We start from the raw sequence: 257,856 nt of genomic DNA on the forward strand, positions 1-257,856 counted from the left end.
TCCAAAACCAACTATCACTGCAGTTTAGCCATGACTTGACAAAATCAGACTAGGAATAAACGCCAGACCACAATCTGACTCAGCGAAGGGGCCTCTCGCATCTCTGCAGAACGAGTGCCGTTTCGACATGAACTCTGGTTGCAATTTTTGTTTACGTTAATGAGTAAGACGAAAGTAAAACAATGATGTTGCTCAGGACGCCTTCACCAGTGATGTGGGCAACCTGTCTGTTGCTTTGGGTAATAGTGTTTGGGAGTGGAAAAATATTCCCTCAATGTTTAGGGCCTCAATGTCTCAGCTATGGATGCGACAGTCACACTCACCAGGTTAATTTGCATTATTCACATTTTATCCATTGCATTCTTAAGGTGGGAACATCAAGGAAACAATAAGTCAAGCCCTGTCTTGTAGTGCCCCCCCATCCCTGTGGTCCCAGTTCACTCCCCGTGGGCAGTTCTGAGTGACCAGCATGACGTCTTGTACACAGAATCGGGACATGTGCAGGATCTCCCCCATGTCTCTCATTAGACACCCTAGATGCCAAGTAGTCTCAAGAGCACAGATGATGGTGAATTGTAGCAAAATAAGGAAGTGATGAGTTTTTAGTATTTATTACTTTTATTTTTAATATAATTTATTGAAATATTCAATAATTTAATATCTATAAACGGCTATGTTTAACAACCAGCTGGCAAAAGTCTCGAAAACTTAACAACGGGCTCTCACAAGTGAGTATGAGGGGCCTCCAGCATACCACGGGGTACAAGGGAAGCATCTAGAACAAGAGGAGAGAGGTCGAGGGGCCAGAGTCCACTAGGTGTGGAGCAGGCACAGATGACAAAGCATTGTCCCACACCAGCTCTTCATGTTCCTTGGCATCCGGGAACTCACTCTTGCCTGTCTCTTCCTCTACTGACCTCAGATCTAAGATTCTTGCTCAGTCTCATCTGACTTACCCCTCAGGGGGTGACCCTTAACAATGTCCCAAAGGTGGGGACCTGGGTAGCTGAGGGTGAGCAGAAACCTCCCTGACACCGTGGCCCTGATCAGCTGAATGGGACCAACTGAAGACCTTCCTGCAGGAAGGCAGGGGTTAAGGACACGCCCAGGGGCCTAATCATCCCCATTCTGTAGATGTGGGAACTGAGGCTAGTGAGAGCCGAGCCGTTAAGTCACCCAAGGTCAACAGCTGCCAGGGGACCGAGGCAACGTCAACAAGCCCGGCTTGGTGGCCCCCCAAACCCACCTCCTTTTTACAAAGTTCTCCTGCAGCATCCTAGAAACAGCTCCTGGAGCTTGCTTCCTGCACCTTGGGTTTTAGTGCACACCATTCTGGAATTCTATTTATTGCTCCCCTAAGTAAAACTCACATCCCCTAAAGAGATGGCCAGTCACTTGAGGGCAGGGCCCATGCTGAATACACGTTCTATGAGCAGCATTTAGAATTCCAGTTCATTGGCATCAGAAGCAATCTTAAGAACTCCTTGGTCAGGGTCCCCCATTGTACATATGGGGAAACCGAGGCCTATGGTCCTACGGCAAGGACCCCAGAAAAGCAGGACTGGAATTCAACATCTTATCCACCAATCTGAGTTGGTGAATGATAGAAGCAGGCTTCCGCCTCACCAGAAAGTCCCAGCCAGATGGGAAAAGAGAGCAGAGACTGAAGTATCCTTGTCTGGATTTGGGGTGACACCAGAGAAGACTTCCTTCCAGGCGCTGGTACCCTAGAGGTTCTTTGAGGAAGCCCATGGAGCAACAGACTCCATGAGATGTTTTCATTATACGTACTGCGGGGATGTGCAGGGACAGTAGGGAAACTGAGGCAAGAAGGTGTATCCTCAGGGCCTCTCAGAGCCTGAGGTTCAAAATGAAGACTTTCGGGTTCTCAAACTTTCTCCTCTTTCACCTGGGCCCCAAAGACCTCTTCTGGAGCAGAGATGACTCTTATGGAGCCACCTAAAACAGTGTTCCAGGGGCCAGACAAGCGGGGAGCTGAGGAGTGAGTCTGCTACAGCCACGGTTCCAGCATGTTCCAGGCAGATGGACTCCTCAGGTGGCTGCAGAGACCTCAATGCGGGTGTATGGGATGCCGGCGGAGCTCTGCCTGTGGCCAAAGCTCAGAGCAAACCTGTCAAGCAGAGAGTGGGGTGGGGTGGGGTGTCTGTCTCTGTCTGTCTCTGTGGCCTCTGATGTCAGGAACTGAAGTGGTGACTGCCAGACCCTGTCAGAGCCCCTAACTTTCAGTCTCCTCCTCAGGTCACAGCAGACTCAGCTTTCTTGCCCCACAGGCTGGCCCAGGCTCCGCCACGTGACCCCTGAATTCCCAGGTCCAACCTGCCACTCCCCTTGGCTGCGATCACAACCTGCTTTACCCCAAAGCTGGCTTCTACCTGCCTTTCAGACTCCTTAGCCCCTCCAGAGGAGGGGTTCTGGAATCTTCTCCCAAGAAAGCCAGTATGGCAGAGATTCCAGGTGGCTCCTAGTACCTGGACTCCCCCCTTTTAAGCCTAGTAACAGTACCTTGATTTTTAGCTGGGCACACAGCTCCCCAGATTATAGCCTCTGTTTCTCAGCCTCCCCCACATGTAGGTGTAGTCAGATTCTGTCCAAAGGATGCAGGTGGAAGTGACGTGAGCATCTTTCAGGTTGTGTGTCCCCTCCCACCTTCCCTCTTGCAGGACCGTGGTGGCTCACTGTCACAGGCCATGTGGGAAAGGTAATTATCAAAGGGAGGGTGGAGCCACCAGAGAAGGAACTTCCAACCCTGGATGACCTCTCAGAGCACAGCCGCCACCCCAGCCCTGGACCCCCTACATCCAGACCATTCTGAGCAGCCAGATCTATTTCCTAACCAATAGGGTTGGGCTGCTGAGTGACCTGCAGGGGGGCCATCTGACAAATTGGGGGTGTTCCACCAGCAGAGAACCCTCAGGGTTGGGGTGGAGCAGGTTAGAGGCTTTTGCTCTAGACTAGTGCTGCATCCCTTCAGGGGCCAGGTTGGGGTGGCACTTGGCAGGAGATGCAGGAGGCAAGGTCCAACTGCATATTAGAAGTTGATCTTTTTAGTCATTTAGGGCCTCCCAGGAGTAGAAAGGGCAGTCAGGTGCTGGTGACTCCCTTTACTACAAGAAGTAACCAGGGGCATTTGCCAAGGATATTTAGGATTGTAGAGTTTTTAGGTCCCTTCTGATGCTCCTATTCCTCTCATTTCTTATTTAAATGGCCCCCAAGGCTCCATGATGCTAAGATTCTGAACTTCTCTCTGTGACCTAAAGACCTTACATGATCAAGCTCCTACCAGCTTGGCTGAGCTGATCTTCTAGCCCTCCTGCCCTCCTTCCCTCTGTTTCAGCCGCACTGGCTTCCTTGTGGTTCCTTGCATATGCCAGATACACTCCCAACCACAGGACCTTTGCACATACTGTTCCCTCTACCTGGAATACTCCTCCCCTCATCTCTACGCAGCTGTCTCCTTCTCACATATTTATTTATTTATTTATTTATTTATTTATTTATTTATTTATTTAAGATTTTATTTATTCACGAGAGGCACATAGAGGCAGAGACACAGGCAAGAGGGAGAAGCAGGCTCCTCAAGGGGAGCCCAATGCAGGACTCAATCTGGGACCCCAGAATCACGACCTAAGCCAAAGGCAGATGCCCAACTGCTGAGCCACCCAGGTGTCCCTCCTTCTCACGCATTTAAATTGCACCTCCTCCGAGGTCCCCCCTCTCTGACTGCCCACTCCAATTTAGCCACAACCCTGTTCTGCCAATCAGGCCTTCTCAACATACTTCACTCTGTTTCATTTTCTCCCAGATACATATCACTAACCAAAATGCTCTTGTTGCTGCATTTGTTGACTTATTTATTTTCTGTTCCCACTTCTCCAATAGAATGGAAGCTCCAGGAGGACAAGGACCTTGCCCATCATACTCTTGGCCATGTCTCCTAAGGCCCAGACATGGCCTGGAACATAATAGGGATTTAATAAACTCCTAATGAATCAGTAGATTAAGCCCACAGGTCTTTGTGTGTGACTTTAAAAGGCCACAGTTAGACTATTTTCTCTAAGCTTCTATGACTCTAAGATTCTACTACTCTGACCTTACGTGATTCCATAACCGCATGGCCTTAAAATTCTCATGAGCTGGGGCCTCACAGTCAAATTAAACTCTGCTGGAGGAAGACACAAACAACTCCAGGAAAATAGCTCCTGCACGAAGACAAGACAAAACTGACAGCGTCCGGGCACTAAGACAGTCAGGAGGAGGAGAAAATCAGTCTCTTGCAAAGGGAAAGTACGAGAAGTAAATCCTGAACTGATCTGCTCAGGGTGTGATGTGAGTCTTTTACCCTGTCTCCTCTTACCGTCTCCTCTGGAACTGCTGGTCTATCTCTGCCAATGACAGACCTTTCGTTTCAGGGACAAATGAGTAGATGAAGCCCAGGCTGAGGACAGCGGTCAGCCCGTAGAGCAGGAAGGTCCAGGACAAGCCAATGGTACCTGGGAACAGGAGGGCGGGAGTGTGAGCAGAGGTGCAGCCTGTCTAGCCGGCTGGTTCCAGAGAGGGCACTGCGAGTCAGTTCCCCCAAAGCAAATTCTCCAGATGTCTGATTTGCAGAATGAAGACAACAAGCTGTCAGATAAGTAGGACTGGTTATCCCAGAGGGAAGCAAAGGACCAGGGCCCAGATGTGCAAACACAGATGAGGACATCTGGTCTGCATGGGAAACACACTCACCCACACCTAAAACACTACCCAGAGGACTGAGTTCATAATCTGAAAACAGGAATGGAGGGGAAATGGCCTTTACTTTAGCAGCAAAATAGTTGCAGGCTTGGCCCAGCCCAGCCCCTAATGAAAAAAGATCCTCAGAAATTCTATAAACTGGTTATTGGGTGAATGAATTGAGTATCCAGGGAATAAGGTTTCAGCCCATTTGGCCTGTGTCTGACTCCCAGATCGTTCCCCAGCCCCTGTCTCTTCCTGGAGCCTCAGGTGAGGGCCAGGGTTTCAGGGCCAGCAACCTGGACCACCGGGGTGACTCTGGCTCCTTAGAAGGCCATCAGTCCAGATCAGAGAAAGGAGACTTTCTGAGGGGAAGGCTTTGTTGAGGCAGAAGCATCGATGACCTTCCAGAGCCATGGCCATTCTCACCTTTAGAGGCCAGGACCTCTGAGTGACCTTCCCTGACCAGCTGGGCCTCCACTTAATCCTCACAGCTACAGTGAAGAAGATGGGGGGTGGGTGAGTACCCGAGCCCCACCCTCAGACCTCCAGACTCCCCCCACCCCATCACCCCAGGGAGTTGTTCTCTCCCCTACCACAGCAATCACAGATGGCTTCCAGATGGAGGCTTTTCCCCTTCTTCAGCCTCAATTTCCAGGCTGTCAATCAAGCTGGCCCACTCCTTGATGGGGCCTGGAACCATCTAAGGTAGAAGCCTAGAAGGTCATGTCTTCTCTTTGTCAGCCTCTCCTCCCACCTTTGAAGATACTAGCCTCTGATTCTATTTTGAGGAGACAACCCCCTCTACCTCTGTCCGTGTGGTTGGGTGAAGCCATTCCCCACCGGCCCTGACTCCAGGGGGTGCTAAATGCCCCAGGCCTGGGCATCAGAGTCTTGCAGCCTTCTAGCCGTAGATGGGCATGCAGTCTTGCTGAGCCAACAGGAGCCCATCCCAGGACATGGGCAAGAGCACGGGGAAAGAAATACTCTTTCTTGAATGCCATACTTCAAGATCTGCAGGTGCCACCCCTGCCACCATGAGGTGGGTCTGGCTGAGACAGAAGCTGACAGCATGGGAGGCAGAGCAGAAAGAGAGCGGGGCCGGGCGGCAGCTTTATGGCAGCCCAGGGATCAGCAGTGCTTGAAGCTGGCCACTGGCCACTTTTCTGTGATTTATGACAAAAATCCTCCCTTTTGTTCATCAGCTAGTTTGCCCTGGCTTTTCTGTCACTTAGACCCAGTCAGATATGGAAGTCCTGGCTGTCTGGAGACAAGTGTTCTTGGATCTAGAAGGGATCAGACCATGGAATTAGGCCAGAGGACTCACCAATGAGGTCGAGGAAGGAGAGGCTGACAAGGAGGTTGCAGGCCCAGTTGAAGCTGTTACAGAAGGCGAAGGCTCGGCCCCGGATCTCCATGGGATAGATCTCGCTAAGGACAAGCCAGGTCACTAGGACAGGAAAGCAGGGAGGACTTGTGGGCTGTGGTGGGAACTGGGGCCTGGCCCCCGTGGCTCAGCGGACAGCCCCATGACAATGTGACTCAGCAGAATGTCAGGCCCCTGACACCCAGTCCTCCCACTGCCTCCCTGATACCCCTGCAAGAACCCCTTTCTGTAAACCTTTTGAAAGATTTATCCAGGGGCAAATCAGGTTTCATGAGGCCCAAAGCTTAAATAATTTGGGGACCTTTATAAGAAAGGCCCCCACACTAGGAACAGAAAATTAGGCCCTTGGAAGAAGAGCCTGCAAGTAAGCAAGGAGTCCTTAAAGTGTAAGCTTCATTGGCTTCATGGTCAAGCCACCTCTAGTGTCCCTCTGAGACCCTGACTGACACGGTCCCCAACCTTTCTGCTGGGTGGGGTAAAAGGCTGCAGAGTTACCTGCAAGAGAACTCCCACCTACCTGGTCCAAATCCAAAGGAGAAGGCACTCACAAAGACCATCATGCAGACCAGTGCGGTCCAGTGCAGCAAGGCACGCTCTGGGGCAGGATGGGATGCAGGGGAGGCAGTGCTTAAGGCCATTTGCAGGGGAGGGGCTGTGGGGTTCCCAGCTCTGGGATGAAGCTTGATTTTCTTAGAGGTTGACAAGACTGGCTTCCCTTGGTTCTCACTGGTTGTTGGCAATGGAAGTGGAGTGCTGCCCCTCGGCAGGCTAGGGTCTCCAGGGAGGCCTGACAGCCTAGTGGCGTTGGGCATGGCCAGGCAACTCGGACCAGAGTCCATGGGTGCGGCAAAGCTGACAAGGCCTATGCCACTGACTGACAGGGCCATAAGGGCACAGCCAGCCAGTAATAGGGCTCTGCGGCCCGCTCGGTCCACCAGTCCCATGGCAGCCAGGGTAGCCACCACCTTCACCGTGCCAAGTCCCACAGAGGCCAGCACAGCCGAGGAGCCCCCACGGAAGCCAACCGAGTGGAAGATGGTGGAGGCATAGCAAAGCACATTGGGCTGCCCCGTTAGCTGCTGGAAAATCACTAGCCCCAGCCCCACCACAGTCCGGCCTCGCATGTTATCCCGTGCCCTGAAGAGGTCCAGAAGGGAGTATCTCGGCCTCCCTAGGCCCAGCTTGGTGGCCTCCCCTCCCTGGAGAGGAATGAGGTCCTTGTTGGCTGCAGCTTTGGTGGTACCAGCAGGGAGACAGAAGAGGCTGAGGGACTGCAGAAGAGCAGGTGCAGCGGCCCAGCCAAACATATGCCTCCATCCCCCGGGGGCACCAGCCAGTGCATAGTTGAGTGCATAGGAGAGCAGGATGCCCAGGGTGATGCCGGCCTCATAGAGGGACACCAGCACTCCCCGCTGCCGTGGCCCCACCAGCTCTGACACATAAATACAGCAGGCCATGGAGGAGAGGGAGATGGCAAAGCCAGCCACCAAGCGGCCCAAGACCAGCCAGGCCAGGGAGCCAGCCAGGCCTAGGCTCAGGCTGCCTGCCAAAAGCACCAAGTTGCTGCCGAGGATGGCTTGTTTCCTGCCATACTGGTCGATGAAGGTGCCCCCCACCAGGGAGGCGAGGAGAGCCCCCAGGAGCAGGCTGCCCACCAGGAGCTCCTGCTCCAAGCAGGATAGCCCAAAGTCAAGCTGCAGTGGCAGCAGGGCACCTGATACGACTGCCAGTTCATAACCAAAGGTCAGGCCACCCAGCAAAGACACAGAGGCACACAGGGGCAGGAGCAGTTGGGGATGGCCTGGAAAACAAAAGTGACAGGAGCAGAGTTCAGGATGGTTCCTTACCAGAGCATCATCCATCTGTCAACCCCTCATCTATCCACCCAGCTACTCCGTCTATTCACCTGTCCGTCCATCTACCCATCCATTCATTGATCCATCCATCTTTCATCCATCCACTCCTTCCTTCACCTACCCACCCCTCCATCCATCTACTGTCATTCACCTATCTATCCATCTACTGATCCATTCATCCATCCATCAATCCATTCATCCATTCATCAATACATTCATCTATCCACCCACTTCTTCTCTCATCCCTCCCTACATGCATCCAGTTCATCCATTTACCCACCCACTCCATCCATTTATTCACTCATCCATCTACTCATGCAGGCTTTCATGCATCTATCCATCCATTCATCAATCCACTTCATTCTTCATCCGTCTCTCCTTCATCCCCATCCATCCATCCATTCCATCCATTTATCCAGCCATCCAACTACACATGCATGAATGCATGCATTCATCATTCATCATCCATCCATCCATCCATCTACTACATCTATTCATCTATTCAGCTATTTATTAATCAATCTATGCATCCATCCCTTCATCATCTCCTCCTCTATCCATCCATTTGCTCCATCTACCACATATTCATCCATCCATTTGGTCATTCATATACTCCTTAATTCACCATCCGTCTATTGACACATCTATCCACACATACATCCATTCATCCACCAATCTTTGTATTCCATCCCTTATGTACCCATTCACACACTTACCCATCCGTCTATGCATCCATTCACCCAATCATTCAAAAACTTATTTATCTGGCATCTACAACATGCCAGACTGTTCATGGGGCTTTCAATACAGTAGTGTGCTCAAGCACCTGATATTCTAGTAGCAAAAGGCAGACGATAAATAAATATATATATAACTTCAGGTGATAGGTGTCATTAAAAAAAGCAACTGGATTGAAAATGATGGAGGAGTTCTATCTTAAATAGGGTAGTCAGTTAAGGCCTCTCAAAGAGAGAAGATTTGAGCAGAGATCTGAATTAAGTGAGGGTGAAAGCCATATAAAATCTGGGAGAAGAATATTCTAGACAGAGGGAATAGCAAAACAAAAGCCCTGAAGCAAGATAGTTTTGAGAATTAATAGCTAGTGCTTATGTGACACTAAGTGCTAGGCCCTGTTTTAAAAATTTTATATGCATTTACTTATTTAATTCTTAAAACAACCCTATCACATATTATTATTAGTACCATCCTCCAAGCTCAGAGAAGTTAAGAAACTTTCTCATGGTCACAGAGCAAGTGAGTGACGGATGCAGCTAGAAAGTGCAAGCTTTTAATCACAGTGCTTTCAGTAAGGAGGCCAAGGTGGCTGGAGCCATAGGAGATAATGAGGCAGGAGAAGCAGGCAGGGGCCAGATCACATGGAACTTTTTAGGTCATGAAGATAATAATGAATTTCATTCTCAGTGGATGGAGGCAGTCTTTGAAGGCTTGAGCTGGGAAGAGAGAGCAGTTACCAGCACATGTGGTTCCTGAGCACTTAAAATATGGCTAAAGTGACTAATGAACTGAATTTTTCAATTTTATTTAATTTTCACTAATTTAAATGTAAAAATAGCCACATGTGGCTAGCAGCCAGCCACCATACTGGCAGTGCACTTACAGGTTACTCTTTTTTTTTTTTAAGTTTTATTTATTTATGATAGTTACACACACAGAGAGAGAGAGAGAGAGAGAGGCAGAGACACAGGCAGAGGGAGAAGCAGGCTCCATGCACCGGGAGCCCGACGCAGGATTCGATCCAGCGTCTCCAGGATCGCGCCCTGGGCCAAAGGCAGGCGCCAAACCGCTGCACCACCCAGGGATCCCTACAGGTTACTCTTAATTCACATACTTACACTTAGATATTTCTAGAAGCATCTGGAATAACCTAGCAGTATCACACCCACACCCACCCTGGACCTGACAAGAATATTCATAATACTACAGTCAGATTCACTGAGTGTTTTCTCTGAAGTAGGCACTGCTTTGGGCACTTAAATGCAGTAACACATTTGACTTAATATAACTTCATGTGGTGGACTTTTGAATTATTTATGAATGAACAAACTGACCATCAGAGGGGAAGTGACTTGTCTAAGGTCAAAAGTAGTCAGTAGCTAAGCCCGGACTCAAAGCCGGGCGGTCTGACTCCACAATCCACACCCTTAACCACTCCATTACAAACCCTTGGCATGTTATGATTTTGCGCTGTTCTCTCCTACCTCTACCTTTCCGCATCTCTATTAGGCAATTCTTGTGTGGGAGGTGTGGGGGGGTAGGGGGTGGGGTGGAGTTTCACGGGTGGAAGGCTCAGCTCCCAATTCTGCTCACCCTTCTCCCTCCCACCCTGCCTCTGGGAAATCACCGCCTCCCTTTCCCTGGCTGGTCCTGCACCTCCTGTTCATGACCATCAACGAGCACCCTAGGAAGATGACAGTACCAAGGTCCTGCCCTGTCTTCACCTCCCTTTGCCCCATCTCCCTCGGTTCCTGGAGCCTACTGCCAGAAGGGAAGGTACTTCCAGGCCATGTGAGGCAATCAAGTGAAAACAGAATTTGTTTGCCATCTCCTCAGTTCTCTGGAGCTGAAAGGGAACCCAGCCAAGGAGCTCAGAGGCCAAGCTGACTGTCCACAGGTCTCGTTGGAAAATGCATTGGGGGGACGCCTGGGTGGCTCAGCGGTTGAGCATCTGCCTTTGGCTCAGGGCATGATCCTGAATTCCTGAGATCGAGTCCCACATCGGGCTCCTTGCATGGAGCCTGTTTCTCCCTCTGCCTGTGTCTCTGCCTCTCTGTGTCTCTCATGAATAAATAAAATAAAATATTAAACAAAAAAAAAAGGAAAATGCATCGGGGCAGCTTTGGGTCACAGTGGTTTAAGAGCAGAACAGCAAAAATAATAGTGAAATAATATAGTACTGATAACAGGTGTCATTTATTGAGTAGCTCCCCTATGTAAAGACTTCAGTGCCTTCTCTCAACCCATCTTCGTAACAACCCCTAGATGGTATAGCTACAGTTATCCCCATTTTAGAGATGGGGAAAGTAAGGCTCAGAGTGTTCCCACAGCTGGGAGGCAACAGGATCAGAACTCCAACGCTGATCCATCTGACTCCCAAACCCATATACTTAAGAGCTTTGCCGAATGGACTTCAAGTAAGAAGGACAATCAAAGGTAGGTGGGGTGTGAGAGAGAGCAGCAGTGCAGCGTGGGGGGGGGGGGGGCGGGACAGATGCCTTAGCTCTCAGGAAAACCCAGTCACAGAGCATCGCAAACCAACAGTGCCCCAAGGAACTACGAAGGACAGCCCCCAGGGAGTCAGGGCCATTGGAAAGACTAGGGAAGCACATCCCCTTCCTTAAGCCATGGCTCCCGTCCTCTGCTCTAGTAAGTCCTAACTCCTTAGCTGGTGGCCCCCAGCCAAACTCCTCAGTCATACCCTTCCCCAGCTCTGTCCCCACTTCCCCTCCTGCCTCCCACAAGCCCAGTGCACACTTGTTGCCAGCACAACCATCCACTTTCACGCCCCTCTGCTCTCCCTGCATTGCCTGGGTCCCCACTCATCCTTGTCGGGCCCCGCTCGCGGTCACCTCTCCAAAGGGCTTTGAGTTGTATGTGTCTGCTCTTTGGCATCCCCCCTCTCTGTTGGGGTGCTGCCCTTCCCTGTGCTTTGTTTCTCAGTCTCCTGGTTTGGGTAGAAATGACTCCCCTCCCCTCACCCCACCTCCCCGGCCTGGCTCCAGGGCATCCAAGACCCAGATCTGAACAACCAGCAGGTTCCCAGGCCCTGGGCAGCAATGAACACGTGCTGACGCTGGGCTGGGCCACTGTGTTTACTCACTAAAAATGCAAAGCTGGTAGTCTACATGTCTGGAGCAGCTGGGGGCCATCTTCCCCTTTGGAGGGGGTGTCCCCGACAACACTGCCTGAGCCCCAGCTCCTGAAGCCATGAATGTCTTAGTGACTAAGAAACAGCTTTTTTCTTTTTCTCTTCTTCCTACTTTTTCCCTTTTCTTTTCTCTTCTTCTCTTCTTTCCCTTTCCTTTCTCCCCTCCCCTCCCCTCCTCTCCTCTCCCCTCCCCTCCCCTCCCCTCCCCTTCCCTTCCCTTCTTCTTCTTAAGGTAATTCAGGGAAGGCCCTGGCTAATTCCCATACGTCTTCCTCCATTTTCCAAGCCACATTTTTTTTTCCAAGCCACATTTTTCACTTCTCACCACCTCTGCATTGCCCTGTCCCTTGCTGACACCGTCTCAGGTTTGTGGGTGCGGCTTCCTTGTTAAACTGAGCAGGGCGGCAATGGAGACTTACCGTCTGTGCCTCCTGAGCCCCAGTCCCCGACCTGACACCCCAGAGGGGCTCCTTCTGTCAAATAAGCCAATGACTGAGTTGGAGACTAGGGAGGCGTCACCACATGGCATTGCAAGGACTGCCTCAGGCACATGGGAACGTCACAGGATGCTACATGATAGCCAGGGGCATCCTGGGACAGCCTAAGTCATTCTGCTCAGAGCCCTCAAGAGCTGAAGTCCTTACAGTGGCCTTCAGTGCTCTGCTGGATCTGCCTGTGCGCTCTCTCTCTCTCTCTCTCTCTCTCAGCTCGGCCATGCCAGCTTCCTTGCTGTTCCTCCTCATTCCTGTTTGACTCAACCCAAGGCTTTTTACCAGCTGTCCCCTATGCTAGGAGAGCCCTCTCCCTCCATCCCTCCCCCTCTCACCCAATGGTCTGTACTCAAACACGGCCTTCTCCTGAGGCCTTTTCCACCCAACTCCCCATCACATCACTTCCCTTGCCCTTCCCTGCTTGCTCTCCATAGTCCTTCTCACCATCTGAAAGAGCTATGTATTTTACATACTTATCCTTCTCTCCAACCAGAGTGCCAGTCCCAAAAGGAACAGGAATTGTTTGTCCTTAGCCACTCCCTAACACTGATGACAGTTCCTGGAGCTCAGGAAATAATTGTTGAATAAACAGATGATTGAATGAAGGGACTCTGGAGGCTTAGGGAATCCAGAGAGGAAGGGTCTTGGCTCTTGAGGGAGATGTTTCTTTGGAGAGGTCTAAGGTCTGAAAGGGACCACACTCCACAGGAAGTAAGAGTAAATTCTGGCCCCCAAAGGAGGGCCCAGCCTGGGTTTGGGAACTGGTCTCCCTTTCTATGAATTATCTGTCTAAGCGCACCCAGGGGGGCTCAGTTGGCTAAATGTCCCTCTCTTTATTTCAGCTCAGGTCATGACAGGTCATGAGACTGAGCCCCATAACAGGCTCTCTGCTGAGTGTGGAGCCTGCTTAAGATTCTCTCTCTCCCTCTCTCTGTCCCTCCCTTTACCTGTATACACACACACTCTCTCTCTCCTTCCCTCTCTCTAAAAAAAAAAAAAAAAAGTTGTATGTGAAGCTGAGCTGTCTCACACTGGAGGAAATGCCCTGATCCCCTAAGCCCCTTACTGTGGAGGTCAGAGCTTCCCAGGGAGAGAGAATCAAGGATCAGCGGAAGGGGAAAGAAGTCAGGTTTCGGGTACATGTATCACCAGCTAGTTGCTTAAGTCCCAGGGAGCCTCCTGTTGGTGACACCAGAATAGCATTTCAACCAGAAGTCACAACACACTGGGTCCCTCCCCCGCCAGAGATCTGCCATGGCTCTCCCTGAAATTCCAGGGAGAAACCAGAGCTAAACTGAACTATGCAAATATCCTCACCCAGAGGGCTGACTTCCAAACATCCTAACACAGCTAATATGTACAGAGCACTCCCCACAGCCAGCCGCGCCTCCCCTTCTGGAAGCCGTATCTGCATCAGCTGACTTAACCCTTACAGCAAACCTATGCCACAGGCTCAGCTGTCATTCCCATTTTACAGATGAAATGACTGAGGCACAGAGAGGTAAAGACATTGCCCAAGGTGACAGTGTGTAAGTGACAAAAGCAGAGTCCCAACACTGGGTGGGGTAAAAAAAAAAAAAAAAAAAAAAAAGCAAAGCTCACATTGACGGATCATTTACCACGTGTAGGTGGTGTAGGTGGTGAGCCGAGCCCCTTTCATTCATTTGCTCATGTCATTCTCAAGGCCGCCTTGTGAGAAGCATCATATGGGGGTCATTTCATAGGTGAGAATGCTGAGAGTCAGAAAGGTAGACTAGGTGATGCACCCCAGAAGCAGGAGAACGGGGGCTGGAATCCAGGTCTACACCCCGGGGCCCAATCCCTGAGACAGGGAGCCCGGGAAAGCAGCCTGGGATCTCTGTGGAGGACAGAGCTAGCCCAGGTAGCTTGCACCTCCCCCCCTTCCCAACTTCCACCCAGGCCCAGCTCTGCCCTTGGGAGATGCTCAATCAATAGCTGTGAATTAACGTAGGAGGCAGCAAAGGGCTAGGAGGGGCAGGTGGAAGGGATCAGGGTCAAGCTGAATGTTGTTGGGAGAACCTCTCTGGGTCTCTGTTTTCCCTCAGGTTCTGGGGCAGGGGGCCTTGAGGGTTAAGAGCATGGATTCTGGAGTCAGAGCTGGAGTTGGTGACCATTCCTGCCATGACTCTGTGAAGCCAGAATGCTGGGGTTCTATCCCAGCTCTTCTACTCCATAGCTGTGTGGCCTCAGGCAGCTCGCTTAACTTCTCTGAGCTTCCCCATTTACCAGTGTGGATAATAGCAGTATCCACCTTGTAGCGTGGCTACCTTATAGCCACTGTTGGCTATTATGTTGCTCCACAGAATAATCCAGAGCGAGTTTTTAAAACACAATTCAGGTCATGTCCCACTCCAGCTTAAACTTCTCCAGTTTCCCATGCCATTTGGAATAAAACCCAAACTTCTCACCACGGCCTACAAAGTTCTACACAGTCTAGCCCCTGTCTAACTCTCTGACCTCCCTCTCACCCTTTTCCCCTTTCCCACTGTGCTTCAGCCACACTGGTCTGACCACACCAGCTCACTCATGCCTCAGGGCCTTTGCACATGCTATCCCTGCCCTCTTGTAGTTTTTTTCCAGATCTTAGTACACATACTTCATCTGAGCGATGTCTCAGCACCAGCGCCTCCTACCCTGGGAGGCCTTGGCTACCTACCTACCTAACAAAGCTGCTTCCCTCAACATTTTCCCATTTTATGTGTTCCACAGCATCTTATCGCTCTTGGAAATCATTCTATTCATTTACTCCCTTCCAGCTTCTCAACTGGAATGTCAGCTCCATGGAAGAGAGGACTGCTGTCTGCTTTGCTCACCAGAGTCCCCAACCCCTGCTTCCAAAGAGGGATGAATGACTGAAAGACAGGGTGAGGCTCTGGATCCACAGAGAGAAATGGAAATCCTAGTTCCCTGCAGCAACAAAGCAATTCCCTATTCTCCTCCCGACCCCAACACCACCCCTCCCAGTTCCGGATTCTAATCCATCTCCCCTCATCGAATACCTCCAAAGCGGAGGTTTTGTCTGTGTTGCTCCTGGCAGCATCCTGAGGCCTGGCCACACTTAGAAGTGGTCAGCAAACAGTCCTGCAGTTGCTCCTTTCGGAGCTTCTGTTTCTTTGCCGAATAGGAGCAGTTTCCCTTGCCCGGGGTGGTTGTAAGGCTTGAGGCGGTCAGGACGGGGCCTGCCCCGAGTGCGCACTTGGTACCAAGTAAAGAGCACTTTTTGGGAGGCAGAAAGGAGCAGGGAAGGAAGTGTGCCCGCGTCCCCTCCCAGCGCGCAGCCGGGGCCAGCTGTCCCCACCCGACTGGGTGCCACGGGGGCGGGGTGGGGCCCCGCGGAGAGGCCGCAGGGGCTCCCGGCGCAGCGCCCGCTCACGACTTACCCATGGCGAGCACGACTCCCCTGCGAGCTGGGGGCACCGGGACGGCCCGCACCCCCGCCCCGAGTCCCCGCCTCGCCGCCTCCGCCGCCCGACAAACTTTCCGGCCCGCCTCCCGCCTGCGTCCCTCCTCCCCGCCCGCCACGTCCGCCAGCCCTGCGCCCCCGCGCCTGGAGGCGGGACCGAGGGGCGCAGGGACCGCCCTGGGCCTGGCTGGGGGCCCCCCAACTATCCTGCTCTGGGCCGCCCGCCCCTGTCATCCCCGCTGCGGGGGGAGGGGGAACCCCGCACGCTTCCCTCTCCTGTGCGCCCCGCAGGAAGGAGCATCCTCAATCACTGCAGTCCACACTCCTAGTCTGGCCTCTCCGGCGTGTGTGTACACTCATGCGTCTACACTGACCAACCGGGACACTCACATACCCGACTCAGCCACTCACTCTCCCCTGGATTATTGTCCATTTGGTGGACGATTGGGTTGGGGCAGCTCCCAGGTACCCACCACAGGCACAGGGCTAGGCCTTGGCGATGGGCTGGAAGAACAGGACAGATTCTTTGCTGTTCTTGTGGGGCTTGCTTTCCAGTGGGGGAAGAGGAGAAATACGTGCCTGCAGGAGCGGGAGACCCCCCTGCAGTGGTAAAGGCCAAGCGGAGAAGTAAACCAGGACACTGGGGCATACAGGTGCAGGTGGCCGCAGGGAAGCAGCAGGGAAGGCTGCTCTCTAGAGGGACATCTGAGCTGAGACCTGAGGTTCCAGGGGAAAGAAAGCAGAGGCAAGACCGGAAAGTGGTGGAAGGAGGTCGTGGAATATAAAGAAGAGCCGAAGTGAAGTCGTGGTGTCTGGAGCCCAGGGCTTGGTGGGGACAGTGGAGGGAGATGGAGTCCGAGGGAGGGGTCAGCAAGGGCCAGATCATTTAAGACCTTGGGAGGCAAGCGTAGGGAATGTGGATCTTATTCCCAAGGACACAAGAAATAATCAGAGAGTTTTAGTAGGTTATAGGGAACATGGGCAGAAACGGGGTGACCCAAGTGGAGGAGGCTGTCAGGAGGTGAGAGGGAGGTTGATCTGGACTCAAGGGATAGCAGTTGGGACAGAGGAAAGTAGGCTGATGGCAGATAAACTCAGAAAGGACTTGCCCACTGAGATGGGAGTGGCTTGGGGCAGAGCTCTGTTCTGGCTGCGTGATGGCTAGGGTCTCATTAGGCATCCATGTGGATATAGGTGGGCCATTCCATATGTGAGCTCTAGAAAGGAACCGGGCTGCGGACACCCCCACAAATCTCCCTCTCAGGCAAAAATGCACGTATGAGGTCAGCGCATGGCCACAGGCTTGTCCAGTCTCTCATGGCGTGTTCACACAGATGCACTCATTCAGGGGTATCGGCCGCCACGCCCTCACCCCGCAGGGATCGTGTGTCACAGACACACACGGCCCTCTGGGCAAAGAAGAAGGACCTTCTGAGCCAGGGGACCCTTGTACAGTCCTGACAGCAACAATAACTAGGGCAGCCTGAAAACAGCTCCAAAATTATTTGTTCCCTCCCCTGAAATCTAAATGGGCTTGTGACTGCTTCAACCAGTAGGTGGCACAGAGTGGCCCTGCAGACTCCTGAGGCTGGGTCACTGAGACACTGGCATCTCAAGCCCTAAAGAGTCCAACTACCCCAATGCTGCCATGCTGTGGAGAAGCCCAAGGCACACAGGCCACGTGTGGACACGTCGGCCAGCACTGTTTCCAGAAGACTCCTTCAAATGATTCCAACTCCTAGCTGTCACATCTTTCCAGCTGAGGCTCCTGACACAGTGGAGCAGAGACAAGCTATCCCTTCTGTTTCCAGTCTGGATTCTTGACCCACAAATTCCACGAGGGTAATAAATGGATGTTTTAAGGTAAAAAGTTCCGAAGCACACTGTTAATGCAGCAACAATAATAGGAACAATAAACTACTGAATGATAATTATACACTTTAAGTACTTTGGGTGCATTAGCTCACTACTGACCCTCACAACTGTTCGATGAGATAGTAACTTTATGACAATTTACCCCTGTTTTATAAATGAGGAAACTGAGACAAAGGGAGATAAAATAAGTGGCTTGAATAATAAATAAGTAAGACAGGTAGTGCTCAAGGACACACAATAGTATAGAGCTGAGCAGGAAGTCAAGCCCACTACTGGGGAAATCAGGCTCTTGGCCATCACACTCTACTGCCTTTCTGGGATAGAGAAGAGCCCAAGAATGGCCTCATGACTGTTGTCACATGACAATGACAATTCCTCCTCTAGAATTGTCACTTGGATGTCAGCAAGTCCTCTTGCTCAACTACAGACCCCAACGGTTAAAGCCAGACATAGACAAGACCCCTTAACTCATGCTCTGAAACCCATTGTTCTTATTTTCTATTGCCCTTTCTGCACTGATGAAGATGTTTTGCAATGATTGGAACAGGCCAGAAAAGCCCTGAGAGCAAAGGAATGCCTAAAAGACCACATCCCCTTCTCTGCCCGTGATCATGTGCTGAGCACATACCAACCCCCACTCATGATCACACGCTCTCTGCTAGGTCTCTTGCAGTACCCCCTTGAACCTCTCCTTACCTAGGTCTTACCCTAGGTGTTTATCTTGGGGAGGGAGAGGGTAGTTGTTAACATTTGAGCCTACCACCTCCCTCAGCTGCCCACACCCCAAACAAATTTCTTCCTTTCTCTTTTCCAATCCCTTGTCTCTTGAGTTATTGGCTTCTCTTGCAGTGAGTTAACCTGTTTGTTCGGCAGCAGTGTTGGCAGACCCATCCAGGAGCTATGCTTCTGATCTGTCCAGGTCCCACAGGGATGTAATGGTGGCTGTGGTAGTGCTCACTCCTCAGTCTCCTGAGTTAGTGGTTATGATAGATTGATGACATGAGGGCCTCATAAAGCAAGGTCTGGGCCACTCCATTCCTATGTGATCACCTATAGAAGTTGTATGATAGAAAGAGCATGAAGTCCCTAGATCTTTGTGGCTCATATTAAAGTCATGAGGGTGTGTGTAGGCTTGCTGTCTCTCCTAGATAATACGGAATCCCTCTTCATTTGTTGGCCCCAAAAGAGAAAGGAAATGATTTAATTGGTCCTTTTGGTAAGCATCTTCAAAAATGGTATCCCTTGAAGGTGGGCAGGACCAACTAACTCATTTCTAATATAGCAAAAGCAAAAGTGATGGATGTCATCTCAGAGATTAGATTATAAAAGACGGTGATTTCCATCTTGCTCGTCCTCTCCAGATCTCTCACTCACCCTCTCTGATGGAGTCACCTGCCAGCTTGTCAGCTGAGTGATGGAGAGGCCCAAGTGGCAAGAGCTGAGGGTGGCCTCCAAGCAACAACCAGTGAGAAATTAAATCCTGCCATGACTTAAATTGCCACAAAAACAAAAAAGGGAAGTCTGTGACGATGCCAAAAAGGGATGTCAGAACTGATCAAAGTTGGACTTTCTCTCCTCTGAGAAGTCAGGAAGGACATTTGAGGAAGTGACATTTGAGCTGAGCATGGAAAGGTATCTGGATGGGTCTAGGCAACAAAGGGAGGGAAGAGCACTTCTGGCATGGGAAACAGCAGGTGCAAAGGCCCTCTCACAAGAGACAGGCTGCAAGAATTGAGAGACTGATAGAAGGCAAATGTGTTTGGGTATCAGACAGCAAATGGGAGCTTGGCAGAGACGAGATTTGAAGAGGGACAGAAGGGTCCCACGCAGGACCTCGTGGGTCTTTAATCTTAAGTATAATGCAGAGGCACTGAAAGGTTTTAAACTAGGTTTTCCTACCATAGAAGCCAGAACCAGTCTGACCATAGCAACTGGGACTTGTAAATATGTTTGCACAGTGGATTTTCCAAAGGAGGGGTTCAGACAGATTTGGTTACCATGGAGATGGCTATGTGGCCACTAACAATGATGATAATGAAGCCACAAACTTGGGAAACTGGGCTTCGTAAATAGAATTGGTTCTGGGTGAGCTTTGAGTAGTCTGGGCTGATGAAAGGTGCTGGAAACCACATTGTGCCAACACAAAGGGTCTGATGCCTGAAAAGGTGGCTTGCCCTGTGTATGAATGGAATGCAGGGACTGCAGAGCTGAGGCTTGGTGTCATAGCAACCCTTGGACGAAAGGGTCTTTCTTTGGTATTTCAAACAGGGTCCCAATGATGGGGGAAGGAAAATGAGCAAACGGTGTCTGCCATCCCCCAGGCAACCCTCACGAGCAACATCTTATTTAATCTTAATAAGCAATTGTCACAGTCAAACTAATTATCCTCATTCTGAGGATGATGAATCTGAACCTCAAAGAAATGGTGCTTGTGGCTGCATCACACACAGTGCACCAGGCATTTGTGGCTGCCTCCCCAGTGGCTATGCCTAGCTCCCTTCCTCCTTGCTTCTAGAGCAGGTCTCCATCTGCACAGGCCAAAAATGCCAGATTCTCACTTTTCCATCTTCCTCAGGAGCTAAAGCAAAGATGCGTGGCCCTATTGTGGCCAATGTCCCATGGAGGAAGGCTGGTGGGAGAGGAGGGACTTCTAGCAAAGGGTTTTCTCCCAAAGAGTGGTGCATAGGATGTAGCACCTCTCTTCTTTAGCCAGATGTTTTTATAACTTCATATCATGTGTGGAATTTTGGTGGCCGTCTTGTGACCATAAGATGACAAGTGTGAGGACCAAAGCTAAGGCTGGTAAAGGGTATGAATACAGACATGAAGGTAGAAAAATGGGAAGACCATGGGTTCTTAAAATCATGAAGTAACTGAAGGATACCTGGGACCCATGACTTCTTAAAATTTTATTCTGTTGGATAATAAATGAACGTATTGTTTATCCTAAGTAAGCTATTTAGTTGACAAATCTGCTCCTTGCAGCTTAAAATACCAAAACTGTGGCAGCCTACTAATTTTCTCCTGTTATAATTCCTCCCCTACTTCCTTTTAGTAATACTCTCCCAAAGTTTTAGCTGAGTTCATGACTGCCCTGCCTAGAGAATAGGTTTTTCCAGCTTCCTTTTTAGCTTCAGGGGCCATGTGACTCAGTTCTGGCCAAGAGGATGTGAGTGGAAGCGATGTGTGGAACTTTGGATCAAATTCTTAGCTGCCTATCCTCACTCTAATTCTTCTTCTTGCCAACTGGAGTAGGGGTACAACTGGAATAGACTCAGAGAAGGTAGCAACCAGTTGAGGATGCCAGAGCTATGCTCCTACATAACAAAGAAAGATCTCTCATAATAAGCCACTATTTTTGGGTCACTTTGTTATAGCAGCTTATCCTGTACCCTAACTAATACAATCACTAAGACACACAGCCATCCCCAGGTGGTACAAGTCAGGGCTCTTGCAGCAAGCCACACTAACCCTTTGCTCCTGTGTCTGAGCACTGGCAGCCAAGACATGGGGTAACGGGGGTCATCTACAGTGCAATGTGGCTCTGATATCACTTTATGGGGAGGCCCATCCCCCTGAATAGTGGTTGGATGCTGGGAGTCTTTTTATAATAGCTATTGTATTAAGCCCTCCATAAATAATATTAGCTTTCACCTCCATAGATGATATGCTTATCATGTGCCTGGCATGGTACTATGGGTTTTATTTCTAGTTACTCATTTAATCCTCACAAAGCCTCCATGATGGATATTATTTATAATCTTATACATAGATGAGAAACTAAAGCACAGAGAGGTTAAAAAACTTGCTCTTCCCCAAACATGCAAAGCATACTTCTCCCCCAGGGCCTTTGCACTTGCCATTCCCTATGCCCAGAATGCTCATCTCGCAGGCATCCATTCACAGGGCTCAAACATTACGTGTTCAAAGAAGCCTTCTTAATTACCATATTTGAAATTGTACCACTACCCATCCCCTGCCACCACTCTACGACCCATAGGGTGACCATATAATTTATCATCCAAACTAGCACGCTTTTAAGAGTAAAGAGGGGACGGGCAGCGGTTTAGCACCGCCTTGGGCCCGGGGCGTGGTCCTGGCGATCCGGGATCGAGTCCCGCGATGGGCTCCCTGCGTGGAGCCTGCTTCTCCCTCTCCCTGTGTCTCTCCTTTCTCGCTCTCTCTATGTCTCTCATGAATAAATAAATAAATACATTCTTAAAAAAAAAAGAAAAAGAAAAAGAGGGCAGCCCCGGTGGCACAATGGTTTAGCGCCGCCTGCAGCCCGGGGGATGGCCCTGGAGACCCAGGATCGAGTCCCACGTCGGGCTCCCTGCATGGAGCCTGCTTCTTCTGCCTATGTCTCTGCCTCTCTCTCTGTCTCTATGAATAAATAAATAAAATCTTTAAAAAAAAAAGAGTGAAGAAGGGATACAATTAATAAACGATTTCCGCAAAGGGCCCAAGAACCGGGAGGCGTGAGCACCAAGGCCGACCAAGAGACCCGGCACTTCAGGAGAGAGCCGAGGACGGCCGAGAGTTGCCGAGCGTTGCCGAGGGCGCACGGAGATAGCCGAAGATGTGGGAGGCGGGGCCACTGCCGCAGGCGGAAGCGTCGGGCTCGGAGTGGCCGAAGAGGCCCGAAGACTCACGGGGCGAGCCGAACATCGCCGGCAGTTTCCGGAGGGAGCCGACGGGCTCCGAGAGGCGGCGCCGAGGCGCAGTCATGGCGGCCCCCGACGCCGCTGCCGGCGCGAAGAGCGAGGAGCCGCCGCGGGAGGCCGAGGCGCTGGCCGCGGCCCGGGAGCGGAACAGCCGCTTCTTGAGCGGCCTGGAACTGGTGAAGCAGGGCGCCGAGGCGCGCGTGTTCCGCGGCCGCTTCCAGGGCCGCGCGGCGGTGGTGAAGCACCGCTTCCCCAAGGGCTACCGGCACCCGGCGCTGGAGGCGCGGCTCGGCCGGCGGCGGACGGTGCAGGAGGCCCGGGCGCTGCTCCGCTGCCGCCGCGCAGGTGAGGCGGGCGGGCCGGGGCGCGGGGGCGGCGCGGGGCGGCGGCGGGGCGGGGGTCTCCGAGAGCGCCGCGCCGCGCGCCCTGCCTGCTCCGCCTCCCTGCCTGTGCACGTCCTGCCTGACTTCTGCCCTCCCCTGTCGCTCTCCGTTTCGTCCGTTCTCAGGAGCCGCGTTTCTTAGCAGCTGGTTCTAGCAGCCGCGAGCATGTGTCCCGGAGCCGTTGCTCCACCGCTGGTACTCCGCGCGACGCCCAGCGCCCCGAGCCTCAGGTTCCCCATTTCTGCCGTCTCCGTGCCCGTGCATTCTCTCTTCATTTCCTTCCTTTTAGTTAAGGAGCAGGTGGAATTACAAATGCTTGCCGTGGAGCCAGGCTCTCTGGGTTCAAATACCGACACCCCCGCCCCCCACCGCTTCAAATGCAAAGCTTGCAACAAACGGCTTAGGCGTCCTCCCCTGTGAAGGGAATTCACCGTACGTTGGAATGTATGGCTGGTCCACAGCACTCTGTCCATTTTAGATTTCATTGAATCCTCTCTTGCTTTTTCGTGAAGGGACGCCCGGGTGGCTCAGTGGTTGAGCATTTATTTGCCTTTGGCTCAGGTCACGATCCCAGGGTCCTGGGATCGAGTCCTGGCATCGGGCTCCCGGCTAAACTGAGCCAAGGTGCTTCTCCCTCCGCCTGTGTCTCTGCCTCTGTCTCTGTGTCTCTCACGAATAAGTAAATAAAATCTTTTAAAACAAATCAATAAAACACCATTGTACACCACCAGGGTATGCCTTGTCCTCAGATGAGAAACTGAGGCTCAGGTAACTTGTTCAAGGTTGCACAGTTAGTGACCCAGCCAGGCTCTCAGCCCATTACTCTGACTCAAACACTGGCCTTTGACTTTTACATGTCCTTTCTTTCTTTTATTGATATTCTTTTTTAAAAATAATATTTTGGGGATCCCTGGGTGGCTCAGTGGTTTGGCGCCTGCCTTTGGCCCAGGGCGCGATCCTGGAGACCCGGGATCGAATCCCACGTCGGGCTCCTGGTGCATGGAGCCTGCTTATCCCTCTGCCTGTGTCTCTGCCTCTCTCTCTCTCTCTCTCTCTCTCTCTCTCTGTGACTATCATAAATAAAAAAAAATAAAAATAAAATAAAAATAATATTTTAAAAGATTTTATTTATTTATTCATGAGAGACACACAGAGAGAGAGGTTGAGACACAGGCAGAGGGAGAAGCAGGCTCCATGCAGGAAGCCCGATGTGGGAGTGGATCCAGGAACTCCAGGATCACACCCTGGGCCGAAGGCAGGCACTAAGCCACTGAGCCACCCAGGCTGCCCTATTAATATTCTTTAGGCACTTGCTTTACACCAGGACATTGTTAGGTGATGGGAGAGCTGGAGGAAATTTTGTAGCCAGCAGGCAGACATATCTATATCTATCTATATCTATATCTATATCTATATCTATCTATCTCTGCCCTTGCATGGATTTAATGGGGTTATTTGTGTGCTCCTGTTCTCTATTTTCACTCTCTCTAGGACATAATTTCCATTAAGTAGGGATCATAGCTGCTTTGTTTCCTGCTGTATCCTCAACTGAGATGGCTCCAGTATGTAGAAAAGCGTGCTGGGCCTGATTGTCATTCAGTCTTTGAATGCAATGAATTCTTAAATGATTCATATTCTAGAAACAGAAGCAGAGGCTTGGAGAATTGATTTGACTTTTAGGTCAAACAACTAATAAGGAAGGGAGCCAGAATTTGAATCCACCATTTCTGACTGTAAAGGTGATTATTTCAGGCAACACATTGTTTGGCCCATCTGTATCCTTGTGAGGATAAAAGAACCTACTCTGACTATGCTTACCCTTCTGGCTCTTTGTTGTTGTTGTTTAGAAGAAGTAGGACACATAAAATCCAGTCATAAAGAGTAGAAAGGAGGAGGGCGCTTTGGCACTCCTAAACCTAGCTGTGGGGTGGCTTAAGGCACAGTCCTGCAGGGCATGAACAGGGGAAAGAAACCTCCAGATGAGTTAAGTTGTACTATTCTGCAGCATTCCTAAATCTCTTTTCCTAGAAGAAGCAGATGTGCACTGTAAAAGTCTGGCTCAGTCTTTGAAAATCAAACTTAACATTAGGAAAGAATTGAATCCAATAACCATTTATATCTTGATTGCAGGGATATCTGCTCCAGTTGTCTTTTTTGTAGACTATGCATCCAACTGCTTATACATGGAAGAAATCGAAGGCTCAGTGACTGTTCGAGATTATATTCAGTCTACCATGGAGACTGAAAAAACTCCTCAAAGTCTCCTCAGCCTAGCCAAGACAGTTGGGCAGGTTTTGGCTCGAATGCACGATGAAGACCTCATTCATGGTGATCTCACCACCTCGAACATGCTCCTGAAACCCCCTGTGGAACAGCTGAACATTGTGCTCATAGACTTTGGGCTGAGTTTCATTTCAGCACTTCCAGAAGATAAGGGAGTTGACCTCTACGTGCTAGAGAAAGCCTTCCTCAGTACCCACCCCAAAACTGAGACTGTGTTTGAAGCCTTTCTGAAAAGCTACTCCACCTTCTCCAAAAAGTCCAGGCCAGTGTTAAAAAAATTAGATGAAGTTCGCCTAAGAGGAAGAAAGAGGTCCATGGTTGGGTAGAAGAGTCTGTTTGATGCGTACAGGCATTTAGGCCATTTATGTCAAAAGGAACGTGAAGGAGTGCTCCAAATACGAGATTAGACCTAAATAAAGGTGTTGAGACATTTTAAGTGCTGTCTGTGATCATGCTTGTTAAGTATCATTATTGTCCACAGTTCTCAACACATTCTAAGCAGAATTGTGTATCTAAAAGAAATCTAGGACAGGCTTTCTCCCGCTGTGCCGTATATACGTTGGGTACGTGGACATGGCATTGCAGAACATTGAACCACATAATGAGGATGTTATTTGCCTTTCAGTCCTTTGGGTGAGACAAAGACAAAGTCTCAGTTGGTGACGGATGTCTCTATCAGCCTGCTAATCCAGCATTTTTTTGTTGTGTACATGGCCTAGTCCTTTGGAAACCAATATATGGGATATCACCGGCATTTTAAAACTGAAGTAGTATCATAGACTAGGAAATCAGAGTGCATGACATGTAAGTACTGTTTTAGAAAACTTGTTTCAAAGGTGTGTGTAGACAAGGGTATATACTGGGTTTTGATATAAAGTATACTTCTTTTTGAGGGTCATAGTCAAGAAAGGAAAAATACTGCTTTACTCCAATTGGTCTTGTAAAAAAAAAAAAAAAAAAAAAAAAGCAGGCTCATAGCAGCCAGGCAGCTGAAATGTACATAATTTTATAGAGCATTGTTTTTATTTTTGTTGCTCTGTCAGAAAGTTGACTGATACAAAGTTACTTTTAGTTTACCTAGATGAGTCCATTTTGGTCACAGGTAGTAAGTATATAGAACAAAAGAGGTGAAGTGGCCTGGAAAGGACTAGAATTTGATAAAGCCTGATTTGAGGGAAGGGGCAGGAAAACTGAGCTAAGGTGCAAGATGCCACAAATTAACTTACACTTAAAACCCTGCCCGTCCTCAGTTTCTCCCCTAGAGGTGTGTGGCTGTGGGGAGGTATAATAAAGTACCTTTCCTCCTTGCCAGCTCCAGTTAGCAAATAAATATTTTGAGTGCCTTATATGTAGCTGGTATCATATTGGATCCTGGGGTGTGCATGGGGAGTGAGCATTCCTGGGAGTCTGGGGCTATGTCTCCTTCACCATAGTCAACTCTGCCTGTGGCAGATGCCCAGGGATGAACAAAAACTTCCCTTCCTGGGTAGATGACCAGTAGAGAGAGGAGTGTTAATATCGTTGCCTGTTTACTGCTTGTTGGATACTGTGCCAGGAGTGTTTATACCGTATTTAAAACAACTCTAAGGTATTCTCCCCAGTTTGTGGATGGAGAAATGGGCTTCAAGAGGGGTGACCTTGCCCAAGATGTCACAGGTAGCAAGGGATACTTCTACATGATTCCCAAGCCCACATGCTCTTCATGATTCTTTAAGAAATGAGATGCTGGTTATGATTATATTATTATTTGTAATATTATTTTATATATTTATATTGTCATATTATACTTAGTATTTATATAGTTATAATTTTATCTTTATATTATTATAGTATGTATTGACATTCTATAACATTTTCAAAAAACTTCAGGGGCCCTAGGAGCTGGCAATAATTTTATCAATGACTATTTTCATTTTTTTTTAATTTTATTTATTTATGATAGAGAGAGAGAGAGGCAGAGACCTAGGCAGAGGGAGAAGCAGGCTCCATGCACCGGGAGCCCGATGTGGGAATCGATCCCGGGTCTCCAGGATTGCGCCCTGGGCCAAAGGCAGGCGCCAAACTGCTGCGCCAACCAGGGATCCCCTCAATGACTATTTTCAGCATGACTGAGAGGGCTCATTTCCTCACATGTACTGTAAGGCTAATAAGGCTGGTATCTGCCTTGTGGGGAGAGTGAGTGGTTCACATGCACATGCAGGCAGTAAGTTAGCAAAACCTGGTGCTTGCTGTGTGCCCAGGCACTGGAGTTACAGAGGAGACACGAGGCTGTCCTTACTCTTACAAGGAAACAAACTGACACTGGAAATGCTGTGTGCAGAAGTGGGAAGCGGGGAGCATGGTCCAGGCACAGGGACAAAGTTGGCAAAGGCGGAGCATTCTTGGGCAGTGAGGCCAGGGTGGCGGGTTTGCAGGGAGCAGAGTGGAGGAGGAGCAGGGAATGATATGGGGGAAGAGGGAAGGACCAGATCACACAGGGCCTTGTAACCAGCCTGGGTTTTGTTCTCACTGCATCTCAGTCTTTTAAACAGGGAGACATTTACATTGGTAGAAAGGGGCTCAGAGAGGGCAATCAGAGAAGCGAGAAATCAGGGGGAAGGCTGCTCCACTAGCCAGGTCAGTGATGGTGGTGGCCTTGGAGCGGAGGCCTTGGCGCATGTGCTGTGAACCTCTTGGCCCTGTTGGTGTGTGTGGCACTGTGGCCAGCGGCAGTGGAGAAGTTAAAATGATCTTTGTAAGCATTGAGGGAGAGGGGGATACTGGAGAAACCCCAAATGTTCCCAGGAGGAGAACTGTCCCTTTGTATGCTCAGCCTGTGGCCCATGACAGGAAGTAATGGATTCAAGCATTCCTAGACGAGCCATGAATTCCACCCCTGGTTCAGTATCTCACAAAGGGCTGAGCAACCCACCGCAATTCCAGTTTCCTCAAAGTCCTCGTGGGGACAGCTGGTACTTTGCAGTGGCACTGTGAGCCAGTGGCACTAGCAGCTCCGTGTGAATTCCAATGGGAACCTTCCCAGGCAGGAGTTATAAACCTCATTTTACAGATGAGGAAATATGCTCAGCAATGCAAAATATCATGTCCTTAGGGTCATATAAGTGACAGAGCTGGGATTCAGTCCCACATTTTTAAGCCTAGCAGTTCACCATTGAGCAGTTACTAAGTTCTTTGCATGCATTAACCTATTTGACAGAGGAGGCAATTGAAGCACAGGGGAATGGAGCCTTGCTTGGCTGAAGTCACACAGCTAGTGAGTGGCATAGCCAGGAAAATATGATGTGACATTGTGATATGTCCAACACTGCCAAGCACACAATGCCCACATCTTTCTAGAACATTTAGAAGAGCTCTTGTGGCTGGCCTATGGACCACGGAGTAGAGTTACCCAAACTGGGCAGTGTGAGTGCCCTGTCCAGCAGGCACATTCTTGTTTGGTAAAGTGACCACACTCACGGCATGTGCTTGCCACGAGGATCTGGCAACCCCTGCACCGTTGAGGGGACCTGTGTCTCATCTCTGCTGGGATAGGTCCTGGTTCCGATAACAACTTATTTACAAAGCCAGGCAGCTAACTTGTGGGCCATAGTCAGCCAAGTTGATTTTTTAAAATACCACATTAAGATACTTGTCTTGATTTATTGAGTTTTTAGGTGCTCCCTTAAACGTGTGCCTGCAGGAGAGCTTCCCTTGCCTCATCCTGGTCCTGACCCTGCTGCCACTGGCTGCTAGAACCCCTGGCTGTGAGAACCCAGCTGACAGGGCACTGGGACTTTCCTCTAGTGCCCTGAATTCACAGTGCTGCCACTCCAAACGACCCAACCACCCTTTCTGGGGCCCAGAGGAGTGGCTCTGTTTGCCAGCAGAGGTCGCCAGTTACTGTCCTTGTCAGTGTGAAGAAGCTTCCCTCCCATTCCATCCTCCTCCTTCCCCCCTTCTCTCGTCCCCTCCCTCCTCTGCCCCTCCTTCGCCTTCCTCTCCTTCCCTCCTTTCCATCTCTCTCCCTACTTGGAACTTGGTTCATTTATCCACTCAGCACCTCAGCTGAGCATCCCTCTCTGGCAGGCCCTGTGCTAATCACTCGGGCTGTGTGGGGCTGTCTAGTTCTCTCCTGATTTAATTTTGTCATTCACTCCCTCACCTCTTCACTCAGTCATTCACTGGGTATTTGTTGAGCACCTTGGCTGTGTCTGGCTCTGTGCTGGACCTTGAAGAAGCTACAGGGATGACGGAGCCCAGCTCCACCCTGGAGCCCCTTCCCCCCCTTTCGACACTGCTGCAATCCACCGTGTCCCCATTGCTCCCCCTGCTTCTGACCTACCTTCCATACTCTCCCCTGTTCAACAACCAGAGGCACCCTTGTAAAGCCAATCTATGCTGCTACTCTAATCAGAAACTTGATGGCTTCTCATCTCATGTCTCCTTGCTTACCAGCTGTGTGACATGGGACCCACTCATCGCACCTCTTGGAGCCTCAGTGTCCCCATCTGTAAGATGGATTGATGATGGTGCCTACCTCGTGGAGCTGCCGTGAGCGGTCATGGGTCAGAATCCCAGGAAGCAGACTGTGAGCTGCAATGTAGGTGGGATGTTTACTAAAGTGTCCCTTTGAGGGTCATCCTTCACAGAAGGGAAGGAAAAAGGGAAGAGAAGGGCAGGAGAGGGCAAGAGAGAGAAGGGGGAGAAGTACGATCAGAAAACAGACCCAGCAATGGCCTCAGCTGACCCCATGGGGAGCTTTTGGCTACAGTGGCCCTGCAGTGATGTCCCAAGTTGGGCTGAGATGAACAGGCCCTCATAATCCCCCATCACACAGTCACTGGTGGGCATGAACGTGGGTGAGGCCATTCTCTGCAGGGACACCATCCTTGAAGGGCTGACAGCTGGTGGCTGTCTCCTGACCATACTTCCTACATTTGGGGCAATCAGGCTTGTCTTGGGGACCTGGGCTGCAGGTCGATGCCCAGCACAAGCATCAGTGAAATAATGCATGTAGAGTGCTACCACAGTGTCTGGCACATTGTAACGACTAGCAACTGTTCTATCATATGACCTATTAATATAATTTTTACAAACAACAAATAGGCAATTATAATAAAGCATCATTTGCTCCACTTAGAAGCCAAAGATACACAGGTACACTTCCCCACACTGCTGGCCCCAACTCCAGTGTTTCCGAATCCAAAGTTCTGGGCCTGAGCTGAGAATTTGCATTTTAACAAGTTCCCAAGTGATGCTGTTCTGAGAACCACGGCCCTAAAGAAAATCCAAGTGTTCCTGAGAAGGACGGCGGGTAGATGCTAAGAAGGCAGAAACAGCAGTTATTTACTGTACCCATTTTAAGGATGAGGAAGCCAAGTCTCAGAGATGCTAAGTGACTTGCCCAGTCATCAGCTTATAAATGATAGAGCTTATGCCAGGCACTGTCATTTGCCAACCAAAAGCCACCCTCTTGATTCCTTTTGGACAGAGCCTCTATTTGTTCAGGTACTTAGTAGGTGAAAATGGCTTCATCTCAGGGAATGTCGGCCTGGTCCCTGATATACAGATGGGCATGTGACTTTTTTCTGGCCAATAAGACATAAAGCAAATCTGCAGAAGTTGCTTCTGGGGCAGAGAAGTTAGGAAAGGTGTGAGAATTCTCTTTATGCCCTGATTCCAACACACCCCGCCCCCCCCCCCCCAATCAGCAATTCCTCCCTTTAAGTGCAGTGGTGATAACTGGAGGTTCAGCAGCTGTCTTGGGACCAGAGGCTGCCCTTTGGATAAAGCATCAGTGAGAGGAAGACAAGGGAATAAAGAATGGGCAGAAATGTGAGTCCATCCTTAGTGATGTCACACCTCAGACCTCTTTTCCCTGACTTATGACTTGTATAAGTAAGCATCTTTGAAGCTGAAAGTGCTTTAGCCAGGTTTCCTATCACTTGAAGCCAAAATATTCCTAACCAAAACACAGATACCCGTCCCCTAAAGTCATACTGCTTCATTGGCATCTTGCTGCCTTCCTGGGTCAGCTTGGCATATTGGGCAGCACAGGCCTCTCTACTGAGGTCAAAGTGAAGAAGCATTACAGGCAGACTCCAGCCCCTTCCCTTCGTGGGCTGGAAGGTGAGACCCCTGGACTGAGATTCAGCCTCTGAAGACCTGGCCGATCTCTGCCAGCAGCTTCCTCTGTGTGTTTGGCCCCTTCTGTTCCTCTGCCCCTACTTGGTCACCCCATTCTTCCAACAGACAGTCCTGCTGCTATTTCAGGGACTTTGTACTTGCTGTTCCCTTTGCCTGCAACACTGTTCCTTACGGATCTTGATGTGGCTGCCTCCCTCACTTCCTGTAGGTCTCTGCCAAATGCCACTTTGAGAGGTCTCCAGTGAGCACCCTATGTAAAAGTGACACCCCCTCCCAGCCCTCCCTAGCCTTTCTTTTTTATTTATTTATTTATTTAAAATTTTATTTATTTACTCATGAGAAACGCAGAGAGTGAGGCAGAGACACAGGCAGAGGGAGAAGCAGGCTCCACGCAGGGAGCCAACATGGGACTCCATCCCGGAATCGGGATCACGCTCTGGGCCGAAGGTGGCGCTAAACCGCTGAGCCACCCAGGCTTCCCCGCAGCCTGACTTTCATCCCATTCCTGAGCACCTGCTGCTGTCTTTCACATTCATCTGCTTGATTGCTTCATGTTTACCCTGTGGGCAGGGGACTGGTTTGTCCCCGGCTCCAGCTACGGTTTCTACAATAGTGCCTAGAAGGTAGTAGGTGCTCTGTAAAATTTGCTGAACTGAATTCCCTCATGCCAGTGCAGCCTGCTTGTGGAAAAGAAAATCATGGAGCCACATGAGGCTTCCTCCCACTACCCCAAACACACACACACACACACACACACGCATGCACACGCACACACACACATGCACACACACGCACACACCACCTACCCACAGTCTTCCCTGCTGGAGGCAAAACAGAGGATGGTCCTGGCCTGCAGCTTGGAACAAAAAACATTCAGAACCCTGGGGGTTTGGTGCCGATCAAGATCAAAGGCCTCCTCGTATTTGTAAACCTTCCTCTCCTGCCTGGGACACAGAAGGTTAGGGGATGGCCCAGAACCCAGAGTTAGATGAGCCCACTGGCTGGGGCCTGGGGGGGGGGGGGGACGGGGGGGGGGGATACGGGTTACTCTGGGCCTACCCCCTCCCCCATAGAGAGGAAAGGCCCTGCAAGGCTGAACCTCTTGCTCCTTCCCCTCAAACCCAGCCAGAGAGCTAAAAGGGGTAAACTAATCCCAACCCCAGCCTGAGGCCCACCTGCTGGGACTGTATTCAAAGCCAATATTGCTCTTGGAGCTATAGAGGCCTGACCAAAATGTCCCACTGAAAAATGCTGACAGTGGTGCGTGACTTAGTGAGGGGGGAAAGAGGGGGGCACTGAGTCCTCCCCTTCTGTGGAGGGGGAGTGGAAAGCTGGTACTAATACTCCCCGTGCACTCTCCCCTCTCCCAGCTTTATTTTTCTCCAGAGCAGTGAGCACTATGGGAGATGTGACATATTTCATTCATTCATCTTATTAAAGAGCTAATAAAAGGAAAGCTCCACAAGACCAGAGATTTTAATCTTGTTTGTCCACTGCTATAGCCCCAGCACCAAGAATGATACCCAGTATATAGTAGATGCTCAGTTAACACTTGTGAATGAATGAGAGTCATGCTTTTGGTTGATGTTCATAATAATAAAGTACAATGACTTAAGGCATTTTCAATTTTTCAGGACTTACTGGACCTCTGCTACGTTCCAGGTACTGTCCCAGGTGCTGGGAATGTGGCAGGGAGTAATTTGGACTCTTTGTTCTCATGGAGTTTAATCTAGTGGAGAATACTTCAAATGATGACTCACATAGTGAAGGAAAGAACTCCGGGGATTTTATAGAGTGTATGATGCGAAGTTGAGGAGTTGAGGAAGGTTATGTTCCAGTAGATGGGGGGGGGGTGCTCTGAAGAGGTGACATTTGAGTTGAGACTTGAGAGAAGAAAGCAACCATTGAGATGGGATGGTGGGAGGGGACGCAGGGGGACATCCAGGCAGAGGGAGCAGTCATGCCAAGTACTGGGCATGTTCAAAAAGTAGAAGGAAGGTTGCAAAGAGGGAGGCATTCAGCAATCAAGGAGAAGGCAGGTCATCAGGCATGGCATGGTCATTCATGTAAGTGCTCAGCACAGTGCTTGACCCACAGCAAGCCCTTAAAACCTGGGCTGGTGACATAATCAATATGTATGCGTGCTCCCATTAAATGGGGGGAGGGGCGTCTGAGTGGCTCAGTCAGTTAAGCATCTGACTGTTTCGACCAGGTCATGATCTCAGGGTCATGAGATTGATCCCACATTGGGCTCCACACTCAGCAAGGAGTCTGTGTGAGGGGTCCTCTCCTCCCCTCCCCCTGCTCACATACTCCTCTCTATAATAAATAAATAAAATCTTCTAAAAAATAATAATTCTAAAAATGTGGTAGGGGAGTGGTGGTGTGTATCACAGGAATTTCAGCTCTATCATGCCCTAGCTGTGTGACCTTGGGCAAATGTCTTAATCTCTCTGAGCCTCAGTTTCCTCATCTAACTGACAAGCCTAGCAGGGAATGAAAATAAATGGTAGTCAAACCATCCATCAACTGTGGAAATTCTGTAAGAACTCCCTCCCACATTCTACTTCTTTCTCAGTGTAAAGTGGGGGAAACAAAGAAAGGGAGTGAGTGGATCCAGCCTGGGAGCCACCTTTTCTCCTATAGGGTGCTAAGGTCCAAGTCATCCAATGAGGGGCCTCATGTTGTGTGGATTCTGCTTCCTGTAAGAAGCTCTTCTTAGAGGATTCAGCCTCTGCAAGTTCTGGGTGATCTCTGCCACCAACTTCCTCTGTGAGTTTGATCCCTTCTTCTGTTACTCTGCCCCCACTTGCTCACTCTGGGTGAGAAAAGTAATAGCGATACTAATAGTTACCTATTGCTATGTAACAAATTGCTCCAAAACTCAATGACATGAAACAACTATTTGTTATGCTCATGGATCATGTGGCTCAGAAATTTGGAGAGGGCAGCGTGGGGGTGTCTGGTTTCTGTTCCACCATGTCTGGGACATTAGCTGAAAGACTCGAAGGCTAGGAGCTGAAATTATCTGTAGGCTCGTTTGCTCATATGCCAGTTAGTTGTTGCTGGCTGCTCGTTTAGAGCCTTGCTTTCTCTCTGTGGCTTTTGTGCCTGGTTTAGTCTGACATTCAGATATGGTAGCTGGGTTTCAAGGACAGGAATCCCAGGACTGAGCGAACCAAACAGAAGCTGTACCCTCCTTATGGCTCAGCCTTGGAGATCCCATAGCATCAGTTCTGCCGTGTTCTCTTGGTTGGCGTGGCACAAGCCCCCACCCACTTTCAACAGGTGGGAACGTGGACCTCCAGCTCTCAGTGGGAAGAGTGCCAATCACGTTTTAAGAGGAGCATATGGGAAGCCCATGGAGGATGGAAGATAGATGTTGGTGCCATCCTGGGAAAATAAAATCTGCCACAAGCAGAATGATCATAATTGTTGTCAACTGTTGAATGCTTACTCTGTGTAAGTACCATGTTACAGCCTTGCTTATTAATTCTTCCAACATCCCTGTGAGCCACATACTCTTGTTTCCATTTCAGATAAGGAAACAGGCCCACTGGGGTTAAAGCCTTTGTCTAGGGTTACATAAGAAGTCAAGTGGTACAGCCAGAAGTTAAATGTAGCTTTGTCTAATGCAGGGTGACAGATTCAGAAGGGTAATGCACACAGATTATTGTACAGATTAAATGAGTTAAAACATGTAAAGTTCTGAAAACAGTGCCTGGCACATAGTGAGTGCAGTATATGTGCTTGCTATTTATTATTATTCCATTTGAGCCACTAGACTGAAACCTCTGCTGTAATACTAAATACTGTCCTCTTTATCTCTTAGCTCCTTCCAGAACAAGGAAGCCAGTCCAGGGACCCTGGGTGCAATACATCCTGGTCCCAACTACCTCCACTCAGGCTTTGGGGAATGGGCCACAGTTTCTATGATGTCAGCTGGCCCAAATCTCTGTGAATAGTTTCTCTGGTTTGGAAAACTATCCTCCCACACCCAGGCTTCGAATGTCCAAAGTGCTCCCTGCAGGGCCTCACCCTCCATCCGAGGTCGTCTGCCACTAACCTGGCTGGAACCTTTGATGAAGCCGGTGATTGGGCTGGCTCAAGGTCAGGTGCCCAATTTGAAAGGACACTGGAGAAAGTTTCATCACAACCTACAAAGGGTCCATTGGGAAATAACTTGCCCTAGGGGTTTATGGGAATCATGGCAGTGTGACCCACATGGGAAATAATAAAAAAGAACAGAGGAGCCTCCACTTATGAGAAGACAGAGTAGACATAATTTTCTTTACTTCCTGCTGAATACAACTGAAAAACCCTGTACAATACACATAAAACAAGAAGACTCTGGAAAGTAGAGAGATAAAGGCAGTACCTTGGGACCCAAGGAACAATCCGGTGATAAAGTCTATTGGGTTTTATTTTTGCCTCCTCTATCTTAGACTTGGAAGAAGCAGGCTACCCAGAAATGCCCACAGAAGCTCCCAGAAAGCCCCAACAAGAACCTGCACTCTATAGCCAAAGCACTGGGAAAGATCAGCCTAGCCAGACCTCTATCAGACAATCCGACTTTACTCCAGCGGAACACCACGGAAAAAACTGTGACCTCACCCCCACCAACATAGGCTGCCTGAGGAGCCTTGACTTCCAACCTCACCAGGCTGTCACAGTGTGTCCCAGCTTCCTTCCCAGGGCTGTGTCAGAGGAAGTGGAGGAGGGGGCTGGGACTTTCGTCCTTCCTGGCCTAGTAAGGATCCTCATCTCCTGCCACCCCCTTACCATGTTTGCTCTGTGAAATTCTTTGTTGAAGAGATGCAAAGACAAGCTGGGGGTGGGTGGGGGAATATTTGCAAACCACATATGTAAGAATATATAAATTACCCTCAAAACTCAGTAGCTTAAAACAAACAGTCCAACTGGCAAGCAAACAGCAGGAAAAGATGATTCCCGGAAGAGGATATGCAGATGGCAAAGAAGCCACATGAAAAAATGTTTAATATCCTCAGTCACTAGGAAATTAAATATTAAAGCCACAGTGAGATGTTGCCACACCTCTATCAGAATGGCTAAAATAAAAAATAGGAACAACACCAAATGCTGACAAAGACATGGACAAACTAGGTCATTGACTTGCCGCGGATGGAAATGGAAAGTGGTGCAAACACTCTGGAGAAAGTTTGGCAGTTTCTTTGAAAACTAAGGACGCAATTACCACATCACTCAGCAGCTGTGCTCCTTCCTGGGCTTTTATCCAGGAGGAAGGAAAAGATGCCTCCAGGCTCCTACCTACAGGTGACTCAACCGACCCCAGGGAGGAAGTCAAACGAACAGCCGTGGAGATTCCCAGGGAGCGCTTCCTCCGTGCCAGGCGCCGTGCATCATCCCATTTAACTGCCCAACAGACCTCTAGTCTGGTAGAGGCCATTATCATCAGCCCCACTTTGCGGATGAATAAACTGAGGCTCCAGGGCCATCGCTCAAGGCGACGCAGCTAGACCGTGCAGAGTCAGGACTGGAACCCGATGCTAACAAGTGCTTTGATCCTCGCATCGTCTTTACCGCCCCTTCCACGGGAGGGCAAGGGGGGCCAGGGAAGGTTCCGCAGGTGTCCGCAGGTTAAACACGAGGCCACGCTGCCTTGAGGGCTGGAGTCCATTCCTTGTTCCCGTGATTAAAGTTCCCTAACTATCCCGACAGTCCACGCCCCCCCCCACCCCACCCCGGTCCCCTGCCCCCTGCCCGAGTCCCAGGGGCGCAGGCCCCACCCTCTTCCTCCGGGAGGGGCAGGGAGAGGGCGGGTCCCGAGCGCAGTCCCCTCCCCGGGCCCTCCCCGGACCCTCCCCCAGGCTTTAAGCCGGCGCCGGGGCCCAGGCCCGGGCAGTCCGGGCGATCGCGCGATGGCAGCGCTGGCGACAGTGGCCAAGAAGGTGTGGAGCGCGCGGCGGCTGCTCGTGCTGCTGTTGGCGCCGCTCGCGCTGCTGCCGGTGGTCTTCGCCCTCCCGCCCAAGGTAACGCCTCCTCCTCCCGGGCGCCCCCCGGCCCTCTCCCCTGTACCCTGCCCCTCTAACCCTTTCCCCGCTGCGCCTGGAGCCGCGTCCCACGCAGCCTCCGGGACGTCCTCACTGGCCCGGGAGTGAGTCTCTCCCCTTTGATGAGCTCTGAGGATGCGCTGAGCGCGCGGTGTTCAACGTTTCACCCGACAGTCACCAGGATCCCCTGAAGGAGTGCCACGCTGTAGGGTCCGGGGCAAGTCCCTGAACCTCTCTGAACTTCATTTAACTCCCATGTAAAAAGGGAGGAAATGAGACCGTCAACCCATAGGGTTGTGCAGACGAGGCAATATATGTAAATCGCTTAGAACTGGTGCCCAGCAAGTGCCCACGACAGGCACGCGGGCTGGCTTTACTCCAGGCCCCTTTCCTGATGGGAAGAGCCAGCGTTTGAGGAACCCTCACCGGGAGCCTGGCAGTGAAGCTTTGCCTTGCGGGCATCGTTTTGTTTCAGCCTTTCTGTGCCCCGCAGAGAGGGAGGGTTATTTAGCTCGATTTTCCAGAGAAGAAAAAATGAGGCTCAGAGAGATGAAGTGACTTGCCCAGAATCACACAGCACGTGCCTGAGTGTGGATCCAGCCCTGGCTTGTCGGAACCCAGAACTTGAGCTCTTTCTGCACTCTCAGAGAAAGTAAATCCCTCCACCAAAGGCTGCAGATTGAGGTCAGGAATGTCACGATGTAAGTCAACAGCAGTGGGGCCTGGGAGAAGATGGCATCACAGGCCCCGATCGGGTCCCTCAACGGTGCCTGGCCCATCTGGGACATTATGGGAGGGCACGGACAAGGCTTCTACCACCAGGCGGTTGCTTCACTACCTCTCAATGCGTTATTAAATGTTCATAAAAAAGAAAAGCAGGTAGAGGGTGCAATTTAGTGGTACATTACCCAGCACCACGAGCAGAGACCAGGGGAGCTGGGCGAGGTGTTCAGAGAGGGCTGCATGGAGGATGGAGCCCACCTTGGGCACAGGGAATAAGAAGGTGATACCAGCTGGTGCCAAAGAGATCCAGGTCTAATGTACAAACAAGCTTTCTGATGTGGAATGATCCAGGCTCTTGGACTTCTTTGACATTGAAGAGAGAAACGACAAATGCCGGAATAAGATGAGGTCACTTTTTAAAAACCATCCCATTCCCGGGCAGCTGCTGACCTCAGGACCTTGGACCAACTTCCTTTCTTCTTTGGGTCTCGCTTTCCTTGTCTGCAAAGTGGGGCTGTCATGGCACTGGCTTCTGAGAATTGATGTGAAGGGCTGAGCGAGGAAGTTGCCTCACTTTGTAGAGCATCACCGGTGGAAGGATGGGTGGGCCTGTGAGGTCCCAGGTGGAGCCCCAGGGAAGAAAAGAGAGCACGCAGCATCCTTCTCCCCAGCAGGGGCTTCTGCAAGCTTCTCTCTGCTCTGGCCTCTAGCAAGATCTCTGAACCCAGGGGCAGAGCCAAGTGTTACGGGGCCTGAAGCATATAGTATTGGAAGGGTGCTTTGTAAGAAAAAGTACACGGAGGGCTTGGGAGGGGCTCTGAATCTTAAGCGAAGCGTCATTAGCTTCACAGTGAATCCACTTCACTGGGTTGGGTGAGATGATACAAGTTCGAGTGGGGTTCCACTTGAACCCCAAGAGCCCCAGTAACATGCCAGTAGCCTTCTGCGATGGTGGTGGGGCTGATGAGTCAGGATTTGTGGGATGCTTCACTCTTACTATGTGCCAGGCGCCACGTGAAGAGCTTCTCAGGCATCGTCCTAGGTAACGTGCACAGAGCTGGGGAGACAGCTGCTCTCTGAGCATCCCGACTGACCAGGTGAGGAAATGGACGTTAGCAAGATTAGGTGACTTGCCCAAGATCACATACCCTGGACAGAGCCAGAAGGCAGGGAGTGTGCTTCTAACCATTGCACTTGATACTCTTTCCTCCGTTATCATCGAGTAAGAACCTCTCCTGGTTCCCTACCTATGCTGGGGGGCGGGAGAATCCTGCGTGTGGCCCTCTTTAAGTGGCTGATAAGTGAGGGCTTGCTCCCAGGAGACAGGTCTGGCTTCTTGGGGGATCTTAGCCTCCCTCAAAAATCTCTTCTCAGCATCCTCAAAGCCTCACCCCATATAATATGTATGTAATTATCATTATTTCATTCTTGGCTCATAATCACTGATATGTTTCTCAATCTGATGTACAATGTGAGTCATGGCATCTTTAGAGAACATTGAACAGAGAACATTGCTGTTTTTATTGATCGGGGACATACGTTTAAAGCAAAGAGTGGGTGTGCTATGCAAACACAGGTTCCAGACAATTTCTGTGGTAATCTTATCCAATTTCAACCCTGTGATAACCTCACCAAACAAGGGCTGGGGGGCTAACAAAAACTTTATGTTTGCTGTGCAAATGTAGTTTCAAGGCAAGCATCCATAGTGTCAACTCCCACCCCCAATGTCACTTCTAAGCCTCTCTCATACAGAAATTCTAGAACCACCCATGCATGTGATATTGTACGTATGGGTTCCCAAAAACTTTGCAGGTGTCAGATCAGGAAAAACAGTGGAGAAGCCTGGGCATTTGCCATTTGCCCTATTTTGGGTCCTGGCTGTCCAGCTTGATGATGCCTCCAAACCACCGCTGCTCTGATGTCCTAGGAGTCTGTGTGGTTGACAGCGTCGGCCCTTGTGCACCTGTCCCCTGGAGACTGGTGAGCCAGTCTGCGGGGAGGTCAGAGTTAATCTGATGAGCAGATGGAAGTGGAGGGATGGGGGCGGGGAACAATTCTTACATTATGTCCTCCTGGCTTGGAACAGAACAGGGATGAAAAGGAGTGGGGTGTACTTCTGGAATGCAGTGATTGCAGTTTCCAGTGCCACTGGAGGTTCCAGCTCTTGCTACAAGAGTGCTGGAAACATAGGAAGTCGGATGCTGCTGGAAGGATCACCTCAACATTTTCCAAGAATGGCCACCCTGGGAGATGGAAGTTTGGGAGCTGGCCTTAGGCAGCTAGTGGGGATAGGTGAGACTGTTAAAGCAGCTTGCAAGTGAGCACTAGCTCCATCCATGTGTTTGCAGGGGAATCTTGCCGCCTTTCCCATCTTGCACCCATACCCACAGAATGCAGATGTAGCCAGACTAACCATGTGGCCAAGATGAGTTCTTGCAATGGGTACTCACATGTGACTCTAAGGATGCTTCGAAGAAGAAGTATTGGGGAGATATTCTAGGCAGGACTGCTACAGGGTGTTACACAGGCTGTGCACTGCACAAGGGACCTTGAGTTGGCAAAAAGAGACTGGACCTTCCTGCACTCCACACCTGCCCAACTGTGTATCCTGGTGCAGGTGCATTTTGCCTGGTGCAGTGCTGGATCTACCTGAGGAAAAAAAGGAAAGTCTCCTTTCCTAATGTGCTGCTAGCAGCCAACTTGTTCTGGGGTGGTGGATCTTTTTAGAGGATGGTAGTACACCTGTAAGGTCAGAGGCCCACTTTTTTGCATTTGCCTAATTCTTAGGTGGGTGGGATTTAAGTGGATGATGAGGAAAATGGTCATTTCATTCCCAGTCTTGACTCTTTGGAATCAGAACTGGATTCTCATTCCACATACTTGCTCTGTGACCTTGGGCTCCAGTTTCTTCACTTGATAACATGGCCACAAGATCCCCTCGCTCCCTGGTTATTTTTTGGGTCCCGTGAAATCATATAGTACCTGTGCCATAACTTCCTGCTTTTAAGTTCAGTGCTCAAGGTTTGTTTCACCTCTCCTGAGCCGTACCTGGGCAACGGAGACCCAGAGAAGTCAAAGGATGGATAGAGCACAGGCCATAGCACTGAGAAGGCCTGCATTTGGGTCTTGGCTCTGAAACTCAGATGGGCAGCTCTGCATTTCTGAGCCTCTGTTCCCTAATTTGTGAAGTGAGGACTCACACCTTCCCCCAAGGGCTTTATGAGCCTTAATTAAGAGAACATATGGAAATTGTCCTGTGCTGTGCTGAATGTAGTGTGAGTTTATAATAATAACAGTAAAAAAATTTTCCCCATTTATCCTATACTGTTTTATATACCTTTCAAATTTTGTTTATTTACTCTTCACGTCAGCCTTAAGAAGAGAGAATAAGGATGATCCCCAATTTTACAGATGAGGAGAGCAAAGCACAGAGAAGTTAGGTAATGTTCCTGAAGTCACACAGTTCCTCAACATTACTTTGTTCACTTCTCTTGGTCCTGGGTTTTGAAATGAAGACAGCATGGCCAGGGTTCTTAGAGACCTTGAGTCTTTCCTTAACCGGGACTTCCCAGAAAATCCCCATAGATCCAGCCCTATGTATCCAGTACCTTCCTAGTGCTTTAAACTTGTTTTATCTCACTGAACCCAGAGAGCTTGGACAGGGAACCCCCAAAATGGACTAGGATCCGATTTCGTTTCCATCATCCAAATCATTGCCCACAACATTTTTGCCAGGTCCCCTTCCCTGCTCAGTATTACTTACTTAATTATATTCCTATCATGCCTACCCCCCATTTTTTACATTATTGCTGCCTTACTACCTGCCCCTCCTTTCCTTTTTTCTTTTTTAAAGATTGTTTTAAATTTATTCGTGAGAGACACAGAGAGAGAGAGAGAGAGAGAGAGAGACATGGGCAGAGGGAGAAGCAGGCTACCCTGCGGGGAGAGCCTGATGTGGGACTTGATCTCAGGACCCCAAGCATCACACCCTGAGCCGAAGGTAGACGCTCACCCACTGAGCCACTCAGGCGTCCCTTCACCCCTCCTTTTCAAAAAACTTAAATCCAGTGACTTAAAAGGAAAATTTAATATCAAGACCGCATATGGGAACCAGGATCACGAATGACCAATAGAAGAAATGCAGCAAATATCCAGTGTCGTTGATTGTGGCTACACGCGCTGCCCGCTTGAAGCTGAGGGCCTGAGACCTATCCTTTCTGTGTTGCCCAGGGAGGCAAATGCTCAGGAGAGGCGTTGAAGACAAGTTTAGTACCAAACTGAGACTTGGCTTTGGAAGAAACGAGAAGGAGTAAAGAATCCGAGAAGGAGTAAAGAATCCGCAGAAAACCTGCACGAAGCTCTCTGACTCTCTGACTCTGACGCAGTCCCCGGTCTGATAAGCGGATTTCTTCATAGTCCTTTCCTTGCGGGGGTTTTGTGATCAAAGATAGGTTTATTTGCAAACACTCCATCTCAGAAGCACATACATTTTGTTTCTTTTGAGGTCTATCCTGTACATGCTCCCCCTCCCCCATGGAGAGATCTTTGATGCTGACTGTGGGGGAAGGAGAATCCCTTGTGGTGTTCGGTGGAATGAGCTAGTTGATATGGTCAGTCCTGAGCCTCAGTTTATTCGTATGCAGATTGGGTCTAATCCTACTGAAATGCATTCATGCTTGAGTGCTGGCTTGTAGTAAGCTCTCGGTAAATGTCAGCTGCTGCTATTACAGCCCCTGTCACCGCGGTTCAGAATTTGGGGCTCATACTAGCTCAACTTCCACCAAGAGGTACCTGCGGTCCAGAGAAGCAAGTGGGTTGCCTGAGGCATCACGGTGAAGGAGTGGCAGGGTGGAGGGCGAGCACCTTCCGCCCTGTCTTTGTCCACTGATCCCCATCTTAGGCTTCTGGCTATCATGTGTTAACTAGCAATATTTAATCTCTGAGCCTAACTTCTAGGTGAGGGGTGAGGGGAATCCAGGTCAAGCTCCCTTACTTCTGTTCAGATCACAGTTGGCCCTCAACAGAGAATATAAACAGCAAATATTCATTGATCACTTACCAGGAGCTCTAGCCTCTTTGCTCCCTCTGCTACCACATTAACCTTGCCTCTTTCTTAAATATCTCAAAATTGTCCTCACCCCCAGGGCCTTTGCACTTGCAAGTTGCCCCTGTCTGAACTGCTCTTTCCCCAGATGTCTGCAAGCCTTGCTTTCTCACTTCAGTCAACTCCGCTCAAAGATGACCCTCCTCAGAGGCTTTTCCTGACCACCAAAAAAAAAAAAAAAAAAAAAAAAAATCCTCCATTCTCTTCCCTGCCTTACCTTATCACTATCTGGCAGTTTATTATGCATTTAAGGAATGGGCAAGTCAGGGTAAGCAGCTGAGGATTGGCTGGTGCAAATCACTTCAATGGGCTCTGGGACGCAGGCTGTCCCCTAGGTGTCTGGTACCTGACCCTCAGTGATTAAGGCCAGTGGGTGGATCAGGCCTGGAGACAGCCAAATAAGAGAGGTGGTTGTGGGTGTGGGCTTTGGATTGGGCAGGTTTGCATCTGAAAAACACCTGAGTTATTTACTATCACGAGGAACTAGCTAGCCCTGGGAGGGGCTGACCTTTCAGAGTTATCAAGGTCCCAAGATATCAGAGCGTCAAATTCAGAAACTAGAACACACACTTGATTAGGTCCTGCCATAGTCTTCTCTTCTCTCACTGTGATCTAGCCTCGTAGGCCTTCTTTTGGTTCTTCAAACCCACCAAGCTTGTTCCTGCCTCGGGGCCTTTGCACTTGCTGTTTTCTCTGCCTGGGTTGCTCTTGCTGCTGATCTGCCACAGTTGGATCTTTCTGGTCATTCAAGTCTTAGCCCTAACAGCCCCTCTTCTGAGGAGTCCTCCCGGATTACCCCTCCTCAAGAATGCTTGTCCTCCTTACCCCACCAGTCACTCTCTACACCCTCCTGTTTTATTTCCTTCGTGGAATTCATCACAATCTGAATTATGGTCATTATTTGCTGTCTGCCTTCAAAAGTAGGCAGTGGGCAATGGAAGGGCACAGCTTGTTCCCCACAGCATCCTCCGTGCCTGGGACAGCACCAGACATGTAGTAGGTACTCAGGAGACCAGTGAATGAATTAACTTGGATTTGAACCCAGGCGGCCTTGATTTCAGAAGACATGCATTTTCAGAAACTCCAGACTGTGGCGTTTGTGGAAGACCTGAGCTAGAGGCAGCATTCTGGCTCTCCTTTCTAAAGTTGGAAAGACCGAGGCCCAGAGAGGGCCTGAGGGACCTTCCCAGCTGCTCCCAGCCAGGTGGTCCCAGAACCCTCATCCCTGCCCCTGCACGCTCTCCGGCCGGGCCTGACCCTTTGCCCACACGGCCCCCTTGGCCTCGGAGCTGCTCCTCTGAGGCCCGGCCAACTTTCCACTTTCCTGGAGCTCCTGCCAGGTGTGTAAACAGGCCGATGTGATTCCTGGGGATGCAGCAGGGAGCAAGATCGTTTCCCGACCAGACGCAACAGGACAGTGCCCTCTGGACTGATGAGCAGGACTTTCTGCCCTCCCTCCCTTTCCCCTCCCCCTCCTCCACCCTTGCCCGACCTTGAAGACACAGAATCAACACCTTAGCGGAGCCAGACCTGACTAGGGCCTGGAACAAGTCACACCCATGTTCCTGAGCTGTTCTTTCCCGCTGAGATGCATCAGGGGAGAGACACACCAGGACACAGTTCAAAGCACCTCCTGCCAGGTCACTTCCCTCCTCTGAGCCTCAATTTTCTCATCTGCAAAGTGGGCATATCAAAGCCTACCTGCTGGGAAGACTTCAAAACATCTGACACAGAGTAAGTGCTCAGGAAAGGAGCCTGGCTGTTGCTATTTATCTGCATTATGGGGGTACCAGGCTCTTGGCTCTGCTCCTTGTCCTTGAAACCTACAGGGCGAGAGGCAACCAATGGGGATGAGCCTGTGTTGTTGGGTAGAGGGAAGCACCAACACACAGAACGGAACAGTGATCCCCAGCTGATAAAGAAGTGGGAAGAGAGCTGAGGGGACCACAGGCCCCTGCTGGCCAGCCTGGGGGCTCTCTTGGCCCGCCTGTCCCTTTGCTCTACTCTCCTGCGTGGGTCCTTATCAGCAGTCTGGGCCAAGATGGGGATTTGATTTCAACCGTATAAGCTCTGTTACAGGAATGTGCTGGGGTCCCTGGGAGGCTGCAGGAAGTGAATTCAAGCTTGTTGATGGCCTGGGCCACATGCTTTATCCGTGCCCCAGGAGGCTCCTAAGAGTCGTAGCCAGCACCTCTCCAGTACTTACTAAGTGCCAGGTCCAATTCAAAGCACTCAGCATGTGCTTGCTAGCTCATTATGCTCACCACGGCTCTGTGGGGCAAGTGCTGCTCTTGCCCACATTCACAGATGGGAGAATTGAGGCACAGAATGATTTAGCCACTTGTCCACACTCCCAAGGCTTAGAAGCTGCAGACCCTGGCATTCTAGCTCTGGAATCTGTGCTCTTAGCCACGACGTGTGATGCAGGGGTGATGGACACATTTTATAGATGGAAAAGTCAAGGCTGAGAAGTGAGGCCACTTGCCCAGTACCTCACAGTCACTGAATGAGTAGTGGGGCTGGCATTTGACCTTTGGTCTACCTTGTTGAAAGGCCCACACTCTTGCCTGGTTGGGTGGAGGCAAAGGGGAAAGGAAATGATTGTGTAGCCTGCTGTCAGGGACATCAGGAAGAGCTTTCCAGAAGACAGAGATGTCATCCTGGCCCGAGTAGGAGTATGGAAGTTTCAGGATGCTCTCTGAAGACAGGAACTAACATGGGATGGTCATACATGATGGATGGGAGCTTGGATTTGTCTGCTTGGGTTCAAATCCTGGCTTTTTAATATGCTGTGTAATCTTAGGCCAGTTACTTAACCTCTCTGTGCCTCCATTTTCTCATCTATAACCTGATAGTGTCATAACCAATAATGTTTGTAAAGGTCTCAACAAATTTGACCTGATTTCATGGGCAAACCACCTACTACATTCCAGGTTCTGGGAACTGCTTTAAATCAGTGATTCTCAAGCATTTTGCTCCACAGGAGACAATTGGCAGAGTCTGGAGACATTACTGGTTGTCATGACATGATGGAGGTGCGACTGGCATTGAGTGGGTAGAGGCCAGGCATGGGGCTAAACATCCCACAGCACGGGACGCCCCTGCTGCAGCGACCTCAGGCCCCGAACTTCCGTGGTGTTGTGCTCCAGAAGTTCACCTTCTGTGTGTTCATTGCTTTGATCCCCCAGCCGGCCTGTGAGGCAGGCACAGTCAAATCCCATTTTCTGTCCAGTACTCAGGCCGAGGGTGCCTGGGTGGCTCAGTGGTTGAGCGGCTGCCTTCGGCTCAGGTCATGATCCCGGGGACTTGGGATCCAGTCTTGCATGGGGCTCCCCGCTGCTTCTCCCTCTGCCTCTCTTCCGACTTTCTTTCTCTCTCTCTCTCTCTCTCTCTCTCTCTCTCTCTCTCTCTCATACATAAATAAAATAAAATTTAAAAAACAAAAGAAAAAGGAAGCAGGCCTGGGGGCCCATGCTTGCCTGGGGGCCACAGCCTGGCTGCAGAGGCCTCACGGTTGGGGAGGATTTGGAAATACCCCTGCCGCCCAGCCTGCTCCTGGCTGTGCTGGGTGGAGCTGACCCCTCGTCCCCTCTGCCCCAGGGCTCTCAGCGGGCGACACACTGGTCCTTCGGTGGGAGAAACAAGAGAGGCCCTTGTTCTCTGCCACTTGTCTCTGCTGCTTGTCCCCATACTTTCGCACTTGCACCTTCCTCTCCTGACACACTGCTCTCCCCGCCGGCTCTGCGGCCCCTTCTCTTTGAAAGGCCTGGAACTTAGCAAAACCTCGGTGAGGGGTGTGTGTGTGTGGGGGGGGGGGTGCTGAGCAGGGCGTTTTACAGCTGAACCCCAAACCTAGACGTGTTGGCACTTGGCTGGCAAGTGCATCTGAGGGGCGCTGACATCTGGGGTGAGAACATGGGGTGTCCAGGCCCAGGGAGCCCAGCAGAGGCCTGGGGCTGCACCCTGCTCAAGGGTCATCTCCCTCCTCTTGCTGGGGGACCAGGGGCTTGAGACCTGTTCTGAGGGCACCTTCTCACCTCTGCTAACCTGACGCCCACCTAGGAGACCTGTTTCCATTTCCTGCTCCCCACCTTTTTTTCTTCTGGGGACCTAGATTCCTCCAGACCTTGGCTTTTTTCCTTTAGGAGAGGGGTCTGCCTGGAATCCCTGGGCTGGCGTGTCCTTCCCAGAACCACTTTCTGGGGGAGAGGGGCAGCGTCGTGAAAGTGTGAACACCAACATGACACCAAACTTCCGGGAGTCCTCTTGCTCCCTCTCTTCCTGGCTGTATGACCGTGGGCAAGCGACTTAGCCTCTCTGTGCCTCAGTTCCCCCTCTGTAAAATGAGGACTGATAGGACCTACCTCGTAAGGGTGTTGGCTCATATACCTTGAATATTTGGGGCTGTGCCTGGCCCATAAGAGGTACTAGGTCAATAGTTGCTATTAATGTTATTTTACTACTAGTGGTAGTAATATTTGCATTACAAATGAGCTTGGGGATCCAGGCTCTGGAAGTGCTTTACAGAGTATGAGGCTTACTCCTGGGTCCTCTTGGCCTCCTCCCCGCCCTCACTGTGTGGGTTCTTGGGTCTTCTGAGCCTCTGTTTCCTCCCTTATAAAACAGAATAAGCTTTTCCCTAAGGGCTGCAGAGATTAAATGAGATAGAGCTTATCAGAGAGAAACCTCTTTTTCTTAGTCTGAAGTCTGGAACCCCAGAAGCCTGAGAAGGGAGGGATTGTGGGCAACAGAGGGTCGTTGTCAAAAGGGGCTTGGAAACTCCATAGGTCAGGCCTCTGCAGCAGGGGCCAGCTTCCTCCAACTCCCCATGTGTGCCACAGGGGCTCCCAGGATGCCTGAAGCAGGGCCTGCTTGACCAGAGTATGAGTGGAATGATGGGAAATAGTAGAGAATTGAAAGTGTTAGGAGCAGGACAGACTCCTAGTGCAAAGTAGTGGGCGCACAGGATATGGCCTCAGCTGACCCGGGTTGCCTGCTGGTGTGACCAAGAACTTGTTCCACGAGTGACCAAAGCATGTGCCAGACTCAGTTTCCTCATCTGTCTAATGGGCCTGCCTACCTCATGTGGCCATCGTGAGGATCCAGGGAAACTAAGACTTTGTTAACAGTAGAGTGCCTCAGGGCCCCTGGGTGGCTTAGTTGGGTAGGTGGCTGCCTTTGGCTCAGGTTGTGATCTCAGGGTCCTGGGATAGAGCCCCTCATTGGGTTCCCTGCTCAGTGAGGAATGTGCTTCTCCCTCTCCCTTTCACCCTTACTCATTCTCTCTCTGCACTCTCTCTCTCAGATAAATAAAATACATATTTTAAAGAAAACAGTAAAGTGCTCTGCAAATAGTAAATTACAAGCAGCGATCCCGTCTACCTTGTTCATTCACCAATGTACCTTCCAACACCTGGCGCACAGTAGGTGCTTAATAAATATGTCCAGAATGAATGTGGAATAAAATGACTATTTTCTGTATGCCAGGCACTGTCCCCAAGTGATTAATACATTCGGTCAAAAACTATTAATTGAGCACCTACTCAATGCCAGCTACTATTCCAGAGGAACATGGCAGTGAACCATATAGTTGCAAGTCTTTATACTTATGGAACTGACATTCTAGGGAGGGAGACATTGAAAAAAAGAAACCAGAAAAATAAGATCTATGGTATGGCAGATGGTGATAAGAATAAAATCAGGGAAGCAGAGCGGGGAGTTGACAATGGAGGTAGTGCAATTGTAGAGTCAGGAAGGTTTCATTGAGGAGGGAATATTTGAACAAATACCTGAAGGAGATGATATTTGAACAAAGCTGAGCACATATAAAGGAAGAGCAAGGGACGGAGGTGCAAGGGCACTGAGGTAGGAGCATGACAGGTGTTCATCAAATGATCTTCCTGGGCCTCAAGACAACCCTTCCCAGGAGACAGGCCCTTGGCCCCCTGAACATGGATGGAGATACTAAGTTCCAGGGCATAGCTGGGATTTAGAGTCACATCCTCCTCTTGCCTTCAAGCCAGATTTCACTTTTGGCCAGAGAAAGGGCTCCTGTTAGTACAGGCCTCCAAAGACGTGGGGAGGGGCTCTTGAGAGGCAGAGCGGGTAGAGAAGCCCTGAGGGGGGCTTTAAGTGTACCCCTACCCCACATTGGGAACTGAAGGGCCCTCTGGACAGATGGGGACACTGAGGCCCAGAGAGGGGAAGGAACTGCCCAAGGTCACGCTGTGGGTGGCTTTCTTTTTCAGAACAATGTGCTCTATCCCCCTTGGGCTGAGCCCGGCCGCTGGGGCCTCCCGAGTCCCATGCCCCCCCCCCCCCCCCCCCGCCATCTCACTCATAAATGATTAGTGAAGCTTGGACAGCCGTGATGTGTGAGCTGCCCCAGGAACACTTTTAATGAATGTCTTCAGGAACTTGAACTTGTTAGAACATCTGCTAATGAGTCCAGGGGTCTAACCAATCCAGTCCAGAGGAGTGGTAGGAGGGTGAGGGGGCTGGCCTCGGAGGTCCCCCCCTTGAGTTTTGGGCCCAGATGGACACAGGTGGCTCTTAACTGCTTCCTCGGCTGTTTTCAGGCACAGGAGAGGAGAGCTCTGGTGGGAAACCAGACCAGACTTCTGGGCTGCCGCCACTGTTTCCTTCTGGATCACCCTGGGCTTGTTTCCGGCTTAACCTTCTAAGCCTCAGTCTCCTCCTCTGGAAAATGGGCACACTAACCTCAGCTCTGCGTATCCTCAAGGCTGAACAGACCCAGAGAGGATGAGACAGGGCTTATAAAGTACTTTTCTGTTGAGTGTCCTTTCGTTTTCTTTAATACCAAAATGTATATGGAACAAAAGTCACAATACATGTAAAGGAGCTCAGCCCAGCACCCGCGCAGAGTAAGCGCTGGCTGTTACTGTCACTGCTATTTTCCTTGCTGGGCCTGGTCCAGGGCCCTGGGCTCAGACCACATGGAGGGAGTCCCACTCCATCCCTGCCTAGAAGCGCACCCATGGATCAAAAGGGGGGTACCTCTTGGTGCCTGTTTTCTCATTTCCAAACGGGCTTGTGTGCTGAGCAAGTGAGTTAATGCATGGCAAGGGTGTGCTCGGCGGCTGCCAGGGGAAGCCCTCAGTAGATGGTAGCTTTATGGTCCTCATCTACAGCTCATACTGAGGCAGTGTGACCTTGGGCCAGTCACCCAAGCTCTCTGAGCCACGGCAGGCTGGGGACGGCAGTTGTAGCTGCCTCATGGGGCTGTGTGTAGGGTTGAACAAGGGAATCCCTGGGAACCTCCCTGGCCCAGTAACAGTGCTCAATGCCACAGCTGTGGTATCACTCTGAGCCAATGAGCGAGAGTCGCTGGAGAGACTGGGTGGGGAGTGGAAGGGAGAAGAGAGGAGAGAGGGGACGTGCCCCCAGTCTGTGGGGCTTTCACAGAAGGGCCACTGCCACACTCCCTTTGATCTCTCTCCCAGTTCTCTGAGGATGGCGTAACATGCCTCCTGATGTACTGATGAGGACCCAGAGGCCCAGAAGGGACACCTGTCTGTCCAGAGCTTGCAGCTGGTTGAGTGCTAGACCAGGCTTCACCCCCAGAACTATGCGATTCCTGGCGGCCTTGCACCCCTGGGCCTCGCCTGCTTTGGTTAACTCCCCCTTTGCAAGTGGAGGCCGCAGGCCTAGATGCAACTCTGTTTCTTGGGTTCTCTCTTGTTTTGCTTGACCAGGTCTTTTCCCTTTCCCTGGGGGGCCAGTGGTGTGTGTGTGCTCCAAACTCTCTTCCCTTTGGGATCCATGTCTGTGTGTCACCCAGAATCACTGCCTTCATCCTTACTTGGCAGACCTGAAGTACCTCGCAGATCCTTGGGAGGAAATTTCTAGTTTCCAAGAGTAGGAAAGTAACAGAAAAGCAACAGGGGCAAGAAATGAGCTCAGGGAAACAGACCTAGTCAGCAGTGGGTCATGTTTTGTGAAGCGCTGACTTGGTGCCAGGTGTGGCTCCCAGCACGTTATCTACATTAACTTACTCAATCCCTGTAACAATAACTCCGGGAGTTGAAATTCTTATCATTATCATCATCCCCATTTTACAGATGAGGAGACTGAGGCATAGAGCTAAACCACCTACTCCAGGAGGCAGTCAAGGCAGGATGTGAACCCAAGCACTCTGGCTCGGGATGCCAAGAGCATGACTCCTAGGGTCCTCTGCTTTTTGGGGCCAGGCCCAGATTTCCACCACTGTGTCCTAACTCCCTGTGCGCTGCTACTTCTGCTGATCCCAACCGTTCCTGCCTCTTGGGGGCTGGTCATCCTCCAGGTGCCGGACCACCCTGGTGACTGTGATGCCATCGCTCTCATGTTATCTGTGTGCACACTGAGGCTCTGAGTGGGGAGGTGGCCTGCTTGAGGTCACTCACACCAGTAGCTAGTGTCTGAGCTACGAAGCTTCTAGCCCCCAGTGGCTGCAAGGGTTCTGTTCACTGCACGGGCACTGTGCTGGGGGTCATGAGAGAACACTGAGCGGTTTAAGGCATCGCTTCTGCCTTTCTAGAGTTTGGGGCTTCCCACAGTCTGCCCTGCACCCCCTTAGGGAATGGGCCTTTAGTGGGCCTTTAGCTGGAGGGCACCACCGGGGGCTGCTGGCCTCAGTCCTACTCCCTGATGGGCTGGCCAAGCCGCTCTCTGCCTGGCAGGGAGCCACCGCTGGTGCCCGCTGGGAGCCTGGCCATGGCTCAGTGTCCTGACGAAAACGCCTGCCGCAGTTCAGTAGGGAGATGGGGCACAGGAGGGATGGTGGTGGGGTTGGGGGGGTGGTTTCTGCACCGCTCCTGCCCTGGCCTCAGAGAACATTTGCCGGGGCAAGCGGGAGGGCAAGCTTGGGGGCAATGGAAAAAAATGGCCTTGTGTCTGCCTGGAAAATCATTCCCCAGCTCAAAAATTAACCACCTGACATGGCATTTTTTTCTTTCTCCCCCACCTCATCTCTTCGTATTTTGTCTGCAGACTTTAATCCCTGTAGTAATGGATTGGCTAAACCCAAGAAGCTGAGATTTCCTTGGTGGGGGGATTATAAGGCTTCCTGTAAGAAATGCCGAGGCTAGCTTGGCATGACAAGGTCTGGGTCAGGGACCGTCCTGACCAACCCCGTGGCCCCCGTTCTTGCTCCCACCCAGGGCAGGGACCAGCGTAAGCCTGGTGAGGCACCCAGGGAGCAATGTTTAAGCTGGGCTTGCTGTCAGATGGGGCACTTGCCTCACCCCTTCCAGCCCTGCTCCCAAATCCCCTGCCTGGTAAAGCTCAAGGCAGCAGTCTTTCAATGAAACAAGGTAAGATAAGTCCTTCCCTTGTACTCGCTGTGTGACCTCAGGCAAGACACTCTCCTTCTCTGGATGACCATTGTACTGGGGGAAGTGTAGACCAGGGCGTGTCAACCCTGATGCTAATGACGTTGACAGTACTGAAAACAAAAACAAATAATCCTCTCTTGGGGGGCTGTGCTATGCATTGGCCGGTGTTCAGCAGCATCCAAGCCTCTACCCACTAGACAGCAGAAGCACCCTCCCCATCATGACAACCCTAAATGTCCCCAGACAAATGTCCTTCAGGGGACAAAATTACCCCCTGTTGAGAACCACTGAATTAAATGATCTCAGGCCCATTCTCTCGTATTTTAAGATTTTTTTTTTTAAGAATTAAGAACAGCATTTCCGAAGCCTAATTCCAAGAAATTAAATTTGTGTTATTAAGAATGTAGTAACACCATCACTCCATGATTACTAAGAACAAAGAAAACATAACAACAGCTCATATTTATTGAGTGTTTTCACATAACTTTCACTGGGTCAGTGGTTATCTTATTCTCTCCAGGTGTAAATAGAAATCACTCTCCAAAGTAGGTGCTATTATTACGTGCCTACAGCAGATAAGGAAACTGAGGCTGAGGCCAGTTGGATACCTGGATCACACAGCCAGAGTATGGAAGTACTGCAGTTCTAACTCAGGCTTGGCTGATTCCAGAGCCTGTGCTACTTCTTCTGCGCGTATAAATATAAATAAGCAAAAAGGCAGGACAACCCTTTCTGATGACCAAAGCCCTAGGTGGAAGGCACTTCTGGTTCAAGGTGCTGGGATCCAGACTTTTCTGTACCATTCACCTTTTTGAAGCAGTCTGAAAACAGCAACAGAGCAGCAGAGAGAGAGAGGAACCTGCCATCCTGAGGAAAGACGCCAGTTCGCAGTGCCATCCCCAGGGTGTGAAGACAGGCGGACGCTGGTGGTGGGGTTTGGGCCACATTGCAGGAGGCCGGGAGTGACGCGAGCCTCAGCAGTTCCTGGGCAGCATCCAGACTTCTGAAGTATTTTTCAAACTTTCTGAGCCCTTTATGAATGCTGGCAAAGCCTGAGGCATGCACAGTGGGGAAGGCAGTGTCCCCAAGACACATGTGACAATACAGAGTTCAGATGAACTGGATGAGGAGGCTTGAAGATCCTGGGCACAAAGCGAGATGTTCAGGTGGCAGGCGGAAGAGAAAGGATCGATAGCGCCCCACTGTGTGGCTGCAATGGTTCTCACTTTCTTAGTCAAAGAGTTGTAAAGCTCAGGACGCCTGGTGGCTCAGTGGTTGAGGGTCTGCCTTTGGCTCAAGTCCTGATCCCGGGGTCCTGGGATAGAGCCTGCTTCTCCTCTGCCTATGTCTCTGCCTCTCTCTGTGTGTCTCATGAATAAATAAAATCTTTTTTTTTTTAAGTGATGTAAAGCTCAAAGAGACACCAAAGAACTATGATATTCTTGCTTAGAGTGGAGACATATTTCAGGCAGTGCTGGTGAGACAGGGTTCTGGGAAGATCAGTGCTGCCAATGCCTAGACCCCTGCTGCCTCCGCTTCCCCTCCAGCCCCTCTCCTCACACTCACCTTTCACAAAGAACTCACCTGAGAAGAATGGCCCCCTGCCCTGTTCTGTGATGAGGAGCCAGCATGGGACCTGCAGGAAGGCAGTATGAGAAATAAGATAACAGAGAATATCAAATACAAAGTAAATAAGGAATGAATACTGGAAGAGCTGTGTTATCAAGGAGGAGAAACTGTGGAACAGACATTTCTCTGTGAAATATGAAAAAAAATTAAGAAATCATGGCCTTCCTCATACAAATCTCAAGATGTGAAATAAAAGGGTCAAAGGAGAGGCAGTGAAAAATAGAAGGACGTGAAGAAAGCAGGGTTCTGGAAGGAGAGGGAAGAGAAAAATACAGCTGCTCTATTATAAAAGCCATATTAGAAACAGCAAGATGGAGGCAGGTTAAACACATAGTCAGAAAAAAAATATATAAAATATAAAATAAAAACATACTCAGGGACATGATATGCAGGCTGAAGAAGATAGAGCAAGATGAAGTGGGAAAAAAAGTAAGAAAGGAGGAGAGGAAATGACCAGTGTGGTATACAAGGGAAACCCAACTAATGCATAATTGGCATTGCTCGAAATAAAGAAATAGAACAGAAGACAGTGCAGCTCTTCTTCCACTTCCAGCAGGGTTACATCCCGACAAACTGATTGTAAGTTGGAAATATCGCAGGTCACCAATGCATCTGCTACACCTAAACTACCGAACATCCCAGCCCAGCCTCTCCTGCCCTAAACAGTGCTTGGAACACTGCGTTAGCCTATAGTTGGGCAGAGTCATGTAATGCCGAGTGTTGAAATGGAAAGCAGAATGGTTGCATGGGTGCATGATGGTGCGGGTGCATGGGTGGTTGCCCTTTGGGATTGCGTGCCCGTGGCTGCTGCCCAGCATCTATTAAGAGCATGAGAGGGCATCACTGATTATTGCTGGCCCGAGAAAAGATCAAAATTCAAAGTATGGTTTCTGCCGTATGTGTGTTGCTTTTGCGTGCCATCCTCACGCAGAAAAAGCAGAAGTTGAGCAGCCCCAGTGGCGCAGCGGTTTAGCGCCGCCTGCAGCCCAGGGCCTGATCCTGGAGACCCTGGATCGAGTCCCATGTCAGGCTCCCTGCATGAAGCCTGCTTCTCCCTCTGCCTGTGTCTCTGCCTCTCTCTCTCTCTGCATCTCTATGAATAAATAAATAAAATCTTTAAAAAAAAAAAAGAAAAAGCAGAAGTTGAACCGTCGAAAGTTGGGGACCATCTGTATTAGAATCTTTAATAATGGAAAACTTCCCTAAGACGAAAGTAAAACATATGCGGATTTTGTGTCCCAGAAAAAAAACTTATAGTCTCATCAACACCGATATATATATATAAATGTTATTTATTTATTTATTTCATGGTGCATTAATGGACTGGCGGGTTTAAACAAAAAATCTTATGGATATCGGATCCCTGGGTGGCGCTGCGGTTTGGTGCCTGCCTTTGGCCCAGGGCGCGATCCTGGAGACCCGGGATCGATCCCATGTCGGGCTCCCTGCATGGAGCCTGCTTCTCCCTCTGCCTATGTCTCTGCCTCTCTCTCTCTCTGTGTCACTATCATAAAAAAAAAAATCTTATGGATATCAAGGCAAAAACTTCAGGTGAGCTATACAGAGGAAGAAATCAGGCTGGCCTCAAATTTCCACTAACAATGAAATATCTAGTAATCCTCGGAGAAAGAAAGTGCAACCCCAGAGTTTTACAGATATATTACTGGTGTATTCAGAGAATGTCTTCTCTAAGAAAATACCATATTTGTGGTTGAAATTTGGAAAGTAAGGCATATAATGAAGAAATAGAAGTGTATTCGTAATCTCACTCCTAAGACCAGCAGCCTGCGGGTCAAGTACATATTGCAAGTGCTCTCGCGCACACTCTATCTAATGGGGTCCCCTGGGATGTACCATATTCTTCTCGATCTGCAAGTGAAGGAACTCACACTTAGGGGGTTCAGTGGCCTTCGGATTCTGTAGCAGAGCCACCACACCCAGACTTCCTGGGCCTTAGGCCAAATGAGCAACTCTGTCCACCAGAATTTTCTGATGATGGAAATGTTCTTATCTGCTCTATTCAGAGTGGTGGATGCTAGTCTCAAGTAGCTACTGAGCTACTGAGCTACTGTGGCTCCCGGGACCGAGAAACTGGAATCCCAAATTTCATTCAATTTTAATGAATTCAAACACCTATAGCCAGGTGTGGGCAGAAGCTCTGTGTGTGGACGGCCCAGCTCTGGAGATTTCCTTGGCATTCTTTTCCCTTCCATTTCAGCATCCCCCAACCCCCTCCACGTCAGGTTCGTCCAAAATCTGGCTGCTGTGTCAACCTTGATAATCAGGATCTGCAAGAGCTGCCGGCACCTGTCTCCCCAGGCTGTGGCCTGCATCAGGCTCATCCACTCCTGGAGGATTCAGCCGAGCGGTGCCAGCTTCTAAAGGCACAGGGGAGGGGCCGGGTCGCCAAGAGCTATTTCACCAGAAGCCATGATTCCATCTATCCTGGGCTACCTCAGCAAGATTCCATCTCCTGAAGCGGAGCCTCTGGACAGAGCAAAGCGGCAAAGGGGCAAATTGCTGACTTGGAGATGACCCAGAAAATGAATTTCTGCAGGATCAGACACCTGCCCCAACCTCAACTTCAGAAGTTAAAATTCAAAGGAACAAGGCCCTGGGATCATGTGACTCGATGCTTCTACCGTAATCTGCCTTTGAAGGATCAAGGAGTCTCTGTTTGCAGGCCAAACTTCCATGCGTCCAAGTGGCTGGTCTGAGTTCATGAAAGGGGAGGAGGGGGTGGTGGAGTGAAGAGGCAGAGCGGGCACAGAGGTGCTGTGGGCTGGAGTAAAATCGTGGATCTGCCTGGACCCCACTCCCTGGCCCACCATTTAAGTGGTAACCAGACCTGGGTGCGGTGACCTCTGCTCTGGTGCTCTGCATGGTCCTCAAGAGATCACTGCTCCTCACCAAACCTCAGTTTCTATGCCTATAAGACAGGAATTTTAACGTGGAGCAGAGATTTTTTAATATAGCCTCCCATGATTCCTCTTGTTCTGTGAACAACTTGACATTAGATTCGAAATTGTGTGTGTGTGAGCACTTTACTGGAATGTTATACCAATTAAAACCATTTAGACCGGAGATCGAAATGCGGTGACCATGGGGTTGATACTGCTTGCAGATGGGGTTTTGTGTGTTTTTTTTTTTTTTTTTTGCCTGTACTTTCCTCTTAAGCAAATCTTTTTAAAACTGAGATTTCACATAAAAGCATGGTTTTGAGCTTTTTTTGAAAAATCAGGAGATCTGGCATCGTGGGGTTCCTGTTCTAATGACAACAACCAGAAGCTGGGCAGCAGTGGTTATTCTTTGAGGAACCTATACCCGCCCCCATTCGCCACAGTCCCCACTCCTCCCTATTGCACTCCTGACGCTGAGGCCTAGTGCCAGCTGTGATTTATTGTCAAGTGAGAGCCATCTCCCTGCTACTAAAACAACGGCACTGCCAGAGGTGCAAATCAGACTCAAGAAAATGATGTGATTTTTTTTTTCTTCCGCCAACCCACTTCACTCCTTAAGCTGTCCCCTGCCCTTGAGGCCCCGGAGACAGAGGTGAACAAATAAAGACAAGGGTCATGTTTGTATGGAGCTCATGGTCTGGTGGATGAAAGGGGGGAATAAGGCAACAAAAGAGAAGTACTTCAGCGATTGGGAAGTGCTTGACAAGAACAAGGCCAGACAATGGGAAGCTGACCACAATCGATAGTGTGGCCAGAGAGGGACTCCCTGAAGAGGTGACCTTTGAGATGAGGGTCAGACAACCAGCAGGAGCCAGCTGGACGGAGATGGGGGTGGAGGGGCCCCGGCAGAGAGGACAGCAGGTGCAAAGACCTGGAGGTGGGAACTGGTTCGGCCTGCCCGATCTCTGAGAGCCCACCACTCAGTGTGTATGGGCGCCCGCTCTCCAGGCCTTGCCCCCAAGCCTCCTGGGAGATTTTTGCTCTCGGAGTCAGTGCTGTCCTCCAAGCCTGACAGGGATTCGGGGGCGGGGGGGGTGGGGGATGAAGAGCAGGAGTACGTATTAATTCCCCACCAGATGTCTGGCATCCAACTGGCAATTCTGAATCCATTTGCCCACAGGAAGCCCAGCTAGGGCAGGGAAGTTATTTGGGGTCACCTCGGCCCTGCTCCAAGCCCTAACTAACCAGCGAGGTAATGAAACACACTCTTGACCCACTTACTGGCAAAGCCCCCATGCCGGCCAAGGATCAACTTCCCAATTCCTGCCACTCTCCTTGGGTCACCTCCCCAGCCGACATGTGCTGTTATCTGTTCCTCCGCAAAGGACTGGTGTTGACATCTTGGTGAAAGCACCAAGGGAGGGAGGAGTCGGAGTGAGTAGAGAGAAGAGAGTGAAACAGAGAGAGCGGGAGGGAAGAAGAGGAAGGAGGAGAAAACAGGCCTGGGACTTGGAGCCTTTGAAAGGCAATCCCTTAGAGCCAGAATTTATCAGTAATCCCTCATTCCTGCCCCCATTACATAATGTGTCATATATGTACCCTGAACAAAAGGATGCATAGGGTATCACCCCCAAAACAGATGCATTTGTATGTTCACAGCAGCTTTACTCATATTGCTCCAAACTGGAAACAATCCAAATGTCCATCAGCAGAAGGAGGTACAAACCAACGGTGGTATAGTCACACAGTGGAATACTACCCAACAGTAACAAAGAGTGGACTGCTGATACCCACAACCACGTGGATGAATCTCGTAGACTTTGTACCAAGCAAAAAGTACAAAAGTACATCCTGTGCAATTCCATTTAAGTCCAGGGACAGGCAATACCAGCTTCCAGTGATGGAAATTACAGGGCAGACTGGGTGGCTCAGTGGTTTAGCGCCGCCTTCGGCCCAGGGCCTAATCCTGGAGACTCGGGATTGAGTCCCACGTCGGGCTCCCTGCATGGAGCTTGCTTCTCCCTTTGCCTGTGTCTCTGCCTCTTTGTCTCTCTGTCTCTTGTGAATAAATAAATAAAATCTTTAAAAAAAAAAGAGAGAGAGGAAATCAGCAGTGTTTTCAAAGGGGCATGAGGATTGACCAAGAAAGGGCAAAAGGAAACTTTGTGGGGTAACAAAAACATTCTCTATCTTGATTGGGATGGATTGTGGGTATGTACACTTGTTAAACCTCAAACTGGATACTTAGCAATGGATATACTTGATTGTATGTGAATTATCGCTCTAAAGCAAGTTTATTTATTTTATTTTATTATTTATTATTTATTTTTTTCTCTCCTGCAGTTGCTCTAAAGTGTTTTTAGTAGGGGACGATCTTCCGCTATAATGCGGATGAAGTAGAGGATAGTATTAGTACCCATCATTGAATGAGTTAATACATGAAAATGTTGGTGTTTTTGGTTGTCATCGTCTCCATAATTCTTTTGCATGGTGATGAGAGGCAGGAGAGACAAGGAAACTGGTTTCCCAGATGGCTTTGCAAGTCCCATCATGCTCAAGCATTACTCTTTTCAATGCCCTCGTCAGGGTAAGAGAGTAACAGGGTTACCCTGACCTCATAAAATGAATTGTATCTCGTTTCTCTATTCTTTGGAAGAACTTATGTAAGATGTGTATTTTTTTTAAGATTTTATTTATTCATTAGAGACACAGAGGAGAGAGAGGCAGAGACACAGGCAGAGGAAGAAGCACGCTCTATGCAGGGAGCCTGATGTGGGACTCGATCCAGGGTCTCCAGGATCACACCCCAGGCCGCAGGCGGCGTTAAACCACTGCGCCACTGGGGCTGCCCAGATGTGTATTTTTTTATTCCTTAAATGTTTGGTAGAATTACCACTGAAGCCAGCAGGCCTTTTTTTGAAGTTTTTTTTTTTTTCCCAGGAAAAAAATGATGATGCTTGATTTTGCCCCTTTAATAGATACTGAAACATTCGGCTTTTTCTTTTTCTAATAGTTTGAATAAGTTATGTTTTTCGAAAAGTTTTTCTATTTCTTCTAGGTTATCAAAGTTAATGGTAGAAAGTCGTTCATATAACCCCTATATTGTCCTTTTGAAACTATAAGATTAGATCAGTTTATGAGAGTGGGACCCCGTAATGGGATTATAGCCTTTGGAGAAAGAGAGCTTTCTGCGTGCGCATACCAAGTAAGGACCAGGTGAGGACATAATAAGGAGATGGGATCTATAAGCCTGGAAGAGAGCTGTTACCAGAACCCAAATGTGCTGGCACCTTGATCTTAGATTTTCCAGCTTCCAGGACCGTGAGAAGTAAATGTCTGTTGTTTCAGCCACTAAGCCCATGGGATTTGGTTATAGAAGCCTGAGCTAAGGTAGACATATGTCTTCTAAGCCAGGATACCTGTCGGTCTGTCAGGTGGTATATATAAAATAAGCTGTGGCATGTATTCCTGAGCCAGCAGTAAGACTTGACAGAAAATAGTAGTTTATTTTTAAAAAATAGTTGCATTATGACAGAAAATAGTAGTTTATTTTTAAAAAATAGTTGCATTTTTTTAAGTAGAAAATATATTTTTTATTCAAATATGTTGACTTCCAGTATATTTTGAAATGACACACAAAGTTATACCAAAGCTATATTTTAATTTCATTACATTCCACTCCAAATTCTTTACCATTTACCAAAAATAACTTTTTATAAAGCTTACTGTTTTGTCCATTAATATACAGATGATCAATCTACACTTTTTTGCGTGTTTCTCTCAAAAATTAGAATAGTTTATGAGGATATTATATAAAACTAACTGGTATATTACACACCAAACAGAAGTACAGATTCTGTACAATGTAGCAGTATACATATATATTACAAGAGACTAAATGCCTTCTTAAAAGTAATAGTTTAAGAAATCTTTCATGGAAAAAATCTGCATTACAAAATGTGGTGGCTTAAATATCAGCTGCCTTCCTCTCATGAATTTCTTTCGGTGGGCATTAACTGTCCATTTAGCTTCATTAATAGTTTTACCACAAGGCCAGCCTGTTTCGTGTGTACTATAAAGCTCATTTTATTTTCCATACTATGGATCTGAAAACATGTATCAGCATCCCCCAATTGCCACATAAAACAGCCATACTTAAGACTGATGAGTAAAGCCTTAGTTTCCATGTTGAGGAGATGAAGTCCTTTTATATTCACTCCTACGTACACAGGGATGACTTTATGATTGCTGGGGCTTGCCTTTGTAAATATACCAAGCATGGGTATATTTGATACCCATATACATGGGTATGGGTACATGGGTATTGATATATGGGTATCAATATACATGATACCAAGCATGGGTTGAAGAATGTCCAGTTTGCAACAGAACGTGACTCAGATTTCTTGGTAGGGATTTGCACAGATGTTCTACTTGAAAGCCTGCAACAGTGTCCTGGAGCATGTGTCCTAGCTCTCAGATCTGATTGTCAAGTTTTCATAAATTTTGCTAGCCAGTCGTGAACATAGATATTTAAAATGAAATCATACAAACTTGTAATTCAATATATTAACACAAAGGTAATAGATACTCAAAGCTCACCATTTCCTGATCATTTTACTAGTATCTAAGATCTTGAGATTATCTGTATCTGTGTTATTTATCTCAGTATGGATGGAGGAAGTACTATGTAGTGGTGTGATTCTGCCTATCTCATTCAGTGCTCACTTGATAGCTTGAAATCAACTACGTGGAGGTATTTATACCATAGAAGTTGGCAAACACTGCAAATCAGGGCTTAGTCTATTGTTGCTTGTCTAGACTTTTATTTTATTTTATTTTTGAGGGGGGCAAGGGGGCAGAGGGAGAGAGAGAATTTCACTTGATCTAGCCAAAGGCCGAGAAGCGATGAGAGAGAGAATTTTAAGCAGCCTCCATGCCCACCGCCAGCCCAATGTGGGGCTCGATCTCACAACCCTGAGATCATGACCTGAGCAAAAATCAAGAGTCAGACACTTAACCAACTGAGCCACCCAGGAGCCCCTTGCTTGTCTAGATTTAAGAAAGTGATGAAAATGCTACTAGTGCAGATTAAACTTAAAATATGTTGCGTCTACCATGGTCACATTATGCACACACACCCCAAAATGAAGAAGTATCTGCCAGTATTTGAAAACTATCATTTGATTCAGTACAGAAGTCACTCCCATCATTGGTGAACAAGTGAATTTCTGACATACTTCATTGTTTCCTTCTTGTCTTAATCACTAGCGTAAATAAAAAGATAAACTGACATTCATAGTAGAACTGAATTCATGGGTCAATGACATGAGTGACTTCTAACCACACTGAATAGTAATCAAAAATTTCTACACACACACACATATACACACATACAGAGCTTTTCAGAGAGCCAGCTGTTAAACACTTAGCAGCAAACCTCTGCTCGAGGGAGACTTGGTAGACTGAGTCTGCGAGGATCACTCAAGTTTGAGAACAACTAGCCACCGAGAATCTTCTATAATTGGCATGGTCAGATTTGCTGGCTCAAGGGAGTCTCTTTGTCTCACTCATTTTCCTGGTCTCAACTCCCAGCCAGGTTCTTGAGAAAACAGGATGCATTTTCTCAAGGTATGCAAATGGGTATGGATATATCCCACAGTCTTCCCAGCTTGTAAGTGACTACATCCTTCTTCCCCCTGCTGAGGCCAACAACTAGAATTCCTCCTGGTTGCCCTCTCTCCCTTACACAACCCAGCAGATCCTCAGCAAAGCTGTCAGGCTCTCCCTTGGAAATACACCCTGAATTTGATCACTTCTCACTACCGCTACCACTCTCCCAGACCCTAGGCACTGGTAATCTTTGCTTGGATTGCTGCCAAAGCCGTCAGTCCCTCGGATCCTGCCCTTGCCCATCTGGTAATGGATTAACTAGTCCTAGTGTCTGCATGTAGCCGATGCCATGTTCTGTTAGGATGGAATTCAGTTCAATTTCTTGTGGACACTGAATAAAGTCAACCAAACCTACTGTGAGTAAGAAGTAAGAAGCATAAAATGGTACCAGACAGCATCAAATTCAAGAAATAGTCTGTGTTTCCTGGAACATGCAAGGTCATTGCCTTGAAAGACCGTAAGAAAGCAAGGTCAGGACAGTAAGAAATTGTATTCAAATAGTGACCATGTGAATAGTAATAAGACACTATTGACGATGGATCTTATGAGACGCTGATGTTACGGAAGTGAAGGCATTGTCATTACAACACTCCTGTTTCTAGAACATTTCCATCACCCCAGAATGTTCCCTTGAACTCCTTTGCAGCCCCCCTTCCCCAATACATGCACCTACTGCCCAAGCCCTGGCAACCACTGAGCTATTTTGTTCTGAATCTTCAATGTTGCCCTGTCAAATTGTCATAGGTTCTAGTATTGAGCTAATAACAGTTGGGGGGTACTTGTTTAAAAGCGATCGCTCTGGATGCAGATTGACATGTTCTGCACAATCATTGTCTTGCTAGTGACCTCCTTGCATCTCAGCTTTCTGCTCCGTAAAATGGGGGTACTTACTCCTCTGGGATTTTGTGAGGATCAAACCGTTCCCAGTACTTTAGAGCCCCACAGATATTGCTTATTATTATTACTGTTAACAGAGTGTGTGCTCTGTGTTGGGCATTGTGTAAGTGCTGTGCATGGGTGTGGTAACTGCTACTGGTGCTCTCTCCACATCTCCATTGGCACTCGCCATTCTGCACGTGCCAGTGGCCTCCTACTGAACCTGAGATGCTCTGTACTGGTGTGTTCTCTCACTCTATGCAGGGCAGGCAAGAAGTTTGGGGGAATTAATGCTCTCAGGAGCAGCCTTCAACCAGTGATGGCCAGGAGTTGGCAGGTAAAAAGCCACCTCCCTTGTCTCCCGGAAGGACAACCCTGAAGCATGATCTACACTCTCTCTCAGGGGCCCCCATCAGGATTGAGCCTCAACTGGCCACAGGGGTGTTCTTCCCATTAATACACTGTCTGTATTGGCTTCCTTCTGTTTCACTTCTCTGTTGTCGTCCTTCCAGAACTTTCTGGGATCCACCCTCAAGTAAACTATTTTCACACTCATGCTCATCTTGGGGTCTACTTCTAACCCAATGGAATATTTCATTTAATCCTCGAACAGTCTTATAAAATATACAGATATTGCCTTCCTATTGTATAGTTGAGCAAAATGAGGCTTAGATAGGTGATGTTATCTGCTCAAGGTCAAAACTTTGGGTGCTCATCCTCTCCATAGCTTCCCTGTGGAACACACCTTGATGGGTGCTACCCCAGGATCTCTTCTCCCTCTACCACTCAGGGCTCCACTGACCCTTCTGAGCTGCATCTCACCCCCACATTCCCCGCAGGAAGGCCGCTGCCTGTTTGTCATCCTGCTCATGGCGGTGTACTGGTGCACAGAAGCCCTGCCCCTCTCGGTGACGGCCCTGCTGCCCATCATCCTCTTCCCCTTCTTGGGCATTCTGCCCTCCAACAAAGTCTGCCCCCAGTACTTCCTGGACACCAACTTCCTCTTCCTCAGCGGGCTGATCATGGCCAGTGCCATTGAGGAGTGGAACCTGCACCGGAGAATCGCCCTCAAGATCCTAATGCTCGCTGGGGTCCAGCCAGCCAGGTAAGACCAGGTAATGGGTCCAGTCCAAAGGTGGGGAGGCAGAGGGACCGCATCTCTTGGAGCCCAAACTCACTCTTCCTGGTCTGGTCACCCAGGCCAACAAGCTCATCATATCCCAACTTCCATTTACTCATTCATTCCCTGGATATTTTGTGAGCCCTTTCTGTGTGCCAGACCAGTGCCAGGCTTTTAGGCTGTTCTCAAAAGCGCATAAGAATCACCTGGGGAGCCAACTGAAATACTTATCACAGGCCTTGCCCCCAGGGATTAGTGTCTAGTTGCTTTAGAGAGATCCATCTTAGTAGTGTGACTCCCAGACTGCTGGGTCTGAAACCCACCTTTCCTGCTCTGGGAAACGACTTAACTTCTCTCTCTTTGCCTCTAAAATGAAAGTATAATAACTTAGACCTGTAAAGTGCAATAAATCCTGGCCATTATCATCCCATTTTGCTGTTTAATAGCCCAAGCAGGTGGGGAGTAGGAGGCAAGATGGCCTGGAGAGATAGGGAGGCAGGGGCCATTCCTGCAGGGCCTCCGGCTTCCTGGCTAGGATTTGAACTTTTATTCTAAGAAGATTAAATGGCCTTTAAAATAGGGTTTCACTGTTCCTTTGGTGTTTTTTTTTCCTTTACAATTTGTTGCAACCTAAGGATCCGTTACTAGAATAATGTTTTTAAATGTATAAAGCACATAACACACAGGATTTAAAACAACAGTCACAACAAAATGCAATTATCCAAATAAAATTTTAAAAACAGATAAATTTGTGATATAGTACCATTTGTACTCCTTTACAGTAAATGGTAAGATCCAGTGACTAGATCCAGTGCCTAATAACAGCTACAGTTTTGAGACTGTTTTGAGTGTCAGTGAAATTCTAAGATATTTGCATCTACTATAATAAAATGCATCTATTATAAAATGATCTGGAAATATCTGTGATCTTAATTACAACGGAGTCCCAGGCACTTCTAATACTATTGAACTTTGTTGCCTTTGTTTATCACCAAAGGAAATACTTATTTCCATTAGAGGTTAGTAAAATAAAGATGCATTTTTCTCCTCATTTCCATCCTGAATCATATCCACATCCTTGCTGGTTATGAATCTGTGCATTTTAAAGGTTCTAAGTTGGGGAATGACATGAACTAGATTTGCATTAAAAAAAAAATTCCTCTAGGCTGCTAGGTGGAGAGCAGATTAGGAGTGACACACCCAATGCAGCCTGGTTAGGAGACTGCTCTGGGTGTCCAGACAAGCAATGGTGACAGCCTGGACTTGAACGGTGGGAGTGGAGATGAACAGGATAAATAGCTTTGAGAGTTCTTGGGTTGATAAAATCGATGAGAGTAGTGATTAGGGAGAAGAAGGTTCTAGATAACTCCTAAGTGTCTAGTATCTGCTCTACGTCAAGCCCTTTGCTAGGTTCTGTAGCTGTGTTTCCTCATGGAGGGACTGTGAGTCCTGTTGGAGAGACACTATCCATAGAACTGATTCCAATGCAAAGCGGAAATTCCAACATTAGGGGTGCATGTGGTGTGGGAGCACACAGGAGAGGTAAGGGGTAGACGACTTCATGGAGCAGGTTATGTTTGACCTTGAAGACTGGGTGGGGCTGTTATTCAAACATATGATAAAGTTAGAACAATGAAAACAGCATGACACTAGTCCAGAAATAGATTTTTAAATGCTGGATACATATTCCGGAAGAAATCTAAATTCATGGGAAAGAAAGGATTATTCAGTAAATGGTGAGGGTTGGAATAATTGGCTTATTCTTTGAAAAAAAATAATCTACTTAGATCTTACTTCATCTTATTATCCATTTAGATAAATTCCAGGTAGGTTAACAATTCAATGTAAGGAAAAAAGATCATGGAATTTGGATTCTTGCTACTAGGAGGGGCCAAGCAATGGCAGGCAGGCAGGAGATCGGGGCCCTATTGGGGTGTGTTGGTGAGATCAGGGGAGTCTAAGCAGGTGCCTGGTAGGAGTGGGAGGGGAAGTGGGAGAAGAGGCTGGGAAGATGGTTTGGAGGGATATGGTAGACTGTCTTGGTGCCAAGCCAAGGCAACTTTATTCTGTAATGGAAGCCATCAAGGACTGGGGGTCAAGGGAGAGAAAATTTCAGTGTTGGCGTGTCTTTGGACTCTTTTACCTTGGGTGCTTGTGGCCAGCTCACTTAATGTGTGGAATCAGTTTCCTTAGACCTGAAATAAGGCTGGTAAGTGAATCTGGTCCCTACTTGGTCACTGGCTTGTCTTCTCTGGTCCTTAACTTTCCATCTGTAAAACAAGTGGGCTGGATTCCTCAGGGTCGGCAAAATAGAACCAGAGAATCTCTTGGGCCCCCATTCTGGGTGTGCCTTTAATGCCCTCTGTTCCCAGGCTCATCCTGGGGATGATGGTGACCACCTCCTTCCTGTCCATGTGGCTGAGCAATACTGCCTCCACCGCCATGATGCTGCCCATCGCCAGTGCCATCCTGAAAAGTCTCTTCAGCCAGAAGGAGGCTCAGAAAGACCTCAGCTGGCAGAGTGACGAGAACACAGGTGAGGCTGTGGAAAGGGACTGGGGCGGCCCCACCAACGTGGAGGAGTTGGAGCAGGACATCCAAAGGGTGCAGAGGAGGGTGAAGCGAATGCACTTATTGAGCATCTACTATGTGCCAAGTGTTTAAATAATAATAAAAACTGAGAATTAGCTAAGTCAAAACTTGATACCTTGGTTTTTCAAAGATTTTCATTTATTGAGTGCTTACTGTGTACTGAGTAATGAGGCCAACGCTTTGCCTACAGCATCTTCTACTTCTCAAAACCATCTAACTAGGCGCCGAGTGGCTCAGCAGTTTAGTGCCGCCTTCAGCCTGGGATGTGATCCTGGAGGCCCAGGATTGAGTCCCATGTCAGGCACCCTGCATGGAGCCTGCTTCTCCCTCTGCCTGTGTCTGTGTCTTTCTCTCTGTGTGTCTTTCATGAATAAATAAATAAAATATTTAAAAAAATATCTATGAAGTAGATACAATACTTAAACCTTAAACCTGGCTTTAGAGCATTTGAAGAGTTGCTCAAAACCATTAATACCTAGAGAAATGCAAATTGAAATGCAATGTGATTTACTTCAGTGAGATCAGCAAAGATACAAAAGCTGGATAATGCCCCGTGTTGGCAAGAATGGGGCCATGGGAACCCTTGTGTTCTTCCAGAGAGCGTGTGTACTAGATCAGCCTTTCTTAAGGGAATTCTGCAGATATTCAATTGAATTAAATGTGCACATACCCTTAGAAGAAGTGCAGATACCCTGTCACCTAGCAGTTTGGCTCCTGGATACAAATGCCAAAGGAGTTCTGATAGAGGTCCACGAGGGGACAGGTGTGACAGTGTTCACTGCAGCATTCTCTGTGGTGTGGTGTGTTAGTAGCCACACGAGCACGACCACCAATAGAGGGGAAAGGTCAAATGTGTTCCACTGAGCACCATGCAGCTGTAGGAGCAAAGAATCAGAGGAACGTAGTTATAGAAATGGATCTCATAAAACATAGTCATGATTGGAAAAAGAAACCAGGATGAGATCTAGAAGACAATACCATTATGTAAATTAAAAATTCACACAAGTGACCATTTTGCAAGAACACCAGCAAATGAAAAGCTACAGTTAAACCCATCTGCATGGTTGCTCTGGGAAGGTTGGGAGTGGGAAATGGGAATCCAAGAGACCAAAGAAAGAAACAAAGAACAAAAAAAGGGGCGTCCTACAACAAAGAGTGAGAACGTGCCACCTACTGAAGGATTTTTCACTTGAACCTCAGAAACTATTCTAAACAAAACAAAATATAAGTAGCCACTGCATTCTTAGATGACTGAGCAAGGGCTCAGAGAGGGGAAGTCACTTCCCCAAGTCACACAGCACATCAATAACTGAGCTCAACTTTGCACCCGGGCAGTCTGGCTCCAGAGTGTGCCCTCTTACCCGTGGAACCAGCTGTGTTGGTGGGAATGCAGGCAGAAGGTCTGTCTGCAGGTGGCTTGAAAGATAAGGGTTCGTTTTCCTCAAACATCAAGAAGTCAGAGAAAGGCAATTTCAGGATTGATTCAGAGGCACGAAGATATCAGAACTTTTCACTGGCATCTCTGTGATTCCCTTGGTCTTTCCCTCGTGGTGGCAGTGGCTGCCACATTGTCTGCTTTAAAAAATGTCTTTCTTTTTATTTACATAAATGTGTTTTATTTATGTATGTATGTTTGAGAGAGAGAGCACCAGTGTGCAGGCACGGAGAGGGGCAGAGGGAGAGAGAGAATCCCAAGCAGGCTCTATGTTCAACGTGGAGCCTGAGCAGGGCTCGATCTCACAACCCTGAGATCACAACCTGAGCTGAAACCAAGAGTTGGACGTCTAACCAACTTGAGCCACCCAGACGCCCCTATTTACATAAATGTATTTTAAAAGGAAGCTTTAAATCGGTTCAAACGTGGGCAGAAATTTCTAGTTTATCCCCAGTATTGAGTGGGAATGGTCCATGCAGCTCCCGGGTCCCGCCTTTCCTGCCCTCTACTCCTGTGCCTGGAACATGCATATGATGTGAGGACCAGCGATGCTACCTGGGAAGGCACAGGTTGTAGGATAGATGGCAGATCAGCCCAGAAACTCTGGATCATTTATCCCAAATAACACAACAAGCATGATTCATGAAACCATGGGCTTTGAGTGCTAGTTATGTTTTTTTTTTTTGAATGCGTGTTAGAATTAATACATATGTTAAAAATCTAAATATTGATCCATGTACCATCTAAGTTCATCTCATTCACTGCGGTATGGGTATTTGCCTATCAGGCAGTAAGGGGTCTTGCTTGTTTTATTTTCACATCAGCCCCGCAAGTTAGAAATGATCATTATAAGTACTTGACTGATGAGGTTCAGAGAGGTAAAGTGATACGAACAGAATTAATCACATTGTTGGTAAAGTAGCAGAGCCTCTGAAGGTCAAAGCCTTCCACATGGAAGGGAAGAGATCTTCTATACCGGGGGTCAGAAAACTTTTTCTGTAAGTGACCAGACTGTAAAATATTTTAGGTTTTGCTGGCCACACCATCACCACTGCTCCAACTGTGCCCTTGCAGAGAAAAGGCAGCCCCAGGCAAGATCGAAATAAGTGGGCATGGCTGGGTGCCCATGAAAGTTTATTTATGGGTGCTGAAATTAAAATGTTATATAATTTTGACATCATGAGGGGCACCTGGGTGGCTCAGTGGTTGAGCATCCGCCTTCAGCTCAGGTCATGATCCTGGGGTCCCGGGATCGAGTCCCGCATCGGGTTTCCTGCAGGGAGCCTGCTTCTCCCCCTGCCTGTGTCTCTGCCTCTCTCTGTGTGTCTCTCATGAATAAATAAATAAAATCTTAAATTTTTTTTTTTTTTTTTTTTTTTTACAATATGAAGTATTTGCTTCTACTGGCTTTCTCCAGCCATTTAAAAATGTAGAAACCATTCTGAGTCAGTAGGCTGTGGGCCAGATTCAGCCCATGGGCCAGAATTTGCTTCCTTCATTTTCAGACTGTTTCCCCCCAAGTCTCAAGGCTTCCAGAGAACTGTGTCATCATCACCCTGAGTGGTGACAGGCGGTGAAGACTTTGGTCCTTCTCCCATTTCTACCCCAGCTTCTCCACTTTACCTAGTTTAAACGCTGGGCGTCCAGGGAAACAATTACAGATGTTTACTGAGCCTTGGGGCTCTTCGTAGCGCTTTATGTCTACAGGAGGTGAAACCTGCATTGACCTCATTTAGAAGATTGGAAACTGGGGAAGAAATTTAAAAAAAAAAAAAAAAAAAGAGGATAAAGTAGCCTCCAAGGTCACAGTTTCAAAATAGTGGCTCCGGTATTTTGTTTTTTTGTGTGTGTTTTCTTTTTTCTTTCTTTCTTTTTTTTTTTTTTTAAGATTTTATTTATTTACTTGAGACAGAGAAAGAGAGAGTGCCTCCTGGGGGGCTCAGTGGTTGAGCATCTGCCTTTGGCTCAGGGCATGATCCTGGGGTCCTGGGATCGAGTCCCACATAGGGCTCCTTGCATGGAGCCTGCTTCTCCCTCTGCCTGTGTCTCTGCCTCCCTCTCTCTTTCTGTATCTCTCATGAATAAATAAAGTAAAAAGAGAGAGAGAGACAGAGAGAGTGCACAAGCATGAGCAGGGGAGAGAGGCATTCAAAATACCTGGGTGGCTCCATGGCTATGGGATTTTGAATCCAGGGTGACTGACTTCAGAGCCTGAACTCTTAATCTCTGCCATTCTGCCTCATTTTCAAGAGTTGTTTTTGTTTTGTTTTGTTTTGTTCTGTTCTTTATTTTCAAAATTCTAGGGGCCAAAAAAAAAAAAAAAAGGTTTGAAAGCCATGTCCCTCATTATAAAAATGGAAAATCTGAGACCCAGGAAGAGGAAAGGACTTGCCAAGGGTCACACACAGTGTTGGGTACAAATTGAAATCCAGAGTCTTCTCCCAAATGCTGCAAGATGTCAGGAGGTTAGGAGAGCCTGGGAAGCTGGGGCAGACACCTGCTTTCACAAGCGGTGGGATCAGAGAGCACGGACAGATTAATGATCAGCCCTAAGACCTAAAACAAGGCTAATTCCAGGGCAAAGAGAGATGTGCCCTTTCACACAGTATGTGTGCTCTGTCGTGGCGGCAGGACGTGAAGAACCGTGGAGGGGGTGGAGACTGTCAGTGGGCCAGGCCAGGGCTGGGGAGGCTCCTGGGGGCTCTAGGTCCACGAGGGACACCCACAGCAACAACAGTGATGACAACGTGAGCTCTCAGTCCCTGATGACCCTTCATACGCCAGACGCGTGCTATATTTTTCATACCCATTGGCTCATTTCATCTTCATGATGAAATGTGCTAGGAAGTAGGAAAATGATCCCCATTTTACAGATGAGGACACTGAGACTCGGGGAGGCAAAATTATTTCCCCAAGGCAGTGTACTTAGTTGCTGATCTCTGCCTGGATCTAGAACCTGTGCTTGTAAGCATCACGTCAGAGCAGGACAGAGCCTGCGGCAGGGCAGAACTTGCTGGACAAGACCCAGGGAGGGAGAGGGGTGCATCCTCAATCTTGGAGGGCAGCCCTGATGTTTCCATTCAGTTTCTTCTCCCAGCTTGGCTCCCCGTCCTGCCTGAGGGACTGAGGGGCCATGGGGGTGGTGGCTTCTCCAGCACCCTACATGCATTCTCATTAGACCCCCTACCACAGCCCTGCAGGGGTGACCCTGTCCATCATGCCCATGTTACAGAGGAGGAAACTGGTGCTCAAATGGGTGGAGTACTTGCCCAGTGTCCCTCAGCCAGTAAGGGGTCCATCTGATTTTTGAATCTAAACTCCGTCACCATCTCCGTCCTTTTCTCTGCCCAAAGAAGGCCAACTTGCCACCTTTCAAGACAGCATCATTCCCAAAGCCATCTTTTAGGCTGGATTAAGCATTGCCCTCCTGCTTCACTCTTCACTCACGAGGCCAGAAGCAGTTTGGCGAGGGCGGTCTCTTTCTGAGACGCTTTCCTCATCTGTGAAATGAGAACAACACTCCCCACTCCGTCCATATTGCTGTGAAGCTTCCATGAGACAGGAGAGCCTGACACACAGGAGGTAGTTAATATGTGGCAGTTTTATAAAAGCCATTGTAAGCTTTCTGGGATTAGGGAGGAGCTGGTGATAAGATCCTATACCTTGGAGCACCTTTATGTTTCCTTCAAGGCCTGGTCAAGAGGGATTTATTTGTATGTAACCTGTCTCCTCCGTGGACTCTGAGCTCCATGGGGGCTAGTGTCAAGTCTTCTCATTGCCATGAACAACCTCCACTGGTGGAGTCTTGTTCACCCAGAACACTGCTTGGCACATAGTAGGTGTTCAACAAATGTGTGGAACTAATGAATAAATGAATGAATGGATTAGAAATGCTGTTCTAAAGCTCAGCATCTTCCGATATAAAATGGTGGGGTGGGGGTGTGGAGGGTGGGGGGCACCTGGATGACTCAGTTGATTGAGCCTCTGACTCTTGGTTTCAGTTCAGGTCATGATCTCATGGGTGTGAGATCTAACCCCAAGTTGTTCGGCTCTGCACTCAGCGGGGAGTCTGCTTGAGTTTCTCTCCCTCTGCCCGCCACCCCTCTCCCCCGGCTCCTGTGAACCTGGCCACACATTCTCTCTCTCTCTTTCTCTCTCTCTCAAATAAATAAATCTTAAAAAATAATAATAAAATGAGGTCTCACTACTTCCTGTCCAGGTTGTTCTAAATTCTGAATGAGTTCATGGATGTCAACCTGCCCTAGCTTTGGGGGGGGGGGGGGCACTTTGACCTTCCCTGGGTGCTCTTTACCCTAATTAGACACAAGAACTATTTCCTGAGTGTCCTGAACTTCAAGAACATGTCATTCACCCCGGGGAGGCTGGACTAGAGTTAGCAGGGCCAGATCAGACCCACTGAGAGCCAGGTAGGAGCCCTGGGAGGTGGAGGGAGATTCAAGAGGTGCGGGATCAGTAGTCCTGGGAATAAGCCTGACTCTGTCGCTGACCCACTGGGTCATCTTGATCCAGACTGTAGCCCCCTCTCTGGGCCTCAGTTTCCCCAGATGTAAAGAAGAAGGTAGTAACCCCGGCCTAGCTCTCCCAGGCTGTCGGGAGGCAACTGCCAGATTACAAACGTGAAAGTCCTCAGTGTCCCTCGGACTCGTATTATCTCAGCAAGACCTCCCGTAAGCTCCCAGCTCCTAACCAGCCAGCCGTCTTGGAGACTTTGCCCCACTGGCCTATTTCTTCTGCATGATCACTTGGGTCACTGCGGTCACAGGGAGCTGGGGGGCGGACCCTGGGTAAATGGTTAAGAACATTCAGTGTCTCGGTTTTCCTGTTTTTTCAACTTTATCTTCATTGGGTTTACTATCATCATAATTATTAGAAAAATGAAGCCTGGCATAAAATCTTTCCGTCTTACTCGTATAAAGGCGCAAAACTCCTCCTTCCGGATGGTATATGCTACTGATGACTGCGGTTTGCTGTTGTGCATGCACAGCTCTCCTTGCCCAGGCCATAGTGCGGACAGCCTCATGTTGGGACTCTCCAGCTCGGGTGCTGGTGGCAACCAGACCCCATGGATGAGTGACAGGGGCCAGGTGGGGACTGTCTGTGGCAAACTGGTCCCTCTTGCGGGGGCAGCCTCTGGAGGCTGCAGCTGCCCACCTATCACGTGACACGAGGGTTTTCAACCCTGGCTGAAAAAACCATCAATTGCAGAACTTTTCAAAAATACCAAGGCCCAAGCTCCACTCCCAAGCCACTAAGCCAGGACTCCTAGGGTGGGGCCAGGAGGGACACTTCTAGAATACTCTCCCATTCATCCAAGGATGCCCAGAGCTGCCTTGGGTTTAATGCCTGAGATGCCGGCAAGCTCTACTGAGGTCTGATGCTGTGTGACGGCTGCGGTCCCAACCTGAGTGGGAAGGGTGCAGAGGAGGCTGGAGGTGAGTTGGGCCTGGGGGTGACTGGGTCCAGGTTCTTCCTGTTTAGCCTTCCCTGGAGAGCGACTTTGCCCACCAGCCCCGGTGTCTCATTAATAGCTGCTCTCACTTCCTGCTTCACTGCCCTGGCCTCTGGCCTCATGCATTGGATGTGGACATTTGTTCCCATCATGAGAAGCCTGGGGCCCTTGTCCCCGTGACCCCGGGTGAGCTGATCCGCCGTTAGCCTTCAGACCTCTCTGCAAGTGGTCAGCAGGACCAGCCTCGGTAAGATGGCAATGGGCCACCATGGCTCCTGCTCCCTCTGGGTACCAACCAATGGGGAAGGAGCAGCCCAGAGTGGAGAGAGGGGAGGGGACGGCCTCCTCAAGCCACCTGCTGTGACAGGAAAGAGCTGAGACTGGAGTCCAGACCCTTCGTCCCAAGCACACACCTGCTGTTGAACAGGTGGGCCGTGAGAGAGAGCACATGCCCCCAGCAGTCAGGATCACTCAGTCAGTGATGCTAGAAAGGACCTCTCATGGGCTTTGGACTTTGGCTGAGACATTTGTGGGGGTCTAAGGAACCTCGCTCAAGATTGAACAATGTCAGAAATCACGGGTGATTCTGTGAGTGGAGAAGTAACAGCCATTCAATTGGCAAGAAAAGGGGGATGTTTGGCATTTTGTGGGTGTCCAGTGGCTCTGGGCTAAGGCAAGATTATGAAATGCCTTTGCTCTGTCTCCTTTTGTCAGTGTCAGAGAGCAACTCTGGCCGATGTTGGGGATGTCTAAGATTATTTAGGTCCAACACGAGGACAACACAGCGTATATCTGGGTCAGACCACTTCCAGATGTCAAGGACTGCTTTCTTCTTCTTTCTCAAGAGTAACCCACATCCACTAAATCCTTGCTAGTGTTCAGATTCCTGTTGAATTTGTTCAGTTGTCATCTGGCAAACTTTGGCCCACCGAATCTAGCCTGCTGCCTGTTGTTTGTGCGACCTGTGAGCTAAGCATAGTTTTTATATTTTTAAACGGTTGAATGCGTCAAAAGAAGATTTTGTGACATGTGAAAACTATATGAAATTCAAATTGCAGTGTCCAAAAATAAAGGTTTAGCCACATGTATTCATTTATGTATGGTCTATGGCAGCTTTCACGGCAGAGTTTAATATGACAGAGACCATATGGCCCCCCAAAGACTAGGATATTTACTATCTGGTCTTTTACAGGAGAAATTTGCCAGCCCCTGCTTTATATATATATATATAAATTTATTTTTTATTGGTGTTCAATTTACCAACATATAGAATAACACCCAGTGCTCATCTCATCAAGTGACCCCCTCAGTGCCTGTCACCCAGTCACCCCCACCCCCCACCCACCTCCCTTTCTACCACCCCTAGTTCATTTCCCAGAGTTAGGAGTCTCTCATGTTCTGTCTTCCTTTCTGATATTTCCCACTCATTTTCTCTCCTTTCCCCTTTATTCCCTTTCACTATTATTTATATTCCCCAAATGAATGAGAACATATAATGTTTGTCCTTCTCCGACTGACTTACTTCACTCAGCATAATACCCTCCAGTTCCATCCACGTCGAAGCAAATGGTGGGTATTTGTCGTTTCTAATGGCTGAGTAATATCCCATTGTATACAGAGACCACATCTTCTTTATCCATTCATCTTTTGATGGACACCGAGGCTCCTTCCACAGTTTGGCTATTGTGGACATGGCTGCTAGAAACATCGGGGTGCAGGTATCCCGGCGTTTCATTGCATCTGTATCTTTGGGGTAAATCCCCAGCAGTGCAATTGCTGGGTCATAGGGCAGGTCTATTTTTAACTCTTTGAGGAACCTCCACACAGTTTTCCAGAGTCAGCCCCTGCTTTAAAGGGTGTCTTAGTCCAGTCTGCTATAACAAAAATGCCATAGATTGGACATTTATTTTTCATAGTTCTGGAGGCTGGGAAGCCCAAGATCCAGGTGCCAGCAAATTTGTTGTCTGGTGAGGGACTGTGTCTCATTTCATGAGTGGCCATCTTCTCACTGTGTCTACACATAGTGGAAGGGGTAAGGCTACACTGTGGGGCATCTTTTATAAGGGCATGAATCCCATTCATGAGGTGTCTTCACTTCTGACATAATCACCTCCCAAAGTCCACACCTCACAACACTGTACATTGGGGATTAGGTTTCAACATATGAATTTTGGGTGGGTGGGGATGCAAGTATTCAGTGTATAGCAAATGGATCAACTCTTTAATCCTCTTGACAACCCTAGGAGAATTATCACTTCCATTTTATGGATTAAAAAACTGAGGTACAGTGAGATTAAAGGATTTATCTAAACCCAGTTTGCTCAACTCCAGCACTATGACATTTTGGGTGGGATGATTCTTTGCTGTGGGGGCTGACTTGTGCATAGTAGGATGTTTAGCAACATTCCTGGCCTCTTCCCACTGAATGCCAGTAACAGACTCCCACCTCCACCCCACCTTCCAGTTATGACAACCCAAAATGACTCCAGACATCACCCAGTGTCTCTTGGAGGCAGAATTGGCCCCAGCTGGGAACCACTGATGTAAGGTTACATAGTAAGTGATGGATTCATGATTTTTTTTTTTGGATTCATGATTTGAACCCAGAACCCATGTGTTCAGCTCTGAGTCACACTCTCAATGCTCAGGGATCAGATTTTTTGCTCCGATGGTTTCAGCTGCAAAAAAATTTTAGTCCTCTCAATCTTTCTTGTCTCCAAAATGCTATTGATGGCTTTTGGGGAAACTGACCTATCAGGCAAGGGATATTTTTAAAAGGAAGTCAGATTCTGTCCTGACTCTATTCTCCTCTGTTCAAACACTCCCCTGGCTCTGCTCACATCTGATTTGGAGTAGAAGCCAAAGTCCCTATGAGCCCCAAGACCTCTGCATGACTGAGCCTACCTCTTGGCCTCCTCATCTCTCCCCCTTCTCTCATCTCACCCTACCTCCTGCCATCTGCTCTTTCCTCATGCCCCTCTAGCCCATGACTCTCCCTTCTACTCAACACACCAGATATAATCTCACCCCGGGGTCTTTGCACTTACTGCTCCTGTTGCCTAAAACCCTCTTCCTACAGCTCTTCCTACAGCTCACAGACTGGCTTCTTCTTGAGACCTTGAGGTCTCAGATCAGCTGCTATCAGCTCATGGTGTCTTCTCAGTTGACCTGACTGAGCCCACCTGCTCCCCTCCCCACTCTGCGATCACTCTCCATCACATCACCCACTTTCCTCTCCTCCATCACTACCTGAGATGTCTATCCTTTATTCACTTATTGCCTGTCTCCCCTTCTAGAATATAGCCTTCATGGGAGCAGGGAACTTGTTCTATATTATTCACTGTGTACTGCAAACTCATAGCCAATAGCACATAGTAGGTGCTCAACAAATAATGAATGAATGAATGACAGTGGGGTCACCCAGCCCATTGTTGATCTATTATTTATAGCTAATCTTTCCCAAATATCCCTTTGGCAATTGCAGCTCAGGTGAGTTTAGTCCAGAGGACTTGCCACTTAATCCCTGCCCACTGGCCTAGGCCATCTCCAAATAGAGATTCATGAGACAAGAGGATGGAATTTTGAGTGCCTTTAAAAAAAAAAAACAACTAATAGTATAGGAGGGAAACCTGAGAAGCCCTTCCCATTCGCTACAGGAGAATAGGAGCACTCCTATCCATTCATTACGTTACTAAAGACATCATGCTCTTTCCCTAGCTGCTGTGCGGAGGAATGGCCTACACCCCGTGCCCACGGAGATGCAGTTTCTTGCCAGCACAGAAGAGTGAGTTCCTGGTACAATTGATGGAGGAACCAGTGCTTGGTTCAAGGAGATGATGAACAAGAATTTAATGCTACAAGCAATCCTCCCCCCATCCCCAGATTTTTCTCCAAATGACCTAATGCCCAGGTTTCTACCATCCATCCCTTTGGCTGAGGCATGGACACACCCAACGTCCTTACAAAATGCAGATATGGGTAGAAAGGGCAGGGTAGCACATTAAGTCCTTCTGATGAGGTGGAGCATCTGAAAGGAGGGTCCAGAGGAGTAGGAGCACAAAGACTGCCTGACAGTCAAGGAGGAGAGGGATGCAGACAGGCATCAAGAGGCTCTCAAGACAAAAGTGTCCTAAGAGACAATCACAGTCCTTCACATTTGCGTGACTTAGGAAGCATCTTCACATTGATGGCACGCATAGTGGCTGGTGTCCTTTGCATTTGGCAGCGTGGTTAAGATCTTGAGGTCGGGAGCCCTGCAGACCTGACTTTGAACCTGGCTCTGCTGCTTACCGGCTGTGTGATTTGGACAAGACACTTAACCTCTTTGAGCCTCTGTTAGTTTCACCCACTGGACATGATAGTGGAACTCACCTTAGAGAGTTATTTTGAGATTAAATGAGACAATGTTGATAAAGCATCGATCATGCTGGCTCTTACACGCATGGTTGGCAATGCTTGTTATTCAGGGCATCGTTATCTTGGGTCATCGATGAAACAGCAGGAAGTAAAGTCACTTGCTCAAGGCATCGCTGGACAGCAATCAGGTCTGTTTTATTCACTCAGCAAATATAGATACCTTACCATGAGCCAGGAACTGCCAGGGATGCAGCAACAGACAAAAATCCAGCCCTTGTGGAGTTTACGTCCCAGCAACAAGAAACAAACACATAAGTAAAAGTCACAGTATGTCAGGCGGTTGGTGAGAGCTTTGCAGGAGAGCAAAGCAAGAAAGAAAGCTAGGGAGGGTGCCTGTGGGGTGTGAAAAGGCAGTGTTAAAATGAGTATTCAGGAAAGGCCTCTCTAAGAAGGTTCCTCTTAAGCAAGCACCTGTAGGAGGTGAGGGGTTAGGGGATAATCTGTGGGAAGAGTGTTCTCAGCAGAGGGGCCAGCAGGTGCAAAGGTTTTGAGAGTCCAAAGCAGCCAGGAAACCAGTATGGCTGGAGTTGGGTGAGTGGATGGTAGGAATCAGAGTCAGAGATATTGCTTCTGTGCTGAGGGGTGGTGGTGGAGGGACAGAGCGTGAGGGACCTCATTGTCCAATGATGTAGCCTTGATTTTCAATGAGAGGGGAGCCAGTGGAGGCTTTTAGCAGAGGAGGGACATGATCTTATGTCTGATGGCCTTATTCCATGGTCTCTGCTCCTTCCTGGCACTATACCTGGGGGCTTTTTTTTTTCTTTTTTTTTAAATTTTTATTTATTTATGATAGTCACATAGAATGAGAGAGAGAGGGGCAGAGACACAGGCAGAGGGAGAAGCAGGCTCCATGCACCGGGAGCCCGACGTGGGACTCGATCCCGGGTCTCCAGGATCGTGCCCTGGGCCAAAGGCAGGCGCTAAACTGCTGCGCCACCCAGGGATCCCTACCTGGGGGCTTTGAGTCCAGCTTTGAGATATGGTTTCTGTGATTGGCCCAGCCACTCCCTACCACTCAACCTAGGAATCTCTTTGGACCATCTGCCCACACAGAGCTTGTGCTGAGTCTATTGGAAAAGGTCCACTTCTCATTCTCTAGAACTCCATGTCCACTGAATGAAAACCTCATCCACTGGATGGAGACTCTATATTCATTGGAATAAAAGTCCTCTCTCTGGGCCTCAGTTTCCCCAACTGAACAAAGAGAGACTTGCACTAGAAGAGCCCTAGGGCCCCTTCTGCTCTCTCATTCTCATCGTGAGGCTCAGTCTGGTTGGGTGCCCAGGTCTGGGGGAGCCCACAGTTCCTGCCAGAATCTTCACCCTGAGAAGTCGGGCTGTGATATTAGTCTCCAGTCCTTGTCATCCTTTTAGACCCCAAATCATATCCCAATTGCCTTCCTGATAAGGGGCCTCTCATGTAGTAATTACGGCCAGAAGATATTTAAAGTATCTTTAATTCTTTTAAAAAAATGATTTGTTGTACAGGAACAATTCTTAATTTCATTCACTTACAAAAATTTTATAATTGCACAATTTAGAAGAATACTTTTAAGCAAAAAGAAAAATGTACCCTACATCTCACTCTCAAAGACAGATTAAAAACAGTTAAGTGAATACTATTCTAGACTATTTCTCGATACCTCTCTATATGCCTAAGTGCATTTTTAAAATAAAAACATTCATCATGCTGTATCTGGTCTTCTCAAATCTGCTGTCTCACTTAATGGAATGTAGTGAACATCTTTTCACCTCAATAAATTTACAGCAACATTATTATCTTTTAATTATATAATTAACAATTTTTAATTTCATTCTTTCCCCATACTCTTTTCACTGCACCAGAAAATACAAAGAAAGAAAAAAAGGGGGGATCCACTATTTCCACCCCCTAGAAAGGTATCAAAAAACCCTATTCTGAATTTTTCTTAATACTCATATATTCAAAAAATGTGAATTTTTAAAAGATTTTATTTATTTATTTATTTATTTTTATTTATTTATTTATTGAGAAAAAGCAAGAGGGAGAGAGAACAAGTGGTGGGAAGGGAGAAGCAGACTCCCCACTGAACGGAGAGCCCAATGCAGGGCTCAATCTTGGACCCTGGGATCATGACCTGAGCAGAAGACAGATGTTTAACCGACTGAGCCACCCAGGCGCCCCAATATGTGAAAATTTTAAAAATAAAAAAATTAAGTGGTACAGTCACTGACCCTTTTCCCCTTTACATAATAGACAAACTTCATCTTAATAAACATCCACCTAGATCTTGTTTTTTAATAACTATGCTGACGTCCCATTCAGAAAGACGATCATTTTTATCGAGCCCATCCCTTCCGGATGGAGATGTAGGTTGTTCTAGTATAGTTAGTGCCACTTACAAAAATTTTATAATTGCACAATTTAAAAGAATACTTTTAAGCAAAAATAAAAATATACCCCACATCTCACTCTCAAAGATAGATTAAAACAATTAAGTGAATACTATTCTAGACTATTTCTGGATAGTCTCTTATACCCACACCTGAGGCACCTGCCCAGTTACTTCTTTAGGATAAATTCTTAGACTACCTGAGCTGAAAGGTTGCACATCTTTAGAAGCTTTTGATGCCCTGCTGACCTGCCTTCAAGGAAGACCACTTCTTTTTCCCAACCCGACTGGTTTGTTTCCCCAGGAGGCCAGGAATTCTGATTGTGTTCTGAATGGCTTCTCTTTGGGTTTTTTTTTTTAATAAATTAATTTTTTATTGGTGTTCAATTTACCAACATACAGAATAACACCCAGTGCTCATCCCGTCAAGTGCCCCCCTCAGTGCCCGTCACCCATTCACCCCCACCCCCCGCCCTCCTCCCCTTCCACCACCCCTAGTTCATTTCCCAGAGTTAGGAGTCTTTATGTTCTGTCTCCCTTTCTGATATTTCCCACACATTTCTTCTCCCTTCCCTTCTATTCCCTTTCACTATTATTTATATTCCCCAAATGAATGAGAACATACACTGTTTGTCCTTCTCCGATTGACTTACTTCACTCAGCATAATACCCTCCAGTTCCATCCACGTTGAAGCAAATGGTGGGTATTTGTCATTTCTAATGGCTGAGTAATATTCCATTGTATACATAAACCACATCTTTTTTATCCATTCATCTTTCGATGGACACCGAGGCTCCTTCCACAGTTTGGCTATTGTGGACATGGCTGCTAGAAACATCGGGGTGCAGGTGTCCCGGCGTTTCATTGCATCTGAATCTTTGGGGTAAACCCCCAACAGTGCAATTGCTGGGTCGTAGGGCAGGTCTATTTTTAACTCTTTGAGGAACCTCCACACAGTTTTCCAGAGAGGCTGCACCAGTTCACATTCCCACCAACAGTGCAAGAGGGTTCCCCTTTCTCCACATCCTCTCCAACATTTGTGGTTTCCTGCCTTGTTCATTTTCCCCATTCTCACTGGTGTGAGGTGGCATCTCATTGTGGTTTTGATATTTCCCTGATGGCAAGTGATGCGGAGCATTTTCTCATGTGCATGTTGGCCATGTCTATGTCTTCCTCTGTGAGATTTCTCTTCATGTCTTTTGCCCATTTCATGATTGGATTGTTTGTTTCTTTGGTGTTGAGTTTAATAAGTTCTTTATAGATCTTGGAAACTAGCCCTTTATCTGATATGTCATTTGCAAATATCTTCTCCCATTCGGTAGGTTGTCTTTGAGTTTTGTTGACTGTATCCTTTGCTGTGCAAAAGCTTCTTATCTTGATGAAGTCCCAATAGTTCATTTTTGCTTTTGTTTCTTTTGCCTTCGTGGATGTATCTTGCAAGAAGTTACTGTGGCCAAGTTCAAAAAGGGTGTTGCCTGTGTTCTCCTCTAGGATTTTGATGGAATCTTGTCTCACATTTAGATCTTTCATCCATTTTGAGTTTATCTTTGTGTATGGTGCCAGAGAGTGGTCTAGTTTCATTCTTCTGCATGTGGATGTCCAATTTTCCCAGCACCATTTATTGAAGAGACTGTCTTTCTTCCAGTGGATACTCTTTCCTCCTTTATCGAATATTAGTTGACCATAAAGTTCAGGGTCCACTTCTGGGTTCTCTATTCTGTTCCATTGATCTATGTGTCTGTTTTTGTGCCAGTACCACACTGTCTTGATGACCACAGCTTTGTAGTACAACCTGAAATCTGGCATTGTGATGCCCCCAACTATGGTTTCCTTTTTTAAAATTCCCCTGGCTATTCGGGGTCTTTTCTGATTCCACACAAATCTTAAAATAATTTGTTCTAAGTCTCTGAAGAAAGTCCATGGTATTTTGATAGGGATTGCATTGAACGTGTAAATTGCCCTGGGTAACATTGACATTTTCACAATATTAATTCTACCAATCCATGAGCATGGAATATTTTTCCATCTCTTTGTGTCTTCCTCAATTTCTTTCAGAAGTGTTCTGTAGTTTTTAGGGTATAGATCCTTTACCTCTTTGGTTAGGTTTATTCCTAGGTATCTTATGCTTTTGGGTGCAATTGTAAATGGGATTGACTCCTTAATTTCTCTTTCTTCAGTCTCATTGTTAGTGTATAGAAATGCCACTGATTTCTGGGCATTGATTTTGTATCCTGCCACGCTACCAAATTGCTGTATGAGTTCTAGCAATCTTGGGGTGGAGGCTTTTGGGTTTTCTATGTAGAGTATCATGTCATCGGCAAAGAGGAAGAATTTGACTTCTTCTTTGCCAATTTGAATGCCTTTAATGTCTTTTTGTTGTCTGATTGCTGAGGCTAGGACTTCAAGCAAAGACTGTCCCGAGGCTGAGGCTCCATTGGACCTTCTGGCAGACTGCAAGAAGGAGGAGGAATACCGCAGGAACATCTGGAAGGGCTTCCTCATCTCCATCCCCTACTCGGCCAGCATTGGGGGCACTGCGACCCTCACGGGCACGGCCCCCAACCTCATCCTGCTTGGCCAGCTCAAAAGGTAAAGGCAAGTGTGCCCTGCCTGGCACTCGAGTTCTTGCTCCTCCCGCCTCTCTCCCACTCCATCTCAACATTGGGGAAATCTGTACTGAATGCCTTCTATTGGCCAGACTTCTGGGGACCCAGCAGTGGACAGACTAGCAAAGTCCTGGCCCTGGGGAAGTTCCATTTGGGTGGGAGAGACAAGCAATAAAGGAAATGGGAAATGGATATATAATATGTCGGTGCGATAAGCTATGAAATAAAATAAAGTGGGGATGAGGGTGTGGAAGGGACAGGAGTGGTGCTATTTTATATAGGCTGGTCAGGGATGTGCCACCTCTCTAAAAGGGTGACATCTGAGACCTAGGAGCTATGTGAGCATAGGAGGGAAGAGCATTCCAGACAGGGACTAGCCTGTTCAAAGGTGAGCCGCACAAAACCAATGAGGCTGGGGTTCAGGAGGCAAAGGGAATTGTGGGAGGAGATAAGGTAAGTTGTTAGGACCCCAGCTTTTCCTGACAGTGAGATTGGGGCGTCAGTGGAAAGCTGGCAGCAAAGAAACGACATGATGTGGCTGTAAGGTCCCAGAAGAAGCTTCGCAACCAGGTGCACAGGCCAGGAGCTATGTTTCCCCAGCGCTGAAGCGGTTCAAATAGTAGCTGGATGGCTGTCTGTCAGGGCAGGAGAATAAAAGAGAAGGATTCTCAGATGGCATGAGTAGTCAATTCTATTATCCCAAGCCTCTTCATTTGCACATGTAAACAATTCCAGTATTTCAAGATTCTGTTCCTAACAGAACATGAGAGACTCCTAACTCTGGGAAACGAACTAGGGGTGGTGGAAAGGGAGGAGGGCGGGGGGTGGGGGTGACTAACTGGGTGATGGGCACTGAGGGGGGCACTTGACGGGATGAGCACTGGTTGTTATTCTATATGTTGGCAAATTGAACACCAATAAAAAATAAATTTATTTAAAAAAAAAAGATTCTGTTCCTAAGATTTTCAGATTCCAGGATTTTGAGAAGTGGGGATTCTAAGATTCCCCTGCAGTGGAGATGCATCATGTGTTCACTTAATCCACATGAACATAAACGTAAGCATTTGGCAAACAAACACAACAGAAGTATTTAATATGCAACATGGCCCCAGGCTCTGGCCAACTTCTTTACCCCGGTAATCAACCAAAGAATCAAGGACTTCCTAGGATGATGAGGGAAGGCTGGACTTCCTGAAGCAGGTTCGTTATCACTTTTAATCAAGTGATTTTCATGAGAAATTCTAAGTACACCTGTGTGGTACCTCCTGAGCCTATTTTAAAACCTTAATTTTCCACCATATTCTCACGTGCTAAAATCTTTTTGATTTTCAGACTTGATGATAGAAGCCAGTGATTCTCAGCCAGGGGTGCATGTTAGAGTTAGCCTGGAGGGTGAAAAAAATATGCCTGGGCCTCAGTTGCAGAGATTCTGATTCAGGAGGCGTGGATGGGGGCCAAGCATCACTATTTCCCCGATTGACTTAAGCCCACAGCACACCTTTGGTGTCTTTTCATCTTTGAGCAAGGTCTGGCTGTGCTTTGTGTTTTTTGCTTAAGGATTAAAAAACCAGAAGCCAAGATGGGCTTCCTGCTTGAGACATGGAGACAATCTGGGTTGGCTTTTTAGTGTCCTCAGTGAGAAGAAGTGCCAGCAAAGGGCCATTGGCCTAGAGGACAAAGCTGGAGCACATCCCCAGGGTTGGGCAGGAGAGATGTGGGCTCTGGGGCCTCCTGGGGCAGATACCAAGTTGGGGCATAGGAAGGAATGGACAGAGCAGGGGAGCAGTTGCTGCCAGAGGGTTTTCAGGTTGCCTGCCCACCCTGATGTGAGCAGAACTTTGTTCCAGCTTGAAAAGAAATTAAGGAAAAAATGCTGGAGGTATAAGTAAAAATATCAAATGTGAAGGATTTTGAACAAATCACATGCAAATCACATGGGAATCACATACAACATTTAATTGCATAAGCTTGGACCTTCTGGTCTAGAAGGGGTGGGATTTAAAATGAATGCTAAGTAATAGGGGGTTCTGATTCTCTAGCCAGGAGCATGGGGAGGTGGGAAAAGAGCTACCCTGGGCAACCCCCTTGGCCTTTGCTCCCCAAATACATTTTGTTACTTTACTCTGATTATATAGGTACGTTACAGAACACTCAGGAAATGTCGCGAAAAAAAATTGAAATACCTTCAATCCACTGTTAATATTAAGCATATTCTAGTTTCTATATATAAACCTCGGTGTTCTAGCTCGGAAATAGCCACCTGTATGTATGCACTATACATCGGCCTGGCTGGCCTGGGCTGGCTCTCATCGCTCCCCTTTCCCCAGTTTCTTCCCACAGTGCGATGTGGTGAATTTCGGCTCCTGGTTCATTTTCGCCTTCCCCCTCATGGTGCTGTTCCTGTTGGTGGGCTGGCTGTGGATCTCCTTCCTGTATGGAGGAATGACCCTGAGGTACCCTTCATGCTTACTTCAAGCGTTGAGCCCAGCTGGAGTTCCAGGTTCCTTCTCGTTGGGTAGAGAGTGGTCTTCTCAAGTCGAGTTTCCTCCTACGGAAATGGAGGATCATCACTGCAATTTAATGTTCCTTTATTTTTTTTTAAAGATTTTATTTATTTATTTATTTATTTATTTATTTATTTATTTATTTATTTATTTATTTATTCATGAGAGAGGCAGAGACATAGGCAGAGGGAGAAGCAGGCTCCTTGCAGGGAGTCTGATGTGCCACTTGATCCCAGGACCCAGGGATCACGCCTGAGCCAAAGGCAGGTGCTCAACCACTAAACCACCCAGGCACCCTCATGTTCTTGTCTTATGTGGTGACTATACTAGACCTCACCTCCCAGGGATGTGAGGATTTTGGATGATGTGACCTTCCTGCTACACCCAGACCACCCATCATTGGTAATTACAGACAGCGCAGTCCTTTAAGTATGATAAACACTCTTATGGGAGGAGAGAGAGGAGCACTCTCTCCCATTTTATGGGGCCCTGGTACAGGAGATAATTTGGGGTGGTGTGAGGACAAGGTATTAAATAACATCAGCTCGTATTGTGAGAAAAAGAATCCTTTATCAACTCTCATAGAATGGAACGAGTCTCAGGTGAGCGGTGGGGAAACTGTAATACCTCTCTAACATTTCCAAATCAGCTTTTCAAACAAAGAGCAAGCGTCAGTTCCAGAGACCTAAGCCAGCAATGGTGTCTAGGCAGAGTGTAATAATCGCTTTGCTATCCTGTATTTATTTTTATGATTACTTTTTTTTATGACAAATGATTCTTGTTTTCCATTCATGGGAGCGATAGAAAGTTTTCTGGTTACATACATTTCGTTCATTAAAATGAAGAATCTAAAATGGTGAATCTATTTGGAGGAAAATATTAAGCAAATGTGAGCCAGGTGGTATGTGGTTATGGGAACATTTGTCAAGGCAGGCTACAGATGCCTGGAGTTTGGGGCATCCTAATGTAGGAACTATAGTTCAGGGCTGAGGGTAGCAGGTATGTCATGGAGTCATTCTCTGACTCCATCCCCTCATCTCTCTGGGCCTTCATTTGTCCATCTGTAAAATGGAACTACTAGATGCTACTCTAGTTCAAAGGGATGTGAAGATGTTTGAGAATAGGAAGGCTCTGATCACAGTGTTCTTTGACTCAGATGCCTTCCAGAAATCCTCAGAGCAGAAACTCGGGATTCAAGACCCAAGTTAGCTCAGAGAAGCAAGTTCTGACCTTGGACTCAGATGGATCAGAATTCAAATCACGCTTCCACGTGACCTCGAGCAATTTGGTAACCTCCCTGAGGTTTAATGTCTTCACTTTAGATTGGGGCTAAAAGTTAGCTTCAGCTAAAGTCAAGTCTGAATGAGGGAAGACGTACAAAGTGTCCAGGAGTAAGCCAGAAATAGAGCCTGTTTGTCCAGACTACCTGTTTCAATCTAGCAGGCATCTGCAGAACTCAGCCACGAGAGGATGGACGAAATGCAGGTAGAGGGAAGTTCAGTGGCAGACGTGGTTCTGGGTGACAGAGAAGTTTCAGGCCAATGTCATGACACCATCTTCACTCAGCAAATATCTACTGAGCACCTCCTGTGTGCCTACCACTGTTACGGGTATCGAGCATGTAGCAGTGGGCGAGGCAGAAACATCCCTGCCCTTGGGGAGCTTGCACTCAACGTGGGGAAGACCGACAGGGAACAGCCAAGTGTAGCAGGAATGCCAGTCGGAAGTGCCGTGAAGGAAAAGACAGTGAGAGGTGAAGATATGCCCTGGAGGACTCTCTCCTCACTGGGAGGTCAGGAGAGCTTCTTTGGGGAAGGGACATGAAGAATGAATAGACCTAATTCGGCAAAGGAAGGAAAGGATATGTGGGCATGATGAAGAGCATTCCAAGCAGATAGAACAGTGAGTGCAAAGGCCCTGAGGCTGCAGGTAGTGAGGGATGTTTTGGAACTAAAAGGTTAAAGTGACTGAGTTAAGGGGGTGAGGGAGACCTGTGGGAGATGAGGTCAGGGAACAAGGCAGAAGTTTTCACCTGGAAATGAACCCCAAACCCCCACCCCAAACTCCTTCACCAAGGGACATTCGGCAGTATCTACCGACATTTTGGTTGTCACTGTTAAGGAAGAACTACTGGCATCTAGTGAGTAGACATTCTGCAATTCTACAGGATCTACAAAACACAAGTCAGCCTCCTACAGCAAGGAATCATCCCACCTCACAAGAAAGAAAGATCCCACCCCAATATATTAATTAGTTCCAAGGTGGAGAAACCCTGGGCTGGATCATTGAGAGGTTTGTGGAGGTTTCATCTTCATACAAAAGACCATAGTGAGGATTTTTTAAAAATACATTCATTTGTTGTTGTTGTTTTAATTGGGATAAGCAACACATACACATGGTTCAAAAATCAAAACGATGCATAGAGATAGGCAGTGAGAATTCTTCATCCCAACCATGCCTTCTTCATTTACCCATTCACCCAATACTTCCCCCAAAACAGGCAGGTACTTTTATTGGTTTCTTGGGTAATCTTCCAGAGTTTCTGTAAATAAATATAAGCAGATATAGTATATTTTCCGGTGACTAGTCTCCCAATACAGATACGATTTTGTATATTAGCGCGTATTTTTCTAAAGTAAATTTCCATAGGTGAGACTTTGGAGTCTCATTATAAACACATCTTCCTTTTAATAGATATTATCAAGTCATTCTCCATAGAATTTGGAGAATTTGTTCTCCTATTTATGATGGATGGTTCTCCTACGAATTTGTACAAATACGAATTTGTTCTCCTATTTATGATGGATGAGAGTATCTGCTTCCATGCAGCAGTGGATTTTTACCAATCTGATAAGAGAAAAATAATTTGCATTCATTTTATTAAGAGTCATTTTGAGCAACTTTTCATATTGGAGGGCAACATGAAAAGTTTTCCAATCTTCATTAGGGCCACTGGTATTTTCTTTCTTGTGGCTTATTAAACCATGTGTTTATATCCTCTGTATATTTTTTCAAATGGATTATTGGTCCTGATCTTCTTGATTTCTAGCACTCTTTATATATTGAAATATTAGTGTTTATTCCGCAACATAAGTTGAAAATATTTTTCCTGATTTTTTTTTTACTTTGCTTATGGTGCTTTTTCCATGAAGAATTTTTTAGAAAAAAAAAAATTTAAGGGACGTCTGAGTGGCTCAGCGGTTGAGTATCTCCCTTTGGCTCAGGGCATGATCCTGGGGTTTGGGGATCTAGTCCTACATCTGACTCCCTACAAGGATCTGCTTCTCCCTCTGCCTATGTCTCTGCCTCTCTCTCTGTGTCTCTAATGAATACGTAAATAAAATCTCTCAAAAAAAAGAAAAAAACCTCTTTTTTAAGATTTTGTTTATTTGAGAGAGAGAGAGAGAGTGAGTGTGAGAGAGAGCAAGAGTGCACAAGCCAGGAAAGAGGCAGAAGGAGAAAGAGAAGCAGACTCCCCGCTGACCAGGGAGCCTGATGCAAGGCTCGATTCCAGAACCCTGAGATCATGACCTGAACAGAAGGCAGACACCCAACCAACTGAACCACCCAGGTGCCCCTAGAAAATTTTTATAGCTGAATTTCTCGATCCTTCTCATTGTGACTTCTGAATTTTTAGTACCAGATTTTCCCATTAGAGTTGTAAAAAAATAATCTCATGTTTTAATCTAGTTTTTTCCTTGCTTGTTGATCTTTACACTGAAATCTTTTACCTGTTTAGAGTTTATCCTTTTTTTTTTAAACATTTTATTTATTTATTCATAGAGACACACACAGAGAGAGAGGCAGAGACACAGGCAGAGGGAGAAGCAGGCTTCATGTAGGGAGCCTGATGTGGGACTCGATCCCGAGTCTCCGGGATCACGCCCTGGGCTGGAGGTGGCGCCAAACCCACTGAGCCACCAGGGCTGCCCTGTTTAGAGTTTATCCTTAGGGTGCAATGTGAGGTTTGGATCCAACTTCATTTCTTTGTTTCAGGTGGCCACCCAGTTTTCCAGTGCTATTTATTGTCACACAAAAGTTTTAAAATTTGACAAAGTTCAATTTATCTACTTTGGTTGCTTGAGCTTTTAGCATTATTATATCAAGAAATAGTTGCCTAATCCAGAACCAGAAAAATTTAGCACCATATCATCTTCCAAGAATTTTATACAAAAAAAGAAAAAGAAAAAAAAATTTTTATACATCTAGCCCTTATATTTAGGTCTTATCCATTTTGAGTTTAAATTTTTTTTATATGGTTTGAGGTAGGGGTCCACATTCATCCTTTTGCATGTAGCTATCCAGTTGTCCTAGCATCATATGTGAAAAGACTATTCTTGCCTGGTTGAATGGTCTTGGTACTCTTACCAAAACCCAGTTGAGCATGGAAGTATGGGTTTATATGTGGACTCCCAATTCCATCCCATTGATCTGTATGTCACCACCACTGACCATCTTTTCTACACCAGTCTGAGGTACCAACTTGACCATAGACTAAATCCCCAGCCTATTTCTGGACTTCTGACTTTGTTCCGTTGGTTTTATTCACGTGTCCTTTTGACTCCCTGAAGAACTGTAAGCCTGGGAGTCCTATGAGCAGATCCACATTTTTACAAGGCCAATGAGGCTATCAGTGGGGAGAACAGACTTTAGAAAGGGAAGACACAGGGAGGGAGGCCACTCAGCAGCAGGCTGTTCATCTCCAGAACAGAGATAATGAGGCTTGGCCAGGGAGTGGTGGGGAGTCGAGGGGTTATTCACATTTGCAGTGGCTGCTCCTAACCTCCCTACTCCATTTCAGGGGCTGGAGGAAGAAGAAATCTGAGATCAAAAGTGTTGCAGAAGACAGGGCTCGAGCTGTGATTCGGGAGGAATTCCAGAACCTGGGGCCCATCAAGTGCGTGGTACCGGGGTTCCTGGTAGTGGGGGGGAGCCCAGTGTAGACTTTCAGGAGAGCCACCTCCTGCCCTGACCTCTGGATCCCTGGGGGCTGAGTTCCAGGGGAATCAAGACGATGACCTGGCAGTCTGAAGATGGAGGGTAAGGGGGTGGCTTAGCCAGTCAGCCTCTTGTCCTGGCCCAGGAAGCCCCTCAGGGTGTACCTGGGGTGGGGACCCGCCACCTGTCCAGCTTGGGCGCTGTTTCCCTCCTGGCACGCGGGATCCCCAACACGACCTCCTGGGACCTTTCTCAGAGCACGTTTTCCATTCAGTGAGAATACCTAGGAGTTAGGAGGTCTGCACCCAGGAGCTGGCCCTGCCACGAACTGCTGTGTAGCCTCGGGCAAAGCACTAACCTTCTCTGGGTCCTGCTCCCCAGTCTGTGGAACGGCCACTTTGGGTAGATGTTTACTCCAACTTTTGAAGATTGCCTGTGTCTGCCCTCTGCACATCCATCTTCCTCTGCATGTATGACTGTTCCTCTCTCTTTCGCCTCCCTCTGTTTCTGTTTCCTTTTTTTCTGACTCTGCCTCTACTTTGCTTTTTCTTTCTCTCTAGTGATTCTCCTTAGGACCTTGGGAAATTCCTCGTGGGAATGATATAAATAACCTGGGGGGAAGGTGGTGCCTGATGCTCAGGTAGGAGCTTGGGGGAGTGTGGGAACCCCTTGCAGGAATCCCCTTACACCCTGGGATTCCCTTCCCCTCACTCTGGGGAGTGGATTACTTCTCGCAGCTTCTCAGAGGCAGGGCCAGGGGCCAGGTCACAGCCAGCAGGCACCTGCCCCCCACGCGGTGGTCCGCCCAAAGCCTGCCATCAGCATAGCGCCTGCCTTATCTGTGCCACAGGTTTGCCGAACAGGCTGTGTTCACCCTTTTCTGCATGTTCGCCATCCTCCTCTTCTCCCGGGATCCGAAGTTCATCCCTGGCTGGGCCAGTTTCTTCACCCCTGGGTGAGACTTGGGGAACTTGAGGGTGGAGCCCCAACAGGGAAGATTCTGGGATGGGCCACCAAGAGCTGGAGAGACAGTGTAGCTGGGGGTGAGGGGAAGGGGCTGGGCTAGGCATATATCCTTGGTCCCCTGTGACTATAAACTTTTACCCTCAAAAAAATTTAGGTTCTGATGATAAAACATTTTGCGTTCTCATGTGTCAGGAGCTTTGCCTTTGGAATCAGGCAAAACTAAGTTCAAATGCCAGCTCTGCAGCTTGTAAATGGTGGGACTCTGAGCACATCATTCATTCATTGACTCATGAGTTTGTTCAATCAGTCAGCATTTATGGAGCGCCTGTTGTGTGCTGCATATTGTGCTAGATGCTGGGGATGCAGACAAAAGCAAATAGTTTGACAGCAAAACCCTGCAGATTGCAATGAGCACAAAGAAAGAAAGATCAAGAGGACTATATTATAAAGGAATGAGGCGTGGGCATTGACTGTGGCTAGTTCTGGGAGGAAGCAAAGTTCCCAGTAGAAATAAGCACTGGAGGCATGTTGGGAATGTCTACTGAGAGCCAGAGGGCACGAACTTAATTTGAGGAACTGAAGGAAGCCCCATGTGACCAAGGCTCGGTGGGAAGGGAGGAAAATCAGCAAGACATCACAGAAAGGGCAGGCAAGAGCCAGGTCCTGGAGAGTCTTCTTGGATGAGGAAAACTTTTCTTTTTTTGGGGGGGGGGGGAACTTTTCTGTGAGGGAGGCTCTGTGCCTCTGTTTTCTTATCTGTAAAGTGGAATTATCAAAGTACAATTCTTATTGGATTGTTCCAAGGATCAATGAGGTAGTTCATGTCAAGTGATTAGAATGGCACAAGGAATGAACTCAATAAAGGATTAGCTCTACTTGCTAGGGAATGGATAGGGGAAAAGAGGTAAGAGCTCTAACACCATCTAGATGACCCTCTGTCATCTAGGACAGGGCTGGCAAACTAAGGCTCATGGGCCAACTCTGGCCCACCACTTGTATTCGGATGGCTTTTCCATTTTTAAATGGGTAAAAATCAAAAGACAAGTATTATTCACGATGCATAGAAATTATATGAAAGTCAAAGGTCAGTGTCTATGAATAAAGTTTCATTGGAACTCAGCCACACCGGCTCATTTAGGTATTGCTCGCAGCTGCTTTCATATTGCAACATCAAAGTTGAGTCAGGACAAAGACCACATGGCCTGCAAAGTCAAGAGTGTGCCCCTTTACTGTGCACGCCTTACTGTGCACCCCTTTACAGAAGAAGCTCACTGGGTCTCGCATGATAAAAACGGTAGCACTAGACAGGCAACCATTAAGATCTGTTTGGAAGTTAGAAATGATAACTCCTGCTGCCCAGTAGGATTTGGGGACGTAAGGGAAGGAGCACCTGCATGGATGGTGGTTAGTTGGAGAAGAACCTTCTTTAGGAGACAGTGGGCAGCTTATCAATAATTCAATTTTGGACTTGGGTTAGACTTGTCAAGTCAAATATGTCTTTTAAATACTGCAACCAGCAGCTGGAACCACAAGCCCGGAGCTCAGAGGAGGTATTGAGTTGCAGGTATAAATCCAAGAGTCATCTCATAAATTTGAAATTTAAATCCATAGGAACTAATGGGGTCAGCTAGGGAAAAGAGTAAAGGGAGAGTGTAGAAGACTCTGAGGACCCCCAACATTTAGGGGCTGGGTAGAGGAGAGACCTGGAAGAAGCAGGCAGTGAGGTAAGTAGAAAACCCCGTGCAACAAATGAGCAAAGGCTAAGATTGGGAAGCATTTTAAGATGAGTGAGTGAGCCACCACATCAGATTCTGGTGTGTCAGAACAGAATTAGATAGGACATATGTCCTCTGGTTTCGGTGAGATCTGATGATTTCCATCAGCACCATCTGATAGAAATATAATGTCAGCCACATACATAATTTCCCAGTTTTAGCAGCCACATTTAAAAAGTCAAAAGAAACAATGAGATTAATTTTAGTAATATATTTCATTTAACCCAATATATTATTTCAACATGGAATCTATATAAAGAATTATTGAGTTATTTTATTTTTGTTCATACTAAATCTTCAAAGTCTGGTGTGTGTTTTTATAAGGTAACACATCTAAGTTTGGTCTTGCCAGAATTCAAGTGTCTACTAGCCACATGTGGCCACTGGCTGCCCTATTGGATAGAGCAGTTATACACAGGGGACTCTTGGAGCCTCAAACAACCCCAGGTAAATGGGTGAATAAGGTTCTGATCTCATGTGAGTTATTATGAGGAAGAAGCAATGTCATTTCACAGAGCCAAGAGAAGTGGCTCTTACTACTATTGTCTTATTTTCCAAAATGTAGATACTGTATTTTTTTTTCAAATGCAAAGTAGGTGTTGTAAACATTCCAACAATACAAAGAAAGCAAAAATCACCTAGAAACTCAATCTCCAATTCTGAGTTAAAAATGCCTTTTTAACTTATCTTTTCGGACTTAAAAATGCCTATCCAGGAACTGTTCTATATCTTAATCCCATTGGTGGTTGGTTACAGGACAGTATACATTAGCCAAGATTTAAGCTATGTCCTTCAAATGGGTGCATTTTATTGCATGTTAAATATATTTCAATAAAGCTAATTGTAAAAATACATGCAAACTAGCTAAAAAGAAACCTATCTAAACAAGATTTTTTTAAAGAAATGTGATTACTGTAGACATTTTATTTGTGATCTGCCTTTTTCTTTTTTGTTCAACTATATGTTATGCACACTCCTTATAAAAAAAACAATGCTGAATTGAAAAAGTAAAAGTTAGTAAATGAAGAGATTATCAAATTAAGAGTTTGGTGTCTAACATATAGGATATACACACAGCCATGTGTACACATGTTACAAAAAACTAGCAAGTAAAAATACATCATCACAAGCAACTTGCTATTTCTGACCTACTTCACCCTTTTTAAACCCTCCATAGTAAAAAAATAAAAATAAAAAAATAAAAAAATAAAAAATAAAAATAAATAAACCCTCCATAGTATTCTATAGAATGAGAGTATCTTAATCTATTTAAACAATTCCTTTTGGATCGTGTCTAATACTGCAAATAAAACTTTGCTTTTTATTTACAAAATATCTTGGTTGTACTTTTATGTCAATGCGTAAAGATTGATCTATCTTTAAAAAAAACAGATGCAGGGTATTTCATTATAGATACACTGTTACATATACATTATCATACACAATTTATTTACACATGTCTGTACTAAAAATCTTCCATTATTTTCCCCTTTTATCCATAATGAATATCCCTGCACCTAATCTGTATATCGGAGGCCAGTTTTCCTGAGGATCAATTCCTATAAGTGTAACAACTGGATCAAGGGGTATTCACATGTAAAATATTGAAATATGTCGCCAGCTGCCCTCCAGCAGGTTAAATCAGTTTATTTTCACACCACCAGTGTATGTTTTCCAACCTGTCCATTAGGTATTATCGTTACCCTTTCAACTTGTGCCTGTTGTTAGCAGACGAGTGATGCTCCATTAGCAGTGGGCTTCTATTTCTCTGATACAGTGATGTTGACTATCTTTTCCAGTTTCTTGGTCATTGGAATACTCTTCTTCTCAAATGTGTGGGCTGAAAGGGCTTTTGTTGACATGGGGCTCCATGCTTATTGGGCTTGGAGCCAGACAAATATGGGTTCAATGCCCATCTCCTGCATGGACCATGGTGTGGCCTTGAGCAAGTTGCTTCTGCGAGCTAAGCCTCAGATTTCTCATCTGAGATCGAAGCTGCCTGCCCCAGAGGGCTGTTTCTGGGACTTCTGTGAGCTTAATGTCTCCATAAGATGCGCAGTGGATCCTTCAAAGGCAGTAATTAGATTTTGTGGGCCGTGAGGCTGCTTCCATCTGCATTCTGCTGGTGTGAAGGGGCTGCGTCTGTGGACTAGGCTGCCCATCCCAGGAGGGATGCAATCAGAAGCTGAGCAAATCCGTACAAGCTCTTAGAGAAGCCCTGGTTATGGTGATTGGCAGGAGTTCCACAGATCCCATATTTGGTGATGCCTAGATTCTTCCCTCTTTGGTCAAGTCTCTCTTCCTAGGAGGATGAGCCTTTGTTTGTCACAGGCAGCCTCAAAGCACCTCGGGGAGTCTGGATAGAGAGAGGGCTCCAGCATCCCAGGGGGCTGTTGCATCAGTGCTGAGTGGCCCCCAACAATGCCCCCTTCCCACAAATCCTCATTTGCAAATCTGCCAAACTGGCAGCCTGCTGAGATGCCCGAGGGTCACATGCTTTGGGGCCTTGTCATTGTAGGTTTCTTTCTGATGCTGTCACCGGAGTGGCCATTGTCACCATCTTGTTCTTCTTCCCATCCCAAAGGCCCTCTTTCAAGTGGTGGTTTGACTTAAAAGGTAAGGTGTCAAGGCTGGGGTCTCAGTGGGCTCAGCGAGAACTGTGACTGAACATGGTGATCAGTGACCTCGAGGCAGGGCCCCTGCCTGGGACCTGAACCCCACTGTACTAACTGTGTGGTCCCACTTCTTCCCTCTTCTCTGTCCAAGGCATTAGCTAGTCTGGGCACTTGGGGCTGCCAGAGGTGACAGGCCAGGGTAGGAGTTAGCTACAGTTGGCCAAATCCAGATGGCTGCTTTGTACAGCCTGTGAGGAAAGACTAGCTTTTACATTTTTTAATAGTTGAAAAGAATCAGAAGAAAAATATTTCATGACATGAACATTACATGAAATTCAGATTTCAGTGTCCACAAATAAAGTTTATTTCTTCAGTAAGAAATTTGTGGACATTTATTTTCTTCAGTGACATAAGAATCTACACAAAAGCCTCGATTTTGCCTCTTGGCTCACAAAACCCATACAAAAAAATACTTACTTTCTGACTCTTTTACAGAAAACCCACACCACACCAGGGCTCAAGGCAGGAGTTGGGACTCTGACTCCATCGCCTAAGGGACCAGGCGAACAAATCTCAAGCTAGATATAGGAAGTGGTGGGGACTGAGGCACAACAGCCTAGCTGTGTTCCAGGTCAGTTTAAAAGGACCACTGAGCCCCCCAAACCAAAACCTCTGCAAGCTGGCCTTCAGATGGCCAGCCTGTGCCGCCACTGAGTCCCCAGCAGGTGTGTCTGCCAGACAAGGTGCTGTCACCTACCACCTGTGACAGTGGCTGCTCCATCTGGGGCAGTGGGATGAGCTCTGCACCCAGAGTCAGAAATAGGTTCATCTTCTAGAGTCTAGGGCAGGTTAGCTCCAGTTTCAGAGGAGGAGGAGGAGGAGGAGGAGGAGGAGGAGTTCTGGGCGTGGGGATCAGTAGGTAGATGATTTCTCAGGGCTCCGGAAACAGTTATTGCAGCCAAGGGAACACTGGGTCCAGGGAGCCTCGGGTTGTGGGTAAAGATTGAGCAACCGGGCAGGCTTCGTCCCTGCTCCTCCGTCTTCCTCCCAGCTGGCTTCATCATGCTCCCCGAAGACCACGTCCTGTCCTCTCCCCGATTTCTACTGCTTCTGGGCCTCTTTATAGCTTCTGCTTCTGTATAGTTCCTGCTTTTTTTAGAACCTGAGTTCCCTTCCCATGTCTCCTCTGTCATGATGCCCACGTTCTCATGGCATCCACTTGCTCATCGCCCCCCTCTCCCGTAGCACAAGGCCTCCCTTTCTCTCTGTCCATTCACTTTTTTTAATGTCCTTTCACTTTTAGCTTCACTTCTGTGCACCTGCTGTCGTCCCACTTGCCATGCATACCTCTGAGAGTAAGAATCTGCTTGGTCGGCCTTGTTTTTATTTGGCCAGCTCTCCCACCAGGCCGCCTCGTAGCCCTCATGTGGACTGGCTGCCCTTGGTCAGGTCCCATCCGCAGCTCTGTCACCTGTGGGTGGGCTCAGAAGGCCCAGAGCTCCCCCTCAGCCGAGGCTGCGGCGAGGGCGTGTGACGAGGACGTCTGGTAGCCCAGCCCTGGTACTAAGTTGCTGGGTGGCCCTGAGTAAGTTCCTTGGTTCTGTCTGGGCCTTGTTTTCCCACTTAGAGGACGAACATGTCCCTTGGACACTCTTCACCTCTGGCTTTAGCGGTTTGATAGAACAAAGCTTGCAAACTCAGATGCCCACAGGGAGGTAACGGCTTTGGGTGCAGCCGACTGGGGGCAGGAAGATGTGCTTCATGACACCCACCGCCCCCACCGCCTCGCCCCCACCCAGCTTTCCTTTAGAGTTTTTGAAACAGAGAAGAGCGTCAATATGAGGAAAAGAGCAGCAGAGGCTGCTCGTGAGTGGCAAGACCTTTCACTTCAAGGTCAGGGTGCTGTGGGGTCCGTGGAGAACTGGCAAGCCAATGCCCTTTAAATAAAAGGGCGGCTGTGACTCAGTTTCCACCGAGTGTCACCATGTGGGACAGCAGGACTAATCTTGCCAGGTTTCCTGATTTATCAAGAGAAGCAAAACACTTTATGCAATCTCCCTGATTTTAAATATTGGCAACTAATTCGAATTGAAAACACGGTGTGGGCCCAGAACAGGAGCGTTAAAGCCCATCCAGGAGTTGGGTCTGGCCGGTCTGCGGGGCACAGCATGCCACTTCGGCAGAAGGTTCTTCAGGCTGGAGTTTCAGGTGTTGCCTCCAGTGGATGGAGAGAGGGGGCACTCCACGAACACCGCCTGTGCTTTGGCCACCAGTGGGCTCACACAGCCTTGAAATGATGCGCTCTAGTGCTCAGCCCTCAGGACTCACATGGAGCCTGGGAGCGGCCAGTTTCCATGGAGAGAAAGTGACTCGATCAAGGTCACACAGCTAGCTAAACAGAGACAGGGGGTAGAACCCAGGCGTCCAGGACAACCTTGATTTTCTTACTATACCCACTGTCTTCCATCCTTGCCTGGGTTGGAGTTACACTTGCATTTCTGTCCCTTTGTGGTCACTCAGCAAGTATCGACGCAGTGCCTACTATGTGCTGGGCACTGTGCCCGTGGATGATGATGATGACACTGGTGACTTCCATTTCCTCTCTGTCCTCCAAGTCTTTCTCCAGAAGTCACATGGCTCACTCCCATCACTATGCTTAGACCGTGGCCAAATGACACTTCCCCAAAAAAGCCTTCCATCCCTGACTGCACTGCCCAGAAGAGCATCCCTCCCTTGTCACTCTCCACCCCGCGACCCTATTTTCTTTCCTTCATAACACATTAAATTTCCTGACATGAGATATTTATTGGTTTCTCACCTGCCTCCCTTCCTGGAAATGTAAGTTCTCTAAGGGGAGGGATTTTCTCTGTCTTGGCCACTTCTGAATACCCAGGTGCCTAGAGGAGTGCTTAACACGTGGTAGGTCCTCAATATATATTTGTGAAATGAATGACCAAGGACTTGCTCTGGGCCACACCCAGAGCTGAACCCTTTGCACACATGGACCCGTTTCTTCTCCCCCGTGGGTCTTCAAGGAGGCATGATTGCTCCCTTTTGCAGATGGGGACACTGAGGCTCCGAGAGTCAGCAGCTCAAATCACACAGCCAAAGGGCAGAGCTGGGGTTCAAATCTAGTTCAGCTTCAGAGCCTGTGCTTTCCGCTACTGCTCCAGACAGCTCACGAGAATACAGTGGGGCTGGAAGTGTGAGATTCACAGTTAGAGGCTGTGGTTTTAAGAAACAGCAGCGAGGGCATGGTGGCATGGGAACATAGTGAAGACAATCAGAGCGAAGGTTGAGTGCCTCTCGTGGGACAGGTGGCCTCATGAGTGCTTTCCATGTCACTCATTCAATCTGCGTGATGACAGGGCCTCTCCCACCCTCTCTGACCCTTACCTCCTAGGTGGGGCAAGTCCCTTTGCTTTTTCAGGCCTTGTCTGCCTCTTTAATGACATAATACTTCATTGCCTAAAGGCAGCAGACCAAGCCACCCAACATCTCCAGCTTTGATTTTAGAATTCGAAATTTGGAAAAAGCTGGAGAAACAAAACATCAACAGTTATGTGACCAGGAATTGTCGGGCAGCCCAAGTGGCTCAGCGGTTTAGCACCACCTTTGGCCCAGGACCTGATCCTGGAGACCTGGGATCGAATCCCGCGTCGGGCTCCCTGCAGGGAGCCTGCTTCTCCCTCTGCCTGTGTCTCTGCCTCTCTCTCTGTGTCTCTCATGAATAAATAAATAAAATCTTGGACAATTCCTTAAATTTTTTTTTTTAAGATTTTATTTAAGGAATTGTCCTAAGAAGTAGGGAACTATCACCATGGGCCAGACCTGTCCTCCCCACCTCCCTGGTGGCTGCCTGCAGGGACAGTTTCATTTCAGGAGTGTTCACTCTGCACCGGACACTGGACTATGCATATCACATCACATTAGCAGACAAGCATTTCCGAGTGCACACCAGGTGCCAGGCAGTGACGCAGGGGTTCAGATGTGAACTAGATGGGACCGTCCCTCTCGACCGGCTGCTCCGTCATTGCCTCGTCAGTGTTCACAAGGGCCCTACAGGGACTGTTTCTGTGCCATGTGTCAGCCAAGGAAATGGAGGCTCAGGCAGGCAAGGTCACGTTCAAGGGCGTGCGGTGAGCCAACACCCCAGAGGGTCTGTCTCCAGGCCTAGGCTCCTGACATGGGAGTGGCCAAACACACACACCCCCCTTTTTAAGTAGGGTTTCCTGGAAACACCGCTGCCCAGCTCACCTGTATCTTGTCTGTGGCTGCTCTGGTGGCAGCCTGGATCAGCAGAGGCTTGCAAAGCCTGAAGTATCCGCTCCCTAACCCTTTACAGAAGTTTGCTGGTCCCCATTCTAACCACTGCATGCAGACACTGTTGCTTTTGAGGAAATAAAAATCCTCCCAGAATTCCATAAACCAAAGATACTCTTAGCTTCTCTTTTCCCCCAATTTCCTTCCACTTTTTTCCTCTCTCCGCACATGGTCAGTGACAAAGAGAGCCTTTTCTCTTGTAAATGAGGATGAAGGCAGCACTGCCCCAAAAGGGGTTTTGGGAAATTGAAAGGAGGTCCTGCATGGACATGTGGGGTCCAGGTTCTAGGAGGTTCTCACGCTGTGGGAACCATGACAATTATTTTCATTCTGCAGAGGACAGAGGCCCCTCATGATGCTCGTGGGGCTTTTTCCCTTAAAGCTCCAAAATCAAAAGGTGGAGCCAGATTGTGGCTTCCTGGAGACTCCCTCCTGTCAAGTGTCCCCGCAAAGATGGGGCTGCGGGGGCCGGTGACCCTTCCTTTTTCTCTCTCTCTCTTTTTTTTAAAGATTTTATTTATTTATTCATGAGAGACACAGATTGAGAGGCAGAGACACAGGCAGAGGGAGAAGCAGGCTCCACGCAGGGAGCCTGACGTGGGACTCGATCCCGGGACTCCAGGATCACGCCCTAGGCCGAAGGTGGCACTAAACCTCTGAGCCACCCAGGGATCCCCCAGTGACCCTTCCACAGGCTGAGTGTCCTGAGTGTGTGTCACAGGGGACCCATGTCCTGTCTTCAGGCTAAGCGTCTTTTCTCCACTCAGCTTCCAACGCAGAGACAGAGCCCTTGCTGACGTGGAAAAAGGCCCAGGACACCGTGCCCTGGAACGTCATCCTCCTCCTGGGCGGGGGCTTTGCCATGGCCAAAGGCTGTGAGGTAAGAACAGTGAGCAGGCTGCAGGCCTGGGGGTGGGCGCAGGGCCCTGGCCCAGCTGCTCCGGGTCAGAGCGCACAGGCTACACCGGCACATTCCTCCTTTGCCAGATCGGGATAATCCTGGCTCCTGTATCACAGCCCCATACCCAGGGCCTGGTGCTGCCGAGAAATAAGAGGAGTGAGGCCTGATCCCAACTCTCAAGGAGCTCACGATGAGCTCGGGGCTTCTATCCATCCTACTATCCTGGCTCCTACTAGCCTGGCTCCAGGGGTTCCGTGAGCACAGAGGAATCCCACCACACAGAGGTGCTCCCCCTGGGCCGGGCACCATGCCTCACGCTTTACAAACATGAACCCACTTAAACTTCCCAACCAGCTATGGGAGAGGTGCCATTACAATCCCCATTCTATAGATTGAGAAACTGAGGCACAGAGAAGTAAAGTGAGTTGCCCAAGGTCAGTGCTGTGGATTCAGGATTGGAATCCAGCGAGTTTGGTGCCATGGCCTATGCTCTTAACCACTATGATGTAAGTGTTAGAGATTCCTAATGTTAGTTGGCTAGTGTTATTATGAATGTTGTTCTAGAGGGCTCTGTGGGCTCAGAGGCAGGGCTGTGGCTAGAGCAAGGAGAGGGGAGCACAGACTCTCAGGAAACACTGGCTCTCATTGCTGTGCAGGTGCGGAGTCAGCCGGCCCTGCTCAGAGGAGGTGTGGCCTCGGGGTTATCTCTTCAAACTCTCAGGCTGACCCTAGGGGCTGGGTAATATTTGTATTTCCATTTTATGGGTGGGGAAACCGAGGCATAGAGAAGTTAAGCAACTCTCTTGAGGTCACATAATGGAACTCTGCTCAGGAGCTGGGGTTCCAAACTCCAGCCAGTCTGCTTTCAGAGTCCAGCCTCTTAACAGCTCCTTTTCTTTTCTTTTCTTCTTTTCTTTTCTTTTCTTTCTTTTCTTTTCTTTTCTTTTCTTTTCTTTTCTTTCTTTTCTTTTCTTTTCTTTTTCTTTTCTTTTCTTTCTTTTCTTTTCTTTTCTTTCTTTTCTTTTCTTCTTTTCTTTCTTCTTTTCTTTTCTTTCTTTCTTTTCTTTCTTTCTTTTCTTCCTTTCCTTCTTTTTTAAAAGATTGTATTTATTTATTTGAAAGAGACTGTAGAGCAAGAGAGAAAACATGAGTGGGGGGAGGCACAGAGGGAGAAGCAGACTCCCCGCTGAGCAGGAAGCCCGATGCAGGGCTCAATCCCAGGACCCCGGGATCATGACTTGAGCCGAAGGCAGATGCTTAACAGACTGGGCCACCCAGGTGCCCCTTAATGGTTCATTTTCAAGAACTTCCCAAGTGCACGCCTTGCATGAAGCGCTTTGCAAGTAGGGACTCGGTTAGTCTTCATAAACAGCGCTGAAGTAGATGTGATTGCTGCCCCCACTTCAAAGATGAGGGAACGGAGTTAACCCGAGGCTAAATGGCGTGCATACCTTTGTGCAGCCAGGAGACTGTTGGAGCTGGGATCTGAACCTCCACCCCACCCTAAATCTCTCCTTGCAAGCCAAGGCATTTAAGAACACAACCAATTGAGGGTCAATCTGAAATTAAAGTGAAGGAAAACTGAAATTGCTTCTCAGATAGCTTTCTTTAATTCAATTTTAATTTTCAGTTTCCAACAGCGATATGGTAAAAGACATCCATAAAGTGTATACTAGTAAGAAGCTCAGGCTTGAGAATCGAATATCAGGATTCAAATCCCTGGTCCACCACTCCTTGCTGGGGCACTTTGGGCAAGTTTCTAAACCCCTCTGGGCGCCAGTTATATCATCTATGAATTGGATCAAAGTTCCTATCCTTCGGGGGTTTTGGAAGTAATTAGAGAACACAATAGCTGGTGTGATACACAGCAAATAGGAAGCACAGAGAACTCTGTGTGCATTCTCTCTAAATCCTCATCCCGTGGCTTTTGGAGGTCTCACTTTCTGGGGAGCAGGCTCAGAGATGCAGAGATAAGGGAGCAGGGGTTCAACTGTGCCCGAGGCTCCCCCCTCTGGAGGGAGGAGAAGCAGGAGAGGATGAGGGCAGGGGAAGCATGACCATAAGCAGAGCTCACGACACCTCCACCAACCCCACAGGGAGCACGGAGCAGAGCTGGCCCTTCAAGGATGTCCCGATTGGTCTGAGATGTGAGATGGCCAGGCCCTACCCCGGCATCCCTGCATCAGTGTATGCGTGTGAGCTGTGCCAGGAGCGAGTGTGACCTTGGGCAGATGACTCTCAGGTCTGAGACAGCCCCTCAGGGGCTGACAGTGAAGGCTGGCTGCTGCTCGTGCTCCCTGAGCTGGGGCAAGCCAGCCTCCGGGTCTGCTAAACCGTTATGCCAGGGCAGCCACAAGGCCTTCCCTGAAGGTGATCAAGGTGGCACATTCAAGTTCTCTACACAACGACTCCTTTTTATGACGTATATTTTTGTTTTACTCATTTTCCCCCAACAAATAACACATACAGACACAATAGTATAGACTTCAAAAGAAGCTAAAGGATGGCTGAGCAAAAGTACTCTTCTTCATCTCCATTTTAGGAATCCCGAGGACCAGAAAGGTTGACTGATCCTAGGTAACACAGCTCATAGGTAGCAGAGCCTGGTGGGATTTGGGCTCCTGTCTGACTTTTCCAACTACTGCCTCCTACGGAGGGATGTATCAGGGAAGGCTTCCCAAAGGAAGTGACCTGTTACCCAGGTCCTGAAGAGGCCATGCAATGCAAAGCAGAGGCTGTTGAGCCCAACTGCCTGAGCTGGAGTTGTGGGTCTTGTCCCTCTTAGCTGTGCGGTTCGGTTTCCTCATCTGTAAAATGGGAATAATAATGGTGCCGTGTCATAGACTGGTTACAATGATTAAACGAACCGATGCATCTGGAGAACTTAGAATATAACCGACAGGGTTGGTTATTACAACTGAATGTGAGGGAAGAGGGGGAATCAGATTCAGGGGTGACACGGAGGTGCTTGCCTGAGCGACTCGGGGGCAGTGGTGCCATTTATCGGGATGGTATGAACCTGGCCTGACCCTGAGACAGAGGGTAGAGGAGATGGTCCAGTACCCCCAGAGGCTTCTCAGAGAGTTCAGGATGTGGTGGGAACTCTCAGTGGGGGCTGGGCTGCAGGACCACTAAGCACGCTGGGAGGCCAGGCTGGCTTCTGGCCCAGCCCTGGGCAGCCGCTGGGGTTTTGTTCAACAAGGGCTTTGTGTCTCAGCTGCCCCCTTCCCCCACCCCTGCTGGTACCGTCCCCTGCCCAGGCCAGCACAGCCGGCCCCAGGAGGGACCAGAGCACTCATGGCACATCCTGCTTCTTGGCCCCTGCCCAGTGCCCTCACCAGGCCAGGTCCTTGGATGGGGTCCAGGGTGAGCCTGGCTGTGTGGACTCGGAAGGGCTGGAAGGAGATCCCAGTGCTTGCTCTGAGCTTGGGCAACTCACTTAAACCTGCTTAGTGTCCTCGGTACACTTTCTCCTGCTGTAAAACTGCCCCTAATGCCCCATATATTTAGACTCTAGTCTGAAGTCTTCCTTGGCCTACACACAGGGCCCAGCATGGCCTGGCCCCTGCCTGCTTTCCTGGTGTCAGCTCTTACCTCTCTCTCCTTGTTGGCTCCCTTCCAATCCCACTGGCCCCTTAATGTCAGCCACACTAGACTTATTTGCACCCCTGGGCCTTGGCATCTGCTTTCTTTCTGCCTAATGCTCTTCCCCAAGCTCTTGAGTCCTGGCCCTCTGGTCAGTTCCACGGTCACCAACTCAGGGGCCCTTCCTGGCAGATCTAAAGCAACCTCCCCTGCGGCCACTTTCCCTATAGCCACCCTACTATTTCCTTCCTGTTTCATTCCCCCAAATTATCCTGCTCATTTGTTTGCTTATTGATGTCTCTCTTACTGGAAGGTAAGCTCCACAAGGGCAAGGGTCATATTTATCTTACTCACTGCTATTCTGGCATCTAGAAGAGTCCTGGTACATAACATGCTCTATAAATATTTGTTGGCCATGACCCATGAGATTGGCTGTTTTGAGGGTTGATGACATGAGGTGTGGAAAGTGCCCAGCACAGAGCTGATACATACCAGGTGCTAAAACCAGGACCACCTTCAACCCCCTTACTTTCATTACTATTATAGTTTTATTATCTCATGAATTAAAAAGTTGGTCTTCTTCTGGCACCTTCATGTGTATCTCATTTAATCTCCAACAAAATAAACTTACCTACAAATACATTGGGGTTATAGGAACTTGAGAGTAAGTGAGAAGGGAGCAAATGCTGTAGGCTAGTAGAAACACTTATATCCTTCCTATCCCTCATTTCCTGCTGGAGAGTCACCTCAATGAGTGAAGATGGGGGTGATGATGATGTGTGATGATGGTGATGGTGGTGCTGATGATGGTGGTGATGGTGGTGGCAATGATGGTGATGATGATGATGGTGGTGGTGATCAGTATTATCATCTTTTTGGAGAGGTAGCCTAATGGAGTAAGAGGCGGATTCTAAATTCAAGATCGCAATCCTAGGGCAAGTCATTTCACTTTTCACTTAGGTGAATCATCACCAATTTGTGCCTCAGTTTCTTCAGCCACAAAATGGAGGTAATTATATAACCTCACAGAGTTGTTACGGGGATTAAATAAGATAATAAGGATACAGGTGATTATTTAAATACTCCTCGGTAGAGTAACTCCTAGAGAAGTCGTTAGAGAGAGCAGAGAGATAATTCACCACTGATGTGGGGGTGGAGTCTGGAGCCAGAGAGGGGACCATCTAACCTGTCCTTTCTCTGTCCTGGAGGGCTGTCAGCACCTCTGGGCATCGCCCTACATTAAGGGGGGCAAACTGCTGTGTCCAGAGGATGGTGCCCAAGTGACAGGGAGTTTGCAGGACTGTGTTTGCTTACAGAAGTACATGGCACCGGGGCGCCTGGGTGGCTCAGTCAGTTAAGCGTCTGTCTTCAGTTCAGGTCACGATCCCAGGGTCCTGGGCTGGAGCCCCATGTCAGGCTCTGCACTCAGCAGGGAGTCTGCTTCTCCCTCTACCCCTCCCCCGCCCATGCTTGCTCATCCTCTCTCAAATAAATAAATACAATATTAAAAAAAAGAAGAAGAAGAGGAAGCATGTGGCCCTGAGTGTGAAATACATCTCAGGTTATTACTTTTGGGGACTGCAGGCGAGTCAGAAAACTTTGCCAGGCTCAGTGTCCTCCTCTGTAACATACGGAAGGCTGAGAGGGCTTGAGGAGGTAATTCATGCCAGTGCCAAGCAACCTGTAAAGCCTCAGCAATGATGATCCTTATAATACAATATTGTGTTATCATTGTAATAATCAACCTTAGCATTACTCACAAATATCTTTATTATTGATAATCATGTTGATAGTGTTGTATTTAATGTATATCTGATACATGTTTTGTTTTGTTTTTTAAAGATTTTATTCATTTGTTCATGAGAAACACAGAGAGAGAGAGAGATGCAGAGACATAGGGAGAGGGAGAAGCAGGCTCCCTGCAGGGACCCTGATGTGGGACTCGATCCCAGGACTCTGGGATCATGCCCTGAGCCGAAAGCAGACAGTCCACCACTGAGCCACCCAGGTGCTCCTTGATATTTGTTTTACAGATGATATGTAGTATATCTTGTATATATTATTATGTAATGATAAGATTAACAATGAATACTTTGTATACAAAATTGTGTTAATATTTTACAATTAATCATGATCCACAGAGGGTCCAGTTACCCTCTCCCACTCAAGTTGGAGCTTAGGGGTGCTCTTAGAGCAAATGGATTATCTGGGGATCCAGGGGTTTGGGTCCTGGGCCTACAGAGTTGGAGTAGACTGTAGTTCAACAAGCAGAGAAGCTGATGCCAGTCAGCTCAAATGTGTGGCCTTGGACCTGTCACTTACCGTTTCTGAACCCCAGTCTCCCTGTCTGTGAAGGATCATAGTTGTCACTGCTGTCATCATTGTGGTCCATCCTAACCTCCTTCCTAGCCCCAGCCCTTGTGGAGGGTGGCTGGGGCTGGGTTGGGGGTATGACCAGATGCTCCCCTCACCCCCATAGGAGTCGGGGCTGTCTGCCTGGATCGGTGGCCAACTGCACCCCCTGGAGAACGTGCCGCCCGTGCTGGCTGTGCTGCTCATCACTGTTGTCATCGCCTTCTTCACCGAGTTTGCCAGCAACACAGCCACTATCATCATCTTCCTGCCTGTCCTGGCAGAGCTGGTGAGAGTCCTGGGGCAAGAGGTGGAGGGTACTTCAGAAATCTCTCCCTTACCCAGGAGCACCAGGGGCTACAGGTGCCTTTGCCCTCTTCCGAAAGGCATGAAAGTGTCAGACCCCAATTTTTTTAAAAAAAATACTATTTTTCTCTTTATGAAATAATGCAGAGTAAATATTTTCAAAGTGTACCAAATTTCCTTCCTTTGGAGACTTTTCTAGGAAAATATAAATTTTCAAATGCAGATTAAGACAAAGTAGAAAATCTGAGTAGACAAATGGCCACAGAAGAAATTATAATGGTGGGCAAAGTTCTAAGTTCCCTCTAAAGAAGAGTTTCTCAGCACCGTTGGCATTTTGGGACAATTGTCTGTTGTGTGGAGGGGCTGTCCAGTACCTTGCAGGACAGTCATCAGCATCCCTGGCCAATATCCACTAGATGCCAGTAGCACTACCCTAAATCAAAAATGTCTGCAGACATTGCCAAATATCCCCTGGGCAGGGAGGGGGACAAAATCATCCGCAGTTGAGAACCACCACCCTAAAAATCACCAGCCAGTCCTCAGAGGGTCGGTGAGGTGAGGACTAGCAAACCTTCATAATAACAGCTAGCTCCCACCTCACTCACACGATTTCAGAGAAAGATGGAGAAAGCCATTCAATCCAGGAATAAGGTTAGCAGAACCCAGAAACCAAAAGCAAAGAAGGACAGCAAAGGGGGGGGGGGGGAGAAAAAGTCACAACTCAATCTCACAGGTAAACAAAGATGCAAATAGCAAAATAAATCCAGGATCACGAATATATCACGCTCAAATAGAGGTTGTAGGAGGAATTTCAAAACAGATCAACTCTGGAACCGATCAGCATTGTTCTATATTTAAATAGATTAAAGAAGACCAAGCCACATGATCATCTCAGTAGAATCCAGAATTGGTCACATTAAATCAGTGTTGCAACTACGTGCTTTGTATGCCAGCGGTGATATGGCGGGCACACTTATCTGAGCCACTTTGGTTTGGGTTTTAGTTAGCTTATTTTTGCATGAATTTGTAATGGAGATCACACTGTGTTAGCACACAGAGATGAATTTACCCTTTTTCAGGGACTAGAGGATATTGTTATGAGTGGATGGCAGTGGGTCTATTTAAGATCTCTACAAGGGACACGTAGGCTGCTTCCAGCCTTTGCTGTGATCCAGCAACGCTGCCTGCACCTTTCCGTGGCTGTGCACCTTTGATTCCATCTACATACATGCCCAGCTGAGATCCCAGAACTGAAGAGCACGTGCATTTATAATTTTGCTCCATGTAGGAAAATAGTCCTCCAAAGTGGGCACACCACTTTACATCCCCACCACTAGTCTGGGGTGGGGTTCCCAAACCTTGCCAACTATGATTTGATTTAATCACACCCTTCCCCAGGATCTGAGGGAGCCGATGATTGAGCGAGATGGGGTCCCTGGGGGGTGACGGGGTAGGGGAAGTGTGGACCCAGCCGGGTCTGTTGAGGCAACTCTTACTGGAGAGGACACTAGGGAATGACACAGGGTTCTAAATGTTGCTTATCACCAACACTAAAACGTTTTAGATGTAAGGGGGTGAATTTAGCACTTTCTGAGAAGATGTATATGCTTTAGGTCATAAAAATTCCCTAGAGGAGGCAAAAATATCCCATCTTAAACACACTAGTAGAGTGGAGGCCAACATGAATTGTAGATGAATCCGTCATTTGGGAGAGGTGATGAACCCAAGGCCAACACACAGACACGTTTGATTCACACAGTCTTAAAAATTGGGAAATGCTTATTAAGAGATGCTACCTCAAGCTCTCTGTGTCTCCAAAATCTGGTGAGGCCCCAACGAAAGGTGCCCAGGGACAGGCTGTGGGGACCGTTTGGTGAGGGAAGGACCAGGCAGGTGACTTGGTTTTTGGGGCTGTGGCTCTCTGCACCAGCATCAGCTGGGAGCTTGTTAGGAAGGCAGGCTCTCGGGGCCGCCCCAGACCTGCTGGATCAGAACCCTGGGTGAAGCGGGGCCGGCAGGCTGTGTTTTAGCAAGTCCTCCAGGTATGAAGATGCTCTCGCAGGCTGGAGAAGGTGTGTCCTAGATGAATCTCCCCGGCCCATCCTTGCAGGTGAACATGCAATGTGGCCCCGGGGAATGTCACTAACCTTGGGAATGTCTTCTCTGTGTGTCCCTTGATTTTGGTTCTCTTCTTGTCTGTCTCTGCTTTTGCCTGTGGATCTGCATGTCTCTCTGTGTGCCTCTAAACCTGTCTTCTGGTCGGCTGCGGTTGTTCTCCGCCCCTCTGCCAATCTCGGTCTACACGTCTCTGTCACCGCGTCTCTTTCTGTCTCTGTCTGTTGTTGTGGCCTGCAACCACCTCCATCTGTCACTGTGGCCTCTCTGTTTCCCTGTCGTGGCGTCCGGACCAGGCCATCCGCCTGAGAGTGCACCCACTCTACTTAATGGTTCCTGGCACAGTCGGCTGCTCCTACGCCTTCATGCTCCCGGTCTCAACGCCCCCCAACTCCATTGCCTTCGCCTCTGGACACTTGCTGGTCAAAGACATGGTGAGTGGGGGCACGTCCTAGCAGAGGCCGTGGGTGGGGTAGATGGCAGGTGCTGGGCCAGACATCTGGGCAGGACCCCTGCTCCTACTTCACCACCACCACCCCACCACCCCCCAGTTTCTAACTAAATCAATTGGAGGGGCACCTGGTGGCTTCGTGGTTGACTGTCTGCCTTTGGCTCAGGTCGTGATCCTGGGGTCCTGGGATCAAGTCCCACATCAGGCTCCCCATAGGGAGTCTGCTTATCCATCTGCCTATATCTCTACCTCTCTCTGTGTCCCTCATGAATAAATAAATTTTTAAAAATCTTAAAAGAGAGAGAGAGTTGGAATGGGACCAGGAATATCCATTTTAGCTTTAGCAAATACTCTGGGATGATTCTTATGCTCAGACAATTTCAGGAAACACTGCCTTAGTGATGACTTTCCAGAGTCTGCCTCAGGGAACAGGGACTTCCTCCTCTCTCCCGGCACTGCTCTCTTTTTCTTACTGGGTCAGCCAACTGCTCCGTGCCTGGAATCTTCAGGAGAGGCAGGCAGCAGGCTGCACCCTGGGGGCGAGGCAGAAACCAGGGTGGCAGCAGCAGCGGGGGAGACCCACCAATGTCTTCTCTCTCCCCTCCATCCCCTGCTGAACCCACCTCTCCCTCCCTCCTCCTGCCTCGCTGCCACTTCCCCTCCACTGGCTGCCCTGGGCACTCAGGGAATGCAAATCCTAAGCTGGCATCACAGAGGAGGAGGATGTGCTTAAACCAATTCCTGGTCCAGAATCTCCAGGTGCAGAGACTCCGGCCAGGATAAACTGGGAAGGGAAGGCGGGGTTTACATTGGAAAAGGGAACGTCCGTGTTCCTTTAGCAATCCACGGCAGGGTCCGTTCAAAGGAGTCAGGTGCTCTTGCATAAATCACTGAAGGTGGGGGGACTGATGCCAGCGTCAGCCGGGGTTCATTCGAAGCTGATGTCCTGGAACATGTTAGGATCTGGCTCATCTTAGGGGTGGTCAGGTGTTTGGGGCCCGAGGACAGAACTCCGAGAATGATTAACTTCATTAATCATTGAAGTGGGAACATCTTGGGCTTATTCAGAGGCAAAGTAGGGAACTTGAGTAAATCCTGTCGAGCAGAAAAACAGCAGAGGCGGGGTGGATCGGATTGTTGGGGGCTGGTGGTGGGTGTGGGGCAGCGTGGCCGCTTAGGGAGGAAGCCAGAGGCCAGAGATGCAGACATAACGCCTGTCCTGAGAACAGGAGGAAGCTGGAGGTCACGGGGCGGGGGGGGGGGGGGGGGCAGGTGTTTCAGAGTCGCCCGCTGCCAGCCAGTCCGGAGCCCGTGTGCCCACCTGTGGGCCCGCTCCTGAGAACGATGACATTGGTAACTGAAGTGACCAATGTGGGACTCACCAGGCATTCAGAGCCAGGCCCCCGGGAGCCCAGCCCTCCTCCCAGCCACCCCAAAGCTTTGGCCAGTCCCCTTCCAATCCTCCAAAGTTACCAGGGCTTGGAGAACCCCCATCCCCACCCCAGAGCAGAGGCAGGACGGCATGCTCCCTTCCACGACTGATGCCCTTTCCATGAGCCATCCGTGGCCATTTGGACTTAACAATTTTCCTACATCTACTGACATTTTAAAAGTACTTAAATAAGAGTATTTAAAGAGATGAGTTTCTGACGCATCTGTACAAGGAAAACTGGTATTGTACGCCGTAGGAGGTAAGTCGAAAAAATAATGCAAAGACCAAAAAAAAAAAGCAAAATGATTACCTTCGCCCTGATAACGGTGGCCTGGAGAAGGTTCTGGACCCCTGTTCAAGAGGTTCAGAGGGCAATCGGCAAGGAAGAGAGAGAAGTGTTAAGGGCATGATAGCACCTAAGGGAGACTGTCTCTGTGAGTGATCCAGAAAAGGGATTGAAAAGAGAGTGACTTTTCTCACTGTGCAGTTTGCGATGCTAAGGTAGACCAATGGGGAAACCCAGATGCAAAACTGGGATTTTCAGCCCAAGGTTGGACTGAATGGCACAATTGGTTAGCCCGAGGTGGGGGGAGGGGGGGCCAGGAAGCAAACGGGCAGACCTATTCTAGCTACTTAAAAAGGTTGAAATTTCCATGAGACCAATTCTTCACAACAAATACATATAACCTTAAGTAGACAAGTAGCGTGGATAGGTGTGTGTATGAGCTTGTGTGTGAGTGTGAGTGTGCATGTGTGTTATTGATCAAACCAGATTATGTTCAAGCTGTGTGATGGGGGTAAGCAACCTCTCTGAGCCTCGTTTTCATCTTCCGTAAAGTGGAAGTAATAATGACCCTTCGAGGGTGTCCTAGGGATGGGTTGAATGACACATCCCCATGACAACTCCAGGGCACAGACCCTGGCACCTAGAAACCACCCGGTGGACAGGGGTGGGGAGCGAGGGGAGAGGCATTTGCAGATCTTTGAGAGGCAGCCTAGGGTAGTGTAAAGATGGAAGGGTCTTGAGCCTCCACCAGCCTGGATTCGTGTCCTGGCACGGAGATCTTGAATGAATGCATTCCTGACTCTGGGCATGCGTTTTCCCATCTGTAGGATGGGCCCTGAGCTGACCCCTCCCTTCATCTGGGCTCCCTTTCAGGTGCGGACAGGCCTCCCAATGAACCTGATGGGCGTCCTGCTGCTCAGCTTAGCCATGAACACTTGGGCACAGAGCATCTTCCAGCTGGGCACCTTCCCGGACTGGGCCGACATCCACTCAGCCAACATCACAGCTCTGCCATCTGCCTTGGCCAACAACACCTTTCGGACCCTTTGAGTCCCGCTCCCGGGACTCTCTTTGGGCTGGGCCCTCCCAGAAGGCTTTTGCCATCACCTGCTGCTAGGACTCTACGGGACGATCAAGCAGTTCTTTTCTGTGATCCAGTATGCAGGAAGCAAGGGTGACCTCCCGTGGTCCACTTGGGCCCACAGGCTCATCATCTAGGACATCCTCTCCTTCTCTTTCATGGAGGTCAGGGCCCAGATATCTCCCAGATCTGCTGCCAGGGAAACAAGCTCCTTTGTCTCTGAGCTGTTTTATGGCTAGGATGCAAGAGAACCCAATTTCATCAATAGGAAGCTAATCCAGAATGGCGTTTGTCTTAAACGGTTGGAGTGGGGGGGGGGGCTATCAATTCCTTTGGGCACAGCTAACATCCCCCATGGCCTACTTGAGGTTACACTCTGGAGAGATCATTGTGCCCTTAGATAACACCTTCCTCAGAGAGGCTTTTGGGGCTGCAATGTTCCAGTATGGTTTTTCCAGCTGTTCACAGCCAGTGTAGGTTTTGCTTGGTTGATGCCCATTCTGTGCCCGTTGTTTGAGTATTACCCCTGCTGATACCCAGCAGCCAGCGTTATTTTCAATCCCTGGAAACAGGGAAGGGATCGATGACTTCCTGAGGCCATGGAGGCTGTGCAAATCCTCCTTGCTGCTCTTCTGGGTGCTGAGCACACCAGGGGAGTTCTAGAAACTCCAGCCAACATCTCTACCCGAGCCCTTTAAGATTTTCCTGTTTAATCTGATTTAGTTTGACCATAATTCTGGGGTCAGGCCAAGCGCCGGCCCCACTGTCTTACAAGTGACCCAAGGTCCCAACAGCGAGGACTCTCCTACATGTGGCCCACAGGGGCCTTTGTAGCTGCCAGCTGCTACCTGTTCCAGAAGCCAGTCTTTACCTCCCTACCCATCCCCACGGGGTAAGCATGTTTAATTAGCAAAGGCCACCATTTTTCAGGAATGAGGGGAAAAAAAGTCAGAAGATAAATTGGGGCCTCATAAAAGGCCAGGATAAAATTTCTCAGGCAGGGAAAATATCATAGCCACCTTCTACAGAGGGGGCCAACTGAGACTTCCCCTGAGCTAGTGGCTGGTAGGGGGCTGTACTAGAAGATTTGATCCCTCCCTGTTTTCAGCAGAAGCTTCTGGGCAGCCCCAGTGAACAGCACAGTATGAGGCCCAGCGGGCACTCCCAGAAGTGCAATGAACGGCCCAGCATTAGCCAGGCACCAGAAAAGGTGCCAGCAGGGGGTCCGGAAGCCTCCTGTCCCCCCACCCCCTTCCTACATCTCTGAGGGATGAAGTTCCCCAAGCAGCATGGGCTGGGACGGTGGCACCCAGAGACTGAACTCATCCTTGGTCCCCGGTACGGCACAAGTGAGTCATGGATGCTTCCCTGGGAGCAGCGGGGAAGAGACAGGAGAGGTCCCCGAGATGGAGGCTGGGCTCCACCTCTTCCCATGTGACTACCTTAGTATTCAGTCACAGTTACAGCCCAAGGGGGTTGGGAGCTGTCCTCCTGGAAAACAGGGGACGAAGAAGTCCATTCACAGAGAAACCTGAGGGACTTGTAACCAGATGAATCGTGATTTCAAATCCTTCTGATTGAAAACACTATGAAATAAAGAGTGGTAATCAACACTGGACCTACAGCTTATTTGCTTTCTGAACATAAGAGAACTTTAAAGCCCTGAATGCCTGAGCTAGAGATTCCATGGAATTGACTTCCCCGACTTCACTTCCTTACCGCTCTCTCCTCTCCGCTCTAACCACGTGCCTATACTATCCTGCCTCAGGGCCTTTGCACATGCAGTTCCCATTGCCAAGAATACTTCACTTCCAAATATGTGCTTGTTTCCTCACTTTATTCAGGTCTCTGCTCAGATGTTCCCTCCCCAGAGAAGCTTCCCGGACCATCTGGTGTAAAATCTTGCCCTCCTCACTCTCCATCTCCTCACTCTGCTGTATTTTTCTTCTTAGTATTTAGTCAGGCTGCTGTATTATGTATTTTCTTGTTTATTAACTTTGTCTCCCTCTAGAATACCAACTTACCAGAACACGAACTTTATTTTGTCGAGTGCCCTAACTCTGGTACCTGGAATGGTTTCTGATACATAGCAGGTGCTCAGTAAATATTTGACCAGTGGATCTATACCAGAATTTATGAGAAAGTAATGTTGCCCTCTGATCTGGGGTCTGTCCTATTCATTTCTTTGCTCATGCCTTCTTCCACTTATTCAGTCAACAACATTTACTTAAAACCTGGTTATGTGCCCATTCACTGTCTCCATCCACGTGGAACTTACCCTCTAGCTGAGGAGACAGGCAGTGAGCAGGTAAACTAATCAGTAAAATGACTCTGGGTCATGATATGGGCTAAGAAGAAGATGAAACTGACTCAGCAGAGACTTCAGCCAGGGTGGTCAGGGAGGACTTTTCTGAGGAGGTGGCACTGGACTGAGACCCGGAGGAGTCAGCCATGTGCTTATGGCAGCATGGGAGAGAGGTGGGTGGCAGGTGTGGGACAGGATCATTGGAAACATACGTGAGACTCATCTCTGGAATACAAGAGGAATATTCAGGAGTCAGAAAGAACAAACACAAGCCAAAATACCTATTTCAGTCTGTGGCTACATAACAAACCACCCCAAAAGGCCCTAGAACACAGCAACTTATTGGCTTTAGTTTCTGCTTTTTTTTTTTTTTGAGAGAGAGAGAGACTATGAGCTGGAGGGGGAGGGGTGCAGAGGGAGAGGGAGAGAGAGAACCTGAAGCAGACTCCACATCCAGCACAGAGCCCAACACGGATCTCCATCTCATGACCTTGAGATCATGACCTGAGCTGAAATCAGACATTTTATCCACTGAACCACCCAGGCACCCCATGTTTCTGCATATAGACCGAGCTCTGCAGGGATGGTTTTGTCTCTGCTCTACGCGATGTGGCCGGGGCCACGCAGCTGGGAGCTTAGCTGGAGCTTGAATGAACACGATGACTGTGGAGCCTCTGAGGAGTCTAGGCCAGACCTCTGAACCTGACAGTGGGCTTCTCAGAAGGCAAAAGCAAAAGCTATGTGGCCCCTTAAGGGCTGGCCTTGGGAGTCTGGGAATTCAACTCCGCCACATTCTATTGGTCAACTCAAGTCCAAAGTTGGCCTGGTTGAAGGGGAACTCAGCTAAACGCAAGTTCCACCAACAACACGCTGATCCGACCAGCAGCAGCGAGGCAAGAGGACAATAAGTGATGGTGGAACGGGAGGAAACTGACCCCCTCCTGTACTGCTGGGGAGACTACGACCTTCTACAGCCAGGCTGGCAAGCAGCATGGAAGTAATTAGGGGAATTTATAACCTGCATGCCCAGTGGCCCACTTTTCCAACTTCTGGGTTCACATCCCAGCAAAATTGTCCCATGGTCACTATGGAGACGATGTAGGAGGATATTCAGGCCACTGTTGCCAGGGGTACCCAGGAGCTGGATGCCACCTAGGTGACCTCCAGGGGGATGGCATTTAAGTGAAACACGGGAACACACTGTGGAAAACTCCGCAATACACAGAAGTGATGAGCAACAGGTCAGTGGAAGGTTCGGGCACACACATACATATTCTGGCGCATATATCAAGAAAGTACAGGCAGGTGGACAGAGGAATGGAAGCAGTGATGGTAAATGAGAACCAAGATGAATAAAAGCCACTGACTGGGGGTTCAGTGGCCACTTGGGACCCCTGGTCTTCCCATGCCGTGTGCCGTTAAGCAGGTCCTTTATGTTTTGGACTTTGGTTTCTTGATCTGAGAGGTGAGAGGTAAAATGTCATAGGCACTGTCTCCAAAGGAAATAGTAAGCACAGGGACTAACTAATTTGAGGACAGCTTAGTAACGAAGTTTGGAACCTAGTTCCAAGGTGTGGGCAGAGGTGAGGAAAATCAGGAGGGAAAGTATAAATCCTCAATAGTGGGAGGGTGAACCTCCCAGCCAAAGCTCTGAGGGACAGAGGCCTAAGTGGGGCTGGCACCTCTATTCCTGGGACACATTCAACACTTGATGACTCTGAAAGCGGGGCACTGCCCTGGATCTTTCTCTACACCTTCCCTCTGTAGGCCTGCTGGCACTCCCCACGACCAAACCCAACTGTATGGGTCAGGGTTCTCCAGAGAAACAGAACCAACAGGATGGAGTATATATGTATTCCCAGGAAAGAGTCCAAAGGCAATCTGTTAGCAGAGCTCCCCCTTGCTCAGGGGAAGTCAGTCTTTTGGTCTTTTCAGACCTTCACCTGATTGGATGAGGCCCACCACATTATGAGGTGGCAATCTGATTTATTCAAACTCCATTAAACTAAATGTACATCTCATCCAAAGACACCTTCACAGGAACATCCAGAATAATGTTTGACCAAAGAGCTGGATGCTGCGGCCCAGCCATGTTGACACAGAAAGCTAACTAATTGTCGCACCCACAGAAGCCAAAATGCAGGAGAGTCCCTTGATGCAGCCCATCCAGGTCTAACACCTGGGTTTAGGGTGGGGAGGAGAAGAGTGGAGACTGGTCTGGAGGGGCAAACTGAGAAAACACGGCAGGGAAGGTTTAGACCAAATCAGAACTTATAATTTAGTGGTCCCCAGGTCTGCATCCAGCCCACAGTCAGGTTTTTTTGGCCGCCTTTCATGAGTTTTAAATTATTAACTGACTGCTAATATTTGTAAATTCAGAAAACCTCACCTTAAAACCTAGATTTGTGGGGCACTCGAGTGGCTCAGTGGTTGAACATCTGCCTTCAGGTCAGATTGTAATCCCGGGGTCCTGGGATTGAGGCCCACATCAGGCTCCCCACAGGGAGCCTGCTTCTCCCTCTGCCTATGTCTCTGGCTCTCTCTGGCTCTCATGAATAAATAAATAAAATTTAAAAAAATTAAAATAAAAGTTGAATAAAAATGTTTTTGAAATAAATTTCACTTTTTTATGCGGCTACTAGAAAATGTTTAATTATACACGCGGCTCGCGCTCTGTTTCTATTGGATAACATTGGCTATTAGGTAAGATTTTAGCCACCTGTCCGTATTCTCAGGCTGAGTGGGTGGTGGCACTATTCCATGCCCACGGGCGGTACAATGCAGTGACTCCAATGTTCTACGGACCTCTGATGCTGATTCTAGATCTGAAGGCTTACCACTTCCTCTTCCTATTCTGTCTTATGGTTCTGAATCCTTCACCCAGAAATTCCCCTCAACAACGCTGATTCTATTTTGGATGATTCAGAAGACCCTTCCGGATGCTGTGGGATTTGGAGCCAGGCCAGCTTTATGTAGGCAGAAGCGACTGCCTACATGTGCTGAGAGAAGTCAAAAATATCTTTTGCCCCTTCCTTCCCTCTGCCACCAAACCCCTAAGTCTTACACATTCACCGAGGCCTTCAGGAAATAACCAAAACGGTCTTTAAACAATAGCTACCTGGTGTCAGTCCAGAAACCGGGCAAATGCTGGTGTCTGCCAGGAGCACTCACCTCTCACGGGCACAAAGCCCTGAAGTTCCCCATGCGTTGGGGACCCTGGCCAGGGATTCTGGCCCAGCGGGAATCACAAAAGCCTGTATAATCAGGTCCGAGCGGCATGGGGCTCACTTAGGCAGAGCTGTCAGCCCAGGTTGGAGAAAGTAGGGCAGGAGCATTTATCTATTTCCTGGGAACTCTACATACGTTACTCCATAGAATCAAACAATCCTGAGAAGTAGGTACTAGCATTCTCATGAGAGCAGAGTCCGTACAAGTTCACAGGACAGTGTCTTGTCCAAGGTCACACAGCACAGTAAGTGACAAAGTTGGCATTCAAATACAGATCTACTATCCCCAGCCCAGAGCCCCTGCAGTTCAGAGGGACAGCTAGACAAAGCTCCCTGCAGGGGTTGTTAGTAGGGGGCCCTCATGCTGGCTTTGGCCCACAGACCTGTTAAGATGGGCCTAAACAATAGTCCTTTTTTTTTTTTTTTTTAATGCTGGCTTTAAAAACTTGGAGACTTTTACATAAAAATGGGAATGACTGGCATCTTTGGAAAAATTGGAAAATCTGATAATATTGGACCTCTTTTCAAAGGACTTCACCCCTCAACTGGAGCAGAGTAGAAGCTGTTCTTTCTGAAAGGGCCTATGCCCTCCCGGCAGTTCACACTGTTTCCATCTGATCTGCTTTGCTTCTTACCTTGGCTGGCTGGCCCCTGCTGGTGCTGGGGTTTCCTGCTCCCTATCTACTTGGGGTCCTCAGTTCTCTGCGGACTTGTTACCTGGCCTGGTTTCCTGGAGGGGCTTGTGATCTGGGTAGGGGGTCAGGCCCTCAAAGGGCCACAGGTGTCCCATTCAATTGTGTGACCATGAGAATGTCACTTCCCCTAACTGGGCCATAGAATACCCTCCTTCAGGCCTGAGCAAGTGACCCAAGCAACACGTCCTTACAAGGGAAAAGGATGGGGAGTCTGGAACACCACCTAGGTGTGTCCTTCCTCACTGGCACATCCTACAGGGTGGAGACCTGGGGGCACAGGGGAAGGCTTCCCAACGAGGCAGCCTACTGGCAGTGATAGAGCACAGAGATGCGGGGGGCAAGGTGTCTGCTTCCAGATGGGGGTTGGCTTTCCAACCAGCCCAGAAGTGTACCTGCCAGGCAATGACTGCAACTGAGCACGCACGCAGGGACCTTGCACTTAAGTGACTACTGTTTTCAGTGCTAGATGCATCTGAAGGTAGCAGGAGTCTTGTGAACACTTCCCTCCACACCAGTAGAGCGCAGTGGCTGACAGTAGACTCTGGAGCAGGACCATTGGCTATAAATGATGGCTCTACCTCTTACTAGCTGAGTGGCTTGGTTAAGGGACTTAGTTCTCTGGATCTGGGTTTTCTGAACTGAGGAATGGAAATAACAATACCTACCACAAAGGGTTGTTGGAAATAAGGATTCAGGGGATTCATTTTCTCTTTTATTTCTTAATTTTTTTAAAGATTTATTTACTTATTCATGAGAGACAGAGACAGAGACATAGGCAGAGGGAGAAGCAGACTTCGCAGAAGCCCAATGCAGGACTTAATCCCGGATCCTGGAATCACTACCTGAGCCTAAGACAGCCACCCAGCTGCTGAACCACCCAGGCTTCCTGGGAATTCATTTTTTTTTAAGATTTTATTTATTTATTCATGAGAGACACAGGGTGAGGCAGAGACAGGCAGAGGAAGAAGTAGGCTCCCTGCAGGGAGCCCAATACAGGACCCAATCCCAAGACCCTGGGATCATGGCCTGAGCCCAAGGCAGATGCTCAACCACTGAGCCCCCCGGGTGCCCCCAGGATTTAGGGAATTCAAATAGAACTCTTGAGAAGTGCCTGATACTTAGCCCGTGCTCAATAAATGTTAACTGTTATAATCCTTCCTCTCTTTTAAGAGGAGGAAACTGATGGGCTCATCTGCTCAAGGTCACACAGAGAAGGAGGGACAGAAGCCAGGTCCACATCAGGCTAAAGACCGAAAGCCAGCTGGAGAGGAGACCAGAGCCACTTGCTTGAAAGAGTCTCGGCAGAGGTCCAGTTGTCTCCCAGAGTAGCAGGAAAGCGGTTCCCCCCACTCGGAGCTGGGAATCAGGCTCCTCTCCGGGGCAAGGGGAAGCCCAGCCGACTTCTAGTCCTGGCACTACCACTAATGAGCCTCAGTTCCTCCCTCTGTGAAATGGGAGCAGTTTTACCTTCCTGCTATAAGGATCACAGATAACTGCTGGGAATAGGCTCCTTCCTCCCACACCTTCCACCCACCCCTGCCTCCAGGAAGAGGAAGAGGAAGCTTGCCCAACCCCCTGGGAGGTGGGCCCAAGTGACCAGGAGGGCTTAATTAAAAACCAAAAAGCAGAAGCAACAGGAGTTCCCGAGTTCTGAGTTCTAGAGAATATAATTCCTCCAGCTTCCTCTCCACCTGCTGTCACCGCCTCAGCCTTGCCTGCCCTGATCTGGACCCACGGCTATTCAGGAAGCATGAGGGCCCACTGGGAGACAGCTGAGTACCTCGCCAGGACCGGGTAGGTCTGGGGACCCTGGACACTGGGACTGCAGGTGAGGAAATAGTGCTCAGGCAGGATGGGTATGAGCTTAGGTCTCAAGCTCTGGCATTCCCTGGCTATGGGACCTTGGGTGAACTCCACCTCTTTGAGCCTCAGTTTCCATATCTGTCAAGGAGCATAGTAACAATGTCTACAGGGAGCTGTAAGAATTAAATGACAAAATGCCCGCCCAGGGCCTGCCGTCCTGCTGGGCTGGGGGGAGGGGGGAGCGGACAGATGGCAGGTGCTTTCCTCGTCATTCCCAACATTCCCTCGGGCCTTGGCCTCCAGAATGACTTGGAGCTGGCTTCCCTTCCCATACCATCTGCATTATTCGCTATTTTTTCAACAGTTACCACGTTCTGAATACTCATCACACAATAGGAGGAGGCTTAGTCCTAAATTAAAATGCCCTGGTGGGAGGGGCCAGAAAGGCCATAATTCATCATCTTCCACTGGTGAGCACTGCAAGTGGGTCCTTAGTGCTGCCGGCTTGTGTAGCATTTCTCTGATTCGTTGACTCTTCCACCCTCTCCTTCCTCTTCGAGCTCCTGCTGCCTCCTCCAGCGTGCCCTCCATCAACGCTGACCTGGCTTTCCTGCCACCCTGGGCAGATATAAGCAATCATACGACAAATATTTAGGGAGCACCGGCTCTATGCCAGACAGTATTCTAGGCCCTTGGACCAAGGGCACTTGGGTGGCTCAGTGGTTGAGCCTCTGCCTTTGGCTCAGGGTGTGATCCTCGGGTCCTAGGATCGAGTCCCATATCAGGATCCCCACAGGTTATCCCTCTGCCTATGTTTTCCCCCCCTCTCTGTGTCTCTCACTAATAAATAAAAAGAAGAAGAAGAAGAAGAAGAAGAAGAAGAAGAAGAAGAAGAAAAGAAGAAGAAGAAGAAGAAGAAAAGAAACTCAACCAAAGTCACACAGATGGTGGTGGGTGGTGAAGTGGGGATTTGAACCCAGGCCCTTAACCACTGCTCTGTTGTATGTCAGAGGAACTGAGAGATTGGTGCCTATCCTCTACCTGTCACTCCTCCCAGCCTTTGTGCTGTCAACCTTACCCACTGCTGTCCCCACCACCATCACCACAGAAAAGATCGCTCCAGGGGGCCTCCGCTTCATCCACACCCCCCTCTTGATTGGCTCGGCCATCTGCAAACCTGTTAGAGTCTCTCACATCTTGGTCCCATTCCCACCATCAGCTTTGGCACCTTTCTGCACACCTTTCCTGCAAACAGGACTCGGTGTGCTCGTGTCTCACGTCCTACTTCTTCTGGTCTCTTCCGGGGTCCCTCTAGTTAGTCAGGTTTTGGCCCAAGATGCCACCAAGCTACTACCCTTTTGGGCACTCACCAGGGACCTCCACGTGGCTAAATCCAAAGGCCATTGCTCAGTGCTCAGCCTTACTGACTGGTCCGCAGCACTTGACATATGTGGTCACTCCCCTCTTCTTGGAACACTTGACTCAATTGGTTCCCCATCACCACATCACCTGGTTCCTCAGCCTCTTTCTTGACCCCCCAGCTGCCAACACATGGTCCTGAGGAGTCTCCTCCTGCCATATGGCTTTAAGTATCATGTGTAAATCAATGACTTTACAGGTCACTTATTTCCCATCCTGGACGACACCTGGGTGTTCTCAGTTCCTCAGGCACCAAACCCCATTGTCATCCCTAATCTCCCTCTTCCTCTCACTCCCACAGCCAGTCAGACTGCCAGTTGTGTTGGCTTCTCCTATAGAACATACCCAGAACCCAACCTCTTCTCACTAATTCCTCTGCCATCATTCTTTAATACAGGCTCTAGGAGGGCAGGGGTTCTTTTCTGTTCCATTCATCCCTGTTTCTCCAGAGCTGAGCCTAAAGTGGTTGTTTCATAAATACAAGGATAACAGAATAGAAAAGCTCCTGAATAGTAGAGGAGACCCCGAAGGAATGTCCAAGAGTTGTCCTTGGTTGGTCCAAGCTAACCAAGATGGTGAATTCAGGTGAAACAGTATCTCTCTCTCTCTCTCCCCATTTTTGTCTCTTTCTTCTTCTCTCTCATCTGTGCTTCTCTCTCCATGACTCTTTCATTCCCCAGGGCGAGGTGTCCCGGCAAAACTGGAAGTATGGACGCAGGCAGCCCAGGCATCCATCCTCACATCCCCAGGATCTGGACTCTTCCCCGACAAGTCCAGTGAGGATAATCCTAGGGCAGGCTCTGACTAGGGGTCAACTGGGGTCCTGTGGGTTTGGGGTGAGTTGCTGGAATTGACCCACAGGGGAAGACTGCCCAACACTGTGGCCAAAGGGGGGGAGCCTGTCAGCAATGGAAGGCTTTGAGGATCAGGGACATTGGGTTGACATCCAACCCCTCGTCCTCCTGAGAGCGCCCCCCTCCCCTGTGTCCTTGGTGCAGGTGGAGTTTCTGGCAGCTAGGGCTCTCCAAGGCCCTTGGCCCACTGCAAGCTGCCTGGGTCACCTTCTCTCAGCCTGTCCCAACCAGCTGTGGCCAGCTGCTGACCCAGCTCCTCCTGTGCGGTTCCCTGGCTGTCGCCACTGCAGGTCTGATGCACCACTGGCTGGTGTCCTCGCTGCTTTATCTCCCCGGACCCTCAGCCACGGTGGCCATTGTGTGTGGCCTCCTGGTCTTCCTGGTGCTCGGCTTGGTGCCCCCCGCCCGCTGTCTGTTTGCACTCAGCATCCCCAGCCTGGGCACGGAGCAGGGCCGCCGCCTGCTCCTGTCCTGGAGTGCTGCCACCCTGGGCGCCGCCGTGGTGCCCAACGTCTTGGCCAACGTGGGCGCTGCCGGGCAGGTGCTGAGATGTGTCACAGAGGGCTCCCTGGAAAGTCTGCTCAACACCACTCAGCAGCTGCACGCGGCGTCCACGGCCTTGGGCCCCACGGGCCAAGCGGGCAGCCGGGCCTTGACGCTGCAGGCCCCGGGCAACGGTTCTGCGTTCCGGCTCCACGTGCTCAGGGCCACTCAGCAGGTGCTGGAGGACTTCTCTGACCTGGAGTCCCTGGCCCAGGGGGCAGTGCTCGGGACCCAGCAGGTGGTCACAGGGCTCTTTACGCTGGGCCTCCTGGTGGACTCAGGCCGGTACCTCCATCACTACCTGACTGACCTGCAGTTTGACAATATCTACGCCACACGGCAGCTGCTTTGGCAGCTGGAAGAGGCCCAGGCCATGCACCTGGTGGCCTCCCCGCCAGCCTGGCTGCTCTGGGCAGCCCGGCCGAAGCTGTCCCCGGGGGAGCTGCTGTGTTGTCTCCTGAGGCTAGGGCTGCTCATCCTGCTCCTGATGGCCACAGCTGTGACGGTGGCCACAGACCACGTGGCCTTTCTCCTGGCTCAGGCCGCCGTGGACTGGGCCCAGAAGCTGCCCACAGTGCCCATCACGCTCACGGTCAAGTACGATGTAAGTGCTGGTGACGGGAAGAGGGGACTAGAGTGGCTTCCTGGTAGGAAGAGGCGGGGTGTGTTAACCACTTGATTTGCAATTGAATTTCATTAGCCTTCAGGTCCCAGCCCTTAGAAAAGCTATGGGACCCTGGGGCATTTCCAGAGAGACTCCTTTGATTTCCACCCCAGCCCAAAACAGTGGGTTCAATTCTCACTCCTGGGGCAGATGAGGATATAGATACCCAACGACTTGAAAATAATTGGACCCCCCCCCCCAAGTTACTCTTTTCCTGAGTGGCAAGGTGTCCAAGCTTCATTTTCCTCACTTGTACAAGCTGGATCAATCCTCCTCACCCTGCTTGCTTATTGTGAGCCTTAACATGTGGTCATCTGTAAAAGTACCTGGTGAATTATTCTGATGTTAAAAGAGAATCCCTGGGTGGCTTAGCGGTTTAGCGCCTGCCTTCGACCCAGGGCCTGATCCTGGAGTCCCGGGATCAAGTCCCACGTCGGGCTCCCTGCATGGAGCCTGCTTCTCCCTCTGCCTTTGTCTCTGCCTCTCTCTCTCTCTCTCTCTCTCTCTCTCTGTGTCTCTCGTGAATAAATCAATAAAATCTTAAAAAAAGAGAGAGAGAGAATAAAATACCTCCGTGAGCCCCCTGCACTGAGCCCAGCAGAGAAGTCAGCCCTGGGCAGAACCAGGATCCAATTCAAAAAGTCTGACTCCAGAGTCAAATGGTTAACCTCTGACCTCACTGCCTCCCTACACCTGCTCCAACATACCGCAAGGGAAATGTAGAGCCTAATTCTTAGGATGTTGGGACCCGCCTTGGCTGGGACTGACCCCCTGGGTTGGCCATCTCATTATGTGACCTCAGGCTTCCCATCTCTTCAGAGAGGCTCATACTGGACTCAACCTCATAGGATCATGAGTATTTGTTGGAAAAGACATCTAAAGTATTCACGAAGGGCTTAGCAAAGAATAAACGCCCATAGTACCCATTTGTTTTCTCTAAAGCATTCCGTTCAGAACCTCGTAATAAAGATAGCATTTGTACAGTGCTTTTTGTTGGTCAGAAAGCCTTCTTCAGACTCCTGATCTCATCATCTGATGCCCCTCAGTCCCCAGGAGGCAGGAGGCTGTGTTACTTCTGGGCCCATCCTGCAGAGGAGGGCAAGCAGCCGCCAAGTGGTGGGTGTCCAGGAATGGCTGGGTGTCTGTTGATGCGGCTTTTTATTCCTCTTTGAAGGCCACATACACGGTCCTGGGCTTCGTCCCCTTCCTCTTCAACCAGCCCCCTCCGGAGAGCCCCTTCCTCTCCACTCACAACTCCTTGCAGTGGGAGCTCCGCTTCACCTCCCCGGGCTGCCCGCTGCTGCCCGCCCAGCGCCCCCGCACCGCCGCCCCCCTGGTGGCCGGGGCCCTGCAGCTGGCGGCTTGTGCCACCGTCCTGCTGGAGACCTACGCCCGGCGCCTGCGGCACACCATCGCCGCTTCCTTCTTCTCTGCCCAGGAGGCCAGGAGGGTCCGCCACCTTCACGCCCGGCTCCAGCGCAGATACGACAGGCACAGAGGCCAGCGGCCGCCCGCGGGGACGCCCTCCTGCTCCCGACCCCCGGGCTTGCCAGCACCCACCCAGCACGGATAGCCAGGCCTACCGCGTGCTGGACGCTGCGAAGAACAGAGGGCACGAGGGCCGAGGGGAAGGCGCCTGGGAGCCCACAGACCTTGGTCTTCCTGCTGCTCTGCTGTGTGACCTTGGGTAGATTGCTTCACCTCTCTGAGCCTCAGTTTCCACAACTGCATAATAATAACCCATGTGACCTACTTTCCACCTGGGGATGTGGGAGGGAAGGAATTCGATATTGGGCATAAAAGGCTTCAAGAAGCAGTAAAACCCTTGGCACAGTGAAGACCAGAAAGTGTGGAGACAGCTCGAGGTTCCTCCCAGCCAGTTGGGGGGTCAACCGAGGCTCTCCTCTGTATCCACTGCTTTCCCTGGTAGACGGAAACTTCACATGGCGAATGCCTCTAAACGCTCCCAGAACTTACTTATATGTCCCCTGAATCCTCCTTAGATTAAGCTATCTAAAATTTTCTTGAGTTTATAAACAAGGTATTTATTAAATCCTAAATTAAGTTATGTTAACACTTTTCAAATTCCTTTGGGGATTTCCCATCGGGGTTGCCAGGGTTGAGCAAATAAAAATACACGACACCCGGTTCCATTTGAATTTCGGATAAATAACAAATATGGCTTTAGTATAAGTACCTCCTTGGGGCATTCTTATTCCTAAACATACTGATACCAAACCTGTATTTGTAGCTTATCTGAAATTCAAATGGGACTGAGTAACCCATATTTTATCTGGCAACTGCATCCTCATTGAAATTCTAGGAAAAGGGGGATCCCTGGGTGGCTCAGTGGTTTAGTGCCTCCCTTTGGTCCAGGGCGTGATCCTGGAGTCCTGGGATCGACAGGCATGGAGGCCAGTGGCTGCCCCCGGGGACTCCTTCCTGCTCCCAACACCTGGGCCTGCCAGCCTGGGTAAGAGGTAAGGACCCTGGTAAGAGGGTCCTGGGACCCCCTTGCATCGGGCTCCCTGCATGGAGCCTGCTTCTCTCTCTGCCTGCGTCTCTACCTCTCTCTCTCTGTGTCTCTCATGAATAAATAAATAAAATCTTAAAAAAAAAAAAAAGAAATTCTAGGAAAACCCCAGTTCTCTCCTCTGTGGACTTGGTATTCTCTGTTCCCTCTAGATCATTCTCTGCCCTTCTCTTTTCCAGGAATTTGTACCTCCGTGCATTGAATCACCCTGGCCCCTCTGGCCGATGACTTCTAATTGGGCTTGGCCAGTGGGAGATGCTAGCAGGTGATCCAAAGCAGGAGAGGAGAGAGATGTTGGGTTTGGTGTTCCTGAGGCCCTCTGGGCTACTTGGCAGATGCCAGATTCCATCACCGGCAGCCACAGCTCCTCTCTGGCTGGGCAGCCCCTCACGGTGGCGTAGATGCCCCTGGGTTCTGGAAGGGTACGGCTTCCACAGGTGCTGGTCTCTGAGAGCCTCACCATCCTTCCTTTTACCAAGTTCCCACCTCTGTCCTTTCAGTTAACTCTCTTTCATTTCCCATTTAAGACTATCATCTCTTTCCTGCCAGGACCCTGACTGATGATGCGGCCTGGGTCGCAAAGCCCTGCTCAAGCCAACCTCTCCCTCTCTTACTCTGCCCGGCTGCATCAGCTCAAACTCCTCAGACACACTAGGGTGGTTTGCACCTCGGGGCAATGCGTTTGCTGTTCCCACATCCTGGAACACACTTCCTTCAAGTCTTGGCATGGAGAAGCTTCTTTGCATCCTTCGGGGATTAGCTCAAATGTCACCTTCTCAGAGAAGCCTTCCCTGACCACTCCATCTAATATTGTCCCATCCCAGCCAGTTTCACTCCATCGCAGGAGTGGACAAGCTACATTCTGTGAGCCAAATCTGGCCTGCTGGCTGGTTTTGTGAACAGGATTGTACTGGAACACTGCCACACCCATTAGTTTAAGTATTGTTTCTGGCTGCTTCTGTTCTCACGGCAGATTTGAGTAGTGGAGAGAGGGACTGCGTGGCCCACAAAAATCTGAAATATTTACCTTCTGGATCTTTAACTAAAATGTTTGCTGACCCCTGATCTATCATATCAAATTGTTTTCTCACCTCTATAAATACCCTTATCAATATCCTTTATTTGATATTAGCTTGCATATGTATTCATAGATTTAGCTCTTTGTTACCTGCCGAGTGTTTCATATCATCCTCGCAAGAATGTAAACTCCAGACTATGTGTCTGGTCCTCCCTGCTATTTCCAGTTCCTGAGGCAGTGCCTGGTACAGAATAAATACTCAGTAAAAAATCAGTTCAATGGCCAGGTATCTGGAGGTAGGATTGTGCGCTCTCCTTTCTCTGCTCCTTCCTGAAGATTTGGGGCTTGCAGAAAGGAATGGTTAGGTACTGGAAGCAGCTTGCTTTGGGCCAAATAAGTGGCCAAAGGGAAAGATACAAAGCAGGAAGAGATATATTCCCAGTCAAGTGTTTCAACTTAAACAGCCAGTGCACTGTGAGTCACCAGCTGCTCGGACCTGAGCCACACTCCAGGCACTTCACCCCCTCCTCGAAGGTGTTTGTGCTCATCCCTGAGGGCCATCTTTGACCTCACCCGAAACCCAGTTCCATCCCAGCTTCCTTTCCCACAAAGCTGCCTTGTGGGTTGTATAGGCAGTGACTCACCCACACGTTTTTTTAAATTGCACAAGTAACACGTGAATCCTTGTCCTTATGAAAATTAGAGCAGTACAGATAATAATAGCTGGTGTTTGTTGGGTGCTTATGATGCACTGGGGGTGTGCTGGGAGTGGGACTGAGATGCCCACAATTGGTCTCGGGAGCTGGTGGGGGCTGGCTCTAGCACACCATTAGATATGTCCAAAACTCTGTAAAAAGCTTTATGTATACCATCTTAAAACTAAATAGATGGTGGTATTATTCTTCTCCTTTTAGAGGCGAATAAATTGAGGTTCAGAGAGGTTAAGTGTTTTGCCCAGAGTCATACAGCTAATAAGCTACAGAATCAGAACTTTAATCCAGGTGGTCTGGCTTTCAGAGCCTATGACCTTAACAAATAAGAGTAACGTCTCCTTTGACCACCACACACATTTCTGCCTCCCTACCCCACAGGCACAACGGCCATTATCAGTTGGGTGGGTACCATTCGGATATTTTTCTACACGTGTAGGTATATGCAGATAGAACATAGGAATGTATACCGTTGTGTGTCCTTCTCGATGGCACGATGTGATATGTGTAGTTCTACAGCCTGTCTTTTCACTCAGCAGTACGTCTCCGCCCTACCTCATTCTTTCTAATTATTGGATGGCATTGATATGTCATGAGTTGTTTAGCATTTCCCTTTGGTTGATGTTTAGGTAGTTTCCAACTTTTGTTATTGTAAACAACGCTGCAATGGACATCCTTGGCTGTCCCTCCTTGTGTACATCAGAGGGCTTCCTTGACTAGATGTAGAACTTCCCAAATTACATGGGAACTTACTTATTAACTTATTTATGAGGTTGTGGCTTTTTAGGTGCATGTTAGCTGGTATGACAGACAGACATCCAAGATGGCCCCCCAATGACCTCACATTGTGGAATTCATACCCTTGTGTGATTCTTCCCCTTGAACTTGCTTCCAGCTAAGAGAATATGGTACAAATGGTGGGGTATCATTTCTGTGATCAGGTTCCCCAAGACTGCAACATCCATCTTGCTAGTGGGCTCACTATCTTGCCATCTTCTCGGCTTGCATGCTTTGATAAAGCAAGCTGCCATGCTGGAGAGGCCCACAGAGAAGGATCTGAGGGTCCCCTCTGGCAACAGCCAGCGTGGAACTGAGGTCTTCAGCCCAAGGGCCTCAATTCTGACAACAGCCTTCTAAGTGAGAAGAGCCTTGGGTCTTCAGGTGAGGCTCCAGCCACGGCCCATACCTTGACTGCAGCCCTGAACTTCAGAGACACTGAAGCAGAGGACCCAGAGGCTCCATATCCAGACTCCTGCCCCACAAAAACTGTGAGATAAGAAATGTGTGTTGTTTTAAGCCACTTCATTTGTGGCAATTTGTTACACAGCAATCCTGCTGGGAAGAAGCCAAGCCTGAGATAGGGTTTTAAGTATGATTTATTTGGGAGGTGATCCTAGGGAGCACCATTAGGGATGTGGAGAAGCTAGAGAAGACAGGGAAAGAAGCTGATTCTGGTGCATCAGTAAACAGATTATCGTTGCTGTGGAACTTCTGGAAGTTGGTGAAGAACGTGCCTCAGAGTCCCCTCCACCCTCACCCTGAGGAAGTCTGGGTATTTATCCTCTGCTGTCAGCTCTCACAGGCTGAGGGCTGCTCCTTGCCTCGGCGCCTCCAGCCTGCCTTCTTCTTGGGCTGAGGGGAAACTCCTTCAGGAACTGTCACAGGTGTTCACAGTGAGACACCAGCCACCTGTATGGGAAGTCCTAGTGTGGAGGGGATGCAAGTGGGGGGACAGCATCTTCTCCTCCAGATATACTGGAAAGAACAGACAACTGGAGGTCAGAAAAATCTAGGTTCCATTCTGATTCCACCACTTTGTAGCTGTGTGACACTAAACAAATCACTAAGCCTCCCTCAACTTCATTTTTCTTTGCCTTTCAATGGGGATAACAGAACTTTCCATGTGAGAGAAGCCTGGTAAGAAGCATCTAGCTCCATTTTTACACGTACTTGGTTTTCAACATTTCATTCACGTACTCAACCAGTATTTATTGAGCATGTACTACATGCCAAGCCCTGTGCTAGGCTCTGGTCTGTACAGTGGTGAAAGGGACATTTGAGCTGCTCATGGAGCTGACATTCTAAAAATGAGTTAATGAATAAATAAGATAATTTCATGTAGAGATGGGGTGGTCACGGGAGATCTCTCTGAGGAGATGTGATTTGATTTGAGACCTGAAGGATGAGCAGGAGCCAAGCTTGCAAAGAGAAAGGGAAGGAACATTCCAGGCCAGAGAAATTACAAGTGCAAAGGCACTGAGGAAGGGACAAATTTGATATTTTTGAGGGACAGAAAAGAGGATGGAGAGGTCGTTAGATTGTTTCTCTGAGGCCGTGGCTCTTTTCTGGAATCCATCACCAGATTACCTGTTGGGTGCCAGGTCTAAAAGGACAGAAAAAAGTGAAGGTTAATTCCAGCCCTGTTGACAATCCCACATTTGGCCTTGGGATCCTTTTACTCTTTTGTCTAGAGATTGAAAAACACATGGCTGGAACCTCTCTGTGGTGGTGCTGCTCCCCCCTTCTATCCCAAGAGTTCTCTGAGGCAGGCAAAAGGATCATTATTATGGCCATTTTACAGATGAGAAACCTGAAGTTCAGAGAGGATTATCGGATTTTCCCTGAGTCATAAATATTAATGTTGGCCTTTCTCCTACCCAAGGAAGATTCCACAACTTCAAAGAAGAGAGATGGGGAAAGAGGAGTGCTAACTTCCCTTGACCCCGGGGTCAGAGCTATCAAAGGCCTTGGAAACTTGGCGGTATCGGACGCCCTCTGCTGGCTTCCACAGGCCCAGCCTGGGGGATGAGCGCCGGAAGAGGAAGCTTCCAAGTATGGAAAAGGCCACATTCCCTGCTGCCCACCTGGAAATGCCAATGTGACCCTGGAAAGGAGTTCAAATCCTGAGTTCCAATCCCCACTCTAGCACTTGCTGGCTCGAAAACAAAATATGTCTTTATTGCAAGACGAGAGTCCCTGAGTTCTAATCTCTTCTATTACACTCACCTTGTTGTAGGGTGGGTGTTCTTGATTATCTATTGCTAGGGAGGAAACCGCCCCCAAATTTAGGGACCAGAAACAAAGATTTACTACTATCTCACACAGTTCTGTGAGTTGACTGGGCTCAGCCGGGTGGTTCTTGCATGCAGTCTCTTGTACTGGTACAGGTGGAGAGGGACGGCCTGGGGTGGTTTGAAGACTTGACTGGCCCTTCCACTCAGTGTCTGTGGCCACAGTGCTCCTTATGTGGTCTGGACAGAACAGCCCATCTTACCAGCACCTTGGGATTCTGAGAGGTGGGAAGCAGAAGCTGCCAGGCCAGTTAGGGGCTGTCCCTGGAACTGGGCAGCGTCACTTCCACCAAAAGAATCACAGAACCCACCCAGACTCAAGGGAGCCCACCTCTTGACCGGGAGTGGCAAAGTCTTTCTTTCTTTCTTTCTTTCTTTCTTTCTTTCTTTCTTTCTTTCTTTCTTTCTCTTTCTTTCTCTCTTTTCTTTCTTTCTTTCTTTCTTTCTTTCTTTCTTTCTTTCTTTCTTCTTTCTTTCTCTTTTAAGGTTGTGTTTCAAAAGATCACTTGGGACATATCCCTGGAATACCCTTGGAAAACACAATCTGCTGCTGTGAAGCAGGAGAAGCCAGGTGAAGCCTTTGACTTTCAAAGAGCAAGAGACTTTCTGACTTCAGCTGGGAAGAACCTTGTAGAAGACGCTGTCTATCCACCTGCATTCTCCAGATGCTACTCCAGGAAGAAGGGGAAGGAGAAATGGGAATAATCTCTATAGCATGCCAATGTTACTTTGAGCCATCCAGAGCTGCATTCAAATCTCAGCTCTCTCACTGAGGACTGGGTGGCTTGGTGGCACCCCATCACCTCTCTGAGACTTGGTCTCTTCACTCTCCATCTGAAGGAAGTCAAGGGGGTGGAAGCCGTCTGTGAAACTGAACACCCACGGACCCATGGCCAGGCCTCAGGGGGGCTTCCTCATGCAGTGAGAACCAGGAGAGGGAAAGGGTGTCCTCTTGGGGACGGCATTGCCACCATCTGGCTACAGAGGGCTTCTGTGTACACCTGAATGACACCTCAGGAGGCAGCTATGGAGGTGGGCATTCAGCATCAGGTCCCAGGCACCTGGGGCCCAAGTCACCCAACCTGCTCCCTCTGGAGCTTCACCTGAGGTGGGGGGAGCAGACTTCACCTGGGAGCCCGTCCCCGAAAGTGGCATGGATCTGTGCTCCCCACCTCTTCCACCCTAGGTCGCGGGGCAGATGAGGTAAGAAAGCAGCTAGAGCACAAACTTTCAGGAGGCACTCATTCAGGGTCATGTGTATATAGGATCTCTCTGTCTCTTTCCCTCTCTTCCTCTCCCTCTAGGACTGGTTATATAAGAATATAACCTTCCCAGAAGCCCCCCGGCAACAGCCATTCATGACTCATTAACTAGAATTAGTCACTTGCCTATTCCAGCCATATCACGGGTAAAGGGGTTGGGATTGTGAATGCTGGGCAAGATGTTTTTCAAACGGTGGGTCACCACTGTGGATCAGGAACCAAATTAACAGATTGTAACCAGTATTTCTTTAAAACACACAACAACAAAAACTGATAGAATAGAGAGAAAAAAAAACCAGCATACATTCGCTCTTAGTGAGCATAAGCATAATTTTGTAGACCTTGTTTTGGCTGTGTGTGTGTCCAGGGTGCTATCTGAAATGTATTTTTTGTGGGTACTGGGCAAAAAAGAAAACCGGTAGCTTAAGTCAATTGTTTGGGAATTCATAATGAGCCAACAGGATGACCATTCCAGCAGCTCTGCTGACATATCACTTTCTTGGGGAGGCATTCCCTGAATTCTCTACCCCGCCCTCACCGCAGACTACGTACGTACGGGTCTCCAATACACACTGCTGTAACACCTCCAAAACTCTTACGGCATGTATAATGATCTATTTGTTCGCTGCCCTTACTGGACCGTAAGTGCTGGGAGGCAAGGCACCAGTCTTCTGTGTTCACAGCTGCCTCCTAGCTGAAATGCCTTCCACGGGACAGGGTCTGGCAGAGGGCTTAGTACTGCACAGATATGGTTCCCATGCCTACTTTATCTCTTGCTGTCCATGGGGCACCGAGTAGATCACTTCAGCTCTCTTTGTCACTCCACCTCAGTTTATTCACCTGTCAAATGCGAATCGTCATGCTCCCTCTGCCTAATTCACAGACCTGGCTATTCATTCTGATGACCCAAATCAGTCCCTACAACAAAATCGGTGAACATGGGTTAAATTATTGAATGGGTTTCGCTTCTCACTTTGATAGACTTTGCTTCCTGACAATTGCTGACAGTCTGATTCACATGAGTCCACTATTATCTATTGTTATGTAATGACTACCCTGAACTTGGTGACATAAAGCAACAACCCATGTCTTAATGCTCATGGATTGTGTTAGGACGTTAAATGGGACAGTGGGGATGGCTTGTATTCCTCTGTGATGTCTTGGGATTCCAGCTGGGAGTGATTCAAATGATTGGGGGCTGGAATCTGGGGGCTTCCTCACTGCCCCGTGTGATGTCTGAGCTGGGACATCGCATCTGGACTGTTGATCGAAGTGCCTCTATGTGGCTGCTTATGTGGCTTGGACTTCTTGTAGTGTCTGGGTACCGAGAAGAAGCATCCCCAAAACAAGCATCCAAGAACGAGTGTTTTAGGAATCACATGCCCACAACTGGGGTCACCTGGGCTGGGCACTGAGCTAAGGAAATTGTGTACAAAGTACAAAGGCTCCAAAGCAGGAAGGTGCTTGCCATGTGCAATAGCTTTACACAAGTTTATTCTCTCACAGTTTCTGGAGGCTGGAAGTCTACAGCCTAGGTGTCAGCAAGGCCATGCTCTTCTGAGGCTCAAGGGAAGGCTCAAGGCCTCGCCTCTCCCAACTTCTTCCTTGGCCTATAACTGTAGCATTCCAACCTCTGCCTCTGTCTTTGCATGGCTTTTTCCATGTGAATGTCTCCTCTGTCTGAATCTCCCTCTCCTTTCTCTTATGAAGACACCAGACATTGAATTTTCGGCCACTCTAATCCAGGATGACCTCATCTTAATTAATCATACATGCAAAGACCCTATTTCCAAATAAGGTCACTTTCTGGGGTATGGGGTAGATGTGAACTCTGGGGGGACACTATCCAACCATCGCACCATGTAAGCCAGATAGATGGAGGCTCTGGCTGAGGCATCATGAGTAAGAGGGAGAGGTGGGGAGGGGCCACATCATGCAGGACATTCTAGGGAATGCCCTTGTGGAAAGAGCTTGGATTCCTTTTAAGTGCAAAAGGATGCCATTGAGTGGCTTACTTTTTTAAAAGAGATTACTTGGTACTGCATGAGGAATGAGCTGTCGAGTTAGGAGCAAGAACATAGCTAAAGACCCACTGGGAAACAATCACAGTTGTCCTATCAAGAGGATCTGGATGGAGGAAAGTGTTAGTTCAGGACATGGTGGTGAAAGGTGCATTAATTTGATGTATATTTTGGAGGTAGAATTGAGGGACTTCCTTAAGTATTGGATGTCAGCAGTGAGGGAGAGATAAATAATCCCCAAATGTTTGGTTTTAACAACAGGGTGGAGGTTTTAGCAACCAGTGCCATTACTAAGATGTCTTTGCTAAGATGAGGAAGACGAGATGAGCGAGGGCCTGGGAAAATAGAGAATGCCACTTGAGATGTACTTACCTCATTGCCAAGTACTGCCCTTTGCTGCTGGCAACCGAACAGCTCAATTAGGCAGGAGAGAGAGCTGAGCCGGCAAGCTTAGAGGGAAAGAAGCCCAAGGAGCCACTTGGATTTAATATGGCTAAAAGGATTGCTCTGGACCACACTCAGGGAGGACTGCCACCCTCTGGACTGGGGAGGAGGAACCCTGGGCTTAACTGGCATTTGATAACTTGGAAAGAGCTGAGTAAGGGATGGCTGGGGTTGGGGTGGGGACACAGAGAGTGTTGGGGTTCTGCTTCCTGCCTGGCCCCTGACTGATGACATTGGAAATCATTCCTCTCTGGACCTCTGTTTCCTCACCTATAAGATGGGACTGACAGTACCTGCCTCGCCAGGGCAGGGGGAAATAAAGATAATGAACACAGCATGGTGTTTGGCTCTGAGTAGGATGCTTTGCTATTGTTATTGCTGAAGATCCCAGAGAAGAGTATAGGGCAGAGAAGTAGCATAGTATGTGTGTGTGGGGTATAAGAATGAGGACTCCGTGGACACAATACTGAGCTAAAATGCTAGTAGTCTCCCCACCTTACTAACCCATGTATCTTTGAGCGAGAAATTTAACTGCTCTAGACCTCAGTTTCTTTGTCTGTAAAGTGGGGGATCTGGTAATAACTTCCCTTTTGGATGTTGTGAGCACAGAATGAATAAATACATGTAAAGCACCAGGCAATAGCAGGTGCTTCATATACACTATCATCATTCATTACAAAGGCTGACAACGGGGGATGTCCTGAACCCTGGCTGTGCCCCCAAGATACTACCCTACCAAGTTCCCCATCATGTATTTCTTATTCATTTATCAGAGTTTGGGGTCATACATGAGGGAAGAGAGCTATGCTCGGCCGTGGCAAGGGGTTAATAGCTAAGCACTTTGCATGGATTTTTCCTATGTCCCTCGTGTAAGCCTTCCAAGGACACTCCGAGATGAGTTCCATCATTATTATCCCATCTCACAGATGAAGAAATAATTTTTAGAGAGCATAACTGATTGACTGCAAGCAGCAAACAATTCTACAGCATCCGCTCTATGCAGGTACAGAGCTGGAGTCCCTGGAAAGCAGCCTTTATGCTTTTTATGAAGCTCAGTGGGTCCCACCTTCAGGAAGTTTTCTCTAAGTGGAGAAAAAAGTTTCTTCCTTTCTTCAACTACCATGATGCGCCTTCTCCTTCTCCGAGGCAAACACAAAGCTAAAGATGCCTAAGTGGCTTGTGCCCTGTGAATGGCAGGGTCTCTGAGATGGGAGAGATCCTTCTGGAGGCGGGGCACACCTGCCAAGAATTTCCAGATCTTCTGCAGGAGGAAGAAAGGAAAACTGGGAAAGGTTAGCAGGAGAAAGGGAAAAAGTAACAAGTAAAAAGGAGGTGCGAGTTTAGGAGACAGGACCGACCCAAGTCTAGATGGGCAAATACCCTCCCTTTCTCCGCAGCTCTGGGCCTCGCCAACAGCAGGGCTGAGGTTTCTGCCAGTAAAACAAAATAGGATTTCTGGATTGAGTCCAGGAGCCTGCGAGGGGCCGACTCCTCCCCCACGGCCCCGCGGAGCCGCCCCCATAGACGGGAGAAAGAGGCGTGCGAGCAGGGTGCCCCATACCACGGCCGCCCTTGGCATCCGTTTCCCCCACCCCGCACCCTGCATCCCCCACCCGACCCCAAGGGCCCTGGGCGCGGTGCCAGGAGCCCGTGGCAAAGAACGCGCGCGGCACCGGGTCAACCAGAATCAGCCAAGCGGTATCAGAGGGGAGACCACGCGAACTCCGGCAGAGGAGCCCGCGCGCCGCGGTCGCGGAAAGCGGAGCAAAGAGACTAGCGAGGCGGAGACCCGGCCCCACGCCCCGTGCCTCCTGGAGCGGACACCCCAGATCAGAGTCCCGAGCCCCCCGAGCCTACGGAGCGGAGGTAAGACCTGAAGCGGGCTCCAGCAGCAGGTCTGTCGGGGGCGGCCTCTGGGGGCCCAGTGCGCTCCGGGAGCGCCCCGCTAGCAGCCCGCAACGCGCCCCTGCAGGGAACCGCAGCCCCGGGAAGATTGCGCGCTTCAGAGGCGTCTTGGAAACCGGCTCCTGGTCCCGATTCCTGGGAGTCCCCAGCGCCCTGCGGGGGACAGTGGGACCCTGCACGGAGCTGGAGAAACCTGTTCAGCAGGAGGCAGCGGCCGGCACCCCACCTCCCGCCCCGAGGGCGTCTCCAGATCCCCGAGGGCACCTGTGCGGCCGGCCGGCCGGCCGGGTAATTGCCCCAACTCGCCTTCGCCGTGCAGCGCGGCCCCGAGCGCATGGAGAACCACACCGAGCACCCCCAGCGCGCCAACGCGTCGGGCCTGGGCACCATGCCCCGGTCTCCGCTGGCTGTACAAGCGGTGACCTTGACCCTGGTGCCCTTCGTCTGCGCCATGGGCGTGGCGGGCAACGCCATGGTGGTGCTGGTGGTGCTCCGGAGCCGCCACATGGTCACACCCACCAACTGTTACTTGGTGAGCCTGGCCGCCGCGGACCTGCTGGTGCTCCTGGCGGCCGGAGTCCCCACCGTGGCCGAGGCGGCGTCCGCCCGGGTTTGGGTCTTCGGCCACGCGGGCTGCCTGGGCATCACCTACCTGCAGTACGTGGGCATCAACGCGTCCACGGGCTCCATCACCGCGTTCACGGTGGAGCGCTACCTCGCCATCTGCCACCCGCTGCGCGCCCAGACTCTGTGCACCGTGGCGCGGGCCAAGCGCATCGCGGCATCCGTGTGGCTGGGCACCGGCGCCTACTGCGTGCTCTGGCTCTTCCTGGTGGACACCCGCGAGACCGCGTACGCCGACGGCGTGCAGGTGCAGTGCGGCTACCGCGTGTCGCGCTCCCTCTACCTGCCCATCTACTTCCTGGACTTCGCGCTCTTCTATGCGCTGCCCCTGGGCCTGGCCACCGTGTTCTACGTGCTCATAGCGCGCGTCCTCTTTGTGGGGCCGCTGTCTCCTGATGACCCAGGGCACTCCGGCTCTGCGCCCCAGGGCCACCTTGCTGGCCACCAGCGCTTCTCCTCCAGAGGCAGGAGAGGTGCCCTCAGCTCCCGGAAGCAGGTGGGGGCCTCGGTCTTCCTTGGGACCCCTGTGCAGAGCCAGCAGATGGATGGATGGAAGCTTGGGCCCTTTTGGAGTCAAACTCCTCAGTGTCAAGCCCTGTCGTGCCATTTACTAGGCTTGATTTTGGAGCTATCACTTCTGTCTTTCTGAGCCTCAGTTTCCTCTTCTGTCATATGGGATAATGACAGCGCCTACCACATAGGAGTGTCCTGAGAAATGGGATTACCCATGGGAAGCCTTTAGCCCATGTGAAGCATGTCACAAACTAAATATTCAATTAAGATTGGTTATTTTTTTTTAATTTTTATTTATTTATGATAGTCACAGAGAGAGAGAGAGGCAGAGACACAGGCAGAGGGAGAAGCAGGCTCCATGCACCACCGGGAGCCCGATGTGGGATTCGATCCCGGGTCTCCAGGATCGCGCCCTGGGCCAAAGGCAGGCGCCAAACCACTGCGCCACCCAGGGATCCCAAGATTGGTTATTTTTTAAAGATTATTTATTTATTAATGAGAGACACAGAGAGAGAGAGAGAGAGAGGCAAAAACATAGGCAGAGGGAGAAGCAGGTTCCCTGTAGGGAGCCTGATGCAGAACTCGATTCCAGGATCCCAGGATCACCACCTGTGGAAGGGAGGTGCTCAACCACTGAGCCATCCAGGTGCCCCTAAGATTGGTTATTATTAAACTTTCCCAACCAGTGGCTACACCCATGGTGGTATTCTCCTAATGATGGGGAGACTGAGACCCAGAGAGGAGAAGTGACTTTCTCAAGTCCTTACCACATCTGACACTAAAGCTGCCAGCATGGACTCCAGAGCCAGTCAGCCTAAGGGGGGATGGGTTGTGGTGAGGTCAGGAGAGACCCAGCACTTACAGAGCACTTACTGTGTGCCTGACATTCCTGACATTACTCTTTTGGGAGGTTGAACATCTATTTTCATGGATAAAGACATAGGCTCAGAGTGGACAAAGGGAGTGAGAAGGTGACACATGGAGGGAAGTGGGATGAGAACCCAAGTGTCCAGACTCCTTATATCCTCCACCCACACTCCAGCAGGCAGTGTGGCTTCCCAAGGGTATTCAAGGAATACAGGTGGGAGGAGAGCTCCCCAAACCCAACTGGTCTTTATCTTCAGCCTTCCACCCACACCCTCAGCTGGCGGGGGAGGGGGGAGGACACCTAGCCCCTGCTGAGTCACTCCTGAGCCCTGGGCGTGAGGACCATCTGTGCCATCTCCCTGCCTCCCGGGGTGGGTGCACTGTTGGGGGGCCCTTCCAGTCGCCTCAAACAGCCCCTGCTTGCAGGCATGTTAGCTCAAGAATGGTTCTTAGAGGAAAGGGGGCAGGACGTAGGCTGAGCAGGTGCAGAACATTAACTCTGGCTGTAGGCCCCACACCACCTTAGGCTCCAGACAAATGTCCCTCCTTCCCTCCCACTACTTATTTACTTCTCTGTTTACCACTTTCCTGCTCAGTCTAAAAGGGCTGGCCAAGCTCCCACCTGGCCTATGTTTTGGGTGCAACTTCTGCTGGTGAAAATTATATTCCAGACCTGGATCTATCCAGCCTCCAGCTTTGTTAATGTCTTGCTGTGTGGCCTTGGGTAGGTCACCTCACCTCTCTGAACCTTGATTTTCAACTCTGTAAAGTCATTATAACTATAGTGCCCTCTACCTCAGTGGATGATAGTGAATATTATGAATCTGGCACATAGTAAGTGTTCAGTATAGGGTACCTATTATTGCTGTTTTGTTGGAGCATCAGTGTCTTTTTGACAGTGGGCAGTCTAAGGACTAAGCATTCTTTGATGTCCAAGAGAGCCCTTGCAGAATGCCGTGTACAGCAGCAAAAGGGAAGAGGCATTGAATGAAAGCAGCATGTCTAGGAGAGCAAGGTAGAGAATACTACTGCTACTAATAATAGTTAACAATTATTGGGGATTTTCTATGTGCCAGGCACTGGCCCAAGTCTTTTACAAAAGTTAGCATATTGAGTTTTTCTAATAACTCCGTGATCTATGTACTGCTACCATCTCTGTTTGACAGATGAGGAAACTGAGTCACAGAGGGGCTGCCCCAGGTTACAGGACTGGTAAGCGCAGAGCCAAGATTTGAACCCAGGCAAACTGGCTCTACAGCCCACACACTGGTATCCAGTATTTATCACCCAAATGAACTTAAAATGGAGTAGAATTAAATCTGAATTTGATAAAATCAGGAGTCAAGACTAACTAGGGAATTCCTGAGATTTCTGGTGCCTGGAGAATATTACAGCAGTGAAGTTTATTGATGTAGTCAGGGTCAGGCCTCTTTGGAGAGATCACTTCTAGCACTAAAGTTCTGGACTCTGGGAAGCAATCTTACTCAGGAACATTCCAGGCTAGCTTCCTCCTTGATGGGCAAGTTGTCTCAATGCAAGCTCTAGCAAGTGCACTTTTGCCACCCTAGATCTGGTCTCCGAAGGAGTCACCCAGGACTCCAGCAGCTTGAGTGTGCTGCTGTCCTCCGTATTAGTGATGTCTCTGTCTCCCATTGACGGATGCCCCTTGTGGGATTTTCATTCTGGCATTTTAAAACGAAGCATCTTTTGAAACACCTTCCAGTGTGTACCACCTCTAGGAGGCTTTAGTCTTAGCCGTTAGGGAAGTGCTAGCCTAGGATGAAGTGGGAGGAGGGGAGGGATGGGAGGGGAGGGGACTGGAGCATGACTGGCTGTCCAGAGAAGGCGGGAGGAAGAGTCTGGAGATCGAATTGGGGGTGGGGTGCAGTGACAGCAGCATAGGTGAGCAAGGGGGTGGCCAGGGATGTTGGGGGAGAAGTTGAGCTGGACAGAGAGGTACGTCCAAGCTAAACAGCTGGTTAGTGGTACAAGTAGGATCCTAACCCCGCTGTGCCTGGCTCTGAGCTCCGAGCACCTGCAGTAGTAGTCGCAGAGGTCCTGTTAGCGGCAGCCCATGTGGGGCATTTAGGGCCCGCTTGGCACTGTTCTGCGTTCCTCACCATCACTCACTCCTTCAATCCTCAAGTCTTCCTGTGATGAGGCAGTGGATTCGTGAATTTGCTGTCAGCAAAAATGATGGCCTGTCCAAGGGCTTTGGAGGTGGCTGGGGGGTGGGTGGGGGTAGGAGGTGGGATGGGGGTATCCCTCCCTCTGTACCCCGGGGAAAATGAGTTGAGCAAGGCCTGGGAGGATGCACAGCAGCTTTCTAGCTGGGAATGGGGTTGAAGGGGAGCGGGGACATGCTTGAGGGCACCTTTGGCGAAGGCCTGTGCTCTGTTGGCTTCCTCCTCTTGCAAGCCCGCAGAGAGGCCTGGACCTCAGATTCTCCCTCTGCATTCGGCACCCACATGTCCCCTTTTTCCTGTCTTACTGGCAGGTCACCAAGATGCTGGCTGTGGTGGTGCTGGTTTTTGCTCTGCTCTGGCTGCCCTACCGCACCCTAGTGGTGGTGAATTCCTTTCTGAGCCCGCCTTACCTCAACCTTGGCTTCCTTCTCTTCTGCCGCCTTTGCGTCTACCTGAATAGCGCAGTCAACCCGGTCATCTACGCCCTGATGTCCCAGCGCTTCCGGGAGGCCTTCCACGGACTATTTCAGTGTCGGCCGGCCTCACCCCAGCTCCCACCCCAGGAGGCCGCCTCTGTGTACTACAGTGTCATCAAAGACTCTTCCCAGATCAGATTGAGCTCCTAGAAGCAACCAGGGAGCATGATGCCCAGACAGGAAGGAGATCCTGGCACCTGAGGGCAAGACTCACTACTTCATCTCTACTGAGGGGGGAGTGGTGGAGGAGGGAGTAGTGCCCAGGACTGTTTGGTACAGGTGCACAGATTGTGCACTGCACACAGCCCTAGGGGGGTCACCATTCACATCACAGTCGAGATTTGTATATTTAGTAAAACAATTTCCAGATTTAATAAGTATGCAATCTGAGAGGGAGGCACCTCTTTATAATTTACACAAAAGCACTCTATGGCCTAATGGCAGCCTGGTGGATGAACATTTGCAGATTGAGTAGGGTAGGAGCTAGCACCAGGGTCTCTTGGGAATCTGTTCACACTCTTCCTGAAAATTCAGGGACCCTTTTTTTTTTTAATCCTGCAGAATAAACATCAAATGCTGCCTCCCTCTGCATAGTGACATATGACTTTATTGGGACCCTGCTACATACAGGGCAAGCCTGCTGGGCATTACAGATACTACAGAGGTAATGCCAACTGGGCTCCTGTTCTTAGGAGCTCCCAGTCTAATAGGGGAGGGAAGTGAAAACACGTCCAGCATGGCACTGGAATCCTGGCTGATGTGCCTGGGGAGGCAGCCAGGTGGGTGCTGGAGACAACTGCCTTGTCTAAACAGGGCCTGAGCCCTCTGGACCTGTCGCCTGGATCCAGGTTTCTAGGACCACCAAATCTCATAGTGCAGGGAAGGAGGAATATAAAATGACTGCTGGAACCAGCCTTACCTAGAGGCAGGGTCTCCATGTTTTCATTGAAGGGAATCTGAAACATCCCCCTCCTAAAACCCCCCCCCACCCTCTCTTGGTGTTTATTTGAAGTTTGTTAAGCATTGTCTTTCCTAGATATGCACATTTCCTTGGGAGAAGGAGTTAACTGAGTCTCTGAAACTTCAATGTGGATGGCAAGTTCTTAAAAGCTTTCCCTCTAAAAAGGATTTAAGGTACCAAAGGATCTAGAACAAAGGTAGCATTGACAGGTAGGGAGACAGGGCAGAGATAGAAATGAGGTGGGACAGACAGGGGGTTTTCTGGGTAGCCCCACCTGCTCTAGGATCTTGGCAAAGCATTGTTAGGGCAAGAGACCACTGTTAGGGAGACCCCTGTGGGGTCTCCACTTGTTGGGCTCAGTAGAAATTCAGAGACATTCTCATGGAACAGGTTAAGGTAAGATTTATTGTGTAGGTAGTAAAGTTCTTTGAGGGTCGGAGAGAAAAGAAAATGTGCAGGTCCCCCATCCCACCATTTTCCCACGGAAAGGAAGGAGGGCACAGGTGATTTACTGGACTCATAGTGTAGGCTGTGTTCCAGGGGAGGGTTCCCACACCTTCTACTCTCCCTTCTTATGGGGATCATGTGAAAGCAGCCTCATCAATGAAGGGAAGCAACAAACTGCCTGGATACCAAGCAGAAGGGATTGGGGGTGACCATGGTTCTCAGGAGTCGTCTGGGGACTGAACCTACCTTTAGGGACCCTGGGAACCATGGAAAGGTACAGTCTCTTGTGCTGAGGAAAGGGCCCCTGATCTCATGGAAACTAAGAAGGAGACACTCCCCCTTCATAACCCAGCTGGCTTAATGCCCAGGCAACCTTCGAGAACTTTGGGAGGGCCACTTTTGGACAACTCTGTACATTGCAGGACTTTTCTTTGAGCATCATATATGCAATGGCCTAGGTGCATATGACAGCTGCAGAAATTGTACTAGACATTTTATTATCATTCATTCATTTTGGTTCCTTGACTTCTGAACATCCTTTCTACACATGGGACATCACCCATGTGTAAATCTTCTAGAAGGCAGGTTACCTTCTCCCACCAAGGACACCTGAAAAGCCAGACACTTGCTTTCCTTTCCCCTGGCACCTGGGGCGTAGGCCATGTGACTTGGGTTCAGCTAATCAGATGCCCAGGATTTGAATCTTCAGCAACTGATACAAATGTGTGAGGGGGGGGGAGAGGGGAGGGGGGAGTATTTTATTCACGCTAGTGATAACAACAGTGGTATCCATTATTCACTGGCAGTGGAAGCAACCACAGCAGCATGACCTCCGCTGTCTGGGGGCAGTGGTGGCAGTGGCATCCCCACCAGATATATTTGATTCCTGCTACCCAGTCTGCTCCAATTCCCACCTATATTCTACCTTGGTTGCAGGAGTCTCCCAACCTCATTAAAAAACCCCATTTTCACTTATGCTAGTCTGGGTCAATGTCTGTTGCTTGCAACCAGAAAGCCTGGCTGATCTGAGGCTTTAATCTCAAGCTCGTCTCTGGTCTCTAACAAGCTAAGCCACAAAGATTCCCTAATGCTGCGATTCCCCTCCAGTTGTGTACTAGCATTTCTACCTGGATGATAAACCCACTGTGGCCAATCTGAATCATCATCCTCCTTCCCCACCCCAGATAACTTCCACTCCATTCCTCAGCCAAAACTCTTGAGTCATCCCACTTTTGCCCCCTTCTTCCTTCATATCTAAATAGTTACTGATGAGTGAAAGCCTCCTTTCATCTCCACTCCCATCTCTTGCTGGACCATTGCCTCCACCTCTTGCTGACCTGCCTTCAGCACCTCCTGCTTGCCTCCATTTCTCCGCAGACTGTTCACATTCGAGGACGCCCATGGGGTGGTCACTGTGTACATGAGCTTTGGGATCAAACTAGATCTGGAGTCAATATTCACTCCACCACTCCCCTAAGTGTGACCTAAGCCTAGTTATTTATTAGAATGACAATTTGTCTGTGTTTGCCCAGGACTGCCCCAGTTTTAGTATTTCAAGTCCCGGGTCCTGGCAAAAACCCTATTTATATTTATAAATTATTAATAATACTATCTTTCTTTGTAATGCAAGTTTTGTTTTTCGAATCTGTAAAATGGGATGTACAGTCGGATTTAGGCTGCAGCATTGTTCTGGTCATCGTTAGGAGCCACAAAAAGTGTTTGCACTTAGTAAGCCTAGAAAAAATACTATCTACTTAAAAATATCTTCCACATAGCATTCCGTTCTTTTCCCTCACAGAGCTCTTTACAATTTAGAATTCTATGCTATTTGAAATGCTTTAGCTAGTTGTAGCTAATAAATACTGTGGTCTTCCTCACCAGATTCTGAAAGGCAGATCCCATGAAGGCAGGGACCGTGTCTGGCTTTTTCACTGTTGTTTCCCAGAGCCTAGAACAGTGCCTGGCACATAGCAGGTATCCAGAAATAATTGTTGGGTAGAATAAAGGATGGATAATGAATAAAGACTAACTTTAATTTAAGTACTCAAGACCAGTTGCTGCGATTTGGCTTCCAGTTTGAGAAAGGCTTGAGGTGGGGATTGTGACTTATTGGGGTTCTATGTTGGCAACACAAAGTGTCTCTCAATAGCTACATTAAAAAGGAATTTGAGTAGCCTCGCCACGGCCGCCAAGAGTTTCTCTGGCCAGTGTTGCTCCCACCAGCCTACAGGATGGGAAATATCTTTGCAAACCTCTTCAAGGGCCTTTTTGGCAAAAAAGAAATGCACATTCTCATGGAGGGCTTGGATGCTGCGGGGAAGACCACCATCCTGTACAAACTAAAGCTGGGTGAGATCGTGACCATCATTCCCACCATAGGCTTCAACGTGGAGACCGTGGAGTACAAGAACATCAGCTTCACCGGGTGGGACGTGGGCAGCCAGGGCAAGATCCGGCCTCTGTGGCGCCACTACTTCCAGAATACACAGGGTCTCATCTTTGTGGTTGACAGCAATGACCGAGAGCCTGTGAACGAGGCCTGTGAGGAGCTCATGAGGATGCTGGCGGAGAATGAGCTCAGGGATGCCGTCCTGCTGGTGTTTGCCAACAAGCAGGACCTCCCGAACGCCACAAATGTGGCTGAGATCACAGACAAGCTAGGGCTGCACTCCCTGCACCACAGGAACTGGTACATTCAGGCCACCTGTGCCACCAGCGGGGATGGGCTCTATGAGGGACTGGACTGGCTGTCTAATCAGCTCTGGAACCAGAAGTGAGCCGCACCCCCCTCCCCTCACTCCCTCCTTCCACCCTGCTTTGCTCTCATGTGGTGTGAGTGCCAAAAGCTGTCTCCATGGTCGGTCACAGTGTGCTTCACCATGCTGTAAATGTGCAGGCACAGCCTGCAGCCGGGTTTTTATTTAATGTAAATAGTTTGTGTTCCCAACGAGGCAGTTTCTGGTACTCTTATGCAATATTATTCAGCTTTTTTTTTTAATTGTACAAAGAGAATTAACCCACTGTTCAATACTGAGAAGGGATTTAGGCACATGGGGCCTCCAGGAGTTGCTGTGTCAGACCAGCCTGGCACGCCTCCTCTGGGCATTAAATCTATGTTGAGATCCATTTTGGTGGTTGGTTTTTAACCCAAACTCCGTGCATTTTTAAAATCATTACCAATACAAGAAAAGGAGAACACCTGAACACACAGACGGGAGAAATGTGCCTAGTGTAGGTTCTGCAGTGGTGGCCAGAGTCCAGTCCACCAGTGGGTCATTTCCCATCAGGAACATGAGACGGGCCAGAACCAGCCACAGTCCATTCTGCATGGTCACGATAGGGTCCCTGTGATCGCTCTGTCTCGGGTCATCCTGCATCCCCTAGCATTTGTGCTTGTGCTTACACGGCCGCCCAGGAGATGGGCTGGGGGCTGCATCACGGCTCGCGGGCCCCTTGGAGGGACTCCGGCCTCCCTGGGGGTGGTGGGGGCACTCTGGCTTGCTCCGGGCCGCCTGGGGTCTCACCAGCAGGAGTGCAGGCAGGCAGGCCAGTCATCCCAGCGCCTCAGCCCCCGGAGCCCTGGGAGCCCCTGTCTACATGTGCTTTCACTCCCTCAGCCTGCAAGGGTCAGATTTGCCATCGAAACGATGACCTCTACTGTTTTCTTTTGTATTTTGATAAACACTGACGAAGCTGGAACTGTTCAACTTTATCTTGGGGAAGTCCTCAGAACTGGTTCATTTGGTGTCGTGGACCCTCTTACTGCTTTCAATACACGATTAGTAATCAACTGTTTTGTATACTTGTTTTCAGTTTTCATTTCAACAAAGGAGCACTGTAATTATAGCTACTAGAATAAAATCTCTTAACTATTAATAATAAATAAATAAATAAATAAATAAATAAATAAATAAATGGAATTTGTTGGAGTTGGTAAGAACCAGAAGCAGGGGGCACCTGGGTGGCTCAGTCGGCTGAACATCCACCTTCAGCCCAGGTCATGATCCCAGAATCCCAGGATTGAGCCCCATGCCTGGCTCCCTGCTCAGTGGGGAGTCTACTTCTCCCTCTCTCCCTCTCCCTGCTCCTTCTCTCTCACACTCACACTCTCGCTCTCAAATAAATAAAATCTTTAAAATAAATAAAATAATTAAATTAAATTAATTAAGTTAAAGAACCAGACCAGGATAACTCCAGAGATCCACATGATAGGAATCAACAGGCAGTTGCTTCAAGGCATCTATATCAAAATGACTCAGCTCCACCTAGGCCAGGTGTAGGACAAGCAACTTACTGGACCATCATTCAATGGCTGCCATTGACAGTTGCATAGGTTGGGCACTGCAGGTACTTCTCAGCCATCGAAATGGATGAATCCTCTGGAGTTGTGCAGTGTGCCTATGTATGTGTATGTGGCAGGCACTAATAGAAGTGTGGTAGTTCCCCGAGGAAAATTGAAGTGACGTTATCAGTAAAAGGTAGTATGGATGGGAGGAGGACCGAGAAAACCAACAGATGTCTACCATGGATGAGATGACCAGGTTAACAGCAGCCTCTGTCCGGACAACAAAGTTCATCCTGGTGGTCAAGGACATCTGGTCCGTGCTAATACTGTCACCTGGTGGCCATAGAGGAAACTGCATTATCCAATATCTGCCTTGCTGGCCTCCTTTTTGACTTACTTTCTTCCTCTTCCCTAGCCTCCCTCCCTCCATCACAATTTCTTCCTCCCCCCTTCACTACCCTCCCAATCTCTCAGCTTCCCCCCACCCCTTGGCTCCTTTTCCTTCTCCACTCCTCCTCCCCCTCGACTATCTTGACTAATTCATCATCTCTGGAGACCAGTCCCTGAGCTCTGTGCTGGCCAGACTGAGCTTCAGAGTTGGGGACCTGAGAAGCTGTAGAACTCAGACCCTATTCCCCTCTCATCACTTTCCCTGTTTTCCTCCTCCTTCTTGCAATAGTTACAATCCCTCCTCTTTTAAAAAAGATTTTCTTTATTTATTCATGAGAAACACAGAGAGAGAGGCAGAGACATAGGCAGAGGGAGAAGCAGGCTCCCCACGGGGAGTCCGATGTGGGGCTCGATCCCAGGACCCCGGGATCACAACCTGAGCCAAAGGCAGACAGTTAACCACTGATCCACCCAGGCGTCCCTTAAGGAAATTTTTAAAAAGAGAACATCAAAAATAAAAATTCCCTATATGTTAAAAAAATTCCCTATATGTGATGAACACTTAATATTTTCAAATATCAAAAATAAAACATCAAAAATAAATCAAAATCAAAACATCAAAAATCAAAATAAAATAAAAATTCCCTTTATGTGATGAGCATTTAATATTTTCAAGTCCAGCGCTTATCTCAGTGAGGATCTATTTGTATGCCTGTGTGTATTCTATTGTCTCTCTTTACCCTCACACACACATTTAACAGACAAATTAATAGGCCAAGAATGCCTTCATATTTCCCTTTCATTTTGTATATCTTTCATACACAAAATGGAAAAATCATCCATTTTACGTATTCATAGAAAAATTATATACATGCACAAGGCAAAGTCCCTCTTCCTCCTAAATAATCCCATATCCCATGGATTAACATTCTTAATTTGGGGGCACACTTTCCTAAATCTTATCTAAATTAATATCTATTTAGAGATACCTGGGTGGCTCAGTGGTTGAGTGTCTGCCTTTGGCTCAGGGCATGATCCTGGGGTCCTGGGATCGAGCCCCACATCAAGCCCCACATCGGGCTCCACGGGGAGCCTACTTCTCCTTCTGCCTATGTCTCTGCCTCTCTCTCTGTGTTTCTCATGAATAAATAAATAAGATATTTAAATTAATATCTACTTAAATGAAAAAATATCTACTTAAATGTGCAAAACTTGATCCAAGCATGTGTATGTAAAAGATAAAATTATGCTTTATATATTTGTTTGTGTATTGTTTTATTTAAAAGAGCACATCATGCTTTTTTAAAATTACTACACTTCCCACTGATAGATTTTCTTTCAGCATGAATTCTTGAATAGTTAATGTTTGAATTCCTCACAATGCTTTCACACATTCAACATATTTAGATGGACCCACCAAAACAGGTGGAGGCTTTACTGTATTGGTTACAATCTTCTGAATGCTCCCCCCTATGAGATCTTAGATATAAAGAAGGCTTTCTCACATTTAGAACATTCGCAGGGTTATTTCCCAGTGTGTTTTCTGAAGCTCAATGGGGAAAAACAGTAGAAAGAACAAAATAAACTTCTTCTTCTTCTTCTTCTTCTTCTTCTTCTTCTTCTTCTTCTTCTTCTTCTTCTTCTTCTTCTTCGGAAAAACAGTAGAAAGAACAAGATAAACTTATTCTTTTCTTCTTCTTCTTCTTCTTCTTCTTCTTCTTCTTCTTCTTCTTCTTCTTCGGAAAAACAGTAGAAAAACAAGATAAACTTCTTTTCTTCTTTCTTCTTTTCTTCTTCTTCTTCTTCTTCTTCTTCTTCTTCTTCTTCTTCTTCGGAAAAACAGTAGAAAGAACAAGATAAACTTCTTTTTCTTCTTCTTCTTCTTCTTCTTCTTCTTCTTCTTCTTCTTCTTCTTCTTCTTCTTCTTCTTCTTCTTGATAAACTTATTCTTATGGTGTTCATAAGAGAAGTTTAGGAGCAACATAAAGATTTTGGAATCATTAACATTTGGGTGGAAATCTCATAATCTGTCATCTTCGCTTCTCAGCTCTAGTCTTCGATGAAGTTAGCAGGCAACTTTTCTTCTTGTATTAATGATTCATAGCAATCCATCAAACCGTGCAATCCATGCAGACATTCCTCGAAGAATTCCTCAGCAGGAGGCGGGGGCCGCGGGGCCTTATGGGGAATGTAGTTCGGAAAGGCGCCGACCGCCCCTTGGGAAGGCCGCTTCTGCGCATGCGCCGTTCCCGGTGCTCTATCCTTTCGCTCTTTCGGGTTCCCCAGGTCCTGATGTGGGCGCGCCCCGCCTGCTCGAGTTGCTCCGTGCTCACCTGTATTTGGTGCAAAGTGGAAGCGAAGCCGGTGTTAGAGGAAGGACTGGCGAGTTAGAGAACGACTGGCCGGGGGGGGGGGGGGTGCTCCGGGCCCTCGGGGCGTCGGAGGGAAGGGCGGGACGGACCTGGCCGGGGTCCGGGGAGGATGGACACGCGCCCTCCCCGCATCCCTCGGGAGGGAGGCCCCGAAGCGCGTTTCCGCTGGTCCAGGAGAAGGGTAGCGAGAGCCCGGCCGGCCCCTGACCCGCAGGCCGCAGGGCGGGCACTCTCTGCAGCCCCGTGTGCCTGAAGAAGGTGCTTTGTGAGGGTGAGAGATTTGCGCATCCACATGGCCAGGTATCGTTCGGGAAGTTTCGCTGATGCACTTGGATCCCAGCCTACCGGGCCAGGTTGAGAAGTGCTAGAGGGCAGCAGGGAAGGGAACAAATACTCTTTATGAGGAATCCGTACCACTATGTTATGTTAGCTGTTTTACACTAAGTATTTGGTAGGAGAAAGATGCGAGCTGCAGTTGAAGGGAATGGCCAGGGTGCAGAACTGCCCGGACAAGACAGTTCAGTGAGGGACTGGAGGGTCAGAGCGGAGGTGTTGAGGTGTTGGCAGCGTTGCCTTAGGTTTTAAGAGTGTGATGTTTGGGTTCCGATCAGGTCCTGTCACAAAACAGCACTGCATCCCTGGGCATGTTGCTTAGACTGATCCTGTTTCCTCACCTGTAAAATAAGCATAAAATCATATTTGCCTCACAAAGGTTGTTCCGAAGTAAAATGATCCAAAGATCAAGCAGAAAATATAATATGTCCTGGATAAATATCCCCTGCTATCATTGTTACAAAGATTTTTAGACGTTTCAGCTCAATCCTTCTAACCAGGCTGTGGGGTCTGCATTGCTCGCCCTGTTGGAGCACATTTAAAGACCTCATTTGCAGAATGCTAAGGTGAATGAATTGAGTTTTATTTTATTTTATTTTTTTGAATTGAGTTTTAAAACTAGGTCTATTTTACTCCTGGTCTCATGACCTTTGCAATGTGGTTCCCTTCCAGCTACACCCATAGGGCTTTCTCTGGCACGATGACTTGTCCCGTGTGTGCCTCAGGAAGCAATTATGCTACATATTTTGATAGACTCATTTTCCTTATGTCACAAGGCATGATTGAGGCTTCTAGGCTCTTCCTGCTGCTGCAGTATTGTCTCAGTTTTCAGCAGCCCTCGTTAGATTTTAGAAAAGGTCCAGCTCACCAGGCACTTGACCCTGGGGACTCCCAAGTGCAGGTTCCAGCTAATGGAAATGTGGCTCCAAGGCCCAGGTGGAAACAAAACCATTCCACTGAAGTAAAAAAGCAGCAGTCCTCACACCTGGAAGAAGATACTCCTGAATCAAAACTTCTTCCTAGAATTTTATTGGGGAAGCAGAAGAATCCTTGAAAGGAACATATTCAAGTTATTGGTCAAAATTTTCCTCTCCACTGTGAGCAATGTCTGAGTGATAACACCATGGTCAGAGACCATTGATTATTGTAGCTCAGCAAAACTGTAGGTCAACTTTCAGAAGAACCATGTGAGGTGCAACTGAAGGGAATGGGCAAAGTGCAAATGTGACAGGAAAAGACGCTTCCCTGAAGGATTTGTGGGGGTGTGGGTTGGAGGGAAGGAGGGCCAGCCGTAGCAAAGGAAATAATATCTCATCACTTTCCAAGCACATATGTGTCATTCCCTGTGGTCTCCGCTCTTTCTGTTTCTTCTGAGCTGCTCAAACCATGCCCGCCAGCACACCTGGGATTCATTGAATGTCCCCTTCATAGAATCACACAGTGGAGGTAAAGAGAAAGTTTTTAAAACCATGTAACTTTCGTTATTTTAAAATTAGGTAACTATCTTATCCAGTTACACAGTTTGCTAGCGATAACCAAGAACTGAATTCACATTTCGGTTTCCAGGTCAGGGCTTTGTCCTCTACCACATTTAAGTTAAAACAGGTTTCTTAGCAAAAGATCCTCTTGGGAAACTGCATCTGAGGGAAGCCAGACAAAAAGGCAAACATTTTAAAGCACTTGCACTCCTTTCTGAGCTTCTCCTGGATTCTCTGCTCTCAAGTGGCTAAAAAATATTAGTAGGAATATAGGTAAAGGACATAATTTCAACATTTCCCATGCCAATAAGTATTGCAATCCTAGTATTATTTTTAATACTGGAATGGTGTTCCAAACTTTGTATGTACTGAATTTTATTGATCCAATCTATTATTGCAATCAGGTCTTCTTTAATTTTTTTCCAAGGCCCAAGTTGACAGTAATTCCGTAAGAAAACAACAGTTTATATTCATTCAGTAAGAAAAGCTGAGATCATTTCAGAATTATAAATGGACAAGTGAATATTACCTTACCAGATTGAGCAAAGGATCATTTTCTTGATAGGTAATCCTAATACCCGCTGAGTTAGCCAGACTTCTTATGATTTATTCTTCTTACTCAGCTCTAGTATCGCGATTCCTGGTCCTTTCTCAAGAGCGTCCAAAAATGAACAAATCCCAGGTAAGCTGTTTAGGGATTTACTTTCCACATTTTACAGTGGATTTCAGAAAGGTTTATAGTAATTTGTACATTCAAATGAAATAGTAGAAGCATAAAATAAAGCATCAGGGAGGGATCCCTGGGTGGCTCAGTGGTTTAGCACCTGTGTTTGGCCCAGAGCATGATCCTGGGAGCCTGCTTCTCTCTCTGCCTGTGTCTCTGCCTCTCTCTGTGTGTGTCTCTCATGAATAAATAAATAAAATCGTTTTTTAAAAAAAAAGCATCAGAGAAAAGAGTATCAGAACACTGCTGGAAAAGTTGGCATAAATATACAGAAATCATATGTTCCTATAGGCTTATCCAGAAAGACCCAAACAGTATGAGATAGTCTTACATTGGCTACTTGAATGGTTTTCCCATCATTTATATCTAAACATTTTCTTAGATGATCTTTGAATAAGTGACACCAGGGGCCAGTCTGTGAAAGAAATGCAGTGGGTTTCCTGTGGCTTTCATACCCAGGCAAAGTTCAGGGGACCAATTTATTGTCCTCTGAGTAGATAAAATTAGAGTAAATGGGATAACAACTAGAGTAAATGGATCACATGTTCCTCAAATAATGTGCTGTAACTGTTTCTTTCAACTGTACTTTCAAAACAGGTTGTAGAGTGAACAATTGAGTCTTCTGTGGATAAAACCTCCTCACTTACTGGTCTTATTTCAACACACTTCATGCAGTCTTATATCTGGCCCACCACTCCCATGGATCTGTTCCTGTAAAAGTTAGCAGTAGCCTAGATATTTTCAAACCCAATGAGTATTTTCAGTCCATGCTTTATTAAACTCCATGTTGTGTTTGACAGTATGACTCTCCCCTCCTTTAAATACACCTCTGATAATTTCTGATGTCACCCACATGGTTCTCTTTCTGGCTTTCTTTATACCTTTTGTAGAATTTTCTTCCCTATATCATTAGCCCCATTATTCTTCCTGTTTTTTTTTTCAGCCCCTTTGTGGTTTTGACATGCATCTCTTTATGCTCTGAAGCCTTTGTCCACTTCCAAGAACCTCAGCTGAGACTTGCTGAACATCTTTATAAGGCTATTCATGACAGACCAGTTTTTTCTTCTTTTTAGTTCCTACTGCTATGAACCTTTCATCCAATAGCTATATGTTGACCTATCCAGTATATGCCAAATGCTATGCTAGATGCTCTTGATACATCTCTTGAATAGAAGAGATCCTGTCCCTGTTCTCAGGGAACTCAGAAGCTAAGGAAGGAGGTAGACATTACACAGACAACCAAACCATGGTGAGGTGGTTCTCATCTCCATCAGAACCCAACATACATGTATTTTGTACACACTGTATTAGAACACAGACCTCGTGTTCAACCATCTCCTTTATCTCTCCATCAATATAGTCCCCCCATGCTGGGCTACCCCTCCCCTCCTATTAGACCTGGATAAAACTACATATGAAGTATGGTATCTGGCTTCCTGGGGGACAACATAATGGAACCAGACAATGTAACCCAGAAGCGTGGGCAAGTTAACTCACCCTGGGGATGAACCTTGGCTGAAGGGAGGTGGGAAATGAGAAGAAAGTGGATAGATACCTTCTCTCTCCTTTTATTTCTCCATGTACGATCCATATGGTCCTTGTGGGGAGGTCCCATGTGTTGGCTGAATGCTCCTGCTCAGAGACCTGCTGCCTGTCTGGGGCTTATACTGAAGGGAGGGGTCATTGTGATACCATTTGTCATCCCCTCATTACTTACATCCTTTCCCCCCCCTCACTGCTCTGACTGTAGTCCCCCAAATAAAAGACAGTGCCTTAGACATCTCTGTTTCCTAGAGACCCTGGCTAAAGCCCATCTTCCTTTCATCTTATTTGAGAAATCATAGGTACTAGAAACTACTTGCGTATTTTTTTAAATCAATAAAATTCTCTGATATAAAGGAATAAAGGCAAAGTAATTGAAAATGAGTTAGTATATATTTTAACATGGAACATTCAGGTACAACTCTACTCAGTCAGCAAAGTAGTCTGATGTTTATACCTGTAGGTAAAATCTCGTGAATGTGACAGTTAAGAATTCACACAAATGTGGGTGCAATGTTTTGTGATTCAAGTCCCATGAGCAGGATTGCCATTAGTGATAGTTTTCAAAAGAAGTGGAAATCCCTGAAGTTCCAATCTGAACTAAATACAGTGTTCCTTCCAGGTACGCAGTATTGCATTCCAGGAATGCAGTACTGCATTCCAGGAATTTGAGTACATAAAAAAATGTATAAAAATACTGTGTGTTCAAATGTAAAATGGAGTAAGGTAATATGTTCAGATCATTTTTTAAGATTTTATTTCTTTTCTTAAAGATTTTATTTATTTACATGAGAGAGAGAGAGAGAGAGAGAGATTGAGAGTGCATAAGCAGGAGAGAAGGAAAAGCAGACTCCTTGCCAAGCAGGGAGATTGATGCGGGGCTTGATCACAGGACTTTGGGATCATAACCTGAGCCAAAGGCAGCTGTTTAACCAGCTGAGCCACCCAGGCACCCCTAAAATTTTATTTATTGGTTTAGAGAGCACAAGTCAGGAAAAGAGCAGAGGGGGAGAGCATCTCAAGCGGATTCCCTGCTGAGTTCAAAGCCCAACACAGGGCTCCATCCCACAACCCCGAGATTGTGACCTGAGCCAAAATCAGGAGACAGATGATTAGCTGACTGAGCCACCCAGGCACCCCTATGCTCAGATCATTATAAACAGATTTTCCATCTATATGATGGTTAGGAAAGTAGACACTTGTACAAGAGTTGGAGCATGGGCAGCCTGGGTGGCTCAGCGGTTTAGCACCACTTTCAGCCCAGGCCGTGATCCTGGAGACCCGGGATCGAGTCCCACGTCAGGCTCCCTGCATGAAGCCAGCTTCTCCCTCTGCCTGTGTCTCTGCCTCTCTCTCTCTGTTAAATAAATAAATAAATAAATAAATAAATAAATAAATAAATAAATAAAAAATAAAATCTTAAAAAAAAAGAAAGACAGGAAAAGAAACCTTGCTTGATTTACATGATCTATCAAGTTATTTCCATTTTTCTCTCCTTCCTTTAACTGAGAAATCGCCATTTCACTTTCCATTCTCAGCCCCACAAGGGTGAGGACTAGGGTGAGACAAAGAAAGTGCCTCAGGCACAAATTTAAGAAGACACTCACTCTCAGAGTCCTGCAGGTGCCTCAGAGGTCATCTTGCCTCACCCTAGACCTCGTCCCACTCAGCCCACTTTCAGAGTTCCCACATCACTGCCAAAATTTCAGATTCACCCCTGCATTTTTATTCTTCATCCTACTGTCTGTCTGTCTCTCTGAGGTCTGCATCTTGAGGTCTCACTGTCTTCTCTCTGTGCTTCCTTGACTCCTGTCTGTCTTACTTGAGACTCTGTCAGCCACACTCACAGGACGCTTTGTGCTTGGTGGTCTCTATGATTGTCTTACTAGTTCTGTGTCAAAGGTACTTTTATTCCATGCGGGCTTCCTCCTCCCTTCACCCTCTTAAATAGGGTGGTGTGAGTGGGGTTTTGGTTTTGGATTTTGGTTTTCCCCTATATCAACCCTGTAGGAGATTTTTGCACTTGAAATGTCCTTAATTCTGGGAGGCTGGGCCTAAAGTCGAATCCCCCACAGCAAGGCAGTTGTAACATTCATTTCATAGCAAATGTGTAAAGGCTCACAAATTACTGTTAACGGTGCTCCTTCCTAGAAGTTGGTAATTTCTTAGAGAAAGGCAAGGAAATCCAAGGCTGCATTTGAGGCAAATTTTATGCCTCAACAATAAAACACTAATTACAGAAAGAAATAATGTACTTGGGAAGACATTTAATCTGGGCATGAATACTGTTACCTCAAGAAATACACCCTACAAATATGATCCCCATGGAGCCAATTTGAAAACTAGAAGTAATTGTTGTAAAGAAAAGCTATTTTAGAGAGGTTCCTGATGAATACAGTGGGTATGGGAAGCCACTACTCTATTCTAAGCATGAGAAAAGTCATTCTATAATTAAAAAACCACAAATATAGTCCAGTTAGGAAAGCCAGAAGTCAAAATGAAGACATTACTCTGCACCAGAATATTCAAACTTTGAAATAACCTCTCGACTGTTATAAATGTGGAAAAACTTTCTTCAGAAGGGCAGTCTTCATTACACAGAAGAGAGTGTGTGAAGAAAGGAAACCAAATGAATGTAGTGAAAATAGGAAAACCTCTTCTAAGAAGCCCACCCTAGTTGTGCATCAGAGAACTCATACAGAGGAGAAACCCTATGAATTCGGTCAATGTAGAAAATTTCTATGTACTGAACTGGCCCTCTTTGCACATCAGATAACTCACAGAGGAGATAAATCTTACATAAATAATGAATGTGGGACATTTCTCTCCCACAAGTCCACCCTTACTATACATCAGAACTCACACAGGAGAAAAACATGGTGTGTTAAATAAATATGGTGGAACATTCATTGTGAAGTCAGACCACAATGAACATAAGAGAATACACACAAAGGAGAATATCTTTGATTGTAATGAACAGGGGTGTGACATCAGCAAAAGCTCACACCTTATGGAACATCAGAAAACTATGTGGAAGAGACCGTATGGATAGATCGAATGTGGGAGAACCTGTCCTCACTCACCATTAGACAACATACAAAGGAGAAAGACCAGAGGAATGTAATGAATATGGGAAAACCTGCCAAAAGTTCTCCTTCACTGACTACCAGTGAACTCATACTGGGGAGAAACTATATGGACATAACAAATGTGTGCAATCCTCCTGCCACAGGTCATCCTTCAGAGTACGTCAGAGAATTCACACTGGAAAGAAGCCCTGTAAATGGAGGGAACATGGAAAAACCTACTGTCGGCTGTGGACTCTCACTCAACATCAGGAAATACATGCAAGGGAGAAACTCTACAAATGTAATACATGCAAGAGAACATTTTGCCACAAGTCAGACTTTCTTTTACATCAGAAAACTCCTAAGGGATGAATTTCAAAGACGCAATGACCAACAGAACAACAAATCATGTAATTTACAGAATGCTAAAACCCTATAAAAATGCACAGAGGAGAAAAATCTTATAAATGCAGTTAATATGAGACATTTTTTCTGCCCTATATCAGTCCTTATTACATCAGAGAACTCATACAGGAGAGAAATAGAGTGTGTTTAATCAGTGTGGTGAATCATTCGGTATGAGCTGTAAAAATGTTCAACAATTCAGACTTTATGCCAAGTATGCCTCCCTTTCAAAATAATGGAACAGGGGCACCTGGGTGGCTCAGTAGTTGACTGATGCCAACACCTGCCTTTGGTTCAGATGATCCTACAGTCCTGGAATCGAGTTCCATATGGGGAGCCTGAGTCCCTGTGGGGAGCCCGTTTCTCCCTCTGCCTATGTCTCTGCCTCTCTCTTTGTGTCTCTTGTGAATAAATAAATAAAATCTTTAAAAATAAAAATAAAATAAAATAATGAAACATTATTTAAGTGAAATTAGTCAAGTCTTCTCCACATTGTTCCTTGACAGTACATGTGATGAGGTATGAAGATCTAATCTTATTTGGTTCCAAATCAGTACAATTGTTCCTACAATACTTAATGTACAGTCTCTCAATTTACAGTGTTTTCAATGCTCTGATTAGACAGGTTGGTTTTGTCTTCCCAGACTCCATAGCCTTTTGGTAACAGACTCTGATTCCTCCATCTGCAGAGATGCCAACTAAGAGGACTAACTGTGGTACTCCATGCTCCAGACCCCATAGTGGGAATGCCACAGGTAAGCATTTATTTGATAAAGCCAAGCTCATGAAAGCCCTTCTTGGGATCTTTGTGATGAGAGAAAGACATAGGACAGCTAATAGGTGATCCTGAAGCTTCCTGCAGGCACGTCAAGAAAAGAGCAATTGCAGTAGGGAAAAAAAAAAAAAGCAGGGATAAGCAGATTCGAGTAGTAAAGAGAATGCTGATGGTGTTTGAGTCCAGAAAGAGTTGGTCTCCCTGGTGGTGATGTTCTCTAGTACCCACTCACCCCTATTCTATCAGTGGTTTAATTATGTCAACAGACAGGGTTTTTCTTTCTTTCTTTTTACTAGTAAACATGTTCATAGAAGTGTTCTTTAGAATTTGCTTTCCAAATTCTGAGAAAAAAAGACCTCTGTAATGCCAATTAGAATTATATTAAATGTGTATATGCAGTGAGGGAGGTTTGCTGTTTAGTAGGAGATGTTCTTCTTTCAAATCCTCATTTCCATGAGTGGGATTTTTTTCCCCTATGCCTCTCTGCTACATTGTGCATTCTGCCCCAGGGAAGATGAAGCCAGTTTATTCAAGTGTCATATTGGCATGTGTATACACCTACATATGTATATACATGTATTACACATATGAATATTTATATGTGTGTACATGTACATGTGTGTATGTGTGCGTGTGGCTCTTTTATCTTGAAACTTTTCCTGTGGAACTTACTCATAGTTACTTCAAAGCCTTGGTAGCTACTGAGAATGGACTTTATTATCTTTCGCTTTAAAACTATATTCTTGGAGTGCTTGGGTGGCTCAGTTGGTTAAGCGTCTGACTCTTGATCTCAGCATGGGTCTTAATCTCAGGGTCATGAGTTTGGGCCCCAGGTTGGGCTCTATGCTGGGCATGGAGCCTACTTAACAAAATAAAACAAAAAACTATTCTTTATTGGTGGAATTTTTTTTAATTGCACTTAACTTGTCTATATTTTTCCCTCAGTTTTAGTACTGTTTTGCTTTCTGTGTTTCAGAAATTTTCTAAATTTCCAATGGTCTCCATATTAATTGTCCATTTATACCTTCAGCTTGTCCACTTGCTTTGGGTTCCATGGCAATGCAGGATTCTGTCCATTATTGTATTGTTTTTCTTTATTGTTTATATTTAATATTGTACAGATGGAAAAGCTATGTGTTGGGAAGAAAGTTTTTAAAATCTGATAGAACCAGTAAATCCAGAAACCCAAGAAATTCAGTGAACCCCAAGCAGTATAGAAACAAAACCACAAGGCACATCAAAATCAAATTTCAAGACATGTAAAAATCAAAGTCAAATTCAATAAAGAGAAAATCAAAGCCAAAGGGGAAAAGGGGGGGGAGATATTACAAAGAGGATATATTTGTTTTCTAGGCTGCCATAACAAGTACCACAAACTGGGTGCTTTAGAACAACAGAAAATCCTGAAGGCTAGAAGTCTGGAGACAAGGGATTGGCAGGGCAGTGCTCGCTTCTGAAGGGTCTCGGGAAGAGTGTGTTCCAGGCCTCTCTCTTGCCTTCAGGTAGTTCTGTGGCTCGTGAAAGCATCACCAGGTCTTCATATGGCATTCTCCCTATTTGCCTATCTGTGTCCAAATTTCCCTTTTGTAAAGATCCTAGTCGAATTGGATGGGGGCCCACTCTCACTCTACTCCAGTATGACTTTATCTTAACTAAGCTGCAAAAACCCTTTCTTTCAAATAAGGTCATATCCTGAGGTGCTGGGGGTTAGTGCTTCCTCCCACAACGTAGGGTAATGTATTAGTTATCTATTGCTATGTAACAAATTACCCTGAAACTTAGCAACCCAAAGACAGCAACCAACATTTACTATCTCACAGTTTCTAGAGTTTAGAAATCTGGAAGCAACGGAAGTGGTTCTGGCTCAGGGTCTTTCATGAGTTAGCCATCAAGATGTTGATCAAGGCTGCAGTCATTTCCAGTCTTGACTGGGGCTGAAGGGTCCACTTCCACCATGGCTCCCTCGCATGGCTGTTAGCAGGAGGCCTCCGTTCTTTGTCACTTGACCTCTTCGCAGAGCTTCTTTAGTAGCCTCACCAGATGACAACTAGCAGTCCCCAGAGTGAGTAACCCAAGAGAGAGCAAGATGGAAGCCACCATTCCCCCTTTAGCCTGGCTGTGGAAGTGCTATCACAATCCCCATATTGTATTGATCACACAGACCCACCTTGGTATCATGTGGGAGAGGACCACACAAGGGCAGGATACCAGGAGGTAGAGATTGCTGGGACGATCTTAGAGGCTGGCTTCCATGATAACCACAGTACAAATCAAGTGGTTTCAAGAACAATGGGAGGAGACACACTGGGAGCAATACAAACAACTCTTTCAAGAAGTTGCACTAACTGGGTGTTATGCTATATGTTGGCAAATTGAACTCCAATAAAAAGAAATTTAAAAAAAAGTTGCACTAAAGGTGAGGGAAATGACCTGGTAGCCCGAGGAAGGAGTGTACAGGAGAAGATAGAGCAGGTGCAGGCCAGTCTACTGACCCATACCAGCAAGGAGAGAAGATAAGAAACAACATACATGAGCTACAGAAGCCTTTCTGAGCATAAAAACAAAATGACAGCTGCTATGATATGAATACATTGCCCCCCCCAAATGTATATGCTGAATCCTCACATCCACAGGTGATTAAGAGATATGGCCTTTGGGAAGTGATGTGGGACACAGTGGGACACATAAGGACACAGTGGGAAGGCCCCAGCTATGAATCAGGAAGAGAGCCCTTACCAGAAAAGCCTTCATCTTGGACTTCTTGGCCTCCAGAACTTGGACATAAATTTCTGTGGCTTGTAAACTACCAAGTCTGTGACATTTTGTCACAGCAGCCCAAATGGACTGTGATAACTACTTCACCTCCACCCTCCAAATTCCACACAAGGCCTCACTGGAAATGTACAGGGAAAGGAATTCTGGGAATATAGCTCAGCCAAGCCATCTTGACACATTACAAAGTCATCATACTCCCCTGTCCTCTTCAATGTAGGGACAGTGGAGGCTTCCTCCAATTATTATAGCCCTAAGTACTCCACTATCCTTGTCAGTTTATCCCAGCCCTGCCCACACTTGTGTGTGCCACCTTAGTAGGTGGCAGACTTGTAAGGAATCTCTCCATCCCGTTTTCATTTCTTTTGAATGCACTGCTTCCCTACAGGACTGATTCCATATTTGGTGCCAGAAGTGGCCCCAGGAAACAGATTCTCAGAACAGAAATAATCGGATCCTGGAGTGATAGAGGTCAGGGTCAGCACCCTGACCCTTGGAGACACAGTGGACAGTGATCACAACATGCCTCATACCTTAGGGTAGAGTGGTAATCAGAAGATTTTGGCCTTCTGTTGATGGCTAATTGATCATGGAGACCCTAGAATGGGCAGCTTTCTAAGGTGTAGCTTGATCTGTAAATGAAAAATGTCTGGGTCCCTCGGACAGAAACCTAATGAGTGTAGTAGAAATTCATGGCACTGTCCTCAGTTCCCAGACCTAAGTCAAATCCTAGGCCCAAAGTAGCTTCAAGAAGAACCTTCACATAAGGGCCTTGCAACAAACCCATAGGAGCACAGAGTGAGTCTTCCTCCTCTGGGCCTTCCCAGAGGGAGCTGTGGTCATTTACCAGCATGACTGTGCCCTGAAGAAGGGGTAATACTCAGACCTCCAAGGGTAATTAGATATTGGCTCCAGTATAATGCTAATTTTTTGAGTTCCCAAATACCACCATGTCAGAGTATGGACTTACATAATGGTCAGGAGATAGTTGGAGTTTGGGCCTGAGTCTACCTCACAGAGGATTTAGTTCTACCGGTTAAGCCACAGGCCCATCCTGCTGTCATTTCCTCAGAATGTATATATAGTAGAGACAGGCTTAGTAGGTGGCAGATTTCCTGTCTTTGAGGGAATTATGTTGACGTTTTTGTAGCTCATGATACTATAATCTACTTTAGTAACTCTTATATTGTTTTAGAACCTCCCCAAATCATCTAAAAAGGAGCCACTGATTTCATGCAAATATCCAACATTGTTTGTATGGTGTGCACGGATTACGGTATGCTGTGCACCTCTCCAATTTTGCATTCTATGGAAGTTGAATTGTCTTCGCAGAGATAATTTAATCTTTAATAGAGTTGAACATTCATCCAATAGCAATTATTTTGTGTTTACTCTCATGAGGACATCATCGATTGGGTTTTGACCTCATCTTGGTTATACCTGCAAAGCTTCTATTTCTAAATAAGGTCAGCTTTTCCTATAGGAGCCGCCGGGTTGAGAGGAGCATGGCCCTCTCCTCTCCCCACGATGGCATGTACTCGTCCGTTGATATCTGTGTACTCCGGAAAGGGGGAATCATCTGGCAAAAATGTTACTTTGCCTACTGTGTTTAAAGCTCCCATTTGACCCAATATCGTGAACTTTGTTCACACCAACTTGAGCAAAAACAACAGACAGCCATATGCTGTCAGTGAATTAGCAGGTCATCAAACCAGTGCTGAGTCTTGGGGTAATGTCAGAGCCCTGGCTCGAATTCCCAGAGTTCGCGGCGGTGGGACTCACCGTTCTGGCCAGGGTGCTTTTGGAAATATGTGTCGTGGAGGCCGCATGTTTGCACCAGCCAAAACCTGGCACCGTTGGCACCGCAGAGTGAACACAACACAAAAGCGATATGCCATCTGCTCTGCCCTGGCTGCCTCAGCCTTACCAGCACTGGTCATGTCTAAAGGTCATCGTATTGAGGAAGTTCCTGAACTTCCTTTGGTGGTTGAAGATAAAGTTGAAGGCTACAAAAAGACCAAGGAGGCTGTTTTGCTTCTTAAGAAACCTAAAGCCTGTACCCCCAAGATACAGATGCAATGAAACACCGGGACACCTGCACCCCGATGTTTCTATCAGCAATGTCCACAATAGCCAAACTGTGGAAGGAGCCTCGGTGTCCATCAAAAGATGACTGGATAAAGAAGATGTGGTTTATGTATACAATGGAATATTACTCAGTCATTAGAAATGACAAATACCCACCATTTGCTTCGACATGGATGGAACTGGAGGGTATTATGCTGAGTGAAATAAGTCAATCGGAGAAGGACAAACATTATATGTTCTCATTCATTTGGGGAATATGAATAATAGTGAAAGGGAATATAAGGGAAGAGAGAAGAAATGTGTGGGAAATATCAGAAAGGGACACAGAACATAAAGACTCCTAACTCTGGGAAATGAACTAGGGGTGGTGGAAGGGGAGGAAGGTGGGGGGTAGGGGTGAATGGGTGACGGGCACTGAGGGGGGCACTTGACGGGATGAGCACTGGGTGTTATTCTGTATGTTGGCAAATTGAACACCAATAAAAAATAAATTTATTATTATTTAAAAAAAAAGAAACTTAAAGCCTGGAATGATATCAGAAAGGTCTATGCCTCTCAGCAAAGGAAAGCTGGCAAGGGCAAAATGAGAAACCATCATCCAGCATAGGGGACCCTGCATCATCTAAAATGAAGACATTGTTATCATCAAGGCCTTCAGAAACATCCCTGGAATTACTTTACTTAATGTAAGCAAACTGAACATTCTGAAACTTGCTCCTGGTGGGCATGTGGGACATTTCTGCATTTAGACTGAAAGTGCTTTCCGCAAGTTAGATGATCTGTATGGCACTTGGCATAAGGCTACCTCCCTCAAGAGTAACTACAACCTTCCCACGCATAAGATGCTTAATACAGACCTTAGGAGAATCTTGAAAAGCCCAAACATCCAAAGAGCCCTCCGAGCACCACACAAGAGGATGCATCATAGAGTCCTGAAGAAGAATCCACTGAAGAACCTAAGAATCATGTTGAAGCTAAACCCATATGCAAAGACCATGCACCAGAACACCATTCTTCGACAGGCCAAGAATCACAAACTCCAGATGGATAAGGCGGCAGTGGCCTTAGAAGCCAAATCAGATGGGGGGGGGGGGGGTTCCAGGCAAGAAGCCCATGGTAGGGAAGAAAAGAAAAAAGGCTGTTGGTGTGAAAAAGCCAAAGAAACCTTTGGTAGGAAAAAAGGCTGCAGCTACCAAGAAACCAGCAGCTGACAAGAAACCTGCAGAAAAGAAACCCACCACGAAAGAGAAGAAGCCTGCTGCCTAAAAACTTATATTTGTTTATTCCATAAAAGTCAAATTATTTTGGACAGCTAATTTTAAATAAAGACCTGATCAAAGACAGTGAGATAAATAAATAAATAAATAAATAAATAAATAAGTAAGTAAGTAAGTCACGTTAGCAGGTAGCAGGGTGTGAGATCATAGAAAATATTTATATTGATTTCTGCTCCCAGTTCCTGGCACAGAGCTCCTAAATCCTTTAGAATTTCATGGCTGACAGTGGTGTCTTTTCTTTTAATGAAGGGACTCTTGGTGGGCTTCTGGATGTGGGATAGTTACCAGAAAGACTAAGCCATGATTAGAAGCATGGAATTTTCAGGGATGCCTGGGTGGCTCAGTGTTTGACCATCTGCCTTCAGCTCGCGGCATGATGCTGGTCCAGGGATCGAGTCCTGCATCGGGCTCCCTGCAAGAAGCCTGCTTCTCCCTCTATGTCTCTGCCGCTTTCTGTGTGTCTCTCATGAATAAATTAAAAATCTAAAAAAAAAAAAAAAAAAAGCTTGGAATTTTTAGCCCATCCCCATTCTCCCGGGAGGGGAGAGGAGCTGAAAATGGAGTTAATAATCATGCCTACATGATGAAGCCTCCATAAAATCCCAATAACATGGGCTTCAGAGACCTTTCAAGTTGGTGAACACATAGGGGTACTGGGAAGGTGGCGCTCCCAGGAAGGACATGGAAGCCCTATGCCCCTTCTCACCTACCTGGTCCTATACATCTCTTCCAATAGGATGTTCTTCTGTACCCTTTGTTATATATTTTTTTATAATAAATTGGTAAACAGCAAGTAAACTTTTCCTGGGTTTTGTGAGCTGCTCTAACAAATTAATCAAACTCTAGAAGGGGGCCATGGGACCTCTGATTTATAGCTGATGGATCAGCACAAGTGACATCCTGGACTTGTGATTGGCATGGCAGCGGTGGGAGGGAGGGTAGGGACAGTCCTGTGGAATCTGACACTATCACCAAGTAAATAGCATCAGAATAAAGTTAAATTGTAGGACCCCTGGCTTGCATCACAGAATTGCTTGGTGTGGAAAACCCCCACACAGCTGGTATCAGAAGTGTCATGAGTATGGGAGTCTTGTGAGAGTAAAGGAGAAACACAGAATGGGGTGTCTCCTGCTCACGAGGGTTAAAACCTAAACCCAAGTCAACCCACAAACATAGATTATATCCTCAAATGTGTGACAGTGAAACCTCAATATAAATTTAATGATTAAAAGCAAAAAAAATAGTTGTATACACTAGTGTTCAGACGACATTTTAAGTTTAAATATAAGCATTTATAACATCTCTCCCTTATCCTATCAACTCCAGTTACTTGCTTAACCAATGTAAATGTCTTATGTGGTTTTGATATTAAAATCCAGTTGGAAATAAACAGAAAGCAAATTCGTGCTGAAACTTTATAATGTCTTGAATGGGCTAACTTTTGCATAATGGCTAACCTTTTATTTTTTCATAAAATTGGAGAATTATGGCTTATAATTAGTGGTGGCCCCCAGGAAACATGGCAACAGATCTAAAGAGTATAGGAGCACCTGGGTGGCTCAATCGATTTGGCATCTGCCTTCAGCTCAGGTCATGATCCTGGGGCCCTGGGATTGAACCCCACATTGGGCTCCCTGCTCAGTGGGGAGTCTGCCTCTCTCTCTCCCCCTGCTTTCTCTGTCTCTCAAAATTTTTTAAAAAGTTAAAAAAAGATCTAAAGAGTATATGTTAATTTTTTATTGAGATCTAGGTTTCTATTGAGTCTAGTAATGGCAAATTTGGAGTACTAGACTTTTCAGAACCAGCTGTGCTAGTCTGATCTTTTAAGCTTCTTTCTTTTTTCTTGCAATACAGACTTTAGAATTAGTAATTTGACCCTGATAAGAACCATGTTGGAAATCTTAATAGATTTGAAACACATGAAATAGTTCCTGTTTAATTTTAACTCTAACCTAGAATTTTAAGAACCAAAATCAAGAGTAAGGAGTCCGGTACAGGGATCCCTGGGTGGCGCAGCGGTTTGGCGCCTGCCTTTGGCCCAGGGCGCGATCCTGGAGACCCGGGATCGAGTCCCACGTCGGGCTCCCGGTGCATGGAGCCTGCTTCTCCCTCTGCCTGTGTCTCTGCCTCTCTCTCTCTCACTGTGTGCCTATCATAAATAAATAAAAATAAAAAAAAAATCTTAAAAAAAAGGAGTCCGGTACACAACTTTTTTCTCTTTATCCCAAATAACCATTTCTATTTCCGTAGTTGTATTTATAATGTTTCTACTGTTTTCATTTTAAAACTTAATTCAGGTGCATATAATATATATGTGACTATATATAACATATTTTCAGCTTATATATAACTTAACCTATAAAACTATAAGGGGTCTTATTTGCAATGGTCCTTTTGGTAAGATATATATGTCATTTTCTTAGAGATAAATACATAAGGAATAAGACATGGAGGGGCCACATCTGGGGATCACAACAATTTAGCTCTGTGGCAGCCACTGTAATATCTGGTAAAGCAGAGAGAGGTAAGAATGACCCCCACAGAAGAAATTGAATGTTGTCTTCCCATCACTTTCTGTGGATAGGGGCCAGACTTTAAACAAACTTGTTAGACCCCGCCTGTCCTACTTGGCTGAACAGGGTGAAGTTGCCACCAATGGTGGTGGGAAGATTCAAGGAAGTAGAGATTTCAGACCCAAGGCCTGAATGGATTCAACATTACACACCAGTGTTAGCATATAGTAGGAGACTTCGCATTTATTCATTAAAGCATACAGGAAATCCACATATTTCAAATAATCCTACAATAGATTCTCTGTGTCCTGAATATAACTATAATTGATGCAATTTGTCCATCTCCTTGTGGTTCTCCAGATACATCTAAGGATGGTGCTAACTATTCAGGGAAGCTGGGTGTTCTAGGGTTCTATACATTTAGATTAACGGCAAAAGCCATCACCCCCCACAACCAGGAACCTTTAGACCTCTCGTGTCTACCCTCTTAACCCTATCTTTTAGCTTCTCTGATCGTGATCAGCATTTTGTTTTTCCACTGTCCATGGCAAAATTTCTTCTTTTCTGATAGTTCAATTCCAAAGAGAAGGCTTTTGCTTTCCTTATTTATGCTTAGATTAGGGTTGCATCATCTCCCTACAAAAGTTTACATCTTTAGAGAGCTGCCTCCATTGAAAATATGCTTTTTATTCATCCAGTGAAAACAGATGAACAGACAAAATGAGTGTTCTTTTCCCTCCACCTCTTAGCCTACTTCTCATGCTAGGAGAAGCCTTATCCAATTTCAAGTTTCGGTTGAATACATTTAGCCTTTTTTTGCTCAAAGAATCAAGTCAATACAATATATAAAATACATTTCTAATCACATCTCCTGGTTTCTTCACTACACACATATTTCTAGTTCTCAAATGTTTTACACACAATTGGGCTTTGACTAAAAATCTTAGATCCCTTTTGCTAGAATTAGGAATTGAACCCAAAGGTAAGTGCTTTTTAAATGCCTTTCTGCATTTTTAGGGTTTCTTTTTATCATGAGTTTTCTGATGTCGAGTAAGTTTTGAGTTTAAGCTAAAAGCTTTTCCACACTGATTACATACAAAAGGTTTCTCTCCAGTATGGATTTTCTTGTGTTTATTAAGATTGGAGTTATTGTTAAAAACCTTCTGACATTCATCACATTTATAGAGTTTCTCTTTTGTATGAATGTTTTTATGTCGATTAAAGTCTGAGCAATAGCGAAAGGTCTTTTGGCATTCATTACATGTAAAGGGCCTCTCTTCAGAATGAATTTTCTGATGTTTAGTAACATTTGAGTAATATTTAAAGGTTTTTTCACAAACATTACACTGGTATGGCCTCTCTCCAGTATGAGTTCTTCGATGTTGAGTTAGATCTGAGAAACGAACAAAGGTCTTTTTACAATTGCTGCATATGTAATGTTTCTCTCCAGTATGGATGTGTTGATGACGTTGAAGATCTATGAGCTGGGTAAAGGTCTTTTTACATTCATCACATGAAAAGGGCTTCTCTCCAGTATGAATTTTCTGATGTTTTTTAAGATTTGAACTACTTTTGTAGGATTTATCACAATCATTACATTTGTAGGGTCTCTCTCCAGTGTGAACTCTTTGATGTAAGATAAATTTTGAGTATGGACTGAAGTCCTTTTTACAATAATTACATGTGTAATATTTCTTCCTAACATGAATCTTTTGGTGTTGCATTTTTTCTGAGAAACTGTCAAAGGCCCTTCCACAAGACTTACAGGCAAAGAGTTTCTTTCGAGTGTGAGATTTTTGATGGAGAATCAGGTTTGGTCTCTTGCCAACATGAAATCTCTGATGTGTGTTAAAGGAAGAGAGAAACCTGAAGGTCTTCTGACACACACCACATTTGTATGGCTTCAGTCCACTGTGCACAGTCTGGTGTTGAATAAACTTTGAAGTGCTGTTAAAGGTTTTACCACACTGGTTACACTCCAAATGTTTATCTAGAATATAAATTCTTTGGAAGACTGTAAATGACGAGCAATGCCTGAAGGCCTTTGTGTTTTGACCTTGTATGGGGGCTTTCTCTATCTTGTGAATTCCCTGATGTCTGGTAAGATGGGTGATATGGTTGAAAGCCATGCTGCAGTCCTCACATTCATAATGCTGGACAAAACTACACAATTTTTGATACCTAGCACCGTGAGAGCTTTGTCTGATGATAGTCTCAGATTCATTAAGGGCATGATAATTCACCAATGCTGGCTGACATGCTGTTAGGAAAATAGGAGGAAAATTAAATTAAATCCAGACATTACAATAAACATCAAGATCATTAGTAAGGGGATTACAGGGTAAGAGAACGTCTCAGTGATCGGGGACTTCAGAGAGGTAGAACCAGAAGTGAGGGTGGAGGAATAAAAGACATTTGTTCTCTAAGTATAAGAACTTATGTGGTCACAGGTAGCATATGAAAAATTTCTGTAAACCTGAAATACTTATATGTGACTGTAAAAAAAATTAGTTAAAATTTAATTACCCAAAGAGAAAAACTTAAAGAATCTAAAAAGAGGGATGCCTGGGTGGTTCAGTGGTTGCGCATCTGCCTTGGGCTCAGGGCATGATCCTGGGGTCCCAGGATCAAGTTCCACATCGGGCTCCTTGCATGGAGCCTGCTTCTCCCTCTCTCCCTCCACCTGTGTCTCTGCCATTCTCTCTCTCTCTCTCTCTCTCTCTCTCTCATAAATAAAATCTTTAAAAAAATCTAAAAAGAATCACATGAAATTCTATGCAGGGATCAAATGTTTATTTTCATTAAGATCCCTTAAAATAGGGGATCCCTGGGTGGCGCAGCCGTTTGGCGCCTGCCTTTGGCCCAGGGCGCGATCCTGGAGACCCGGGATCGAGTCCCACGTCGGGCTCCCGGTGCATGGAGCCTGCTTCTCCCTCTGCCTGTGTCTCTGCCTCTCTCTCTCTCTCTCTCTCTCTCTCTCTCTCTCTCTCTGTGACTATCATAAATAATAAATAAAAATTAAAAAAATATTTAAAAAAATAAAAAGATCCCTTAAAATAGCTCTGTATAGATATAGCAACTTGTAAAAGTGATTATACTTTACATATTTAACTTTAAACAACAAAATTGGAGGTCTTTCTATGAGTAAATATTAATCTGGTATATCAATTTTACTGATCTATATATCACATTATATACATATGATATTAATGGCACTAATTGATAATGTCATATGACAATATGACATGTCACATAATATAACAAAATATCAGTAAAATTGATATGGGATATATATTGATATGTGTATATATATATATACACACACACACACACACACACATCTTGTTAATTTTTTGAAATATATTCTAGGCATAGATTCTTCAAATTGAGAGGGAGTCCCAATTTTTGATATATACACATACCACATTCAAGTTTTATACTGCAAGAACACATCATTATTTTCTAGTATTTGGATAACTGCCACTCTGTCAAACTTAACTTTTTTGCCAAACTGTGAGGTTTTAAGTTCTAACTTTTTTTAAATAAATCTAAATGAAAATTGGTTAACTGCTAGGAGAAAAATTAATTTTGAGCATTTCTATAGAACATAAGAAGTATTATATTGGTTAATAAATTCAAAATGTTTTACCATTGATAAGATGAACTAGAATGGTTTTCTTTTATCTTCCTCATTCTAGATCTTGAAATGCTTTTGAAGTGATTGAAAATGTATGGAAACAGAGGAATAGTTTAAAATAGATGAATAATATTTTCCAAGATAAATGTCATTAAAAGACAGAATCAAATGGTAATTAAAAAGAGCAAAGTAGAAATAATTGGCTTGAAGATATGTTTAAATAAACAGTAGTTCACATTTATAGTAAAATTATACAGTCAAAACTAAAGTTACACAACCAAAGACAAAGCAGTAACATGGGATCCTGATTGGAGAACTCAGAGGAAAAAGGGGTGAAGAAATGAAATGTGGATCTCAAAAATTGAAACAGGAGGTTTAAAAGAGAAGTAGCACTACCCATTAATAAAAGTGCTCAAGAGGAGGAAAAAAGAAAAAAGAAATGTTTAAGAGGATTTACCAAACTTCAGATGGCTTAGTACACAGGCGGCTAGAATTTCTGGGAGAAAGAAGGAAATACCGGGGGGGGGGGGGAATGTTATAAAGGAATAATGACCAAAAACTTTCCAAACACAATGAAAACTATAAACCCACAGATCCAAGAAGCCCCACAAATCCAAACACAAGAAACATGGAGAGAATTGCACCAAGGTACATGATAATCAGACTGCTCAAAATCAGCAAAAGACAAAACTATTTGGGGATCCCTGGGTGACGCAGCGGTTTGGCGCCTGCCTTTGGCTCAGGGCGTGATCCTGGAGACCTGGGATCGAATCCCATATCGGGCTCCCGGTGCATAGAGCCTGCTTCTCCCTCTGCCTATGTCTCTGCCTCTCTCTCTCTCTGTGTGTGACTATCATAAATAAATAAATTAAAAAAAAAATAAAAAAAAGACAAAACTATTTTTTGAGAAAGGATAAATAGGACATTCTGCACATTAAACAAAGATAAGAAGGACATCACATTTTCCACTAAGAACACTTCAAGCAAATAAATAAGATAATATATCTATCATATATAGAACAAAAATTTTAATATCCTAAAAGGAAACAACCAAAAGCCAAAAACAAACCCTATCAACCAGAATTCTTATGCCCAACAAAGACCTTTCAAAACATGAGGACCAAGAAAAAAACTTCAGAAATACAAAAGCCAAAAATTCATTTCCAGCAGAACTACAAGTTAATTTAAAAGATTTAAATTTTTAAAATTTTAAAGGAAAAGGCTACCAGGTAGAAATTTAGATCTATACAAAAGGAATGAAGAACATCAGAAATTGTAACTACATGGTAAATATGTAAGGTTTTTAAAATTATTACTCAAAAAAAATTAAAAAAAAATTAAAATTATTACTCAAGTCTCTAAAAGAGTATTGGCTGATTAAACAGAAACAACAGTGTATTGTGGGGCTATAACAGACATAAAAGTAAAATGTGTCACAACAGCATAAAGGCTAGGTGGAGATAAATGGACTTAGAACTGTTATATTAAAGATGGATACTATAAACTCAAACCTTAATGCAACTACTAACTTGAAATCATAGATACTAAGCCAAGCAAGGAGGTTTTTCTTAAAAATTTCTCAATTTAAGAAAGAGGACAAAGAGGAATAAAGAACAGATGTGACAAATAAGATATGTTCAGATGTAACCATATCAATCACATTAAATGTAAATGGCAGTCGGGGTGCATGGGTGGCTCAGTGGGTTAAGCACCCGACTCTTGATTTCAGCTCAGGTCATGATCTCAGGGTCAAGAGATGGACCACCTGTGTTGGGCTCTGGGCTCAGCAGGGAGTCTCCTTGAGATATTCTTTCTCCTTCTCCTTCTCCCCCCATGCTCCCTATCTCTCTCCCTAAAATAAATAAATAAATCTTTAAAACAACAACAACATGTAAATGGCAATAAGCCAAGTTTCTCAATCTGGGCATTACTGACAATTTATACCAGATAATTCTTGTTGTAAGGCTTTCTTGAGCATATAGGATATTTAATAGCATTTCTGGCCTCTATGCCCTAAATGCCAGAAGCATACACCCATCCCAGTTGTGACCACCAAAAATGTCACCAGACATTGCCAAATATCCTGAAGGGACAAAAATCCTCCCCTCCCCCTCATTGAGAACTATGGTATAAACATTCTAATTAAAATGGTAGAGATTATCAAGATTAGATAAGCAAAACCAAATTATATATTCTCTAAAGAAACTCATTTTAAATATTTAAAGATGCAAATAAGTTAAAAGGAAAAGAATGGAAAATATGTGCACCATGCTACTAGTCAAAAGAAGGCTTGAGTGGCTGGCTATACTAATAGAAGATAAAACAGATTGTAGGGCAGCCCTGGTGGCTCAGCGGGTTTAGCGCTGCCTCCAGCCCAGGATGTGATCCTGGAGACCTGGGATTGAGTCCCACATCAGGCTCCCTGTACGGAGCCTGCTTCTCCCTCTGCCTGTGTCTTCGCCTCTCTCTCTCTCTGTGTCTCTATGAATAAATAAATAAAATGTTTTTAAAAAATAAAAAGTAAAACAGATTGCAGAGCAATAAAAATTTCCAGGAATAAAAATATTTCATGATAAAGTAGTGAAGAGTAAAGCAACCTTAAATATTTATGTATGTACCTACAGAGCTTCATAATACATGATGCAAAAAGAATATCAAGAAGTAGACAAACTCACAATTATTGTTGGAGATTTCACACCCTTCTCTCAATAACGGATTAAAGAAGTAGGCAAAATTCCAGCAAATCTAGGATTGAACAACACTATCAACCAACTATACCTAATTGCTGTTTATGGAACTTTCCACTCAGCAACAGAAAACATATTCTCATCTCAAGTACATAAGGAAACATTTCCCAAATTGGACCACATTCTGGCCATTAAAAACAAGTTTCAACAAACTTAAAAGGATTCAAGTTATGCAAAGTATGTTCTTTCTCTACAATAGGATTAAATTAGAACTTAGCAAAATCTGCCAGTACTTTCAAACTAAATAATATATTTCAAACTATTCAAACAAATGAAAAGAGAAATGAACATGTATTTGAACTGAAGGAAAATGAAGACAATATAGAAGAAATTGTGAGATTCCACTAATGCAGTATTTGGGCAAAATTCATAGCAATAAGTGCCTGTATCAGAAGAAAGTCTCAAATCAAGACTTCAGCTTCTACCTTAAGAAAGTTTTAAAAAGAACAAATTAAACCAAAGCAGAAGAAATGAAATAATAAGAATCAAAGAAGAGGGACGCCTGGGTGGCTCAGTGGTTGAGCATCTGCCTTCGGCTCAGGGTGTGATCCGAGAATCCCAGCATCGAGTCCGGCATTGAGTCCCGCATCGGGCTTCCTGTGCCTAGGTCTCTGCCTCTCTGCATCTCTCATGAATAAATAAAATCTTTAAAAAAAATAAAGAAATCAATGAAATAGAAAAATCAGAATCCAATACAGACAAAAAAAAAAACCAGTAAAACAAAAAGAAGGTACACCTGGCTGCCTCAGTCAGAGGAGTATGCCACTCTTGATCTTGGGATCATGAGTTCGAGCTCCACATTGAATGTAGAGATTAGATATTTTTTTAAAAGAAAATTGAAAAACCTAACTAGACTGATCAAGAAAAAAACCACATTACCAATGAGGAATGAAAGAAGTGACCTAAACTGCAGATTCTACAGCCATTAGAAGGGTAGTAAGGGAGTATAGGGAATAAGGGAGTATATAGACAACTGATTTTTTGACAAAAGAGCAAAGGCAATGCAGGTTTCTCACCCTCGGCAAAAATGAATCACTAAGACAACAAGAAAGGCATCCTCCAAACAGAAATGAAAATGCTGCAGGATTTTGAATAGATGGTAAAAGTAGTAGGGGCACCTGGGTGGTCAGTGGTTGAGCGTCTGCTTTTGGCTCAGGTTGTGATCCCGGGGTCCTGAGATTGAGTTCTGCATCAGGATCCCTGAAGGGAGCCTGCTTCTCCCTCTGCCTATGTCTCTGCCTCTCTCTGCACGTCTCTCATGAGTAGATAAATAAAATCTTTTTAAAAAAGATGGTAAAAGTAGAAGAAAGTGAACCCTACTTAAATATACTGTAAGAAAGTAGACTTCATTTCAGTGTTTCCCTAAGTATATGCATAAAAATTTTGGAGCCAAAGACAAGGAAATCCAATTATAGCACAAGACCTGGGTATTCAATGAAAACTTTTATATAACCATAATGATGTAAATGCTGTTTATGGCTTTCATCTTTCAAGAATATGGTTATTATTATAGAATAGAATGCAAATGTTATCAGGGATGATAGTGTTAAAAATAAGCTTGATGAATGGCAGTGTTGGGGGGAGAGAAAAATAGAAAGGAAAGGAAGTGATGTCCTTATTTATAAAGTGGCAAGAGAAGAAATGCTATCTGTTGAGGGGGAAAAGTTGTTTTGTTATTTGAGGGGTGGCCATAAAGCTGCTTAAAAAAATAAAATAAAATGATGTTGAAGAGGGAGAGGAGTTGAAAGAATTGCAGAAATTCAACAGAAAGTATCTCAAAGTAGAGAGTCCAGGAGAGAAGGCTCACAACGAATTGTTAGAGCACCTGATTTATTTAATAACAGAGGATTTTTTTAAGCTTTTCCAGAGATTTGGGAGGTGGTTTGAGGACCTGTACATAAGAACTGAAAAAAAGCTGGAGGAGTTATGAACCCCAGGAAACATTATAAGTCGTTCAAGACAACTTGCCTCAACTGTGAAAGATACTAGTCATATAAAGTCAGTCACAGTTTTATAAATACTGAATACCAACATCACAAGAAACAATTACATAGCATGTTGTGGGGATAGGAGAGGGGCATATGTATAATGGGTGGAGTCAATCAAGATCTAAACTAGATAAAAATCTATTTTTACTGTTTTTTCTTTAAGTTCATGATAGAGAGGGGCAGAGACATAGGCAGAGGGAGAAGCAGGCTTCCTGCAGGGAGCTCAATCCCAGGGACCTGGGATCATGACCTGAGCCAAAGGCAGATGCTCAACCACTGAGCCACCCAGGTGCCCCAGTAGATTATTTTTTAAAAAGGAGATCACTCTTAGCTTTTTAAAATATTTTTAAAAATTAATCTCTATACCCAACATGGAGCTCAAACTCATTACCCCAAGATCAAGAGTCTCCTGCTTCACCAACTGAGCCAGCCAGGTGTCCCTCTCAGCTGTTTCCTCTCCCTCTCCCAAACGAATAAAATCTTAAAAAAAGAAATAAGAAGAATCAGCCTAAGACTATTGATTCTTTGAGTTATGCATGAAAGTTTCTTTGATCATATAATTTAAATAAAATCCATACTTAAAAGGGTAAAAAAAAAAGTCATTTACAATAGCATCAGAAAGGTTAAATACTCAGGGATAAATCTGGTAAAATATGGTCAGAAAGAGTTGTAGAGACTTAGCCATTGTTAGGGAAAAAGATTCCCGAGTTAAATATGACGAATGCATACTATAAAACACTATATTGCACTACAAAAAACAGACATGCGTGTGTGTGTGTGTGTATATATATATATATATATAACTTATAAAGACCTCAGATAGAGATAAATGGAAAGATGAGATTTTTTTCCACAGTATGCCATTTAAATTGAAATGCACTTATACACGAAACTGTGTATCTTATAACTGATAGGTGTATACTTAGCATGGGAAATATAGCAGATTGGCTGTGGGTAAGGAGAAGAACGAGATCATGGGCTACAGAGGAAGGAAATACAAAATAATGGGAGATCTCGAATATAGCAACAGTGATCATTGGCTATAAACTGAACAATGTAATTGACTGAGTTCTCCACCTGACTGTCCTCCCACCACATTGCCAGCCATAAATGGTCTAAATCGTTTTACTCAATAGGGGTATGTGTGTGGTGTGTAGAAGTGATAAAAACAAACCAAGAAAGCAAACATTTGTTTTCTAAAACAACACAGTGGAGACAGTAGGAAATAATACTGTAGTAAGTCTAAATGGGACTACAACTTGATAGAAAAATATGCAGAATTTGGGCAGCCTGGGTGGCTCAGCGGTTTAGCGCCACCTTCGGCCCAGGGTGTGATCCTGGAGATCCAGGATTGAGTGCTACCATCGGGCTCCCTGCATGGAGCCTACTTCTCCCTCTGCCTGTGTCTCTGCCTGTGTGTGTGTGTGTGTGTGTGTGTGTGTGTGTCTAAAGAATGAATAAATAAAATCTTAAAAAAAGAAAAATATGCAGAAGTGCACAAAGAATGAAAAGATAAAGAAGAAAGACAAATACATCAGTGGATCAAGGAGAGGGTTCGGAGAGGACCGCTCTGGATAGATGAACTAGTTTGGGGGTGGGAGAGGAGTTTGGGCTAGGTCATTACGTTTTTTTAAATAAGAAGGCCCACTGTTATTTGGAATTCTTGGGAAAACAAGCTTATAAAAGCTTTGAATTTGTTCCTGGGTTCTATGCTCTCTTCCCAAAATGCCAACAACAGTTTATATACATTTTGGGATTTTAGGCTACTCTTTAGATCTAATAATGTCCCAAGCCAAATCCTCATCATCTTTCAGACGTCTGTTAGTGAGCTTCTGTATCATACCTTGAAACCCGAATATGTTTCATGCTTTAAAGCCTAAGCATGCTTCTCTGAAATCCCTAGATGACTTGCATTCTGGCAGTTTCTGCTTTCTGTACTGAAAGGGGTGTCCTCACTCTCTATCAGATGGTGAATTTGATTGTTTTTCTGGTTATGGTACATCTGATTACCTATTATCTTACTCTAGAGAGAGAGAAAAAAAATCCTTCTCCTGAACTCTTTCTTGGGAAAAAAAAAAAAAGGCTTTTCCTGACACTTTCCTGAGCTAAGCCATTCATTCATTCCAATCACTGATGAGTTACTTGACAAGTTCAGCTATTCATACTTCTATCTCTTCATGTGGTAACTTAAACACACCATTTAGAGTCCTAAGACTGGAGGCATAACAAAAGGAGCACAGGGAGAATGATGAACATGGAAGATGGGAGCCCGTGGGAGAACTCCTCTCCTGTCACCACCTCAGGGGTCCAGGTTACTCTGACAAATTAGGGTTTTAGCTATACTGGCTTCCACCTGCTTGGTGCTGATCAGTTACCTGGGCACGGAGCACTCGTCACCTCTTTCTCCATCATCCAGATGTCCTTCCCTTTCTTCAAAGTGGATATCACTTCTGCCTTATAAGTCCAGTGTCCTAAGATTAATAAATGACCTTGATTATGCTGTGTCTATTACAGAATTTAGACCCACACTTTTGGTGATAATCTTATTACCACCTTAAAAATCTCTTAGCAGCCTCCAAAGTACTATTTTTATTCTTTTTTTTTTAAAAGGACCATCTACATTTTTAGCAATTCCCACTGCTGTCTCTTAGGCACACAATAGTCTAAGAAGAATGGCTTTTAAAGAAAGTGTGATGGTTTGGAAGATGGAGAATATGAAGCTTGAGTTGTCACACGATGAAAATGTCCTTTCCTAGCATCACATGGCTCCAGTCCTTTGCTGAGGAATGTCAAGTTGAAATTCAGTCAAGCATTCTCAGGAGTCAAGCATTCTCAGAGGTTTTGCAGATATTTACACAGAAGGAAAAATTCTACCACAGGCAGTTTTAAACTACCAAGGAAAGATCTCCTTACCCAAAGACACGAGATAATCACAGTTATCCAGCATCACATCCTTATACAATTGTCTTTCTTCAGGGTTCAGACAAGCCCACTGGTCCGGAGAAAAGATCACAGCCACATCTCTTAATTTCACTGACTCCTGAAAAAACAATTTATACTTTATTTGTATGCATGCTTCCATGTGGCTCTGGTAGGTAGCTTTCAAGTTGGGCATTGAGGGAGACAGACAGTATATGAGGATATGTAAGAATGTGTCCAAAAGCTATAATGGAAAGTAGAAACTGGAAGAAGTCTGCTTTATCCTTGTAGAGTTTGGGGAGGCAAAGTTACTTATCCTCATGAAAAAGAACACTTCAAGAAATATATTTGGTGTGTGTGTGCTTGGCATATAAGTCAGCATGGTGAGGCTTCCACCCATGGGGATATGACTGAAACCTCCAAGTCAGAATCCCACCCAGATGAACAGTGAGGATACTCCTCCTCCTGGCTGTTGGGCTAGAACATTGGTCTTTGCCTGCCTTCAGACTTAAAACTGAGTCTTGAGTCTCAAGCCTGTCAGATTTCAGACTGGAACTTACACCATTGTCTTTCTTGGTTCCTGAGCTTTCTTACTTGGGCTAGAACTACACCATTGGTGGTCCCGTGTCTCCAGATTGCTAACTACAGATCTGGGGACTTCTCAGCCTTCATAATCACAGGAGTCCTTATAAGAAGTCCTATAGATCTCCTCTTGGAGGACCCCGATTAATACAATCACTTCTTCAATGCATGCAGGGTGGGTTGAGAAAAATTGTGATTATATGAACTGAGGCATCAAGGAATACCTGCAAAAATGAGGTAAAGTTAAGTTATACTTTAAAGGAGAGGACACTTTTGGTTCTAGCCATGATAGAGTAGTTGCTGTGAGTTGTCCTCTCACCATCAAAGAACTAAAAGGCTAGATAAATATACAAGCCACTGTTTTTACACACTGAAAAGCAACTATCCAAGGCTGTGACCCTTGACAGAAGAAAAGCATGTTATCCTGGCATTCTCCTTGATGGCATTTCTAGAGCCACAGTGCAGAGACATAGAACCCAAAGCAATGGTTTTGCTGGGTGGAGAGAGAGGATATCAGAGTTTGGAGCTTCCTTCCAACACAGCTAGGGTTGGGAGGGCAGGGTGCTAGAGAAAGAGCCCTAAGTACCCGTATGAGAATTTCCCTTGAATCCTTGGCTGACATTGGAAGTGTGCCTGTACAGGGCCAGATTTGGAAGACTAGCTCTTAGGATACTGAGTGGGACAGAAGCTTCAGAGGTCTCTAAGAAATCCTACTTTCTTTGGTAAAAATGTAGGATTCCAGACTATTCCAGTGCCCAGGGAGAACAGGGAGACTGAGCATTTAGTTGAGGTCACACACCTAAAGTTCCATACCCAACAAAGATATCCCTCAAAAATAAAGGCAGGTACAAATTTATCAATTGGATTTGAAAAGTTGAATGGCCAGTAGCCACAAGACAAATAGAAACTTCTCTTCCAGAAGAAATCAGTACGATAATTTTTTATATCTGTTACAGATTCCTAACAGTTCACCCCCAAAAAGTTACATTGAAGTCCCAATCCCCAGTACCTCAGAATGTGACCTTACTTGAAAATAAGGTTTATACAGACATAATCAAGTTAAAAATGAGACTAGGGTGGGCCTTAATCCAATAAAACAGAGGAAATTTGGACTCAAAAGCGGACATGCATGCACAGAGGGGAACTTTGGGGGGACAGATATGGGAGGAGACAGAGGGAGATCTCAATGTAAAGATAAAGACAGAGGCTACAGGGATGTGTCTACAAGCTGAAGAATGCCCAAGATTTTCAGAATAACACCAGAAGCTAGGATTGAGGCTTGGAACAGATTCTCCCTTATAGCCGCAGGCAGCAAAATGTTTTTAGGCCCTGTAAATTCATATTTTAGGAAGGAAATCAGAAGTAAACAATTCACCTGTGATATCACCTTTAGAAACGAAAGGGCCATTTTTCTCCGTCTCCTCCTCCTCCTCCTCTTCTCAGAAGAAAGCAGACTCCCGAGAAGTCACACCTTCAAAGTAAGAGCAGAAGTATGTGAAACCAGGCACCCCAACCTCCATCCTCACCCCAAATCACTACCAATACGCAGAGGAAACCAGGAATACACACCAGCCTCCCAACCTTGACCTTCAGGTTCCTCTCTTCTCCTGGGCCCTACAGGGAGACCACACGTGATGCTGCAGCAGCTGGGATTTGGTGTGTATGTGGCCTCTCCCCATGTTCCAAAGTGTGTGGCTCTGCTTCCCAGATCTACCCTGAACAAAACTCCCTCTGCATCCCAGTGGAATAGAGCATGAACTCACCTTCCCAGAGAGGTTAGCCCCAGGATGGGCAGCAAGCATCTGAGCCTGCTTACGTAGAGCCCAGATCATTGCGCCCAGAATCTTCTCGTTTCCCAATCAAGGCCAGTAACGGCTGGCAGAGCTCTCAGCAATTTTGGTCCTAAGAATAGCTAGAACAAGGAGTAGGGAATGCAGGAGTGTCTGTCAAGATTTAGGCTGAAAACTCCCAAGTGTTCTTTATTCATGCCTCCTGTGTACCCCAATCATGATGTCATACGACAGACAGCACAGAAGGGCTTGTGATGCACTTCCCACTTGAATCTTTGAGTTGGGATCTCACCTGATGCCCCTCACCCACATGAAGCAGCTGCAGGGAGGAGGAGAAGCAGTTAGGTGCCTTCAGTGGGGTGATGGTATAAAAATAGCTTAGAATGTCCAGGTGGACCTCATATAATCAAAAGGGCCCTTGTGAGAAGGAGGCAGGGGCATCAGGTGATGAAGAGGGGTCAAGAGCTAAGGAAGAGTAAGGAAACAGGTCATCCGTAGAGCCTCCAGAAGGAACACAGTCTTCCCAGCACCTTGATGTTAGCCCCGTAAGACCCATCTCGGACTTCTATCCTTCAGAACCACAAGGTAATCGATTTATGTTGTGTTAAATCATGCTCTGTGTTTGTGTGACTTAGTTACAACAGCAATGAAAACTGATGCAGGGGCCAGAGGCAAGAGGGCTGGGGTTGGGATGAGTTAGGCACAGAGTGCGCATGTCTGGACCAGAGGCCAGGAAAGAGCACGCCAGGTGCAGATACTTGCTCTCGCCCAAAGCCCAGGGTGACCACATGCTGCAGCAGGACAGATGCCCAGGCAGGGAGAGATGCCCCAGGCACCAATCAGCTGGGCCCAGCGGATGGCACCAGACACCCCACCTACTCCCCTGCTCCTTTGCTTCTCATTTAGCCTTCATACAGGAGAACATTTGCCTCGAGGCAAAACAGAGGAACAGGGGAAAGAGCATATATGAAATCAGAGAACTTAATTTCTCAATCGACTGATGGTTTCAGAAGACCCTGCTTTAAACATGAAGATGTGAAATTAGAGAGGTATGAATATGGGTGTTTTATCATTTGTGGCTGAGCTAGTTGCATTATTCAGAAAGTAAAGGCGCTGACATTTTCACACACACGATGGCTGTTTTAGCGGGCTGCTGGGGGAACCTGTGAACCTGGCAGGTGCTAAGCACTTCTAAGCTCATGATCTCATTTACTGATACAGTCATCCTCTGCGGACATTATTCTGTTATTTTGGAGATGAAGAAAGGGAGGATTCTGAGAATGAGGCAATTTGCCCCAGGCCTCCTAGCGGTGAGGGGCCCCACTGGGCATCAGCCTCCCAGCTGCCTGATGCTGAAAGACTAGGCATTTTGGCACGACCCTCCAGGGCATAATCCTGAGGATAGGATCTGCATCTGGCCCCATCTTACTTGGCAGGCTCATCAACCACCAATCCCCAAACCCATATCATTTTTCACACTCCATGCTTCTGAGTTTATTTTTTTTATATTATTCTCTCTTTCTAGGCTTTGTTCCTAGAGCAGGGACTGTACCTTTTATGTCTTGCTACATGAAGCCTTCAGCTCTGGAGTCTGGCACTTTACCTGCCAGTAAAGAGGCATTCTTTCTTTTAAGAGTCTCCCACCACCGACCTGCTGTACTGGCATGAATGATTTTATTTCAGTATCTTGAAATCTCTTTAGTGTTAATACAATTGTTCTCATTTTAATTATTATAAAATTTAAACATTATTTTTCTAAGATCAATGGCCAGACAGTTGTGGTCCTGATGGGATATATCCCAAAGCTGTCTGAATCCAGGACTGGAGGGCTTGACAGTTGCCACAGAATGCTCCGTTATAAATACAGAAAGGCAGAAATTGTGATAAGCTGCTTAATATTAACAAATTTTAGGGGCTTGGGTAGGTACTTAGCTTTGGTGTACCTCTGTTTTCCTTAAAATGAAGGCACTGGGCTCTTTTGCATTTTTTTTCTTTATCATAAGCATGGTGGAAACATATGTGTGATTCTGCAGGTATAACCTGAATCTGCAGAGAAAAAAGACTTTCAGGGCACCTGGGTGGCTCACTGGTTGAGTGTCTGCCTTTGGCTCAGGTTGTGATCCCGAGGTCCTGGGATCAAGTCCTGCACCAGGTTCCCTGCTTCTCTCCCTCTGCCTGTGTGTGTGTGTCTCTCTCTATCTCATGAGTAAATAAATAAAACTTTAAAAAAAAAAAAAAGAAAGAAAAATACTTTCTTTTGGATCTGACTTTTTGTTTTTAAAATAATTGACATTTTTATTAAGATCATTGTAGATTCACATGCCATTGTAAGAAACAGAGATGCCGGGATGCCTGGGTGGCTCAGCAGTTGAGCGTCTGCCTTTGGCTCAGGGCATGATCCCAGGGTCATGGGATCAAGTTCCACATTAGGCTCCCTGCATGGAGCCTGCTTCTCCCTCTGCCTGTGTCTCTGCCTCTGTGTGTGTGTGTGTGTCTCATGAATAAATAAATAAAATCTTAAAAAAAAAAAAGGAAAAGATGCCATGTACCCAGTTCTCCCAATGTCAGCATCTTGCAAAATGATAGTATAGTATCAAAACCAGGATGTTAACATTGATAAAATTCTCCAATGTTACAATACATGATACACGTAGTGGCTTATGTAACATATTTAAACTATTATTCCTCATTAGCAATCTGTGGTTCCATGTACTTCACAAAACTGCACTGAACGTGGGCCATTGACCTGGCATTTTCAGTAGTCCCTCTACTTGTATATGGGATACATACTTCAGGTAATTTTTGTCTCTGACTTTCACAAGATAACCGAAACTTTGAGCATCATCCCTCAGAAGAAGTAATCAGAGTCTTGGATCCGGAAAATGTACAGCCAATTCCACATAACCATATTGTTCAATTCAGTTTTGGAAATTAATCCATCCTGTTTCTCCCCACTCTGGCATAAAGGTCCCATTGGGTGACTCACATTGAGTGACTTCCCTCTACCCTGTCAAACATAGGCATTAACTGATTATATGACATAGTCACAAGCTAAATATTCAACCACATTTCCCAACTGTCTGGCTACCCAGTAGATTTGTAATTGGTTTGTCTTCCTCACTAGAATGTATACTTCATGAGGGAGTAGAATTTTTCTGTCTTGTCCACTAATGGATATATCCTTAGCAGCTAGGAACATATACCTGATAGAAATAGGCTCTCAATTTTTAAATGCATGTTTAAAATATGGGAAGTGAGGAAGGAGAGGGATAAAGAGGAAATGACCAGATGCTGGAGTTGGAAGCATTGAAAAATTGAAGTTGATTTTCAGAATTCTACCCAGCAATGTGGAAGGATGCTTCTCTATAGCTCTTCCAAATCTCATACTATGGTCTTGTTCCTGTTGCTTGGAAGGAAGAGCAACATTACCTGATGTTCCCTTTTTTTTTTAATATATAGGTAGGTGACATGGTGTAGGTTCCCAGTTCTTTGTAACAGAACTAGAATCTGAATCCATTCTTCCTAAAGCTCAAGTGAGTTCTTCCCACTAGAGCAATTTTTTTTAAAGATTTTATTTATTTATTTATTTATTTATTTATTTATTTATTTATTTATTTATTTAAGAGAGACAGAGCACGAGTGGGGGGAGGGGCAGAGGGAAAGGGAGAAGCAGAGTCCCCACTGAGCCCAGAGTCAGAATCTGGTGCATCCCAGAATGCTGAGATCATGACCTGAGCCACCCAGGCACTCCCCCAAATTAGAGCAATTTTACTAGACAATAACTAATAGCTCCTCAATGTCTAATATAAAGGATTTTTTATTAGACCATGAGTGTTTGATATAAAGAATTTACAGAAAAATTAAAACTGGAAATGTGTATTATACTAATGTTCAGGTGTTCCAAGATAGATATAAAAATAAACAAATAAAAATAAATAAATAAATAAAAATCACTCAGAACTATGATTTTGATTATATTGAAAACACTGTGCTATTAGATGTAAGTTATTTATAAATAGTTATAAAAATAAATATTTATTTTTAAAATTTACTATTAAATAGTAAGTTATTTATAAATGGATCTATCAAAAATTGGAAAAATATAACCTAAAATGACTTCACCTGGAGTTCCTCCATCAAGATATCTTTGAATGACCAGAATTTCATAATGGATGCTTTTTTTTTTTTTTTGTCTTCTTAAGCAATTAAGTTCAAACAGTTAATTCAGAGGCTGAAACTGGCTTCCAGTTAGTTAAAGCCCCAAGCAAGTGTGGCAACATGTAGGGACAGAAGATTAGTTTGGGCATTTTAAAAATGAGGGGCCTATTACTCTAATGAGTCCAGTGATGGTATGTCTGGAAGGCCAGCTTTTTAGAACAAGTTCCTTTAGTCTTCTGTTCAGTTTCTTTTTCTTTCCTATCATTTGGATTTAAGTACTGGAGTGATGGACTGGTATGAGTTATTTGGGCTAATGTTACATATAGACCATTCAGTTTGCTTTAGCTCTGGATTTTAAGGACAAAAGATGGGGAAAGGGGTTTGATGTGTGGTCATCTAAAGCCTTTCCTTTGTCTCATTAACTAAGGAATTTATGAGCTACCTCAGGCCAGTGATGTCTCTATTGTCATGACTGTATTTATAATCCCATTTCCATTTTCTCAGTTATTTCTCAAATACATTTCAGTTCACTCTTTGGTCAAGTACAGTTGTATTTTTAGCTCCTCTATTTGAATCCAATCAAAGCAGAATGGGTCCTGTCTAGGCATGAGAATTTAATGTTTGTATCCACTTTAATTGGAGAAACACACATGTATTCCTTAGGATATTAGTGAACTGTGCATGCTCATGGGCTCATCTAAGAATCCCAAACTAACTTTTCTTTGGAGAAGCCTTAGTAAGATCAGAGAGAGAAGAGTAGCGGACAAGAAAGAGAAATTGAGTGTCTTATTCACAAAATTATCTGTGCATTGGGATCAGGCCCATGAGACTTGTTCAACTAGAGCCTCTGCTTTAGGCTTAGCAGGGCAACTCTGTCACTAATGGTTGAAGGAATTCACCCAGCAATGTATGATAGGTCCTGACTTTGTAGGTCAGAAATCCACTAGGTAGCAGAAACTGGAAAGATTTAATGTTTATTAAGTCATTAAGAAATGTAGTTACCTTCAAGCAAAACACTACCTTAAGTAGGTTCTCCATTTTTTTAATGGAAGCCAATAGCCCTCTGTTGCAATAAGTCAATCATCACCCATCAACCATCAGCAATCACTCTTTAAGTTCTGGTTTCAAAATTAAGGAGAAAAATCAATTAAAGCTTTTTTTTTTTCTGTCTCTGCAGATAGGAATTTTCTTTTTTCATTTTAAAGATTTATTTATTTAAGAGAGAGAGGGAGAGAGTGTGAGCAGGAGAAGAGGCAAAGGGAGAGGAATAGAGAGAATTTCAAGCAAACTGTCTTCTGAGCACAGAGCCCAACATGGGGCTCAATCTCATGACCCCAAGACCATGACCTGAACCAAAACCAACAGTTGGACACTTAACCCTTTGAGCCACCCAGGCACCCCTAGGAATTTTCTTCAATAGTTTTAATCCCAGAAACTAAGTTCATATCATTTATGTCTATTTGGATTGGATGTACAGTTTTTCAGACAGAATCTTTTTATCATCTACCATATTGCCTCTATTCCTAAAAAATATTCATGGTCTAATTTATTATCTTCAATGAACACCCTCAATGAAGTATTTTTCTGATTACATTATTCTTCGCTTCCTACTCTCAATATTCTCTATATTGAGAAAGGCAATTGATAAAGGCAATACCTTGGCTCATTTCAAATCCTAGGCTGGATCTTCTCATTTTTATGGTGGATATTTCAAAGAACCATGATCAAAGGAAGATGTAAAATACATCTGTAATCATGTTTCCTTGATGAGTACATTCCATGCTAAGTATGCTCTTAAATTTCCTACATGAGTTTTATATTCTAGGATTTTTCATACAGTATGAACTCTAATGAACAGGAGTTGAGTATTCAGTATGGAAAGCTATTTAGCTATAGATAGTTTCTCTGGATGAATTCTCTGGTGTTTAGTAAAGATATGGCACCTAGAGACCTTTGCAATATTATCACGATTTTAGAAATTCTATTTCCTATAAGCTTTCTGATGTTGAACAAGGTATGACCTTCTTTTAAAAGCTTTTTTTTTTACATTGAATACAAAGGGTTTCCCTTCTAAATGAGTTCTCTTATGACCACTGAGATTAGATGCAGTTCTGAAGGTCTTGTCACACTGGCTACATCCATATGGCTTTTCTCCAGGATGAGTTCTTTCATGCTAGGTAAGATCATAGTTAGTCCACAAAATCATGTCCACACACTTGACAATGAAAAAGTTTCTCTCCAGTGTGAATTTTTTAATGTCATTTGAGGACCTCTTCTTGACTAAAGATCTTTCTACACAGATTACACTTAAAGGGTTTCTCTCCAGTATGATTTCTCTGATGTCTATTAGATGGTGAGTCAAACTTAAAGCATTTTTCACATTTATCACATTTATATAGTGTTGGTTCAGTAGAACTTACCCAGTGTTCAATAAGCTTTGAAACTTTGTGCAAGGTATCTATATATTTTTTGCATTCAAAGTGTTGCCCTGGGGTATGAATTCTTTTATGTCATTTCAAGGTTGCCTGTTGGCTAAAGGCCCTTCCACGTTTATCAGGTAGAAAGGGTTTTTTTCCCGTGTGAACTCTCCCATGTTCAATAAGGAGGGAGTAAAATGTAAAGGCCCTGTTACATGCATCACATTTGTGTAGTTTTGGTCTTGTATGCTTTTTCTGTTGTCATATAAATTTTGAAGCTCTGGTAAAAAGTATTTCTATAATCATGACCTTCAAAGAGTTGCTTGAATGCATGGATGTTTTGGTGAGTAGAAAATGATGAACAGGGGATCCCTGGATGGCTCAGAGGTTTAGCGCCTGCCTTCGGCCCAGGGCATGATGCTGGAGTCCCAGGATCAAGTCTCACATCGGGCTCCCTGCATGGAGCCTGCTTCTCCCTCTGCCTGTGTCTCTGCCTCTCTCTCTCTCTCTCTCTCTCTCTCTCTCTCTCTCTCTCTCTCTGTCTCTCATGAATAAATAAAAGCCTTTTTAAAAAAACAATGAACAATACCTACAAGGCCTTCATGTGCATCCTGTTTGTGTGGTTTCTGTACCATATGAATTTTCTTATGTCACGTAAAGGTGAGCTATGACTGAATGTTGTTCCACAGTCTTCACACTCATAGCTCTGCATTCCAGTGGAAAGTCTGCTGTGTTGTCAAGTGTGAGCTCTGTCTGAGGGCCCCCATGGATTCATTACATTTAGGAGAAAAATCCAGAGTTGGTTGGCAGGCTGATGGGGAGACAATAAGAGAAGAAAATAAGATGAGACTCTCACATCACAATATAAATCACAATGAGGTGTGTGTGTGTAGGATACAAGGAAATGGTGATTGCAAGTTGGGAAGTGGCAGTGTGTGGGGATGAGGAGTGAATGGTGCAGCTATGCATTTTGAAGGTCTCATTTATTTTTTTTTAAGGTTTTTTTTTTTTTTTTTTGACACAGAGAGAGCACAAACAGGGAGCAGGGGAGGGGCAGAGGGAAAGGGAGAAGCAGACTCCCTGCTAAGTAGGGAGCCCAATGCAGGTCTCCATTCCCAAGACCCTGGGATCATGAACTGAGCCAAAGGCAGACATTTAACCAACTAAGCCACCCCAGCACCCTGAAGGTCTCATTTAAAAGCAGCACCAGTGTTTCTTAAACAATAAAAAGGCACAGGCATTATTCTTTAAACTGAAAGTTTTTTATTTAAGAATTACCAATTAAAATTTTTACACTCGGGGGTGGGGGTGAATGGGTGATGGGCACTGAGGGGGACACTTGACGGGATGAGCACTGGGTGTTATTCTGTATGTTGGTAAATTGAACACCAATAAAAATTAATTTATTAAAAAATAAATAAATAAAATAAAATTTTTACACTCAAAAAACTTATTTATTATTTGAGAGAGAGAAAAATTTGAGAGAGAAAAAAAACAGGGGAGGCAGGAAGGGCAGAGGGAGAGGAAAGAGGATCCCTAAGCAGGCTCCCCACCGAGTGCAGAGCCTGATGCAGGGCTCCATCCCAGGACCCTGAGATCATGACCTGAGCCAAAATCGAGAGACAAATGCCTAACCAATTGAGCTATCCAGGTGCCCCTATACACAAAAAAATTGTACACCTAATAAAGTGTTAATTGGGATTTTATTCTCAAGTTTTTCATTTAGCCACAGATTTTATAATTAAAATCTGATTAAATATAATTATAGTACATTGATTTTAATGTTATTTCAACACTAACAATGAGAGTGCCATACTAGGGATCCCTGGGTGGCGCAGCGGTTTGGCGCCTAGTCTCTCTGTGCCTATAATAAATAAAAAAAAATTAGAGTGCCATACTAGAATTACCCATTTATTTACTACATGGAATTCACATTGTTCATTTGTTAATATAAAAGTGATCCACTAACTTGTATATAGGTCATTGTGGAATTAATCATCAGTATACTGTATTAAAAGTTCCAGAATTAGAATTTTTCAAAGAGGAAGCTCAATTATATACCTGTCGCATAATAAAACACAAAACTCAAGTTCTAATCCGATTGCACTCTAAACTCACTACATATCATTGCTATCATGATTTCTTACAACCCCAGGTTCTACCAATATTTTAGATTTTTGCCAATCAGATATAAAGTTGTATCAATGATCTTTTTATGTGGATTTATTCAATAGCTAAAAAAAAATTTGGTTTTTGCTTCACAAAATAAAATAAAGTACAAAAATATGAGGCACTAAATATGCCTTTTCTCCACCAACAAGAAGTGTAATTAGCCTAGCGTCCTGTTACTTGCCTGCATCCAAACTGTGGGTAATGTTAGTCTGGTCTCAAAATGATGGATAACGTATTGCTAATGTGAAGCGGGATCAGGAAGTAATTTAAAAAATAAAGTAGAACTCCTGGGAATGAGTACAGTAGATGGTATAAAATAGAATAATACAGACAGGGATCCCTGGGTGGCGCAGCGCTTTGGCGCCTGCCTTTGGCCCAGGGCGCGATCCTGGAGACCCGGGATCGAATCCCACGTCGGGCTCCCGGTGCATGGAGCCTGCTTCTCCCTCTGCCTGTGTCTCTGCCTCTCTCTTTCTCTCTCTCTCTCTCTCTCTCTCTCTCTCTCTGTGACTATCATTAAAAAAAAAGAATAATACAAAGACAAAATGGTAAAATGGGAAGTCTGTGAAGCATTTAGAAAAATCCAGATCAGATTTAAATTAATATTAAAATTAAGGTAAATGTAAAATAAAGAAATATTATTATTTACTAACTAGAAGCCTCAGAATAAGAGAAAAAAATTGCATATACGGAAGGAAAAAAATCTAGCATATCTGAATACTTTCCAGAAATAATAGGAGTCTTGGTGGACAGGTTTTTTGTTTTGTTTTTGTTTTTTTTTTAAGATTTTATTTATTCATGAGAGGCACACACACACACAGAGAGAGAGAGAGAGAGAGAGAGAGAGAGAGAGGCAGAGACACAGGCAGGGGGAGAAGCAGGCTCCATGCAGGGAGCCCGATGTGGGACTTGATTCAGGTCTCCAGGATTACACCCCGGGCTGAAGGCAGGTGCTAAACTGCTGAGCCACCAGGGCTGCCCTTGGTGGACAGGCTTGATCTCTTTCTTTCAGCACTTTGAAAGTATCATCCCACTGCCTCTGCCCTCCACTGTTTTTGAAAAGTCAGCCGCATTTTATACTGTTGTTCTCTTGTACAGATGGGTCATTTTTCTCTTGCTGATTTCAAGATTTTCTGTCTGTCTTTGGCTTTCAACGGTTTGATCCTGATGGATATAGTTGTAGAATGCTCTACTTTCCCTAGGTGGAGTTTGTGGACCTTCTAGGATATCTAGATTGTTGGTTTTCACCAAATGTGTGATCTTTCTGGCCAGTATTCAAATCCTTTTCTTTTTCTCTCTCTCCTCTGCTTCTAAGACTCCTACTAGGCATATATTGGTATGCTTGATGGCTTTCCATTAGTCTTTGATGCTCTACTTCTTTGTATTCATTCTTGTTCTTTCTCTTCTTCAGATTGGGTAATTTCCATTGATACATCATCACCTTTGCTTTCTGCCCAATTCTCTTCTGCCAGCCCAGATCTGCTGTTGAGCCCTGCTGGTGAAATATCCGGTTCAGTTATGATACTTCTAAAATCCAGAAATTCCAGTTTTCATAAATTCTATCCCTTTAGTGATATTCTTTACTTGAATCGTCTGACCTGCCATGGTTTCCTTTAGTTCTTTGAACCCATACCTACAATAACTGTTTTTGAAGTCTTTGTAAGTCCAGCACCTGGGCTCCCTGCAAAATTTCTAAATTTCTGTTGGCTGTTTTTCTCAGTATGGGCCACAATTTCAGGTTTCTTTACATGGCTTGTAATTTTTTTTTTTTCCTTAAAAACAGGATAATATTGCAGTAACTCTGGAATTCTGATTTCTACCACACGAGGGCATTGTTGCTTCAGGTTTTGTTTGGTGACTTGTCTGAACTAATTCTTTGGAGTCTGTCTCCCCCACGGTGTACAACCACTGTTGTCTCTGCACATCATTTTATTTATTTGTTTATTTATTTATAGATTTATTTATCTATTTTGAGAGAGAGTGTGTGAGCAAGAGACAAAGGGAGAGGGAGTCTCAAGTAGACTCCCCCCTGGGTGCAGAGCCTGACAGGGGGCTTGATCTCCCAACCCTGAGATCATAACCTGAGCTGAAATCAAGAGTTGGACGGTTAACTGACTGAGGCACCCAGGAGCCCCTACTCATCATTTTAAACAATTATTCTTGATTTCGTTCATAAGTCTGGTTTCATTCCTGTTTCAGCATACGTTGGTAGTTAGCCAATGATTGGTCAGAGATTGTGCTTAAACATCTCCAGCCAGGTGCACCTGGGTGACTCAGTGACTGAGCATCTGCCTTCCGCTCAGGTTGTGATCCTGGGGTCCTGGGATCAAGTTCTACATCAGGCTCCCTGTAGGGAGCCTGCTTCTCCCTCTGCCTGTGTCTCTGCTTCTCTCTCTGTGTTTCTCGTGAATAAATAAAATCTTAAAAAAAAAAAATCTCCATCCAGTAAGCCTTCTACCCCCTGCCAATGAACCTATGTGAAGGATGGGTATTGAATTAAAAGTTCAGTCTGTTTACAAGTTGCCTCCAGATTTTATTTTCCCTGGTATGTTCTTGTTTCCTCTATACCTGAGCAAGAGCTCCCATTGATCCTGGAAAGGGTAGATAGTAAAGGTCCCCTCTCTTCTCTCCTAAGCATGTGTACACCGTTGCTCAGAATTCCCACCAGGGACATAGGGAACTTACCAAGGCTAACTATATCTATCTCATTTCTTAGATTCCTGATTAAAGGCTTGGCTGATTTTGTTACTGGCCCCAAGAAGGAGCACAGCCTCAGGCTAAGCAGACCATTGATCTTCCTCACTCATTTGCACCGAGATCCGTACAGTTTCCAAAAGTACCTAAACACATGGGATTTTTCCTAGCTTCTAGGTTTCCAAATTAAGTGAATCCTCTCTAGCAGCAATGTGTCTAGTTTCCTAGCTTGCCGTGAGACTACTGGCCTGACAGCTGGGATAAAATGCCAAGAATCTCACTGTTCATACCCATAGTTCAGTAGTTTCCTTGGAGAATATTTCTCAATTTGTTGTGTGCACTTGGTCTACTACCAGAGAAATGGTTGCTTTGTAATTTTGTTCCGTTTAACGGTGCTTTGGGGGAGAGGATTTGCTAAGCTTCTCATTCTGCCATTCTACATGTTACCTATAAGGTAACTTAAATGCCGAAGTACTGGAAACCAGCTAAATGAATCAGGGGCATTGGTGTGTGTCTATAATAAATTAATATGGGTATGCTCTGATAATGGTTAGATCTTAGTAAGTGTTCAGTTGGTAATTTTAAGGTAAGAACTAAAAGGTAATTCAGTTCTCACAGAGTGGTGAGATTGGGGTCATTCCTTATGTTTTCTAAAATGTAATTCCAGGAAATAGTATTTTCTTATATTTATGAGTGATCACAACTCAGGTTATGCTATCTTGAAATCAGGTTTATGCTTTGACTATTGTAAATTGAAGCTTATTAAGGTCACTTTTGTAGAGTAGTTTTTTTTTGTTGTTGTTGTTGTTTTTGGTTTTTGTGTTTTTTTGTTTTTTTGTGTTTTTTTTTTTGTTTTTTTTTGTTTTTTTTGGTGGAGTAGTTTTTAACTCAGGAAACTAAATACCTGGATGTTATTAGTGATTCCTATGAATGATTCCCAGAAATATAGATTTTAAACTTACTTCTGGGCTTCCAGTACACATTACAAACTGCTTACAGCCTATCTACATTTGATCTATTCCCTATTCTTTGAACTTCATTATGACCCAAAGCAGAAATAATATTCCCCTGCCACATTCTCCCCTTAATTTTTAGGCATCAGCTAATGAACAGTGACTTCTTTCAATATTTTATTATAAAATTTAAGAATATTATATCTTACTACATCTGGACTCTGTATTGAACTTATGTTCTATGTGATTTGAAATCTTCGTGATTTCAATATGGATATTTAAGATCACAGCGTCCGTCCCCAGTCAGACATAAACTTCTTGATTATTTGCAGTTTGCTTTATTTCCCAGTTTTCTTGTTGCTTTACCACAAACATTTTTAAAAAGACTCTTCCATAATCATTTGTTAAAATCTCTGTAATACTTGTGCTTTTAAAAAAAAGATTTTATTTATTTATTCATGAGAGACAGACAGAGAGAGAGAGAGAGAGAGAGAGAGAGGCAGGCTTCGTGCATGGAGCCCGATGTGGGACTCATCCCAAATCCTGGGATCACTCCCTGAGCCAAAGGCAGGCGCTCAACTGCTGAGCGACCCAGGTGTCCCAACAAAGACAACTTAAAAACAACAATAATCAGCTTTTAAAAAAAAGAAACCAGGGCAGCCCGGGGTCGCTCAGCGGTTTAGCGCTGCCTTCAGCCCAGGGCGTGATCCTGGAGACCCGGGATCAAATCCCACGTTGGGTTCCCTGCATGGAGCCTGCTTCTCCCTCTGCCTGTGTCTCTGCCTCTCTCTCTCTGTATCTCATGAGTAAATAAATAAAATCTTTTTAAAAAAATCCATATGTGAATCTGAAAGGAAAAGCTAAGCTTTGAAGGAAGGCTATAATGGCTACTGTGGACCATCATCCAGATCCCTCTTTAGGACTAAGACACTTACCCCTCCAACTATTTTAAGTATTAGCTGCTTATGGCTCACAGAGAGTCACTCTTTGAACATTGCTCTTGCCTGAAGACCACGACCTTGCCCAAGGTTACACCCCTCCTGGATGCAGCCAGCACCCACATAAATCCAGGGATGCAAAGTTTCTACTCCTTTCCCTCAATTCAGAACAACCTTGCAGGACCATGTCAATTCCAAAACTCCCTGGAGGACTGGATGAACCCTCGGTTGCAACATCATTGTAGTTCAGTCTCTCCCTTGGCCCAATCCAGTTTCCCCTCACCCAGCACGGGGGTCCTTCCCAAAGCAATGCCAAAACTTGCTGCATGTAAATTTCAGATATCAGATTCTATTTCGCAGGGGTCCTGACCTATGTCGAAGGTGTTTTGGTTTGGTTTGGTTTTGAAAGATTTTATTTATTCCTTTGACAGAGAGAGCAAGCACAAGGGGGGAGGGGTAGCTGCAGGCAGAGGGAGAGGAAGAAGGAGGCTCCCCACTAAGCATTGGCTCAATTCCAGGACTCCAGGATCATAACCTAAGCCAAAGGCAGATGCCTAACCAACTGAGCCACCCAGGTGCCCTTCAAAAGTGTTTTAAAAGATGTGCCTATAGACAGACAAGAGTGTCTACCTCTTTAAGAAGAGGGATGTAGCAAGAGGGAATCTAGCAGAATAATGATGGGTAAAAATATCCGTTTGCGTATGCTGTTCTCCCCCGTACTAAACAAAGCCCATGCAGAGAGCTCATGTCTCATCACATCAGGGACCCAGGTTACTCTGACCAGTGGGGTGTGTGTTGTGATGGCTTTCTGTGCTCACTGTGTCAATTACCTGAGCATGGAGTGCTTGTCCCCTCTCTCACCAGCAATCTGGGGAATCACTGTCTTGCTTCAAAGAAGGCCTCACTTTTGCTTTAAAGAGCCCTGCTTAGAGGAAAATAAAATGCCCTTGTCAATGCTTTGAGTATCAGAGAATTAAGACCTAATATTTGACTATTAGCACAGTGACTCTGGGCCCTGGTTTGCTTTAGTTACTGCAGCATCATTTGTAACATTCACTTGCACTTTTACACTCCACCTAGGATGGAGGATAAGTTATGTATTGACACTAAGCACAGAAAGAGGAAGCCTCAGAGCATGTTCTTTCACAGTTCTGCCCACAAATCACCTTTTAAAAATAGTTCTCCAGCCCATTTTGGGATCCAGGATTGTGTTTGCACTGTTATCTTTGAGAAAGGCATGAAGATTTGAGGCTGGGATACATGAAGTTTGGGCGTCAGTAGCATGAATGTGCCCATCTCTTCCTTCAGAAAGCTCCCACAGATTCTTTAGGGATAGGGAGCTGAAATTTAGGTAAGCATTTTGAGAGTTCTGTAGATACTTGTACAACAGAAGAAAAATTTCAAAGTAGGCAGCTTATCAACAAATAGGAAAGATATTCTTGCCCAATGTCATCAGATGTTTATAGTTTTCCAACATCACCTTCTTTTTTTTTAAAGATTTTATTTATTTATTCATGAGAGAGAGAGAGAGAGAGAGAGAGAGGCAGAGACACAGGCAGAGGAGAAGTAGGCTCCATGCAGGGAGCCCGACGTGGGACTCGATCCCGGGTCTCCAGGATCAGGCCCTGGGCTGAAGGCAGCACTAAACCGCTGAGCCACCAGGGCTGCCCCAACATCACCTTCTTATATAGCATTTATATATTCCCTTTACTCCCGAGATAAGTCAATGAACACAACTCCAAATTTTATTGACTTGTGAAATAACAAAGACTTTATGACCTCCAACTGCCCGTATGGTCACATAGTCCTAGAAAAATTAGTCTTGGTCATCTGGGACATAAAAAATGGGAGGTTGAAAAAAAAATGGGAGGTTGAGTGTAAGCATAAACTTGGATAGCAAGGTTGACTAAAAAGAAAGAGAAGACACAAATTAACAATACCAGGGATGAAATAGCAGCCATTGCTGCAGATCCTCCAATGTCAAAAAAAAAAGGGTATACCATGAACAACTCTACACACATGCTTTGGCAACTTAAAGGCACCAATTCCTCAAAAAGCATAAACCAAAAAACAAAAAAAAAGCATAAACCATAATAACTCAATATGAAATTAATCTCCCTAAAATTAATAAGAAAATTGAATTCATGATTTTTTAAATAAAAATTATAGACATGGAGAGCAGATTAGTGGTTGTCCAAGGTTAGGGATGGAGTGGAAATGGGCTGGGTGTGCCTACAAAGGAGTAGATGAGATTTTTTTCAATGATGAAATAGTTCTGTGTACTGAATGCCATAGTGGTTATACTAATCCACACCTATGACACAGAATGATTTACACACATTCTACCAATGTTGGTTTCCTAGTTTTTACACTGTACTATACTTACTATATAAGTTGTAACTAACAGTAGAAACTGGCTGAAGAGTGTAGAGAACCCTCTCTATTGTTTTTGTAACTCCCATAAATCTATAACTCAAAAGCTTAAAGAACATGCAGTTGGATGTGAAATCAAGATGTAAAAGTCTTGGAGGAACCTTAAGTCATCCACATCAGATTACTGGGGAGCACATATGGCACTAGTTTGTCAAGTTATGATGCCAACTGAACACTATAGGGAGCATTTTTGCCCTTGTAAAGTTTAAGGAAGATGAATTATTTATTTTCATTAAAAAATTATTGTTACACCAGATAGAACTACATGCTTACATTGGCCAAGGGATGTCAAAAAGTGGGACCACAATTTGTATAGAAGTTAGGCGAGGAGGGCAGCCCGGGTGGCTCAGCGGTTTAGTACTGCCTTCAGCCCAGGGCCTGATCCTAGAGACTCGGGATCAAGTCCCACGTCGGGCTCCCTGCATGGAGCCTGCTTGTCCCTCTGCCTATGTCTCTGCCTCTCTCTCTCTCTCTCTCTCTGTCTCTCATGAATAAATAAAATCTTTAAAAATAAATAAATAAAAAATAATAATAATTGAAAAAAAAGTTAGGCAAGGAGATAAATTTGGATTGTGGTATAAATGAAAAAGAAGCAGGATTAAACATAGAAATTCCTGGAAATGCAACCTAAGATAAATCTACAATAGTTAACTCGAAATATGTCCATAGTAGTGTTTTACAATAGTGAAAAAAGTGGAAAATTGCCTGCTTTGAGTAATTGGTCAAATTATACCTATTTGTGGGATATACTACAAAGAAACCACTAAAGTCAATAATTTATATATTATAAGTTGTATTTTGTAATTTAATGACTTGTAGAATTTGTTAAACTGATAATATATATTAAAATTTTACATGGGGTAACTTTGAAAAAAATATATAGGTTCCTGGGAAAAGTTACAAACAGTGGTGGCATTTGCTTCTATGTGGATGGAACTGGAGGGTATTATGCTGAGTGAAATAAGCCAATTGGAGAAGGACAAACATTATATGGTCTCATTCATTTGAGGAATATAAAAAATAGTGAAAGGGAATAAAGGGGAAAGGAGAAAAAATGAGTGGGAAATATCAGAAAGGAAGACAGAACATGAGAGACTCCTAACTCTGGGAAACGAACTAGGGGTGGTGGAAGGGGAGGTGGGTGGGGGATGGGGGTGACTGGGTGATGGGCACTGAGGGGGGGACTTGATGGGATGAGCACTGGGTGTTATTCTATATGTTGGCAAATTGAACACCAATAAAAAATAAATTTATAAAAAAAACAGTGGTGGTCTAAGATGTGGCCATATAGATGCATTTTCTTTGTAATCCATATTTTCAACCTTCTCACTGAAGAGGTATGATTTTTTTAAAGTATTGCTTTAGTAGAAACAGAAAAGTTGTCCAGACTTTTGGGTTGACTAATGAATGAATGAATGAATGAATGAATGAATGAATGAATGAATCCAGTTCTTGAGCCTGGGGCAACTGACACAATTGTGTTATGGGAAGGAAGTTACCCTGGAAATACATCTCTTTGAACATTCCTTTTGGTGCAGATAAAGTATTCAGGACTCCTAACGGAACACCTAAAGTTGCCAGGCCAGAGAGATCACTAAAAGGTTAGAGGGCCCATGCAAAGGAAACAAAATATTGTGAAGAAGTCAGTGTGTATGGTAGAGCTCATGATGATCAAGAATTGTCTTTTCCCTATTAAATTTAATTTAGAGGGATTCCTGGGTGGCTCAGCGGTTGAGTGCCTGCCTTCGGCCCAGGGCATGATCCTGGAGACCCAGGATCGAGTCCCACGTTAGGCTCACTGCATGGAGCCTGCTTCTCCCTCTCCCTCTGCCTATGTCTCTGCCTCTCTCTCTCTCTCTCTCATGAATAAATAAATAAAATCTTTAAAAAAATAAAATAAATTTAATTTAGAAACTATAGATGGGTTTGTGCCAAAATATTCCTTTGGCATCCATTAAGTCCTACCCTGTCAGAGTCCCCTCCACCTTTCAATGCCTATGTAGTGATAGAGCACAGAAAGTTAATGTCCAAATGTTCTATGTCAAAGACCCAAAGAAGAATTTTACATTGATAAATGTTAGTCTGCATTAACCTTTATGCACCAACACTGTATGCTTTCTATAAGTAAAAATTTAATAGAAACAAAAAGAAGGGACGCCTGGGTGACTCAGCAGTTGAGCGTCTGCCTTTGGCTCAGGGCATGATTCTGGAGTCACTGGAGTCCCCAGATCAAGTCCCACATCGGGCTCCCCACAGGGAGCCTGCTTCTCCCTCTGCCTATGTCTCTGCCTCTCTCTCTCTCTGTCTCTCTCATGAATGGATAATTTTTTTTTAATCTTTAAAAAAAAGAAAAAGAAACAAAAAAAACCACAGGAATTTTACATCTCTGTCTCAGAAAATAGTCTACATGGACAAATGGAGTATAGAGGCAGAAGAGTGTCACAATTAAACTTGATCTAAATGTTACAAGTTACAAGTTATGGGGCTAAGTTGGCTAAGTGGCTCAGTTGGCTAAGCGTCTGCCTTCAACTCAGGTCATGATCCTGGGATCATGGATCCATGATCCCCATGGGGCCTGCTTCTCCCTCTCCCTCTGCCATTCCTCCACTTGTGCTCTCTGGCTCTCTGTATCTCTGCCAAGTAAATACAATCTTTTTTTAAATAAATATTTTTACAAAGTTACTCTATATCCAACAATCAGTTAATACCCAGCCGTTTGAGATTGATAATCTATTAGGAGCAAAGAAAATCACAGATTCTAAAGGCAGAAATTCTATATCAGATTCTCTGCCTAAACTGCAGTCATGTTTATTAAAAAGCCAGAAAACGAAATAATGAAATCTTATCTGAAAAAATTTTAATTATCAAACACTACAGTAAAAGAAGTATTAACTCAGATTTTTGAGCTATTTAGAAATTGAAATATGCATATCAACATTTGCAGGATGTGGCCAAAGAAGTATCTGAAGAAATATATAGCTTGGGACACCTTGCTGACTCAGTTGATAGAACATGGAATGCTTGATCTCAGGGTCATGAGATTGAGCCCTACATTAAGCTTGGAGCCTACCTGAAATAATGATAAAAAAAATAAAGATAAATAAAGAAATATATAGCCTTACCTGGAGTAACACTCTTAAATAGGTACAATGCAATGAAAACTATTAGTGGGAACAGGACATTATGCCCAAACCAGATTGTCATCCCAGCCTCTTTCTACCATAAAGAAAAATGATATGACTAGAAAAAAAAAAAACAAATATGATTCTTTAAGACCAATAACCATTAAAAAATAATAAAAATTAAAATTTTTAAAAAACCAATAGGTATTTGTATTAAGAAAGATTACAAAAGAGATGCCAAGCATAAAAAGCAAGAATAACCTACCTATAGTAATTACTATTCAGAAATGGAAAAAGGGGGCACCTGGCTGGCTCTGTGGGTTAAGTGTCTGCTTTCAGCTCAGGTTATGGTCCTGGGGTCCTAGGATTGAACCCTGTATGGGCTCTCGGCTCAGCAAGGAGCCTGCTTCTCCCTCTCCCTCTGCCTGCTGCTCCTGCTGTTTGTGCTCTCTCTCTCTGTCAAATAAATAAATATTTTTTTTAAGAAATGAGAACAGTATGCATCTTTATTCTGATAAATTGGTATTTTTAGGGAAAGCAGAACAAAAGATAGGGCTACAAACAATTTTGGACTCAGAAAATACTTCTGGCCAGTGACCCCAGAGTAAACAAAATCATTCCCTTAAAAGGAATATGGCCTGAACCATTTTATGTAGAAAGCCAATCAAAATTTCCAAGAATGGGGTGTCTTCCTGACTCAGTCATTAGAGAGTATGGCTCTTGATCCTGGGTCTGCAAGTTTGAGCCCCATGCTGGAGGTAGAGTTTATTGAAAAACAATTTAATAAAAATAAATGAAAATTTCAAAGAATACATTTCCTTATTATACAACGCAGAAGAAAGAAAATAGGCATAGGAAAAGTCACCACCTTATTTGAGACAGAGACACCCCCAAAACAAATAGAGCAAACATACCACATATGTCTAGCCACAAAAGGATAAATAAACCACTTTTATTTTAAACAGATACAATTTCTAAATATAAAATAGCAAAATTATTCTGCTATATAGTTAATAAATTTTACTCCTAGGATAAACATAAAGGTTGATTATTGATTACAAAGACCTTGTTATTCAAATTTAGTACATTAATAGAGGAAAGAAATACTCCCAGTGAGTACCAAACTCTGAATTTGATAAGATTCAGACAATTTTAAAAATAATACTGTTTGCAAATAAGTCACAGAGAAGAAAAATACAGCATAGGGAATATAGTCAATAACGTAATGTGACTACACTTATTGTGGTGAGCATTGAGTAATATATAGAATTATTGTCAAATCACTGTGTTGTACACCTGAAACTCATAACATTGTATGTCAACTATACTTCAATGATAGTTTTTTTTAATGCAAAAACTTAAAAAAAAACACTGTTCAAAATTGAGGGAGAAAGGAAAATCACTCAGAGAACAAACATTCCTACTCAAAACCCATAGCAAATAAACAACTGAAATAATGAAACAGTAGGAACATTTTCATTATTGGAACAAAAATGTCTAGGATGCTCCCATTTGTCATTTAGCTTTATTTAAAAAAAACTGACAAAAGCAATAAAAAACACACATGCATGCCAAACTTTATAAAATATATTTTACATATATATATATATATATATATATATATATAGTTAGACAAAGAATTAACAAAAGCCAAGCCAAAAACCAAAAAACAATGAAAATGTAAGTAAGTTTTTAAGTCAGGAGATTTCCCATACAGGAGAAATGAGTAATTAGAGAAGGAAAAAAAGCATTGCATTCTCAGTGGCAAAGCACCCCTAATATTACACCCTATTAAATACTTGATAATTCAAAAACAGCTGTGTAAAACATCTGGAGAAAGAAGAAAAATCTGGTTAAGCATCTGCCTTTGGTTTAGATCATGATTCTGGGGTTCTAGGATTGAGGTCCTGGGACTGAACCCCCTGTTGTGTTGGGCTGCATACTCAGTGGGGAGCCTGCTTCTCCCTCTCCCTCTGCCCTTCCACCCCATTCGTGCTTCCTCTCTCAAGAGCATGCTCTCTCTCTCTCTCTCTTTCTCTCTCAAATAAATAAAATATTTTTAAAAAGAGAGAATAAGGGAGGGGTTCCTATAGCCACAGAATATAAAGCTATAATAATTAATTATAGAATAATAATTGGCATAGGAATGGATGAGTAGATCAATAGTAGATCAATGGAATATAGTAACAACCCAGACATCCACATTATCAGCTATAAAATGATTCCATGAACAACAAGGAAGTAACATCGTCTAGGGGAGGAAGAAGAAGATATCTGTTTTTGGAGTTGTCCACAGAAGTAAATCCCAGATGAGATAGCCCCTTACATGGGAAGGGTAGACCGGCATTACAATAAATTATACTTTAGAGTGACAGAGGAGAGGTCTGAAGCAAGACTTAACATTCAGGAAACTGGAAATGACTAATAAAATCAATGCCAGTATATTAAAGATAGAAAATCTACCAGAATCAAAGTGATATGCAACAGACATTTGCATAGGGCATAGCTGAAATTAATATTCAGAATCTGTGCACAGCTTAGTAACTAGGAAAGAAGAGCTGCTCAGTAAGTGAATGAAATTCTGTGAACAATTCATTTTTTAAATCAGCAAAGGGCCAGTAGAGGTGAAAGATGGTCAGATCCAGTTGGAATCGGAAATGCAATTAAACTACTCATGAGATCTAATTTCTTGGCAAGAAAGCCACAATACCTAAACACATAATATCCACTGTGGTCAGGCTCTGGGAACCAAGAACTCTCCAACACTGGAGATGGGTTTAAAAATTGGCCCATGTTTTTCAAAGTACGACTTAGTACTGCCTCTGAAAACAATATAGCTCATATCTTTTGATGAACTAGGTTTTAGTAGAAAAATATTTGCACATACAAAGGACATTTACAGCAGATTATTGCAAGAGTAAAATATGCAGGCACTGCATGGGTATATAATTAGAGGGATAATTTATGGAATAACCAGTCTGTGGAATTGCAGGCAGAAGTTTTAAGAATTATAGAGCTCTTCATGGATAGCCATAGAAATAGCTCTAGGATATTGTGAAATTAAAAAAGATGTTTACAAGATATGACATAGATATCCTGTTTTTATATAAAAATCTGAGAATGTTCATTATATGTATCATTACTGTATGTATATGCAGACATGTAAACGCCTAAAGATGCACAGTCTATAAAAAGTGGAGAAAATGAGATAGGGCTAGGGATCAATGAAGAATTTCACTTTTTATCCTGCATTTTTTTCATTAATATGAGAATTTGTAAGTTTTTTATAGGTTGAAAGAAGAGAAGTGATGTCCCAGGACAGATACAGAATTCAATTTAGTTTTGTCTAATTCTCAAGGTCCAGCCTAATAACCACTGCACTCTACTCAATGATGTCATGTGTATTATATTCATGAAAATTCCTGAAACATTTTAAGGAATAGTTTGATCAAATTAAGTATAATTAAATGGAGTCCTATTTTCTGTGTGTGGATGTTTGGCCTGTTTCCAGTTCTTTGGCATCATACATTGACTAAGCTTTATCCTCTTATGTTAAATTGTCATAATGCAAAAATGTCACCAGACACCTAATCGTCTGGTCTACACTGATTTGTTTCTGAATGTTCACTGTCATTGTACTTAACCTCTCAACACTAAGGCCAACTTTCCATTCCCTTTGTTGTACCTTGGTGATACTAATTAAAGAATTTGGTACCGTGCACAATCCCTAAACTTATTTTCTTGTCAGATATATTCTGGCATTGGAACAGGTTCATTCTATTCTCTCCTAACTGACCATTTGCTTTGCTCCAGACAAACGGAGTTTCAAAGCAACAGATGCAAACTCTGGCCAGAGAATTTGCAACCCTTTGCAAGTTCTACGAATTCTAGCAAGTTCCCTGGTGATGCTAATGCTGCTGCCCCATAGCTGTGGTACTGGGACCACTCTTTGAGAGATACCAGGCATCACCTAGAAGCTGCTAGGCCCCACCTGGAGAGGGTCTGAGTCAGCAGGTTGAGGAGGGATGCGAGCATTTGCCTTTCTAATGAGTTCCCAGGCGATGCTGATGCTAGTGACCAAAACTTGCTCTCCAGCTTCATCCCCAACTCACTTGGTCTCTCCTGCACCTCCACGGTGGAATTCCTAGAAAATCCCCTGGCCCTGCTCCTAGTAGACTGTCTTCTTGATGCCCTTCGGTCAGTATCTCCTTGAGATGTTTGTTGAGTGAATATGTGGCTATTGGAAGAGAACTTCCAGTTTTTGACTAGTTTCATATAAAGAGATAGACTTGGAAAACACACCACTAGACACGAGAGTATGAAAATCCCAGACACCACAGCAACTAACGTGTTAGGAACTGACTACTGGCATTTCAAAAAAGGAAAGAAGAAGTTAACTCGCCAGGGACATGATTTTTTAAAAATGAAAGAATCATTTTATCCACCCCTTCTCTTCTTTGTTCCCTCGCTAGAGAAGAGCAGACCTCTGAGAAGCCACACCTTAGAACTGAGAACAGAATCATGAGAGACCAGGAATTCCACACCCCTAACCCCCCACCCCCAGAGAGGAACAGACTGTAGGCTCTTTTCAGACTCCCCAGCTTGTGCCCTGATTCCCCACCTCACCCAGTCCTCCTGCTGGCCCCACATGGTCGTTGCTACAGCAACCAGGACCTGAGGTAGAGCATGCTGCCCCAGTGATTTGGAGTCTGAAACTACCCTCCCCAAATCTTCTCTGGAAATTGAAGCTGATTGGTGCCTGGGTGACTCAGTTGATTAAGTGTCTGCCTTCAGCTCAGGTCATGATCCCAGGGTCCTGGGATCGAGCCCCACTTCAGGCTCCCTGATGAGCAGGGAGTCTGCTTCCCCCTCTCCCTCTGCATCTCGCTCTGCTTGAACTCTCTCTCTCTCTCTCTCTCTCAAATAGATAAAACCTTTTAAAATTTTTTAAGAATTGGGGATCCCTGGGTGGCGCAGCGGTTTAGCGCCTGCCTTTGGCCCAGGGCGCGATCCTGGAGACCTGGGATCGAATCCCACATCGGGCTCCTGGTGCATGGAGCCTGCTTCTCCCTCTGCCTGTGTCTCTGCCTCTCTCTCTCTCTCTCTCTCTCTCTGTGTGTGTGTGTGTGTGTGTGTGTGTGTGACTATCATTAAAAAAAATTTAAGAATTAAAAAAATAAAAAGGAACTGAAACTGCCTCTGGCATCCAGCAGACAAGGAGTGAACTCCCCTTCTCTGAGAAGGAAGTCCAGCTGCTATGACAGACCCAGCCTACATCCAAACCCACTTATATGGAGCTCAGATAAACACACCCAGGACCCGCTGGTTTCTCCTTTCGGGCTAGACACCTGCCTCCACATCTCCCAGCCCTTCTGGCCCACAGTATGATGAGGAGAGGATGTTGAGGGCAGTGATCCCCAAACTTGAGCTTGCACCACAATCACTCAGGGAGCTTGTGAAAACATCCATTGCTAGCCACCAACCCCCTCCCAGACTCTGAATCAGTAGGTCTGGGGTGGAGCCCAAGAGTTTGCATTCCTAATAAGTTTCTGGGTGATTCTGATGCTGCTGGTTGAGGACCACAGTTTGAAAACCAGTGACCTAAGGAATAAAAAAAAGATTTAGGCTGAAAAATTGTGAGTGTTCGTTAGTAATGCCTACCCTGTGCCTTAATTGTGATGTCTCCAGTACACAGACCCAGCAGGGCTTGTGGCCCATTCCTCACTCTAATCTTCAAGAGGAAGGGTCTCTCCTGGTCATCCTCATCTTCACAAGGTAGCCGCAGTGGAGGAAGAGAGGTAACTTGGCACCTTTAGGCAGAGAGATGGTATAAAACTGTACCTCCTCTTCCCATGAGCCCTCATCAACAAGGTGGGTGGGGACTGGGAGGGGCAGCATGTGCTGCCTTCAACTCAAGTCATGATCCCTGGAGTCCTGGGATGGAGCCCTGGTTCAGGCTCCCTGCTCAGTGGGAGTCTGTGTCTGTCTCTCCCTCTGCTGCTTCCCCACCTTGTATGCTCTCTCACTCTCTCTGTCTCTGAAATAAATAAAATATTTAATAAAAAAAAGAAAAGAAATGGTTAAATATCAAGAGTTGTCCCCTGAATGGAATTAAATAGATGAGTTTTAATTTAATCTCATCAGGAATGAATTAAAGGATGCCTGCCATCCTGTCTTCTACTCCATATCATAATGAACTTAATAGTGCAAAAGGAAAGAAATAGAAATCGACACAGGGGATTAGGAATGAAACTCTATTTACAGGTGACCTGATCATGTACATAATACATCCAAAAGAATCTACAAATTATTTAAGTGAATTTGGTAGGTGCCTGGGCACAAATTAATATTTTTTAAAAATCCGTGGTTTTTCTATATGCCAACAACAAACACATAATAAATGAAAATTTTAAAATATTCACTTAGCATCAGAATCATTTAATACAGAGGTTTAAAATATTCACTTAGCATCAAAATCATTTAATACAGAGGAATAAATTTAGTGAAGGCAATCTCAGGCCTCAATGCTGAAAACAACAAATAATAGAGAAATTTAAGAGGGTCTGAATAAAAGGAAGAATGTACCATGCTCTTAGACTTGACAACCCCATATTATAAAGATTACAATTTCCTTTAAGTGATCTATGGACTTATGTATTCTCTATCAAAATTCCAGCAGGTTTTACAGTGACACATGTCACGTTGATTCTAAAATGTACATGAAAATGTAAAGGTCCAATAGCAGCCATAACCAAATTGAAGAAAAATGACCAAGTTGCAGGATTTCCTAACAATGAGTGATCCTTCCCTTTTTCTGTAAAGAGCCCCTGTCAAGAAGAACTATCTGATTTTGGCTTGCTGGTCTCCTTCCCTTTTTCCTTTGTGACTAGCTTGGGAGTCAACGTTTCTGAGAAGCTGTTTTAATAGCACTAAGAAAGAGAAATAAGGAGAGCCCAGCTAGCTCGGTCAGTAGAGCACATGACTAAATCTCAGTGCTGTGAGTTCAAATGCCACATTGGCATTTGATTACTTAAGTCTTTTGAAAAAGAGAAAGAGAAACAAACATCAAAATCTCACTACTTCAAGCTGAGTTAGAATAGAAAAACATGCCTCTATCTGCACATTGTAATGATAGAGACAACTACATACGGTACATTTGGGACGTGGGTAGAGCATGTACTGATTTTTGTGTGACTACATGCAACTGTGCCAAGTGTTACTATTGCATTCATAGTAACTGTGAATCTGTATTTTGTAACAAATGGAGTGTCTTTGAGTCTGCCTAGGTAAGTGCCCTGTAGGTTGCAACTGCATTTGCATCACCTATTGAGTGGGTATCTCAGTCCTTTCTTTAAATATGTAGATTATGCAGAAGAATATTGCTGTGTAAGAATATGTGTATAGATTTATGACTTTCACAAGCTCAGTAATGGTACATAAGCTACCAGAACTGGCTTCCACTTAATACTTCACACTCATCAACTACCAAATACTGTGCATTGGATCGCCAATGCTATTTGTCAAGTCCATTCCCCTCTGTCCTTTCCCAGATGTAGTCCTCATCCAGGTCCCTCCCTGATATGGCCCCTGGGGAAGTGAGTGCCATCAGTCCCTCAAGCTGTTCCTGCTCCTCCACTTTTTCCTGCTCTGGCCAGTAGGCAAGCGATCCCCGGTGTCCAAATGCTCCCCCTCTGCCCGTCTTTGAACAAGAAGCCTATCTGGACCCAGTCCTGAGCCATTCTGATTATTGGAAGTATTACTCTGATTTTCTAAGGAAAAAAAAAAAGGTCCTACCTGTTCTCCTAATTATTTTCCTTTCAGGTGAACTTTTATAAATGTCTATCAAGTAAAACATCAAAGCAAAAATAAACAAATCAGATTTTGGTTGGGATTTTGTTAAACCAAAACAAGCCTTGGTGTGTGCAGTGTTCTTCACGTGGCTTCCTCACATGTGTTTTTTTTCTTTCCCTCTTTACTTTTTTTTCTTCTTTCCAAGGAAGTCTGTGGGGAAAAGTGGTAGCTGGATTGGCCCCCATGGGTTGGAGACAAAGCTTCAAGATCACCCCATCCATGCCAGTGAAGACCCTTTGTTTTTTGTTTCTTAGCCTTTTCCAGAGTAAAGCAGACCAAGGTAGATCTCAGCCAGATCTGCTTTCCAGGGCTGGAGGAAGCTGGGGTTGGCTTCATTTGCCTTCATTTATTTCTCAATAAATGTACTCTATGCTAGTCATGACTGTGGAAATGTATAAGAGCTCTCTTTCTTGACATGGGTATGGTTACATTGGCTTTCCTGTCCCAGTCATTTGGTAAACTGTACACTTGTTTTACACACTTCTCCATAAGTGGTTTATATTTCACAAATTTATTTATTTTAAAGAGTTTATTTATTTGAGAGAAAGGGAGAGTGAAATAGCAAGAAAGAGCATGAGCAGGGACAGGGGAGAGGGAGAAGCAGGCTCCCTGCTCAGCAGGGAACCTAATGCGGGCCTTGATCCCAGGACCCCAGGATCATTACCTGAGCCTAAGGCAGATGCTTAACCGACTGAGCCACCCAGGCACCCTGTATTTCACAAATTTAAAAAGTAAGGAAGGGATCCCTGGGTGGCTCAGCCATTTAGTGCCTGCCTTTGGCCCAGGGTGTGATCCTAGAGTCCCAGAATCGATTCCCGTTGGGCTCCCTGCCTTGAGCCTGCTTCTCCTCCCTCTGCCTCTCTCTCTCTGTGTGTGTCTCTCGTGGATGAATAAATACAATCTTTAAAAAAAAATACAATCTTTTAAAAATAAATAAATAAATAAAAAGTAAAGAAAAAATGAATTACCAGACTTCATTCCACAAAAGCAGAGTACCTGATAGTGAAGTACTTGGAGACAGTTGGAAAGATCATTGACTTGTTGTTTCAGTTTCCCTGATAAGTGATGATCTACAGTGCTTGTGTGGTTTATGGAACTGAACATGCCAGGTTTCAAATCCCATATCTGCCACTGAGATGCTCCTCTGACCTTGAGCAAGTTATTAAATCTGTGTGATTCTGTTTCCTCTTTTGAAAAACCAAAGTGCTGTTAGGAGGATTGAATGAGATTAGGAGGGAAAAGCTGTAGCACCTTGCTACTCAAAATGTGGTGAAGACCTAGCAACATGAAGACTGATAGGAATGCAGAATATTGTGCCCCACCCCTCATCAGCTGAATAATTTTAACAAGGTTCCCAGGTGATTCTGTGCACATCATCTAGCACCTAACAGACACATAGGCATCCATCTGATCAGTGTTATTATTACAAGCTTCTTTACTAAAAATAGAAATGGAAGGTAACCTTCCAAACTTTCTATGAGGCCAGTATTACATTGATCCCAAAACCAGACAAAGACCCCACCAAAAAGGAGAATTACAGACCAATATCCCTGATGAACATGGATGCAAAAATTCTCACCAAGATACTAGCTAATAGGATCCAACTACATTAAAAGGATTATTCATTACGACTGAGTGGGATTTATTCCTGGGCTGCAAGCATGGTTCAACATCCACCAATCAATCAATATGATACACTACATTAATAAAAGAAAGAATAAGAACCATATGATGTCTCTCAATAGATGCAGAAAAAACATTTGGCAAAGTACAGCATCCTTTCTTGATTAAAACTCTTCACAGAGGGAACATACTTCAATATCATAAAACCCATATATTAAAAGCCCACAGAAATTATCATTCTCACTGGGGAAAAACTGATAGCCTTTCCCTTAAGGTCAGGAACATGGCAAGGATGTCCACTATCACCACTGCTGTTCAACATAGTACTAGAAGTCCCAGCCTCAGCAATCAGACGACAGAAATAAAAGGCATCCAAACTGGCCAAGAAGTCAAACTCTTACTCTGTGCAGATGACATGAGACTCTATATGGAAAACCCAAAAGACTCCACCCCAAAATTGCTAGAACTCATTGAGGAATTCAACAAAGTGTCAGGATATAAAATCAATGCACAGAAATCAGTTGCATTTCTATACACTGAGACAGAAGAAAGAGAAATTAAGGAGTCAGTTCCATTTACAATTGCACCCAAAACCATAAGATACCTAGGAATGAATCTAACCAAAATGGCAAAGGATCTGTACTCAGAAAACTATAGAACAGTCATGAAAGAAATTGAAGAAGACACAAAGAAATGGAAAAACAGGGATCCCTGGGTGGCGCAGTGGTTTGGCGCCTGCCTTTGGCCCAGGGCGCGATCCTGGAGATCCGGGATCGAATCCCACGTCGGGCTTCCGGTGCATGGAGCCTGCTTCTCCCTCTGCCTGTGTCTCTGCCTCTCTCTCTGTGTGTGTGACTATCATAAAAAAAAAAGAAATGGAAAAACATGCCATGCTCATGGATTGGAAGAACATATATTGTTAAAAATGTCTGTGCTACTTGAGCAATCTATACATTCAATGCAATTCCTATCAAAATGCCTTCAACTTATTTCACAGAGTTGGAACAAATAATCCTAAAAATTGTATGGATCAGAAAAGACCCCAAATAGCCAAAGGAACATTGAAGAATAAAACCAAAAATGGTGGCATCACAATCCCAGATTTCAAGCTCTATTACAAAGCTGTAATCATCAAGACACTATGGTACTGGCACAAAAACAGACACATAGATCAATGAAACAGAATAGAGAACCTAGAAATGGACCCTCAACTCTATGGTCAACTAATCTTAACAAAGCAGGAAAGAATATCCAACGGAAAAAAGACAGTCTCTTCAACAAATGATGTTGGGAAAATTGGACAGCCACAAGCAGAAGAATAAAACTGGACCATTTCCTCACACCATACACAAAAATAGACTCAAAATGGATGAAAGACCTAAATGTGAGACAGGAATCCATCAAAATCCTAAAGGAGAACACAGGCAACAAACTCTTTGACCTCGGCCGCAGCAACTTCTTGCTAGATATGTCTCAAAAGGCAAGGAGAAAAAAGGTATAAATGAACTATTGGGACTTCATCAGGATATAAACACAGCAAAGGAACCAGTGGGGGAAAAAAAAAAACAAAAGACAACCGACAAAATGAGAGAAAACATTTGAAATGACATATCAGATAAGGGCTAGTATCCAGAATCTATAAAGAACTTATCAAACTCAATACCCAAAGAACAAATAATCCAATCAAGAAATGGGCAGGAGACATGAACATTTCTCCAAAGAAGACATGCAAATGGCCAATAGACACATGAAAAAAATGCTCACATCACTTGGCATCAGGGAAATACAAATCAAAACCACAATGAGATACCACCTCACACCAGTCAGAATGGCTAACATGAACAAGTCAGGAAATGACAGATGTTGGCAAGGACGCAGAGAAAGGGGAACTTTCTTACACTATTGGTGGGAATGCAAACTAGTGCAGTCACTCTGGAAAGCAGTATGGAGACTACTCAAAAAGTTGAAAATCGAACTACCCTACGACCCTGCAATTGCACTACTGAGCATTTATCCTAAAGATGCAAATATAGTGATCTGAAGGGGCACCTGCACCCCAATGTTATAGCAGCAATGTCCACAACAGCCAAACTATAGGAGGAGTCCAGATGTCTATTGACAGATGAATGGATAAAGATATGGTCTATATATACAATGGAATACTACAGAGCCATAAAAAAACAATGAAATCATGCCATTTGCAAAGACATGGATGGAACTGGAGTATATTATACTAAGTGAAATAAGTCAACCAGAGAAAGACAATCATCATAGGATCTCATTCATATATGGAATTTAAGAAAAAAAAAACAAGATCATAGGGGAAGGGAAGGAAAAATAAGACAAGATGAAATCAGAGAGGGAGACAAACCATAAGAACTCTTAATAATAGGAAACAAACTGAGAATTGCTAGAGGGGAAGGGGTGGGGGAATGGGGTAACTGGGTGATGGACATTAAGGAGGGCACGTGATACAATGAGCACTGGGTGTTATATAAGACTGAGGAATCACTGACCTCTACCTCTAAAACCAATAATACATATATGTTAATTAATTGAATTTAAATTTTAAAAAAAGAAATGTGCAAATGTATCTGAGGTCAAAATGAATTAATGAGCTCTATCTAAAATATCAATCATAAAATACTTATTTGTTTAAAATAAAGAAGTAAAATAAATAAAAATAGCTAAATGAAAGATGCTGCATCTCACAAGAGAAAAAGCACACAAGCCTCTTAGGTTCTTAACTATATCCACCTTCAGAATCATGAGGTTAGGGTTTAAATCCTCATTTTAATATATAAGTAAAGCAAAACTCATACAGGTGAAATGGAGGAGTTCCTTTGGGCTTCAGATATTTAACTCTAAATTTCATTATCTTTTCAATACATATTTATGCCTAAAATTAAAAATGTATGCATCATTTTATCTTTAATATTGAAAGAATGTAAAAATATCCTTGGGGCACCTGACTGGCTCAGTTGGTGGAGCGTGGGACTCTTCGTTGTATGTTCAAACCTCACGTTGGGTGTAGAGATTTCTTAAAACTAAAATCTTTAAAATAATAAATTAAATAAATAAAAATAAAAATATCCATAATAACATGTATCCCCATGCCAAATAATTATGGAGAAAATATTGAATCACTCTTACCATTCTGGCGATTGCTTTTCAAAAGGTTCAAAAGGTCTGACAGTGAGGATTGTGAGCCTCCTCTAACCTCTCTAGTCTGGCTCCATCCTCAGTAGCCCAGGTTAGAGTTTATAGCTCAGTCTGAGGTTCTAGATCAAATTCATTTGACCCCCTCATCCAAGCTCCAGAAAAACAGGAGCTCAAGAGAAAGAATAAGGGGTTAGTTCTAGGAGCACCTTGAAGAGCACCCTGCCTAACCTGAGACTTCTTAGGACAGAGTAAGAGAATCCCTGGTATGTCCCAGATAGCTTGGCTTGAAGCACTTCCTGAGTCTCCTGCTTATAGTGAGCAAAACTAGGATAATATAACCACATCCACAGGCCATCGAGTACAGTGTGCCAGTGGAAGCTGTGGGCAAACTTTGAGAGGTGAGTGGTAAGTCAGGGCAAAAGAGACTGGTAAAGGACAGGGTCTGAGGGGAAAATAAACATTATTATAAGGATGTTTGAGGGGTTGGCCTTGGAATAAGAGCTCACCAACCCCAGCAGATGAAATGTATCTCCATTCTTCCCTACATTATACACCAATTCTATTTTCTGCTTCCTCTTTCCAGATTCTGCTCTGGTCCTATACCCTATGTGTTACCATACCTGATCGATTCTTTTCCCCTCCATCCTAGCCAAGGTGAAGAAAAGCTTTTCCTCTTAGCTAAAGAAGCACTAAAAGGTAGTACGGGGGTGAACTTTGTAAGATACCTAAATCTTGCTCTGTGTTTTAAATAGCAATAAAATTAGGCTAGAATGAGTAACTTGCCACATTTATTGTAAGTGACAGAATTAAGACTAGAAATTGGGGGGAACCTCCTCCCACTGTTATTAGATGAAATGGATGAATTTCTAGGAAAATATCAATGACCAAAACTGATGAGAGAGGTGCCTGGGTGGCTCAGTGGTTGTGCGTCTGCCTTTGGCTCAGGGCTCCTGGGATCGAGTCTCACATCAGGTTCCCTACAGGGAGCCTGCTTCTTCCTCTACCTATGTCTCTGCCTCTCTTTCTGTGTCTCTCATGAACAAATAAATTAATCTTAGGAAAAATATGATGACAAAAAAGTGTAAAATCTATATAATTCTTTAACTATTTAAAATTTTTTAAAAATTGATTCTATAAATTTTAAGGGCCCAGATATTATCACTGATTAATTGTACCAAATACGTAAGGAAGAAGTAACCTAATATTAAAGAATCATTATAGAGAATAGAAAAAGAAGAAATACTTCTCAACTTATTTTATTGGCCAACATAATTTTTTTTAATTTTTATTTATTTTTTATTTATTTATGATAGTCACACACACAGAGAGAGAGAGAGAGGCAGAGACACAGGCAGAGGGAGAAGCAAGCTCCATGCACCGGGAGCCCGACGTGGGACTCGATCCCGGGTCTCCAGGATCGCGCCCTGGGCCAAAGGTAGGCGCTAAACCGCTGCGCCACCCAGGGATCCCTGGCCAACATAATTTTGACATTAAAACCAAATAATGAGGAATGCCTGGGTGGCTCAGCAGTTGAGCATCTGCCTTTGGCTCAGGGCATGATCCTGGAGTTCCGGGATCAAGTCCCACATTGGGCTTCTTACATGGAGCCTGCTTCTCCCTCTGCCTGTGTCTCTGCCTCTCTCTCTCTCTCTCTCTGTGTCTCATGAATAAATAAATTAAAATCTTTTAAAAAATAATATTATAAGAATGTAACATTAAAAGTCAACCTCCTTCCAAGTAGAGTTCTAAACAAAATATTAGCAAATAAAATTGGGCAATATATTTGCCAGTTTTATTGAGACATAACTGACAGTCTGTATAAGACTTATACACTATTGTATAAGTTTAAGATGTACAGCATAGATGTGCAGCATGACTTTTTTTTTAAGATTTTATCTTTTTAAGTGATCTCTACACCCAACATGGGGCTTTTACCTACAACCCCGACATCTAGTCACATGCTCCCCTCACTGAGCTGCCCCTGACTTGAGTTTCATATTTTATGAAATGGTTACCACAATGAGTTTAGTTAACATCCATCATCTCACATAGACACACAAAAAAACAGTATTTTTAAAAGGCAAGAGTTCATGACAAAGTTGGATTTAGTCCAGGAATACAGTATTTGTTTAACTCTAAAAATTAACCAGTGAAGCAAAAATATATTAGCAACATAAAGGTCATATCAATAATATAGAAAATGCATTTGTTAAAATTCAGAGTCCAATCATAATTTTTTAAATTCATGATTTTAAAGATCCTTAGCAAACTAGGAATAGAAGGAAAATTCCTAAATATGATTGATAATGGACATTTATAAGAAACCAACAGTGAGTATACTGTCTCATAATAGGTACAAATTTCAATATAATACAGCCTCTTGGAGTTTCCAAAATTGTAAAGAACCTCATAAGTTATAAGCAGTAAAGAGCACTAATTGTAGCTTTGTTTATGTTACTGAGATTTGGCTAGGTCATTGTAGCAGATAAACTAAAATTCACCCATTTAACAAGCAAGCTTGGGATTGTTAATGTCCTTGAATGAGCACAGTGTTACCAATGCTTTAGAATATTTTGAATGATTTTGTTACTTTGGCCGTTATTTTAGCATTCACTGTTATTAAAATTTAAAATATTTTAATTACTATACCATTCTCATCCAAATATTCATTAAATGGTAGTGCTCTTAGGGGGCTTAAAAATTCATGAAGACCAATTACTTTGAAGTGGAAATTAGATGTTATAATATACTACAAAGACACTTAAACAAACACCATAATACACTGTGCAGTTAATTTAGTGGCGAACGCTCAATACAACATTAGAGCTAAGGCCGATGAAATAAAAAAAAGCAGTATTAAAGCAGATACATCCCACAATGGGTGTGAATTTATGCTCCCTGAGAATGCATTCTTCCTATTCTTCATCTCTTCCTATGGGGATACGAGTACGAGTACTGAATAATGCAGGTTTTGAATTTCTCCAGGTCTTATAAGCAAAATCTTTGCATAGACTGTTCCACTGTTACATATGAAAGTAATTTTTAATTTGGGGAGTTCAGTTTTGTTTCTGTATTTGGTTTTTACATTTGTTTTTAAGCCCTTAGAAGACATTTATGATTTTTATAAAAAAAAAATAGATCAGCACCTTATGTTTTTGTGTAAGAAGAATTGTATTTTTTAAAATACTATAAAACATAAATAAAATATTGTAAACTCCCTCCATGTCAGTTAATGTATCTCTGCATTATAATCTTTCATGGTTACCTGATATATTCCCTACCTTATGGATTCCTACAAGCTCTTTTTTCTTTTTCTGTTTTTCTAGATTTTTTAGGTTTAGATTTTTGACAGTGCGGTGCTGATAACATAAATTGTAAGAAATGTACTTAAACATGTAACTTTAGACAATTATTTCTTTAGGTTGAATTTCTAACAATAGAATTGCTGCATTAAAGTACATGCACCTTTAAATCTTGATACAGGGTGGCCTCCAAATTGTTTTATAAATTACATTCCAAATAGAAATTTATTAGAATGAACATTTTCCCAAACTTATGTCCACCCTGGATGTAATTTTTCTTTATAATCTTTGCCAACCGTAAAGGCCAAAAAATGTATTTAAACATTTGCATTTTTTATTTGTAGTTTATCGGCTGCTTCTGCATATTTATTCCTCATTTGCATTTTCCCTTTTATTACTTTCCCCTTCATATCCATCGATCATTTTTATGGTAGTGTGATCTTCTTATAAATGTGTAAGAGATAATTAAATGAAGTCAATAAACCATTTCTTTCACATATTTAACAAATATATTGTCCAAGTGTGTGTTTACTTGATTTCTTTCTGAAAGTAAGATTTTAAATTTTTCTAGAGTAAAATTCAGCAGTTATTTCTTTTATGGTTTGATAGCTTGCCATCCCTGCCCAGAGATTAAATGAGAAAACTCTTTCATATTTTCTCTAGGTTCTTGGTAGGTTACTGTTCAAATGTTAATCAAGAGTTGATGTGAAATGTATATATTATAATGTGTCCATACTAGAGACATAAGCTTGCCCTCTCCTCCCACAGCCCCTCATTTCCCAACATGATTTCTTGACTACCTCATTTCTCCCCTCCTCCCACAGTGCTCTTCTTGGAAATTCCACCATTATCATGCTCTAAATTTTTATGAGGGCTCAGGTACCTATTCTTCTAAGAGCAGGAGGCAATGTTTTGAATATTACATTCATATCATACATACACATGTCTGAGGAAATACTGCCGGTTTTTTGTTTTTTGTTTTTAGGACACCTGGGTGGCTCAATGATTGAGCATCTGCCTTTGGCTCAGGGGGTCCTGAGATCAAGTCCCTCAATGGGCTCCCTACAAGGAACCTGCATTTCCCTCTGCATAAATAAATAAAATCTTTAAAAAAAATTTTTTTTGAGTCTCAGCTTTTTTGCTAGGGTTTGTTTGTTTGTTCCAGATGAAATTTAGATGTGTCCTGTTAAGTAAAAATAAAGAAGGAAGGAAGGAAGGAAGAAAAGAAGGGAGGGAGGGAGGGAAAGCAGGAAACCATGTCACTCAAGTTACTAAAATTTGGGAGGTTTTTTTTTTTAAGTTATTGAGATTTTGATTGAAATTTTGTTTAAAAATGTCGAGCTTTCACATCTAGGACAACAATATGTGTCTTTACAATACAATATATGCCATATCTTTAATGTCACCAGCAGATTTCTTTCTAATAGTTTCTTTTAGTTTATTTTGTGTAATTCTGCCAAATTCTTGCTTATTTTTTTGAGTATAGTTGACACACAATGTTATATTAGTTTCCAGTGTACAGGATAGTGTTTCCATAGGTTTATACATTAATCTGTGTTTACCACAAGTGTAGCTAAATTCTTGATAACCTAGTCCTAGATACTGAATGCTGTCAATGGAACTTACTTCCTATTTTTTTAAGATTTTATTTATTCATTAGTGACACAGAGAGAGAGAGAGAGAGAGAGAGAGAGAGAGAGAGAGGCAGAGACACAGGCAGAGGGAGAAGCAGGCTCCATGCAGGGAGCCTGACGTGGGACGATCCCTGGTCTCCAGGATCACGCCCTGGGCTGCAGGCGGCGCTAAACCGCTAAGCCACCGGGGCTGCCCTATTACTACCATTCTTATGTGGCATAAGAGAAGCAATTGATATAAGAGTATATTGACCTGCACATCATCTTAATCATGGGATTAAAGGTAATATTACATAAAATGGGACAAGCTAACATCACGCATATGAAACTGACCTGATGTGATTTTACTAAGAAGAACACAGCTCTCTGATAATAGAATTTCTGCCAAGAAATGTGATAACCTAGGGCACCTGGGTGGCTCAGGGGTTGAGTGTCTGCCTTTGGCTCAGGGCATGATCCCGGAGTCCTGGGATCAAGTCCCATATCGGGCTCCCTGATGAAGCCTGCCTGTGTCTCTGCCTTTCTCTCTGTGTATCTCATGAATAAATAAATAAATAATCTTTAAAAAAAAAAAAAAAACAGAAACAAAACTGCTCTGTCTTCTGCAAAACAGCCACTGCCATGAAAGACTGTGGAGGCTGAAGAACTGGATTAAGAGTCTAAGCAGTGTGACAGCTGGATCTAATGAATGATTCTAAGTTGGATCCTGGATCAGAAGAAAAAAAAATGTTATAGAAACTATTATTGAAAAAAAAAAAGAAACTATTATTGAGACAATGGGTGAAATTTGAATATGGCCTACATATTAATAATCACTGTGTGGTAGTTACATAAAAGAATGTCCTTGTACTTAGGAGATGCACACTGAAGTTTTAGGAGTGATAGTTCAGATTTGCAGCTTACTCTCAAATGGTGAGGAGGTGGAGAAGACAGAGGGAGAACTGAGAGTGCAAGTGTGGCAAAATATTAACAATTAGCCGAATCTAAATAAATGATTTCCAAGTGTTCATGCAGAATGAATCATGCTTGCAACCTTTCTGTGGGTTTGAACTTTTTCAAAATAAAAAAACAGTTAAAAGGATCAGAAAATGATTCACGATGTGTTTAATGAAAAGATCAAAATAACACATTGAAACTTTTAGAGTCCTGGTTTAACAAAAGTATCACTGAACATGGTCCTCTCCGGGTGGGGAGATTATGAGGGCTGTCCTTGATCAAATCTTCCTTCAATTTTTGCGTATCTGCTGTTTTAGGAACAATCTTAGTGAACTTTGAATCTAATTTTGAGTGGAGATGGTGTTTGCATTCCTGGGAGAATACTGGCTGGGGGTGGGCATCAATCTTTTCCTATAGTGCTGGGCTTTAAAATTCCTAGTACTTTAGTTAAAATGTTATGTTTTCGTGTGTGCAGTGGATACCTACCTTTCCTCCTCCAGGTAGCTTTGAGTCTAAAGGGATCAAAGGGGATCCTTTGGGACCCTTGGGATCCCTGGGATCACGACCTGAGCAGGGTCGTAGGTGGAACCAGGTTCAGATTCCTAATCCAGGGGTCATGGAGGAACCAGGGCTCCAAGCAAAAGTAAAGATGATTTTGGACAAATAACCTAATTCACCAGATAAGGCAGAGACTCTTCCGACATTCCCTAAGAAAGGGGGCGCGCAGACTGATGGGAAACGGAGTCCCGAATTTGATGGATTCCCCACAGAGGAGCCCAGGGAACTGGTCCCTCGCAGCTGCTCCTGCGCATGTGCAGTTCTGTCTCATTGTTCGCCCGCTCCCTTGTCTCCAGCTTCGCAGCGCAGGTAACCGTGGAGACCCGGGGTCGACGCGCTGCTCGGGCCGACTCCTGCACAAGGATGCGCACTACAGGTGAGAACCTCTTTGCACCGTTGCTTTGCCGGGCGCGGGATAGGTCTGTGTCCACACGTGCTGGAAGCAAAAACTTGAGCGAATCCCACGCGGGCTGAGACCCTAAAGAAAGCCAGGGACAGAGCAGCGTGGCTGCGTTCCCGCAGGTTCCAGGAGGACAGGGGCACGGGTTTCCGGGTCAGAATAAAGTGCACGGAGAAAAGACATCTGAATGTGAAAGAACTGTTTCCAGGAGCTCCTCGAATTTGCATGTGCCCTGGTTAACCCTTCACCAGCGAGTCAAATCCACGACAGCAGCGGAGGTGGGAGTGAATTCCCAGAACATTTATTATACGCCTGCAAGCTAAGGGCAGGTGGTGGGTCTGCACTGTAGCGGGCTGATGGAAGAGCCCAAGTTTGGGGACGCCTGGGTGGCTCAGGGGTTGAACCCCTGCCTTGGCTCAGGGCGTGATCCCGGGGTCCTGGCATCGAGTCTGCATCAGGCTCCCCACAGGAAGCCTGCTTCTCCCTCTGCCTACTTCTCTGCCACCCCCTTTCTCTGTGTCTCTTATGAATAAATAAATAACATCTTTAAAAAAAAAAAAGCCAAAGTTTGAACTCAGATGAGTTTAAATTCTAGCTCAGCCACTGAGTCTCCATGGGCCAAGTGATGAGCCTCTAGGACTCATACTTTACAGTTTCCCTGTCTGTAAAATGAACTTATTCCTATAACCTGTCTCCAGGTTGTTCTGAGGATTGAATCAGATAGCACCTGTAAAGCACTCAGCACAGGTCCTGGCATTCAGTAAATACCTGGGAAATGTTTGTTCTGTTTTGTTTTTTAAGAATTAATTATTTATTTATGATAGACATAGAGTGAGAGAGAGAGAGAGAGAGGCAGAGTGTGTCACAGGCAGAGGGAGAAGCAGGCTCCATGCCGGGAGCCTGACGTGGGACTCGATCCCGGGACTCCAAGGATCGCGCCCTGGGCCAAAGGCAGGCGCTAAACCGCTGAGCCACCCAGGGATCCCCCTTGGGAAATGTTAATTGCCTTTATCACTGTTCTTTTCATTAAGAATATTATTGATTTCTTGAGACCCCCTGTAAAATTGGTACTAATCCCATTTTAACCAAGAAGGAAACCAAGACTCTGGAGGTGAAGTGTCATGGACAGTAATTGAAGGAGCTGGCATGCAAACCTCAGACAGTTTTATTTCCAAATCCTATGTTGGGTTTTGTCCAGCAGCGCATCCTTCACAGCACTTAACAGAGTGGCAAGTCTCTACGAGCCAGGTGGAAGAACCTGGAGTGTCCCCAGCTGAGTCCTCTCTAGAGTTCTTGGAGATTTCTTGACATCTGCTTAGAGCCCTCAGGTTTTGGAGGCTTCTCTGCTCTTTCTTCATTGTCCATCTGCCCTGTGACCGCAACAGTTTACAGACTCTCAAACCAGATTTTTCTGACAGTGGTTCCCAAATAAGCTTGCGGCAGGGCAGGATCACCTAGAGGACTTGTCAAAACCCAAGAGCTGGCTAGGCCCCACCCCTAGAGTCTCCCAACCGATAGGTTTGGGAGGGGCCCCCAAATTTGCATTTCTATCAAGTGTCTGACCGTTGCTGCTCCTGCTGGTCTGGGAGCCTCACTGAGAACTTCTGCTGTAGGGGGTGGGGAAGTCCCAGAGACCGTTGGGACCTGGGCTGGAGACTCCCGTTGTGTGAATTTACCTCCTCCAGCCAGGTTCACATTTCCTTGGATCCCACAGCTCTTGTAAGGAAAGAAGGTGGGGCCATCAGGAACAGGATTCCCACCTGGGAGATCCCACCCTACCCAGAGAAAGCCGGGGCACAGCTGCAGGGCACAGATCCAGGAAACAAGCAGGTTCTATCTCTGCTTGCTTGGAGGCAATGACTGTGACCCTTCTGCCATGAGTAACATCACGGCACTAGGGATTGTCAAGAAGTGTCCCTCCGTGAAGGTTGGGCCGACTTTCAAGAGAGAGGTGAGCAAGAGGCAGGCTTTCTGGGATGAGGACATCCACTGGACAGTTGAAGAGGTTGTGGTCTGGGAGGACGGCCATGGAGACACTAGCTCCTCTCCTCCCCGAACTCCTCCCCTTTTTATTCTCCTTCCAGTCCCTCTTGGGGATGCTGCACAGTCCCCAAACCATGGCCATCCCCTTACCTGGAACTTATAGATATGCTACTGCCCCCCCCCACATTCCTGCCTTTGTAGGCGTATAGCAAGGGGCTTCAGGGGTTATATAACCCCGTCTCATTTTAAAAGTGAGCAGTATTGGGTCTGAGGGAGTCATTAGCATAGGGTTAAGTACAAGGTTTTGGAGACCCCTGGGTGGCTCAGCGGTTTAGCGTCTGCCTTTGGCTCAGGGTGCGATCCTGTAGTCCTGGGATCAAGTCCTACATCGGGCTCCCTGCATGGAGCCTGCTTCTCCCTCTGCCTGTGTCTCTGCCTCTCTCTCTCTCTCTCTCTCTCTCTCTCTCTGTCTCTCATGAATAAATAAAATCTTTTTAAAAATTTTTTAAAAAACTTTTTAAAAAATCCCTTGGAGACACTGAAACCAAAGGAGAATAAATCCCTTAAAAAAAAAATAGGGGCACCTGAGTGGCTCAGTGGTTGAGCATCTGCCTTCAGCTCAGGTCATGATCCTGGGGTCCTGGGATCGAGTCCAACATCGGGCTCCCCACAGGGAGACTGCTTCTCCCTCTGCCTGTGCCTCTGCCTCTCTCTGTGTCTCTCATGAATAAATAAATAAAATCTTTTTAAAGATTAAAAAATAAAATAACAGACTTATAGAGTACCTGAGTGGCTCAGTCAGTTGATCATCTGCCTTTGGCTCATGGCTCAGGTCATGATCCTCAGGTCCTGTGATCTCTCCCCGCTCATTGAGGAGTCCGCTTCTCCCTCTGCCTCTCCTCCCTGCTCCTGCTCTCTCTCTCTCCCCCCCCAAATAAATAAATAAAGTCTTAAAAAATTAAAAATTAAAAAGCAGACTTCCATAAGCACATCTATCCCTGTTGTCAGAGCTTCCTATTAATTTTTTAACTCAAAGGAGTTAAAAATATAAGTAGGAGGGACACCTGGCTGGCTCAGTAAGTAGAGCTTGCAAAACTTGATCTCAGGGTCGTAGGTTCCAGCCCCATGTTATGTGTAGAGATTACTTAAAAATAAAAAAAATTTAAATATATATATAGATATATAGATATGTAGCAAAGTAAATGAGCAGACCTCTGTCAGGTTTTTGTTGTTTCTTGCATCTTTTTTTACACATTTTTACAAAAGTAAAGAAAATAATGTAATGACTCCCATATACTTGTCACGGCTTCAGCCATTATCAACTTATGACCATTTTGCTTCATCTATACCTGCCCCCAAAATACACACACACACTCACACACACACACACACACACACACACAAATTTTTCCTTCCACCTTCCATGACTAGATTGTTTTCAATCCCAGGGGCACTTGGCTGGCTCAGTTGGAAGACTGTGGGACTGACTCTTGATCTCGGAGTCATGAATTTAAGCCACACATTGGGTATAGAGATTACTTAAATAAATAAATAAATAAATAAATAAATAAATAAATAAATAAATAAATAAACTTTAAAAAATAAATTAAATCCCAGGGCAGCCCCAGTGGCTTAGCGGTTTAGCGCTGCCTTCAGCCCAGGGCATGATCCTGGAGACATGGGATCGAGTCCCACGTCAGGCTCCCTGCATGGAGGCTGCTTGTGCCTCTGCCTTTCTCTCTCTCTCTCTGTGTGTCTCTGTGTGTGTGTGTGTGTGTCTCCATGAATAAATAAAATCTTTTTTTTAAATAAAAATAAAGTAAATCCCAGGCATCAAAAACTTCAAAAAAAAAAAAGCTTCAAATATAACATGTTTAATAATGACCAAAGGCATGGCGTGTCATGCTTGCTATGCTAAGATTTGTTTAACTGACTCTTTCTTCATTGGACTTTGGCTTGTTTTATATCTCTCTGCTATTAAATCAAAGAAAGCTGTAAATTGTAAGAAGCCAGTAAGATAAATATTACTCCCCCGCAATGAAAAGCATGCTTCTCTTAGCTCCCCACAGTTATACAAGGGTTATGAGAGTCCCCTCCATGCACCTGCCCCTTCTGAAGGGTCAGAGACATTCTCCCACCGTGTGGCCATCTGTCAGCTACCAGGCGTGGGTTTCTAGGCAAAGGCTCCGAGGACTTTCAGGACAGATCCCATTTCTCATAATTGCTCTGCTCCTTCTCCCTCCTCCAGCTCTGGCCTCAGAGTTCTCAAAACTTTTCCAGGAGCAGGAGAAAATGAACACATCCCAGGTAAGTCATTTACTAATTACTTTTTCAATGAAAAAGTGACTTCACCTTTTATTAGTGACCATGTTTTCTCATTGATTGTTTTTCTTCATTTTTTTCATTTTTTGACTTGTTTCCTGTGATATTATCTGACTTTCCTTTTTTCCTCTTCTGGTGGCTCTGAAGGTCTGCCTTTGATTTGTGTTGTCTTATTGATTACCGTTGATGTATGTGACGCATATGTGAACCTATCTTCTTGTCGACATCAGGGATTGTTTTCATCCACAGTACCATCTAAGGAAGATAGACTCCTTTATCTCAGGTTCTATGGAAACCTTCTAAATACTTTTCTTCTCCCATTTTCTCTTCTCTCTTTACATAATATAGTTTTTTGAATTCTTTGTTAACAATCACATCACACCTTCTAGCTACTTGAACAAAAATTATTTCAATTTTTTTAAAGATTTTATTTATTTATTCATAGAGTCAGAGAGAGAGAGAGGCAGAGACACAGACAGAGGGAGAAGCAGGCATCATACAGAGAGCCTGATGTGGGACTCGATCCAGGGTCTCTAGGATCACGCCCTGAACTGCAGGCGGCGCTAAACCGCTGCACCACCGGGGCTGCCCAATTATTTCAATTCTAATATACATCTTCTGGTTATTTTTGCTATCCAAAGTATGAAGATAAGGTGTTATAATGTTACCTACAACTTAGAGTTGCTTATCATGTTCCAGTCACTGTTAAATTCCTTACCTGACCTAATTCTTTTAATTAGGACAATAGCATTATGAAATTTATTATTTATACTTTTCACTGAAAGTATAAATAATAGATTTAAGTGCCTTTAGCTGCAATGGTTCTAAGGATACATCGTTAGAGATTTGGCCAACTGGCTGGCTCAGTCGGTACAGCAGCAACTCTTTATCTTGGGGTTGGACTTCAAGTCCTCCATTGGGTATAGAGGTAACTGAAAAAAAAAAAAAAAGCAATTTGGCCATATAGGTCAAATATGTCTTAGTGTGCAAGTCCACTACAAGCTTTCACTCATTTTTGAGAGTAAGATACCATCTGCTTCTGTTCAAGCCTGTCAAAGAACTTGGAATGAGAGAGCTCTTAGGCATGAGATTATAGATAAGACACAGGGTACATAAAGTATACCTTGCATGAGACATACTTATACTAAAAACCTATTTGTTGTTTAACTGGGTGCCCTGCGTTTTTGGTTACTAAATCTGGGAACCATACTTAGGCAGAAAGAGGGTTTTCGGGTGCACTCTGCTGACCATGAGCTCTGGCAGTCCCCGTCCATCCAGAGGACCAGTCATTCTCTATATTTTCAGTGGCTGACTTTACTACCTCATTCCAGATGGCCTGTTACTGGACCATCACAGCTTGCCTCAGTTTCCCCAACAATCACCATAGCAGCTCTTCTTCTATAGTTTCGAGACTCTCAGGCTTCACGCTCACAATACGTTGCTTTGTCCAAAAATGTGAAAATGTTGCCTACATATAGTTCATAAATATTTTTTTGAAGTTTCCTGTTGAGTTACTCTATGCCTCTTTCCTTGCATGGTCTGTAAGTCCCCCTTGCTTCACCTGGAACCAGTTTTTCCTGCTCTTCTCTGCTCACCACACTCTCCTTTTCTGGTTGTATTCCTTCTCTGATTGCTGAGTTCTGATGGAGGTCTCTGGAGAATCTTACAAAACGACTGTGTGGGTGATACATTTTCTAAGTCTGACTATCTGGAAGTACCTTTCTTCTGCCCTGTTACAGGGATGATTGGTTGTAGCATTTGGGTTCAGACTCCTTTTCCTTCAGGGTCTGATGAGTAAACAGGATCCCCTAGCATCTGCAGAGAATGAAAAGTTGAGTGCCGTTTCTGTTCTCACACCTGTTTTATTCTTTCTTCTTGCAAGTTTTCTCTTTCCTGGGATTTGAGTTATTTCGCCGGGCAGCATCTGCCAGTGTGCCTATTTGGTTAACCGGACAGCTCCTGCCGATGAACACTCAAGTGCTCTGGGACACTTCTAGTGATTTCCCGTGATTATTTCCCTCCCACCCTCCTCTTGGTTCTTGCCACCCAGAGCTCCTGGGAGGCTGTCAGTGGCTCTCCGCGGTGGTCCATCTGTCCTCCTTTCCTTTCCTGTCATCCTTTTCATTTTCCTGTGCTTTCATTCTGTGTGGTAAGAGATTTGCTCATTTTTGTCACCCATGTCATTTTGTTTTTGAGCCTTCTTTGGAGGGTTTTAGGTTTTTTGGCTTTCCTAAGTCAGCAACAGAATCCGTACTATCTGGGGTGCCTGTGTGGCTCAGTGGGTTAAGCATCTGCCTTCAGCTCAGGTCATGATCCCAGGTCCTGGGATAGAGCCTTGCATCAGGCTCCCTGCTCAGCAGGGAGCCTGCTTCTCCCTCTCCCTCTGCCTGCCGCTCCCCCTGCTTGTGCTCTCTCTCTCTGTCAAATAAATAAATAAATAAAATCTTTTTTAGAAAAATTAAAAAAGCATCTGTACTATCTGGGCCCCTTTGCTTTTCACATAGCCAACTTTTCTCATTTTATGGAAGTGAGACTCTGACATCAATCTGGGGATACCAGTTTGAAATCTTAAAAATTATTGTCTTCAGTATCTAAATTAATTTTGTTTTCATAGGCTCCAATCTATTCCTCTTGGTATTTAATTTTTTTTGGCTATTAGTTTTTATTTACATAAAAGAATAATTTGTTAAGCAGTTTTTCTTCGTGTTTATTTTTCCAATGGTTGTTTTTCCTCCAGCATCTGAGGCCCTTTTTAAAAAAGTTCTCTGTGTAAAAAAAAATAAAAAATAAAATAAAATAAAAATAAAAATAAAAAAGTTCTCTGTGTGAATAGAAAGGCAAAAAACAAAAAACAAAAAACAAAAAAAAAAAGAAAGGCAAAAAACTCATAAGATCGATCTAGGCAGCATAGGGGTCTGTTTCCTCCGCCAGCTTTTCCCTTGAATGAAAAGACAGACCTGGGGCCTTTTACATGGATTGGTGGGAGATGTGTACAGACAGGCCTCTCTGTAGGATGTACAGAGGGGGACAGAGCCCCAGGGGACCCTCCTTTCTCCCTGCCAAAGCTGGCAGTGCCTTACCCAATGACAGAGGGTGTTGATCTGTTTCCCTAGAGTTGCCCTAAAAGCAAAGCTGTGACTGGTTCAGGGTACTCAGCATAGTACCTTGCTTCTCTTTTGGGTTGCAAAGTTCACGCAGACTCCTAGAGGCAGTTGTCCTGCTTTTTATAGGGAAGGTTCTCCCAAGTGTTAATCCTTAGCCAACCCCTCTGGGGGCTAAGAACGACTTAGGAATGTGGCAGGCCTCATAGTCCCACTCATTCCTCTGGGTCTTGAGCCCAGAGCCCACTTCATCTCCTGCCACAGCTGCTTCCCAGCTGGGAGATCCTGCCTGGCTCTGAACAGAACTTCAGACTCTTGCACAGTCTGTGTTTGTTTTAGGGGATGAGCACACTTCCTCCAGTATCTGCCTCCTACTCTATGGCTTACAGAAACCAGTCAGAATTTGTCACTTGCTGACAGCCCCCTTCCCTACACCCCTCTTCCCTGATCATGTACTGGTTATGTCTCTCCCTGCTATAGTTTTGGAAGCAGAAGAGATCAGTGTGTGTGCCCAGCCCATCATGTCGAGTTAGGAGCATCTCTTCTTGAAACTGTCACCACCAGTGGCCTCTGAGACAGGCTTCATTCATTCAACGGCTGTTTAGTGAGCACCACCATGGACGTGCTCTGCTCTATGTGCAGATACTACTACTACCTCCTGCTTCTTTGGTCGCCAAGGTCTTCTCCCCCCTCCTGCTCCCTCTTAGGTTCCAAATCTTCCATCTCCCTGTTCTTTGTGGACAAGCTCCCTACTCAGATGGTTTCAGTTACCGCTGAGATACTCCTGATTTCCAAACTTCGCCTTAATCCTGGACCTCCCTCCTGATCTCCAAGACCTTATATCTAACCATCACCTGGACCTCTCTATCTGTAGTGACCTCTCTACCTGTATGTGTCACAGATGCCTTATGTATAACATGTCCAGGATTTCTCTCTCTCTCTCTCTATCTTTTTCTCACCCAACCTATTCTTTCTCCTGGGTTGTCAGTCTCCAAATACAGCACCAGCACTGACCCAGCTGCTCTTGCTGATAATCTCGGAGTAGTGTTCCATTCATTTCCCCTCTTGCCCTAACCAACTGCTGATTAATTCCATTTAGAATCAACTCCACTTCTGAACGGCCCTGCCACTACATTAAAATCTTCTCTTGGGCAGCCCGGGTGGCTCAGCGGTTTAGAGCCGCCTTCAGCCTAGGGCCTGATCCTGGAGACCTGGGATCAGATCCCACGTCAGGCTTCCTGCATGGAGCCTGCTTCTCCCTCTGCCTGTGTCTCTGCCGCTCTCTCTCTCTCTCTCTCTCTCTCTCTTTCTGTGTGTGTCTCTCATGAATAAATAAATACAATCTTTAAAAATAAATAAATAAAATAAAATAAAATAAAATCTTCTCTTATAATGGTTATTACCTTCCTCTCTGACCTCCCTTCCCTTCCCTTTAAAAACCCTTCCCAGACTTTCTCAACACAATCAGTATTTGGGGCCAGATAATCCTTTGTTGTAGAGGCTGTCCTCAGCATCGTAGGATATCCCACAGCATCTCTGGGCTCCAGCCACTAGATACCATAAGCACCCTTTCCTCAGTTGAGACAACCACAGATGTCTCCTGACATTGCCAAATGCCCTTCACCCCCTGCCGACAAGATCAAGTTGAATGAGAGTCACTGCTTTAAAACATTCTCCCACTCTGCTACTAAGCCTTTGCTTTCAAAATATAAATCTGATCATGTTACTTATGTATATGTCCCCATTCCCATGGAAGTAATCTCCAAAGTCAGGTATCCACCCTAGAGAACTGCATGAGACAATCAAGTAGTGTAGGTATGTAAAGAAGGTATTAGAATGCCTTCTCATGTTTCTTTTGTATCTAAAAAAACTAAGAAAGTAAGCTTTACTTTTGCTGGCTAGCTGCAGAGTCCTAGACATTCATAATTTACAAGTTAATACATTGAGGGATGCTTAGGAACTCCAATTAATGGGGTGACTAAGTATCTGAAGGCCACTGGTCTCTGGGGGAAAATCCAGTATTCCTCTGTGTCTGACCACTAAATAGCTCTACTTGTTCTGAGTCTCTTCAAAGCCCCCAACCTATTTTGTCACGCTGCACTACTTGCAACTCCCTTAATTTTATATGTATTGTTAATTATTATTGGGCCTGAATGTGTTTTGTAGAAAGTCTCCTTCTTGGTCTGTGAACACCTTAATAACAGGACCATTGTCTCCTTTGCCTTAGCATCCTTACAACTAGAATCATTCTAGATATATAGAGGGACTCAAATTTTTGTTGTTTATAAATTAATAAATATAAAGGCAGAATATTTCTATTATGATTTCTGTTTCTTCCATAAAGGAAGGTACCTGGTTACGTCATCCTTTGTAACATTTTCTGGTAAACTCTTAACAATGAACACAGTACGGGCGCCCAGGTGGCTCAGTCAGTTAAGCATCTGACTCTTGATTTTGGCTCAGGTGATGATCTCAGGGTCATGAGATGAAGCCCCATGTCAGGCTCTGCACTGGACGTGGAGCCTGCTTAAGATTCTCTCTCTCCTCCCTCTGCTCCTTCCCCTCACCCTCTCTCTCCACCCTAAAAGCTTTTTTAAAAATGAACACAGTAGAAATTCATTCTCATACATATTTCCCATGCCATCTGATCTTGAGCACTTCATGGTGAGCAGGACTGGGCTGTTACAGGGATCGGTGTTGTTCGAGGATATATCTGTGGACTTCACCCAGAAGGAGTGGAAGCTGCTGGACCCTGCCCAGAAGCTCCTGTACAGGGATGTGATGCTGGAGAACTACAGGCATCTGGTGTCACTGGGTAAGCATGGCTTCCATGCACCTGTCAACGACATGCATTTTCTATCTTAGGAACCAAATCACTGTAAGGCCCCATGAGTTTCAGGCTTGAGATTTTGGATTAAAAGACCCTCTTAGGGAACTTGAAAGTATGTTATATTCTCACCTCCATGGTGAAAAGGTCTTTTTTAATGAAGGCCCTATCACCTTACAGCTTCTAAAGCTTCTCCCATCTGATTCTTCAAAGGGCCTGAACTTTAAGCAGCTTTGCCAAGTCCCATGTCATTTCCCATAACAGGGCACTGCGTCACCAAACCTGAGCTGATATTCAAGTTGGAGCAAGGAGAAGAGCCATGGGTACCAAAGAAAGAACTCCCAAGTCAGAGCCGCCCAGGTGAGTTCACAAGGGTAGATAGAAGACAACTGGTGGAAACTGGTTCCCAAGTGGCCAGTTCAGGGTATTTTTGAAAGCATTTTAGAAATCTATTTTAGTGGGGCATCTGGGTGGTCCAATGGTTGAGCATCTGCCTTTGGCTCAGGTCATGATCCCAGGGTCCTGGGATCGAGTCCCTCATTGAGCTCCCCTGCAGGGAGTCTGCTTCTCCCTCTGCCTATGTCTCTGCCTCTCTGTGTGTCTCTCATGAATAAATAAATAAATAAAATATCTAAAAAAGAAAAAAAGAGAGAAATCTCTTTTAGAGGCTTTTAGAAGTGGCTCAAGACAGATGATCACCCTACCTTAGATAACAAACCTCCAAATAGCACCCTCCTATATAAATGCTCTTCATGTTCTGTTTGACTTTTTTTTTTTCTGTTTGACTTTTATATGTAGAAAGATTGGCTTTCATAGAAACCGATTGGTACTCATCCTCGACCTTTATTTCTCTGTTTTTTTTTTCTGTTTGGTAATGACTATTGTTCATCTTCCCTCCTATGCCAAACACTCAGTAAATATGCAGTTATTGGTGCCTTCTTATATTCAACAAACGTTTATTTTAGGCACTGCTATACACCAGTCACATTCTAAGCAGAGAGGATACAAAGTCTCTACTCCTATCAGTAGATCCAATGAGTAAGTTGGCAAATTTAGCAAAAAAAATGGCAACTAGCAATTAAAAATGTAGTATGTCTGGTAGTTATCATATGAAAAATTAAAGTCAGATGATGGGTATAGAGATCAATAGGGAGTGCTATTTTTGGAAAGGAAATCAGAGGAGGCTTCTTTGAGGAGGTGAACATTTGAGCAGGAACAGTAGAATAGAGTTTTGAATGGAGGGATGGAGAGAGGCACAGATTATCTAAGAGATTTCCAGCTTGAGGGAGCAGCAGGTATGAAGTCTCTGAGATGGGAGTGTGCTTGGTGTAATCAGAGAACAGCAAGGAGTCAGTGGGACCAAAGGGGCTTGGGCTTCCAAAGAAGGTAGCAGCTGATGTCAGAGAGTTAGCAGGAACAAAGTTTTATGGGCCTGGTAAGACTGATTTCTAAATCTGAGTGAGACATTAGGTGAGAGGGGAAAGGCAAGGACTACTAGGTTTGCAGGGCCAGAAGGCACATGACTCCAAAAAGCGAGACTGAGAAGAAGCACCCAGGATGGTGGGGAGGGAAGCAGAAGACAGTGGTGTCCCAGAAGCCACGTGAAAAAAGTGTTCTGAGAAGGAAGGAATAAATTCCAGCATGCAGATGGATGTGTAAACTCAGCATTGCCTCTTCTTTTCCTGCATATTATTCAAGGCCATAGAGAAAAGAAAGACAAAATATAAACTCCATTTTCACTGGAGGTTGGAGGCAGTAGAAATCCCAAACTTAAAATAAAAAGTGGAATGGGGCACCTGTGTGGCTCAGTCGGTTAAGCATCTGACTCTTAATCTCAGCTCAGGTCCTGATCTCAAGAGTTGTGAGTTCAGGCCCCAGGTGGAGCCTACTTAAAAAATTAATTAATTAACTGCCTAATTAGATAAATAAATAAATAAATAATAATAAATAAATAAAGTGTGAATTATAACCAGAAGCAATGGAAATTAGGCTCAGTTGTGGTAGTTAAGTAGAGAAAATATCACACAAACTGGCCATGGAAAAAAGTGTCAGAACACATTGTACAGATAGTATTTACTTGCAAACCTTGCCATTAATGGAACTTGAAGTGATGAGATTCTTAAAAAAAAAAAAAAAAAAGAAAGAAAGAAAAAGCAATGGGACAGTAGCATTGCCCTGAAGGGATGTGTAGATTCTGAGTAGAGCTAAGGACAGAATATGTACTAACCAAGTCAAAAACATGAGAGTGGATTTGTGGCTAGAAATGTCCAGTTTAGGACAGCCCGGGTGGCTCAGCAGTTTAGCACCACCTTCAGCCCAGGTGTGATCCTGGAGACCCAGGATTGAGTCCCACATCGGGCTCCCTGCATGGAGCCTGCTTCTCCCGCTGCCTGTGTCTCTGCTTCTCTCTCTCTCTCTCTCTCTGTGTGCGTGTGTGTGTGTCTGTCTCTCATTAATAAATAAATAAAATCTAATAAATAAATAGATAAATAGATAATAGATAAATAAATAAATAATAAATGCCCTGATCTGTTACAATCTGACAATACTGTAGACTTATGGGCTGATCACTTGAACATGTGTTGTGAACTTAAATTATAAGAACCGAATGTAATCTCTAGGTGTAAAAATCCAATATCAAATTTTCCCTACTAGCACATTGGCTTCTGTTTGTTTTATCTGCTACAGAAAAGTCATGTATTTTTAAGTATACAATTGATCTTCTTGCATAAAATGAGAAGAGCAGAGGATAGTAATAATCACCCATAGCTAAAAAAATTTTAAGGCAAAGATTAATAAAGGCCCTTGGACCAAACTGGATAGCCAGCTGCTTGAGTTTTCACAGAAATAAAAAAGAAATCAGAGAGGAAGAAAACATGATATAAAGGTGGAGTTATGACAGGACACAATCAGTTGGCAAAGCAAATCAGTAGATTGAAAGAGGGAGAAGTAGAGATGTCAGTCAGGCCAGATAACTATTGATCTATTCTGAGAGAATCAACTGACAGCACCAACAACCAGAATACAGAGGGGAATTGGATCCTGTTGCAAGCCTGGCTTGTCCCCTCCTATGTTTTAACACACGTTTTGAGCATTGTTTTACCACATCACAGCTCTGTGAAGAGATAGGGATGAACTATAGGACTGGACCTTTGGACACAAGGCAATTAGTTATTTCATAAGTTGAATTTGGAGTTAGTATACAGAATGGGAAAGGGGCAGAAGAGATTAGGAAAATGGAGAGTGGAGTAAAGGATTCCACTGCAGGTGGTGAAGCATGGGGAGAGGAGGATATGGTTCAAGTCTCTGATCTGCTGTCAAATTGATCTTGGCTGTGAAACTTCCCCTATTACCACCCAGTCTTCCTTGTCTGCCTCCTCAATATCCTTTGTCTTTGCCCATCCTTTGAAAATCCTCCATCTGGGATTGGCATGATCCTGGGATCCTGAGGTCGAGTCCTGCATCGGGTTCCCCACGGAGAGCCTGCTTCCTACTCTATGTCTCTGCCTCTCTCTGTGTATCTCTCATCAATAAATAAATAAGATCGTGGGCAGCCCCGGGGGCCCAGCGGTTTAGCGCCACCTACAGCCCAGGACGTGATCCTGGAGACCCAGGATCGAGTCCCACGTTGGGCTCCCTGCATGGAGCCTGCTTCTCTCTCTGCCTATGTCTCTGCCTCTCTCTCTCTCTGTCTCTCTCTCTCTCTCTCTCTCTCTGTCATGAATAAATAAATAATTTTTAAAAATAATAATTAATAAATAAATAAGATCTTAAAAAAAAAAGAAAATCCTCCATCCTTGGATCAGTTGTTTTCCTGACATCCTTTTTACTTAGCACAACGTTCCTTATGTCTTTTTTTTCCAAACTTACTATCCATCTTGACATCATATTTATAACAAACCAAAGCCACTTGTATTAAGTTTCCGCTTTCTCTCCTTTTTTTCTATTATAATATGTATTTTTTCTTGATTTTCATGTTACCAAACCAAAAGAAGAGAATAAATATTTGCTCAGGACTTCTTCCATCCCAGAACACTATGTCTAAGAACCTAGGAATCAATTCCATATAGGCCACTTGTGTATAATGCCATTTCTTAAGAAATGCATTAAGATTTGTGATGTATGTCAATTTCTTATATTTCTAGAAGTCCAGGAAGCCAATAACATGAAAGAAAGAAGCCAAGCAAAGGAAGATAAATATTCGAGGAAAGCTTTCTTCTTCAACAACAGAATATTGAATAAGGAGAGAACTAAGACCTTGGGAGAAGCATTTAATATGGCCACAAACCCAGTGCCCTCAAGAAAAATATCCCATAAATGTGACTTATCTGGAACAAGCTTGGAAAGTGTTTCAGAATTAATTATTAGTAATAGAAACCATGTAAGAAAAAAGTCTAATGATCTCAATGGATGTGGATCCCTTCATGCTATGCATGAGAAAATTCATGCAGTGAACAAGCCCCATGAAAGTGATCAAAAGAAGAAATCCCACAGATATAAGGAGGAGTTTATTCAACATGAAAAGAATTCTGTTTTGGAGAAACTTCTTGAATATAATAATTGTGGGAAAGTCTTTCACAAAAAGGCTGCCTTTGTTACACATAAGAGACCTCACAAAGGAGAGAAACCCTCTGAAGATAATGAATACAGACAAGCCTTCACCCAAAAATTAAAGCTCAGTGCTCATCCAAAAACCCTTAAGGAAAGGAAATCATGTGACTCCAGTAAAAATAGGAAACCCTCATGCATGAAGTCAACACATATACATCAGAGAGCTCACCTAGGGGAGAAACACTATGATTGTAATAAACTGGGGAAATCCTTTAGCAGCAAGTCAAATCTTACTCAACATCAGAAAATGTACAGAGGAGGAACACCTGATGAATATAATGAAAGTGAGAGAGCCTTGAGGAAGTCATACCACACTCAAAGTGAGAGAACTCATGCAGGAGAGAAAATCTGTGACAGTGATAAATGTGGGAAATCCTTCCATGAAAAGCCATGCCTTACTCAACATCAGAGAACTCACACAAAAGAAAAACCTAGTGAGTGTAATGATAGTGAGAGAGCCATAAGGAAGGAATCGCACCTCACTCAAAGTCAGAGAATTAACACAAGAGAGAAAATCTTTCAAGGTAGTAAATGTGAGAAATCCTCCTGTGAGAAGCTAAAATTCGCTCAACATCAGAGAATGCACTCGGGGAGGAAAACTAATGAGTATCACAAAAGTGGCAGGACCATAAGTAAGAAGTCACACCTCACTCAAAGTCAGAAAGCTCACAAAGGGAAGAAAGCCTACAAGTGTAATAAATGTGGGAAAAGCTTTCCTAAGAAAACAGACCTTACTCAACATCAGAGCTCACACACAGGGAAAAAACCCTATGAGTGTAATGAATGTGGCAAGTCCTTTTTTGTGAAGTCCAACCTCACTGAACATCAGAGAACTCACACAGGAGAAAAACCATATGAATGTAATGAATGTGGGAAGTCCTTCTGCCAGAAGTCAGCCCTCACAGTTCATCAGAGAACTCACACAGGAGAGAAACCATATAAATGTAATGACTGTGGGAAAACCTTCTGTGTGAAATCAAACCTTACTCAACATCAAAGGACCCACACAGGAGAGAAACCCTATAAATGCAATGAATGCTGGAGATCTTTCTGTGTGAAATCCAACCTTGTTGTGCATCAGAGAACTCATACAGGAGAGAAACCCTACAAATGTCCTGAATGTGGGAAAACCTTCTATGAAAAATCAGCCCTCACAAAACATCAGAGAATTCACACAGGGGAAAAACCCTATGAATGTAATGAATGTAGAAAAACCTTCAGCCAGAGGTCAGCCCTCACCAAACATCAAAGAAAAACACACAAGAAGAAAACTATCAATGCTGCCCGCATGCAGAAGCCTGCATCTACAAATCAGATTCGTTGAACATCAGCAAAATCAAAGGGCAGAAAAGCTAAGATGTCAACACATGTGGGAAAGTCCTCATCAGTCAGTTATAGCTTATTGGAACTAGAGGATTAATATAGAAGTGAAACCTTACGAATGCTTTGAACATGTGAAAGCTTTCAACAAGCATTCAAAGATACTGAGGGGAAATTTATCACTTTAAGGAATATGGATAAAATGTTTTGTGGGAATGTTTAACTAGAAGTCCTATTTCAGATGTGATAACCAAACTTATTACAGAAAGGATAACAGAAAATATTCTGTTAATAGATTGTGAAATGTGGAGCTTTTGTAAAAGGAGGAATACTTTAAATTGTTGATACAACAGTATTAAATATATGTGTGAAGACTTTCTGAGGTATATTGAACTATATATAGGCATGTAGTACATGAATGTGCCATAGAACATGAATTATGGATGTGTCAGATTTGTGATAGGAACCCACCACTGTCTCTGAACCTCAACAGTATGGTATATGTAGACTAAGTAAAAACTAAGCAGTCCTGTAACCTGTGACCCAACAGTTCCACCTCTTGATAACATACTCTAAAACAAGAGTTCTCGACTGGGCATCCCAAAGGGTGTTTGGAAATACTGGAATTGCTTGGTTGTCACTGTGGCAGGGTGCTATAGGTGGTTAGTATATGGGAGGGCCAAAGACACCAAATGTCCTGCAATATGTCAGGAAAAGGACAAGAAGAAGAGACTCATCTACAATGACTGTGGCTCCATCACAGAAAAATACCACCCTGGAGAAACTCTTGCATGTGTGCACCCACAGACCTATACCAGAATGTTCATTGCAACACTGCAATAATTTTTGGAGTAACAATTTACAAAAATGGAAAGTAAAAAATGTCCATTAACAATAGACTAGATAAATAAATGTTGGTTTTGGTCATACCATGGGGATAATATATGGCAATGAAAATGAATTAATGAATTAAACACTTCAAGATGATTATGTTGAATGAAGAAAATATGTAGCTATTTTACTGCATTTCAAAAATAAAATTCAAAAAACAAAGAACTCAGCAGTACATTGTTCAGGGAGATAGATAGATGATAGATAGAAAGATAAAAATATATCATGTGAACAAAGTACAAAGGAAAGCAAGTGGATGATTAACAAAATCTAGGATAGCAATTACATCTGTGGAAGAAAGAAAGACTTATGTTTACAGAGAAAGAGAAAGCTTCATGTTTTCTTAAGTAACTCATGAGTATACAGGTATTGCTTTTAATATTTTATATCATATATATGCATATATAACTATTTCTGTTTATAGACTAATTTTCAAGAAGCAGGCTTCAAAAAAAAAAGAAGCAAGCTTCAAGATAATTGCATTAGAATGTTAACAAAAGTGGTATTTTGGCATAAAGATTCATCTATTTTTTGGGCAGCCCTGGTGGCTTAGCGGTTTAGCGCCACCTTCCACCCAGGGCGTGATCCTAGAGACCCGGGATCGAGTCCCATGTCAGACTCCCTGCATGGAGCCTGCTTCTCCCTCTGCCTGTTTCTCTCTCTCTCTCCCTCTCTCTCTCTCTCTCTCTAATAAATAAATAATCTTTAAAAAAACAGCAAAAAAAAAGATTCATCTATTTTTCTTTTTTTTTTTAAGATTTTATATATTCGGGATCCCTGGGTGGCGCAGCGGTTTGGCGCCTGCCTTTGGCCCAGGGCGCGATCCTGGAGACCCGGGATCGAATCCCACGTCGGGCTCCCGGTGCATGGAGCCTGCTTCTCCCTCTGCCTGTGTCTCTGCCTCTCTCTCTTTCTCTCTCTGTGACTATCATAAATAAATAAAAATTAAAAAAAAACAAACAAAAAAAAGATTTTATATATTCATGACAGACACAGAGAAAGAGAGAGAGGCAGAGACACAGGCAGAGGGAGAAGCAGGTTCCATGCAGGGAGCCTGACATGGGACTCCATCCGGGTCTCCAGGATCAGGCCCTGGACTGAAGCAGCACTAAACTGCTGAGCCACCAGAGCTGCCCTCATCTGTTTTTCTGTATCCAACATTTCCACATTGACCCTTTTCAAGAGTCTATACCACTCATCTTTATGCCTGCCTGGTCATCTTGATTTTCTTTATTGTATTTTGCCTTTTGCTTCTTAGTAAAATTAATCCTAACTTTTTAAAAACAATACAGTGAACATTGACCAAGATAGAAAAAATAAAGTGAAAAAGAAAAATAAAGTGAAAAGAAGGATCAAGGTACATCAAATAGTAAATATAAATAACAATGAAAAAAACAATAAAAGTTCTCACAAATGAGAATAAGTTGAATTCACACATCAAAAACAGTGGTGGGGGGATCCCTGAGTGGCTCAGTGGTTTAGCGCCTGCCTTTGGCCCAGGGTGTGATCCTGGAGTCCCGGGATTGAGTCCCATGTGGGGCTCCCTGCATGGGGCCTGCTTCTCCCTCTGCCTGTGTCTCTGCCCACCCTCCTCTCTCTCTGTGTCTATCATGAATAAATAAATAAAATCTTTTAAAAACAAAACAAAACAAAAACAGTGGTGGTTTAATTGTTGGTTTAAAAATCACCTTATGAAAAAATAAATAAATAAAAACCACCTTATGTGTGGTTTGCAAAAAAACCAAAGTGTGTATATATATATATATACACACACACACTATATATATATATGTATATATATACATATATATACATATATAAATATATACATATATATACATATATATATGTATATATATATATCTGAAACCAGGTGACAAAGGAAGTGTGAAATTTAAGGGATTGGGGTCACCTGGGCGGCTCAGTCAATTAAGCATCCAGTTCTTGATTTTGGCTCACATCATAATCACAGGGTTATGAGATTGAGCCCTGCATCAGGCTCCATGCTGGGTGTGGAGCCTGCTTAAGATTCTCTCTCTTCCCTCCCTCTACCTACCGCCTCTCTAAAAAAAAGAAAAGAAAAAGAAATTTAAGGGATTGGACAAAAGATGTTATATAGATGGATAGATATTGATATTTATAAATCTAGGTACCTTTTTTTTTATTCATCCACTAAAGCAAAACTACCTACTGGTAAGTCATGTGATTGTATCATTTAACTCAACTGTGCTCTTAAATATTAGGTTCTTCAGCCTCCCACCAAAAATAATCTCATAAGGAGGTGCCTAGGTGGCTCAGTCAACTAAGCATCTGCCTTAGACTCAGGTCATGATCTCAAAATCCTGAGATGGAGCCCACTGTCAGGTTCCCTGTTCAGTGAGGAGCCTCCTTCTCCCTCTCTCTCTCTGCCTCTCCTCCCTGCTGTGTGTGCTCTCTCTCTCTCTCTCTCTCTCTCTCTCTCTCTCTCTCTCCTCTCTGTCTCTCAAAGAAATAAATAAAATCTTAAGAAAATGATCTTATAGGGCAACAGCCATTGATATGAATATACGTTCAGGTGATGCTGCCTTTCTGTCTTAATGGTTTTAACCTACCCTGATTTGAAGATCCAAAGGAAGCTCTGGAAATAGGAGAGAATGGGCTTTCAAGCATGTGTGTCGTTTTGATTGAAGATGCTCCCTTGGTTGTCATTTTTTTAAAGATTTTTTTTAAATTTTTATTTATTTATGATAGTCACAGAGAGAGAGAGAGAGAGAGGCAGAGACATAGGCAGAAGGAGAAGCAGAGGGAGAAGCAGGCTCCATGTACCGGGAGCCCAATGTGGGATTCGATCCCGGGTCTCCAGGATCGTGCCCTGGGCCAAAGGCAGGCGCCAAACTGCTGCACCACCCAGGGATCCCTTGGTTGTCATTTTTATTAAGAAACTTTTTTAAGATGTTTATTTTAGGGATCCCTGGGTGGCGCAGCGGTTTGGCGCCTGCCTTTGGCCCAGGGCACGATCCTGGAGACCCGGGATCGAATCCCACGTCAGGCTCCCGGTACATGGAGCCTGCTTCTCCCTCTGCCTGTATCTCTGCCTCTCTCTCTCTCTGTGACTATCATAAATAAAAATTTAAAAAAAAGAAAAAAAAAGATGTTTATTTTAACTTTACTTGGAATGATGGACAGGGCACTGAGAGTGGGCAACTTGACTTCTCATCTTGACATTGCCTCCAGCCCAATTTTATTAACTTTTAAAACGAAGAGCAGGGCAGCCCTAGTGGCCCAGGGGTTTAGCACCACCTTTGGCCCAGGCAGTGATCCTGGAGACCGAGGATCGAGTCCCACGTTGGGCTCCCTGCGTGGAGCCTGCTTCTCCCTCTGCCTGTGTCTCTGCCTCTCTCTCTCTGTCTCTATGAATAAATAAACAAAATCTTTAAAAAATAATAAAATAAAAAAAATAAAACGAAGAGCAGATTTAGACCATATTATTGTCTTAGTCCACTTGGACTGCTATAATAATACTACAGAGTGAGGGCCTAATAAACAACAGAAATTTATTTCTCACAGTGCTGGTGGCTGGTCCAAGATCATGGCAGCATCTGGTGAGGGCTCCCTTCCTGGTGCACCGCATCCTTATGGGGTAGGAGGGGTGAGGGAGCTCTGTGGGGTCCCATATAAGGGCACTAATCCTTCATGATAACTCCATCCTCATGACCTAAGCACCTCTCATGACACCTCCTAATATCATCACTTTGGCGGGGGGGCATGGCTAGAATTTCCATATGTGAATTTTGGAGGGATACAAACCAGACATAACAGCTATAACATTTTTCTGGTATTATCATTTTGAACTTTGTATGTCAATTTTGCAGAGCAATCAGCACATCCTTAAAGGCCAAAGGTGATGATCTGGAAAGAAAGTGGAGAATAAGGCAAGCATGGAGCTGGTTGTCCTCAGCTGAGCCTGGTGCTGCCCTCCTACCTAGCTCGCAGACTCTGGTAATAGTCCTTTTCTGGTGGAGTCTGTTTCCTGCCAGTCCCCTCAGCTCAGATCACGTCCCTGAAAGTTGCCCCAAACCTTTCTTCGTCACCTCGTTCTGACAGTGTCTGCAGAGGGTAACACTGCAAACTTTGCACACTCTGAACAGGAGGATCAAGAATTTCTTCTGACCCAGCTGCCTGTCTGGAGCCCTCCTGCCTCTTCTCAGAGCTTTGGTGAAAAGTCTCATGTGTGTCCCCTTGGTGGATTATTATTCCTGGGGTATCCTCCTAACACACAAGAGTTCGTGTATTTGTGTAGAGTCAGTGTCTGGGCTCCAAGCCCACTTTATATGGAATATCTACCCCAGTAACACATCTCTGATGGCACCTGCTGGGCCCTGGAATCTCAAACCTGGCCTCCAGCAAATTCAAACCAGGGGGGCTAAGACTGTGAGCCATCCTGAAGCTACAGAAAGTCAATCTGTCCTCAAACTCTAAAGAAACACCAAGAAATCCAAGGACTGGAAGGCAAGAGTAAATTTTAACTCAACATTTGTTTCCTGGGGTCACTTGAGGGTATTTTATTGGGCTAAGTGCTCTGAAGAATTCAAAGATGGTTAAAGTCCAAGTCTGGGTTTTAAGCAGTGTAGTTTGGAGCGCCTGGGTGGGCTCAGTCATCAGAAGAGCAGGAGAAAAAAAAAAAAGGAAGAGCAGGAGACTCTTAATCTCGGGGTCGTGAGTCAGAGCCCCACATTGGGTGTAGAGATTACTTAAATAAATAAAACTTTAAAAAGAGAGAGAGAGAGAAACATAATCTAAGCTCATAATTCAAAAATCTAGAAAAAGAATAAAATAAACCAAAGCAAGCACAAGGAGAGAAATAATACAGAGAAGAGAAGATACCAATGACATTAAAAATAGAAAAACGATAGAAAAAAAACAATGAAGGTAAGAGTTGGTTCTTTAAAAAAATCAATAATATTGATAAGCCTCTAGGAAGATTGATACAGAAAAATAAGACACAAATTACCAATATCGGTAATGAAATTCAATATCATGACAGACTCTACAGACCTCAAATCTATGAACAGCTTTATATCTATAAATTTGACAACTTAGATTAAATAAACCAATTCTGAGGGCAGCCTAGGTGGTTCAGTCGATTAAGCATCTATCTCTTGATCTCAGCTCAGGTCTTGATCTCGAGGTTGTGATTTAAGCTTCACACTGAGCACCACGATGGGCATGAAGTCTACTTTAAAAATAAAAAATAAAAATAAAATAAAATAAAATAGGGACACCTGGGTGGCTCAGCAGTTGAGTAGCTGCCTTTGACTCACAATGTGATCCTGAGGTCTGGGATGGAGTCCCACATCAGGCTCCTTGCCAGGAGCCTGCTTCTCCCTCTGCCTATGTCTCTGCCTCTCTTTGTCTCTCATGAATAAACAAATAAAATCTTTTAAAAATAAGATAATAAATAAACCAATTTTTTAAAAAATACACTCTCATAACTCACCCAATATGAAATAGAATTAAAGAAACTGAATTTGTAATGTAAAAATTCCCCCAAAGGCCGTGTCCAAGCCCAAATGATTTCACTGAAGAATTCTACAATATATTTAAAGAACTAACACCGATTCTATGCACTTTCTTCCAGATAATCAAAGAGAAGGAAGCACTTCCCAATTCAGTGTATGAACCTAGTACTCACGGATACCAAAACCAAAATTTTTTTAAAAAAATACACGATAAAAAAACAGACCAATATTCCTTTGACTATATGCACACAAATCCTTAACAAAATATTAGCAAATAGAATTATTTATTAATTATATGAAAAGGCATTAATATCGAAAAGAATTATATACCATGGGGCGTTATTGCATGGATGCAAGGCTGGTTCAATATTCAAAATCAATCAATATAATCCATCATCTTAATAACCTAAAGTGAAGTTTATCAACCAATGAAGGAATCAACCTTGTACCAACCAATGAAGGAAAACTATTGACAAAAAGTATTTGAAAATCATGATTAAAAACTCAGAAAAATAGGAATAGATAGTAGCTTGATTTTTAGCTACCATCTGCCTTTGGCTTAGATAGTGATCCGGGAGTCCTGGGATCATGTCCCACATCAGGCTCCCCACAGGAAGCCTGCTTCTCCCTCTGCCTGTGTCTCTGCCTCTCTGTGTCTCTCATGAATAAACAAATAAAATCTTTTTAAAAATAAAATACCATTTTAAATTGCTCCAGGAAAAGCCTATGGTTAGATGTAAATCTAACAAAATATGCGCAGAACTTGTATGCTGAAAACTAAATAATGCTAATCAAAGATGATCTAAAGGATCCCTGGGTGGCTCAGCAGTTTAACACCTGCCTTTGGCCCAGGGCGAGATCCTGGCCACCCAGGATCGAGTCCCATATCAGGCTCCCGGCATGGAGCCTGCTTCTCCCTCTGCCTGTGTCTCTGTCTCTCTCTGTGTGTGTCTTTCATGAATGAATAAATAAAGTCTTAAAAAAAAAAAAGGTGATCTAAAGAAATGGAGAAACTTCTACACCTTATTCGTGGATTGGAAAACTTAACAGAGTAAAGATGTCAATTCTCCTCGTACTGATACATTGGTTTAATGCAGTTTCTATCAAAATCACAGCAGGAGTTTGGTTTGATTTATTTTTTTTTGGTAGAAATAGGCAAGATTATTCTAAAGTTTATATGGAAAGACAAAGGAACTAGAATAGCTAAAACAATTTTGGAAAAGAGGAATAAAATGGAAGACTGAGTCTACGGGAGATTTATGATAAAGCTACCAGAATCGAGACTGTGTGGTATTGGTGAATGGATAGACCCACAGATCAATGGAACAGAATGGGGAACCCAGAAACAGACCCATACAAATACGCCCAACTGATTTTTTACAAATGTGCAACAGCGATGGAGGAAGAGTAGACTTTTGGACAAATGATGCTGCAGCAATCAGACACGTATAGATGGAGAAATGAACCTCGACCTCCAGAGGAGGAGTGTATGAGCTTTGGATTCGGACACACCTGACTTTTAATTCTAGTTTTGCCCCTTGACCACTGTGGGGTCCTGACTCTGTCGTTAAACTTGGCTAAACGTCCACCCAAGCCTGGAGCTTCACAACGACACCTTACGGATACCGGGAAAATAGCAGGTGAGTGAATGGGCTGTTAATTTACTGGGCGATGTTCCCGGAATGGCCGGCAGGGGGCTCTACTCGCACATGAAAGACGGCCGCCTCCCAGAAAGCTTGGGGCCCTGCAGGCCCTGCAGACCCTGCCTCGGCATTTCAGCCTCCCGTTTTCATAAATCCACCTTCACGCACAGTGCTGAGGAAACATTTTTCACAGCTCTGTGTGTCCCTGTGTTTCTGTTAAAGAATCAATCGATCATTGTAATTATAAAGCCTCTTTTCCCTTGCCCACCTTAATTATTTTCAAATGGGAATAGGCGTGCAATCTCAAAGGGACCAGCCTGCCCCCAACTGGGTGAAAATTGATTCTTGGGTCCCACCCAAAATCTTAGATACTGCAGTGGTCGATAGCCTTCAGAGGACCACAGTATATAAACAGGTATACAGTATATCTAAATTAAAATTTCATGAGGAAATAAATAAATAAATAAATAATAATAATAATAAATAAATAAATAAATAAAATAAAATAAAATAAAATAAAATAAAATAAAATTTCATGAGGAAGGGAACAATTAGGGGGAAAAATATATAAAAAGGCTTTTCAGCGGGGTGGGTGGGCTGTAAAATAAAAAATAAAGGTTGAGAAGCACTGCAGTAAGGGGAGATGAATCCGTGAGAACATCCCATTATTACCCCACATCTGAATTTAGGACGATCCTTTCTCTGGCAACTTGGGGTATGCCATGGTGCTGTCCAACCTCAACGGTTCCTCAGTCAAGATCTTGTTATTGCTCAGAATGCACTCCCCCAAGGGAAATTTAAGTTCCAATGTTCCATTACAATCATTCCCAAAAGTTTCCCCCTGCACCATCCTGTTCCCTCCTTTTTTTCCCCTCCAGTCCGTCCCCAAACAGCTACTGATCTTTGTGTCACTGCAGAAGAGTTTGCCTTCTTCAGAGTGTTATATAAATGAAAGCAAACAGTACGTACTCTTTCTTTTCCCCTTATTTCACTCAGCATAGTTATTTTGAGATGCACCCATGTTGTTGGGTACATTAGTAGTTCATTCCTTTGCACTGCTGAGTACTATTCCAATACACCAAAATTTGTCCATTCATTCACTTGCTTGTGGATATTTGGTTTGAGTCCAATTTGATGTTACCATGAATAAAGCTGCTGTGAGTATTCATGTGCAAGTCTTTGTGCAGACATGGATTTTCATTTCTATTGAATGAATACCTAGGAGACACACCACTGGCTTGTATGACACATGCACGTTTAACCTGACTACAAAGGGGCTGATTAAAGTCCCCTTGCCCGGCCTTTGGGGCCCCTTTCCCACTCTTCTGGGAAGCCACCTTCCACAATTCTAAAGGAGTTTTTCCTGGGAAGCCTGCTCAATTGATGCCAAATAGCCACACACTCCCTTTGGAGACTGGGGAGTTGACAACCACTTTCATGATGCCTATGCCAAGATTTTCTGGAACCTCTCTCCAAAGGAGAGAAAACACACCTACACACGTGTAATCTCTGGAGTGACAGAGTGCCTCTGCTACAGTACAAAAATGTGGGAAACACAGAAAAATACAAAGAAAATTAAAATGGCCCACAATACTACCAGTTAGAGGTAAGAAAGGCCAACGATCCACTATATTTCCTTCCAGTCTTTTCCTAGATGTATTATACATAAAATGTGTGATCCTGTGCCTCTTCTCCGCTAAATACATATTTTTCACAACTTAACTTTCCTGATCAGCTGGCTCATCATCCCTTTGAAAAGTCACAATCTGGGGCACCTGGTGGCTCAGGGGTTAAGCATCTGCCTTTGGCTAGGTTGTGATCCTGGGTTCCTGGGATCCAGTCCCACATCAGGCTCCCTGCAGGGAGACTGCTTCACCCTATGTCTCTGCCTCTCTCTGTGTCTCTCATGAAGGAAGAGAGAGAAGAAAGGAAAGAGAAGAAAAGAAAGAAAGAAAGAAAGAAAGAAAGAAAGAAAGAAGAAAGAAGAAGAAAGAAAGAAAGAAAGAAAGAAAGAAAGAAAGAAAGAAAGAAAGAAAGAAAGAAAGAGGCCCCATCTTAAAAAAAAGTCACAATCCCTCACTCAGCTTCCAGATGCGAGCCCACGTTAGGGTTCCAAACACATCAACTCAAGGAGAGGCTGGATCCCTAGAAGGGCCCTGTAAGACCATGACAGATAACAGTATGCCGGGAAAAAGGGAGATGCCAGTATTTCAAAAACCACTGGCACGGGGTCCAAGTTGGCAGGTATCCCCGCAGACCCATTTGAGATAGTGTAGAAATGGATATATTTTATTCCTTTCGTTTTAATTCAGCCTTACTACTTATTTTACTCTATTATTTCCTTTTTCTTGTTTTTGCTGGTTTGATAACATGGCCATTATCTTTTTTTTCTTGTAGAGTTTAGTGTTCTATACTTTTCCGTTCTGACAGCAGTTACCTTTTTCCCTTTTAACATTTAGAATAAAGTACATAATTGCAATTATGTAATCTTCTATTATATGAAAAAAATACCATCTATTTCCCATTTATAATACTTTTAAGATGACCCATTTATAACACTTTTACATCTCCAGGCTCCCCAAGGCCCTAAGAGACATAAAAGCTTTTAGCCTCCTCTTCCATCTGCCCCTCCCCCGAAACACCAGGTGGAGGTCCTCCCATATTAATAGTAGACTTTCCCATAGGATTCCTTTTCTCTCAAAAGTCTGTAGATTATCCTTACACTATCATGTGCTTCCGTGTAGCAGATAAGAAGTCCAATGCCTGCCTTATTGGTTTTCTTCTTTGTAAGTTACTTATTTTCCCTCCCTGGGAGCAGGGAAGCTTTGTAATTAGCCTCGGAACTCAGTCTATTTTTCAGGACATGCCTAAAGGTGAGTATTATTTTTTCTAAGTTCTGTTTGTAATTCAGCAAACCCTTCAAATCTTCAGATCAAGTATTTATGGGGAAAATTTCAGGGAAGATTTCCTCCATTCTGTTTAATCAATGCGTGTCTTCCATTTCCTCTACCTTATGAGCTTCCAGTATTTCAATAATAGTAATTCCAATATTGAATAATTCCAATGGCCTGGTATTCAGTGGCCTGCGTCATTTCCTCAAACCTCTCTTTTTCACCTTATAATTTCCATCCCTTCAAATTTTTGATGCGTGTCTTACGTCTCCACTGGGTAGTATTCCATGTCAGGTTCCAGCAGCGACCATCCCCTCCTCTGCTCCTCTGCTGAGATGTTTAGTCTGAACATGAGATTTTCCGTCCACACAGGACACATGTATCGCCCTGCACCTGTAGCTCCTTGGTGGTGCTCTCATCATTGATTTCTGTTCAGGGCATCCTCTCTCTCCTCCAGTAGGTTTATGCCCGCTCTTCTCTGTGATGTGCTAGTTCTTTCTCTTGCTCTCCTCTAGGTCCCAGTACACGTGTTCCTATTTTCCTTTGCTGGCTCATTAGGGCACGTGGTCAGCTGCTGGGAATCTTTGGCAGAGTAATGGACGGACGGCCCAGCGGCCTTGGCCCCTCTGGGTCAGCAGTTCCTTAGCTGGTAAGTTGTGGTTCCCAGAAGGACTCTCTCGGCTCTCCAATCTCCTCAGCTGACATTTTCCTGGGGAAGAGGTAAGAGGTACATTGTTTATTCCCCCACAGCATTTTATGTTTGTTTCTTTGTTTTTTAAGTAGGTTCCATGCCCAACATGGGACATGAACTCATCACCCTGAGATCAAGAGTTGCATGCTCTACCCACTGAGCCAGCCAGGCGCACCTGTCCCACAGCATTTTAAGTGCCCCAGAGCAATGAACCCAAAGCACCGTCACTTGGACAAGTGCAGCATCTCTCTCAGGATGTACTAAGATGTCTATAGATCAAATATTCCCATATTTAACAGTTTTCCTTCTGACCATGACTCCTCGTTCTGTGCTTCCTTTTTTTAAAAAAAGATTTTATTTTATTTATGTATTCGAGAGAGACAGAGAGAGGGAGAGAGAGGCAGAGACACAGGCAGAGAGTGAAGCAGGCTCCATGCAGGGAGCCCGACGTGGGACTCAATCCGGGACTCCAGGATCACGCCCTGAGCTGAAGACAGCGCTAAACTGCTGAGCCACCCAGGCTGCCCTCGCTCTGTGCTTCTGGTCTCCAGGCTCTCACTAAGAGTGAGAAGCAGAGAATTTCTCTGCCACTCCCTTCTTCTGGGCTCCAGATCAGCAAGGTCTTGCATCCACCCTGAACCTCAGAATCTTCTTGCTTCAAAGAATGTTCTGTAGTTAGCTTTAAGTTGAAGGAGGATGGCGGCAAGGATGTATTCAAGAACCATCTCCCCAGAATTCCCAGAGGAAAATTCACTATATTCCAAAATACCATAGGCCATTTCATAGACCATGGTGCAATAGAACCAAGATCATCAACTAGAAGAGCCAAGCAAAAAAAACCCAAAAACTTCACCATCAACAAAACCCTCACAGGCATAAATATCAAAGTTCACTCTTTTAGCTATCTGTGGGGTTAAAGAGAAAATCAAGATAGAAGTTATGAATTATTTCTAATGAATAACCATGAGAAGAGAAAATACCCAAATCTATGAGATGTGACCAAAGGAGGATTTGAAAGAAGACATAGAGATTTATATAACTGTATTAGAAAAACAAGCAAAAGATTAAAAGTAATGAAGAGGCCCCAGGTAAAGGTAGTACACTGAATATTCAAGACTAATTTTGCTTCCACTGAGACACCTATTAAAAAGAAAGAGATTTCATTTTCACCTATGTTTTGAAAAATTTCAAATCCCCAGAAAAGGCAGAAGAACCCTACAATAAACATGTCTATATGAACCACCTAGATGCACCAGTTGTTATGATTTTGCCACATTAGCTTTATCTCTCTGTCTCTCTCTTAGTACGTAGATACACATTTTTGTTCCTGAATCATCGGCATTAGTTACCAATATTATGACACTTCACTCTTTTCTTTTAAAGATGTATTTATTTCTGTGAGAGAGTTAGAAGAAGGGGGAGGACAGAGGGAGAGAAAGTCTCATGCTAAGTCTCCCCATACGGAGCGCAGAGCCTGACGGGGGCTCCATCCCAGGACCCAGAGATCCTGACCTGGGCAGAAACCAAGAGTCAGACACTTAATCAACTGAGCCACCCAGGCATCCAGGCAAGAGTCAAGAGTGAATGATGACACTTTTCTCTTAAGCCTGTATCCCTTAAGAATAAGGACAACCTCCTATGGTCATAGCTGGCTTTCTCAGAAGAAAAACCCCAAAGCAGAGATTTGCATGTGGAGCACCCCTGGGATTCACATCTGTGAAAGGGAAGGAAGGTCGAGGCTGAGGGAGGAGGTGGACTGTTATGCAGATTCAGTAAAAGCAGGTGAAGCCTCTAGAGGAGCTTTGAAGCTTATGCTGGCACTTCAGAGTTGTCCCAAGTTGGTATGAGGGAAGTTGGACCTTTATACTCCCCTGTCAACCAGTAACTGGACATGGGCTGCCCAGGGATCTGATCTTGGGTGAAGCAGTTTTCTTCAGCCCAGGCACTCCCTGAAGAGTGCTGACAACTGAGGACTATGTGCTGGCAGTGTGGAGGCCGAGAAAATTAAGGCCATTCCACCTTAGGTTCAGTGTTAGCACAAGTACAGCCATCTCAGGCCCTGTGAGTAAGAGCTGAACTTTACCTTACTTCAGTTAAGCCCCATATCAGAATGAGAAGAGAGCTCAAGCCAGTGGCAGGAAGCCCCATATCAGAATGTAAACAGAACTTGAGAAATTCCTCCCCTCTTCTGGAGGGCCCCTAGACCAGCCCATAAATCTAAGCTGGAACCCACCTCGGGGTCCAAGTCCCTGCTCTGCTGTGTCGGGTACACTTGGACCCAAGCTCAAGCTTGTAAATAAACCCTCGTGTGTTTGCATCGGTGTCGGCTCCTTGGTGGTTTCTCAGATTTGCAATCTTGGGCACAACTTCTGGGGGCTTGTCCGGGATCCAAGAGACCCCTAGGACCCCATCCGGAGGGTTTCACGCCCGGTGAGTGCACTCAACTTTTTCCACCTTTTGCGTGCATATTTTCTGAGAGCTCTAAACTGTATTTTTACCTGTAGGAATTCCGATCTGTATTAGGTCGACATTGGCTTAGGTGGACTGGATGGCTGGCGGGCCCTCGACCGGGGGTCTTGAGGAGACGTCCCTTGCCCCCACCTGGAGGACAGGGTCCTCATCTGTAAGGGGGACTGACTGTCAGCCCTTCGGTTTACTTTCTGTTTGGTCTCTGCGGCTGCACTGGAACATTTGTCTGTGTTATTGTATCCTTGTTAATCGTCTTTACTGTCTGTGTCTTGGTGTGGATTGGGGACATAATGGGGCAGACACAAACCACTCCCCTGTCTCACTCTCCCACTTCTCGGACGTTAGGGAAAGAGCTCGTAATCTGAGCACAGACATACGGAGAGAGAGATTTCAAATTTATTACATATCCGAATGGCCAACCTTTGACGTGGGATGGCCCCGAGAAGGAAATTTCCACCTACCTATTATCTTACAGGTTAAGGCCGTGATCTTCAGGGACAAACCAGACGACCACCCTGACCAGGTGCCCTACATCCTGGTCTGGCAGGACATGACCGAGGATCCCCCTCCTTGGCTAAAACCATTTTTACCCCCCAAAGCAGGACCTACTGAGATTCTAGCCCTGCGGAAAGCCAAGAAGGAGACCGACCCTATGACCAAAGCGCCCCTTTATCTGGTTTTGCAGGATTCCTCCCTGGAAGACCTGATCCTCCTGCCACCCTACCTGACGCTCCCTCTCCCTTACGCCCCTCCATTGGGAGCACCAGGGGCTGCAGAAGGGGCGCCCCCCCACCCCCAACGAGGGAGTCCCTGTGCGAGGGCCAGCAGCGGGGACACACAGACGGACCCACCAGATGAGCCCACCTCCAAATGCAAGGCTGGACGACTCCACCGCCCTTCCCCTTGGGGCCATGGAGCCCCCCCCCCCCCCCCCCCGACAAGACTGGCAGACAGCTAATGTTATACTGGCCGTTCTCCACCAGTGATTTATATAATTGGAAAACCCAAAATGCAAAGTTCTCTGATAATCCAAGAGATCTAATCGGGCTTTTAGATCCTGTTCTCTTTATCCACCAGCCTACTTTGGGATGACTGCCAACAGCTCTTGCAGGTTCTCTTCACCACCGAAGAGAGAGAATGAATTCAGGTGGAAGCCCGGAAGTCTGTCCTGGGAGAGGACAGACAGCCAACTCAAAACCCAGACCTCATAAATGCTGCCTTCCCTTTATCCCACCCCACCTGGGACCACAACTAGGCTGAAGGTAAGGAGAGACTCCGGCTCTACTGCCAGACTTTGCTGGCAAGTCTCCAGGCTGCCACACGCAGGCCTCCCAATCTGGCCAAGGTATATGATGTGAGACAGGGTAAGGACGAGAGTTCAGCAGCCTTCTTAGAGAGAATCATAGAGGCTTTTAGGCAGTACACCCCTATAACCCAGAAGCCCCAGAAACAAAGGCCGCAACATGGCCTTTGTTAACCAGGCTGCTCCAGACATTAAAAAGAAATTGCAAAGAGTAGAGAGACTAGGAGAGAAGAGCTTGCAGGACTTAGTAATAGTAGCAGAAAGAGTCTATAATAATAGAGAAAGTCCGGAAGAGCAACAAACCAAACTAAGTGACCAGCAGAACCGAACCCTGGCTAAGATCCTGCTGGCCACAACCATGGACGACCCACGGGAAAGACAGAGGCACCTCAAGAAGCTGGCTTCAGCGTCAGGTAAGGAGGATGGCCCTGGTCCCCATCGGGAGCGCCATAAACTGAACAATAACCAATATGCTTATTGCAAAGAAAAGGACCACTGGGTGAAAGACTGCCCTAACAAAAGATCTAAGGCCCCTGCCAAGCTCTTGGAGATGGAGGACCTGGACGACTAGGGGAGTCGGGATTCGGCACCCCTCTCCAAGCCCAGGGTAACTCTCAGAGTGGAGGGGCAACCCATTGAATTTCTAGTGGACACTGGGGCACAACACTCGGTTTTATTACAACCCCAAGGGAAATTGGCAAACAAGACTTCATGGGTGCAAGAGGCCACGGGCACCAAACAGTACTCATGGACTACCCGAAGAACTGTGGATCTCAGCATGGGCTGGGTATCCCACTCCTTCATGGTCATCCCTGAGTGTCCCTACCCATTGTTAGGTTGGGATTTACTCACCAAGATGAGGGCACAAATTTGCTTCCATCCCGAAGGGGCAAAAATCCTAAACAAGGAGGAGCACCCAATTCAGTGTGCTCCTCCCCACAGAGAACACAGCTTGTCCTGAGTTTAGAGGACGAATATCGTCTCCACCAAACGCCCTCAGTCCCAATGACTGACATTGACCATTGGCTGCAGGAATTTCCCCAAGTATGGGCAGAAACTGGGGGAATTGGGCTGGCCCAGCACCGACCGGCCATATACATAGAACTAAAGCCGGAGGCAGACCCTGTCAGGGTCCGCCAATACTCCATGCCTCTCGTCTCCCTAACCCAGACTGGGACCCCCGTCTGCACGACTGTCAAGAAATTTTGGCGCAGGTGCACGGAATCAGCTGATCTCCAGGACCAGCCACTGCTGAACGAGGACACCACCTGGTACATGGACAGCAGCAGTTTCATTCAAGAAGGAATCAGATATGCGGGGGCAGCTGTAATCACGGAAACAAGACCCAATCTGGGGGCACCGATCCTGCCGGACACCCCCAACTATACTGATGCTGATTTACACTGGATCAATGCTTGCCTATGACCCAGTGCTTGCGTGGCTGGTGGAGGGCCACAGACTCCAGCATCATCCTGCCAGAGGAACTAGGATGGCGAGTCCTATCCAAGATGAGTATCCATCGGGGTACTCATATGGGAACAAGGAAGATGGGAGACCTCATACGACATGCAAAGACCACTATTAAAGATTCTCGAGCAAAGATTGAGCAGATTGTGGCAAGCTGCCACACATGCCAGTTAACTAATGCCACGGCCCATGGATCTAACTCGGGCACCCGGCTCCGAGGGGACCGCCCAGGAGCCTACTGGGAAGTGGACTTCACTGAGGTAAAACCTGGAAAATGCAGATACAGGTATTTACTAGTGTTTGTAGATACTTTTCAGGATGGACAGAGGCATTTACCACCAAACATGAAACAGCACAGACCGTGACCAAGAAGCTGCTGGAAGACATCTTACCGAGGTATGGTTTTCCTGTTAAGAATGGATCAGACAACGGCCCAGGATTCATCTCTAAGGTAACACGGGGAGTGGCACTAGTTCTTGGGGCAGATTGGGAATTACTTTGTGCATATAGACCCCAAAGCTCAGGACAGGTAGAGAGGATGAACAGAACATTAAAGGAGACCTTAACTAAATTAGCCCTGGAGACTGGTGGGGACTGGGTGACTCTCCTCCCCTTCACCCTACATAGGATACGAAACTCCCCATATAAGATGGGACTGACCCCCTACGAGATCATGTTCAGTCTTCCTCCACCTATTATCCCCAATTTAAAACCTGAGGTGCTTGCTGAATTTGATGATCACCAACTTCTTTTCTCCCTCCAAATGTTACAACGAACCCATGAGCAGGTGTGGCCTAAGCTGAAGGCCCTCTTCGAGACTGGGCCACCCCCGGACCCCCATCGATATTGGCTGGGTGACTGGGTGTATGTCGGGAGATACCAACACCAACACTTCAACCTTGCTGGAGGGGACCCTACATCGTGATCCTGACCACTCCCACTGCTCTCAAGGTTGGGGGGATTACTCCCTGGGTCCACTACACCCACGTCCGGCCAGCTGACTCACATGCCTTTCTCAAGGACTTTGTTCCAGAATAGAAAGGCCAACCAGGCAAGGACAATCCCCTAAAGCTAAGACTGGGACGTTCTCACTTATTTCCCACCTCCCTAGTCTGAGGTTGTCCTTCAAAATAAAAAGGGATTAGACTTAGTCTTCTTAACAAGGGGTGGGTGGGGGGGTATGTGCTGCCTTAAATGTAAGATGTTGCTGCTTCTTCACTGGGACATAAACGGGAGCAAGAACAGCAACAAGGTTGGTTCGAATCCTGGTTTAATCATTCCCCCTGGCTCATTCTGAGAGCAACCTGGACCCATGATTGGGTCCTTCCTTAGGTTCCTCTGAGAGGGGGAAAAGTGGAGGCTGAGAAAATTAAGGCCATTCCACCTTAAGTTCAGCGTTAGCACAAATACAGCCATCTCAGGCCCCTGGGAATAAGAGCTGAACTTTACAGGAAAAACTGCGGAATGTCCTTGACAGGGAATCCCGTATCAGAAAGACAACAGAAAAGAGAGAGAGAGAGAGAGAGAGAGAGAGAGAGAGAGAGAGAGAAAAGAAAGAAATAAAGACAACAGAGCTCGGAATGCCCTCAGCAGAGAATCCCATATCAGATCTTAAGAAACTCCCCTACCCTTTCCCCCATATTGGAATGGAAAAAATTCCTCCACCCCTTCTGAAAATCCCTTAGACCAGCCCATAAATAACCCAGCTGTAATCCACCTCGGGGTCCAAGCCCCTGCTCTGCTGTGTGGAGTATACTTGGACCCAAGCTCGAGCTTGCAAATAAACCCTTGTGCATTTGCATAAGTGTCGGCTCCTCTGGCTCCTCTGTGGTTTCTCGGGGGGGGGGGGGGGTTCGCAATCTTGGGCACAAGAGGCAGTATCTCGAGCAGCTGAGCAGCCATGAGTCCTTCCCTCCTGAAGGGGGATCGGGGAGTGCATTCATTGTCCACAGTGTCCACCCCTGCCACTCAGCACCACTTCTTCATTTCAGTTCCAGAACTCCCGTGGGCATCTTTCCTGGAAGGAACTTCTAAGAGCAGCCTTACGGGGAAAAGCACAGCCCCTGCAGGTACAGCTGGTCTCAGGGCCACGCTGTTACTCCTGCTCTGTCGAGGTGTTCCAGATCCAAAAATTGGCTTTGATCTGGAAACAGACAAAAAAGGCAAGAGTGGCAATAATCACACCAGACAATTTGGATTTTTAAGATTAAAATCCCCAATTGGATAAAGAAGGACATAACTAGTACACAAATTGTGAACAGGATGTAACAGGCAATAAAACCTTCTGCACCAAACAACATAGCAGGGGGCAGCCCTGGTGGCTCAGCGGTTTAGCGCCACCTTTGGCTTGGGGTGTGATCCTAGAAACCCGGGATCAAGTCCCACGTTGGGCTCCCTGCAAAGAGCCTGCTTCTCCTTCTGCCTGTGTCTCTGCCTCTCTCTCTCTCTCTGTCATGAATAAATAAATTAAATCTTTTAAAATTTAAAAAAAAAACATAGCAGGTAAATGTAGAAAGCAAAAGTTATCGGAAATACAAAGAGAATCTCATGAAAATACAGTTTCAGTAGGAGGCTTCAATCTATCCCTTTCAAAACCAGTAGCTCTAATAGGGAAAATAGGCACCTAGAAGAATTAGTAAAATAGTCCACAAACTCAAACAAACGTTTCTTCATATACAGGATATGTATTTTTGTGTGTACATGACCATTTACCAAAATTTATCACCTACTGGGTCATGGAAAAATGTTGAAAATTTCAAGAAATTAGATATCTCATAGACTTTCTTATCTGCTCATCATTCAACTAAAAAAAAAAAAAGAAAGGATTTAAAAGGCTACCAAAATAATACTAACTACTTGGAAATTAAGTGTAAGAAACACACTGTTTAGTAACACTCGAATCAAAGAAAAGCAAAAGTAAAATTACAAATTGTCTAGGAAACAGAAAAGGAGACTTCGCTGGAAAACTTACATGGACAGAAAAAGCTACACTCAAAGGAAATTTAGTAGCCTTAAATAATGCCATTAATACTGAAGAGACGGATCCCTGGGTGGCGCAGCGGTTTGGCACCTGCCTTTGGCCCAGGGCACGATTCTGGAGACCCCGGATCGAATCCCACGTCGGGCTCCCGGTGCATGGAGCCTGCTTCTCCCTCTGCCTGTGTCTCTGCCTCTCTCTCTCTCTCTCTCTCTCTCTGTGTGTGTGACTATCATAAAATAAATAAAAAAATTAAAAAAAATACTGAAGAGAACTTGCTATTTGTATATGATTCACTTTAACCATTGCTTCATTTCTGGAGCCACATCCTACACCTCCCTCCTCTTCCCTGCTTCTGTCACCCCTCCCACCCTCCCTCCCTCCATCCTCAGGCATTGCCCTGCTTCAGTGAACACGATTTGTTGGTCTTACTATGCACCACGATTCTCAAACTTCAACGAGCAAACACATCACCTAGGGCTCTTATTAAATTTCTGATTCTGTTTTAGTGGTTCTGGGTGGGACCTGAGATTCTGCATTTCTAACAAGCTCCCAGGTGATGCTGTTAATCCTCTCCCTACACACATCCTTTTAAAAAAAAAAAAAAAAAAAAAAAAACTTTTTAAAGTTTTACTTATTTAAGTAATCTCTACACCCAACACGGGGTTTAAACTCACAACCCCAAGATCAAGAATCACATTCTCCTCCTGCTGAGCCAGGCCGGGCACCCCACACACATACTTTTAAGTAGCAAGGATATACACCATCACCTAAAGCAGTTGGCCTGATAGAATAGTAGGGTGGCCATTCCAAGGCTTGGTTAAGGCATCAGCTCAGTTATAATAATACCTTTTGGGATTGGGATGCTGTCCTCCAGAATAGGGCATATGCACCAAACCAATGGCCTATGTATGGTAGGCGTGGTATCCCCAGGGAACGAACGAGTGGAGGAGGTAGGATTAGCCTCCCACTATCTCCTGGCAATGCTAGAGTCTTCAAGCCAGTGGATTAGCAAACAAAGAAAGAGATGACTCTACCAGTTGGGATAGTCCACCTCGCAGGAATGAAAGTAGCTGCCATATAGTGGGGCTCAGTGTATGTTTGGAGCCCAGAGAATCATGGGGGCATCTCTTAGGGCTTCCAGAAAATTCCAGGCTATTGTAACATCCACAGTTAGACAGAGGCAAGGAAAGTAAGAGCCTAGACCTCTTGAGGAGGAAGATCTGACGTCACCCCACCAGGCAAGCAGCGTATGTCAGTTAAAGTGATGGCCATGGGGGAGAAAATTCTAGAATGGGTGGCACAGGAGGAAGCTGATAAATAGAAATTCCTACCCTGGAATGAGCTACCAGTGCAGAAACTGTATGTTAGTGTGCTAACCCTCTTAAAACTCCTTCAGGAACTGCGACAAGCGATCATCTTGAAGGACTGACTTGCATCTCTCCTCCTGGGGAAGAAATGAAGGCATCTTATTCTTAGATGTGCTCCAGATACCACAAGAGGGGAGAAGTGGATCTAAATGGTCCCAGGGCTGGAATGTGCTAGGCTTGCATTGTGCACCACCACATATCTCTGGCATTCTCCCTACAACCATTCCGCCCACTAACTCAGACCTACATTGCTTGCTTTGATTCCTAGATGGAAGGGCTCAACAGCGAGCCATTTCCTGGTCATTTTTTTTTTTAAGATTTTATGTATTTAGGGATCCCTGGGTGGCGCAGCGGTTTGGCGCCTGCCTTTGGCCCAGGGCGTGATCCTGGAGACCCGGGATCGAATCCCACGTTGGGCTCCCGGTGCATGGAGCCTGCTTCTCCCTCTGCCTGTGTCTCTGCCTCTCTCTCTCTCTCTCTCTCTCTCTGTGACTATCATAAATAAATAAAAAAAAAATTTTTAAAAAAAAGATTTTATGTATTTATTCATGAGAGACACAGAGAGAGGCAGAGACATAGGTGGAGGGAGAAGCAGGCTCCTCACTGGGAGCCTGATGTAGGACTCGATCCAAGGACTCCAGGATCACAACCTGAGCTGAAGGCAGACACCTAACCAATGAGCGACCCAGCCACCCTCCTGGTCATTAAGTCTGGACATGGTTGCCTCTACCATTGACAACACTGCAGATTGTTGACCCCCATGGGGTCACGGGCAGAAAAGGAGAGACAGACCATTATATGCACTGGCTAGACGGGTCCCAGAGGCTCTGGCTTCCCTAGATGCCCCCATACAGCATGGGTGTGCCTGGTTAGTGCCGAGT

The 257,856-nt window shown here is 45.6% G+C and overlaps 7 protein-coding genes and 1 pseudogene across 8 annotated transcripts; 7 read left to right on the forward strand and 1 right to left on the reverse strand.

The window, feature by feature from the left end:
- Positions 1-613: 613 nt before the first annotated feature.
- SLC2A10 (solute carrier family 2 member 10) lies at positions 614-15,828 on the reverse strand. 2 transcript variants are annotated; one of them, XM_055306934.1, is made up of 5 exons: positions 15,759-15,828; positions 6,642-7,925; positions 6,065-6,187; positions 4,376-4,511; positions 614-2,131 (listed from the first exon to the last, which is right to left on the reverse strand). In XM_055306934.1, exons 1-5 carry the CDS (start codon positions 15,760-15,762, stop codon positions 2,053-2,055), a joined length of 1,626 nt encoding a protein of 541 aa, XP_055162909.1. In that variant the 5' UTR covers positions 15,763-15,828; the 3' UTR covers positions 614-2,052. The 2 variants fall into 2 exon arrangements, with proteins under 2 accessions (XP_055162909.1, XP_055162902.1); XM_055306927.1 differs by lacking the exon at positions 15,759-15,828 and adding an exon at positions 13,960-14,869.
- A 6,525-nt stretch (positions 15,829-22,353) lies between these two features.
- Positions 22,354-25,422, forward strand: TP53RK (TP53 regulating kinase). Its single transcript, XM_055302453.1, has 2 exons — positions 22,354-22,665; positions 24,834-25,422. Exons 1-2 carry the CDS (start codon positions 22,383-22,385, stop codon positions 25,310-25,312), a joined length of 762 nt encoding a protein of 253 aa, XP_055158428.1. The 5' UTR covers positions 22,354-22,382; the 3' UTR covers positions 25,313-25,422.
- Positions 25,423-37,005: 11,583 nt separating this feature from the next.
- On the forward strand, positions 37,006-114,636 carry SLC13A3 (solute carrier family 13 member 3). The gene is made up of 13 exons (XM_055304820.1): positions 37,006-37,123; positions 64,224-64,489; positions 66,877-67,040; positions 77,719-77,785; positions 83,187-83,378; positions 85,723-85,848; positions 90,701-90,796; positions 91,688-91,792; positions 96,097-96,194; positions 101,284-101,396; positions 107,482-107,643; positions 110,072-110,209; positions 112,818-114,636. Exons 1-13 carry the CDS (start codon positions 37,013-37,015, stop codon positions 112,992-112,994), a joined length of 1,815 nt encoding a protein of 604 aa, XP_055160795.1. The 5' UTR covers positions 37,006-37,012; the 3' UTR covers positions 112,995-114,636.
- On the forward strand, positions 114,296-126,335 carry OCSTAMP (osteoclast stimulatory transmembrane protein). Its single transcript, XM_055344235.1, is given in 6 exon segments — positions 114,296-114,374; positions 120,932-121,046; positions 123,473-124,475; positions 125,710-126,065; positions 126,067-126,205; positions 126,207-126,335. Coding segments are annotated over 6 exon segments (1,821 nt in total).
- An 11,552-nt stretch (positions 126,336-137,887) lies between these two features.
- LOC129522101 (thyrotropin-releasing hormone receptor-like) lies at positions 137,888-142,315 on the forward strand. Its single transcript, XM_055344248.1, has 2 exons — positions 137,888-138,619; positions 142,001-142,315. Exons 1-2 carry the CDS (start codon positions 137,888-137,890, stop codon positions 142,313-142,315), a joined length of 1,047 nt encoding a protein of 348 aa, XP_055200223.1.
- A 3,489-nt stretch (positions 142,316-145,804) lies between these two features.
- Positions 145,805-146,350, forward strand: LOC129496673 (ADP-ribosylation factor 1-like). Its single transcript, XM_055304850.1, has one exon. It carries the CDS (start codon positions 145,805-145,807, stop codon positions 146,348-146,350), a length of 546 nt encoding a protein of 181 aa, XP_055160825.1.
- Positions 146,351-163,208: 16,858 nt separating this feature from the next.
- Positions 163,209-165,148, forward strand: LOC129496970 (60S ribosomal protein L4-like; annotated as a pseudogene).
- A 58,738-nt stretch (positions 165,149-223,886) lies between these two features.
- LOC129522107 (zinc finger protein 157-like) lies at positions 223,887-235,779 on the forward strand. Its single transcript, XM_055344262.1, has 4 exons — positions 223,887-223,901; positions 229,706-229,832; positions 230,109-230,204; positions 234,749-235,779. The coding sequence occupies exons 1-4, from the start codon at positions 223,887-223,889 to the stop codon at positions 235,777-235,779; spliced, it is 1,269 nt and encodes a 422-aa protein (XP_055200237.1).
- Positions 235,780-257,856: the final 22,077 nt, after the last annotated feature.

Source organism: Nyctereutes procyonoides, unplaced genomic scaffold, assembly GCF_905146905.1.
Source record: "Nyctereutes procyonoides isolate TBG_1078 unplaced genomic scaffold, NYPRO_anot_genome, whole genome shotgun sequence".
Lineage (NCBI taxonomy): Eukaryota > Metazoa > Chordata > Mammalia > Carnivora > Canidae > Nyctereutes > Nyctereutes procyonoides.

Bases quoted from the DNA above. Each gene is read 5' to 3' on its own strand.
- SLC2A10 (XM_055306927.1), bottom strand. The intron at 6,188-6,641 runs GTAGGTGGGAGT...TTCCTGTCCTAG, and splicing joins CTCCTTTGGATTTGGACCAG to TGACCTGGCTTGTCCTTAGC. The intron at 4,512-6,064 runs GTGAGTCCTCTG...TCCTGTTCCCAG, and splicing joins CTCCTTCCTCGACCTCATTG to GTACCATTGGCTTGTCCTGG.
- TP53RK (XM_055302453.1), top strand. From the start codon at position 22,383: ATGGCGGCCCCCGACGCCGCTGCCGGCGCGAAGAGCGAGGAGCCGCCG. The intron at 22,666-24,833 runs GTGAGGCGGGCG...TCTTGATTGCAG, and splicing joins GCTCCGCTGCCGCCGCGCAG to GGATATCTGCTCCAGTTGTC.
- SLC13A3 (XM_055304820.1), top strand. From the start codon at position 37,013: ATGGCAGCGCTGGCGACAGTGGCCAAGAAGGTGTGGAGCGCGCGGCGG. The intron at 67,041-77,718 runs GTGAGGCTGTGG...CTCTTTCCCTAG, and splicing joins GCAGAGTGACGAGAACACAG to CTGCTGTGCGGAGGAATGGC. The intron at 101,397-107,481 runs GTAAGAACAGTG...TCACCCCCATAG, and splicing joins CCATGGCCAAAGGCTGTGAG to GAGTCGGGGCTGTCTGCCTG.
- LOC129522101 (XM_055344248.1), top strand. From the start codon at position 137,888: ATGCCCCGGTCTCCGCTGGCTGTACAAGCGGTGACCTTGACCCTGGTG. The intron at 138,620-142,000 runs GTGGGGGCCTCG...TCTTACTGGCAG, and splicing joins CCCTCAGCTCCCGGAAGCAG to GTCACCAAGATGCTGGCTGT.
- LOC129496673 (XM_055304850.1), top strand. From the start codon at position 145,805: ATGGGAAATATCTTTGCAAACCTCTTCAAGGGCCTTTTTGGCAAAAAA.
- LOC129522107 (XM_055344262.1), top strand. The intron at 229,833-230,108 runs GTAAGCATGGCT...TTCCCATAACAG, and splicing joins CAGGCATCTGGTGTCACTGG to GGCACTGCGTCACCAAACCT. The intron at 230,205-234,748 runs GTGAGTTCACAA...AAAGTGAGAGAG, and splicing joins CCCAAGTCAGAGCCGCCCAG to CCTTGAGGAAGTCATACCAC.